This window comes from Callospermophilus lateralis, chromosome 7 (genome assembly GCF_048772815.1).
Source record: "Callospermophilus lateralis isolate mCalLat2 chromosome 7, mCalLat2.hap1, whole genome shotgun sequence".
NCBI classification, from domain to species: domain Eukaryota; kingdom Metazoa; phylum Chordata; class Mammalia; order Rodentia; family Sciuridae; genus Callospermophilus; species Callospermophilus lateralis.
The window spans coordinates 35,735,682-36,024,039 of NC_135311.1; the positions used below are offsets into that span (position 1 = coordinate 35,735,682).

Below are 288,358 nucleotides of genomic sequence, written 5' to 3' on the forward strand. Positions count from 1 at the left end.
TTGGAACCTGTGAACATGCCTCATTATCTAGCAAGGAACTTTGCAGATGGTATTATGTTAAGCATTCTGAGAAGGGGAGACCATCCTGGATGGCACAGGGTAATCTACAAAATCCACGTAATTCCATGGGTCTTTAAAGAGGAAGATAAAGAACTCATGGTGATGGATCAGGCACTCTTCCAGCTATTGCTGGTTTTGGAGGTGGAGGAAGCAGCCACCAGACCAGTAGGTGGCTTCTAGAGCCAGAAAAGGCAAGAAAGCAGGATGTGCCCGAGATCCTCCATTGGGTGATACAGCCCTGTTCCCCAGTGATTTGGGGCCAGTGGGACCTTTTATGAACTCCTAACCTACAACTCCAACATAATAGGGTATGTTCTTCTCAGCAATGATGTTTGTTGAGATTTTTATGACAGCAATGGAAAATCATAACTAGTGCCTCTCACCTCAGTCATGAGGAGATCTGAGGGACATGAGGAATTCTCTGTAAATTCGGAAGGTCTTAGGTCAGCAGGTTGAGATACTATTATGTATTTTAAGTGTTACAATAGGTACCTGCCCTCTCTTTTCTTTTTTGTTCCCCTTTATGGACTTTCACTCTATTTTCCTCACAGGATTCTCCATGGAATTATTGGAATTAAAGAAAATTAGAAGACAGTGGTAGTCATATATGACTGAGGTTTTCCCCTTTCCTTTTTTTCCTCCCTGGTGCTGAGGATAGAATCCAGGGCCTAGTGCATGTGAGTAAACACTCTACGAACTGAGCTATATCCTCAGCCCCTTTCCTTTTACTTGTTACAGAATGAGTTCTGTTTCTGCGACACACAGAGAAATAATATATTTATAACAAATTATACACTGGAGAACCTGCCTCAAGGATATTTTGCGGTCACTTTTTAAAAAATTATTAATTTGAACAGTTATTTTGCTACAAAATCATAAAAGGGGAAATATAATAGCTTTCAAAGTTTTCTCCAAAAGTAGCTGGGACTGTATCCACCAGTTCTCAGACTTTCCAGAGGTAATATGTTGTTGTTGTCATTGTTAAGTTGCTAATTATTAAGCTGACTAAATATAAATATTTGAGTTTTCCTGTGATCATTGATTATTTTCTCAAGGCTATCAGTCCTTGAAGCACAGAGACAAAGAAAGGAAATTTGCAGTCTGCTGCAATAACCCCAGGGTCAGAGGTCCTTACCATTGGCTGCTTTATCTTTAGATTCAGTAATGGGTCTGAGGAGTTTCCAACCATTCAGCTAATTCTGCCAGTAAATCCCTCTGTATTTCAAAAGCCAAAAGCACTCATGCAAATACTTGAAACCCCTGAGTGTAAAGCACAGGTTGACTTCACATCTCCTCACAGAGAGTTCTATTGAAGAGTCTTTTGTAATTGCTGCTGGTAATGATGGTGGTTTTGTTGATAATGATTACAGTTTTTGTTCTGTCATTGTTTGTGTTCATTTTTCACTATTTCTAGGATATAATTGTAGACTAATAGCTTTATTTTAATTCTGGAAGGTGAAAAGACACAAGAATTTTCTGAAGGATTATTTTAAGACTTTTATTTAAAAATTTATGGAATGATGATTATAAATTAAGGTTCTTAAATAAATTTATTGTTGTGAAGTCAATGACATACACATGCACATGTGTGTTAAACTGTGGTCTGCAGCCCACCTGTATCAGAATCATCAGTGTGTCAAACTGTGTCTGCATCAATATCACCTGAGATACTTACATAAAGAGGCAGATCCTAGATTAGAGTCCCACACCCACTAAAGTGCTTGATATTGCAGCCCAGGGAGTCACTGCCACAATCCCCACAGCTGATTGTGCAAAAGACCCCCTTTGAAATGAAAATCTTCAAATTCTTTTTAACTTTTGATTTCTTTATACTGAGGATGGAGGCTGATGGACTGCACGGTTATGATGGGCACTGTAAAGGGAAACGTGCACTGAGACAGGTTTCTGGCTAACACAGCCTAGCTAAATATACACTTGGGTATTTCTTGCCTTTTTTCCCCACTGTGCTCTCTATTCTTATAAAAGTTTTCCATGTCTCTCAGTCACCAAAGATGTAGACTTGTGAAAGAAAATGTTGTTCTCTATCTTGCTCAAACCCAGAATGGAAAGAAACCTAATTTTACATCGTCATCCTGACTCCTGAGTTTTAATGCTGTAGAACAAACAGCAAAATATGCCCTTCCCTGTGATAACTGTAAAGACACATCAAGTTTAAGAATCACTCCATCATACCATAGAGATTATTGCAAAATGGCAAAGAGGGAAAATTGTAACTTTTTAAACTGAGACTTCAGAATTAGCCAATAATTTTTTTCATGAGTTTTATTTTCTATTCTTTTAAAACTTTTGAGTCTTTTTTCAAAATTTTTTTTAATTGTTGATGGACCTTATATTTTATTCATTTATTTATATGTGGTGCTGAGAATCAAACCCAGTGCCTCACACATGCAATGCTCTACCACTGAGTCACAATGACAGACCCATAATCTTTTAAAATTTGTTCTAATTAGTTATACATGACAATATTGTATGCAAATAGAGCACAAATTCTCCTTCCTCTGGATGAACATGGTGCAGAGTCACACCAGTAGTGTAGTCACACATGTATGGAGGGTATTAAAGTCCCTCTCATTCCACCATCCTTCACTCCCCCCCACACACCCTTCTCCTCCCTCCCCTCTGCCCAATCCAAAGTTCCTTCTTCCCCACCCCCACACCTGCCCCCGCCTTTATGAATCAACATCCACTTATCAGAGAAAAGATTCAGCCTTTGGTTTTCTGAGTTTGGCTTAGTTTATTTTCTATTCTTAACACTTGTTCTAGGGACTGGTGTAGAAATGGGAAACAAAGCCAACAAAAGGAATCTATTTGTACAAATTTTGCTTTAAAAAATAAAATAGCTACTGAAAGACCATTACTCAGTTTTACCCAACCTGTCCATGACTGATGTTGGCCTTCAACATATGACTACAACAACATACATAAATCTCTTACATTTATACACACCTACTCACATCTTGGGAACACCTTGAAGACACAAAGGAGGCTTCAGTACAACTGGGGCCTGGCCCACACCTAAGAAACACGTAGAGGCTGCCATACGCAAGACTTTGCATAGGCTTGGTGTGAACATCAGTCTCATATTCCCCTGAGGGATGTTAGGTTAGCAAAATGGCACAGCATATTTAATGGAATGGGAAGGGGCAATAAAATTTGTAGAATGTTGTTAATAAAGGAAGCAGATTGTGCTAGAGTATGAATGAGAGGGCCTCTTAGCAAGTCACCACATGGACTCAGAGATCAGACCTGATGGTGCAGGGCAAAGTCCAATCTGGCTTGGCCTAGAGGAGCTGCCTGGTCAGGTGTGGATATGTGAAAGGTACTAGATGAGTCTTACTGACAGTGTCCATCAGTGCCCTGCTGCTCACTAGGGTGCTTCTAGAACTGCCAAGGAGCTCCACATTGGGACCACATGACCCATGTGTACGAGGCAACCATTTCCCCAAAGTTGATCATCTGAAGAGAGCTGCTGAGGTGAGAACTATGCTGTGGCAGGTGCTGTGCCACTGAGGCTATTCAGAAGCAGTGTTAGGGTTTACCATGCAATCTTAGGTGCACTTTGCCTAGTGCTAAGCCTGTTAGTATTTGACTACTGGTATTCCATCACTGCCAGGAAGTCATTCTGCCTCTCTGCCAACCCTAGTAGGAGACATCTCTGATCACCTCTTCAGAACTGTACCAGCTTTGAAGGAACAGGGCCCAGATGTTCCTTATCAGATAGACAGTTGTTCAGATGTGGGGAGGTGGGTAGGCCTAGGCTTCCTCATGCTTTAGGGACCTGTGGTAACTTTGCTTCTTGTGTAGCTCCTGGAAGGCAAGGGTCTCAAGGTTGGAGCACATAGCAGGTCCCTTAAGAATTTCACCTGCAAGAAAACATGAAAGAATCCTGTTCAGATGGAACTGTTACACACTGCTGATGATGCCCAGAGACTAGAATAAGGACAAACCATGCAAAAAGGCAGGAACATGGTGGGACTTGGGAGGTGGTTAAAAGGATGAGACAAGGAGTTGCACAGGGTCTGGAGGAGATTCCATGTCCCAGCTTAGAGGATAAGCCTCCCTGTGCACCCAAATCCCTCTTGCCCCAACCACAGCCCTACTGCATGCCATATAGTTAGATCCTTTTTTTAGCTAGTTCATGCTACAATTTATATCTGAAGGGAAATAAAGGCCTTTGTCATCTTCCAGGAAAAGAAGAATGGAACATGGAACACGTACATGTAGAAACAGCATGTGGTATTTTAAGGACATGCTGGGGAAAGTTCCCCTGTTAGAAGTGTGAACAACACCTCCATCTCAGTCCTTGTAGAAGCTTTATCTCCCCCATCCATTACAGGATTTGGAATTTCAGAGATACTGTGTCTGTGACACAGGGTGCCCTGATGACAGTGTTCACTTTTCAAAATGTCTGTACAGATCTGATAATGGTAAAGGATCTCCTTGGAATTAGGAGTTAGCATAGATTGATCCAAAAACATACCAGTAACATTATTGTGGGATGGAAACTGAGGAGGGGATCCAGAGCTAGCCCACCCAGGGCAAGAAAATTCCTTAGGGGATCTACCTTTTCCTAAGACTGGCACAGAAATAACTTAAAAGGTGTGTTAGGATTCAAGGAGCATGACCAAAAGAAGCTACAGGATCATAGTGACATCCTTTGATCTTTTGACCAAGAAGCTCTGAGGAGACGAAAATCTTCAAAGGCCCCTAAGTTTCACCTCAAACTTCAGAATTATATTATTAGAAGTGGACATTTATGGATTACCAGGGTGTCTGTCTGTGGTTCTCTATTTCCTTTTCTTCTCTTTGAATTATTATCTTGGGGGTTGGGGTGTGAGGATGAAGTAAGGTAATCAGAGCTTTAATGAAAGCAGCCACCAAAGACCAGGTGTCTCCCTCCTGGATCCTGCACTAAGGTCCAGCACATTCTAAAAACCCATGTAGCTCCTGACCCTCAGAAAGCCCTGGAACTGAGAATACAGAACCTCATGGGCAGAAGAACAGGGCTTGTACCAGTAAACAACACTGGCTCTTAACACTGTGCCAGGCAGCCCAGGGCCGTGGAAGAACATGGTCAGGAGGGAGGCTGACTCCTCTAGGGTGTGCTGCAGGGCACAGGTGCTGCTTCTTAGCTCATGGAAACATTTGTTGCCTGGTACCTGTGGAAAGGCGGGAGGTAGCATGGATATGACTGAAGCTGAGACATCTCAGGGCTCAAGACATTGTAGGCCCGCACAGGACTCAAGCTTCCTTTGTCAATGAGGCACAAAGCATGGGCTGCTTGAACCTGTAAAACCCTGGCTCATCCCTTAGAGGTCCTAGAACTAAAATGCTGCTCCTTTTACCTGTATTGCCTCTTCCACCTGGACACCTCATTATAAGGCTATTAAAGCTCATTCCATGTCATGTCCTTTATACAACCTTTATCTCCCTCACATGCAATAAAAGACCCTTCTGCACCAGTGCACTCAAGGCACAAGAGGTAACTTCTCACATTGGGATTGTGGCCCCTCAGTTGGATTATCAATAGGGGTCTGTCTTGCCCTGAAGTGGGGGATCCCTGGGTGCAAGGCTATGTCTACACATCCATGGGTCTCCATGGCTCAGACAGCACAGCCACTGGCCCTTGTTCTCTCTCCACAGAGAAGCACTTTGAGAAGCATTGCAGACTGCTTCCCTCCCATTGCTCCACAGGAAAAAAGAAATGTTGTGGTGGCCAGGTTCTTCCTCTTTCCACACACAAGGCCTTCATGGATGCAAATCCCTCAGTACCTATCCATCTGATTGATTTTAATCTGTCCACATGGGTCAGCATGACTGTAACAGATAATAAACCACTAAAGGGTGCTGATTTCAACATCATATGGACATCAACATTTAACAAATGCTTTACTGAAGATGGTGGCAACGCTGCACAGACTTCTCTGTGGCTCCGAGAGAGACAATATCTAGTTGGCCTTCTCTACAACAGAGTAGAACTTAGAATGAATCAGGAGATAGGGAAGCAAGCAATCAGGAGATAGGCTAGAATGAGTGGAAGATACTTTCTCTGTCATTGGGAGATGCAGGCACAAAAAGAAATAGTGGAGAAAGAAGTAGAATTTAGGACAAAGGGCACAAAGTAAGGGTAAACCATGGAGCTACAGATGGGACTACCTCTGAGCTCTGAGATTCAAGGCCCAGGAAATTGCATGTGGGCCTCAGGAGAGACTGGATCTTTTGAACCAGCTGTTTTCCCTCCTCAATCCGCTCTCTGAGAGTAGTAAATTCATCAATGTGGCCTATGATATGGAGGCCATGCTTGTTGGTGAAGGAGCCATCTGTAGTATCACCCTCCAGCTTCAGAGAATTCTTCATTCCTGGAAGATCATCTGAATCAGCTCTAAAAAAGAAAACCACAATAATATAGGATCTGCTGTTACTCATGATAATATCCTCAGTTCCCACCGATGCAGAGATGGTGAAAGAGCTCAGGATCAAGAAAGGCAGCCTTCAAAAATGCAGGGTGGGTCAAGTCCATAGAGACCTTTAGGTTTCTTTATTTTTATAATATTTCTTAAATCATTACATAATGATAAACTTGCCAGAAGACAAATTTTGTTTTCATTGACAAGTGGTTATTCAGAACAATATTATAAACATGAAAAGTTTTCTGGATAGAAAAGGCACAGACAAGTAAATAAGAATGAGTACAGGGCAATGACCCAAAGAAAGCAATAGGACAACTGTGGCAAGAAGAATGAGAAGAAAGGCAGCCACAGAAAATTCAAGGAACAGGACTGAAGTCTTTGTTGCACACAGAAATTTTTCTAAATTCACATGACACACTTACAGAGGATTGACAGTTATTTGCATTAATAATTTTCCTTCATTGTGTCCAAGCCCTTTAGTTGTCATATTTATAACATTTGTCCTGGTGACAATGACAGTATCTGAGCCAGGAGAAGAGAAAGAAGAGCTATGGAGGACCAGAGTTAGAAAATCCATGCCAACATTCCAAACTACAGAGGAAATAACTGAAACTAGGGAATAAAAACAACCAGTGTTCAGGATACCTCAAACACCCTGTACCACAAATCATGCACAGTTTAGCCTTCACCATGAAAGTTCGAAGGCACCAGGACTTCCTTCTCATGTCATTAGCATACATATGCCGCATGAAAAAGGAAAACTCAACAGATTGATATGTTTCTATTATTTAGAACAAAAAAGTTTTGATAGATGGGTATTCCAAATGAATGTAAATTCCAGTTTAAAAACTTTTGAGAACCAATTTTGTAAACCAACTTTGAGTATAATTTTCCAGGTGCTCTCTAGTACAATGCCTTGTAGTGAAACTTAAGGATGCACAAAAATCAAATACATATATAAGTTGCACTCACATATGCATATATGTGGTAAGTGTATATGTTAAAATATTGATCAAAGGCTGGGGTGCAGTTCAGTGGTAGAATACTTGCTAAGCACACAGAAGGACTTGTGTTCAATTCCCCTGCATTAAAAAAGTTGAAGAAAATATGAAACATCACAAAAAAGAAGTTCCTGGTAAGAGGGGAGTGGGTCAGAGCCAGGTTTCAATTCAGGCCTCTGGGGGCTGGGAACAAGAGGAAGAGCAGGGACTGAGTCATGGTGTTACACCTTAGCTGGTGCATGGGAAAACAGTGATGGGGAAGCCTTGTTAGAAGGAAGTGAAATGTGACTCAACACCACACCCACCATGGCAGCTCCAAATGGGGAAGGCAACAACCTAAAGTATGCCTAGCAGTTCATGCCAGCTGGGTACAGTGTTTAGCAGTTTTTCTTACTTAAAGGCCACAATAAAAAGTCCATGAAATTGTCCACTTTCATTTGACAATTGAGGACATTATCTGAAAAATGAGTATTGAGCATGACCAGAGAAAATAAGGATTAACATGACCCAAGAACATCTGGCATGAGAATTTCAAGGCTCAGACTTAGAGAAACCTGAGCAGAAGTGATTGAGGATATGGCCATGCAGGCGATTGGAGAGGGTGAATGAACTGGTGCCCCAAAAGGCAAAACAGAAGACCCAGAGTGGAATGTGTCAAGAGGCTGGGGAGTGGGGCCTCTGTTAACACTCAAATTAAAACTAGAGAAGCAAGATAGAGACTGGATATTGAAGGGAGCCAGAGAAATCTGGTAAACATGCTTATCTGAAGAGGCAGGCAAGAGACTGGGGCAGAAGTGGATGTCTACCATGTGGAATAAATGTGCCTGCCAACAGCACTTTCCCACAGCCCTAGTTTCCCTAGGGACAGGAGCATTTTGCCACATACTGACGTCCCCCTAGGTGAAGGAAAGGGAAGCAAGTGTGGCAAGGTCTGTGATGCTGAGACCAACTAGTGGGGTGGAAGGAAGACCATATAAAAAGTAAAGCACCTGATTTGGTCTTTAAGTCCTGTAAACCCCAGCTTGTCTGTTAATGTCCCCCTTTGCCAGTTGGGTCATGTAAATACAATAAAACCTGTCCTACTATAAATGAAATTGGAAACACAGGCTCCAGGACAGTATGTGTCTCTCATCTATAGCCAAACTCCCATAGAATTTTTGTTTTTGCCTTTTTAGATTTTACAATAATTTTCTTACATATATTCCTTTTAAAAATTAGAGCTTTATAGTCATACATAGTAGTGGGTTCATTTGGACAAAATCATACATGCCCACAATTTGATTTCAGTTCATGATTCGCCCCTTTCCTCCCTCTTTTACCCGCTGTCCTCCCTAAAGTCTCTCAATCTCCTTCACTTAATCTAATAGACTTCGTTTTTGCTCCAGAGGGTGGAGTCCCCTGTGGTATCTTTATCTGTGCACATGACAACTTTTTAAGAATTCATTCTGGGGCTGGGTTGTGGCTCAGTAGTAGAACACTTGTCTCGCATGCATGAGTCCCTGGGTTCGATCATCAGCACCAGGTAAAAATAAAGATACTGTGTCCAACTATAACCAAAAAAAAATTAAAAAAAGAATTCATTCTGCATTGCCTCCCCTTACCCATCCCTGCACTCTGCCTCTTGATCTTCTCCATTGCTGCTCTTTCCTTTATCTGTATGATATTCTATCCTGCTCTCCCCATTTCGTCTGTTTACTCTAGTTTCTGCATGAGAGTAACATTCAAACTTGAGTTTTTGTACTTGGCTTATTTCATGTAGCATGACATTCTCATTTCTATCCATTTACCTGCAAATGCCATAATTTCATTCTCTTTATGGTTTTGTAGAACCCCAGTGTGTGTGTGTGTGTGTGTACATGCGTGCATCTGTGTACACACGCACACATGTCATATGTATGATATATATGTCAGAATTTTTAAATTTATTTATCTATTGAGGGGAATCTGGGTTGATTCCATAATTTAGCTATTGTGAATTATGCTTCTATACACATTGAGGTAGCTGTCACTGTAGTATGCTGATTTTAGATGTTTCGGAAAAATACCAAGGAGTGGGAAGATGCTCATAGGATGCTTACATCTCTAGTTTTTTGATGAATCTCCATAATGTTTTCTGGAGTTGTACTAGTCTGCAGTCCCACTAACAGTGTACAAATGTATCTTTTCCACCACAACCTTCCCCGCATTTTGTTTTGTGTGTATTCTTGATCATTGCCATGGTGGAGTGAGATGAAATTTTAGCGTTGTTTTCATTTGTGTTTCTCTGATTGCTAGTGAGGTTGAAGCTTTTCTCAAAAATTTGGCAATTTGTGTTTCTGTTTTTTATTGCCTATTGATTGATTGGGTTATTTGGGATATTTTTGTTTCAAGTGTTTTGAATTATTTATATATTCTGGGTATTAATCCCTGAACAGATGAGTTCTTGCCAAGATTTTTTCACATTCTGTAGGCTCTCTCTTCACTCTCTTATTTCTTTCCTTTGCTGGGAAGAAGTTTTGAAGTTTGATGGCATCCCACTTATCAATTCATAGTTTTGAGCATCCTGTTAAGGAAGCTGGTGCCAGCAATTATATGATAGAATGTTGGCCCTATGTTCTTTTCTAGCAGTTATAAGGTTTCTGATCTAATTCCTAAGTCTTTGATCCATTTTGACTTGAGTTTTGTGCACTGTGAGAAATAGGATTTTAGTGTTTTTATTTTTAAAGTTTTTGTTAGTTGTAGATGAACATAATACTTTTTAACTTTTATGTGGTGCTGAGGATCAAACTCAGTGCCTCACAGATGTGAGGCAAGCACTCTGCCCTGAGCCACAATCCCAGCCCTTAGTGTTATTTTTCTACATATAGTTATCCAGTTGTTCCAGCACTATTTATTAAAAAGGCTCTTTTCTCCAATGTATATTTTTGGCACCTTTGTTAAGTATCAGAGGACTTTAAGTATGTGGATTTGTCTCTGTCTTCTATTCTGTCCTATTGGTCTATGGGTCTATACCTTTGGTGCCAAAATCATGCTGTTTTTGTTACTACAGCTCTGCAACACTACTGGTATTCTGTGTTTAACAATGGTAAATAAGAAAAAACAAACTGAAACAAAAACTAGTTCAGGAATTGGATAGTAGGAGTTAACACATCCCCACTTGAAGTGGTGGGAATTACAATGTGTGTGTGTGTGTGTGTAGCTATTTTTCTTTGATACCTTTATTTTATTTATTTATTTTTATGTGGTGCTGAGGACTGAATCCAGTGGCTCACACATGCTAGGTAAGCACTCCACCACAGAGCTACAACCCCAGCCCTAGGAATACAGTATTTTTAATGAAAATTCTTTTAAAAATATTATTATTTTTACATGACTGTAGAGTATATTTTGACATATTATAGAAACACAGAATAAGTATAACTTGTTGAAAATAGGATTTCCCCATTATTGTAGTTGTACATGACGAGGAGCTACATTTCTCTAATTGCTAGAGATTTTAAACAGTGCAGCCTGTGGATCAACCAATTTCAGAAGGCTTTTCTGATCTAAATCTGTGTTTCTGTGTTCTCCCCTCCCTTTGTGGGGAATCTTTGCTGCTTTTGGTACCCATGTGACAGGTGAGTTGGCTTCTATGTATTCTTTTTCTTTGTTTTGTACTCAAATTTCTGATTCCCTAATCCAACTGAATGTCCAATATTATATTTTTTGAAATTCCTCTTTCATCAACCTCACTGAGTAGCTGTACTCTTGCTGCTGTGCTCATGAGCAAGGCCCGACATGGAATGCAACTTTCCACTATTCTCACCATCTTCTGCTCTTGCAATACAGCTTTTTATCCAAGATGATTGCTCATCAATTTTGATACTTTTCAGGTTGAAGCCATTCCATTTGTGAATTTTTGATTTTATTACTTGCACTGTAGGAATGGACTTAAGGAATTCAGTTCCTGAACCTAAATGTTAGAGTGTTCTTCTAGTAGATGCAGGGCTTCTGGTCTACTTAAAAGGTCTTTGATTTGCTTTGAGTTCAGTTTTAAGAGATAGGGGTTAAATTTCACTTCACTACATATGGATTTCCAGTTTTTCCAGCACCATTTGTTGAAGAGGCTATCCTTAGGACACTATAGTGATGCAGTCATATCAATGTTTTTAGCAGCACAATTCACAATAGCTAAGCTGGGGAGTCAACCTAATAATAATATATATATACACACATACATATGTGTGTGTGTGTGTGTGTGTGTGTGTGTGTGTATGTATATATCACTGAGCCATAAATAAGAAAAACTTTATGACATTTGCCAGTAAATGGATGGATCTGGAGACTACCATGTAAGTGAAATAAGTCAATCCCCCCAAAAAACAAAAATCAAATGTTTTCTCTGATATTTGGAAGCTAACCTACACTAAGGGGGAGGGAAAAGGGGAATAATTAGACAAAGGGGAATGACAAAAGGAGCGATAAGGAAAGGAAATGAATGGTAAGAAAAGGAATGAACCTGTCATAACTTTGCTATATACATATAGGAATACAACACAGAAAAATCTCACCACTGTGTACATGTACAAGCCTGGGGTAATAATTAGAATAAGATATAGTCCATGCTTGTATAATGATATCAAAATGGGCTCTAATCTCATGTATAACTAAAAGGACCCAATAAAATAAAAAAAAATTTAAAAATCGACACTTTTCGTTTGCATGTCCAAGGTAATAATCCAAGTTTGTGTTAGACTTTCCCCCCCAAAAAAAAACCTCAATAGAAGGATCCATGTGCTAGTAACTTAGGAAGGCCACATTCCCAGCAAAAAGAGGCAGTGATGTCAAGGAAGTCAGGTACAGAAGGAAATCAGTCTAAAAGTATGGAATTTAAGAGAAGGTGGCACGTGTCTGAAAGATGCTCTTCATAGGGTTGGGACCCTAATCTGACTGGGGTTCCCTGTGGCAGTTATAGGGAATATCAGGAGAGCAGGTGTGAGAACAGAGCAGAGTTCAGAATGTAAACAGGAAATGTAGATGGAAGGGCAGGTCAGGGATACAAGGCCATGGGAAACACAGATAAGACCAAACAGAGACTCCATCTGCTGTTGGAGACAAGCACAGGTGAAGAGAAATCACTGCAGAAGGAGGAGCTACATCTTACATAGAGTTAAAAGGAGTCAAGTGTATCCCAGAGCCAACATACCTGAAGCTTGAAGGCCAGGGGATCTGCATGCTATTTTCCACTTGCTAACCCAAAGTTTTCTTCCAGTTATCTTCTGTTTGCAGAAACCTGTGGCAACACTGAGTGTTAAAGTCTGTAAACAAGTCAGATTGGCACCTGTTATTTTGCCAGAGAAATGTTAGAGTCTGTAAAGAAGTCTGGATGGCGCCTGGCCAAATGCCAGAGGGAGTGGTTTGTGAAGTAACAAAAGCAAGCCATTAAGTGTGGAGATTCCTTATTGGTTGACTGCTGTATCTATTTTATGCTAATTAGATAAGCTGTGTAAAATGTATAAATATCGCTCAGATCCTACAATAAACGGCTCCTATTCCTGCTGCATCAACGTACACAAGTTATTCGTCACCCCCCGGTTATTTTGCCCAGCCAGCCGGGCCGCGGCAACTGAGGACATGCTCTTGAAAACCAACTGTGTGTGTTGTCAGATGATCCTTTAAAAGCATCATCCTCTATCTTGACATGATATTTCATTGAAATGGAAGCATCTAAATTCAGCTCTGACAATAAAACCACAGACAGCAGGATCCATTATCATCTATGATCTTACTGTGACATACTCTTCCACCAAGAGGGTCACCAAATCAAGAAAGCAGCTTTGGACAAAGAAGTCCATAAGTTGATATGTAGCTTATAGTGACTCTGATATTTTCTTTTCCCTTTCTTTTACTTTCATGTTTCTTCCACATTCAATGATGAATTTTCCAGGAGGCAAAGGTGCTCAAAATGCTAAAAAATGTGCAAGTAATAGGATTGGTAAAATCCAATAGCGCCCAGATATATAAGCCAAAACTAGGAAATCACACTGGAGGCAAATTGTGCTTTGGGGAAGGAAGAGGTAATAAAAATCAAGCAAATCAATGTAGAAACAATCACATTATTAAAGAAAGGAAAACTCCTCCTAAGAAATAAACATTTGTATAATAATAATATACTCCATATATACCCATTATATACAATGTAACCACCATATATAAACAATGTGTAATATACACATGGGGAGTTCTCTATATTTATCTGATTGGACAACTGCTTCTTTGGGCTCTTGACTCCACCTGTGCATGGGAAACTTGTATCTGTGATATGTATGGGCTCGCGTGTCCACTCAAAGGCCACTGAGCCTTCTCTGAGGAAAACTGAAAGGAAAAGAGCGTTCAGTAACAACCCCAGTTATCTCTTTGCTAATCACTCCTGGAAAACCCATTTCTTATGTGCCTGCCTATTGACCCATCTAGTGACCAAGGTACAGTGACAGAGATCATGTGTTCAATGGACATGTGATCATTTGTACATGTGCTTAGTTATTCTTGGATGAGCAGTGCCCAGACAAGAGTCCCTAAAATGAAGTCATCCAATTGAAAAACATGGTTTTGAAGTAACAATGAGTTCACCTTAGTTACTTTTTCTGGAGAGAACATTCTACAGAGATACCAGGGCATGGGAGAAAATAAAGGATTTGTTAATCTTTATTCACAGGCAGAAAAGATCATGAAAAAAAATGGCAGACATGATTTTTTTAGGGGGGAGGGGTAGCAGGGATTGAACTCAGGGACACTCAACCACTTAGCCACATCCCCATCCTTATTCTGTATTTCATTTAGAGACAGGGTGTCAGTGAGTTCCTTAGTGCCTGGCTGTTGCTGAGGCTGGCTTTGAACTTGTGATCTTCCTGTCTCAGCCTCCTGAGTTTCTGACATTCTAGGCCTGAGCTACCATGCTCAGCACAGTAGACATACATTAAAGGTAGAATAAGTCTGTGAAGTGCTCATGATGTTCTCCCTTGTAACCACCACCTACATGCAAATATATGGCTGGCACAGTAAAGGCAACAATGAAAGAAATCTTACCAGACCATAGAAAAAATAGCAAAGCTTAGACCCACCTGACCTATGCACTTGCCCTGAAACAAAATGGGTCTCCTGGTTCTGCATGCATGTGTCTCAGCCTAGACAGTGGAGTTGAGTGCAGAGAATTTGGGCTTTACCAGAAAGAGAAACTGAATTCATCTAAGTAGTACTCACTGGCTCCATCCATAGTAGAGCTGACTTTAGGCTCATCTGATGGGAAGACAGAGCTTCTGAAAAGTTCTTGTGTGTCAGATGAATCAAGATGACCAGAGGGTAGAAAATATTTTTCGTCCAGCAGGAGATCATTCTCTTTGTCCTCATGTAGTTCATTGTTGAGACTGCTGAGACAGGGAAGAATGACAGATAAAATCAAGGTGGTTTAGAAACTATAGCCTCCCAACTGGTCCTGATTCAAAGCTGATGGGTAGAGTCCCCAAACAGGCACCTCCCATCAAAAATGATCCAGGAAACCGTTTTCAACACATGAACATAGTATAGTTGCCATGATATTAAAGAGAGAGGGAGAGCAACCAGTGTCCAGTGTACTGGCCAGATAACAAGCTCATGAGGAAGGAGGCTTGACTCCACCTATAAGGTACAGAAGAAGCACATAATAAGAAACATAGCTGTGGATGAACCTTGTGCATGACTGATATTGACACATATAGTTGGCAGGCGAATACACCCTGCTACATGATAGGGGGCCAGAGAACTTGTGCCTTCTAGAATTTTTTCTATCCATTTTTTGACATAACACTCATTTCTGCTTTTCTTGCTATGGCATACCTCTCCATGATCTCAGACCATTAGTGTAGAAAGATAGTATGCCTCTAATCCTGATTTTACAACTTATAACATTAACAACTGATTTCCTTAAAAGCAAGAAATGCCCCAAACTGACTGCGCAGTTCCTCTTAGTCAGACTCACTGTACCAGCACCAGGAGGACAAAAGATAACCTTGCTAAAGGGCTCCATCACATGGGCTGAGTCAACATCATCACTGTCAACAGCAGTCTTTCTTTACATTTGGTCATGAAATGTGGCTACTTTTGAACTTATGATCTATCTTTCAGATCATCCTTAACCCCTTATTTTACCCTTTTTACTACCCTCAGATTATTTGTTGTTACCTGGAATTCAGTGAATCTTGATCTTTTTCATCGTTATTTTCATGGTTTTCTGCAAACAATTCAAAAACATCCAGGAGTCATTAAATAGTGCTATTCCACACATTTCAACACAGAGCCCATGTGGGTTCTTCAGTCACCTTGGCTAGACAGCAATAAGAATCTGCAGAAATCTTGGAAGTTATTGCAATATAGGTCAGGAATGAGCAGAAAAAGCAGTCATGGAAAACGGAGTGGGCTAAGGGGTGAAGACATAATGACTCTAGACCAGTTTGGGTCTGCTACCAGATAGCTCAGCTCAGATAAAGTTTAGTTGTTGTAATCTTTCTCATCAGTTTTCACAATTTTCCTTTGTATGTACAAGATAAAATCCAGGATTGACTTAGTCCTATTTACCAGGGAGGGTTCAAGAAGAAGCCATGTGCCAGTGACTTATGAAGGCCATGTTCCCAGGAGAAAGAGGCAGTGGAGTCAAGGAAGCTGGGAAGAGAAGGCAAAAAAGCCTAGACAGCGTGCGATTCCAGGGAAGGTGGCATGTGTCTGAAAAGATGCTCTTCATGGGATTGGGACCCCCCCATTGAGCTGGGCTTTCCTGTGGCAGTTACAGGGAATATCAGGACAGCAGATATAGGAACAGAGCTGAGTTCAGAATGCAAACAGGAGATGGAGATGAAACGGCCTGTCAGGGTGGGAGACCATCAAAAAGAGAGGTAAGACTAGAAAGTCTCCATCTGCTGTTGGAAAGAACCAATGGTGAAGAGAAATCACAGCAGAAGGAGCTACATCCTAATAGAGAGAGCTAACATAGGTAAGTGCATCCTGGAGCCACAGAATCCAACACCACTCTACCCAAAGCTTGAAGGCCAGGGAATCTGCATGCCATTCTCTAATTGCTGAAGAGTTGTTTTCTTTTCAGTGTCAGGACACTCATAGTTTCAATGAGAACATGCAGCTCACACTCAGGTGTTTTGACAGCTCAGCCTCCAAGGGCATCACTCACTAGCTTGGGAGGGTTCTTCAACTTAATGCAAGTATCCAACTTCAGCTCTGAAAATAAAACAGGAACTATTATCCTGTGACACACCTACTGACCCAAAAGGGTCACAAAATGAAGAAAGCAGCTTTGCATAAGAAAGTGCAAGAATGTGCAACTTATATATATAATTTCATTTTGTTGATATCTGAGATATCCCATAATGATCAAATTGACAGGAGGCAAGCATGCTTCCAATTTATGAAAATATTCAAGAAATATGGAAGTTATAGACACCCATAGCTCCCAGTTATATATGGGAAATAATAACATTAGGGATATAGGCAGTGCTTTGAGTAGGGAAGAGATTATAAAAGTTAGGCAAAATCAAAGTAGAAGGAAAACTATATGAAAGTAAAGAACTGGGGAAGATCATCCCTGGAAAATTTTAAATCTTACATATGACTGATTTATTTTATATACAGACATTATAGATACATCTGATGAACACATAATTAGGAATGCTTACGTGAGGGATATTTGATATTCTGGCCAGTAGAAGTTAGAAATAATTTAGAAACATGAGGAAAAAAAATGTTCGAAAAGCAGAAGCCTTGTTAGACACCAGAACACAATCACACAACTGAGCCTGTAGGCTGAGTCTTGACTCAGATTTCGGATTGTGGGAGCATCCAAGAGAGTCCAGCAGGAAGAAAAGATGGTGAACCTTCTCAAGTTATCACATGTGCTTCACAAACTACACACCAGTGACGCACACTGACATGTCAGGTACCACAGGTTCCAGAAACTGATAATGAGGGAGACAGAGAATAAAGATGAACACAACCCAGATTAAGGGGACAAGAGGGACTGAAACCTCAGTCTTCACATTTGAGCAGAATTAGATCCTTATGAGAAGGACACTGACATGGCTATGGAGATAGATGAATAGAGAGGATGGACTCAGTGTGGATTCATCAAGGAGACCAATTTATGCACTTTTCTGTGTGAAGGTGTCACTTTATTTCAAACATAGGAGGAAAGGAGAAAAGTGAGCTGGATATGTCAGGACACAGAATTGTGGGCCCAGGATTTATACTATTACTGAAAATTGTTCTATATCAAAGGAAAATGTCTTTGTGAGATCATATTTAGCAAATCAACAGAAGTTATCTAAGGATTTGAGATTACATAGTCAAATTTTCATTAAAAAATTTTTAATTTTGTTGAATTGGCACCAGGGAAATTATTTTAACTAATGAAACCACCAAAGAGATGTAAACACCTAAGATATCCCCATGGCCAAGACCAGCCCAGGAACTGAGAGTATATCTAACCCTAAACCCCAGGCTCTGATCACCTCACCATGTCAGAAAATCTCAGCCTTCTGTCTGACCCTGAGACAACACAGAGAGGCCCATCATCTCTGCCACCGACAACATTCTGACAACCAACACATGGATCAGAGCTTATGAATTCCCCTTCCTTGCCTACTTGGGAAGAGCGTCCACTGTTTTCCAGAATCAATGTTGGTTACACAGCTATTGATAGCAGAGGAAAGGCTCCACCATCACCACAGTTGAACTGGTGACCCAACATTGTCCCCTTACAACTTCTCATTTGTGCATTTACATCCAGGTATGATCTGAGGCTTGCATCTCTGACATGTTGCGGCTCACATTTCTACTCAAAGGCCCTCGGAGACAGGCTTTCTCAGTGATACCTAAAAAGGGAAGAGGGTTCAGTAACTATCCCAGTCCTCTATTTGTTTAGTACCCACAGAATGCCCATTTCTCATGTCCCTGTCAATTGGGGAAACAATCTAGTGACTCAGGCATGTAACAGAGATCATGAGTGTGATGAATATTTTACCTTTGGTTTCTGTGCCTGGGATGCTAAGAAGGCAAGAATCAATGAATGAGATGCCAAACTACAAAGCTTCTTCACATTAAAAAAAAAACAAAATCAATCAATAATGTGAAGAGATGGCCTACAGAATGGGAAAAAAATTTTACCACTTGCACAACTGACAACAGCATTCAATCACTCTCCAGGATATATTAAGACCTAAAAAATGAAACTGGAAATCAATGACAAAATAAAAAATAAAAATTTCTCCTTCACCTGGAGACTAAACAATATGCTACTGAATGAACAATGGGTCACAGAAAAAACCAAGGAGGAGATTAAAAAATTCTTAGAGTAAATCAGAACATAGACACAACATATCAAAATCTCTGAGACACTAGGAAAGCAGTACTAAGAGGAAAATTCAATGCATGGAGTTCATTCCTCAAAAGAAGAAAAAGTCAACAAATAAATGACCTCATACTACATCTCAAAGCCCTAGAAAAAGAAGAACAAATCTGCAGCAAAAGCAGTAGTTGGCAAGAAATAATTAAAATTAGAGCTGAAATTATTCAAATTGAAACAAAAGAAACAATTGAAAATATTGACAGAAGAAAAAGTTGGTTCTTTGAAAAAATGAAGAAAATTGATAGACCCTTAGCCATGCTAACAAAGAAAAGGAGAGAGAGAATTCAAATTACCAGCATATGTGATAAAAAAGGTAATATCACAACAGACAATACAGAAATAACAGAGGATAATTTAAAATTATTTTGAAAATTTATACTCCATTAAAATAGAAAACACTGAAGACATTGACAAATTTCTTAATGCATACGATTTGCCCAGATTCAATAAGGAAGATATACACAATTTAAACACACCAATATCAAGTAATGAAATAGAAGACACCATCAGAAATTTAACAACCAAGAAAAGCCCAGGACTAGATGAATACACAGGCGAGTTCTACAAGATCAATATATTATAATTTGTTTCAGGAAATTGAAAAAGAGGCAGCACTTCCAAACTCATTCTATGAGGCCAATATCACCCTGATCGTAAAACCAGGCAAAGACACATCAAGGAAAGAAAACTTCAGACCAATATCTGTAATGAAGATAGATGCAAAAATTCTCAATAAAATTCTGGCAAATCGAATACAAAAACATATAAAAAAGATTGTGCACCATGATACAAGCAGGTTCAACATATGGAAATCAATAAATGTAATTCATCATATCAATAGACTTAAAGATAAAAATCATATGATCATCTTGATAGACGCAGAAAAAGCATTTGAAGAAATATAGCACCCCTTTATGTTCAAAACACTAGAAAAACTAGGGATAACAGGAACATATCTCAATATTATAAAGGCTATCTACGCTAAGCCTTAGGACGACATCATTCTAAATGGGGAAAAATTGAAGGCATTCCCTCTAAAAACTGGAACAAGGCAGGGATGCCCTCTTTTACCACTTCTATTCAACATAGTTCTTGAAACACTGGCCACAGCAATTAGACAAAAGAAATTAAAGAAATATATATAGGAAAACAAGAACTTAAATTAGCTGATGATATGACTCTATACCTAGAAGAGGTAGGGATGCCCTCTTTTACCACTTCTATTCAACATAGTTCTTGAAACACTGGCCACAGCAATTAGACAAAAGAAATTAAAGAAATATATATACAGGAAAATATATATAGGAAAACAAGAACTTAAATTTGCTGATGATATGACTCTATACCTAGAAGACCCAAAAAGCTCCACCAGAAAACTTCTAGAACTAGTAAATGAATTCAGCAAAGTAGCAGCATGTAAAATCAACACCCAGAAATTAAAGGCATTTCTGTATATCAGTGACAAATCCTCTAAGAAGGAAATGAGGGAGAAAAATCTACCCCATTTAAAATAACCTCAAAAAAAAAATACTTGGGAATCAACTTAACGATAGAGGTGAAAGAACTCTGCGTTGAAAACTACAGAACCTAAAGAGAGAAATCAAAGAAGATCTTAGAAGATGAAAAGAACTACCTTGTTCTTGGGTAGGCAGAATTAATATTATCAAAATGATCATACTACCAAAAGCACTATACAGATTTAATGCAATTCTGATCAAAATCCCAATGGCATTCCTCATAGAAATAGAAAAAGCAATCATGAAGTTCATCTGGAAAAATAAGAGACCCAGAATAGCTAAAGCCATCCTTAGCAGGAAGAGTGAAGCAGGTAGCATCACTATACCAGACCTTAAACTATACTAGAGAGCAACAGTAACAAAAACAGCATGGTATTGGCACCAAAACAGACTGGTAGACCAATGGTACAGAATAGAGGACAGAGAGACTAACCCACAAAATTACAATTATCTTATTTTAGACAAAGATGCCAAAATATGCACTGGAGAAAAGACAGCATTTTCAACAAAGAGTGCTGGAAAAACTGTAAATCCATATGCAAGGAAATGAAATCAAACCTTTATCTCTCACATGGACAAAACTCAACTCAATGTGAATCAAGTACCTAGGAATTATACCAGAGACTCTGCATCTAATAGAAGAAAAAGCAGGTCCTAATCTTCATCATGTGAGATTAGGCCCCAACTTCCTTAATAAGAATCCTATAGTGTAAGAATTAAAACCAAGAATCAATAAATGGGATGGAATCAAACTAAAAAGTTTCTTCTCAGCAAAGGAAACAATCTGTGAGGTAAACTGAAAGCCTACAAACTGGGAGCAAATTTTACCCCTCGCACATTCAGATAGAGCACTAATCTCTAGGGTATATAAAGAACTCAAAAACTAAACACCAAAAACAAACAACAACAACAACAAAAAAAAAAAACAATCAATAAGTTGGCCAAGGACCTGAACAGACACTTCTTAGAAGAGGATATACAATCAATCAACAATTATTATGAAAAAATATTCATCATCTCTAGCAATTACAGAAATGCAAATCAAAACAACTCTAAGATATCATCTCACTCAAGTCAGAATGGCAACTATTATGAAGACAAACAACAATAATTGGTGGTGAGGATGTGGGCAAAAAGGTACACTCATACATTGCTGGTGTAATGGTAAATTGGTGCAGCCAATATGGAAAGCAGTATGGAGAGTCCTGGGAAAGCTGGGAATGGAACCACCATTTGACCCAGCTATCCGTCTCCTCAGAGTATACCCAAAAGACTTAAAAAAAAAAATGTGGTATATATACACAATGGAATTTTACTCAGCAATAGAAAAGAATAAAATCATGGCATTTGCAGGTAAATGGACGGTGTTGGGGAAGATAATGCTAAGTGAAGCTAGCCAATCCCCCCCAAAACAAATGCCAATGTTTTCTTTGACATAAGGAGGCTGACTCATAATGGGGTAGGGAGGGGGAGCATGGGAGAAATAGATGAATTCTAGATAGGGCAGAGGGGTGGGAGAAAAAGGAAGGGTTCAGGGGTTAGCAAGGATGCTGGAATGTGATAGACATCATTATCCAACGTACACATATGAAGACATAAATTGGTGTCAACATCCTTCATATAGAACCAGAGATATGAAAAATTGTGCTCTATATGTGTAATAAGAATTTAATGCATTTCGCTGTCATTTATTTTTTTTAATAAATAAAAAAAATTAAAAAAAATATTAACACCAAAAAACAAACAAACAAACAACAACAACAAAAAAAAAAAACCAAACCAAATAACCCAATAAATAAATGGGCAAGGGACTGAACAAGTACTTCACAAATGAAGAAAATAGGAATGGTCAAAAGATATATGAACAATTGTTTAACATCTCTAGAAATTAGAGAAATGCAAATTAAAACTACACAGAGACTCCTTCCCACTTGAATCAGAATGCCAATTATAAAGAATACAAGTAACAATGAATGTTGGTGGGGATGTGGTGAGAAAGGTACATTTTGGGTATGCATTTTGGGTAGGACTGCAAATTAGAGCAGCCACCATGGAAAGAAGTATGGAAATTCCTTAGAAAACTTGAAATGGAACCACCACTTGACATCATCAATGGATGAATGGATACAGAAAATGTGGTATATATACAGAATAAAATATGACTCAGCCATAAAGAAAAATCAAAAGATGGCATTTGTTGTAAATGAATGGAACTGGAGATATCATGCTAAGTGAAATAAGCCAATCCCAAAAACCAAAGGTCAAATGTTCTCTCTGATATGTAGATGCTAACCCAAAGCAAGGGAAGTTGGGGAGAGGAATAATAGAAATCCACTGGACTGGACACATGGAAATAAAGGGATGGGAGGAGAGAGAGGACTAGGAGAGACAGTAGAATTAACTGGACCTAACATTCGTAGCCTTGTATTTGAATACATAACCAGGATAAATTCACATCATGTACAACAAGAGTGGGATCCTAAATAGAATAGTTTATACTCTAATAATGTATAATTTGCCAAAATACATTCTACTGTCATATGTTACTAAATAAGAACAACAACAACAAGGGCAGGTGTGCGGAAAACAGTGTCCGTAAAGGGAAATCATCAACTTGAGAAAGATGAGTTTGAAAACAAAAATGAGTTCCAGGTTATTTTTCCAGTATTATTTAACTCACTCACTTTTTGTAGAGCACATATTCTATTGAGACTCAAGGACATAGATTAAATAAAAAGAGTGATTGATCTCCATCCAAAGGGAGGAAAGATCATGAAAAGAAATAGTGCCTCAGAATCTGGGATACCATGGAAAGGGGTGTCGAGTGGCTGCATAACATTCCTAGTTATGGGACCTTCTCTGAATTTTGGAAGCCTATGACTCCTTGTGGCCTATGTACCACCCACCATCCATACACATATAATCTATTGCCACCTGGAGGTTGTTAGCTGCTGTAACCAGTGCAGCAGGGGAGCTGGCTCCTCATTGTAACTACAGGAGCCACATGTGCTATAGAATCTCAATATATAGAACCGTGAAAAGATATCGGGTCCATAATCCTTATATTTTCCACATCCTACAGTGGAGTCTTGGACATTCCTCCTGATAAAAATGAGTTCTACATCCCTAGGGAAATGAATAGATGTCCTCAGAAATTGAGCTGACTGAAGGTTTCCAGCAACCTCATGCCAACCCCGGTCAGGCCCAGGAAGGAATGGGACCAACAGGGCCTGCTGCCCATTGCTGTGTTCTCCACACACTCTCCTTGAAAATTCCTCATTCTCACCATGGTCTCAAAATTTCTTCCATGTGACTGTTTGACTTCATCACCCTGACAGCACACCACATCAGACTCTCATCCTTGGTGTCCAGATTCTTCTACTTTCCTCCTCACTACCTTCTCTGGTTGTGAAGTTCCCCAAAGATCAACTGTCTCCTCAGGTTCACTTTTCTTAAGCTACAGCTGCACAGTGTTACCCACGCTGGCCTCAAACTCCTGGCCAACAGAGAGCCTGCTGCTGGGACCACTTGTGTGTGCTGCTGAGCCCAGCCCCACTAGCCTTCTCACTCAATGTCCTGCTCTTAACATGTTTCCACTCTGCCTGTGAAAACTGTATTCCTACATCACCCTAAATAATTCCACGCTATCTTTCCTTGTCTAGCTATCTCCTCCCTGACTCTCTCTCTGCTTCACTTGTCTTCCAGCATTCAGGTCTTTGTCAACAGGTGCTCATCTCTGCCTACCATGTATTGCGTGTCCCCAAGTCTCAGTTTATACATCATTAATTATCTATCACTTAAGACACTCAGTAAGACACATGACAGACCCTCTTGACCTGAAGGGGAAAATACCTTAAACCAATATACCTATTTGTGAAAGTAATAGTCAAGCAGAGAAAAAAAGGAGTTTAGAATTGGAAGGATTGAAAATGGTCACTGAATCAAGAATCTCTTCATGGACTCTTGGCAACTTGGACAGTTTCTTCACAAACGCCTTGTACAGTATGCTTACTAACAGCCACTCTGTCATTACATAATTTGGATGGGAAGGAAAACTCCCTTTATATATCCAACCCCTGACATCCTGGCCTATTCCTTTTCATGAAATCCTATTTAGTCTCATAATATCAAAAGCAAATCTCCTCCCCTTCAATCTACTTCCTTCAGTTCTTTGAGGCTGGATCCCTCAATCAGTATTGTGTATAATTTCTGTTTCCACTGTGTCCAGCCCCTCCTTCATTTAGTGTCTATTATGAAAGTGGTCAAATCTGTGATGTCCCTTGAGAAAGTCTTGCCTTCCCACAAGGATATTCCATTTAAACTACCTTGAACTCAGACTGAAGGACTTTTGGGCAGTTTAGTCTCAAGGGGTTTTTAATTCAACGTGGACTCACTCTCTCTACCACTCCCGTGAATGACTACAGAGCCATGTCTACCCTCATCTGCACTGAATATTTTAAATTGAGTTAGAATTGTGTCAAGTTTTCTGTTGCCTGCTTTTAGTAGGGAGGAACTCTGCTGACATTTTTCAAGGTTCACACTTGGAGATCCTCTGCCATTGTAGGAGATATTGGAGTCATGTGTCAAACTCTAAAGTATTGTTACATGGTATTACTTGGCAAGGTGGGAAAGTCCTCAACAAAATATCAAGTTGCAGCTTAGTTATACTCATGCTGTTTCTGCAGGGCTTTCTATATACACAGGTCTGAGAAGAGTGAGAGGAGCCACTACTGTAGTCATGGCTATGTCCTGCTCACAGTATTCACATTAGGGTCAGTGAACCCATACAGGATGAATATTTGTACAATTAGGATGCTCCTTTTCTTCATCTCAGACTCATGTATAAAGGTGAATGTGTCCAGCTCCATTTGGAGGGAATGAATGAGGCACTGGTTCTTCCCATGGACAAAGTACACTGATTGGTTAATACATCAACAACCCATGCCAGAGGCCTTATGAGTTCTTCGTTCCAGAGAAGCAATATTTCTGTTACTGTTTGAAATAATCTCAAAAACATTTAGAACAAAAAGAATCAGAAATGTATACACCTAAACCAGCCTAGTCCTTGAAAGATCAAGCTGCACAGCAGTAGAAACACGTTAGCTGAGGAATTAGACAGACATGGGCCCTATGTTTCCACCAGACTCTAGTGGAGATTTTTGGGCAGGTTAAGTGACCTTGCTGAGTCTCAAGTGTCCTCAGCACTATGGCAGAGATACCAGCAACTATTGGATAGTTTCTCTTGAGGATTTAGTGGAGTAGACTATACACAGAGCTTACTTGGCAGTACCACAGTTCACAACATGTATTTTATTTCTGTTTCTGAAATGCTATGACACTGAGAATAAATCTTTGCATTACTGCACCTCAGTGGAAATGGGAAAAAGAAAGAAGATGGTCACACCATGAAGGCACTTACTGAAGCAAGGGCTGGAAAATAGGTTTTCTCAGTTAATTTTTCTATAAAACATTCTGATATAGTGAAACATCACAGACTTCTGCTTTTCCTACACATTAACCAATGAGTAAAGACTCCCAAGAATTTCAAAGGTTTACCTGCGGAAAAGATAAACTCCATCTTGAGTGAGAGGAAAGAAGAATTCATTTTTTTTTTTTTCTCTACATACTCTATGAAGCTGCTACCTTACAGGGCTCTTGTTCAATAAGAGTGACATTTCTGGAAATTAGGAAGAAAAAATGCTCTGTGCTGTCTGAATAACTGGGTCAAGTTCCTTATCATGTACACTGACCATTGACAATTTACATGAGAACATAACTCTCAGACTTAAATATGATTCAACATATAATCTCTGGAGGAAAAAAAAACACTTGTGCTCCTTAGGGTTGAAAACTGCAGCAATCTCCAGAGAAACACAAATGGGAATGATTAACTGAAGGAAAGCCTTTTCAGAGGAAGTCGAGAAACTAAGTCGGGACTCAAGAACTATAAGTGATTTCACAATGATTTTCTAGATCTTCTGTCACATGCAAAGAAGAGAGGAAAGCACTGGTCAACAAATGCAATTTGCGAGGACAATGCAGAAGGAATGACATGACCCCTTTAAAGACTGAGGTCTGGGGCTTGGGGTTGTGGATCACCAGTAAAAGTGCTCGCCTAGCATGTGCAAGGGGTTGGTTCAATTATCAACACTATATATAAATAAAGGTATTCTAACTACAACTAAAAAATAAATATTAAACAAACAAAAAAAGACTGAGGTCTGACCAATCCCTGTTGGAACAGGCTGTAGTAATGTCTGTGAGGTGCTTATAATCCCTTCCTCCTGACTCCAGTCGACCTGCAAATCTATAGCTGGCATGACTACAGACCAGGACCAAAAAAAAAAAAAAAACCTGATCAGGCAAGGAAAATAACAAAGCCCCAGATCCACCTGACCTCTGCACCTACTCTGAAACAAAATGGGTTGCCTGGCTCTGTATGCATATGTCTCAGCCTAGACAGTGGAGTTGCGTGCAGAGAATTTGGGCTTTACCAGGGAGAGAAATTGAATTCATCTAAATTATGATAAGAATACTCACTGGCTTAATCCATAACTCAGCTGACTTTAGGCTCATCTGATGGGAACACAGAGCTTCTGAGTTCTTGTGTGTCTGATGAATCAGGATGACCAGAGGGTAGAAAATACTTTCCGTCCAACAGGAGATCATTCTCTTCCTCTTCCTGCAGTTCACTGTTGAGACTGCTGAGACAGCTGAGGCAGGGAAGAATAAAAGATGAAATCACAGTGGTTTAGAAGTTACAGCCTCGCAACTGGTCCTGATTCAAAGCTGAAGGTGCCTCCCTTCAAAAATGATCCAGAATCATCTGATGGACATAGTTTAGGTCCTACGGTATGAGAGACAGACCAAGAGCCACCAGTGTCCAGTGTACTTGCCAGATAACAAACTCATGAGGAAGGAGGCTCAACTCTACCTATAAGGTACAGCCACAGAAGGATCACACAATGAGAAGCAGAACGGGAGTCGACCTTGTGCATAAAACATGGTGAATTTTAGACACAACTGTCTGATCAATAGTCTCCTGAATTGAAGAGTCTCAGAGACATTTTGCCTTCTTTGCACATCCATACTATGACATGATATCATTTTTATTCTATCTACTTTTATTGCTATGGCATACTTGTCCATGAGCCCAAGCTAACAGTACAGAAATGATTTTTGGGTCTCATCCTGAGTTTAGCCTTTACCAAGGGAATATATGATTATTTTAAGAGCTAGAAGTGCCCAAGGCTGTTCAGTTCTCCATTAACAGACTCACTCTTACAATACCATAAAGAAAACAGAGAACTTTTTCAAAGGCTTCCATCATCTTGGGTTGAATCAACAACTTCACTGCACTCAGCATTCCTGCTATGCCTTTAAGAAACCTGTGACTACATTAGACCTCATGCTCTGTTCTTTTAGAATCCCTGTACCCCCTTTATTTTGCCCATTCTTTCTTGCCAAGTCATACTCAATGAATGCATAAAAATGGTTGCATACCACAGTTATTAGAATGAAGTCCCTTTACAATGTCATCTAAAGCCTTCCAGTTACTGTCCCCTTCAATTCGACTATGAATGCCACATACAGTGTTCTCCACATGACTCTGCATTATGTGACCAAGAGAAAACTGTCCTCAGAACAGTTTGTTTCCCACCTATAATCCACATTGCACTTTAGGGTTTGTAATCAGGGCTCTTGTCAGATTTAAATTTTTATTTTGTATAAAAGTTAAAGGTTGACTGAAGAAAAGGTTACACGTTGAATTACTCTTGTTCTAATAGATAGGTCCTAGAAAAGTGTCCATGTGCCAATGATTTATCAAGACCATACCTTCCAGAAGAAAGACACAGTGGAGCTGAGAGAGCTGGGAAGAGAAGGCAAAACAGCCTACAAAGTGTGTGATTTCAGGGACAGCACCATGTGTTTAACAGATAATTTTCATAATATTTGAACACCGAATTGGCTCTGCTTCAGTGTGGTGCTTACAGAGAAGAGCAGGACAACAGCTTTGGGTACAGAAAAGAGATCAGAGTGAAAACCATAGGAGCAGGTCAACTTTATGCATAACCATACACTCACCTATCCAGTGAATATAGCCTCCTGCATTTGGAAAGTTCCAGAGAATTGTGCCTTCTAGGCCTCTTCCTATCAATATTTTCACATCATATGATATGTTGTTGTTGTTTGTGTAGCTGCTGTTTTTGCTATGACAGAATTGTCCATAATCTTGGTATAACACTGCAGAGAGAAGTTATTCATGTCATTCTCATTTTAGTGCTTACAAAGGAACAAGTCACTTTTTTAAGGGAAAAAGTCCATAAGACTTAGACAAATGATAAAAATGTCCAACAGAAAACAGGCAATACAGACATGGGTTTAAGCAAAATAAACCAGTGACACCAGCAGATGGTTTTTACCCTGGCAGCTATTTGGGCCTGTTTGTATGCTCCTTTTTAGCAGATAACTACCCTCCCCTGAAGATTCCCTGGGGGCCAGTGATTCGAGTGATGCCTTTTCTTCATCATGATGCTCTTCACTATTTCCTACAACCAAATTTATAAAAGCCCCTTTAGATATTAGGCAGTTCTACCTCATCTGTTAAAAACACAGTGGCCTATCATGGCACAAAGAAATTAACAGTATGAATTTAGAAAGGATTCATGCAGTTCTTTAAACAAATAGCCTGCCCAGGTATCCATGAATCAATGTGGCCCCCATTAAATGAACCTCCTTAGCGGCATCATGCTATTTGTTTAAATGGGCAAAGGGAAAAATGTTTTTTTTTTTTCCCCCACAACAGAAACTGGAGACAACCAGTGAACACTGGGAAACTCCAGCTGTAGCTACCTCCTGCCACAGGGCTGCTTCCCAGGCTCAGTGATTTACCTCCCAATATGACTTTCATAGAAAACCTACTCATTCCTCTTTAGGGAAGAAAAATAACCCTGTCCCAAGACACTCCATACATCTGGGAACTTCACAGGATGCTCGATGCCTGCTTCTATCACTTAACCAGGGAAAATTCTCTCCATGTCACCTCTTTAAGTATTCCAGTGTAACCTACATCCCACCCCCAGATTCTACTATACAACTCTCTAAACTAAACCCTGGGAGTGCCTTTATTCTTTAGAAAGTACACGCATAAACATTCCCTGTTTGAATGCTATAGTTATCATGCCATATGCATTTTCAATATTATTTTTGAGAAGAGAACACATAAACCAGAAAGGATAAATCACCCATAGGCCCACAACAGATATCTGAAAAGTTTCCTTGGGCATGGCTCTTTTTTCTTTTTTTTTTATTCTTTTTTAAAAAATTTATTTATATATGACAGCAGAATGCATTACAATTCTTATTACATATAGAGAGCACAATTTTTCATATCTCTGGTTGAATATATAGTATATTCACACCAATTCGTGTGGATACCTGTAGTCTGGATAGTAATGATCATCACATTCAACCATCATTAATTACCCCATGCCCCCTCCCTTCCCCTCCCACCCCTCTGCCCTATCTAGAGTTTGTCTATTCCTCCCATGCTCCCTCTCCCTATCCCACTATGAGTCAGCCTTCTTATATCAAAGAAAACATCGGCATTTGGCTAACTTCACTTAGCATTATCTTTTCTAATTCCATCCATTTACCTGCAAATGCCATGATTTTATTCTCTTTAATTGCTGAGTAATATTCCATTCTCACAAACTTGCACCAGTCACACTCTCCTTCCTGAAAGTATGCTGGGTACATGCTGCCTGCCATTTAAATGGCACATGTGTTCGGGTAGAAACAGTGTTGGGACAGTTTGACCTCTACCTGGTGGATGTATCTACTGTCCTCCCACTGAGGCAGCCCTCATCATTCAAGAATACAAACAAAATGCAGACACCAGGAGAGCAGGAACAACTATCACTTGCCTAATGGAATCTCCCACAAGCTGGACACTTTGGAGCAGTTTCCTCTGAGCAGGGCCTCTGGGCACCTTACCTGGCTCAGCTTGTTGACAAAGTGCTCTGCCAGCTTGCACTCATCAGCCAGTTGCTTTCAGTGGCCCTCAGGTTCATGCTGTGTGAGAAGGTACTTGATATGCCTATTGAGGAAGAAAAGAAGCATCTTTCCCTTCCTGCAGCTTTTGCCTTAAATGGGCCAATTCTGGTGGCTGAACTTCAATGAGAAAATTAAAATACCTAAGGTAGAATACAAAAGAAAATTTATAACTAGAATTCAACGAATGATGGGATATCAGGATTTTGACTGAGATTAATTGATATTAATATCAATATCCATTTGAAGCTTTCAAATCAGAATTCTGGTACACTTTGAGCAATTGTGCATACATTTTTGCAAGTGCCAACTTACTTCCTGTAGATTGGTAAGCACCCAATGTTGGTACTTCATGTACTTTCTGGGTCCTTTCCTGTTGATACTATAAAAGAATATATTTGTGCATGTGTCTACCTATTCATTTAAGCATATATATATACACACACATATATATATACACACACACATACATACACATATATGCAGACACATATGTATGTATAAATAAAAACATACGTTAGTAAAGATATGTATATAACTGCATTCCTTGCTGTGAGATCCCTACTACAAAAGATGAAGTATGTGAGAGGAGGTCTGAATTTAACCCTGCCTTTAGACCATAAATGAGAAGGTGGATGGGACCTGGGTACAGGAAATCCTGAGACTGATTCATTCAGAGTAATTCTACAAGTACCAAAAGGAAAACATACAAACTTATGTGGGCAATGGCATTGATATTTGGGTGAATGGAAATGGTAAAAATCAGCAGTTTGTGAGTATCTCTGTCATGGATGTGAGCACGCATCTCTTTGTCCTTCCACCTGGATTGAGCTTGGAGACAAAGTGCTGTGCCAGCCTACTCCTTTCAGCAACTGCTATCAGAGGACCTGCTCCAGGTGACTGTCAGAGTTTTCTTGGTGAGGAAGTCCTTGAGATGCTGAGGGAGGAGGAGGTATCTCTCCCTTCCAGTGATTGCTGGGGTAACGGGGTGCCAGCTCTCAAGCCTGAGCATGACTTAGAACAAACAATTTCCTGATGCAGGGACAAGGGAACACATCAGCATACATACAGTATTGATAAGTGATAATGATTTGAGGGAGGTGTTTCTGAAGGTATCATGGGGAGTCCTTCAGTACAATTCTGACTCATTTAATGCCAAAAGTCCATGAGCATTTATAGTTTACTTGACCTCTCTTTTAGTAAGTTAAGAAACTAATAAGTCCTGCATTATCTGTAATCCTTTTTTCCCTTGTTTTTTCATGTTGTTCACGTTACTTTCCAGCTCTGTTTGACTGCTTTGTAACTGCTTTCTCCTATACATTTGTTTTGGCTTTGTTTATCTCTGTTGTCTCTCCTTTGTGGTGGGAGATTATGCCTATAGATGTTGGGCTTTATTGTACTTTAGAGCTGATTCATTCAATTTATAAAGGTCTTCTGGATTTTGTATGCATATAGTGGTTTGTTTTTTGTTCTTAGGACTTTAGGTTAGGTGCACTGCAGGTATAAGGATTAGTATGTCTAGGCTACTTTAGAAGATTGCTCTACTGAAGGGGGGTACTAACCGTCGATTGGATCAGGGTGTTGGTAGTAGCTAGGTATTTAGGAGCACTATAGACGGCTTCAAAACATTCACCTATTTGCATTTAGACAGTTACACGAAATGGAGGACATAATGCTTGGGATGAAAGTTGGGGGGAAGGAAGGTGCTCTTGAAAAGAAAGAAGGAGAGGGAGATAGATAGCATAGAGGAGAATGGAAAGAACAATAAAACTTGGAAGGGGAGAGAAAGAGGGAAAAAGGGAGAGAAAAAAATAAAATGAAATAAGAAATAAAATTAGGCCTTAGAGATCCATTTTCTTCTCTTCCCGTAGGCAAAGCTGTGCCCTCCGGGCTGAGATTTGCCCTCAATGTGTCAACAGCAATCCCTGTAAGGCGGCTCCTGGGAGTCTCTCAATCCTGTAGGTCCGGAGCCGTTTCACTTCTATGGCCCCTCCTCCCCTTCCTCCTGCCAGCCAGCCCCAGGTCCTGCTCACTGGAGGCAGTTCCCAAAGGATTTGGTTACACTTTCAGCCCCATGGAGCGCTCCATTTCCCTAACGACTGAGCACTCTCTCAGTCATTCATCTAAGCCCCAGAGCTGTGGAGCTGTGGTCTGGGAATCAATAGTTTAATTTTTCCGGACCCCTTTGGGGGGCACACCTTCGGAATCTGGCGGCTAAGACCATTGGTGTGGCCGCTGGTGGTAATGGGAGTTGGGGGTCGAGGATCCCCTCTGCTTCCCTCAGCCCCTACAATCACGACCACTCCGCTGGCGGTAGGAGGAGTTGGGGGTCTGGAGTGTCCTCTGTTTCCCTCCTCCCCTACCGTCACGCCCTCTCAGTTGGCGGTTGAGGGAGTTGGGGGCAGGGAGTCTTCTCTGCTTCCCTCTGCCCCTACAGTCACGCCCACGTCACTGGCAGTATGGGGAGTTGGGGATCGAGAGTCCTTTGGCCCTTACGGTCACGCCCACGGAGAGATTTTGAAGTTTACCGGTTGTTTGTATCTGATGTGGGTGGGAGTCACACACCTGCTAAAGTAGATTCCGCTGGGAAAAAATCTCTTTGGCCGAACTTTGGTAACTTCCCCTCTCTGTTATGGTGGGCCCCTGGCTCCTTGCCGGAGTGTCCGAAGGGAGGGGTGGAACTGGCTTGTCTCTGGTCTGACACAATCTCTAGTTTTAGTTCCCAGTTCGCTATTTCATAAAGGCTTGGTTAGATTCCTTTCACGTCGTCTGGGGTGGGGAGGGAGCCGTTTGCCTGGTGGGCAGGGCCGTTAGCAGAGCCGGGAGGGCGCTGGCTGTCTGCTGGGCCAGGCTGGGACCCTTCTCGCTGCGCCGGGCCTCCGGGGGCCGCCTGCAGAGTCGGGCAGGCAGCGCCCGCGTGGCTAAGAGCCGGGCAGGCAGGGTGGCCATTCGCAGAGTGGGCGGGGCCGCCAGGAGAGCCAGGATGGCGGGGGCGGTCTGCCGGCCGGGCGGGGACCCTTCTTGCTGAGCCAGGCCGCCGGGCCGATTGTAGAGCCAGGCGGGCGGGGTGGGCCGCTTGTAGAGCCGGGCGGGCAGGGTGGCCGTTCGCAGAGCGAGAGCGGGATGGTGGCGGCCATCTACCGGGTCGGGCGGAGACCCTTCTCACTGCGCTTGCAGAAGCGGCCTGTGGCCGCGGGATTGGACCTCTGCACCCGGGTGGCCGGCCAAGATTCACTTGTCTGAGGCAAACTGTCACCTCTAATAAACTTACTAATTCCCGGCAGGTCTCCTTTCAACAGAATTTTGCTAGAAGTTCCTCAGTAGGTAGAATGTATCTGTTTTAATGGGTCTTTCTGATCCCGTTAATGTGGAGATATTGAAAGAGCTGCTTCCTCGCCGGCCGCCATGTTGGATCCCCCAGATTGAGACAGGAAGATACACACAATTTAAACAGACCAATAACAAAGGAAGAAATAGAAGAAGCCATCAAAAGATGACCAACCAAGAAAAGCCCTGGACCGGATGGGTATACAGCGGACTTTTACAAAACCTTCAAAGAAGAATTAATACCAATACTTTTCAAGCTATTTCAAGAAATAGAAAAAGAAGGAGCTCTTCCAAATTCATTCTATGAGGCCAACATCACCCTGATCCCAAAACCAGACAAAGACACTTCAAAGAAAGAAAACTATAGACCAATATCTCTAATGAACATAGATGCAAAAATCCTCAATAAAATCCTGGCGAATCAAATACAAAAGCATATCAAAAAAATTGTGCACCATGATCAAGTAGGATTCATCCCTGGGATGTAAGGTTGGTTCAATATACAGAAAACAATAAATATTATTCACCACATCAATAGACTTAAAGATAAGAACCATATGATCGTCTCAATAGATGCATAAAAAGCATTTGACAAAACACTATGTTTTTATGTTCAATAACACTAGAAAAAGTGGGGATAACAGGAACTTACCTCAACATTGTAAAAGCTATATATGCTAAGCCTCAGGCTAGCATCATTCTAAATGGAGAAAAACTGAAGGCATTCCCACTAAAATCTGGAACAAGACAGGGATGCCCTATCTCACCACTTCTACTTCATTTAGTCCTTGAAATACTAGCCAGAGCAATTAGACAAAAGAAATTAAAGGCATAAAAATAGGAAAAGAAGAACTTAAAATATCACTATTTGCGGACGATATGATCCTATACCTAGAAGACCCAAAAGGGTCTACAAAACTACTAGAACTAATAAATGAATTCAGCAAAGTGGCAGATATAAAATCAACACGCATAAATCAAAGGCATTCCTGTATATCAGCAACAAAACTTCTGAAATGGAAATGAGGAAAACCACCCCATTCACAATATCCTCAAAAAAAATAAAATACTTGGGAATCAACCTAACAAAAGAGGTGAAAGATTTATACAATGAAAACTACAGAACCCTAAAGAGAGAGACAGAAGAAGATCTTAGAAGATGGAAAAATGTACCCTGTTCATGGATAGGCAGAACCAACATCACCAAAATGGCAATATTACCCAAAGTTCTCTACAGGTTCAATGCAATGCCAATCAAAATCCCAACAGCATTTCTAGTAGAAATAGATAAAGTTATCATGAAATTCATATGAAAAAACAAAAGACCCAGAATAGCAAAAGCAATTCTAAGCAGGAAGTGTGAATCAGGCGGTATAGCGATACCAGATTTCAAACTGTATTACAGAGCAATAGTAACAAAAACAGCATGGTACTGGTACCAAAACAGGCAGGTGGACCAATGGTACAGAATAGAGGACACAGAGACCAATCCACAAAATTACAACTTTCTTATATTTGATAAAGGCGCTAAAAGCAATGGAGAAAGGATAGCATCTTCAACAAATGGTGCTGGGAAAACTGGAAATCCATATGCAACAAAATGAAGCTGAACCCCTTTCTCTCGCCATGCACAAAAGTTAATTCAAAATGGATCAAGGAGCTAGATATCAAATCAGAGACTCTGCACCTGATAGAAGAAAAAGTTGGCTCCGATCTACATATTGTGGGGTCGGGCTCCAAATTCCTTAATAGGACGCCCATAGCACAAGAGTTAATAACAAGAATCAACAAATGGGACTTACTTAAACTAAAAAGTTTTTTTCTCAGCAAGAGAAACAATAAGAGAGGTAAACAGGGAACCTACATCCTGGGAACAAATTTTTACTCCTCTCACTTCAGATAAAGCCCTAATATCCAGAATATACAAAGAACTCAAAAAATTAAACAATAAGATAACAAACAACCCTATCAACAAATGGGCCAAGGACCTGAACAGACACTTCTCAGAGGAGGACATACAATCAATCAATAAGTACATGAAAAAATGCTCACCATCTCTAGCAGTCAGAGAAATGCAAATCAAAACCACCCTAAGATACCATCTCACTCCAGTAAGATTGGCAGCCATTATGAAGTCAAGTAACAATAAGTGCTGGCGAGGATGTGGGGAAAAGGGTACACTTGTACATTGCTGGTGGGACTGTAAATTGGTGTGGCCAATATGGAAAGCAGTATGGAGATTCCTAGGAAAGCTGGGAATGGAACCACCATTTGACCCAGCTATCGCCCTTCTCAGTCTATTCCCTGAGGACCTTAAAAGAGCATACTATAGGGATACTGCCACATCAATGATCCATAGCAGCACAATTCACAATAGCTAGACTTTGGAATCAACCTAGATGCCCTTCAATAGATGAATGGATTAAAAAACTGTGGCATCTATACACAATGGAGTATTACGCAGCACTAAAAAACGACAAAATCATGGATTTTGCAGGAAAATGGATGGCATTAGAGCAGATAATGCTAAGTGAAGCTAGCCAATCCTTAAAAAACAAATGCCAAATGTCTTCTTTGATATAAAGAGAGCAACTAAGATCAGAACAGGGAAGAAGAGCATGAGGAAAAGATTAACATTAAACAGAGACGAGTGGGGTGGGAAAGAGGGAGAGAGAAGGGAAACTGTATGGAGTTTGTGAGGGGAAAGGGGGAAAAAAACATGGGAGAGAATTAAGCAACAGCAGATGGGGTAGAGAGGGAAGATGAGAGGGAAGGGGAGGGGGGATAGTAGGGGATAGGAAAGGTAGCAGAATACAACAGTCATTAATATGGTATTATGTAAAAATGTGGATGTGTAACTGATGTGATTCTGCAACTTGTATTTGGGGTAAAAAATGGGAGTTCATAACCCACTTGAATCAAATGTATGGAAGATGATATGTCATGAGCTTTGTAATGTTTTGAACAACCAATTAAAAAAAAGAAGAAAAAAAAGAAACTAATAAGTTTTGGCATTTAATACAGGAATATTGAAGAAAGCAAGCGAAGTCCTTTGCAAACACACTTTGAAATTATGTTCTATAGGTACATAAATACAGCAGACCAATTTTTCCCTGGATCTAGAGGGAAGATGATATACAATCAACATATCACATTAGTTAGCTTAGAACCCCTGGATGATCAAAATTACCTGGGGGCATTTGGCTCTTGTCCTTCATCCTTACTATCTTGTTTGTTTTCTGCCAATAAAACAAGAGTGGACCAGTCACATTACACCACTCCTGCTTTACACATTGCAAACACAAGTATATAAACGTTCTCTGGGTACAATGGGATATCCTAAGAAGATTACTGAAGGAGAACCTAAACGTGCCTACATACCCTTGCACTTATGAGAAAAATTGGCCTTGTTTGGGGACCAAATGAGTAGGCAGTCCTGTTCTGATAAATTGTTGACCTAGATCCACTGTCTGAACTCTGGAAAAAAGTCAAGCATGCACTTTTTTCCCCAGAGATCCTGGTAAAAATGCCTAGCTGCCTACTAAAACACATAGGTAACTTGCCTCAGCAGACACTTTGCTTGATGTTGGTTCAGATTAGAAGACACTGAAAGTAGATTTAGATGGAATATGCAAACTCACACAAGGGAAAAAATTATTGATGCTCCAAGGACACAGGAGATTTTGCAGGTGACAGGGTGAAGCCTTTTTTTCAGGGAATATGCCATACATGGGCATGAGAATTTGGGACAGGAGCTTAGAGCCAAGCAAACATGGTACCATCTCTAAAAATATGATCAATTTTGTTGTCCTTCTTGGATAACCACAAATGCTCAAAAAACACTGTTGAGAATCGACATTTAACAAGACAAGTAGAGGAGAGATAAGAGGACCAACTGCAAAAGAATTTTCTGGATAGATGATGAGGCATATGCATGTTGAAGAACTGTCTGTTTGGATACATTCACTCTCCTCACCCCTGCCCACAATGTTCCATAACTTGCATTTGCCAGTGAGTGCCAGGTGGGACAGGTGGGGCTAAAAGTAGGAAGAGTGCAAGCTACCGGACCCAACCAATGACTGTGCTTCAGACCTGGTCCTAGTGTTTGCTTCAACCAATGAGTAACCATGGGACCTGCCTGCAGGGAGATCTCTACCCACCTACAGGGCTGAAGTTAAATAATAGGGAACCAACCTGGGAAGCCACCAGGAGCCACCTTTTTCTTTTCTTTTTAATTTTTTTTTAACAGTTGTAGACAGATAGCTTTATTTATTTATTTATTTATTTTTATGGCTTTGTTTACTTTTTTCAAGCAGCTTTAAGGACTGAACCCAGTGACTTATACATGCCAAGCAAACACTCTGTCACTGAGCTATAGCCCCAGTCCACTGACTTTTTCTTGTATACTGTGTACTCACTGGCCACATCCAGAGTATAGTAAACCACATGTTCCTCAGAGAGGGAGGCTGGAGTCTTGGGAGGCCTGCAGAGTGAGACAAGTCATGATAGCTGGAATGAGTCAAAAGCACTTCATTCAATGAGTCCATCAGTACTTCATTCATGTCCTCCTCCACTTGCAGCTCCATACTGAGACCTGTGTGTAAGGAGAACAGAATGCTAAAATATGAAAAATTGGACTTCACAACTACTCACCTGGTCTTGATTAAAACCTTTGAAGAAAATCTTCAGAAGGCAGAGTGGTTATCCCTCCAAAGCAGAGGAACAAATCAAACCCCTTTGATTATAGAGTGTGACTTCCGTGGGAGTTTAAGAAGGAGGGTGGAGTGTGAGAGAGGGTTTCAGGTGCTCAGTTCACTGGTTAGGTAACACTGCTGATGAGGAAGGAGACTCATCTTTCCCTGTGTGGTTCAGGCATGTCATACCAAATGACAGCCATAACAGATGGTACAACCCCAGTGACTTTTGGTCCATGTTTCTTGAATGGTTCTGGTAAATCAAAGTTCCTGAGGCATTAATGATTCCAAAAGATGTTGGGCATTCAGGCCTTGTTCTTTAATATTTTGAATTAATATGATTTTGGTTTGGTTTGGTCACATTTCTTGCTATGGAATTCAAGAAAGCCAAGCCCACAAAATTGATGTGTGTCTTCTCCTAACTACCTTGAACAAGAGTGCGCAGTGGTTCATTGTGAGTGAAGGAAATCTGACTTTAAGTTTTTTTTTTTTTTTTTTTTTAGAGAGAGAGAGAGAGAGAGAGAATTCTTTTAATATTTATTTATTTATTTATTTATTTTAGTTATTGGCGGACACAACATCTTAGTTTGTATGTGGTGCTGAGGATTGAACCTGGGCCGCACGCATGCCAGGCGAGCGCGCTACCGCTTGAGCCACATCCCCAGCCCCCTGACTTTAAGTTTAACACCATGGGAAAGACTGTCTCTAGGTTATTACACATAAAAACTAAAGGAAGATAGAAACCAAGAAAAGAACCACCAGGGGAAAACAATGGATCCCCCTCCTGGTTATCAGAATGGATGAAATGAATACATTCTGCGCTTTTGCTCTTCCTTGGGACCTGAGATCTCAAGATGTCACCATTACATTCATTATCCATGATTTTCACATTTACTTGGAGTCCACTGTCTCTTTTGCTTCAGATTGCCTTGAGTTTCTGCAAATATATTCAGACAGAAACAATCCCAACAAAAGCTTAATCTACTGCCTTATCACCAACCCTGTACCAATTTATTCACAGGGTGAGTGTATTCTTTATGTGATGAAAGGAAACTCAGAGGAGGACACTCAAGGAACTCCTAGGTTGTATCTTCTGAGACTAGAAAGGTATCCCTTTCCTTAGTCACTGGTCAGATATCTTTTATTTGGTCAATTAATAGCATCATATTCTATTTTCTAAATCTTGCGATTGGTTAAATCTATTCATTATCCCAGTGATCAAGAACACAAACTTGAAGACTAGCTTCTAGAAAACTTTCTTCAAGACTCAGACCTTATTCCAGAAGCTGGTGCTTCTTGGTAGATTTGAGATTATATACGGGGACTAAAATGATGTGTGGGATCTATAGACCTTCCAATGAGGAGAGATCTTTCGTGCAACTGAGACAGCAGGATAATGTCTATTAAAGGGAGTGGAGTGTGGCAGGGTCCAGTCCAGGCCTTCTGGTATGATTCTAACACATTCATGAGGATCCATACAAACAATATCTCCCGTAATGCAATCAAGAGTCTGCCACGCAACCTGCACGCTGGCTTCATACAAGAGATTCGTAGCACAGAAGTTAACTAGTGAGATCAAAATGAACACACAAGACTCAATTACCTTTTTCTTTGACCAGGTCTGAGACGGCGCTCCCTCTGGCTCCTGCCTCAAACCACCCAGTGAGGCAACAAGGCTTACTCAGGAATAACAGGAGAGAGAGAGAGAGAGAGAGAGCACACCAGAGGATGGCCTTTTATTGGGGAACAAGAAATTCGGGGAAAATTCCATCCAATGAAGGTGGAGGGGAATAGCATTCCAAGGTCAGGGTTGGTGATTGGTCTCAGGGTCAATGGTCAGTCACACCCCCACACGGACAGCCTGGAGAGGGTGGGGATTGTTCCGACACAGTTTGGCCAGAACGCCTCACACCCAATCAGGGAGGTGCCCAATCACGTGCGAGAATGGCTTCCCACACAAGAGTATTAACCTATTTGTCCACTCACCAATTCTCAAAGTAGACTTACTTTGTTGTTCAGGATCAAAAATTAGCAAGAACATTATAGGAGAGATCAACTGTTACAGCTTGGAGGAAAGAGACCATGCAGATCTCTGCTCCACACATGCATAAGTGGTGCTTGTAGAGCTGTTGCAGGCTCCACAACCACCCCACTCTGGTTATTCCTGTGTTCATCATCCTGAATTTTCACTGAACTGCCCAGAAATAATGACTGATACAAGTATAATACTCTTTTAATGGACTACTACAAAGCTGCATCCCAGAGAAAAGACTTCATACTCACCCAACAGTCAACACTGCAGCAGGGAGGTTGTTGAATATCAGGCAATTCATAGTAACTGGAAGATGTCTTATGGTCCTCATCAATGAGTCCGTCAGGGCTTCTTCCACTTCCTCCTTTTCCTTCTGTCCCTCTTTGTTCAGCCTGATGATATGAAGTGGATGATTAAACCAAGACAGACTGGATGCAAGAGTCCCAGGTGGTCCTGAAAGAGGTTTAAGGGAATGGTCACAGAAGGTCAGGGGAACTACCTTCTAAGAGAAAGAAACTGGTCCACCTAGGATAATGGCAGAGTGCTGCTGTTTTCATGGCAGGACATAAAAGAAGATGCACTGACTAGAAAATGAGCTGAGGATGATGGATTCCCAATGCTCCCCGTTTGATACAAGCATGGCCCACAGCACCCACAGAGAACACAACAGTGGCTCAAACTTTTCTATAAATTGCATCAATTTTTATATACATTGGAAGTCAATGCTTCTAAGACATTCCAGAATCCTAGAGATTTTGTGCATTCTAGGATTCTTTCTCTATATATTGTGAATAGATATTATTTTTTTTCTGGTTCCTTGGTATGAAGTCCCTCCCAATATGCTAAAGTAAATCATGCATAAACCAGATATACCTTTCATCCTCAATTTCTCCATACAAGAGTGTGGATGTAGATTCTAAGTTTAAATCTTTAGTGAAGCTGATTATTTCTACCTTCATGAAGCCCAGCATAGGACAGTTCCCGAAAAGAAATGCTTGTCAAATAAATGGGTAAATTTAGTGTTACTGTTACTTTAAAGCTGAAGAGAACAACTTAGGCTGTAGCCATAAAAAAGACTTGGTGAAACTAAAAAGAGCAGGGAAAATATAGCAAATTTTTGGAAATTAGCTCTTAAATTAGAAGTAATAATGTGGTATCTTTCCTACATCTGTCAGTCAATCAGTATACCTATCTTTATACATGTGTGTGAATGTATACATACACACACACAAATACAAGTATTATTTTTATATGATATTATATAATTGGTTTTCAAACTTGAATTGAAGCCAAATTCTGTTTTATACATTTTGTTGTTAAAAGTAGAATTGTACTCTTTATTTCTCATTTGAAAGAATAAAGAGAATTTAAATCATATTAGTTTACACATTATCCTCTACTTACAATCTGCCAACACCAAGTGCACTATGAGGTAGTAACCAAAACATCTCTATTACACTTTCCTAATTTTTCAACCATTATCTGTAAAAAAGATATTACATAGAACATAGCCACAAAAAGGAACGTATATAAGTGAAATCTTGATTAATTATATTAAAATGAGCAAATTTATCTATGTATACAGTTATTCAAAACAACTGTTTAATAATTTCTTCATTTTATATATGGTTGTCCTTAATGTGTACAGAATGGTTCCTGGAATTTTCTTCATGTACTAAAGTGCATGGATGCTCCAATCCCTTACATTACATGGTATATATTTCCATAAAATAGACACACACACTTCTTGGTACTTTCAGTCATCTATAGATTCTGCATAAACCTAATCCAATGCAAACAGTATCTAAATAGATTGCATACTGTATTGTTTATGGAATGAAAATTAAGCCTGTAAATATTTAGTACAGCTGCAGCCATGAGAGGCCCGACTACAAACACAGTAAATGATCTGCAGTTGATTGAAGCCACAGATGTGAAAACTGCAGATACAAAGGAGGACTCAAAGTTGCTTTAAGACCATTTTATGTATCTGCATTTGCTTTCATTAAAAAAAAAAAAAAAGCTTTAGTTTTAAGATTTGGGGGAAGCGTTACTATTTAATTGTTTTATGTCCAATGAAAATGGAAACCTAGTTGCTTGGAAAGTACTATTGTTTTCATAATCCTCACTTTAAAATCAAAAGAAATTGATGATTTTACACTAAGATTGCTTAATGTTGATGTAGAGAATCAGACATGACTGCATGCGTGATTGCAAAGGAGACGTTTTATAGTCTTTGGTGGAGCTTGCCTGAAAACAGGATGTTCTGCCAAGAATGCACAGAATTAGATAGGGTGACTGCATGTGTGCTTGCAAAGGAGATGCTTTGCAGTCCTTGGTGGAGCTTGCCTGCAAACAGGATGTTCTGCCAAGTGGGCTAGGAGGACTCTGAGAAAAGAACATTATTTGCAAACAAGAATGTTTATGTGTTCTTAAAAAGAAACAGAGCTCAGAATGCTCCAGCCCAAGAGTAGATTAAGACATGATCAGCAAGTTACTTCTACATACAATATTTTGCAAGCTTATAGACCTGAGTCATTGCTATTGGATTGCTGCCTTCTTTGTTCATAATACTATAAAAAGACAGCTGTATTCAATAAAGGGGCTTCTTCTGCTTCTTCTTCCTTGCTCATGCTGACCTGCATTTGAGTTATTTACGACAATTGGCATAGTTGGCAGGATATGAACCTGCGAGGGGAAACCCCAATGGATTTCCATGAATCACTGGTACTATATGGTTCAGGAGTCACACAAATATGAGAAGAATTCCAGTCACACTTCAGAACACTTCTGGTAACCAAAATAGTTACTTGGCAAGCTCCACCAAAGACTGCAAATCGTCTCGTTTGCAAGCACACATGCAGTTACGTTACGTCTGATTCTCTACAGTTATTAACTAAGTTTGCTATCCCTATATGCATCCATGAAAAAATCCATAAAATATGTTTATGTAAAATATGTTTATCAGCTACATTAAAACTTCTATTATTTCTAATGTTTACAAGGTGAGATATATAGGAATCTGTAAGATTTAATATCAGTTGCCTATATTCAGTTTCTGGCAGTTTCATAATCTCTTATATTTCTTTGAAGGATTCATAGACATATACTACATAATATTCACACTGCACTGAATGCAATGATGACAGTTTTTAGAAGAAGTGAAAATAAAGTTTGTCAACAAAACATTGTGCTATGTGTAAACATACATATAATCTATGAAAGTACACAGCACTGTTTTTATTAAAACATGCCCCAAACTATTTAATCTATTTTAGTACTGCATACCAATCTTACCAAAGTCCTAGTTTAACACTATCTTCTTCCCTTGGTAAACTGACTAGATTGATTGGATTCAGTGTTCCAAATAATCAACTCACATTATGACAAATCAAATTTTTATAGTAATGTGAAAAGAATTAAGTGTGGACTGTATCCTTTTTTTTTTTTTTTTTTGTCTTTTCTTGACAATGTGTCTTTGTATATTATTTAATGATATTAGCAATCATATTATATCTAGAAAGAAACAGTCTGGGCTTAAGCCACTTCATGAAGGTTAAAAAGACATTTTTAACATAGTAACTTGAATAAAATGGGTACTGAGATAATAAAAATATAGTGTAGGCAGATCTTAAGCAGTAGAAAAATTATAGAATATTCATGAACTATATGCAATTATAGTATATATAACCAATTTATCTGGCATAAAATTCAGGACATAATAAACAGTAAGTAGTATGATTGCATACCAAGGAGGAAATAGGAATGAAATTTTACTTCATAATAACTGACTGAAACAGAAGATTTTTTTAAAATTTTTTAATTGGTTTTTTAAAAATAAATGACAGTAACATAAGATATTTTTAGAGCTCTTACTATTCTCGTTTTGAAAATAGAATTGAACGATTGTATAGGGGGACATTAGTTAAACATTGCAAAATATATAGAGCGCCTATACTTAGAGCTTTAATTTAGTATTATTGATTTGATGTTTTCCTGGTGAACTTAAAAGTACAAACTCCAGGAAAAAAGAGGAATATGACAATAAAATACTAAACAACTTAATATACACAATGTGGAGAAATGATGAAATATAATCTAATGGGCTAATTGAGAAGTTTGGTTATTGCACTGATAAAATACATAGGAATTTTGGGCTCAATTTAAAATAATTCGGCAAATAATAGAACAGAGGTCAAAACAAGTTGCTTTACAAGTCCTCAACCAATGTTTGTGACTCTGAGCCAAAAGAAGTCAAGGAGATAAATTCTAAATAAATGTCAAGATGGTTCATTTTAAGGTCGCCAGAAACTGTAATTGTAGATCAAGAGTTTTGGACATTTTTCCTCTACCACAGACAACTGACTAAATATCTTTAACAAACATTTTGCAATGAATGCTTTGGGCAGGGCATTATGCTTGGGAGTACAAAGAGGAGAATGAATGATGGTAAATTATTTACATTTCAGATAGGAATCCTGTCATTTATGTTGTTACTAAGAGAGAAACAGCATAAAGATTTTAAATTATGAATTTAGAACACTCCTTAAGTTGCCAAATAGTAAGAGAAGTTTAGGTTTAACTGTTGCCCATTTTAGGAAACTGCCAAAAACTATTGCTGTCTCTGAAACAAACATTTTTGTAGATATTTTCTGTCCTGTAAAATTACAAATGCATGAACTTGACACTTGATCAACAGAAAGTTAATTTGGTTTCATTTTACTGCTTTAAAAACTAGAATGAAAACAAATAATTGTCATTCAGAGATTTGCTTCTTTTTGTAAAGGATTGTTTTAATATATGCATAGATGTGTATGCCTATGACACTACTTATAGGCATATATAAACATGTATTTATATTAGCACACTAGTAATATATTCACTTATAGATTTTGTATCTGTGATGGCTCTGCACAGGCTCTGGTCTGTCTTTCATCTTTCATTCACTGTTGTATTGAGATGTACAGGATATCTGGGCAAGATTACTCCAATGGTTGTCAGGAAGAGAGTCAAAGTAAATTACCTGAATCACAAAGAATGCAATCTTATGACACTGATGATTTTATCTTGGTGCTGGAATGAACTCAGAGAAGAACCTTTATGTAAATTTATCAAGTACATGATATTTTTCCTAAAATCCTTTACTGAATTACTTACAGCTCCTCTAACAATTTTATCTTTTTTTAAACTACCAAATTCAGAAACTGAAATTATTCTTCAGTAAAAAAATATTGGCAATTTCCATTATATTTACAAAAGAAAAAAAATGTAGCTACCTGGAAATCCTTTCAGAGTCTATACATTATTCTAATAACTTTTTTCAACTCTTACATTCTAAATTTTATATCAGAAATTTGCCAAAATTAAGAAAAAAGTTTGGGCTCCAATCTTTCAGGTCAATTTAATGTTCAGTATTCATTACTGACATAGGTTATATATTCATGTATTTGAAAGACTGAAAGCTCTTGAGAAAGCTTTCACCTGTGATTACGTTAAATGCTTTAAAAGTGAGGTCCCTTTGAATCATAATTTAAGAATTTTTAGTTGATACCCTTACTGAGAAGCAAGAATATGGAAAAGACAATGAAGGAACAGAATCAGAAAGTGGTAAATAAAATTACTTTATGACCATTCCAATTATATCTCCCAATTAAAAAGTGGTTTAAGAAATTCATGACAAAGATTTACTGTTGTATGGCATGAAGTCTTCAATTTCATACTTCTACAAGTACACCCTAGACTTGACTACTGAGTTACTGCTGAGACTGATAGCTACAAATATGTGGAGAAATAAACTATTTGTTCCTTTAGATGATACAAAATTGATTTAGGGAATAATGAAACTTAGCAGCAGAGCAACTCTGGATAAGGGGCAAAAACAGAATGCAGAAAAGCGAACTTTAATTCTAAATGTGTTCCCAGTCTCCAATTCTTGAAACACAATGACACTAGAATCTGGAAGCTTTCAATTAACCAGAAACAAGTATAGTTGCTTAATGACTAGGGCAACAACTGATCCTGGGAGAAAGCCACCATGAGTGCACATTTCGTATCACTTCCAAAGTGTGCCTGATGTTTGGGGTAAATACTGCTAAATTAAACAGGACACAATTCCAGTATTCTTAGATTCTTTTGAACAATTCTTATGAAATAAGAAAACTAAGGCTGTCAGGGAACAAAATAACTCCAGAAACTGAGAAAAGGCCTTTCCAGATGAATATCACCTGTAAACACTTGTGATTATGCTATGGTTTACATAAGTGGTGTCCCTCAAAAGCTCATGTGCAAGACAATGCAAGCATTTTCAAAGGTGAGATGATTTAATTGAGAGCTTCTTCCTAATCAGTGGATTACTCTACTGATATGGATTAATTAGGTGACAACTATAGGCAGATAGGGTGTTCCTGGAATTGGGGTGTGCCTTTAGGAATTATGTTTTGTCCCTGGAGAGCTCAGCTCCCTGACTGGCATGTCCTGAGCTGTTTCTCTCCACCATACCCTTCCACCATAATATTTGTTTCGGCTCAGTACCAGAGGTATGGAGTCAGCTGACCTTGGACTGAATCTCTGAAACCACTAGCTAAAATAAACTTTTTCAACTCTGTTCTGTTTTTGTCAGGTCACAGTGGCACAAAGCTGACTAAAACAGAGTACAAGAAGGCAAAAGATATTTTTTAACCAATGAACTATATCATAGGGAATTATTGGATACAAATGATTTGAGATTTCTACTTGCTGAAATAGGTATATAAGTAAGGCACTCTATTTCTTTTACCCTTCATAATTACTGATGTTGGGCTCCTGGGATGCTTTAGGCTTGTTCAGCCATGCTGGGGATGGAGCAATAAACAAAATAATATACTTTCCTTGTTTTGGAGTTACAGCCAAATATCTAAATTATAATTTGCATATAGGATAAATATCTAGATAAAATATAATTTGCATACAGGTTATAAAGGAACACACAAAATGATCAACTTCACCAACCATGGTAGGAAGTGACTTTCTAAGCTGGTTCCTGAAGGAGACACAGGAATTAGCTGCTGGCTAGCCTGATTCTGATTTCCAGAGACCAATTTTCACAGGCCTGAAAGAAAGGCTCAATAACAAACATATCAGTGACTTCATGCCCTAATTTCTTAAATTTCATTCTTCTGTTTACTAACTTCTTTCTTAAATATCCAAAATATTTTTAAACTAGAATATTAGATAATCATTCTTTCAAAATCAAATACTTTTTATGTCCACTCAAATACAATCTTTCCAACATTAGGGGCCAAGAAAACTGGGATGTTGAATAATCTGCAAAATATTTCTGTCTAGACAATGAACATACAAACCACTTCTACAAAGCTCCATGGAATATCATGGCTACAGGTTCTTTTGGAGATTCTACTCATTTAACAATCTTGAATGTATTATTTGTTTTATAAATGATTATTAGAAAAAGACTAGTTTCATATAAATAATTCCATGAGAACATATTCAGCGGCATGAAAAATTTTCTGACCACTTTCAAAATTCAAGTAAACCATTACCCCTTTGTTATTGTAGCAAAATTAAGAATGTGATAAGGTAAATGAATTTTTCTTCAGACCCCAATTAAACCCCTATCTCTTACCATGTACAAAATTCAAAGTGGATCAAGGACTTAGGAATTAAATCAGAGACCCAGCAACTCATAGAAGAAAAAGTAGGCCCAAACCTCCATCATGTCAGATTAGACCCCTACTTCCTTCCTAAGACTCTCATAGTGCAAGAATTAATAAATGGGATGGACACAAATGAAAAAGCTTCTTCTCAGCAAAAGAAACGATCAGTGAGGTGAACAGAGAGCCTACAGCTTGGGAGCAAATTTTTACCACTTGCACATCAGATAGAGTACTAATCTTTAGGATATATAAAAAACTCAAAAGGCTAAGTACCAAAAAAAAAAAAAAAATCAAATAACCTAATCAATAAATGGGCCAAGGAACTGCACAGACACTTCCTAGAAGATGATGTACAATCAATCAATAAATGTATGAAAAAATGTTCATCATCTCTAGCAATTAGAGAAATGCAAATCAAAACTACTCTAAGATTTCATCTCACTCCAGTCAGAATAGCAGCTATTATGAAGACAAACAACAATAAGTGTTGGCAAAGATGTGGGGAAAAAGGCACAATCAAACATTGCTGGTGGGACTGCAAAATGGTGCAGTTGATATGGAAAGCAGTAAGGAGATTCTTTGGAAAACAGAGAATGGAACCACCTTTTAACCTAGGTATCCCACTGCTCAGTTTATAGCCAAAGGACTTAAAAACAGCAAACTACAGGGACACAGACACATCAATGTTTATAGCAGCACAATTCTCAATAGCTAAACTGTGGAACCAATCCAGATGCCCTTCAGTAGATGAATGGATAAAGAAAATGTGGTATATATACACAATGGAATTTTATTCAGCAATAAAAGAGAATAAAATCATGTCATTTGCAGGTAAACGAATGAAGTGGAAGTATATAGTGCTAAGTAAAGTTAGCTAATCTCAAAAAACCAAATGCCGAATGTTTTCTCAGATATAAGGAGACTAATTCATAGTGGGGTTGGGAGGATTAGATGAACTTTAGATAGGGCAAAGGATGGGAGGGGAAGGGAGGGGGCGGAGGGGTAGGAAAGGTGGTGGAATGAGATGGACATCATTACCCTAAGTACATGTATGAATACACAAATGGTGTGAATATACTTTGTATAAAACCAGAGATATGAAAAAAATGTGCTATATATGTGTAATATGAACTATAATGCATTCTGCTGTTATATATTACAAATTAGAAAAAAAAGAAAACAGAGAACAATGAAAATATGCAGAGAAAAAAAAGTTGCTTTCTGATCCTCCAAAGATGGGACACAATAGACTATGAAAAGAGTACTTCCTAACCTACTTTCTAGAGATCCTAATGAATGATCATCTTTTCTTATAATCATATCAAAGTACTTTTATGACTATGACATGATTTCATTTTATTTTTATTTGTTTTTACTTTTTTTGGGGGGGAGGGTACTGGGCACTTGACCACAGAGCCACATCCCCAGCCCTATTTTGTATTTTATTTAGAGACAGGGTCTGAGTTGTAGAACCACTGGGATTACAGGAGTGCACATCAGTGTTAAATAGTGCATTGATCACACTTACTTTAAAATTAATAATGATTATTAATTTTGCTCCTACTTGGAATTCCATGCACATTTGCAAGACTTTTAAAATGTGAATGAAATTAACCTCATTCTCTATTTTCTGCATTCTTTTTCTTAACCAGATTTTGTTAAGACAGGGACCTGTTTACAGATTATAGAAAAAGAATGATTTCTACAAATAAATTATTTTGAGTGTTTTGTTCCTTCCACTCTTAACAGATATCTTCTAAAGATCATAAATTGTGCTTTTTGGAACTTATAATTGGAGCAATGAAATAATCTGAAAATAAAGACATTATGAATGTTTATTTCTAAAGCACGTGTAATAAGGTCCTTGTAATCAGGGGATACATAAAATCGGCATTAATCTATGGGCCAGGGTTGTGGATCAGCGGTAGAGTGCTCGCCTGGTTCGATTCTCAGTACCACATAAAAATAAATAAATAAAACAAAGGTATTGTGTCCAACTACAACTAAAAAAATTTTTAAAAATGGCATTAATCTAAACTGAGTCTCTAACCTCTACATGATGTTTTCCTTTAAAAAGATACTTTGTGAGACCTCTGCTTCAAAAAGTAGTCTTTAAAAATTGTAAATTTTCTCTTCACCTTTAGCAGGTGGACAGTGGACACTGACTGGAAGCAGAAACAGGAAGACAAGGAGAACAGGCAGGAACAGATCATGTGAGAAGTCCCTGCAAGCATGCATGTACAAACTCTGAAAACAGTTAGGATTTAGATCTTTGCAGAGGGTTTACCAGAAAGGGTCTTCTTTTAGTTTTTATTTGTTCTTTTTAGGTATACATGACAGAAGAGTGTAGTTTGACATGCTATTCATACATGGAGTGTAACTTATTCTAATTAGGATCACATTCTTGTGGTGGTTCATGATGTGGAGTTTGAATGTTAGTGTATTCATATATGAACATAGGAAAGTTATGACAGATTCTTTTTTTTTAGGCACGCAAAGATTTTTCCACAGATTCATTATAAGTTTACCATCTCCAGAGATTTAACACTACTTGTGTTGACTCATAATGTATACCCTTGGTTCAAATTTGCCAATTTGGGTCCATAAATACAAGATTTTGCTACCACACGTATGTGGATTCCCTCAGGCATGCCCATCAAACTTAACCGTGCACATTCACTCATGAACTCACCGTTCTATACCAAACTCCCTTCCCTTAGAAATCATTCTCCATCAGCCTAGAGATTTCTAAGACTATCCATCCTAGAGACCAGCAAGAGCTCAATACAGAAATATTGAGCTCATGCTGGATTCTTCCCTCATTCCTTCTCACTCACTGTGCCAACAAGTTATTTTTGATTTATGGATCTTACCTCCTTTTCCTCACCTTTTCTATCTTCTTAATTTGAAACTTAATGTTATGGTTTTGTCATGAGGTATTTCCCAAAAGCTAACGTGTGAGACAATGCAAGAAAATTTGGAGAAGAAATGACTGGGCTCTAGCCTTAACCTAATCAGTGAATTACTCCCTGATGGGATTAACTGGTGGGGTGTTGCTGGAGGAAGTAGTTCACTGGGGGCATGGCTACAAGGTATATATTTTGTATCCAAGAGTGGAGACTCTGCTTCCTGGTCATCATGTGAGCTACTTCCCTCTGCCACACTCTTTGATTATGATGTTTTGCCTCACCTCAAGCCCTGAGAAAGGGAGCCTCCTGCCTATGGATTGAGACCTCTGAAACCGTGAGCACTCAAATAAACATTTTCTCCTCTACAATTGTTCTGGCCAGGTCCTTTAGTCACAGCAGTGAAAAAGCTGACTAAAACACTTGAACAGATCTTCTCCCCATAGTTCACTGATGTAAGATGGAGGCCTGCATGAGCTGGCCTGTAATACAGACTTAAATGGGGACTAGGTTTGGGATATGTTGGCAAGCAAATTTGATGATGGATTATATTTGGAATGTAGGGGGAAGGGAAGAATCAGGGTTAAAAGCTAGGTTTTTATTATAACAGTGAATTAATAAGGATCCCATTTATTATGAGAGAGAAGTTTGGGGTTAAACAGGGTTGGGGTGTGGAAATTGGGAATTTTGTTCTGAGATTCCTGCTGGATATCAAGAGTAGACGTTGTGTAATAGTCAGTTTGAGATGTGAATCTGGACAGGAAGAGATGTGTGGAAATCACTGATATATTGATTGTATTTTTTCCACATGTTGGAAAACACCTAACGATTATCTAATTTTTACTTTTTAACTGTACATTAATTATGAAATATTTTCTCCTGTCTTGGAGTTTTACTTCACACTACATTATTCTCTCTGAAAAAATACAATATTATTCTTTGGACCTTAGGCACATATATGATTACTGTACATGATTGAACACTTGTGATATGTAAGATTTCTAAATAGATAGAAATGAATGAGTTACGTGCCTTTTTCAGTTCTACAAACTTTGCTTCCTTTCACTAGATTCTACTTCTTCTTTCCCCAAAATAAAAATTGGAGATAAGAAAAATAATTAGTTACTCTGAGCAAATATTACAATAAGCAAAGTTGTTTTACTTAGTCTATTGTTTCCTGGAAAATACACAACATTTCAAGAAAAATAAAGTTAAATGTAATGCAAATTTATTATTTGCCTGATTCTGTGGGGACAAGTGCATGGAGTATTGCATATAAGGCATATGTTAAGGGTGTCTGAGTGGCAAACCACTCCTCCGTGCTAGGTGTGTGAGTGGCAAACAGCTTACCCCGTAGGCACAGTCCTCGGCCTGAGGCCGTGTGTTACAGTCCCTGTGCTTGCCTACAGCCCACTCCTTGATTGGTCGCTGCAAGGAGAGTTAGCAGAAATTGCATTGGTGGCTGCCTATAATTGCTTAGCTACTGCCTGAGTATATATACATGGTAACCGCGCAATAAAATCAGATCTGCTTCCTGCTTGTCTCTAGAGGTCTTGATTAGCAACTCCGCAGCCACACTCTACCCTGTTTTGTGGACCGCCTCCCTGGACGAGTGAGAGCCCACACAGCTGGCACCCAAACAGCCTATAAAACAGGGTGTGCCTCCTCACGGAGTGGTGAGGAAGGGGAAATGGGGAATCTACAGAGTTCCACCACAAACTCACAGCTGCAAATGCTGCACACTCTCTTAGATACTAGAGGTTTAACCTTGAATACAAGAGAAACCCAGAAGTTCTGGGATATAAACACTAATCCATGCATCAGTGCTACTGATGTTTCTGATTCTAGGATATGGGACAAGATAATCGCAAATGAGCGATAATCTGAAGTGAAATAGGGGTATGCTTTACCACTACATTCTTTTTCCTATTGTGACAGCCATTCAGCAAAGTTTAGGGAGCCCTGCTATAGACTCTTGCCATACAATGATGGCCGTGAGGGAAGATGAAGCTGTGAGAGACAGAAAAGGGGAAAAAAGCAGGGGCAAAATCTACTTCAGAGCAAGCAACCACAGTACACAAAGGAAAATGAGGGCAAAAATCTAATTCTAAGCAAGCAACCACAACAGGTGCAGGAGGGAGAGAGGCAGAAAATTATACTGCTAGCATGCATAGTACAAAAAGAGGTGACCATAAATGGTGCAAGTGTCCCACCTTCTACTGACAGTCAAAGGTTACATCTTTCCCTGAGTCAATGGCAATGGCCTCCTTATGAGGCAACACCAAAGCCAGCAAGGGACTATGACAGCTTAGAAATGACTAGGCTGCTGAACAGGCCCAAGCCATGGTCTCCCAGAAACCCATTCCAGGAGGCCAAAGATCCTTTTGAAGATCTACGTAAGATAAGAGATAAAAAGTGAGGTAAGGGAGTACAAGCCTTCCTGTCAACACGGTCCCCACACCACAGTGCCCTGCCACTTGGTATCCACATGCATTGGGTACCCTGAAAGAGTTAAAGAAGGCAGTAAAAGAGGATGGGCCCCAGGGGCCATTTGCAGAGCAAATGCTCGAATCACTCCGTCTTGAACTTAATTGCCCTCAAGACTGGAAGGACCTTGCAAGAATAGCTCTTGAGCCTGCAACATTTTTGAAGTGGAAGGCATTCTTCTATGATGAATGTGAACAACAGAGGGATCGTAACCACACTACAAATGTTAACCTCCCAGCTGAATGCTTGCAGGGAGAGGGAATCTACAGTTCTCCTATGGTACAAGTCACAGGCCCACCAAATTATTTCAATCAGGTGTGGCTCTGTGCTCTGAGAGCCTGGAGGAAGTTGCCAGCTGGCAGGGGGTACACTTTCTATACAGGGCTTAAGGCAGAAAGCCACTGAGGACTTGCCACAGTTTACGGACAGAGTAAACAAGGCGATAAAAGGGAAGGTGTCTCACGAAGGAGCGAGGGTGGTCTTAGCCAAGGAATTGATCTTGGATGGACTAAATAACAAACATAAAGCAGCAGTGGTGCCAGTACACAATAGCACGCTGGATGACTGGATTTTGGCCACCCAGAATATAGGGACACAAGCAGCTCAAGCCTCTCTGCTGGCCTCAGCCATGGTAACTGCATAAAAGAAGGACTACAGAGGCTTGCAAAAAGCTAGTCAGAGTCTGCAAAAAATGTGCACCCTTTTTTCCTATTGGTCCTTTACAACCTGCTTGAGTAAATCTCCAAGAGTTAAAATCTAATGCTTTATGGCAAATGGATGTCACTCATTATGCACATTTCTGAAAATTTAAAATACATTCATATAATCATTGATATCTATTCAGGGTATGTAATGGCCACAACATCCATAGGAGAAACCACAAAAAAAAGATCATCTCCCAATTAATGTTTTGGAATTATGAATGTTCCCATGTCTATGAAAACTGACAATGGGCCAGCCTATACTAGCAAGACATTTCAAGTGGTTTGCAATGGTTGGCATATACAGCACTTAACTGGGATTCCCTTAGACTCAAGGCACCACAGAAAGAACACACAAGGAATAAAAGACCATGCTACAAACAATAAAAAGGGGGGGGGGGACTATACCAAGTCCCCTCATGATGCCTTGAAAAGAATCTTATTTAGTTTAAATTTTCTTTCAATTTCAAACTTTTCAACAGAAATAGCAGCCCATAAACATTGGTCCCCTCTCACAGGCACTCCCATCTACCTATGGTCTCATGGAAGGATCCCATAGCAAATGAATGGGATGGTATGGGGGCCCGCCTAACCATGGGTGGAGGGTTTACATGTTAACAGTAGCCTCACTCCATCTGAGTGCCTGCCAGAAAATCAAGCCCTGGACCCCGAGAACCACCATCCAAGAAGATGAAGGAAGTAACTCTGGAGGAGAAACCTCACAAACAAAGGACTCAATAACACAAACGGACCTCACATAAAGTAACCTGGGATGATATTAAAGGTGTTGTTGAACAAGACACGAGACTGGCCCCTTTGCTTGGTGGCAATACCATCCCTGGGCCTATGATGATGGTCCTAGTGTGTGCAATGCTCACTGCTAACACTGAAACCTCCCATGAGTTAAACTGAGTTTTGGTCACTAGGCCACCACCTTTAGCAGTGGCTAATTGGGAAGGGGCTTTACCCAAGCTCTTCTCTAATAATTCCAGCCTTATTGATTCTGAATTATCCATCCAGGAGGTAACCGTATCCTGGAACACCAGCATTACTCGGCTCATTTGTTTCTCCATAGTAAATAATGAAACCTATAATCCAGGCAGTCCTCTCTGTTTTGCTCTTGCCAATAAAACTATTGTAGATAACTATATAATTGGGCTATCTCTCACTGACCTTAGAATTATAGTTAATGCTACCTATAGCCAGAGGCTCCCCCATGGCAAATGCAAGATATTCTTGCTGCCAACATACCCAACAATGCTTTTTGGAAAGCCCCCCTCGAATAATGGTAGCATCCCATGAAATCAATGTGTCACTGCCATACCTTATCTCTTTGATAAGAGGAATTACTCTGGGGAAGAACAACATCTATGAGCCTAGGTGGGCACAGCTCCCTGGAATGTAATTGAGGTGTCCTGAAACAATATGGGCTATTGTAGTAAATGCTACACAGGACAAGCCGCTACCAACTGGTATGCAGAAAATCAGTATGGCTTGACGGATATCATGCCAATATTACTAGCTGATAGACCCATCAAATGGGCAGCAGACAGCTGAATGGGTTGATATTGAGTCCAGACCCCGACCATGGATTTGCCTTTGTGCCAAATTATACTCATACCCACTAAGCAAAAGCTGGTGTTATGCCACTCTTTGCCACGCTAATAATCAATGATACTGATGGCATAAATATTACTCATACAGAGACCTGTGTACAGTCAATACATCCTGCTGGCTCACATAATGTCTAACCCCTGCTATGAAAGCTAAACATACATTTATCCTCGGAGTACCTCTAGCAATCTGGCTTCCAGTGAACCTGTCCAGGGAGTGGAGGAGTCCATGGGACATAGAGATGATTCTTCTGAATGAGATCCTATATCGGACAAGGCACACAATTAGCCTCATCATCACTGGAATTATTATCACTGCCACAGCCACTGCCACTGTTTTACTCACTCAGAGTATTCAGACTGCTCAGACTGTACTCAATTTGTCTACTACGATGGCATAAGCTTTTGCCCTTCAAAATGACTTAAATAAACTGTCCCAAGCCACTATTTTAGTCATTCGGCAAAAACTAGACCTCCACCAGGAAGAACTAGATATTCTGTTTATGTTGCAGAGGCTCATTTGTGAACCTGAATTCCATAGTATTTGTGTCACCCAATATGCTGTCTCTGAAAATGTAACCTTACACTTTTCCAATTTTTCTCAGTATAGTAAGGGTGCTTGGGATATAAACTATGTTATGATTATGCATAACCTTACCAAGGCAATTGTCAAAATCAACGAGACAAAGGTGTCTATTTTGAAAACCTCTTCTTTCTTCCAAGGATTGAGTGAACACTGGGAAAACCTGAGAGCCAAATTAACTAATTCTTATAATGCTATTACCCTGGCCCTACCATTTCTTGTATTATGAGATGCTTATGTAACCATGGAAAGACCACCGAACAGAGAACAATAATGCTGGCTGAAGTCCTTGCAGTACAGTCAGAGGGGGGAGATGTGGGAACAAGTGCATGGAGTACTGCATACATGGCATAATTTAAGGGCGTCTGAGTGGCAAACCACTCCCCCATGCTAGGCCTGTGAGTGGGTGGCAAACCCTGTACCCTGTAGACACAGCCCTGGGCATGAGGTCATATGTTGTAGTTCCTGTGCTTGCTTCATGGCCCACTCCTTGATTAGTCACTGCAAGGGCAGTTAGCAGTTAGCATGGTGGCAGTTAGCAAAGGCAGTTAGCATGGTGGCTGCCTGTAATCTGCTTAGCTACTGCCTGAGCATATATACATGGTAACTGCGCAATAAAATCAGACCTGTTTCCTGTTTCGTCTCCAGAGGTCTTGATTGGCAACTCCGCAGCTACACTCTCTTCTACCTTGTTCTCTGGACATCCTCACTGGATGAGAGAGAGCCCATGTGGTTCTGTTAAAATTGGTACAAGTACACATATTTCAAAGCAGCCTTGATCTCCAGTTTTTAAATTTGCACAGAAAATATGCTACCTACTTGCAAAACAATGAGAATAAAGAAACAACATTGCTATATATACTCAAGCACCATAACTGGTTAAAAAAGAAAAAGATATTATAGCCGTGCTGGCTTTTCAAAGAGAAAACCATATGCAGATGTGTGCAGAGAAAACATACTGTGCAAGCTAAAAGTGAACATGGCTTACCTAGTGGTTGACCTGAGATGATCCTGGCATTTTCCCCAGCCAATGCAACTCTTGTGTGCCGCTCACTCATGTACTCTACAAATGCATAATTTCTGTGAACTGAGCATCCAACTATTTTCCCATACTTCGAGTGGATGAATGGAATGGCTTAAAGGTGAACCGTCTTGACAATGGCTGTTTAAATTGCCGATGAAACATGGGAATTGATGCATGTGTGAGGTCATTCTTGTTGGTGATGCTAATGGCCTGTGTGTTGCCAGTCATGGCTGGCTCACCTAGTTTTAATCCTTAAACAAAGAAACAAAATATAACAGTCATAAAGTAAACAATTAGATCCATAGGTGTCACTGGATTACCTTCAATATTATTCAATATTTTCAATATTATACTCAGGAAAGTTCAAATCCCAAAGTATTACTGATTTTCAAACACAGAAACCATAGAACTCAATAATACAATCAATAACTTAGACTTAACTGACATATATAGAATATTTCATCCTTCAATGAAAGAATATACTTTGTTCTCAGAAGCATATGGATCCTTCTCTAAAATAGACCATATTCTATGCCACAAAGCAACTCTTAGCAAATATAAAAAAAAAATAGAGAGGCTACCCTGCATTCTATCAGATCATAATGGAAGGAAATTAGAAATCAATGATAAAATAAGAAATAAAATCCACTCCCAACACCTGGAGACTAAATAATATGCTACTGAATAAACAATGGGTTACCCAAGACATCAAGGAGAAGATTAAAAAACTTTTAGAGGTAAATGAGAAAAGAGATACAACATATCAAAATCTCTGGGACACTATGAAAGCAGTTCCAAGAGGAAAGTTCATTGCATGGAATTCATTCCTTAAAAGAAGAAAAAGTCAACAAATAAATGACTTAACACTACATCTCAGAGCCCTAGAATAAGAAGAACAAATCAACACCAAAGGCAGCAGAAGACAGGAAATAATTAAAATCAAAGCTGAAATCAATGAAATGGAAACAAAAGAAAACAATCGAAAAAATTGACAGAATAAAAAGTTGGTTCTTTGAAAAAATAAATAAAACTGACAGACCCTTAGCCATGCTGACGAAGAGGAGAGAGAAAACTCAAATCACTAACATGATAAAAAAGGAAATATCACAACAGACACTACAAAAATACAGAAAATAATTAGAAATTATTTTGAAAATCTGTACTCCAATAAAATAGAAAATATCAAAGGCATCAACGAATTTCTAAAGTCATATAATTTGCCCAAATTGAATCAGGATGATATACACAATTGAAACAGATCTATTTCAAGTGATAAAATAGCAGACGCCATCAAATGTCTACCAACAAGAAAAGCCCAGGACCAGAGGGATACACAGCCGAGTTCTACAAGACCTTTAAAGAAGAACTAATACCAATACTCTTCAATTTCAGGAAATAGAAAAAGAGGCAGCACTTCCAAATTCATTCTATGAAGCCAATATTACTCTGATTCCAAAACCAGGCAAAGACACATCAAAGAAAGAAAACTTCAGACCAATATCTCTAATGAACATAGATGCAAAAATTTTCAACAAAATTCTGGCAAATCGAATACAAAAACATATCAAAAAGATCATGCACCGTGATCAAGTAGGATTTATCCCAGGGTTGTGAGGCTGGTTCAACATAAGGAAATCAATAAATGTAATTCATCACATCACTAGACTTAAATATAAGAATCATATGAACATCTCAACAGACACAGAAAAAGCATTTGACAAAATATAGCACCCCTTTATGTTCAAAGTGCTAGAAAAACTAGGGATAATAGGAACATATCTCAATATCATAAAGGCTGTCTATGCTAAGGCCCAGGCCAACATCATTGTAAATGGAGAAAATTTTAAGACATTCCCTCTAAAACCTGGAACAAGACAGGGATGCCCTCTTTTGCCACATCTATTTGACACAGTTCTTGAAACACTGGCCAGAGTAATTAGACAGACATAAGAAATTAAAAGGATATACATAGGTAAAGAAGAACTCAAACTGGCACTATTTGCTAATGATATGATTATATACCTGGAAGACCCTAAAAGTTCTGCCAGAAAACTTCTAGAACTAGTAAATGAATTCAGCAAAGTAGCAGGATATAAAATCAACACCCAGAAATCAAAGGCATTTCTGTCATCAGTGACAAATCCTCAGAAAGGGAAACAAGGAAAACTACCCCATTCTCACTAGCTTAAAAAAAATAAAATACTTGGGAATCAATTTAATGAAAGAGGTAAAACATCTGTATAATGAAAATTACAGAACCCTAAAGAAAGAAATCAAAGAAGACCTTAGAAGATGAAAAGATCTACCTTGCTCTTGGATAGGCAGAATTAATATTATCAAAATAACCATACTACCAAAAGCACTATACAGATTTAATGCAATTCCGATAAAAAATTCCAATGAAATTCCCCAAAGAAATAAAAAAGCAATCATGAAATTCATCTGGAAAAATAAGAGACCCAGAATAGCTAAAGCAATCCTTAGTAGGAAGAGTGAAGCAGGTGGTATCACTATACCAGACCTTAAACAGTAATACAGAGCAATAGTAACAAAAACAGTCTGGTCTTGGCACCAAAACAGAGTGGTAGACCCATGGTACAGAATAGAGGACACAGAGACTAACCCACAAAACTACAATCATCTTATATTAGAAAAAGGTACCAGGAACATGCATTGGAGAAAAGATAGCCTCTTCAATAAGTGGTGCTGGGAAAACTGGAATCCATATGCAACAAAATAAAATTAAACCCGTATCTCTCACCATGCTCAAAACTCAACTCAAAATGGATCAAGGACTTAGGAATACAACCAGAGATCCTGCATCTAACGGAAGAAAAAGTAGGCCCTAATCTCCATCATGTGGGATTAGGCCCCAACTTTCTTAATAAGACTCCTGTGGCACAAAAATTAAAATCAACAATCAATAAATCAGCTGGACTCAAACTAAAAAGTTTCTTCTCAGCAAAAGAAACAATCTGTGAGGTGAATAGAGAACCTACATCTTAGGAGCAAATCTTTACTCCTCACACATAAGATAGAGCACTAATCATTAGGGTATATTAAGAACTCAAAAAGCTAAGCACCAAAAAAAAAAAAATAATAATAATAATAACTAAATCCATAAATGGGTCAAGGACCTGAACAGACACTTCTCAGAAGATGATGTACAATTAATCAACAGATACATGAAATAATGTTCATCATCACTAGCAATTAGAAAAATGCAAATCAAAACCACTCTAAGATTTCACCTCACTCCAGTTAGATGGTAGCTGTTATGAAGACAAACAACAATAAGAATTGACAAGGATGTGGGGAAAAGGTACACTCATACACTGCTGGTGGGACTGCAAATTGGAGCAGCCAATATGAAAAACAGTATGGACATGAATGAAACCACAATTTGACCCAGCTGTCCCTCTCCTTGGTGTATACCCAAAGGACTTAAAAAACAGCAGACTACAGGGACACAGACACATCAATGTTTATAGCAGCACAATTCACGATAGCTAAACTGTAGAACAAACCTAGGTGCCCTTCAATAGATGAATGGATTGAAAATGTGGCATATATACACAATGGAATATTACCCAGCAATAAAAGAGAATAAAATTATAGCATTTGCAGGTAAATGGATGGAGTTAGAGAAGATAATGCTAAGTGAAGTTAGCCAATCCCCCCCCCCCCCGCCAAAAAAAACAAATGCCAAATGTTTTCTTCAATATAAGGAGGCTGATTCATAGTGGGATAGGGAAAGGGAGCATGAGAGGAATAGATAAACTCTAGATAGGGCAGAGGGGTTGGAGGAGAAGGGAGAAGGCATGGGGTAATTAATGATGATGGAATGTGATGATCATTATTAGCCAAAGTACAGGTATGAAGACACGAATTGGTGTGAATTATAACCAGAAATATGAAAAATTGTGCTCTATATATGTAATAAGACTTGTAATGCATTCCACTGTCATATATAAATAAAAAAGCAAAATGAGATTTTTATGTATCTCTCAAATTGATTTTTCTTTTTAAAATGTTCTGTTATTCAAACTTGAGAGAAACTGCCTTTTACTACTGTTCTACTAGAGCCTTCATCATTCCAGTACACCCTGACATTTCACACCTCCCTGCCTTTGCTTCTGTTCTGTTCCCTGCCAAGTATCCTTCCACTTGATGAGTTCTTTCTCCTCTGAAAATCACATTCCGAACTATTCACACTCTCTTTGGATACCCTATAGCATTTTAAATGTATCTGTATTATTCTGCATTGATAATTTACTAGATTATAGACTAAGTTTTTTTAATATTTATTTTTTAGTTGTAGTTGGACACAATACCTTGATTTTATTTATTTAGTTTTATGTGGGGTGCCAGGGATTGAACCCAGGGCTCTGCCCGTGCTAGGTGAGCACTCTACAGCTGAGCCACAACCCCAGACCCTAGACTAAGTTTTTACATATGTATTTTACTTTCAAAATTAAGCAGATTAAGACCTTTTCTGTCCTTGCACTGGATTTCCTACCACTTAGTCTTATCTCTCACAGAAGATACACATCACTAAATGTTCGTTAAATGACTTGAGTTTATTGAAAAGTCTGTCTGTCTTGATTTCTAAGGTGCTATCTATTACAATACTATCTTTCAAATTGACAAGTTTTTCAGAAAAGAAAACCTAACAATTTAAAAATGCATCTTACTTTAAGAAATATTAAAATGGAAAAAGTATTTACTTATCTGAATTGATGTAACCCAACAATGTTTAGAAAGGAGACCTACATATATTAAAATAAATAAAGCATGTGCATAAAATGAATTAATAAAAAATACAAAATATTCCAAAGTAAAACTGCATCTTCTGTTTTAGAAAACAGCACTGCATGTAAATATGTTGCTTTTGTTCAAAAAATGGCTTTTAATTCTAACCCAGTATGTTTTGTCTCTACACAGTTTTGCAAAAAAAATATAACAGCTTCTATCTCTTGGTTCTTTTGTGATGCTAACTGCACTCCCAAGTACTTATCTTTTCATCAATTATTACATTTCCCACCCCATGAGTTAATGATGCCTTTGCTTGGTTGCATATAGGTAGAATTAAGGTTAAGGACAAATGCACATTATTTAAGTGAATTGCAATCATTCATATTATTAATAAATGGAGGGCAAAAGATCACTAAGGTGAAGTTGAAATTTCTGGAGTTTACCATCCTGTGAAAGTTATTAATCAGCTACATCACAATGGCCTGCCTGATTGACCGTAAGAACTCAGAGGACTTCAATTATGTCACAAGGTCTACACTGCCACAACAACTAATACTCTGTCTCTAGAGGGTGAAGGAGGAAATTATGTGCCTAGTCTGGTGTTTGAAAATTTATGTCTAATCTGCAGAGGAAAAAAGTAATTTAAGATCTACTGTTTTTAGAGTATTAGCATTGTACCATGTTATATACCCATGTAAATTAGGAAAAAATAAAATTACATTTAATGATAACACTGCAATCCTCGACTAAAAATTGAAATAATTTTATATTTATTTTCAATGCTAAATATCCACACACTTAATTTCACTTTGATTAAATTTTAATTCTCCAATTTTTATATCTTCAAAATTTTTTCAAAGTATACTAAAAGGATCACAAAATTATTATCTTTAACATAAAGACGTTAACTTAGACACAATATACAATAACATAACTCTTATATTAAACATCCTCCAAATCTAGGCATAAAAATCAAAATGCTATTTTCACCCTGTCGCTATTAGGGAAATATTAGTCAACAGAGAATCAGTTACCTGTATGAGTGTCATTATTCTTATCACAGACTATTATACTTATGCCATAGCACAATAAATTATTTGGTTCATTTATAATTTTTTCAATGAGGGGTATATTAAGGAGATCATTTTATAAGAAAAAGATTAGACACACAATTCCCTAGAACAATGTATAAACAAAACCAAGAACAGTGAATCACTATTTTTTAAAAAATATGCTCCCAGATACACAGTTCCTTATTGTGTGTGTCTGTTTTCTGTAGGTCTTGCTTCATGACCATTTTATGCAACTTGTGTCCAGTTACAGACAAATGGAGATTTTTAAGGTTGCTAAATGAATGGAATTTGAGTGGTTATTTGACTGCAAAAAAAGCATATATAAAAGGTGTAATTATTTAATAGCTAAAAGAACACAAAACTATTGAGCATAAATCAGCACACACCAAAAAAAAAATCCACAAATGAAACTGATTATGCTCAATATTCATTATAACTAGACAAGCAAAGAACTTTTTACCAGACACCCATATGATTAATAAGAAAATAACCTGTTACACAGGACACTTTTTCAAGTGAGATATCTATTATGAGTATCGATACTTATCCTCATTTGAAAAACTAAAACAAGGAAAAAAGCTGTAATTGCTGTTCTCCTTTAATGTGGTTCTACTAGGAAGATTATTATTTTAAACTTTTTCTGGTTTTCTTAAGTATTAATGTAAAGCATAAGCTTATTTTTAAAATATTTTTAGTTATACATAAAAACAATATCTTTATTTTGTTTATTTATTTTTATGTGGTGCTAAGGATTGAACCCAGTGCCTCACATCAGCTACATCACAATGCGAGGCAAGTGCTCTGCCACTGAGCCACAATCCCAGCCCAGCATAAGCTTTCTAACTTAAGAAAATTCACTATGGAATTACAATTTTCTTGACATAAATTTGCATATAACAACACAGAATAATATTAGAACCACATACATGGTCATCCAAAAGTTCCTTTCTTAATTTACAGTTTTTTTCTCTCTTTAAAAAAATGATTTATCAAAACTACACTGAGATTTTATCTCGCTTCAGTTAGAATACCACCCATCAAGAATACAAATAGTAATAACTGCTGGCAAGAATGAAGGGAAAAGGGAACACTTACAGACCCTCGGTGGAATTTTAAATTAATACAATCACCATCGATATCAGTATGGAGGTTCCTCAAGAGTATAGGACCCAGCCACACCACTCCATAGTATTTATCCAAAGAACTACAGTTAGCATACTATAGAGATGCGTAATCATGTTTATAAACATGAAGACATGCATAATCATGTTTATAGTGAAACAGTTAACAATAACCAAGTCATGCAACCAGCCTAGATGTCTGTCACTAGATGAATAAAGAAAATGTGATACACACACACACACACACACACACACACCCCAGAGTTTTACTCAGCCCTAAAGAAAAACAAAATTATGTCACTTGTAGGAAAATACATGAAACTAGAGAACATCCTGTAATGTGAAATAAGCTAGACTCAAGAGAGTGAAGGGTCATCTGTTTCCATTCTATGTGGAAGGTAGAGAGAAAAAGGGATAGAGAGAAAAAGGAATTTAAAATTCCACCGAGGGTCTGAAATATCTCATAAAAATAGAGGAGAGAACAGTAGTTTAAAGGATGGGGTCAAGGGGCGGGAGGATGGGAGAGAGTGCACAAGTACTGGGGAATGAAATTGACCAACCTGTGTTATGTGCAGGTATACACATATCACCAAGAAGAGGAGGCAGGGTCCGCAGAGGAGGCAGCGCTCGGGGGAGCGGGCTCTACCTTGGAGCAGAGGTACGCGCCCCGGATGCCCAGCTGGATGCACCTACGACACTGGAGCTTGGTCTCGCTGCGGCAGCCGTCCACCTCGCACACCCGCGCCGCCGTGCTGCCCGCCAGCCTGCCGGCGGGGGAGCGCCACACCGGGGAAGAGGTGGGAAGGAAGGGGGAATGGCAGCGCGAAGGGGAAAAATAAGCGACCGAGCCGAGAAAACAGCGTCGCCGCGATGAGTCTGGGAGCGGAAGGGGGAAAGGCGGAAGCCCGGCCAGGCCCACGCTGCGCGCCCCGCCCTCGTCCGCGAGCGCCTTCCCCCGCCCACCCCCGCCACCTCGGCTTCCTGGCGCAGCACAGGGCCGGGTACTAGAGGAGTCTTGCCTCCTTTTCCGCCAGTTGGGCGCAGTTTTGTGTCCGCACGCAGCTCTTGCGAGCTCGTGGCTCAGGGCGGTGAAGGCCAGTCGGGGTCAGCGAGAAGGGGGTACGCCGTGCCCTCTGGTGCTTTGGAAGTCACATGCCCAGACGTCCTTAGTGACCAAGACTCCAGAGCTCTGCAGGTTCCCACATCCTGCGCGTCGGGCAGTGAAAAGGGCGCTCTGCTTTTCTGCTTTGGTTCCACTGGCGGCTCTGTGCAAAGTTTTCCTTTTCTATTTCTCACCTATAATGTTTGTTCTCGGGCCTAAGGACCACCGCTTGTCACAGAAAGGGGAATCACAGAGCTGTCAGTGGGGCAGCGAGCTAGGGTTTGCCTTTGTCCCCCCCCACCCCCTTTTATTTATTTATTTGTTTGTTTATTTATTTATAACTTTTACAAACACCACCGCCACCGTCCGCTGTTCAAAATATATGATGCTACTCGCATAACTACCAGGTATCAATACACTGAATTCTTGTATTATCCTGGTTGAGTATGTAAGAAGTAAATAGGAAAAAAAAAAAAAATGTGTTAATCGTGAAATGTCAGAGTTAAAAGTTTTAAGGGTTATCAGCTGCAAACCTGTTGCCTTAAAACTTCCAACTACATTCCAGATCTGCCATTTTCTAAATTGTGCTTGAATACTTCTGTCACTAGGGAAGATAAACTAGTATTTATTGATCACCAACTAAATGCCGTGAACTTTGTTATTTTTTTAACTTTCATATTTAATACACCAGAAAAGCTCACATTACTTTTAATAACTTTGACTTGCTATATAAGCATTACTTATAAGGTATTTAAAATCAAGTAATAGGGGCTGGGGTTGTGGGTCTGTGATAAAGCACTTGCCTAGCATGTGTGAGGCACTGGGTTCAATTCTCAGCACTGCACATAAATAAATAAAATACAGGTCCATCAACAATAAAAATAGTTTAAAAAAAGTAATAAAAATGTTTGTATACACATTTAAGAAAATAAATATATCACTATATCACAATGAATCTCACTATTATGTATAATTATACTGTATATATATATATATATATATATTAATTATAATGTAATTTTAGGTAAAATTATCATTTACATATTTTAAAATATATAGAACTTAAATACTCAATTTTATGACAGTTGATAATTTTATATCCTGTAAATCACCACCCAAGCAAGATATATGACATTTCTATTACCCAGAATATTTTCTTTTCAATTTTCAATCAACGGCCATCTTCAATCATCTTTTTAATTTCTATCTCCATAAATTAATTTTACTTTTCTAGTAAAACAAATGGAATGTAGTATGAACTCTTTTGTGACTAGCTATGCTTTGCATAATATGTGTGCTACATGCATGTTTCAGCAGTTTCTTTCATCTATTATTGCTGAATACTCTGTTATGTGAATATACTACTCTGTTTTATGCAATTTTTTCATACATTATCCCATGGATGGATATTCAGATTTTTTTCCAGGTTTTGATTAGTATAAATAAAACTTCTATGAACATTTATGATAAAATCCTTTTATTAAAATTCAAGATAGGGGCTGAGGTTGTGGCTCAGCAATAGAGCACTTGCTTAGCATGTGGGAGGTGCTGGGTTCTATCCTCAGCACCAATAAAAATAAACAAATAAAATCAAGGTATCCTGTCCAACTACACACACACAAAAAAAAATTCAAGATAGGGCCCTGGTACGATGGTGCATGGCTGTAATCTCAGTGACTCAGGATGCTAAAACAGGAGAATTGCTATTCAAAGCCAGCTTGGACATTAGTGAGACCCAGGCTCAAAATAAAAAAAAAGGACTGGGGAGGTAGTTCAGTGGTATAGAATATATCTGGGTTAGCTTCCCAGTACAAAAAAAAAAAAGAAAAAAAAATTAAGATAGGACTAGAAGGGAACTTTTTCAATGTGATAATGGTTCCCATGAAAAATCTACAGCTAACCTCACACATAATGGGGAAATATCAATTCTTTTTCTCCTGAGGTAAAGAACCAGTAAAGGATGGTTAATCTTAGCATTTCTGTCGCGACCCCTTGCCCGCAAGGAAGACGCAACTCAGGAATCTTCTTTCAGCAGTTTATTCAGGCCCTTGATATTTCTTCTAATTCCTGGTCGGATGCCCCTCCCAGCCTTAATAAAGCATCCCAAGCCCCAATGCGAAGCTGCCACGTGGAACTTTCTCATAGGGTGCTGAAAAACCATGCACCAACTCTCCCAAACAAGGAGTTGTTTGTCACAGACCACAGTGGAGCCAGCGCCATCCTGCAATGGCGACCATAATCTGCAGAAATGGCTCACCACAGTTCCCCCCTTCTGTTTTCTGAAAACAATACAGGCGAGAGTAGAGGTCCTATCCCACTGTGCAGAAGTGGCTGCATAGTATGGCTCATTCCTAAGGAGGGCCCTTCCCCAGATCTGAAGCCATATCAGCCGACGCCTTTTTCGTGGGGCGGGGCGTGGACATCAAACCCGCATGCAATAGGACATGCTCTCCTTGAGGTCCACTTCAAGGATCACTCAAGTGCAGTGCCTTGCCTCGCATCCTGTATCGTGACGAAGGTGGACGAAGGGGGACAGCTGAGGCTGAACTGTGGCTGTACACAACGACAAACGAGTTGACAGCACCCTGAAAGAAAGGCACGGACTTTAAGGCGATAGAGAAGCATTAGTGTGGAAACCCACCTGCGTGCAATGGCAGCGAGACCGGCAGAGTGCAAGGGCTTTCCAACACTAAGAGAATAACGAGGAAAGACATGCCGATCCCAGTGCAATGTTATAATAACTTGGGGTGCAACGACCATGTCAAAGATTTACTGTTTAAGATGCGCAAGCCAGACGTGAGGTGAATTGCCATTTTCTAAAGCTGCAAGAGCTTGGATGATCATAGCCTTATCGTGAGCATTGCGGGCCTTGAGGTGACAGAGAAACCACAAACAGAGAAACATACCAAAGCAACACATTGCACCAAAAATGCCTACCCCCACCCACTCTTTAAAAAAGGAAAAAGCAGAAGATATCCAATCGGTGAATTGACCCAAAGTCACGGGATCAACACGGGTGTTATTCAAGACAGCTATCTGGGTTAGTTGAGACTGGATCATGTCTTCCGCTTCCATGGACCAATTTCCAGCCAAATATTCGCCAATGATGCGGGAAGCATTCCTGGAATCATTAAATCTGACAGAGGTTATGCATAAATGTGCACGTTGGTCAACACAACCCAAAAGCACTAAGTCAGCCAATTCTTCTACCTGAGCTTGGAGTAAATCTATTCTTTGGTTGGCAGCTAAAATCCCTGACAAAATATGTTGATTAATTGTATTTTGGGATTCAAGTATGGTGGAAGTTTGTTGGACAACTTGATTAATGGTGGCAGCAGTTTGTACTTGATTGGCCATAGCCACTCCGGCCGTAACCGCTGCAGCAGCAGATACCGCCACGGCTGTCACTATAGCCGCTGTGATTCCAAAATCTCTGCGGACTCTAAGTAGCTCAACAATAGGGAATTTATCAGGATCCGCAGTGACCGGGATTGGGACAAAAGTTGGAATTTTCATAACCACTGCTACAGTCCAGGAACCATTCCAACACTCAGATAAGAGACAGGTAGTATGAGAACAATCCAGCATCCCCGACGAGGTGGCCTTAGCCAAAAGGAATAAGAAGGGGGATTGGACACAGACCATTGCAGGAGGCAATGTGGCATTATACAACAGAGAGTTGAATGAAACAGATGTAAGTCTATTACCTCGTTCACTTTCCCTAACAGTACCAGAAACATTAGCCAGCCAACTTTTGGCTCCTACCAACTGAGCCAGTGCAGAAATATCGGCTGAAGCCCCCTTTTCATTGGAAATCAGCCATTGAAACCAGGACCAACCTACTCCTGTAGAGGAGCTGGCACTATTGTTAAAGTTATAAACATACCTCTTAAGAGAGGGGGAAAGGGAGAAACCTTTAGCAACTTGATGTTTCTCCCAAGAATGATCCTGACAAGGCGTAAGTGTTGGGGGGAAACCAAGATTAGGGGAACAGTAAGGAGAGGCGTTGAAATGAGTGGCATCATGAATACTACTAGAAGAAGGAGGCACTGGGATTAGTACCTCGGAGATAATAGCCAAGGTAGTTATGTTAAGAGCAGAGCTGCTGTTTGCGGGGGTCTCTGAGCCTGATTGCTTCCCTGAAACTCCCTTGCTCAATACAGCACTGATAATGCTCCCTGAGACCTGATTGGACCGTAATGGGTCCTCCCAGTTAGTCAAATTTTTGGTCTTAAGGCTAATGCAATTAGCGTTTCTAAGGCTGAAACAAAAAACTCCTGTGAGATTAACTTGAGATTGATTAAAAATTCTCTCCATGTCCCCTCTAGGAGAGGCACAGGGAGCAGACATCTCACATGAGGTAGAAAAAAGAGTGGGGAGGACACTAGAATTACCATGAACCGGCATCGGCATTGGCCATGCCCGTGCCACTGCCCACCACCGCATTGGTGTCGCCTGTGCCATCGGCACCAGCACCAGAGCCAGAGCACTTAGCAGAATGAAGATCCTCATCACAGGATTGCTGTGGTATCTCTTGTTGCTGGTCAGTTGATGTCGAGACTCTTCTTGTCAAGCGTTCAGGGACCCACAACGGTTCCGTACGATCCTGGGGAAAAACACATATAGATCCTCGTGCCCATGTCAGCACGGGGTCAGGGCCGTTCCATTGGCCCGTAAGAACATCCTTCCACTTAACATAGCCAATCACAGAGGGCTGAGGGGACACATGTCTATCGGCCGCAGAGCGACCATGAATATCCAAATTCAAAAAATTAATGGTAAAGAGAGCTAAGGACAGGCGTTCTTTAGGAGTGTGTTCAGCTCCTATTTCCCCTTTTTGTTTTTGTAAAGTTTCCTTTAAGGTGCGATGAGCACGCTCAACAATGCCTTGTCCTTGAGGATTATAAGGCAAACCATGAGTAAGCTGCACTCCCATAGTAGAACAAAAAGCTGTAAATTGTCTGCCAGTATAAGCAGGTCCATTATCAGTCTTAAGGGATGCAGGTGCACCCCATGCTGCCCATGCCTCTAAACAGTGAGTAATGACATTACGTGCCTTTTCTCCCGATAAACCAGAAGCATGGATAATTCCAGAGCACGTACCAACGGAAACATGCACATACTTAAGGTTACCAAAGTCAGGTATATGTGTCACATCCATTTGCCAAACAACCAATGGCTTTAATCCCCGTGGGTTTACTCCATAATTAGGGGGATGAAGAAATGTGACACAATGGGGACATTGCAATACTATCTGCCGAGCATCCGCTCTTGAAATGGAAAAACGCCTGCGCAGCGTTAATGCATTAACATGGAAGTTTTGGTGAAACAACTTAGCCCCCTCTAAGGAGGAAGCCAAGTATATCAATTGACCTCTAGTGGCTAAGTCCGCACAGGCATTACCCTGGGATAACGGACCAGGAAGAGAGGTGTGAGCCCTGATGTGCATTGGATAAAAAGAAGCAGTGAGGTTAGAGATAAGCTGTTGAAGCTGAGTAAAGTAAGCAGACACATTGTGGGCATCACTAATAGCTCCCACGGCCTCCAGGACTTTTAGTGCTTGTACCACATAGCTGGAGTCCGAAATAAGATTAAAAGGAAAAGAACACTGTTTAAAAACTTCAATAACAATTTGTAGTTCTACCCATTGTGGATTTCCAGGAGCAAATTGATGCTGGATAGGGGGAGAGTCATTAATTACATAAGCTCCCATTCCAGACTTGGAACCATCAGTAAAAATGTTAACAGCCCCCGGAATTGGACTGGATGAAGTTACCTTAGGGAAAATGATGGGATGTTCTTTAACAAAATGGAGTAATGGATGAGAAGGGTAGTGATTATCAATACCCCCTTGAAACGAGCAACACAGAATAGCCCAGTTGTCTAGAGTAGCACATAAAACATTAAGTTGAGCTTTAGTGTAGGGTATGATAAGAGAAGAAGGTGATTGGCCGAAAAATTGAATGCTTTGTTGAATCCCTTTAAGTGCCAACGCTGCAACAGCATCAGGATAATATTCTAAGGATTTTCCTGGGGATACATGTGGGTGGATCCATAGTAAAGGCCCATCTTGCCACAGTACTCCAGTAGGCTGCCGCATAGTGGCAAGCACACATAACTGGAAAGGTTTATCACTCTGGAGCCTGCATAGAGTGGCATGCTGTATAGCTTGTTCTACTTTTATAAGGGCCGCTCTAGCCTCAGTAGTGAGGCTACGAGGGGAAGCAAGATCTGGATCACCCTTGAGAGTAGCATACAAAGGCTGGAGCACAATATTAGGAATATGTAAATATCCTCTTATCCAATTAATATCTCCCAGCAATTTTTGAAAGTCATTTAGAGTTTGGAAATCTTGAGTCCTGATGGTAATTTTTTGCGGTTTTAATTTGTCATACCCAATTGTCGCTCCCAAATACCTGATAGAATCCCCCGTTTGAACCTTTTCAGGTGTGATGTGCAGTCCATGTTGAGCCAACAGCATCACGAGTTCTTTATAAGCCTCATTTACTGTCTGTTCTAATTTTGCGGCCAATAACACATCATCCATATAATGAATGATCTTGGTGGAGGAATACTTATATCTGAGAGGTGCGAGTGCCTTCCCCACATACATCTGGCACATTGTGGGACTGTTAGCCATCCCCTGCGGCAACACCACCCACTCAAACCTTTGATCTGGTTCCTCATGATTACACGAGGGAAGGGTGAAAGCAAAACGTTGTGAATCTTTAGGATGCAAAGGAATGGAAAAGAAACAGTCTTTAATGTCAATAACAATTATATGCCAGCCTTGAGGAACAGAGGAGAGCAGAGGCAGCCCTCTATGAATGGGCCCCATAAGTTGCATCTGAGCATTAACTGCTCGTAGATCATGCAGTAGGCGCCATTTCCCTGATTTTTTCTTAATGACAAATATGGGAGTATTCCATGGAGAAGTAGAAGGTTGGATGTGACCCAAATCAAGTTGTTCTTTGACTAGATCATGGGCTGCTGCCAGTTTAGCCGAGGGAAGAGGCCACTGAGGCACCCAAACAGGCTCCTCGGTGAGCCATGTTATGGGTATTTGAGCCCCAGTGGCCCCTAGGAAAAACCCAGACCAAACCTGTTAAGCTTTTGATGACCTTGCACAGGATGCTTACGCCCCTGTAGGTGCCTATTAGGGTCCCCAAAAATCTTTCCAGCAGCATCCACCATCCTTGCTACAAAATCTGAAAAGGGTTCTGTAGGGCCCTGCAGAATCTTAGTCAAGTTACCAGACACCTCTCCTCTATTTGGAAGTGACTTCCATGCCCGAATGCAAATGTTGTTAATTTGATCATATGCCTCAGGAGGGAATCCTGTCTGTTGATTAGCAAATCTGCCTTGTCCCAAAAGCATATCCTTGTCCCAATGGGGGTGTCCCGCCACATAGTTTTGGGTGGCCTGCTCTACCGCGCCCTCTAGCACAAAGGCTCTCCAGTCCAAATATTTACCTGGAGAAACACAAGCCCGAACAAGGCTAGCCCAATCAGAGGGACTCATACAGTATCTAGACAGACTCTCCACCTGAGTTAGTGTGAAGGCGGCATCCACCCCATAAGTGCGCACAGACTCCGCCAGGGTCTTCACAATTTTGAAATCTAAGGGCTCATGGAATCTTCCCCTATTGTCATCCTGGAAAACTGGATAAGCAAGACCCATCTCAGCGTTAACAGCCCTCCATGTTTGGGCATGGAAAGCTCTCCTCGAAACACCCCCACCGTACGGTGGATCCAGAGGATCATTTTTCTTGAGCTCCTGTTTATTTTTGTTCCCTTCTCCTATAGTTAGACTCCCTAGCTGACGAGACAGTCTCCCGAGCTCCTCCTCCTCATCCTCCTCCTCTTCTGACCCACTTTTGCATGGGAGTGTGCGCAGCGTACTGAGATCTGGATACAATCGTTTCCTCCCCCGTTTCTCGCTCCGCACACTCCCTTCCTCCTGAAATACCTCACTTCATGCCGGAGACAATCGCCTCCTCCCCTGTGTCTTGCTCCGCACACTCCCACCCTCCTGAAATACCTCACTGCCTGCCGTTTCTGATCTTTCCTCATGTAATTGCTCTAAAACTTCTTGTCCTTTAGTAAGTGCTTCTTGACATCTGCCATCTGCGAGGCAACTACGGATCATCTTCCAAAGGGGTATCACCCCACCCTCTAATATGCCCTGCTCAGAAGCAAAGTCAAGATCTGTGCCTAACTTATCCCAGCTAGGTATAGTAAGGCTGCCTGAGAACGCAAACCACGGTGCAGCAATATCTGTCTTCTGTAAAAATCTCTGTAAAGTACTACGTTTCACTTCTAGGCCCTTGGAACGTAACAGGTCATCTAGGGCCAGGAGAAGCGGACTTGAAGATACGGCACCCATGACACAACAAAAGACGCACAAAAAACAAAAGTGAAAGTAAAAGCGAAAGTACACAGTGCAGCTGCAATAAGATGTAGTGCTCTCTCTGGCTTTACAGAGGAGCTGCCGCTTTGATAGCGGGTCCCAATTACCTAGGACTAACCCCCGCTTTGATCGCGGATCCCACTTACCTGGGACTAACCGGTGCACCACCCCTGACTGCTGAAAGTTCTGGTTCCCGGGTTTTCAGCACCACTTGTCGCGACCCCTTGCCCACAAGGAAGACGCAACTCAGGAATCTTCTTTCAGCAGTTTATTCAGGCCCTTGATATTTCTTCTAATTCCTGGTCAGATGCCCCTCCCAGCCTTAATAAAGCATCCCAAGCCCCAATGCGAAGCTGCCACGTGGAACTTTCTCATAGGGTGCTGAAAAACCATGCACCAACTCTCCCAAACAAGGAGTTGTTTGTCTCAGACCACAGTGGAGCCAGCGCCATCCTGCAATGGCGACCATAATCTGCAGAAGCGGCTCACCACACATTTCTGTTCCAACACTGAATGAAAACCTTAGTAAATGTAATACTACAAGAAAAAGAAATAAGAGGCATAAAAATTGAAAAGGAAGAAAGATAGTGGGCATCATTCATAGACCACATACTGTTTCTGGAAGATATCTTTATGAATTCTACACCAAATCTCAAAATCTAACACTTGAACTGTATAATGTGATATAATTTAAAGTCAAAATATTAAAGGAAACTGTATTTCTAAATAATAGTGTAAACAACTAAAAATGAAATTTATAAAAATATAATTTAAGACAGTAACAAACAACCTCTTAAAGTTGACTTGTTCTCAAACTCTGGTTGTCCATTTTGTCCTGCTTTGACCCAGACTTCTAGACCTTTGTTACCTACAAAACTCCATTTCTACTATTCATGATAATCATCTACAACAACAAAACATGCATATCTGTAGTAAATACATTCAAAGGTTTGTAAGCCCAGATGATACTAATCATGAAAGTGATACAAAAACACTTTAAAGAGTTACAGACATTTCTATTTATTTTGAACCATTTTCAATGAATATTATTGCATTAGCTCTTCAGTTAATGTCATCAGTCAGTGCAGAGGAAACTAATTACGACAAAGATTATTAAGTTTACGTTGGGCATATTTTTATAGCTGTTTTTCAGAATCAGAAATGTGTGGGATCAGCATCCACTAATCAGATGAAACATTCAGCCTTTGGTTTTTTCGGATTGACTCATTTGCTTAGCATGATATTCTCCAACTCCATCCACTTAACTGCAAATGCCATAATTTTGTTCTCTTTTAATGCTGAGTAATATTCGATTGTATATATATACCAGTTTCTTTTAAAATATTTTTAATTGTAGATGGACACAATACCTTTATTTTATTTACTTATTTTTATGTAATGCTAAGGATAGAACCCAGTGCCTCATAGGTGTGAGGCAAGCGCTCTGCCACTAAACCACACAATCTCAGCCCCCCAACAGTTTCTTTATCCATTCATCTATTGATGGTCATCTAGGTTGGTTCCACAGTTTAGCTATTGTGAAGTGAGCTGCTATAAACATTGATATGGCTGCATCACTATAGTATGCTGATTTTAAGTCCTTGATCCATAATGGGGGGACATGGGAAAAATGGAGAAACTTTGGATTGGGCAAAGCAGGATGAGGGGCAGAAAAGATGGTGAAATTAGATGGATATCATTACCTTAGGTACATATGTGATTGCATGAATGGTGCAACTTTACATCATGTACACAGAACTGAAATGTGCTCTATTTGTGTACAATGAATTGAAATGCACTCTGCTGTCATGTATAACTAAGTAGAACAACAACAAGAATTGTGTGGGTATATAAATATGATTTCTGTTATTACCAGGTTTTGTTTGTTTGGGTCTTTTAGTTTATTTGCTTGCTTGCTTGCTCTCTCTGTTACTCCAAAAAGGAGTTAGTATAGAGGGGAGACATACAAGGCTGGTACATTCCATATTGTAAGTTGGAATAAGAAAGGCATGTGGCAGTCAAAGTTTTTTACCTAGATGGGATGTCAAAGACTATGCAAATTAAAATGTGAGATTAATATAATCTTATTTATATATCCAATTCATTGTGTATGTCATGGGAAATCGCAGTAAATCATTTCCTAGATAGTGCTCATGTTCTATAAAAGACCAATCTAACCATAACGCTTCCACCCCCACCCCCCGCCCACAGTTCTTGATTCTTTTGTGGAAAACCTGCATCACTTTCACGTCACGATCAAAGTCAAGAAAGGAGAAATATTTTATGCTTCATATTTTCCCATATCATCAAATCACTACCCTTTCAATTCTTTCTCTCTTGAATTCAATGGAGAGATGACCTTTTGGAGTAACATGAATTCAGGAGCTGTATCAATGGTCATTCACCATTTTCCCTGATACAGAGAAATAATTTAAATATTCATTCAATGAATGCCATTTAGTAACATTAATGCCAAATAGAAAAATTTCTAATTTGCAATTCTGTGACTAAGTAGTACTTTTATATATCATGCATTCATCCTAGACTATGCCAACTAATACGATATCTCAAAAGAGTTCATTCATTAATGCAATGGTCTTAAATAAAATCTAAACTAATGTGACAATGGAAATCATAATAAGATTTTAAAAGTCTGGAAACCATATCTTCAATGACTTCTTTGGGTATTAAAAATAATTTTTTTTTACCAGAAATTATTTTTAACACTAATTTTCTATTGAACCTGCTAATAATCTCTCATAATTCACAATCCTCACAAAAAGAAAATAAACTAATATTTTTTTACTTTAGTGTATACTTAAACAGATATTTCCATCTTTCTAGCCCTTTACTGAGCTATAGCTGTTTGCCCTGAGAAGTTTTACATTAGAAAATTTTCTAATTTGTCTAAACTCTTATCTGTGAATTTTTTGTTTCCTTATGTCAAAGCAATAAATGTTAAAGTACAGTATACTCCACAGTCACCACACCAAGAATCTAAATGAAAACAGATAGTTTGAAAAACCCAAGTTTCTTTTTATGTGTAATGGTGCTGGGGATCAAACCCAGGGCCTTGTACATGCAAAGTAAGCAATCTACTAACTGAGATATATCCTCAGCCCTGAGAAACCCAAGTTTCTTAACAGAAACACTTATGAGAGGTACACTTGCAGGGACAAAGATTTACAAGCCCATAAAACTAGACTTTTAACCTTTAGGACTTCATTGAGATAAACCCCAAAGACTACTGCATACTATAATTATAAATATGTTTCTTAGATACCAATGTGCTTGAAATTCCATTAAAATTTATTCCACATATACGATGCTTTAAAGAGCTAGAGAATTTTCTGTAGCACTCCACAATGTGTTCATAAATTTTTACTTACTATATTTTGAGGTTGTAATAATTCCAGGGGCTGGGCCTGGGGCTTAGCGGTAGTGCACTTACCTGGCACATGTGAGGCACTGGGTTCAATTCTCAGCACCACATAAATATAAATAAAGAAAATAAAGGTCTATCAACAACTAAAAAAAAAATCCATTTTTCCCTTGAAAAAAATGGTAGAGATGTTTAAAATTAATATTAATTATGTTTAGTAATGATAATGGTACTTAAAATACTATTTATAGTAATAATACAAACAAATAAAAGGTATTAATTTGTATAATGTACATATTTCATATGGTAGACCAGGACCACAAATGTGAGTTAGATAATTATTGGTCAAAGGCCTATAAATGTATGAATATTTCAATTCTTCAAATAACACTTCAAGTGAAGTAAGTGTTCTGATTTTCTAGTATTAACCTATTACAAATCAAAGGACATTGTTTAAAAAGTTTACAAAATGAACACACAACAATATTAAATGCATAAGATGGTACATTCTATGTTGAAAACATTGTTTCCCTATAAACACATTTAAAAAATCAAAAAACTAAACTGGAATAGTTCTTTCTTCAAAACATGTAAAATTTAAGGAAAACATTTAAAAGTTATAAATTAATTAAAATAATACATTTAATTTGCATATGATAATTGTATATTAAATATTTGTAATTCTCCTTCAATTTTTTGTCTAGGTGTTGGTAAATGCATTTTAGAGTTTTTTTACACCTAATACATACCTTTAAATAGATTCAAATGGGTTGTAATATATTTAACCTAATCTAATTATTTGCTTAGTTTAAAACTTTTTTTTACTTTCCCTTATTTTTACTTAAATAATTGAGTTTTTGTTAGAACTTTTAACAAACATAGTAAGAGCTTGGTCATTTTAAAAAATTAGTTTCACAAAGCAAGTGGCAAAATAAATCAAACTATAACTATAGGAATTATTATAAAGGAGTCTGAATGGCTCCTGCCCTTTCCCCCACCCACTATAGATATGCATGAAAATGTAAAAGACTACATGGAATTCATTTAAAGCTTTCTAATTATTTCTCTATGTTTGGCTGACAGAGTACTAAAGCTGAGGCTCAGCAAACTCAAGAAATCTGGTCTCCCAGCATCCACAGAAGAGTTTTGCTGCAGTTTCAAAGTCAATGTCATTAAAATAAATCCTTGATAAGGAGTAAGCTACCAGGCAATCAACATAGAACAACTTCCCAAGGAAAATAATATTCTAGAACCTCTCAGAATTAAAATTTTAGAGAACTGAAAATTAGGAGGTAAAAAATAGTTTTCTGCCTCCTTCAAGCCCTAAATACTGGCCAGGTTTATTTCACTAAATCATCTGAGCTCATCTACTTTTTCTCAGATTTGAGTGCACAATCCTATTAAGGTCTCTTTCTGTCCTATGAATTGACTAAAATCTTCACTTGTATTCAAAATTTGGAGGATCTGGTATAAACTATTTCCAATTTTTTTACTCACAGCTCTTCTTTATCTACCTTACGTATTTCAGTTGCATGTAAGAGGTTCATCATATACTAAGATGCATTCCTTGAACTTATTTCTTATAGTTCTCTTTAGCTAGAATTTCCCTTTTGCATGACCAAATACTACCATTTCTTTCAAGATCTGCTAAAAGTCTTCTCCAGTCTGTTGGAGAGAATTTATAGCTTCACTCTTGTAAATTTTCTTGGGACATTTATCTACTTCTTCTGCCAATAAACATTTTTTTTTCTTGTATACAAAATTTAAGATGGTTTTCTCTCTTGCAGGAGGAAAACAAGGAGAATATACCATATATATATCCAAGAATACAGTAAGATCTGAATAAATGATGAATGAAAGAATCAAAGGTAAATGAATGTATTAAAAAATTATTTTCTTCAAATGACAAGAATTTTTGGCTAGAAGATTAGCAGTGGAATAGAAATTAGCCAAATAAGGATAAACTGAGTATTTGTACAAAAAAAGATAAAGATTAAAGTGCCAGGCTGAGGTTGTAGCTCAGTGATAGAACACTTGCCTCACACATGTGGGTTCTATCCTCAGCACCACATAAAAAAAATAATAAATAAATAAATAAATAAAGAAAGAAAGAAAGAAAGAAAGAAAGATATTGTGTCCACCTACAACTAAAATATAATAATAATAAAGATTGAAGTGTCAATCATATAGGCAGAAATGTTTCTACTGAGAAGTTTACAATTTCATTAAATAGACATTAAATGGGCATGTAAGTCATGTCCAAAGTATTGTAATTCAATGTAAAAGAAACAAATTCATTTATTTTATATGGAAAAAAAAGTGTTTTCATGTTTTGGGTCAAACACGATGAGGCCTTCCTAGAAATACTGAAAGATGTATACTTAGTTTAGAAAAACAAAGAACACACAAAATCAGATATTTTTTTATGTTTCATGGATTTTCTTTTTTACTTTTTAGAAAAGGAGGGAATATCACATTATTACACAGGCCTCCCTGATCTCTTAAAGACTGAGTTGGGATGGATGTCATAGGCATCACCTCCCTGGTCTTCAGCAAAGCCCACAGGATGGTATCTCTATTTTGCATGAATTAGGTAAGACCTTGTCCCCTTGGGTTTTCTATCTCTGTCCTTGATCTTCTTTGCCAAAATGTGGGTATATAGAAATATTTATGTATATCGAAACATGACAATTTAGCATCTGTATAGATTGCATTCAATTAGAGCCCTTTTTATGGACACCTCACTAATTTTTACTAAAATATTGCTAAGGTTCATGTAAAACATGAAAAAAATTCAGTGAAACTGATAGTGTGAACTTGGAGGACTAGATGCTTAGAGCTGTGGCCTCATGCAGTGGGAGAAACGGTAGGGCTCTCCTGTCCTTGACTCAGTTCTGTCCAACCCTCTCTTCCACTCCAGATGATCAGTGATGCCTGTTCAGCAAGTGCCCATGCCTCCTGGGCATGCAAGTCTTGGCACATGGCCTGTAGCGCCCTGCTCCACATCCAGTCCCAGCTCACACATACTGTTGTGCAGCCTTGGCAGGAATTGTTTTGTGGTGGTGGAAGGCTTGTTGAATACTCAGGATATACAACAGCCTTCTAATTTGGGAGCCTTGTTGTCATTCAGATGTGTACCTCTGCAGGTGTACAGAGGATCAGATTCTACTGTCTGTGGGTTGTACTTGCCAGACAGATCTTAAATTGTATGATTTTTGAAGAACTTCATATACTTTCTTGGAGACAGGTTAGCCATTTCTTTAATATCCATTTAAAATCTATTCATTTTATGTTAGTAGGAGTGTTAACTTGTCACCACACAGGACTTGATTTAAAACAAAATTTAAAACTTTTTGTGGCTTGTATGTGTAGGCTGGGCATGGTGGTGCATACCTGTAATCCCAGATGCTCAGATGGCTGAGGCAAGAGGATGGAAAGTTCAAAGCCAGCCTCAGCAAGGGCAAGGTGCTAAGCAACTCAGTGAGACCCTGTCTCTAAATAAAATACAAAATAGGGCTGAAGATGTGGCTCAGTGGTCAAGTGCCCCTGAGTTCAATCCCTAGTAACCCCCTCCCCCAGAAAAACATAAAGCTTCATAATGATGTTTTTTTTTAATTATTGAACACATTAACCAGCTGTGAAACACAGACCTTTAGTAATACCAGGCCACAAATTTCAGGATAGACTGTAAAGTCATGTATTTTGAAAAGCAGTGTTTGGTTATGAAAAAACACTCAAGTTGCTTGTGAAGTTAAGCTAATTTAAAAGATATATAAATGTTCTTGAAAAAAAAGAGATCCCTGGCCCATAGTTAGTAAGTAAAGCAGTCAGGGTGGAGTCTGGGACACTCTCATTCCCAGTTCAGAGTGATGTCGTTTAACATGGGGCCTTCTGTCACATTCTCCTTCTCAGATAGATGCTTCCCCTTCATCCTGAGGTTATTTTCAATCAGGAGGAAAGGGCTGTTGGACTGCTATGACTTTTCATCCTGTGTATCTTCTGTGTCCCCACTCAGGAAGTCCTGATATTGCCATACCCTAAATCTGACATGGAAAACAGAGGAGCTGGTCAAAAGTTCACTTGGTAAGTGGAGCATCCTAAGATCCAGGAACCTTGGAGCAGCATCTCATTGTAATAAAAGTTTCTGGCAACTTTACATGGGCTGTTTGAGGACAAGCCACTCTGCCAACCTATGCCCCTCAGCCAGTATCTCATGGAGGTCCTGCCCCTGGTGGCTGTCAGAGTCTTCCTGGGTGAGAAAGTCCTTCAGATACTGGTTGAGTATAAATGACACATCTCTCCACTGTTGTAATTTCCTCCTTAACTCTGGGACAGCTCCTGGGTTTCTTCTTGAATGAGCATACTGGATTCCCTGAAGTGGAATAGAGAGAAATTTAAGACTGCAGAGTTGCACAGTAGATTATCTGGGCTTTGAGAAAGATTTTGGTGAGAACATGCCCAAGGATCTTTCAAAGGAGAATTCCCATTGCCTATGGGAAAATGGTGGGGGGAGATAAAACAAAGGCCTCCCCTATATGAGATAGTGCTGAGTAAGATTCCTAGACATCTCCCTAGACATTCTCTAATTATGAATTAGGTGACTTCCTGAATCTCCTTCATAAAGATGCCCCTTCAGTTCTCATTTGGCCAAGGATATTTCCATGTGGAAATCCACATAGTGCATTGTGCCTGGATGGAATATTAGCCACACACATAAATGTGATTCACACAGCTGGAGTTAACGGGAACAATGAAAGGAAGAAGAGATCAACAGATCAAGAAGTCATCAATCTTCTGAGTGAAAGGTTACTGAATCTTGCTCAGTGAAAAGATAATGGGGACCTAGAGTAAATGAGGCAGCACTTACACAACATTGTGGCTACATCAAAGTTCACACAACTAACTTGCTCACATAAAAACTTGCCTAATCTTATTTTTGTGATTATTTTAGCTAAATGAATTTTTAAAGTGGAAATGAGCTTTCATAACATTTTTAGATCATCATGTACAATATTATTTGTTGTCTAATATGTTTGTAAATATTTGTGAGACATGTGCCTGCCATAGGACTTCACGCTCTTCTTGCTCAAATGAGCTCTTAGCTCCCCCAGCTGAGCTGCCCCACTTGAGAGACTCACACAACTTCCCACCTGCCTTCACTGTGCACAACTCCCTTACCTAAGCTTCTCAGTTAATATCAGCCTGTCTGCCAGCTCCCCGTCCTTACAGAATTTCTTCCCAAGCACAAAATTAATGATATCATTACCCTCTTCACATTCTGACAAGAGACAGATGTGCCTTCCTCAGTGGTCAGCTGGACATGCTGTTGTGGGCCCTGCCTTCAGAAGAGTAGGCAGGCCTACACCAAGGATAACAGAAACTTCAGTCCTAGGCTCTATGCAGGGACCTTCACCTCTTGAAATCTCCCCAAATACATGACATTTTATTATCCTCAATTTATAAATGATGAAAGAGAAGTTCAAAGATGTAGGAAATATCATGGAAGAGCAATTAAATGAATTTGGCATTCAGAATCACTTCTATCTCTAAATCTTAGACCACTTTAATTACTGTAGCTACAGCTGCTTAAGTGAGATACTAAGCTGGACATGAAGCAATGATTCCTTGTACACTCAGGAAGGCCCCCAAGGACCACAGGGCTGAAGGTTTCCTTGTGCTCAGAATTTCAAGAAAAAAGCAAACCTCTCCAAGATAAAAAATTGCATCTGGATGCTCTTGGGTGAAGTATAATCTTATGACTATAAGTACTTTGAAAGAACTATGTCCAACATTAATAAAATTTGTGTTAAATGAGAAGTACTAGAACAAGGCACTATTGGTGTTTACTCTATGACAGGTACTGATGTAAGTAAGATCTTTAAGATAATTAACACATAAGCACATTGCAACTCAAAGATGTAAGTATCATTATATACCATATGGGCAGAGTAGGAAATTGAGGAGCAGCAAACACAAAACCCTTTATTAGCACTCAGGAGATTGGCCTGTGCTCATATGCTATACATAGTTAACCAAACAGATTATTTGGGATATTTTTCTTTTTCAATTTCAAATTTCTTCTCTATATTTATAATATGATTCTGAGGAAATACATTAATTGTGGAGAGTGGTGACTTGGACCATGGTCTTTGATTGCCTCAGAGCTGTGGCTGCACTTTGCCCTGGGAACTTTCTATGCAAAGGTTGAGGACAAGATTGCCCAGAAGTTATGGTAAAGCCCTGCTTAGGAAGTTCTGTGCAAAGGCATGAAACTATATCAGTTTTGAACTTGAGCTCAGACACCAGCTGCAGGGGATAGAGAATTCTGAGCATAAAAAGATAATAACAATTTTTTGTGAGTGCTGCAAACTTCAAGCCGTCTTGCTTTGCAGAAACTTCCCTACAAATAACCTTTTGATGATAAAACCTATATAAAAATGAGCTGTCCTAGCTCTGGGTCATGATTCCTCCATCAGAGGTTGGTGTCCCATTTGGTCCCAGCTGTCTCTATAAATGTTTGTGTGGGTGGAGGCAATTAATAAAATATAGTCTTCCTTATTCCAAACCTCATTTCTTGAATTCTTTAGAATGCTTCTATACTTACTTTTTTGGGTATTCCTTCCCTATTAAAAATCATACCACTAATTTCTGAAAAAAAAAGTTGGTGAAGGAGGCATTTTGAGCTCAGAGGTGGTAAGGTTCTTTCTAACCATAGTAATTAGCACAGGTCCTTATTTCCATGATTCCTTTAGTCCCACCAGCCCACTGTACTGAACAGGCAAATGGGCTTCTATTGCTGGGCTGACAGTGGGAGGGAAGGCCCTGACCTTCAGCACAGCTTGTGTTTCCCTGGGGATGATGGTCTTCTCCACCTACCCTCATTCTCATCTTGACCTTATGTACCATAGTTCAGAACATACAGCAGCTCTGGACCTGCTGGCCATCCTCCATCCCTGAAAGTTCCCCAGCTCAAGAACAGACATAGAGGGTGCTAAATATTTTTTAATGTTCCAGAAACACCTGCATCTGCACTACAGGGAGAAGGTACTTCTGCATTCATAAGAAGAGCCTGTATCCCAGGAAGCAGGGATTTCCCCTCACCAATAGCATTCCTGATCTTCATGGCGTCACTTCTGGATACCACAGTTTCTGTTAACAGCAGACTGCTCTTCAGCTCCTTTAAAAAAGGTACTGTGCACTGTCACATTGTTTCCCACCATAACCAGATAATGCTGTCCAGTTACTACTCAACAGAAGTTTGAACTGAATGGATGATCATTAGTTGCAGTCCATTAGACAAACACATTATTATATGTCTTTAGAATCTGAAATGGTATAGAGATGACCCTGCTACAAATGGAGTGGCTATTCTTGAAGATTAAAAGGCATTTCCATACCTCCAGCAGAAATCGGTAGCTGGGAATTAACCCTATTCCCACCCTACACCTCACTTAAATTAGAAGTTGCTGTGCTGTTGTTGCCTCATTATGCCACTGTCAGTAAAATAAAGGCAAAATATCAACCTATACTTCTAAAAATTGTGTTAATGATGGGATTTATTTTGAAGAAAAAAAAGGAGATTTAATTTAAAATCTTGTTTCTCAAGAGAGGAAACAGATGATCATACCTCACGTTGGTGACTGAAAAACTATCTGCAACATATGGTATTTCTGCAGTTGGTTGGCCAGGGAGTAGGCTGTGAAATTAGACATAAGGAAATTTCTCTTTGAGGTCTTAGAACTACTGTTTTCTCTCTTCCAGTTGAGAGTGAAATTCCTTGTTGTTTTCTAGGAGGTTCATTCTGCCCCTGGATCAGGTGAAGAACTGACAGACATGACCATGATGACATTTGTGGCAGAGGAGATGCAGACAGGGACTGAAAAGAAGAAGCCCAAACATGTAATAGGTTTAAAACAAATTAAATCAAGTAGTGTGCTGTAATGATTAACTTACTGATGAGAAAATGTTAATCAACACCCGAAACACTTGAGAGTCCTCAACTCCCCAAAACAAGGATCCAGATGCCAGATATCAGACCTGAAAAGCCTCTGTATGTAGTGTAGACTCAGATAGTGAAGAGGTAGGGCCGAGTGTTCTTGGTAGCAAGAAGTTTAACAGATTAGAAGGTGGGAGATGTCATGGAATGTGCAGAGCTCCTGCTTTCCAATTGCCTCATCCAGCCTGATCCACAGGACACCTGCTGTCTTCAGAATGTCTCCACAGATATGGACCTCTCATTCATTTGCAAGGATGAATACTTCACAGTTGTATACTTCATGCCAATACCACCAACTTCCCTTTTATACCACCCCCCTAAACTAGTCTTATTTTACCTTTCTTCTACATGGGGATGCTGAGATTCCTCAAGGCACAAATGGTTTCCCAATAAGTTATATATTCTTCAGGACTACCCAGAAGTGTCCTTATCCTTTCCTTAAGATTAAAAGTCAAACTTAAGGCTTTTTCTCAAGTGAAAAATGCAAAACTGTCAATGTAAAACTGGCATGATGTTTTTCCTCTGAATATCCACCTACCATCTTTAAATCCATTAAAAAATATAATACAAAGAGCACTGTGTAACACTAGGGAAAAAAACTGAGTGTTTGAAGTTGTTTTCTGCCTATATCAATATTATTTTTGTTAAAATCAATTTTTATGTTGGCCTCTTTTCTCTAACTGGGACATATGTTGGAGTTTCATTAAGCCTACATCAAGTTTGACATTACTACTTCTTAACCTCCTCCTCTGTGTCTGGTTGCTTGGCTTTTGTTTCTTAATGTCACTTAAACACTGAACTTCATATTTGTTAATTAAGGATTTTATTCTATCCCTAAGAGAGCTCTGAGTAGGTCAATGTGATTAAAACTTTATGTATGTAACTTTGAGTACACGTAAACATGTTGTCACATGTTGAAAAACAGAGGGTCTATCAGAAATTTTTGTGGATGTTGATCAAAAAATCTGTGTGGCTTTTCTCACCCCTTATCATCTTCAAATTACTCTGTGTAAGGATATTCCTGCTGAGAATTATTGAAATCTTGAAAGAAATTCCTGATTTCAAGAAGAAAATTTGCTATTGGACCAGGAAAATATAGGATAAATTTGGCAGAGAATGGTTATAGAGAAGAGGTTAAAAATTTAGTGTCCATTGAGTCAAAAGTTTCTTTCCTCCTATGTCTCCTAACCTGGGATGCCTTTCCTTTCCTGGCCCTAGAGCCCCAGCCATTCTTCTAACTTGTTTAAGTGCATGAGGGGCCTCAGGTTTCTGTGAGGTCAGCTGAAGTCTCTGCTATTTCGTAGAGTGACACTAATTGGGTCACTTGGGAATGTATTTGTTCCAGAAGTCATTAGGAGCTACTAAGTGCAGTAAATATTTTTTTCATTAGGGGATAATTAAACCCCACTAATACATGGAATTTCTCTGACTTCCCTTTTTGAGTAGGATTAGACATGGTTGGATTGATACTGCACAAACCGGTATTCAGACTTTTCCAGACGACTCCTGTGTGGCTTCTCTTGATTTTGTTACTATCTAAATATAAGCTGTGAATGGAAAATGTAGAGGGGACCTATGCTAATTATTTGTGAACTCTCAATTGTGAGACACTCATGGAAGAGGTTTTCCAGATTCCTCTTGACCTAAATCCTCATGTGATAGAGTCCAGTGGACTCTTCTATTCATTGCAGTCTCCTATCACCAGGTTGCATATTGTTATCTACTATCGATGTTCTCACCTACTGAGAACCCTGGATGAATTTGCAGCTGAGATTTTAAGCTGCTTTCAGTGAGGACTGGTATATCTTTCCTCTGCATCTCCCAGTGTAAGCAGCATAATGCTGATCTCATATTCCTTCGACTTCGGCAGTACCTTTAGTATTTCATAACCCAAGTTTGCTGATATGGGATCACTCCAGTTATAGAGTGGTTTTGGATCAACCAGTCTAATCCCAGGTCTGCAGGAATAGCCCTAGACATTCAGAAATTAAGTTAGAAGTACTACTTCACTTGGCCTCCCCAGAAGAAACCCTCAGAGGATTCTGACAGGAGAAAAATCCATGCCTCTTTGTCCTCTCAGAGTGTGGTAGCTGTTCCTATGATGGACTGTAGGTGTGCTAATGGTGGGCAAGCATGCCAGGAAGGAGAAGAAAAGCGGGCAGGAGCCAAAGAGAGGAAGAGCAAGAGCTAAAGAAGAATAGATGTAAAAAAAGTTAGAGCAATCTGGGAAAAATGGGTGAGGGGGAAGTCAGAAAGATGGCAGAAGCAGAGACAGGGAATCAGGAATTGAAAATGGGCAAGAGGAGGAAGAGGAATTCCAGTTAATAGAAATCTTTTTTACAAAAGCCATCAGTGTGGACCTGGGATCCTCAGGAGGCGGTGCTTATCTAGCTGACCAAGGCTGTGCCATTAGCCCCTAGCTTGGTCATTGTGGGAGACAAGAAGTCCAAAAGGACAGAGGTAGCAGCCTGTTGGGGACCCATTTGGCCCGGAAAAGGCCTCTTAGCAGGTCTTGGCCATGGTGCTGCAAGATGTTATGGCTGCCCACATGGTCCCCCTGGTCCCCTGAGTCCTCCATTCCACAGCAACATAGAAACCTTCAAGATTCTGACTGCAGCCAGTCACATGCCCCACCACCCCAACAGGTCAAGTGGCTTTCACAGGCCAGGCCTCCTGACCCACTGTATTTGTGCAGAGAACACTTGATTCCCATCCATTGGCCTTCATCCACTCTGAGGCAGCAATGAAGGACAACCCCTGTCCCAGAGGACAGCCCTTTCCCAAAGGTGAGCCGGCCCCCCAACCTACCCTGGTGGTGATGTTGGAAGAGATTGCTGGTCCCAGACTCCCAACTGAGGACTTTACAGATGAAAGCTGCACATTTGCTATCCCATCACAAAGAGTTGTGCCTACCGTGATGGTTCACTGGCCAATGCCTACATCTAAGGACCTACAACCTCCATTCCAGCCATCCACCTTTCCTGCAAACTTTCCAGAGAGCCCACCATCAGCCCCAGATTCTGCTCTGGAGCCCCCACCCACCCTATCACCATCCAGTCTTTTATACCCCAATATCAGTCCCTGGGGCTTGCCCCCCCTCTTCTGTTCTGTCTGCTTCAAGTTGGAGAGTTTTGCTGACATATTCCACACGTCCAACAAGACCCTGCGGGCCCTGCCCCCATTATTTATCATGAAGCTAGAGCTGAAGATTGCTATCTCACAGACTGAGCAGTCCTGGGCTGAGGGCACTGGATCTGTTAGTCCCCGACCTCCCATCCGCCAGTGGCCAGCTTAAGACCATAATATCCCTCTTCCTAAGCTTTCTCTAGGCCAAGGCCTCTTCTGCCCTGATCTGGGGCCCCCCGGCCCAGGTATCTGCATTTGGCCCACTGTTACACCCCAAACAACCTGGTCCAGGCCCCAGTGGCATACTGTGAGATGGTCCAAGCCCCATCACCCCCTTGGCCCTATCTATGGAAAGAAATCTTCCCTCTTGGAGGAGTAGTATCCTCCCCTTCTCTTGCTACATCTTGCTCATCCACTGAATATACTTATTTCTTCTCTGACTGAGTAGAACCCTGATTGGGCTCAACCAAGGGGAAGGAACCAAGACCCACAAAGAACCAGGTGCTTTCAGATCCTGAGACCAAGACTATGGGAAAGGTATCTCAATTCAGTATATTCAAGACACCAATCTGTCTTCAACTCAACCCCATACCAATGGGGCTGCCTCGATTGGTCAGGTTAAATGAGAAGGAGTTCAGCTTGGAAGAAATGTATAACAACAAGAATTATCCCACAACCAGGAGGACCTTTGAGACCATCTTTGAGGAAACTGGGAGCACCATAGGACTCTCATATTCACCAGCTCAAGGAAGCTCCAGAAGGCTATAGAAATTCAGGACAGCAGCCTTCCCAGATCCTGGTGGCCATCCTGTGGTGTCCAGGCAACACCTAGCAGGACCCTTACTCCCAACCTGCTACCAGCCCAGATGTGAGATCCCTACTGCAGAAGAGGCTGGAGGAGCTAGATGTCTTGTTCTTTGAGGAGAAAGATATAGGGGAGAGCAGCTCCATAAACCCTAGAAATTCTCTTTGTCAGTCCATCCATCTGGAGGAAGGAGAAACCTCTCTGAGGCAGTTATATTTTTTCTCTATATTTCTAGAAAAGTTTTCAATATGTTTCTGATTTAAACAAAAAAAAAGAGTCATCAGTGCTCCATGAACTATGGGCAGAGGCCAACTGCAAAGAAAAAGAAAGGAACCCTTGGGAGGGCAAGATTTTGCACTGGACAGAAAATGCTAGTAATTCCAATGCAACAGAGGGATTTGATGGAGGCCTAAAACACACTTTATTCTTGCTAACTCCAGAATGGATGCCTTAATTTTATTCTCAGACATACAAACCTAGAGAAAATCCAGAGAGAACACAAATGAGAGTGGTGGTGACACCTCTGGTTGTAGACTGATGATACTCGGATCATGTCTGGCAAGGAGAAGTGCCTGGATGAAATTCTGGGGCAGAGTGGAGGCAGAGAGGACTTGACATCTATAGTGAGGCCAAACCACTTTGTTCTTAGGTTGCTGTGATTAATTGTGCAAACTCTGGACTCTGAATCCAGCCATCCTGAGAGCGAGTCTCAGGGAAAACTTTCTATTTAATGAAAACCAAAGCTATCTTTTTCTCGGTGGTTAGAACTGGTTCCCCAAGCAATCTTATTACTTCAGCAGAGTGGGTGGGACTTTAGTATCTCCTTCCATGTCCCCCCCACAGTCTGGGATAGGGAATAGAAAAGCTTAGAATAGGGAAGGAAGTTGTGAAGGGTAAGGGCTGCTCCAGGTCCTGGGTCCCTGATGCTCCCTGCTGCCATTTCCACTGATGCAAATGTGTCCCATGTGTTTTCCTACTGGCTCCTCAGGAGTCTTAGTGCAGGTAATCTGTTGTCAATGAGGCCCCGTCCACAGAGGATCACGGGCTAATCCAATCAGGGTGAGCATGCCTGAGGTGACCTTTCCTCAGGGAGCCTGCCTGGCTACTTGCAGCTCTCCCTGTAACTGGCACAGGAGGTGGCATCCCTGTTCAGTGACCAGGTTAAGTCCATCCACAACCACCACCTGTCTCATACAAAGGTTTTCCTCAAATATCCAGGGTGGCAGGTAGCCAGCATTGAAAAGGCTGTTCCTACTAAATCCTACTGGCAGAGATTTACCTCACACTCTGTCCAGCACCCCACACACTCCTCATAATTGAACAGTTTTCCTGTGATTTTTCTGTACAGTAAATGATTCATTGAGCAACTCTATTTCATGTTTTCTTAATCCCTTCATACGTTAGTGTGGTGCTGCTTTTCATCTCCTGATCATGGGTTAGGAGCATTTCATTAGGTGCATTTAATTTTGTTTTTACTGGATCCTCTCCAGCCAGCTACTGGAGGATCCCCTAATTTCTTGTCTTTGTGAATACCAACTACAGATTGTTGTGATCCCAAATCCTGATAACTATCTCTGGGAAAATACCTCAGTCTCCTCATCAACCATTAGAATCCGGCCAGGGACTCCAAGACCCCGCCAGACTCCACCAGGGGTGAGAGTAAGATGAGTTGTACAGTTGCCAGGGGTAAACTGGATCTCAGGGCCCTCTCTCTTGCAGTGACTCTGCTCCAAGGAAAAGATACCCCCGTATATGAACAGGTGGAAATATTTCATCCTCTTCTGCTTGATTAAAAAACAATTCAGTTGGAGCTGGGGCTCTAGCTCAGTGGTAGAGTGCTTGCTTTGCAGGTGTGAGGCCCTGGGTTTGATCCTGAGCACCCCATATAAATAAGTAGGTAGTTAGCTAGCTAGCTAGAGAGAGAGAGAGAGAGAGAGAGAGAGAATGTCCATCTACAACTAAAAAAATTAAAAACAACAATTTAGTCAATAGTTCTGAAAGACCTTTTCATATTTCTTAAAACAATCACCACAAAATCTCTCTCATTATGAAACTTTCAGTGCTTATAGCACTGTAAAATGAAGGGGTTTTCAAGACTCACTTTGGAAGGTCTGAAATGGGGCTGAGGACCCAAGGAAGCAGTTTAGGGAAGAAGAACTAGGGGATGAGCAAAGGGGAGCAGGGAGAGAAGGAAGTACAGGGGAACAGGCATTCATAAAACAGAATGACTGTCACTTTTTGCCACCTAGGATCCTAATTCTGGTGTATTTCTATTCATGGCTTGAATCTCTCTCTCCTCCTCCTCCCCCTCTCTCTCCCCTCTCTTTTCCTCCCTCCCTTCTTCCCTCATATTCATTCTCTCTCTCTCTCTCTCTCTCTCTCTCTCTCTCTCTCTCTCTCTCTCTCTTTCTCTCTCTCTCTCTCTCTCTCTCTCTTTTCTTTCCCACTCCAATTTGTGATACTAGGGATGGAACCCATGCCCTGAGCATGCAAGGTAAGCTGGCTCAACAAGGAGGGTCCAAATCTAATCCTCAGGCATTTGTCCTTGTGATGATTCTTGTCATGGAATGGAATAAGGTCATTAGTGACTGGGAGCCAAGTCAGGATGTTGCTTAATTTCTTGGAGTTACCCCTTCCCCATTTCTCTCCTTCCACGACAACTTTTTGCAGGGCAGAGCCTGGAGAGGGCCAGGGCACACAAAGCTCTGAAGAACTTCAGGGACTAGCCTAGATGGAAATGCTAGGAGAAGCTCAAAATGTGGGCTTTTAGGGCAGGCACACTGGGGGTCATTAGGTTAACTCTGGGTTTCTGAACCACGATGCAGACTTTCATTTTTGAAGACTCCAGATCAGGTCTTCCAGCTCCCCCTAAGAACTCTTTACCATCAGAGCTATTCTTCCAGTGGATCTGCAAGTTTTTTCATAGACTTTAGACACTTCTATGGCCAACCTTCCTCAGCTGCTAATGGCCAGGTAAGGGTCACTTCCTTTCCAGAACTCTGGAATCCAGAACTTTGCTTGGCCTCTGAGAGAAAAGGCTCCCCCCCCCCTCTTTTCTCATCAGAACTGCCCTAGCCAAAGCACCTTAGCCTGGTGACCAGAACAGTCCCTTCACCAGTCTCCCCAAGCTGGGAAGGGTAGATTCTCTTAAGTTGCCAGTGTAGAGCACAGCAGGTTGACCACTACATACAGGTGTCATGAATGGGTTAGTTGTGGCCTTGGCTTGAATCCCATTTAATGCAATTAACTAAACAGCTGCCAGTTTCTTCTAAAAAACAACACACACAACAATAAAAACAGCAAAAAACTCTGATTAAAACAAACAATATCATGGGACTTCTCTCTTTGTCCTGGAAATACCAGGAATAGGGTGAAGGACCCTCTATCCTACATGGTGGTGTGCTGGGGACTGCAGTCCATGTTCCTGGAAGGAAGTGGAGACCTGCCTAATGTGTGCGAAACTGCCCAAGAACACAGGTTTGCAGAATAGTCTTGTTCACCCCAGAACTCAGGAGAAAGTGCCAGCAGATAGGCTTTGAGCAAGAACTGGTGACCACAGAGAGCACGCCCCTGGGACTACTAACTCTAATGTATGTGTAAGGCACAAAAAAAGAGGTGGGCTGGGCAGGCAGCAGCTGCAGCTTATGGGCAGCAGAGGGGAGCTCCGGGGCTGCATCCACATCTATGCTGGCCATGGAAGAGGCACCTTGGGCATCTGGGAGAGGATTGAGTTGTCTATCACTGCCAGCGCAGATGGTGGGAGAGCCTCTGGGAAGGGGGTGAGGTACAGTATGGGAGGTCAGTGTGGCAGCCACTAGGCAGCATGTGGCACTTAAAAAAAAATTGGATGCTGCAGCAATGACCCTGAAGCAAGATAGTTCCTAATCCCTAATCTCTGCTGCTTGACCTGGAAAGAGAAATCCCCTCCCCTGAGCAGGCCTCATTTGTGGAGGAGGGGCAACCACAGGTCTGCCAAGAAGCTACCTCCACTGGCAGAGGCATAAAACCAAACACTACAGCCATCACTATTTCGCCTTGCTTGAAGGAAAAGAAGAAAAAGTTTTAGTTTCAACCACTCTCCAGAGAATTGGAAGTGGAAAGGCAGATTGTTGCCAGTCAACTAGAGAGATGCATGCTTGGAAGAGAATCACCAAGCACCCTACCATAAGCTCAACTGAGAAGTCATTTCAATGAAATTCACCAGATGAGCCATCTACTGGACACATCCAAGCAAATCTGGAGTTTCTAGTGCTGTCTAACCCAACAACTATCTCATCAGGACAGAACTATAACAAGGGGCCCTCTATTCACCAGAATAGACTTCTGTCCATGAAAGATCATTAGGTAATTCAAAAAGTTTTACAGAAATAAATTATTAGTCTGACGGTGAATACTAGGAAGCGAGGAGTTCCACAACCACCAGAATGTGAGCAAGGCAGACAAGAGCAGCACTCACTCGTGAGATCAACCACTAATAATTTGTGAGGGATCCAAGAGCTAAAGGTCAAACACTGATTCATCAAAGGCAGGGCTCCTTTAAGGGGGTAACAGAATTTCTCTGGGTAGTGAATTTGGCCTGGCCTTCAAGCTTTGGGTATAGTGGTGATCATGTATGTGGCTCTGGGATGCACTTATTCTTTTTAACTCTCTCTTTAAGATTATAATTCCTTCTCATAGCTGTGACTTTTCTTCATTTTCTCTAACAGCTGATGGAGCTTCTGTCTGGTCTTACCTCTGTCTTCCTTGAGTTTCTGCTCTGCCATGCCATTTAATCTGCATCTCTCTTTTGCACTTGTGTCTCTGCTTCATGTCCATGTCCTGATCTATTCTGTAACAGCCAGAGGGGTCAGATAGGGGTCCTTTTCCCATAAAGGGCATCCTCTAAACATGTGCTACTCTCCCCCAAATCACACATTTTCTAGGCCTTTTTTTTTTTTTTTTTTTTGCCTTCTTTCCCAACTTTCTCGACTTCACTGTCTCTTTTGTCTGGGAGCATGGCCTTCATAAGTCACTGGCACAAGGCTCCTTCTCTTGGGCCTGCCTTGAGAAAAAAAAAAAAAGACTGAGTCAGTGCTGGACTATTCTCTTGGATATGCAAATGAAAAGTGTTAGAATTGATGAGAAAGAGCCCTGATTACAAACACTAAATTGCAAACTGGGCTCTAGATGGGAGAAGCATGCTGGCCTGAGGCACATTTGTCTTCAACACCACATGCTCAGCCCTATGCCAATGAATGTGGGTTTTCCAGGACTCAGTGTCTAGTGATCATGGACTTATTTAAGCTGACATTAACTAGAGGACATTAGATGGCACTGTAGATGAATATCAGTCTAATAACAAACCCCAGAGCAGTGCTTCAAACAGCGCAGATCCTGAGCACCTTAGGCTCTGTGTTCTCCCTTTTTATTCCTGTTTCCACTTCTAAATGTCCCATTAAGAGTTAAAAAATGCAACTTTATTGAATCTTGAAGTCTGAGAATATCAGAGAGCATTTTTCTTGACTAACTTGACAAAAGTAAGTCTGGAGACCAGCTCTATCAAAACCCAATGTTATTGATAAGAACATAGGACACCTTTTGCCTCAGACCAGTCCAAATGACAAGAAAGGGATTTATGTGCAATTTTCAGATAAAAGAGTTCCACCTATAGCGCCAACCATGAAGAAGATGGGGAGATAAAAGAAGATGATGGGACTCAGGGGTTCATTCACTATATGTAAATGATGTTGTCAGGCAACAGGTACCTGGGGAGATGTTCCTTAAGATGAATGTGAGAGCACATCTGAGATTCTCACACAAATGATCTGGGATATAATTTGGGCATCAGCATTTTTAAAAGCTCTCAGATAATTTTTTAGCAATGAGAAGGAGCATGGGGGTGCACTATGACCTCAGATTACCAACATGAAAATGCTCCAAACATGTGGTTTACTTCATAGAAAAGGCTGAGCATCCATCAGCCACTGAGAAAATGTTGATTTGCCTCTCAGGACAACTCATTTTATATCACAGAAAAAAATTTTCAAAAGAAAACATGCAGATTCATGCCTTATGCCTGTAGCCTCTCTGTTGAAGCACATGTGTGCAACTCATTTAGAATAGAAGATAAAGTAAGAAGTAATAGCTTCATTGAAACTCAGTGCACAAAAAACAATATGTTCTGTCATTATAAATAATCAAAATGAGTATTTTCTTTTTGATTTTTAAAATAAAACCTGTAGTTTACATGCTATCACATGACCTTACAGCATTTTAATGAGATCAGCACCACAACTGAGAGTTTTACATCCCCCAATAAATCTCTTCAGTCTCACTCCCTTGAATGCTACAGAATGGCATATCTCAATGGAAAAACAGAAAATGTGGTTATTTAGACTTTATTATGTGATTCTTGACATCGGTATGAAATACTATCAAGAAATCTTTCCCAAAGGAACACTTTGGGAAGGAAGAAAATGAAGGGAGGAGAGTACAGTAATACACAATGTCATCCTTCCACTTGAGAGAGGTGTTGAACTGTCCATAGAGAATGTCCTCAGCCCTGCTCAGTGCTACATGCCTTTAATCCCAGAGACTCAGGAGGCTGAGGCAGGAGGATCTGGAGTTCAAAGCCAGCCTCAATTAAACTTAAGCACTAAGCAACTCAGTGAGTCTCTATCTCTAAATAAAATACAAAATAGGGCTGGGGATGTGACTCAGAGGTCAAGTGCCTCTGAGTTCAATCCTTTGTTACCTATCCCACCCCCCCACCCCCCAGAAAATAAACAGAATGTCTTGGAAATAATCCACCTTCTGACAAGGTGCAGAGTCACCTACAGGGAATTAGAGAAAAGGATTTGGGCTGTGGTTAAACTCACTGCTCTCCCATGGCTCATGGCACTTTGAATGACTTCTTTTTCTCTTAACTCCTGATCTTCTTTGGAAGAACTGCTAATGTTTCCCATGGATTCTTCTTTCTCTCTAACCAAGGTGACCCAAAAGTCCACAGTGCCTGGGGAGGCATCCAGATTGCAGCCTTTCCATTCCTTCTCCAATATTTATGGAAAGGTCCTGAGGCCTCAGTTTTGGATCCAGGCTTCTTAAGACAGGTTATGTGGCTTTATTTAAAGTTCAATCCCTGTGATCCCTGTGGCATCACTTTTTTCTCATTAGTGAAATGTGGTAGCAGACTTGGATGTTGTCTGTGGTCCCCACTGGCTCATCCTTCTAGAATTTTTCCTATCCCCTACCCCCATCATTGCCATTATAGCCTGGAGCACAGAGTTCTAAGAGTGAGCACTTCTCCTTGTCCTCCTATATCAGCCTACTTTTGGACATGCAACACTGGTGCTAACAGCCTCTTTACCTAGGAGGTGGGAAAAGCCCTCAGTTTGGTCAAGAGAAAGAGGAACAGGAAGAAGATGTTTGGTATCACTGCTGATGGGTGGGGCAGTGCAAGTGCCCAATGTCCTGCAGCCCATGCTAAAGTGCAAGTTCAGGAGGGTTTTCTGTACCTCGTAGATGTCACATTCCCATCAGCCAGTCTGTGGCCCAGCCCTTTAGTGCATCTTTCCATAGGAGTTTAGAGGGCCTCTGACCATTGTTATCACTGAGTCATACCTCCTGGGTAACTGTCAGCTGACCTGACCAAGTCTCTCATTTGATTACTCTTTTGCTCTCTCAGAGGCCAAGTACTACTGGAACTAAGATATTACTGATTTGAATAAAACTGCATTGCCAAATGTAGTTTTCCACTTGATGAAAAAGACAAGACAGCAAACCAAGTTAAAGGCCAAAGTGAACACTGGAGAGATCATTTATGAACAAAGAATTTTACAGATGTATATAGCTTTTGCTTCCCCTCCAAATGTCCAGGTTTACTGTTATTCCATTCCCTTAGCTACTAATTGTGATAAATAACTTAGCCACAAATTGTGACAAATAAGAATTCCAAAGCCTAGATCTACATACTCTATTGACCAATCTTAATTCTGGTTGTCTCCAATCTCAACCTGCATAAAATCAATGACATGATCAAGTGAAAGGAGACCATATGTCAACATGAGTACTCGGCCTCCAGATAGGTGCAGATATTATTAGCATTTATTATTAGTAATTCATATTTTTTGCTGAATGTTTAGCCTGAATTCAAGCACAAGGAAATTATCTGACAACTGCAAAATGTAGACCACTGAAAAAGACAGCTGACGTATCTTCTTCAGTCAATGTCACCAGGAATAAGATAACAGGACTCTGCAGTGTGGCCCTTGGGCTCCTCAGTGTGAGGAGCACATGTGAGGACACAGAATCCTGAGCAGGGGCCTATCCTAAGGGGAAGGTAAGTGTGCCCTATGCATGCTCCTGACCCTTCTGAAGTGCATGGACTTGGCAGGGCTTAGAGTCTTGGTGATTTAAATGATGACTACAATAACACTTTGAGAAAGTGTGTTTTCCCAGAAATGTCATCCAAACTATCTGCTTCCTGGCTACAAAAATTAAATCCATAAAGTAACACATATGACATGTGTCTGTGCTTGTTGGTATATTTCAGATAAATGTGAGCATGCATGTATTCAAATTTTTCTTCTGAACTTGAAAAAATGGGTCATAATATGTACAGTAAAGGAAAGATGAGAACATTTAATGTAGGAATGAGAGGATCAAGGAAAAGTAATCAGATAGAGAAGAGGAGAGATCAGTTATCCTTCTTATAAAACTCATAAATAATCTTTCTGAAAAGAAAGAAGGGAAGGAAGAAGAAACAAAGAAGGAGGACAGAAGAAAGAAAAAGTAGAGGGAAGAATGGAAGGAAAGATAGTAATAATGGGGGAAGGAAGAAGAGAAGGAGTTAGATAGTAAAATTTTATCATCGGTGATTACATCAAGGAGTCTCTGCCAGTGCATCAAAGTCAAGCCAGAAACACCTCTCAGAAACTTCTTGCTCACATATATACACACACACACACACACAGACACACAGTCATGTGCACACATGTTGACCCATAAGGAACCACATGTGTAAAGGTGGCCTCATCAAGTCCCACAGCCAAGCAATGGCGAGATCTGTTAGCCTCTGTAAACATGCTCTGTAATGTTTGTGCAATGAAGAAATCGCCCAACCATGTGATTCTAAGAAAATGTCCTTGTCTGAACAGCACTGTGTTCCATGTTAATCTAGCTATATCTGGGGTGCATGAATATCACTGTTTTAAAGGTCAAGTGTGCAACCCCATAGCCCAGAAGCAAGCCAAGCTGCAATGTATTGATTTGCATGCCACCTCTGACCCTATGCTGCAGGAAGGCCATGCTCTTTAGGATGTGCACCTTCCCACAGAGATGAGGGCTCTGCATCCAGGGCCCTCTGTGGCAGCCTTTGTTTGTGGCCCCTCTCTGCACAGACTCCCAGGGTCTCCCCAGCCTTGCTTGGTGTCTGCTGACAGGGACAACTCTGCATGGTCAGATGTCTCCAGACTTCTGCAATCTGAGCCTTCTCAAGACCCTCTTGGGGCCAAGGGCCCTCTAGTGAGTGGGCTGTCTGCCTTCTGTGGATTTAGGGAATCTGCATCTCCAGAAGGCCTCAGCCAGTGCTGCCTACCAGCTCACTGTCCCTGCCTGACAGGGCCACTTTGCCAAGGATATACTCAAGACATCTTTTAATCTCCAGAGCTACCTCTGTGCCCAAGGCATGGTATCATCTGCAATCAGTCCTGTTTCTGTAGATTTTTTCCCCGTAGCTTTCTCTCCATTAGTGCTCTGGATTCTGTATAGGAGGGCCAGAGCAGCAACCCTCACCCAGTCTGAACCCTCACTTCCATCTCTCTTTGACCAGAAGTGTGGTCTCTACCCTCTTGGCTCCTTGAAATTCAGTCTGAGTTCCTGATTCTAGGACTCAAAGCTTCACCTTTAAAAATCCTTAACTATAAGTCTATTTCTAAGGCCAGGTAATATCTAGATGTCAGGTTGTATCCTCTGTTCTCTTAAATTAAGGGATGCCTCTCATTCAAGAGTGAAGATAATACAGCTCAAAAGGGCACAGAAAAGGAGACACACCTTTGTGTCTCTAGATACAGTGCTGCTCTGCCCTTCTGTGTCTCTCTGCCCTATAATCTAAGGAAATTCTAGGCTAATTCATTCTATTCGGAAGACGGCTTTCCCAATTTTCTTCTCCATTTTCTATGCACATTCCTTCCTAGCCATTCCACTAGGATTTCTGTTTCCTATCACAGAGCACCAGAGAAGTGGACTCAAGCCACAGTTCTTAGCCACCATCACCTTCTTGTCCCAAGTCTAACAAAGAAATCAAGAGCATAGAAAATCGAAAACATCCCCTGTTCTCCCCTCTCCCTTCCCTCTCTCCTTTTGTTCCTGCAGGAGAAGTAGGCCGGGGAGGCCAATTGGTGTGATTCTCTAACAGATTTTAAAGCTTACCATGTGCTTATTGCGAGAGAAAAATTAGTATTGGTGGGGGGAAATGTAAAAATCAGAAAAAAAATCATTCTTCTTTCTTGGATCGTGGTGGTAGTCACAGGACTATATGTGTGTGTGTGTGTGTGTGTGTGTGTGTGTGTGTGTGTGTGTGTGTGTGAAAGCTAATAAACTGTTTACCAAAAGAAGCATTTCAGTGTTTGGATTTTCAAAAAGTGAACAATAAAGGAAAGATATGAGGTGGCAGAGAGGGGAGAAGCCACTGAAAGCTCAAATAGCCTTCCTTGGGTAGAGTGAATGCCTGGGCAGATCCTGCCTTGGATTTGAAGGAGTACCCTAACCTCCACAAAGCTGTTCAGAACTTGCTTCTAAAGACCTTGTGGAAAGGAGCTTCAACCCCTTCCTGCAGTGACCCAGACTGGCCTCAGGAAGTTCTCTATGTCCTAAATTATTCCCGCATGATGCCCTTGGAGCTCATCTCCCTCATATCTCATGTTTGCCTGCTGAAGGCAAAAAGCAGACATCCACTGTTCCCTGATGATACCTGTTGGTGTTTCTGAATGTTCCACACAGGTTGGCTGTCAGCCATCTCATCTGTAATCTACTGCCGTGCAAGGCCAATAGCCTTCCCAAATTCTTGCCAAGCCATTAATCGATGTTCATGTTCCCTGCACAAAACTGAGCACAGGGCTTAGGGAGACCCTGGGTTCCATACACAAGGGAGGGCATTGTGCTTCTGTGATCCTGCCTGTGGTTTTCTGCAGCCCATTGCCTTACATATGCCAGGTCTCCATAGTGCCACACAGTGACACAATCTTACTGTGAGCTGCTCCAACATCCAGCTCCTCTAGAGCATGTATTTTCATAGATCAGTGGCAATTTTAGGGTTGACGATTATTGTGTAGGGTATCATGTGTCATCCGGTCTGGGCAGATCATTTGGCAAGGGGACAATAATAATAAGACATGAGTTCGCTGCTGTATCAGGTGGAATCACTAGGAGAGCTTCTAAACTGAGTTCAGTGCAGAGGTGAGTTTCCATTAGCCAGGGAGCAACTGGCAACTGATCTCTAATCTGAAATGTTGGAGATGTCTCTTTAGACTACTACAGTCTACTCAAAAGCTTTCGTATCCAATACTTATTTAGTACTTGTGAAAGCATTGTGTGCTAGTGTGTGTTTGCATGTCTATGCGAACATGTCCTTGTGGGTGTGGGTGGTATTTGTGTGTGTGTGTGTGTGTGTGTGCGCATGAATGTGTAGGACATGGTATTGTGTTAATGTGTGTCTGTGTGTACTTGGGGAGTCACTCATGGGCACAATCCCTGGGGAGAAGAAAAACTCTGCACACACCTCTCAGGAATTCCAACCAGGAGCCTGACTTACCAGGCGAGAGGTCTATTTGATTCAGATACTTCCCGTAGAAAGACCACACTGCCTGCAATTTGGGAATGCTTGGGGAAGTAAAAAACATGTGACTTGTCTTCTCATTGGTGTTCATTTTGGGTTTCTCCTGTTTTCTAGACTCTCCAACCTTCTGATTCCCATCCAACAGGACAGCCTGCACTGGCTTTCTCTGTGGCTTCCTACCTCTGCCACCTCTGAGCCACTTGCAGGGACCACTGTCCTGCACTCTATCTCTTTAGTGACAGTCCTTAGACCACTCCATGGAAGGCCCCAGAAATCAAGTCATCAGCAACATATAGCATCTGTCCTCAGGGACTTGGTGATGGGGTTGGAAAGGACAAGAAAGCCATGGCATGGTAGATATGAGAAGCCAAGTGGCCTGTGAGCTCACTGAGCACCCAGGAGGATTGTGTTAGTAAGAAGAACTGAGCTGAAACTAGGGGTGCAAGGAGAGGGTCACGTGGGGAGGAGGAACTCAGCACATCAGAGAAAGGTCAGGACTGAGGCTGAAAGTGTGCAGTTCAGTGGGTGAGGAGCCTCTGACAGCATTTCACCTTCAACCTCCAGATGGGGTAGGAGGGTCACAGACTATGGCCAGGGTAAGAATGTCATTGCAGCTGAGAAACAGCATGCCTGATGTCATGGGGAAAGGCAGGTGTGCCAGGCTGGAGTCAGGGAGCCAGTCAGGATCCTGGTCTTGTGAAGCTGGAAAGGCTGGCAGGAGCCTGGACTGGCATGAGGGGTAGAGACAAAAGGAGACATGACCTGACAGCACTTGGCAACTGGGTCGGGGCTCTTGGAAATGATTTAGTTGGAGGCTGTGAATGAGCATGGGCCACTGCTTCCCAGATGCCCATGTGTCATCAATTGGAAACCAGGGGCTCCTAGGCCAAGAACTAACAAGTGTGAAAATCATTCTTGCGTACTGGTGCCTACATGTGACCTTGTTGACCTGCCTGCTGCTCTTACACCACACTGTCCCTCCTGACTTCTCATTCAAGAGTGTCTCCAGCACTTTCACACATTTAGTGGACATGCATCAACTTTCCACCCAGGGCATCCATTCTTCAGGCTTCTGCTTTTGGCACCCTGGCTTCCAATTCTGATTTTTCATAGTTATTTTCCCCAAATATCTTATATTTCAACTCTAAAAAGGTGAGATTTTTTTTTTAAATGGAAGCATGTGAAAGAGTCCCTTAATTGAATAATAGGGATGGGATGGTTCACAGAGAGGTCTGCCACAGACTGGTGATGAGTTTCCACCCCTAGTGATTCAGTTCAGGCTGCAGGGGAGTCCAGTCTGCAGAGCAGGAGGCACTTCCAAGAGCCACATCTGCTCTGTTTGCTTCAGGGTCAGGGTCACACCTACTGCTTGGTGATAGTAGATGTCAGTGAGGGTAATTTAAAGCAGGTCCTTAAGCAGAAAGCATGTATCAACAGTAAAAAGCAGTGTGAGAATGCCTGGATTTGTCCACAGGAAGAGTTTCAACCAGTTTAGTAAAGCCTGCTGCAGGGTTCAGTTGTGTCCACGCCAACATGCTCTTCCCTCCTGGGTGAAGAAGCAGCAGGGCAGAGTGCAAGCACCTTCTCTCTGGAAAGTGAGCAAGACCCCCAGCACAGCACTGATCAGGGGTGCCAAGTATTTGTGTCCTTATTCTGATTCCTCATATTTCATTACCTGTCCTGTCTCATGAACACCTATTGCTGTTCTGCTTCCACCTGTGGTTCCCTCCTGGGATGGCTGAGCCTTCAGTCTCACTGGACTCACCCAATATAATATTTGCTCTTCATATACAAAGTCTTTCCAAAGTGAGGCTCTGGCTTCATGCATGTGTGATTTTTTCTGCAGGTACTGCAGGTAGAGCTGCCAGCACACAGCCCAGCCACGACCAGCTGTTTTCTCTTTTTCAAGGCAGCCAACCTCATTCTATGGGGGAGATGGCTGCTCTCTTCCTTTTGGAGTTCTTGCCACACTGCTGGGGGCCACTAAGCTCTTGTTTCTGAGTGAGGCTTTACAGTCCCTCTAAAGGTTGCTGGAGAAGTATGTGCTTCCAGATTCAGACCAGGAGGGAGTGGCTTTCTTGCCAAATGCCAAATTTTGACCAATGATGCTTCCTTTTCTTGCAGGGTCATACCCCTCCCTGCCCCCTACTCATCCACTTCTCAGCAGTCCTAGCTCTCACCAGCCAAGTGTCCCTTGCTCATTGCCCCCAAGTTTCAATGCAAATATCAAATTAGCTTTTGGAGAGCAAGTGTGCCAAGCTCATAGTTGGTATGCAGAATAGGGATGCCACTCTGCTCCTGCCCATACCTCAGTGGATCTCAGTTTTGTTCTGTGGGATGGAGACAGGCCCTGAGCTGTCAGGCCCTGTTCAAGCACACTAGGCCCTTAATATTTTTATTTCTCTAATCAAAGAATATTGTGTAATATTCCACCTTGTTTATTTAAAAAACATACCTATAAATGCATGAATATATTTGTCAATTCAATTTTGACCAGTGACCATTGACCAATCTGTACCTGTTGGACCTCAGGGCCCAGAATCCTGGCAGATTCTCAGGCAAGGGAGACTAGCCATCTCTTGCTCAGCAGTATCTACTTTCTGACAGATCCTTAAGCCTTCCAAAATCATGGAAAGGCTCCCTTCTAGGAAACACCATGAGCCTCAGAAAACTCATATCACCCGAAGAGAGTGAAGTCTGGTCGCACAGGGAATTCAAACTGGACCTCACATGCCCTTGAGAATGGAGCTTCAGGCACATTCCACCAGGGTGAGAAGTCCTGAGTCATAACTTTTGGCACTTGTTGTATTTCCCCCTATCTTTTTTGTTCTAATTAGTTATACATGTAGCAGAATTCATTTTGATTTATTGTACACAAATGGAGTACAACTTTTTATTTCTTTGGTTGTACATGATGTAGAGTCGCACCACATGTGCAGTCATACATGTACCTAACATAATGATATCTCCCCTATCTTTAAACTGTTCTCTATGAGCCAGGTCAGCTCAGCAAATTAGATAGGCCATTTTGCTTAGCTCTACAAGAAACCCCGTAAGATGGTTATTGTGGTGATTATTAAATTATTATCATCCTGGTTTCCACAATTGAGATTTGAAGGTAGGACTTTGAGTCTTAAACCCATGCAAAAAGAATTTATTGAGAGAAGCTGGTCCCACATGCAGACCCCTTGAAGACATCAGCATGTACACTTTCCCAGCAATTGAAGCCAGGAGATATTTTTAGTTTCTGAGTCCATCAAAAAATAGGAAAGTGATGATTTTATTTTCATTCTAATAATAAACTAGCATTTCAGAAAGAATAGGGAATCAAAGGGTGGTGTGCAACTTAAAACAGCTGAAGAGCTCCATGGACTCTGGGGAACAATTCTCTTGGCCATGTGCAGCATGAGCTCACAAGAGATGGCTCTCTCACAGCTCATCCAGGGAAGTCCAGGGTGGTATCTGGTCCTCCACCACCACCTGGAAGGAAATGCCAGTGCAACAGGAAGGAGGAAGAGAGGATGCTGTCAAGTGCAGGGGTCTTTGTGGATGTTCAAAAGCTGACCAGTTAAAATGCCATCATTCAGAAAGGCAGAGTGTTATAGGAAGTGATCCAGGGTCCCCCATGGCCTTCTCTCACTTTGAATTTTTCTTGCCTATTTGAGCTGAAGCCAGACAAATTCTTTACATAAGCAAACACCAACAGACAAATGCACAGGAGGGCAGAACATGGCCCAACAAGCTGCTTCACAAAGATTTAGATTTTTGTATATGCCAACTGTCAGGCAAGAAGCCACAGTGAACCATCCTGTGTCTGATCCTGTGTTTGCACATAAGGGACATCTATACCTGTCCATTTTATCACAGGCTGGCCACTAACCATAAAGACAAGCACGTTGATTTGCAGCTGTACAGGGTGCTTCAGGTGTGCCAGCCTGCCCAAGTGGCTATGCCTGTTTTTCTAGTGGCAAATGCAGATCCACAATAAAGACAAAGTGTCCCCCACTCACTAGCCAGGCCCAGGGTTTCCTAGATGACTTGCTAGCTTCCCTGTGGTCACTAGCTTCCCTTCTGGGCACAGCTGTCCAGAAAAACTGTGCCAAGACTGCTATTGCTTGTAGGCTACTCTGAAGAGATGCCAGGACACCTCATGAGTGTTTGTGGCATTAGTATAACTGGGTTCTGTTCAGAGCACACTGCTCTGCCCTTTCAGAGTTCAGGTCCTCAGGTGAAGGCTCTGAGAGTACAGCTTTTAGTTCCTCTGATTTAAGAGAAATTGGGGCCCGGCTCTGATGGTTTTTCTGCTGAGCAGTTATCAATGACTGATAATCACACCAGAGGATGGGAGTGGGTACAAATACGGCACCAGTTTGTCCTTCTGTCATTGTCTTTTTGGTTCAAAGGTATTGATCTCTCTAAAGTATCTTAGCAATTATTTTAATGTACTTGACATTTTTCTATTGACCATTGTTTTGATGATTTTCCAGGGTGACAGAAAATTTCTTTTACCAATTCTGAGAATCATCGGCAGCTCAAGTACCCAAATGACAAAAAGCTCAAAGGGCATTTCACATTTCTTTGCTGGATCTGCCTGGGGAGCACCCTGGGAGGCACAAAGGGTGCTATACAGATACACACGGATGAGGCCTCAAGGTCCTCAGGAGGCTGTGTTCTAGTCTGGGACCATGGGTGAGGTCTGAAGAGTGGCAAGCAGGGTGCTCACAGGCTTGTGTTGAAGGGGAGCTCTAAGGAAACACAAGGGAAGGTCTCCACAGCCATCACTCTCCTTATTACAAAGGAAGACTCCAGTCTTTCTGGCTGGCATCTCACCTATGAAGTAGGAAGAGATTCTAGATGTAAGGTATCCCAGAGGATGTACAAAGAGAACATGAAACAGTGACAGGATTCTAGAAAAACAGCAAATGACAGCCTAAATAGGAAAAAATAAAATTTGTTAATCTAGAGGTGGTGTTCTCTTCTCTGAGAAAATTATATTTTGTGTGTCCCACCTGCCTGAAGAGCAGTGGGTGCCCCAGAATGCCGAGAAGTCCTTTGAGGACACACATGGCCCTATGTTGAGAGGAGCAGTTCCATTAGATGTGAGTTTCAGATGAAAAGATGTTTCACACACACAAAAAAGTGACTGGATGAGAGAAATAACCTGTGGATTTATGAAAGATCCAACTATTTTGGTTAAAAAAATGAGTGTCTCTTCAACAGCACTAGGAAATATTGATAAAATAGAAAACACAAAAAGTAGCACTGAGAAAAGAGGTAGTTTACTGTAAGAGATCAACTAGAAGAAGTAGGCTCTGGAGAAGAGCAGTTGTGGCTGTGCCCAGCTGTCATCTGCTGCAGTAATTTTGTCCTTGGGCCTCCTGCTCTTGTGTGGGACTGGGATGCACAGCACTGAGGTTGAGCCCAGATGGATTATTACTGATATGACTGAACATTAGCTAAGAGCAAATCACAAATCTACTCTGCCCCAAGGGGCACCGTTGCTACCTGTTTTGTGCCAGCAACATTACCAGCAGTTTTGTTACCTTGAAATGATGGGATCTTCCACTGTTAACTAAGAAAAAGTTGAAGCTTTCTGTATTTGTGCTATTTTTAAATGGTGTAAAATGTGATTTTTAAAAAATTATCTACACCCAACTGGACCATGACACCTATACAAACAGTAACTACACTACAGAAGAGAATGTTCCTGAGTCTGTTTGAGACTCACTGCCCTAGTGGAGGCAGGATGGCATCTACAACAGACTCCTGAGTTCTTTAGAGCTATCTCCATCCCTGGAGAAACAACAGTGACCTAGAGAGCCCTGGCTCTAAGAAGCCTTCCATTTGGGGACTTTTAAAGGCTAAATAATCTGATTAAAGGCAGCACTTTGGGACACAAACCAGGTCTGGACTATAATTCAGGATGACCCCAAAGTGCAGGATTCCTACCTCCAAACAGGAAACATACTCAGGAGGCAGGCAGAGCAAGCCCAGCCTTACCAGCTTTACTGAGCTCTAGTATGAATCTCCCCTCATAAAAGCCATTTGTTGGCAAGACAGCATGTCAAGTCCAAGCTGCTGTGTCAGGGATGTGCAGTGCAGAATCACTGGGCTTTCTACTGAAGCCAGAATTAGACAGGCAGATAGGCAAGAGGATGGAGGAATTGAAATGTTAATTCATTCAGAGCCCCTCCTCCACCTTTATCAAAATAACCTGCCCCTGCTCCAACCTGTTGGCTAGGGTAATCTGTGTTAGGGATTGTCCCTCCCTACAGGGAGTTATTAATTATCTCCCCTATCTGCCAGATCCCTCCAACTTGGCTTCTACAGCCCATCTGCTTCTCATCTTTTGGCCATCCCACTGAGAGTCTCCTGGGCCTAGTCATGTATGCAGGAAGGAGAAAGATAAAAGGAAAAGAGCTGGAGAACAAAGAAGCCTAAGGCATACAAAAAGGCAAAACACCCTTGCTTCTCAGGATACCAGCTATAGCCCCCTTCTTCCTTCCAGGAAAAGTTACCCCTTTTAAAATAAACTCTGTTTTATGTGCTTTCCTCAGTGTGCTTTTCTAATGTTATACTTCAACATGTGAATAAGCTGGATTTGTCCCTGGTAACTGGAGGTATCACTATTAGGGAGTGATGAGAAGATGCTCTCACTGATGTTAGGTTCTCAAGACAGATTTAGCATCCTAATATAGATCTACTGTTGAGCAAAAGATCAATTAGAAGTACTCTATGGGGATCACCCACTCATGTGGAGCTCTGCTCTGAGAGCTCACATACATAACCCCAGGGGAGTTACTCACCCAAGACAGAGATTCAACCGAGAGATTATTGTGGGGCTGCCTGAAGGGGAAGAAAAGGAGATGCACAGAGCAGAGAGAGGAGGGAAAGAAGGCAGAGAGAGAGAGAGAGAGAGAGAGAGAGAGAGAGAGAGAGAGAGAAGAGGAAGAGGGAAGAGAGAAAGAGGGGAAGAGGGCAGAGAGTTTGAGTTTGCAATCTCAAACAAATGGCAACCTATGTGATTCTCATTGAGGCTCAGTGCACATCAAAATGGATGTGTCAGAGATGCAAACTGGAAATGGGAGACACGTGGGGCTGAGACCACTTTGTGTGAACTAAGGAAGGAGCCATTGGAGGGGAGTTTATGAAAGCATGATTCCCATTATGAACTCAAAGCACAGGACATGCCCACATCTGCATAGTGAACAGGAGGCCTGATGTTCCTGCTTAAATTGGGGGAAGGGCTAGACCAGCTGTGCTCTGGAGAATCTACTCAGCCTAAAGGAACAAACCACCTGGGGATTTTGTGCAGACAATGGCCTTTAGGGCAGGTTCTGATGACTCTGCACTTGCCTCCACTGGAGAGGAGCCCATGCTGGCATTGCAGGTCTCCAGGACAGGGGTTCTGGTGGCCCCACACTCAGCCTCCAGACACAGCCTGTGTGCTCACCACAGATGCCAGGGTAATGGTGGGTGAAGAGGATGGTGCTGAGTCCTGAGTCATGGCTGGTTCAGGAGTCCACCTTGAAAGGCAAGTGACTCATTCAAGACGGAGATTCAATAGAGAGATTTTATTGTGGGGCTGCCTGAAGGGGAAGAAAAGGAGAGGGAGAGAGCAGAGAGAGGAGGGGCGGAAGGCAGAGAGATAAAGAGAGAGAGAGAGAGAGGATAGAAAGAAGAGGAAGAGAGAAGAGAGGAAGAGGGGAAGAGGGCAGAGAGTTTGAGTTTGCAATCTTTGGCTTAAGAAGGGTTGTGTAGGCAATGTGGCAGGTGCTGATTGCTAGGGTGACTCAGGAACAGTGAGCAGACACTGTGTCCACTGGGGATTAGTTGAGAAAATCTTTGAATTTGGCGTTCTTCAGCTTGGCACTGGCACCCTTCAGAGAGGAGAGGGAGGGGTAGGGGATTACGTTATGTTCTTGCAAGAAGGGGGAGTCTTTCACACACCCAACATTCTCCCTTTTTGTTTTTGTGTTGGAGCAGGGCAATGAGATCATCTGGCTACTTCCTGCTGGAGAGGGATGATGTGTGTGAAGGAAGGGAGGAATGGTCAGGGTGTGGGGACAAGAGAAGTATAGCTGTAAAGGCCAGGGCACTGAAGATATGAATTTCCTTGTGGCTGAAATTGATGAAAATTCCTTGAAGCCATAGGTCATGGATAGTCTCGATCCAATCTTTATACCTGCAAACTGGGGAATCAGCCAGCTGTCCTGTTGGAGGACCTCCAAGAACTCCATGAACCAGGTGCACCACATGATTAGCCTAAAAACACCAAAGATACCTGAAGGCAAGGAAAAGAATAGGGAAGAGGAGACACCACAATTCTGGCTGGAGGTCTAGTGAGAGGGACTGGCTTAGAAAAGCCCAGTGGTCAGGAGGAGGCATACGAAAGCAAATGGGCCTAGAAACACTGGGTGACAGGCTAGTGAAGTTCCCCAGTCGTGTTTCCATTTTGTAGCTCCATATCCACGATAGTGAAGTTCCATTAGTCATTGGTGAGGCCTTCATGTAAGGGATAGGTTTCCTTTGAGGTAGCAAGTAGCTGATAATCCCTGAGGAGAAGCTGGTTAAAGGTCTGATTAGACATTTTGCCTATTTGAGTCTGCAGGAATTTATAATACATGGTAGAAAGGCACAAAACAAGAAAGAGGGCAATCTGGGATGTCCGATAAAGCAGACGAAGTAGGTGTGAGGGAAGTGGATGCCAGGAGGGTGTCAAAGAGAAGGGTGGAACTAGAGTGAGGCATGCTGTTGTGAGGGTTTCTTGGGTTGAGGAAGGTCCTCCTCAGGAAGTGGGGGAAGGAACCCTCAGGTGAGAGATGTGGAGCTTTAAATGATTCTCAGGAGTGATGGAGCAGACAAATTTGTTGGAGGAGGACAGTGGATGGTCAGTCTGGACTCCCTCAGTTGGAGGAGGAGCCAGTTCCAGCCTGAAAATATGAATCTATGAAGTCAGTTTGCCTGGGGATTCCTGTAGGTGGGCAGTGGTGGGAGTGCACAAGATAACCCTTAGGGGGCCCTTCCATCTAGATCTCAGGGTAGGCATGTCACAAGAAGAAGGAGAGAAATATACCTAGTCACCTGGGTTAAGGGGAAAGAGACATGTGACCGGGAGGGATCAGGTAATAGAGTTTCCTGGTGTTTCCAAATCTGTGATTGGATGAAACTAAGAAGGGGATGACTGAGATGTTATGGAAGAATGTAGGGTGAAGGAGTCATCCCAGGTGGCAGGTGTGGGCGTCCATACATCACCTCAAAAGGGGATGTTTGAGTTGACCTTTTGGGGAGCACTCAAAGGCAAAACAGGGCGACTGGGAGAAGACTGATCCAGTTGAGATGTGGTTCAAGGGAGAGCTTGGTGAGGGTCTCCTTTAGGGTGAAGTTAACACATTCTACCTTGCCTGAAGAGATGGGGTGTTAGGGGATGTGTAGATTCCAGGGAATATGGAGAGACTCAGCAATGCATTGTGTGATTTGTGAGGCAAACTTGGGGCCGTTATCTGATTGCATGAAGGTAAGGACCCCGAATCTCAGGATGATATATGAGAACAAAATAGAGGCGACCGTGGATGCCCTTTTGTTGGTGGTTGGAAAAGCTTCCACCCATCCTGAGAAGGTGTCTACAAGGACGAGGAGATAGAGATACTTCTTGACACTGGGCATGTGTGTGAAATCCAATTACCAGTTGGCTGCTGGGAATTGTCCTGGAATTGCCTGGTGGGTAGAAAAGGAGCCTGGTGCCGCAGTCTGGCTGGGCACAAAATCGTGAGCCACTCAAGCAGGAACAAACTTTATTTCTGAAACTCCCGCCAATGCCACACACTCTCCTGGGAAATATGCCAAACCACACACGCGGCATTCTCCCGGGCCACCCTACTCCAACAGACAAATCCCTCCTCCGGAAATCCCTCCAACTGCACTTCCCCAACCAATGGGAACTCTCCGGGGGTCCCACTAGAACTCCAAAGTAGCAGGCCAAGGCGGACAGCAGGGGTCTAATATCCATTTGAATGCAGACCTTAACATAATCATATCATCTCAATGGCTTTCTGGTGTCACCTTTCAACCAAAAATGCCATGCATCATTCCTACTTGGCTATGGCTCTCAGCAGCCTGGCTTGAGAGGGCTATTTGGTACTGTTCTTTATGGCCAAAATTGGAGTGTTGTAAGGGGAGTGGGTAGGTCTTATTAAGCCTTTGTGCCATAGGTCCTTAATAATGGGCTGTAGGCCCTGAAGACTGCTAGTTGGAAGATGATATTGAGGTTGACAAGGGAAATGGTGAGGGTTCTTAAAATGAGTTCTGACAAGGACATAGTAAGCCAGAGAGGGGGTGAAATTGTCTCAAACTTGAGGGTTTACCTCTAGAGGGAGAAAAGGGGGGAAGCCTATGGACGTGTGGGTTGCTTCTGCAAGGACAAGAATAAAAGAAAAGCTGGGATGGAATGTGATGGAGGCATGGAATTTGGCTAAGATGTCCCTTCTTAATAGGGAAATGGGGCATTGAGGCAATACCAAAAACTGGTGGGAGAAAGGATGGTGGTAAAACCTACAAGAGAGCAGGGGGGTTTTAAGGGGAAGGATTGTTTGTCCCCCTGAAGCCAGATTTAAAGTTAGGTAGTCAGTGTAGTTAGGTAAATCGGGTCTAATATCCAGTGAAATCTAAAATGGAGGCCATGCTGAGAATGACTCAGGGAAAACACAGTACAACTCATGGAATGTTAATGAAGTCCTGAAAAGGCCCTAGGCCAAAGTCCACCCCAAAGAAGTGTTAATGAAGTCCTTCCTGCCCAGATTACTTCTTTGGCCCTCCTGTGTCCCACCCCTCGGGCCTTCCAACCTACATTCCATCACCAAAACTATAAAAAGGGGAAACAACCGCACTTCCACGGATTCCACCTCTTGGGTCCCCTTCTTCCTCCGGGAGAAGTCTTTTCTGCTGTCCTTTAATAAACTTCTAATTTCTACTCTGACCTTGCCTCGGCGTGCTTCTTTGGTGTTATTCTTCAACACTGGGGAAGCAAGGACTCGTCACCGGTCAACAGCAGTATCACCCCTACCCTGAAAATGAGGGAACAGGATGAAACAGTGGGTCTTCAAAACCCCCTAAGACTGAATAAGTGGCCTCTGTGTCTAAAAGGAAGTTAATCAGGCGTCCATCCACCATAATAGTGACCCTGGGCTCCTGAAAGGTGATGGTGGTTGTGGGGGAGGGAGCCCCAAGGTCCCTTCAGTCATCCATTGCCAGCCCCAAAAGATCCGAATTTGGGCTTGGGGTGGATCTGACTGCCCTTCAGGGGCTGGGGCAGTCCACAGCCCAGTGACCCCTTAATTGGCATTTAGGACATGGATGTGTAGGTGGCCTGGGATTAGGGCACTCCCATGCCCAGTGTCCCTCTGTCCCACACTTATGGCCTAGGGGCCATGTTGGGTGGTGGGCATTTGGCTGGAAACAAAGGGGTCCACGGGGCAGGTCCCCATAGAGCCTGTGCCAGCATCTGGGTTTTTTGTTTTCTGGCCTTCTCATCCCGGTTATGGTACACCTTAAAGGCTGTGGCCAGGACTTCAGTCTGAGTGGTCAAGGGTCCCAGTTCTAGTTTTGCCTGAATCTCTGGGAGAGGAAGTAAGTCATTAGGAGCTGTCTCCCATTGGGGGTTTCAGAGTCTAAATTAGTGTATTGCTGGAGAGCCTTAGTCACTTAGTCAGTCTATCTAGGAAGGTGGAAGTGGTTTTTTTTGGTCCTGATTGATTTCTTGGAGTTTTTCAAAGTTTACTGAGCTGCCCATCTGAGTCCTGCAACTAGACAGGGAAATTGGTCCCTCAGGGCTAATCCTGCAGCAGGTCAGGGTGGTTTGATGGCCCTCATCAGCATAATTACAGGTTTGTTCCCTTCCTCTGGGAGAAGGGTATTGGCCAGGATCATGTAAATGTCATGAAAAGTGAGACTATAGGCTTGGATTCTGTAATTCCTTTATGTATGAGGCAGAGTTGGTGGTGTAAGAACCCAAGCATTTTCAATCTGTGAAAGGTCTGCTATGGAGAAGGGCACGTGGACCCCAATGATCCCTTTTGTCCCAGCAACCTCTCTCAAAGGAGCCATAATTGAAATAGGGTGTGGCTGGGCAAGACTGTGCACAGGAATGGGTGACAGGAGAACTGAAGGAGGAAGTGGGGGCAGGACCCAAAAAAGGAGCCGGAGGGGCAGGGACTGGCATGGATGAGGGAAGAGGAGAGTGGGGGGAGGGATTTGGGTGACCATATGGTGGTGGCTTTTTGGATGGATGAGGCAGAAAGAGAGAAGGGTTTATAAACCAAGAGGACATGCTTTGGGTTGCAAGAGGTACAGAGAGACAGATTCAAGCGAAGGAGGAAGAAAACCTGAATATATAAAAGCTCTGCCCATTTTTTCAATCACACACAATAATTGTAGAGATCCCGCAAAATGGCAGGGTCTAAGGATCCAAAAGGGGGGCAATGGTTTTGGTTATCTAAGGGATAATTGAGCCAATCATGAGTAGAGAATTTTATCAACTTCTTGGGATTGCTCTTGGGGGTTAGGCTGAGGGTGTCCAAATTTTTGAGGAGGCATTTGAGAGGGGAGTGGGCAGGCAGAGAGGAGGCAACCCCCATGGGGCTATGAGGAAGGGAATGATATGTTGACTGGAGAGGCATCCCACTCCAGCCAAATATCAGAATGAGACCTCAGGCCTATTATACAGTTGTCACCAAAATCCTCTGATGAGCCCTGGGAGCTCTGGGTCACCTGGCACCAGAGTTTATGAACAAGAGGGGAGAGGAGGAGACCCAAGCTTGAGGAGGGGAGGGAACTTGCCAGTTCTCAAGCTGGCTGAGGTCTGTTGGAAGGGGAAGACTCGAGGACCACTGCGACCATGAAGGTCTGGGTGGGGTGTATTCCTCCCCACGAGACACCACAGGGGCTGCTGGACGATCAACGGCCAGTTCCCTGTTACTTTGCCTCAGTGGGCTTAGGAGTCTGGAGAGCAGAATTCATCAATTTGTAAGCAGATGGTAGATGCGAAGCAGGCGATCGAGAAGATGGGTACAGGTTAGTCTCTGCTCAGGTGGTGATCTCCAGCAGGATGAGAGTCCTGCTTTTAAAAGCAGGGGAGTCCCATCTGAGTCACCGCACCAATGAAAGGTGAGTGACTCACCCAAGATGGAGATTCAACCAAGAGATTTTATTGGGGGTGTTAGACCAGGATGCAAGAAAAGACCACTGACTCCAATTAAAATCAAATTAAAGCAAGCTTATTATTTCTACCGGCCGGGCTGCTTCTCCCTCCCAAAACGGCGGGAACAAGACAGCAACCCCACCTTTCCTACAGCCCAGCTTTATAGCCCAGAAAGTTACACAAAGGGGGTTTACAGATAACAGAACTCTGACAAGCATCACACTAATGGTAGTTTACATTTTTTGCTGGCCCCAACATCAGAATTTATGAGGACCATTGAAGCCAGATTTAAAATTAGGTAGTCAGTGTAGTTAGGTAAATCGGGTCTAATATCGAGTGAAATCTAAAATGGAGGCCATGCTGGGAATGACTCAGGGAAAACACAGGACAACTCATGGAATGTTAATGAAGTCCTGAAAAGGCCCTAGGCCAAAGTCCACCTCAAAGAAATGTTAATGGAGCCCAGGAAACAGCCCCCAGCAAACTTGAAGGTGCTGACTCAGAAGTCCTTCCTGACCAGATTACTTCTTTGGCCCACCTGTGTCCCACCCCTCGGGCCTCCAACCTACATTCCATCACCAAAACTATAAAAAGGGGAAACAACCGCACTTCCACGGATTCCCACCTCTTGGGTCCCCTTCTTCCTCCGGGAGAAGTCTTTTCTGCTGTCCTTCAATAAACTTCTAATTTCTATTCTGACCTTGCCTCGGCATGCTTCTTTGGTGTTATTCTTCAACATTGGGGAAGCAAGAACTCGTCACCGGTCAACAGCGGTTTCACCATTAGAGCCTCAGAGAGGGTCGTTGTCTGGCCAGGGAAGGCCAATATTTATGAGGTGTCACTAGTTTCAGAGAGGGCTGCTATCAGGTCAGAGAGCCAGGCATGGGTGAGTTCAAGGCACAGGCAGGCATTCCAAGCAGGTTCAGAATTTGCAGTAATTTATAGTAAAGCAGAAATTATCTTTTCATGGCTTTGTGGCAAGATGGCTCCCAATTTTAATAAAAGATCAGGTTGGGTCTATCAGGGGGCTGCCTGAAAGGGAAGAAAAGGAGAGGCAGAGAGCAGAGAGAGGAGAGGAAGAGGACAGAGAGAAAGAGAAAGAGAGCAGAGAGAGGAGAGAAATAAGAGGAAGAGGGAAGAGAGGAAGAGGGGAAGAGGGCAGAGAGGAAGAGGGCAGAGAGTGTGAGTTTGCAATCTTTGGCTTAAGAAGGGTTGCATAGGTGATGTGGTGGGTGGTAATTGGCAGGGTGACTCAGGAACAGCGAGCACGGACACTGTGTCCAGCAGCGATTGTTTGTAAAATCTTTGAATTTGGCGCTCTTCAACTTTATGCCCTTCAGAGAGGAGGAGGGGTAAAGGATTATATGATGTTCTCATGAGAAGGATGAGCCTCCCCCACATCCAACACACCCACCTCCTCACGATACACTTTTCCTGCCCTATGGGTTGAGGACTCTCCTCAGAGCAGCCCCCATCCTCCTCATAGCGCACCAGCCAGGAAGGCAGTGAGGAGAGGCATGGGTTGCTTTCTCCCGGGGTAGCACCTGGGTCCCTACTGGCAAGCAGTATGTGTTCTGAGGAAGGGAGCTGGTGGAGCCACATGGGAAGTTCCTGTTGATACTGCTGGTTATTGGTGTATATTTGTGAGTTCTGCTTACTCACATGTTGAAGTTTGAACATTAGAGAAGCATGCCAAGGCAAGCAGGGTTTATTTAAAAAGCGGTAACATAGACTTCTCCTGTGAGGGAGGAGGGGCCATAACTGGTATCCTGGTATCCCAAGAATCGAGGTGTTCTGCCCCTTTTATAGGTCCTAGGCTTCCTTTGTTCTCCTGCCTTCTTCCCCCTTATCTTTCTCCTTCCTGAATACATGACTAGGCCCAGGAATGCTCTGGAATGACCAAAAGGTGGAAAACAGGTGGGCTGAAGAGGAAGGGCAGGATTATGCAGCCCAGGACACATTAATCAACAACTTTATAGCTCCCTGTAGGGAGAGGCAGGGCAATTCCTGGGACAGGTTACCTTAGCAACAGGTTGGAGCTTTATAAGGGTGAAGGAAGGGCTCCAAAGAAATTAACATTTCAATCCCTCAGGGGACTGTCTCCAACTTACTCAAAAATTGGCCTCCTTGATCTGACCTGACTCGCTTTACCTATCTATACTGACTGCCTGTTTAATTCTGGATTCACTGTCAGATAGCAGGGCTGTGGGCTAAGAGGAAGAGGAGCCTCCAAGCAGAACTTCTCAAAACAAGCTGACTCCTCCAAAGACCATGTGATTCTAAGTGGAAATTTGATCCTTCTTTAATCAATAATGAGAATAGCAAAGTTTTTCATGCTAGGCACTTGATATATACAGATGACACACACACACACACACACACACACACACACACCCCAACTGTATATCTGTATGTCATCTGGGAATTTTACCTCTGTGGCCATTAAATAATTCCAATTTGATCAATATTTATTTTTTTAATAAAAGCAAAGGAAAAATACAATTATATTTAAGGCATAGTGAAAGGCTAGTGATGCACCTGAGACGGAAATTCAACCAAGAGATTTTATTGGGGGGCTGCTTGAAGGGGAAGAAAAGGAGAGGCAGAGAGCAGAGAGAGGACAGGAGGAGGGCAGAGAGAAAGAAAGCAGAGAAAGAGAGCAGAGAGAAAGAGAAAGAGAGCAGAAGAGGAGAGAAATAATAAGAAGAAAGCAGAAAGGAAGAAGGCAGAGAGCGTGAGCTTGCAAGCTTTGGCTTAAGAAGGGTTGCATAGGTGATGTGGCAGGTGCTGACTGGCAGGGTGACTTAGGAACAGCATGCAGACACTTTGTTCCGTGGGGATTGGTTGAGAAAACCTTTGAATTTGGCGTTCTTCATCTTGGCACTCTTCAGAGAGGAGGGGGAGGGGTAAGGGATTCCGTGATGTTCTCACAAGACTGAAACTTAACTTTGGTGGGGAGTCTCCCACACACCCAACACATACTTTTGAGCTTGTGATTCTCACGGCAGCAGTATCTCAGTTGACTGTTAGCAACAGACCTGATGAAGATACCTTAATCACTGACCTGCTGTGCAAACGTTTCCCAGGGCCATGAACTGGGTATTTGAAAGGTTGGCTTTCCATCTGAGGTGCTCTACTGAAATGTGGCAATTGTAGAGTGGAATGGACTTAGAGATGGAAGCATAGGGTTTTTTTGTTGTTGTTTTGGTATTGGGGATTGAACTTCTAAGGTCAGGCATTGGTGACCAAAAGGAAGCAGATTTAAAACTGCTGAACAAGGCTTTATTGAGATTTTCTCCTGGGTGAGACTCTCCAGTCCAACAGAGAGGGTCAGGGGGAATTGCACCCAGGATCAGCTAGATTGGAAATTTATTGTGCTTAGGGAAGGAAGGGAGGACTTGGGACAGGAAAGGAAGGTTTTTAGAGTCCCCTGTCCTCCAGGGGTTGGTCAGGGGGAGCTTGCTGAGATCTGTGTGTCCTTCCAGGATTGGTCAGGAGACCCTGCTGATTGACAGGTGGTTATGAGGCAGGGTGACTTATTGGTTGTTTTTTTATGCATGGAGGTTGCCTGGTGCTTTGTTCCCTTGCCCACTTCAAACCAACCTAACATTCTGGCCTTTTTGATGATATAGGGCTCCAATTTCCATCTGAATACTTCCTGCTGGCTAGGGGCAAAGAATCTCATTCCTGTAAAGGGGTCAGGGAGGGTTTTAGGTGAAGGCTGAGTCTCTGGAGCTAGAGGAATTGGTCATGAGGAGGAGTAGGTTTCTGTCTTGGGTATCGGGGGCTGGTATTCTTGAAGAAGTAGTTGATGAATTTGTGTATCTGATCTTGCAGGAACTTCTGTAGGCAATTTAACAGACATGGTCCTATTAGGAGAAACATAAAGAGGACTAATAGGGGTCTTACAAGGGGGAGGAGCCAAGGCCATACTTGACTGAACAAACCTCATAGAGACTGTTGACCTAGTTGCTGTCTCCTCTTTTCTAGCTGTCCTTGTAGTTGTTTGATCTTGTCCTTCACTACCCCCAGGAATAACTGTGTTTTGGTTTGACTGTTTTTGCTAGGTGTTTAAGATCAAACTGGTCAAAATTGACTTTGTTTCTATCTACTGTTAAGAGTCAGCTGAGTTCCCACAGGGGTTACTCATAGGGGGAACTTGAGAGCAGCTTCTTAGTTCTGCTAATGCCATTTGTGCTAGGATGGGCCCAGGTCTTGCTTGACCATGTGGCTTCCCTTGGAAGCTTCAGGGATGTCTCCCTTCTCCAATGACCCTCTTTTCATAGCAAGTGCACTGATTGGCTTTTCATTATCCAATGGTCTCATTAATCAAGAGGTGATATGGCCCAGAGTTGCAAAGCTCTTTAGAGAAATTCCCTGTTCCCTGGATTCAGACTGACTCAGAGGGCCAGAGCCAAATATTTAACTTTAATTTTAAGTCTTGATCTTAAACTAGATGGATCTAGTGATTCCATCTCACCAGTCTTAAATTAACAGTACTGGGCTTTAACTGAAGCCTACTTTGAAGTCATTCTGACATGTAGTAAGATGTAAGGCAGAGCCTTATCTCAGGTAAGGCGGGGTTCTTTATAAATCTTAGGTAAAGTGTTCTAGTACTGAAGCCGATCTTTGCTTTTCAAATATCATTTTATAAAATTATCATATATTGTTGCTTGAGGTCACATGAATATTAGCTATCACAATATGATATTACATTTAAAACATAAATTAACAGGTCCAGTTATAGAATGTTAAATGATATAAATAAATAACCAATATGTTGTTCTTATAAATCTAAAATTACCATATAACTTTTTGGAAAACACCAGCTTGATATAATGCTCTTTCAAAGTTTCTCCTTTAAAGACTTGTATACCTGGAAATTATGAACACATTTAATATACAAAAAAGAGTGGTGGCTTTCAGTGTTAATCATTTGTTCAGTGGTTTAGAAAACATTTGTTGAGCAGCTCCTATGTATAATGAAGTAGTGTGGGCGTAGGGATGACCTTGTTCAACCTGCATTACTACCTCATCAAAATTGCTTTCTTGGGGGTGTGGCTGTACTTGAACAATAAATATAAGAATTGTCAGGTGGACTACAGAAAGTCAAGAGTTCTGGAAAACAGCAAAGCCTGGAGGAAGGGCAGAGAGGGGGAAGAGGGCCTTGAATCTTCAACAGATCATCAGCAAAGTCACCAGTCAACAAAGGGCACCCAAACAAAGGCTCAAGTAGGGAGTAAAATCCCACCGAGAGTTGTTCCCAGAAGAAGAATTTTCAGCACAAGGCTCTGAGGTGGGAATAGGAGGCCACCAAAGAAGAATGAGGGCAAGGAAAGGATCAGGAGAGCATGAGGCTATTGCCACAATGGGCCAGGGTGACCACCCAGGGCCTGCAGCCCCTGTAAGAGTTTGACTTCTATTCTAAGTGAGACTGGGTATTTTTGGAAGCTTTCAAGCAAAGAAATGGCATGATGTGGTTTACATTTAAAAGAGTCATTTGGTATTCTGTTTAAAGTAGATAATAGGAACTGTACTATTAAAAAACAAACAAACAAAACAAACAAACAAAGAAAGAAAAGAAGACCTGAGTCAATCAAAGTCCATCAAAGTCCTGAGAGCAGGGGCTTGGGGCTTGGTCTCCACTCTGGCTATTGGGAGCACCCATGTCACAGAACCCATCCACAGACTCTCCTGGTTCCAGCCTTGGGCCTTACCTGATATGCAGGCTGTAGGCTGAAATCCAATTGAACACTCAGGGACCCAAGCAGGTTTCTGTGGCTCTCTCTGTTGCTACATTTTCTCTAGTGTGCTGACCTGCAAATTCTGAGCAACTCAGCCTCTGGGCCCTGATTTTTTTCATCTCAGCTCTGTGGGAAGACCATGTTCTGCTCCTGCTACCCTAACTCCATCACAGGGAAGTGTCTCCTAAAGGAAGGTCTATTTTCTGTGTTACTATTACCTTCATTACCTTGGTGATTACAGTCACTGACTGTCTTCAGTTCAGAATCTAAGAGCAGTTAGATGACTGACAGAGGCATAGGTAGACAGAAATATAAAGAGATGTCTGATAGGTAGCAGATTCATAGTAAGATAAACACATACTGCATTTGTCCTCCAAATTATGAGTAATTAAATCATCACAACTAACCAGGACTATTCCAAAGAGAAATGTCAACAGCATAGTGGAATAAGAGGTCCGAGGCTTCACTCACCCCCACAGAATGCTCCACAGACAAGAAAACACTGTTGAATGGCCTTCCCAAACCAACCAATTAGGAATAAGTCTGAGTTACTTATGTGGCCATAGAATGGGCTAAAATTTTCATGGAAAGGGGAAAGAACTGGTCCCCATTGATCAACTCCCCTGCCCCAAGTAGGCACCTTATTACATAGAGAAGATCCTCTAGAAGTCACAGTATCTCCATAAAAGAAAGGTGGCAGTTATCTGGCTTGCTATCACCCAGAGACACTTCCTAGAAAACCCATTCTGGGGTCACCTCTTAGGAAGATCAAGGAGAAATGGCAAGGCTGCACCACCTGGGCTCATGTGGAAACAAAACACAAAGGTAAAGCTCATCGTGACCATCATGCAGGTCTTAGTGCTAGTTCTTTGGACCTGCCAGTCGTAATGCATAATCAGGAGCACTGGATCACTGCATAGCCCACTTTCAAAACTGAGCTGTTCACTCTCAGAAGTGGTGGTAATATTTACCTGCTTTGAATCATAGAGAACCAGCCTCCAGAACTAACGTCAGACTCTACTCTGAAACCTTTCCCAGGGAAGACGATGGTCACAACAAATTTGGCTGAGGAGGGTCTAGACATGCTATCCCTAGAAGTCTAAACAGTGCTCAGCCCCAGCCTCAAAGCTGATTCTAAAGCCCTGCATAGGCAAGGAGGCAAACCCCAGCCAAGCATTTTTACTAAGCAAAGCAGGAAGTCATATCCATCCCAATCAGCAATCTTTAGCTCATTTCAGAGCTCCTCCTGCAACCCTGTTCACCTGCTGAGCTCAACACTGCTTCCAACTTACTGAAGAACATATCAGGACTCTCTGAGGTGGCTGCAGAACCCATCCAGCATGGTGAGAGATCACTGCCAGTGGTCTTCAGAGAGAACAGCAAGCATCCAATCTCATGTCCTGCCTTAGTCAGAACCAAGGGAGCAGACAGGCCATCTATAGTACTGCAATAAATTTTGGTCTCAAAATTGTGACCAGAAGAACCATCTAGAATCACAGTCTACACCAAATAGTAGAGGTCTATCATGCCAACGAATACTTGTGTAAGGAAATGGTAGCTGCCTCTTCAATGCTAAATACCCACAAAAAATCCAAAGAATTACAAAGACTCAAGTCATCATGACTCCTTCCAAAGGAGCCAACAACACTTCAAATGTGGATCTGCAAGCAAGAGGAATCTGTGAAATGTCAGGTTAAGAATTAAGAATAATCCTCTTAAACTTCAGCGAATTACAAGAATATATGGATAAAAAATTAAGTGGAACTTTGAAAACAAAATGACAAGTTTGACCAAAAAAAAAAAGAAAAAACAGAAATCCAAAAGATGAAGAATACAATGACTGAATTACAACAATAAAATGCTTCAACAACAGTTTTAATCAAGCTGAAAAAAAGATTCATTGAGCTCCAAATCAACATTTGAAATTAACCATGCAGAGGAGCAAAGAACAATAACAAAGAATGAAGAAAGATCATAGAAAGTATAAAACCCCATTAAAAAGCCTAACTTAAGTGTAAGATGGAATGTAAGAAGGAGAGTAACAGTAAAAGGAACAGAAAAAAAATTAAATCTAATAATCACTAAAATATTTTCTGATATAGGAAAAATTATCAATACCCAAGTATTGGAAATAGAGAGGTCACCAATAAAATTTAACTCAAAGCAGAGTTTGACAAAACATATAATAAAATATTAAAACTCCAAGAGAGAAACAATTCTGAGGGTTGTAGGGACCCCAAAACACATCATTGATAATGGGACAATGGGATTTCTCAGACAAACTCTATAAGCCAGGACTCAGTGAGATGGCATATTCTGAGAACTGAAGGGGGCAAAACTTGCAAATAAGAATGCTTTACCCACAGAGTCATCTTTCCAAAATGATGAAAAAATAAAAAACATCCCCAGAGAAATGAAAGTGAAAGAGAGCTATTGCCAGTAGTTCTTCTTGCAGGAGTTGCTGAAAGGAGTTTTCTAAGGTACAGCAAAGGGCCTCTCATTAACTACCTAAGATTTACAAAAGCACAACACTCAATGGCTTGAGTACTACAAAGTCCTACTCTGAATATGCTAGGGCTGTAATGACCATGTATGAGGATATTTCATACCTGCTATGAAGGTTAAGAGACAGAACTTCTAATAACAACTGTAGCTAAAACAAATTATCATGACATGTATTACCAAATGAGGTGCATTTTGGCATTAAAACATGAAATGTGAGGAACGAAAGTGCAAGCAGTGATGTTTTACACCTCAAACCTCTTACTCTGCCCTTGGGTGTGGCCTATCTAGATGTCAGTCAACCTGCTGATAACAGACATCATGAAGCTAGACTCAGCCTCCTGAAACATGACCTCTTGCCTCATTTGAATGCCTTCTCCTCAATAAAAGGGGTCAACATATGTGGGCTCTCTCTCTTTCTGCGGACCCTTAAGGTCAGAGGAGCCATCACAGCACCCCCAAAGAAAAAGGTATTTCTGTCTCTTGTATGGTTATTTCACGTGACCCAGTTCCCCTGGAGTGACCCCTGAGTGTTTAAGTCACAGGAACGCGACAACACAGGGAATGTGCTATAAAAATATGGCGTATCACGAGAAACTGTTACAAACAATCACATATCAAAAATGGATAGTTAGAATAAATGGATACATTCCTGCACACTTACATTCTACTAAGATTGAATTGTGAAGAGATGGAAAATGTGAACAGACCAAAACTCGATAAGATTGAATAAAAAATATGAAATCAGAGAAAAGCCCAGGAGCTGATGACTTCACTACCCAGTTTTATTAATCATTTAAAGAACTTAGACTAACGTTTTAGAAACTCTTCCAAAAATATTGAAGAGGAGAGAAGTTTCTCAGTTTCTTTGAGGCCCATGCTAGGTTTATTCCAAAACCTCACAGGAACGTTCACAAGAAAATAACAGGCAAATATTCTGGATGCAAATATCTTTGAAAAGTACTAGCAAACCAAATTCAGCAGTATATCAAAAGGACAACTGACCACAGTCAAGTGGGAATTATTACTGTGATACAGGGTTGGGGTTCAACACATGTGAACTAGTAGATACAATGTATCACATTAACAGAAGAAGGGAAGAAAATCATTAGGATCATTTCCTTATATGCAGAAAACACATTTGATGAACCTCAAAATCCTATTTTGCTAAAAACATTTAATGATTAGAGATATGCATCTCAATGTAATAAAAGCCATGCATGATATGTACATATCGAGCATTACACTCAATAGTGAAAGATCAAAACATCTTTCTCCCTCAGATTCAGAATAAGACAAGCCCATCTTGTCACTTCTATTCCCCATAGTTTCAGAAGTCATTGCCAGAGCAATTAGACAGGAGGAAAAAAGAAGACATTTGTATAGGAAGTGATAATGCGAAATATTTACTCTTTTCTGAGAACATTATCTTTGAACATAGAAAATCCTTTTGAACATAGAATATGTCACAAAATAACTATAAGAACTAATAAGGAAATGCAGTACAGTTGCAGGTTACAAAATCAGCACATAAAAATCAGTGGCATTTCTGCAAACTAGCAATGAACAATCTGAAAACAAAATCAAGAGGATGATCCTATTTAAAATAGCGTTAGAAAGAGCTTAAGGATAAATTTAACCAAGGAGGTGAAAGATTTATAAACTGAAAACTATAAAGCATTAGTAAGAGAAATTGAAAAAAAATGATGAATGAAAATATAGCTCATATTCATGTATTGAAAAAATTAATGTTAAATGTCTACACTACATAAAGAGATCTATATATTCAATGTAATCTCTATCCAAATTCCAATTCCATTTTTTTTGTAGAAAAAATGCTAAAATTCACATGGAAGTACAAAAAATGGATAAGTAAATAGATAAATAACCAGGTCAATTGTAAGCAAAAAGAAAAAGATGGAGACTTCACAATATCAGATTTTAAGCAATTAAAAGGGCATGGTACTGGCATAAAAATATTCATAGGCCTATGGAAGACAGCTGAGATTTCAGAAGTGATATCACACATGTATGATCCATTTGAGTTTTGATAAAGATGCCAAGAATACAATTTGGAAAAGAACAGTCTCTTTGTTAAATGTTGAGAAAACTGTGTATTTATATGCAGTAAGGATAAAGTTGGACCTCTATCTCACACTATAGGCCAAAATCAACTCAAAGTGTATTTGAAGGGAAACACCTGAGAGCTTGATAGTGACCTAGGCCATGATGTTTTACACCTCAAAGCCTAGGAAAAAATGGAAAATGTGATTGCATCAAAATAAAATCTTCTGCACTACAAAGAAAACAGAGAAAAAATGACAAGCTGACTGGAGAAAACACCTGCAAATCATACATATACATCCAAAATATATGGGCAACTCATACAACCACATAGAAAGAAAACAAGCCCCCTGGCTAAATATTGGGAAAGGGCCCTAAATAGACACTTCTAAAAGGGAAGACATACAGATGGTGGATAGATATGGGAGACCATGCTTAGCATCACTAATTGCTAGGTACACACAGATGAAATCCACAATGCAGTACCACCTACAACTGTCAGAATGGTTAGTCTCAGAAAGGTGTGCAGGAAAGGGAGCTCTTGTACATTGGTGATGGAAACTAATTTAGTCGGTCACATGGACAACTACATACAATTGCTCACAAAACTAAAAATGGAATGCCACATGGGTCAGGAACCCCTCTTCCATGTATTTATCCAAGAGATGACAGACCATCCTGTCAAAAAGACATCTTCACCCCTGTATTCATCACAGCACTATTCACATAAATCTACCTTAATGTCTATTAGCTGGTATATGGATAAGAAAATGGTGTATGTACTTGGGGAATACTACTCAGCCATACAAAAGGGTGAACTCCTGAAATTTGTGTCAGTGTGGTTGGAAATGGAGGACATTTCCAGTGTTCTGAAATGCTAAGTGAAATTAGCCAGGCCCCAAAATACCAGTATCACCATTTCTCATTGACATGAAAACCAAAACAAATAAACATATAGTCAAAAACTGAACTCAAAGAACAGAGCAGAATGATGGTTATCAGAGGCAGGGGTATGGCTGAAATGAGAAGATTGTGGTCAGAGAGTACAAAGCCTCAGTTACACAGGGAGAATGAATGATTTTTATTCAGATACATTGAACAATATTATAAACATACTGAATCGTAATGCACCTTGCATTTCAAAATTTCTAACAGATTAAATTTCAAAAGTTCTTGCCACAAAAAATATGAGTATTTGAGGTAGTGAACAAGGGAATTAACTTGATTTTGATTATTACTCCACATTGTATTTATAATCTGTAAATTAACTTTGACTTATAAATATGTGCAATTATAGTTTGTCAATTTATAATTTTAAAAAATGTTAAAAATGTAATCATTTTTAAATGGGTGAAGAAATGACACAGATTGAACAAGCATACAACTTGTTTTGGAGATTTAAATTTGCAACCATGGAAATATTTTACAAAATTAGGAAGATAATTGAATTTTAAAAAGCAATCCCTAAAAATAAAAAAATAAAAAACAAGATGATAGGAAAAAAAAACCAAACAAGGGTAAAGTTAGTGGCATAGAAACAAAGAGAGAAACAATACTGAGAGATTGTAAAACACAGTAATTTGATGCTTTGTGCAAAACTTGGAAATTTTTCTTTGAGTGTCTTGGTAATCCTACTGATTGGGGTACTGATGACATTGCTCTAGGGTGGGTGAAGTAGTGTTTGGAAAATGTAGAGGTGTGATTTTGTTGGTGATCGACCATGAGAGCAGGATTTTTTACTTGGCAAGAGGGCACAGCAGTGTTTTATCTAGCATTCTGCTCCTTTGCAGAAGGAAAGCCTGTTCTGAAGTCTAGCTTTTTCATCAACCAAGAATAGAAGACTTCATGTTTTTTCTAGTTTCTCTCAACTTATTTGTTAACATTTCTTTGTTTATTAAAAGGATAGATTTGGACAGGCACTGAAACCAGGGAGAATGTCACGTGAAGACAAAGGTAGAGTTCCAGATGACACTTCTTCAAACCAAAAGACACCTGACATGGCAGCTGTCTTGAAAAGTGGGAGAGATGTGGAGCACGCTCTTCTTCCCACCCTGCTGAAGCCTTGGCCGCACAATTCTGGTCTCCAGATCTAGGAGAGAACATAGTTGCCTGGCTGGGATTTTTTCTTGGGGTGGTCAAGGAAACTCACTCTCCCATGCTGAAGTATACCCCCAGACACTGTTAGTCCAAGTAACCTGAGTTTTATTGCAGGCCTGGAGCTGAGTCAGGAACCAGAGGTCAAGCACATTATTTGGGAGGTGACCTCAGGAAGGCCTGGTGGGTGATCTAGAAAGAGAGACAAGGTAGGAAAGTGTCAGGTACAGGGCACTGCCCCACATGCCATCTTCAGGAAAATCCAGGACCCTGTCCTAGAGGACAGAGGAGAAAGCCCCCAAGGACCATGGACAAGGATCAGGGTCCCTAGGATATTGGTCCACCAGTTCATGTCAGTCCCCCTCTCAGGCCTGCTTCCATGGGGTAGAGGGTTATAGTTCTTCCGTCAGAGATTCTCATTCCAGGATAATGCATCTTCATACTGTCCTGTGAATGGCAAGGGCAACTGCATGGTCCCACCGCTGCATGAGCCAGTGTTTACACATGTCAATCCTGGGTCCATCAGCACACAGGCAAAGGCAGAAGACACAGATGGGTAGAGCTCTGGCCTTTGTGCAATCCCTTCCTCTGTGAATGTGGGTCCTGAACTGGTTCTCACCAAGGAAGAATAGCCAGTGTGCTGGGCCACCTCACCTGGGATTCTGTTCTGTATGCAGACAAGTGAAGGGATTTGCAGATATAATAAAGCTCCACTGTGGTGAGAACATCTGTGTCCCTTCTAAATTCCTGATGAAACTGTACCCCCACTGTAGAGGCATCAAGAGGTGGGGCCTTTGGAAGTGAAAGCTCTGAGGGCTCCATCCTGATAAATGGAATTAATGCTCTCATCAACGACCTTCAAGGGCTGCTTGGATCCCCATTTTTTTTCTGCCATGTGGGAACACCTGGGCCTTCTATGAGGAGCTGCCCTCACCAGAAGCTGACGTCCTGGGACTTTGACCTTGGCTTTCTAGGCTCCAGAGCTGAAAAGATTTAACCTATTTTGTCTATAAATTTCCCAGTCAGATATTTTGTTACAACTGCACAAACATACTAAGACAATTTCCTACTTGACTGAGTTCAAGTTCATCAGAAGGTGATCATCCTAGATGGACCTGACTTCATCGGGTACATCATTTGAATGCCAGTAAGCAGGGAGAAAAGTGAAGAAGAAGGGATTTTCTGCTTTGATGGCTTTGAAAAGGCAAGGTGCCACAAGTTCTATAGCCCAAGTGAAGTGAATTCTGCCAACAACCTGAAAAACCTAGAAGTGAATCCTTGCCCACTTGTCCTTCCAGATGAGAACAGGCCAGCCACAGCTAGATGTCAGTCTTGTGAGAATTTAGCAGACCTTAGCAGCTAAGCCATGCCCAAAGCCCTGACCTGCAAAAGCTGAGGTGAAAAAATGTGTTCCTTTGTTACATAACACAGGTAAGTAACACAGAACATTAATTTTGTATTAAGGGAGATGAATTTATACAGATGGAGAGAAGTGAAAGATAAGAAAAATGCATTTTTGTATTTATTCAGTAAAACACATATTTAAATATGCATTAAAATTTAAAATAAAATTGGAAAATGATTTACCAGTGTAAAACCTTAGCTGGGTACCACTAGAGATGTGTCAAATAAGAGCAAATTTATAAACATATTGAGCAGAGTACTCTTGTATTCACTGAAAAGGAACAAATACAGAGCATGGTGAGTTGAAGATTGGAAGGCAGAAGAACACCCACCTGGCTTTCTAGAAGCTCCCATGCTGTATGTTCCAGTGTGCATCATCTTATGGACACAGACTACACATGCACTACTCTTCATATACAGTTGTACTGTATCTGAACCATGTCCTGCAGAAACTGCATCTGCTAGAGGTGTGCCTGCCTGAATTTCTGTTCACTGTCTGCTTCTGCAGAAGCATCAGATGTCTGGGTGCATATGTGAAGTGAAATAAAGCCACAAAATGGCCATTCCCACATAGAAAGCATGAGGGACTGCATCTTGCAGTGCCTGAAGTGCTTAGACTAGGCCATGCCTTGCCAAAGCAGCCAGCTGAACACTGCCAGAAGCCTTCCTCCTCGTCCAGCAGCCTAGGAATTGACCAGGTGTTCAGGTATAATGTAGGTAATCCAGGAAGATACAGAGATAAATAACAGAAGAGAGAGAAAGGAATTGTTGCAGTTAGAGAGAAGGAGGGTGTTGGGCTGGAATAGCCAGGATCTGGGGGTGACCCATTACCCCAAAGCCATTACAGTTTGTTGTCAAGGCTTCAGCTGAAATGTGGGAACCTAGTATTTTCACTGTAGTTTCTCAACCAACCCCAGGTTCTCCCACCAGATCAAATTGGCTTTTACCCAGTGCTGGAGTTGTGAATGCTGTCAAAACACAAAAAACAAATGATCAATTAATCACAGTGTTTTTAAGGAAAATTGGACCTAGTTACTCTGATTAGGTGAATGCAAAAGCAATCCATTGTTTATTCTTCATGCAAACTGACCTGTTATGGCCCTGTGGGAGCTGCTACACTAGCCTGGAAATTCAGTATTGCAAAGTGGTATGGATTTTCTGTCTACAAATGTGGTTTTTAAAAACATTTTCTGCTTTGCCAAGAAAGTGCTTGGGCCAAGGCACCTTAGTTCTGTCTCCCAACCCTACCTCCAGGTTCAAGTTCCAGATGACCCAGAAATCAGTAGACATTCTTCCCTAACAATTCCTGTAAATCAAAACTACAGGGGCAGAGAAAAGTAAGCACATACCCTTGGTGTCTAACCTACACAATGTTCAGCACAGCATCCAGGCTCAGGGCAGCACTGTGGCCTTCATACTAGTGCCCTTCCTGGCATGTGACACCCACTCTCCTTCACATGCAAGTTTGCACATGTACATTAAGAAACACGACTTTAAATCAGGCATGCATCAGTGCTGGCTTGTCACTTCCTCTTGAACAAATTCTGGGAACACAAGGAATGTGTCTTGTACTTCATAGAGCACAGACCACATTGTCCCTGCAGCTTATTGGTAAGTTGGCCAAGAAACCCTGTAGCACAGAAAATCTGAGTTTTAATGCTTTTTAAGGGAGCACATGTTGACAATGTCTGAGATGGAAAGGACTCTAATAAACTCAAAACTGTGTGAGCTAACATGATAATCTTGTAAAATTAAATGGAGAGACATGAATCTCTCCTGAGGCCAACATGTACTTTTAACCTGTATTATCAGGCACCTTTCCCCTGTTGTGCACCACAGCAGAGGGCAGATTAGAGTGCAGGGCTTTGGGATTCTGTCCACGTAACAAGGATGAACAAGGTGAACCAGAAAGAGGGCAGCACTCTTGTGATCAAGTCTACAGCAGAGATTTCCCCCAGGTGTGAGTGTTCAGCCCTCTCTTCTTCTTGAATGTCACAGAATCAACCTGTTTTGTATGGGCTGAGGTGGCCTCACCACTGTCCAAGTTAGCCAATCCTCCTCCCCTATGAAAACACTTTTCACATCTATATTTCTCATCAAAATGGTGCCTTCAGATGCTCAAAGTTGGGTTTCCTCAGATGACATGGGCATTTGTCTGCCTAGCTAGCTGTAACAGGACTGCTGCTCTAAAGACATACCTTGTTCTCTCATAGTGCTGGAGACAGAGATCCCAGATGCAGGTGATGACAGGGTCAGCCTCCCTCCATGGGCTCCCGGGGATGTCTTCTCCTGAACCCTGGTCCCTCTCCTGCTTTTGGTACTCCTTGGCTTTTGACAGCTTTGCTCCAGCATTCACATGGCATTTCCAGTGGTGTGTGTGTGTGTGTGTGTGTGTGTGTGTGTGTGTGTGAATATTCAAAATTCCCCCCTTTGTAAGGATAAGGTAGTATTGGATTAGGATTTTCCCTGATGATCTCATCTTAACTTCATCATTTACCACAGGCCCAACTTCCCAAGTAAGACTGCAGTCACAGGTACCAGGAGTAAGGACTCTCTTTGGGGAGTCAACTGAAATCTGAAATCCCTTTAAAAGATCCACTGAAATAAGTAGGCAGACTGTGTGCCCAGCAGCTTACAGGCTTAATCTGATTGCTGCTCCCCTGCCTTCCTATGCAAAGGAAGATGTACAAGGGGCAAAGTTTACCAAGGTCATGTGCCAAGAGACAGCTCTGAGACTCAGCTCTTTCAGTATAGAGACTGCTATTCCCGGCTTCTCTCTAATTGAAGAGTGTTCCTGTAGACCTAGTGGAGTTAAAAACATGGTGACAGATGACTTCTTTATTTTTCAATTATAGGGTGTTGGAAATTTTTTTAAGAGTTCTGTGGAAAATGTGCTATTATTCAATAATTTTCAGTCTTCATTTCACATTATCTCAGAGGCCTCCATATGATGTGTGAACAAAATACCAAGTAAGACAGGCATGGTGGTAATTACACCTGTAATCCTAGTGACTGGGGAGGCTGAGGTAGGAGGATCACAAGTTCAAAGCCAGCCTCAGCAACAGCGAGATGCTAAGCAACTCAGTGAGAACCTGCCTCTAAATAGAATACAAAATAGGATTGGGGATGTGGCTCAGTAATCCAGTGCCCCTGAGTTCAATCCCCAGTACACACATACACACACACACACATTATATAAATCCACTGCTACATACTTTCATTTTGTTCATTTTTTTTTCTTGCTGGCTCAGATGATCTTAAAAAAGATCTTGAAAAAGCAAATGTTGAAAATCAAATGGAAGCAGAGTGTTGGCATCCACAGTGACACATGAGGTGATCAAGAAGATTGGTGGCTCAGATGCAGTCTTGGTGACACCCTCTAAATGATCACTATTTGCAAAAATTTGAGCAGCTAAAAACTAAATTCTTCCTCATTTGACATTCACTGACCTTGTGATTCTATCCTGGTGTGGGAAGGGCCGGTTATCCTCTAAGAGAATGCATTTATCTACAAGATGATTTACACATGTAAACACATCCTGTTGAATAAAATATGAATGGACAGAAAACAAAGACAAAGTTTAGAAACGCATTAGTGAAGGTTTACAAATCATCATTTTATCATTTTCCTTAGAGCAGGACTGACAGGGTGTATCTGGTCATCAGTGAAAGATAATGACCCTAAAGCCCGAGGAAACAAATCATTCTCTGTAATGAAACTGCTGAGGGAAAATATGTCTTGTTTTCAGAAGCAAGATACTAAAGTTAAAAATTACATGTATGTGTGCATTTGTTTGCTAAGAAAGCAATACAAAGACATTCAGCATTACTATTATGCAAAGCCGCCCAAGTTTGCCCAGTGCATTCTATATGTCAGTATGCTTACTGCTTCCAAACACCGCCCTGTGCAAAGCAGAGAAATATGAAGTGAACACAGTAGGTATATAAGTGCACTGGGCACTCAGGTATAGCCCTGGAACCTTGTGTATCAACTTGGCCTTCATGCTGTCACAAGACACCAAATATATCAGAGTATTGGAGAAGACTGGTTTGAAGGATCTTGAACTTGTCACCAATGAAGCATCTGAGGCAAAGTGCAGGCCTGGCTGCAGTCAAGATATTTCCAAGCGGTTGTCCTCACTGGATTCTTGTGATGGTGAGCAATAGCATTCCTCTGAGTCCCTGACTGCTTCTGAATCTCTCAGTGTAGACATTCTGTCTAGAAGTAAATCAGTAACCATTGAGAGAATTTGCCCAGGACCTCAGGGTTGTGTTCTTCAGTTCAGTGGGCTTTCTGACAGTGGGCTTCTCTGCACACTTAGAACTCAGGGAGCAGGTTTGAACTTCTTTTATTTGTAACAGTTCTCATTTTTACAGTAAATAGGGTTTATTTTATTAAGCATGATATAAATCCACTAAAGAAGTGACCTGATTTCAACATCCACATTTAATTCCCTTTATGTAGCTTCAAACATCCTTCTAGCTAGAAATCATTTTCCATGACTCAGTCTTCCCAGGCCTGGTTTCATTTCATGTGCATCCCATGCCCATGCATTTTACTTTGATGCAGACATTCTTCTTCCCAAAGGGGGACAATGTCACTCTCACATGTGGTACACTTAATGTCAAGTGAAAGATAAAATCTACATACCACACTTCTGAAACTGAGTATTATAATCACAGAGACATCAGGATGTTACCAAAGATGCTCTTTGAATTGCTCTTGATGTCTCTAAGCATAGGTCAGAATAGCATGAGGGTCAGGTTGATACTCAAGGAACCCAGTCTTACTTGCAGAAAGGGTAGAGATTTCCCCACTTGAGTAAGTGAGCTGCCTCTCCCTGAATTTAGATAGTTATTTTCAGTTAACTCAGTTGTGCATGTGGAAAGGCCTGGGGCACCCATAACAAGGTCGGTTCAAAAGCTCAGCTTGGAAGAGCTGGTGCAGGAATGCTGCAGCATCTCTTCAGCCTCCTCTCCAGGGCTCTGTGCTCCCCATTGCCCTATGCCCTATGGAGTCCCCACCCTGTGCTTCAAGGCCCTCTTTGTTCCAGTGCAAGATGGAGAGTAGAGAGGAGAACTTTATGTGTCCACTCTCCATCACCAGTTGGCCCACTTCTTCTCTCTCTGAGCAGCTGGGACACAATGATCCTGTAATTGTGGGATGTGCCTTAAATGGCAAAGGTAAACATACAAAGAATATAGATTCATGACCTGTGTTGCTACTACCATCATTTCTATGTTTGTGCTTAGGGCAGTTTGAAACAAACTCTAATGCTGCAGTACCTTCTGTGGAAGCCCACCTTCAAAGCCTGGCAAGGCAGGTAGATTCTCAGATGAAAGGGGAAGAGGGATGAATGCTCACTGAAGCTTCCACTCATGAGGTCTGGTCCCCAAATGGCCAGAAGTCATAATTGCTTCCTCCCTTGAGCTGCCACTGTGTCCTGGCACTGTGCTACACTACCCTATGAGAACTGAAATCCCTGCTTACTCTAAGACACCCACTCCCTCCACCTCCAAGCCACCCAAGCCAAGGGTGGGCACACAACATCATGCTGCAATCATGGGATTTGGACACAGATCTGAGTGCTCTCAAAATTTGCAAGGAAAGTGACCTGGTGCAGCTGACCTGAAGTCCAAAGTTGTTGACAAATATAAAATAGCAACATGTTCACAGTCGGTAAAACATACACACTGTACTTCCCTCTCTGTAATCCAGCTAGAAAACTAATAGCTGCAGAACTGTGACAACTGGAAGACCACATGGCATATTGTTGTGGTTGGATGGCCACATGGTATTCATTCAAATAAGGACCAACAAGCCCTCAGATGAAAACATCAGTGGGCTGGCTAAAGAAATGATCACTGTCATAATGCCTGTAGTGTGGAAACAGAGCCACTTGCTGAGATGTTGCCAGCTCCTGGCTAAGGGGGAACTGTGACTGACTTTAGCTTCTAGCATGGACTTGAGTACGGCTTTGGGAAATCCCAACTGTTGACTATGATCCAACCTCAGAATGGAGCAAAGCTTCCCCCAGAGGACCAGTTGGCCAGTTTCCACTGTTCTGCAGCCTGCATACTGCAGCACATGGCTTGACCCTTGCTCTTGTGATTTTTATTCCTGTATGTGACCTCTAAATGGTCAACCTGAGCTCTGTGCAGTCTTGCTGCCCATCACTCAGGCTTTCATGTATCCTCAGAGGAGCAGTGACTTCCCTTGTCAGCATACATGCTCAGGATTCTCTCTGGAGAAGTCTGCAGATCACTCTGGGCTGCTAAAGGTCCTCGCTCTTGGTGTGGGGTGCCAACAGTGAGATTAGCCACCCCCCCCCTCCACAGAGTCCTTAGGGGTCAGACTGGAGGTGGTGGAGGGTCTCCTGGTCATTTCTTCTCACTAGACTTCATGAGAAATTTCCATTCTTGGCTTTCTGTGAGTCAAAGTCACCCACATTTATTGTGAAATTATTGTGAAAGTGAAAAGTGAAGAGGAACTATTTCTTTTCCATTTTTGGACTTCTTCTCTGGCAAGCAAAATAGTGTTAAAGATTGTGATGAGGAAAGAGCAAAAAGAGAGTCAAACAGCAAGACATTACTGGCATCCACCATTGCGTTTCCTAGTCAGAGCCAGAGCCTTGCTGCTGACTTCACTTTAGTTGTGCAGCTCTACACCAAGTACCAAGCAGTCACAAACAGCACATGTAAGATAAGTGATGTCACCTCAACCTGGATAATAAACTAAATTTTTCATCATTATTTCCTGGTGGTAAGCATTTGCTTAGAAAATCCTAGAACACATTCAAGGCAAGGTGTTTTGCTGCAGAAGTTCCAACCAGTGGAATACCAACAGTGCTCCACTTTCGATATTTCAACTTGGACATTGAGGACCTGAGACTTATTAAGAGAAGACAAAGAAATGGCAGAAAGCGAGGGTGAGACTTAAGAAAAAGTGGGAAAATTCAGGTGCTTTGTCCCTCCCCTACGTGTTGCACATAGCTTCAGGCTATGGGTTTGTGACCCCATATTATACTTCCAGCCTTGATGTGACAGAGGGGCTCTCATGCTCACTTCAATGTTATAAAATGTGCAGAGAAACTAAGAAATTCCACTTGTGTGACTGGTACTAGGAGAAGAGACAAGTGTAAGAACAGGTCCACTCTTCTTGACTTTTCAAGGACTGTATAAATACAGTAGATGTGTGTCTAAGATGTGTGTCAATCATCTCTGCAATTTATCAGTAATGAAAAGGTCATATCTAATAATAATAATCTAATAGAAGTAGAATTGAAAAATTCACCTTGTAGCAATCCAGTGAAAAAAACCAAGGGGCAGCCTCTAAAGAAAAAGAAGGCTAGGGATGCAGTGAAGACAGGTATCAAAGAAGTAAGTAGCAAATGGATCACAGTTAGGAAAGAATGATAATGTGATTCCAAAACACTCATTGATTTAACAGACATTTGTAGGGTATCATCCATATGTAAGTCATTTTCTTGACATTGGGAAATCAGTTAGCAAAGAAGACAGAAATCTCTTTCCACATGAGTCTTACAATCCGTTGAGAGAGACAGACAAGCATCAAAACATATGGAACAAGAATCTATTCATTAGATGTATTTGATTGCTCAGGCTGACACAACAAAATACTATGGATTGGTCAGCCAAATTAACAGTGTGTTTGTCAGCTTTTTCACTTCTAGAACCAAAAGAACTGACAAGAACAGTTTTAGGAGAAAAATTGATTTGGGGCTCATGATTTCAGAGGTCTCAGTCCATAGTGAGCTGACTCCATAGCTCTGAGCTTGAGGCAGAATATCATGGGGACAGGGTGTGTTGGAGGACAACTACTTCCTCATGGCAGGGTCAGGAATAGAGAGAGGAGCACAAGAGAGAGAGGCCACTGGAAAACAATCCTTCCAGGACACTTACCCAGTGACCCACCTCCTCCGGCCTGCCCCACCTCCTACAGTTATCACCCAGTTAGTTTATTTAAAGTAGGATGGACTGATTAGGTTACAGCTCTCAGACTGCAGTCACTTCTGAACATTCATTCAGAAACACAAATGCTTTGGGGCATGCCTTGTGTCCAGACCATAACATAGATGGTCACCTTCTTATCACGTCCTCCCATTGGTGTGTACAGAGAGAGGAGGAAAGAGAGATGATGTTTCTGGTGCCTCTGCTGCACATTAATTCGATTGGATCAGGATCCCATATACATGACCTGGTTTGTTCTTAATTAATTCTTTGTTGACTCCATCTCCAAATACTGCCATACTTAGAGGTTAGAGTTTAGTATGTGAACTTTGTGGAAATACAAATACTTAGTCTATAACATTTACTAATCAGAAGTAGTTTGAATGGTTATTGACTATGTTTTAGGAATTGTCAAGTGATACATCAATAAATTGCATGGTAGACATCTAAGTGTTTCAGATTTTGTTTTTTGTGTAAAGTTAGTTTTTCATAAATAAAATGTTACATCTCATCATACAGACCTCTTATTTTTGCACATTTGTCATAAAAATATCAAGTTCAAATAGGAGCTTCATATCCTTTATAAGATATTACTTGGTGATGTCCAGTTCAAACCAAGTCCACATGATAAATTCCTTCTTGAGTTTGGTTCCTGAAGGGAATGATGTTTTTACAAATCTTTCGGTTTTGCTGTCTCTTATTAGAATGTGGGAAAAAACAATCTCAATGTGTCTCTTTTTAACCAGCTCCCAAATCTTAGGATAAAGTCCTTTATAAATGCTAGACTCTAGATAACTCCAAGAATAAGAACAACACTACCCTTTTAACTGCTCCCTGGAGATTGGTGTGTCAACATTACATGCATGGGTAATGAGGAAGATATGAAGCTCCACAACAGGTCTTGATGTCTTTGCTTTTACTTTTATCTTCCCCCTATGGCTGATAGTATCTCTTTTTAAATGAAATTATAGATGCTAATCCATAAGTTATTTTAATCAGTTGGCAAATAGATAATGGACAAATAAAAATATTTCAATAATCTACACATTTGTCTCTACCTCTTCAACTTTCCATGTGTTATGGTTTAACCCTTATACATCCCCTAACAGCTCATGTGTTGAGGGCTTGGTCCCTGTGCAGCAGTGTGCAGAGGGAGGACCATTGGGGGGATGACTTGATCAAATTGGAATGTGGTGAAGACTTTAGGGGTGGCACCTGGTGGGAGGAAGTAGGCTCCTGGGCTGTGTCCTTTAAGACTATGTGTTCCCAGCCCCTTTCTCCCTCTTTCTCTCTGTCTCCCTTCTTGGCTGCCATGAGGTAAGTAGCTTTGCTCTCATACTCTCTGCCATGATGTTCTGTCTCAGCACAGGCCTAAATGCTATGATTGAAAAAACTCTTAGATTCTTTGAAAAAAATCTACATAATAGCAAAATAATGAGTTAAATATAATATGCTGCACTAAAATCCCTGAGCATCAAATGAAAGGCAGCCAACTGGAGATGAGAAATGAAACTGGCAAGGAGTTAGAGGTTGTTATCATCTTTGTCTTGCTCCAGTGGTTAACAAACACTGTGTTCTGATCTTCATATGTTGGGATCATAAACACATTTTCTTGTGTTAATGGAAGACCCTTCAATAGATGAATGGATTAAAAAATGTGCCAAATATACCCATCTTCTTATCTATACATATACCTGAATACTGATTGCAGTCTACCTCTTGATCTTCGTCACTATCTCATGTGATGACTTGCAGGAATATAGAACTGCATCTTATTTGCTCAGAGTTGGAAGTTTTGTTTGTTCATTTGATTGTTTTGCTCAACTCTAAGTACATTCCTAGATGGACAATATGGGGTGTCAGCTACCTGTCTCCTGTCTATCTTACCTGGTGGGAAACTTCTATTTGGTAAACAAAAAATAGAAGACATGTTAGATCTTCAGGAGAAATTACACAAGGCCCAAGAAATGATGTGGAAGCAGAACTTTCTAAGAGAGATGATGGTGTTTAAAGTGATATCATTTTTTTCCTCCTAATTCAAGTATACAAAAGGAGAAGGAGTGGCACACCTTTTCATCTGGATATCTAACCCAACCAGTAACATCTGACCAGATCATCCCTGCAGACTCTGGGATGCCAAGTTTTTGCAGAGAGACCTAACAGCTCTCCAGGCAAATGTGGGGCTGCTTCCTTCTACACCCACAAGTCCCTGGGGCTGTGGGTGGGGCTGGATTCTGGGGACAATTCATTTGAACTCTTAGGAGCCTGTGGGGGGAGGCAAAGGATGCTGGCTTGCAGCCTGCACACCTCCCAGCCACAGCAAAGACACTTGCTTAGAGGATTTTGGGCAAACTTTCTTTTACTCCAGGTATCTTTGATATTCTGAGCAATTTGAGTAATCTGATGAGGATGCAATAGGGGTGTCATTAGTTTCTACTGCTTTCTGAATGACAAAAAATTAAAGAAAAGTGGTTCAGCTGAAAACTACTTTTGCCTTAACTGGGAGCAACCCTTTATTAATCAATAGATTAACTGCTATTAATTATGATTAATTAATTAATAAGAGTACTACCACTTATTAAATAACAAAGGATGAGAGAACTGTAGAGACTACAGAAATTCCTGTGTTTCCATGGATTAATTCACAAACATGATCATATTAGTGGGATTCTCAGAATAGGTACCCCTTTTTTTTTCTTTTCTTTTTTTTTACATATTTTTTTTTAGTTGTAGATGGTCACATATCTTTATTTATTTATTTTTATGTGGTGCTGAGATTAGAACAGTGCCTCATGCATGCAAGGCAAGTGATCTACTGCTAAGTTACAACCCCAGTCTCCCCCTTAGTTTTCAACTACTTATTTCTCCCATAGTTAATAATAGCTACTACAAACAGAAAAGAAGTTCCCCCAAAGTTTATTATTCCATCATTAGCTATGGACCAGATAAATACAAAATAAAACAAAATTTATTTATAAAATAATATTCAGAAAGTTTAGTTGGAAGACATTACCAAGACTTTGATCCAGTTCCTTAATCATGCTAGGCAAGTGTGCTACCACTGAGCTACATCCTCAGTCCTTTATATATATATGATGGGTGACCTGTTAGTCAGTGGTGGACAAGGAAGAATGTGATTTGAACTGGTCTTGGTATAATGTTATCATAGGTATAATAAAATGGTTCTCATTCCATATATCCTTTTGTTTTTTTGAACTGGTCTTGGTATAATGTTGTCATAGGTATAATAAAATGGTTCTCATTCCATATATCATATTTTTTAGTTGATAGCAGCTTTTTTATTGGTTACATAACCTAAACCCATATACAAAATTAAGAACACATTTAGATGCCCCGTTTTTTTAATTGTATTTGTTTTAATTAATTATACATGACAATAGAATGCATTTATGCACTTTGATATATCATACATAGATGGGATATAATTTATCATTTTTCTGAGTGTACATGTTGCAGAATCATATTGGTCATGTAGTCACATATATACATAAAGTAATAATGTCTGTTTTATTCTACTGTCTTTCTTATCCTTACATCTCCTCTCCCCCATCACTTTCCTCTACCTAATCTAAGGTAAGTTATTCTTCCCTAGTGCTCCCTCCTCCTTATTATGAATTAGCATCCGCATATGAGAGAAAACATTCAGCCTTGGTTTTGTGGGATTGGCTTATTTCGCTTAGCATATATTCTCCAACTCCAACAGTTTACTGGCAAATGCCACAATTTCACTCTTCTTTAAAGCTGAGTAATATTCTATTGAGTACTTTCTTTATCCACTTTCTTTATCCATTCATCTATTGAGGGACACCTAGATTGGTTCCAAAGTCTAGCTATTGTGAATTGAGAGCTATAAACCTTGATGTGGCTGCGTCACTATAGTATGCTGATTTTAAGTCCTTTGGGTATAAACCAAGGAGTGAGATAGCTGGGTCAAATGGTGGTTCCATTCTCAATTTTCTGAGGAAACTCCATACAGCTTTCCATAGTGGTTGCACCAATTTGCAGTCCCACCAGCAATGTATGAGTGTACCTTTTCCACTACATCCTCACCAAAATTTACTATTGCCTGTATTCTTGATGATTGCCACTCTGGCAGCAGTGAGATGAAATCTTAGAGTAGTTTTGATTTGCATTTCTCTAATTGCTAGAGATGTTGAACACTTTTTCATATATTTGTTGATCAATTGTATTTCTTCTTCTGTGAAGTGTCTGTTCAGTTCTTTAGTCCATTTATTGATTGAGTTATTTGAATTTTTGGTATTAAGTTTTTTGAGTTCTTTATATAATCTAGACATTAATGCTATATCAGAAGTGCATGTGGTAAAGATTTTCTCTCAATCTGTAGGCTCTCTCCTCATGTAATTAATTGTTTAGAAGAACATTTTAGTCTATTTTAACTGAGTTTAAGAAAATAGAAATGATGCAATTTTTAAACACTGTTTTGAAAACTTGAAAGTGCAGCAGTATATTTACTTTCCTTTGTTTATGAGATGGTGAAATTCCAATTCAAAACTGGTAAGATTACAATAAACTGAACCAAGCAAATGCACATGTATGTCTGCAATACTTGATGTTAATGTTCTCTTAAATGTTAGTTTGCAATTAAAGCATAAGAGGAAATAGAAATCATCATAGTAAAGCCCAATTTTAATCTCTGTGTACAATAAATTTGAAAGGTTACTGTCAATTAAGTATGAAAGTCTGGAAGAAACTAAGTTGGAAGGGGAACAACTCACAATATCCAGACAATTTGTACTTTAAGTGTTTCACCAACATTGTGACCTTAATTTGATTTGATTTTGTTATTTCTATTTTTAGTGAATACCACACAGTCTAAAAAATGTAGATGTTAGTGTCAACAGGATGCAGTTACCATATGAAGCTTTAACTCAAAATTTGAATAAAGAAAAAAAGGAACAGTAAAATTCAAGTCAATTTTATGTGTACAAGTTGAAAAATCTGAGCCACCTTAAAGAGAAATTGATTCTAAAATTTATATAACCTATAAATAATCAGAGGCCAAACCACTATATTAAAACAGATTCTCTAGCAGGTAAAAATCTTGTAGTGTGAACATATGCTTGTATTCACTTTAGTTTTTTTTAAGTAACTTATTTTTTTTACTAGTTGTTCAAAACATTACAAACCTCTTGACATATCATATTTCATACATTTGATTCAAGCAGATTATGAACTCCCATTTTTACCCCATATACATATTGCAGATTCACATCAGTTCCACATCCACTTTTTTACATACTGCCATACTAGTGTCTGTTGTATTCTGCTGCCATTCCTATCCTCTACTATCCCCCCTCCCCTCCCCTCCCCTCTCCTTCCATCTTCTCTCTCTACCCCATCTACTGTTCATTTCTCTCTCTTGTTTTTTCCCCTTTCCCCTCACTTCCTCTTGTATGTAATTTTGTATAACAATGAGGGACTCCTTCCTTTACCATGAAATTTCCCTTCTCTCACTCTTTCCCTCCCCCCTCTCGACCCTGTTAATGGTGATCTTCTTCTCATGCTCTTCCTCCCTGCTCTGTTCTTAGTTGTTCTCCTTATGTCAAAGATGACATTTGGCATTTGTTTTTTAGGGATTGGCTAGCTTCACTTAGCATAATCTGCTCTAGTGCCATCCATTTCCCTGCAAATTCCATGATTTTGTCATTTTTTAGAGCAGAGTAATACTCCATTGTGTATAAATGCCACTTTTTTTATCCATTCATCTATTGAAGGGCATCTAGGTTGGTTCCACAGTCTAGCTATTGTGAATTGTGCTGCTATGAACATCGATGTAGCAGTATCCCTAGAGTACGCTCTTTTAAGGTCTTCAGGGAATAGTCCAAGAAGGGCAATAGCTGGGTCAAATGGTGGTTCCATTCCCAGCTTTCCCAGGAATCTCCATACTGCTTTCCAAATTGGCCACACCAATTTACAGTCCCACCAGCAATGTTCAAGTGTACCCTTTTCCCCACATCCTCGCCAGCACTTGTTGTTGTTTGACTTCATAATGGCTGCCAATTTAAATAGAAGACAAAACTCACACTTTAAAGTGGCTCCACCTTGGCAGATATAATTTTTTTAAAGAATGCATACCTGCCATGTATAGTTTATCAGTGAAAACACCCCAGTTGATTCACAAAACTCTGATGGAATCTGTATTATCTTCATCACAGTAAATATACCCTCCTAATAACTAAATGAGTTTAGGTTTTCTATTCCTTCACATCAATCATTGGGAAATCATATTCAGTAAATAAGAGCAAGTTTCTGTGACAGCACAAATTATTTAGTTTAAAATTTTTCAAATCCATATTTGTTCATTAATAAAATTTTCAAATCCATATTTGTTCATTAATAAAATTTTTCAAATCCATATTTGTTCATTAATAAAATTTTCAAATCCATATTTGTTCATTAATGACTGGGTCAGACAATTTACCAAAAGCAATAACTTTACATAATAATAACAGATTTTGCAGAATTACTTCAAGATCACTGAAAATCAGGCTTATGTTAAATAAAATTTAAAAATTACAGAGTATTCATCCACACAGATCACTGTTTGAATCTTTTAATATGCATAGATGCTTTTAGAGTAGGATCTGAATGAATTGTCCCAATACTCAAAAAATGAAGTCTTATAACACTTCTAAATACTTTCTGGTTTGTTGCCAACTACATTATCAAAAGCACTGGTTACAAAGTAAAAAAAAAATGTTTTAAGACTAAATTACAGTAAACATGAAAGCTCCACAGTTTAAACCTAGCATAAATCAACCATATCTAATTATCAGATTAAAACAAAAATATTAACTCCTGAAAGCTGGAAGCAAGATTTTTTTAAAAACACGACCGATGAATATTTTTGACGTTTGCAGTTTTTGTTGTTTGTTTGTTTCCCTTTATAGACAGGGACTCTTGCTTTCAACTTAAGCAGAAGTTCAAGTCTGTAACAGGTTGTAGCTCAGGTAAAATACTATGCACAGCATTTGATTATTTCAAAACAGTAGGAACACACAGGCTGAAGTGAGTTGTCAAATAGGGCTTGTTATAGATACAACAGTGAAAGCATTACCATCCATATATAAAGTTCTTCCTCCAACCCTGGCTTCTGAGGCAGATAATAAACATATCAATTACTGGTAGATGAAGTACAGTTTTTTTAAAAAAAACTTATCTGTTTAATCAATACCAAGTTTTTTTTTGTTTTTAAGTTTACTTTTTTTGAATCAGTTCCACCAATGAAAATCATTTGGCTTGTACTTTAAAATCTATTCTTCCACATAAAGAATATGAAAATATGTTTCTGGAGGACAATTATGGAGCTTAGATCATACTGCAGCTCTTCAGTCTTACAATGTGAATATGCATCATACCAAAGTTTCTTGATTTACAGAGCACCATTTTCCAAAGGAATACCAACAGGTAGCTGACCTATCTCCACTATGGAATAGTTTAAACTAGAGACTGCAATTGTCAGTAAGTGGCCCCAGGGACTGGGGAAAATAGGGTAGTTGAGATCTTTAAGAATTCTACAACAGTTTAGGAAATCATGAATATGCATTTACAGTCCATGTAAAAGTGACTTTTGGTAACTGCAAAGTGACTGAGACATGACTTGGTTTAGAAGCATCAAAGCAAAGAGACATTTATTTTTTAAATCTTATTTATTTATTAGTTTTAATAAGTTACACATGAAAGTAGAAAGCCCTTCGATTCATTGTACACAAATGGAGCAAAAATTTTCACTTCTCTGATTGTGCATGAAATAGAGACACATCATTCATGAAATCATACATGTAGCTAGGTAATGATGTCTTATTCCACTGTCTTTCCTATTCCTTTCCCCCCACTCCCTCCCTTTTTCCCCATCCAGATTTCCTCTACTTAACCCATGCATGCCCCCTCTCCACATGAATTAGCATCCACTTATCAGGGAAAACATCTGGTCCCTGTTTTTTTGAGATTTGCTTATTTCACTTAGCATGATATTCTCCAACTCCATCCATTTACCTGCAAATGCCATAATTTATTCTCTTAATGCTGAGTAATACTCCATTGTGTATATGTTCCACAGTTTCTTTATCCATTCATCTATTGAAGGGCATCTAGGTTGCTCCCACAGTTTGGCAATTGTGAATTGTGCTGCTATAAACATTGAATTGGCTGTGTTACTGTAGTATGATGTTTTATTGACAAGAAGTGGAATAGCTGGGTCAAATGGTAGCTCCATTCCAAGTTTTCTTAGGAATCTGCATACTGCTTTCCAGATTGGTTGCACTAATTTTCAGTCCCACCAGTAATGCATGAGTATAAAGCATGTGTTTTGGAACCTTTTGTTGCTGTTGTTCTTATCATTTGGTAGCCATCTGGTGGTGCTTTATATTGAACATGAGAAAGATGCTGCACTCGATTGAACTTAAAAAATATACTCTTTTGTTTAAAGGTTGGCTGTTGGATGGAAATTGTAAGTACCTCCTTGTGTTGCTTCAGGAATGAGGCTAAAATCTTCATTGATATCATCACCAAAGAAGTACTGATCTATGATTTCAAATGCTAATTTATATGTCTTTATTTTCTTATTGTTGCAAAACCTTAACTTTCTCTAAACCTCCACATTCTTCAACTATTTCAGCTATTGTGCTTGCTTCATCACCAGACACTATCAGAATGTTTTTTAGACCATCCAGAATTACCTGAACTACTTGAGAATCTTTTACTGACAATAAATTCCAGAATGATGGTATTACATTCTATTGTACAAGGTACTCAACCTGATCTTTTCTGCCACTAATTGTTAACTTCCCAATGTTCAAGCAGCTTCTTTTTGTGTTCCAAAGTCTTCCTTAGCAAGTTGATGAATAATTATAGGGATTAATTCAGCATCTATTACAGCTTGAACTTGTTGCTTGTTGCCTGCTGTAATGTTGGAAAGGAACCATAGTGCTTCCTTATTTATCTTCTCTTTTGGAAGTGATAAGAGATTTGGGGAGTGTGATTGGACATCACAATTGAGAATAACCTGAGTCTGCTCATCAGTGCCTGTCACTATGTTGCCAACTGCTCTGAGGGCTGCAGTTTGAACTTTCACTTCCTGGTGGTGCAGAATGAACACAAGAAATGGCACAACCCCTGAATCAATAACCATCTGTATCTGTTCATTAGCTCCATCTGTCAAGTATGACAGAGCCCAAACAGTGCCTACAAGAATATTTATGTCCATGGAGTATATGAGGACACATAAAGCTGGCAAAATCTCCTGAATTGTCTCCATAGGTGGTAGGGGGTCCTTATTCCTGTAGAGATTGGCAATGATCCATGTGACATTCTGAAGGAAGGTAATGGGAATGGAGGGATTGATGAAGGACAGAAGAGGTTTGATAAGTCCCAGTGATGACATAATCTCTACACTGAGGACAATCACCTATGTTTCCCAAAGCCCACACTGCTTGTTCACAAACATTCTGATGTGGTGAATGAAGAAGTCTCAGAAAAAGAGGTACTGCATTAGACTGTACAACACTTGGGTCTGCAGAAGCTCCTGATGCTATATTAGTGCCCAAGCAGCTTCAAACTGTAACGAAGGATTATCATCTCTTTCTAGACATTTGACTAAAATTGTTAAAATTCCAGGTTTTATGAGGTCATCAATTGGTGGGTTTCTGTCAGTGGATAATAGTTTTCTTGCTGCCTGGGCAGGACTCATAGCAATGGGTTATCACTTGTGGCATTCTACAGTATAGCTTCTAGTGTTGTATTTTGTGCTTTAAAATCAGCATCAACATCTGAGTTTTCTAAACTTTCTTCTTGGGGAATACTTATCTTTTTCAATAAATGTTCTACTCTTTTGTTCTTCAGAAGTTCAACTGTCACTTCATTTCTGTGTCTTCACATTGTTTCCACATTGCGGGCCTTGTTCTTGAAGCTCTTGATGCAGTGGTTCTCCAAGAGGGGGTTTTTGACCATGGCTGTGTGAGGTGCCAGCGACAGCTACTCTTGTGGCTGCCATGGCTGCTGCAAGTCTAGGTGCCAGAGGGAGAGGCCAGGGAGGTAGGGAGGGGAAGAGTCGGGGAGAGGAGAGCATGTTACCTGATGCCTCCAAGCATAAGGTGGCAACAGCACCTGGGTGGCTATAGCAGAGACCTGGCTGGGCCAGGTGAGTGGAACGGGATTGAGGAGTAGTGCTCACTTAGGGAAACGATGGACACATAAAGATGACCAGCCTGGAGACACTCCTGGATGGTTCCTGGGATGACCCTCTTTCACCACTCACTAGTAGTTCTAAACACCGGGCGACAAGTCACTCTAAAAAGGAAGCCAGACTTAGCTGCTTTTATTGCCCACATTTCTTCAGATGCAGGGTGTTGCATGACAACTACAGTTCCCAGCATGCCAGATTGTGGCCAGAGCACTTCTCCCTCCACATATCCTTTTTATAAATGCTTCAGAGGTCCTGATATTACCATAATGTATTGAAGACCTGGGATGCTGCCTTAGAAGACCTGTCTCCTCTGCCTTTGATTATGTTCACCCACTTTTGTATGTCTCCAGAGTTGGACAAGGCTTTGGCATTCTCCATGATTTTCCTGGTAAACTTGGGCAGAGTAGCACATGGCTGCCATGGTCTTCTTGGACAATGCTGGGGCCATGGCCACCTGGAAGCCTGTTGAGCAGGACTCACATGGCGCATTCACCTATAACCTCTTTGTTGTGTATGTTGAGTTCCATATTCCTCAAAGCAGTGGTCAACTATCATTATCCATCCTCAGAAATTCTTCAAGGATGGGAGCCCTTTTTGTTTTTGGAAAGGTGCCCATATATATGCTGCAAACTTTCAGTTGCTAGCAGAGAGATTCTGGAGATTCAACAGAGCCTTCCAAGGTGGCTGGGTTGAAATTTTCTGCTAAGAGTCAGATATGGTTTTAGCACTGACAGATGCCGGAGCATATCAGCTCCTTTGGGATAGTGCTGGGATAGGGCCAACTCCATACCATTGATCCTCTTTGGGTGCTCTCTTTTCCTTTTTCTTCTTCTTCCAGCAACTTGACTTGGAGCCTTTGCAGGGAGACTCTTTTCCTAGTAAGTCATCCAACTCATTCAGTCTAGGTAGCCAGGCCTCAGAGACATCCAGTTCCAGCTGATAGCACAAGTTCCTCAGGGTGTACATAGTTTCTCCTTCATCTTGCTTTCATATTCAGATGTGTTTACACATGTGTGAATCCTGTGCAACAGTGAGTCCACCAGCCCCTCACAGGATCACAGTTGCTTCCATGCTTCCTTTCCTGTAGAGCTGATGTTGCTCAGGCAAACTGTGGAGTTATGCAGAACTAGTGAAGTCTGAAATTTAATTTTATGATCATCAACAAAAGAACACCCAAAAAGTGGAACAGAGTGTTTTGTGAAGGGTGAGAAGGTATCTCAGATGACTGTCATCTTTTGTTAGGATAGCAGAGGAAACATAGGTTTGTTTCCATCCTAAGTTTAAGCAAGATAGAGGAGAATGATTTCTTTCACAAATCTCCATCTTTGGTGACTCAATGGCATGGAAAGCTTTTATAAGAACAGAGGGTATACAGTGGGATACAAGGTATGAAGTTCCCAAGTATACATTTAGCTAGACAGTGTTAATCAGAAACATGCCTCAGTCTCAGGTTCTCCTATTCGATGACTAGCAGGGCCAGGGGCAATCCATCAGCCTCCATCCTAGGTATTAAGAAGTTTAGAATTTGAAGTTTTTTTTATTTCAAGGGGAGGTCTATTTCACAATCAGCTGTGGAGTTTGTGGAAGCAACTCCCTGGCCTGTAATACCAAGCACTTTAGTGGGTGTGGGACTCTAATCTAGGATCTGCATCTTTATAATCAATCCCAGGTGATTCTGATGCAGGTGGGCTACAGACCACAGTTTAACACACATTGTTCTATATCACTGAGTCACAACAATAAATAATTTAAGTACCTTAGTTGAAAATCATGTCAGTCCATAAATTTTGAAATAAAAACCTTGAAAGAATCCTTCAGAAAAATACTTGTATCCTTATGCCTTCTGCAATTAAAATAAACTCACTTCTCTACAGTTATACCCTAGAAACTGTTAAAAATGAAAACAAACAATGACAGCTAGAACAAAACCAATCATTATTGCTGGGGTCCTGCCCTAGTGGGGTCCAGGGAGTCCTGAAGGATGAGTAGCTTCGGCGAAAAGATGAGACAGGAGTCATTCCATTCGAGCAATCTCCAGAGAGAGAGCTAATGCAGCTTTCTCTGGGTCATCTTTTATTACAATTTTTCTTATCATTATAGATTCAGAATACGTCATTGATTATATAATTTATAACTTTGCCAAGACATGATATTTCCTTAACCATGATTAGGGGTACAAAAAATGTAACATTAATTTACATTTTTCCAGGATATGTCCTTCAGTTATATAATTATTAAAAGTACAGAATCATTAATAAAATACGTCACTAATTTACATTTTTCAGATTTTCCCAAGATTTACTATTTTTCCCAAGATATGTTATTTTCTTATTAACTAATGCCAAACTACGTAACCAGACTCTAAGTCTCCTAACCAATCATTAACCTAAAGTACACTTGTACTTTATTTCTAATCTAAAATTCCCATCTAAAAAAGTCCCTTTAAATCTTATATTTAAAATATCCTAAAGTTTATGAATCATTCTTAAAACATATCAGAAACCTATACAACTAAAAACTTAAGAATTTCTAAACTTAAGAATCTAAATAAAATAATATTTCTAACATTATTCTAAAACTGTGTCTTATAAAGCTATTTTAATTAATTCCTAAATTTATTCTTATAAAACTGGTTGAGCTGCTTTCTCAAAGAGTTTCTTTGTTTCTCAGTCAAGGTGCACTAGTTCTCATATCTTTATAATCTTTCTCAATAGAAAGTAAGTTCTAAACATCAATCCACTTTCCACCAATATTAACTATGCTCATCATATATCCCTATGTAAAGTAGGAAACAGTTTATAAAAATAGAAGAATATATCTTTATATGTTTTAACTTTCCTAAATGTAAAAATGAGACTACATGTGGTGAACTTTGTAAAATAAGCATACTGATTAGGTTTTCTAAGAGGCCGGAAATATGGGCTTGGGTTCTAGTTGATATAATCAATGTGGTGCCTAAAATTTTCATGGCCTTTCAAAGGATGATTGTTGTCCATTATCAGGTTTGTCCACAATGTACTGAGATAGAAGAACAGCCTTCTACTTTGTCCTTGATATGCTGAGGGGTAGTAGAACAGCCTCCAAGGCATGAACTACCTGTTATGTTCTAGCCATCTAAAATTTAATTTGTTTGGCATTTAACATACTCATGCCTCCTGTCAGAAACATAAGCATGAAAATGCAAAGTCCCAATTACATAAAAAAGGGTCTCATGGGTTCGGTTGCCCACCAACCAGCGTGGCTTTGCCAGCATTCATCCTCACTGTGACCCTGTCAAGACAGTGGGAGAGCGGCTTTGCCAACACTTTTTCTCACTGTGACCCTGTCAAGATAGTGAGTGGGGGATCACCTTCACCACATTATCAACATAACTACTACCATTACCAGCAGCAATAACAAAGATCCTTCAAGAGACCTCCCTGTGTAGAGACAGGACTACCCCTAAAAGAAGATATGAACTCAACCTATGCCTTATACTCAGGTGTTTCAGTATTTGCATGAGTGCTTTTGACTTGAAATACAGAGGAATTTGCATGAGTGCTTCTGACTTGAAATACAGAGAAATTTTCTGGCAGAATTAGCTGAATGTTTGAAAAGTCCTCAAACCCATTCAAATATAAATCATTTAAACATAAAGCAGCCAATGGTAAGGACCTCTGGATGTGAGGCTATTACAGCAGCCTACAAGTTTCCTTTCTCTATTTCTGTGGTCCCAGGGATGGTAACAATGATAAAATAATCAATGATCATGGGACAACTCAAATACTAATACTTAGTAAGTAGGCTTACTAACTAGCAATTTTATGACAAGGATAACAACATATTACATGATATAAGTCTGAGAACTGGTGAATATATTCCCATGTTAATTTTGAGGAAAAATTTTAAAAGCTATTGTATCTCACCCTTTGAGATTGTAGAAAATAGATCTTTGAATTAATAATTTTTTAAAAGTTGACAGCAAAATATCTTTAAGAGCCAGATTCCCCAGTATATAATTTTTTAGAGAGCTCCCCTAGCATGTGTGATGCACTGGGTTCAATCCTCAGCACCACATTAAAAAAATAAAATAAAGGTATTGTCTTTTATGGTTTAGATGTGGTGTCCCCCAAAAGCTCTCATTTGAGACAATGCAAGTTTTGAAGGAGAAATGATTGGGTCATAGCCTTAACCTAATCAGTGAATAAATTCCTGATGGGATTAACTGAGTAGTATCTAGAGATAGATGAGCTGTGGCTGGAAAAAGTAGTTCATTGGGAGTGTGGCTATGGGATATATATTTTGTATCTGGAGAGTGGCGTCTCTCTCTCTCTCTCTGCTTCTGATCATGATGTGAACTGCCTCCCTCAGCGACACTCTCCCACCATGATGTTCAGCCTCCTTGAGCCCCAAGGAATGGAGCTGGCCTTCTATGGACTAAGACCTCTGAAACCATGAGCCCTCAAATAAACTTTCCTCCTCTACAGTTGTTCTAGTCAGGTCTTTTAGTCACAGTGGTGAAAAAGCTGTCTAAAACAGTGTCCATCTACAACTAAAAATAAATTTTAACAAATGAGAGGTGTGCAGTCAGCAGTAAAAAAAAAAAAAGCACAAGCTACATCAAGGTAGGAAGACCCTGACACTAGTTAATGAGAATAGGGGATGCTACATGCTTCTGACTAGAGAAAACTTCCTGTATCAGTTTCCACATTAATCAATGATAATGTCATAAAATCAATTTAAGCAAGAACACTCAATACAACAACTTTCTGGTCTTTCTCTGGTAGTGCAGGAAAAGGGCCAAGGAAGTACATTCGGGGGGGGGGGGGTTTACAGGAATTTAGAGTATACTATGAAGCAAATTATAGCCTTCTCTTTGATTAATATGAAAACTAGTACAGAGCAGACTCATTCTTGCCAGGGTCATTAGAGTTCTTTGCTAAAACAAGCCTAAAAGGGTTCCACGAATTGAATGAAGGTTTCCTTTTCACAAGGACTACTGATTCCCAGGTGGATATCAAGACAAGTCAGGCAGAAACATTCTTATTAAAGTCTTCATATAAAATTGAAGTTGGAATAAAGAAATAATAATGACTGATTACTGAGAGATGCTAAATTATACCCAATAATGAGAGCTATACTTCTCCTTTACTACTCACCAAGAGTTGTTCAAAGCACTTTATGTATATATTAACTCTTTTAACCCTCACAACAACCTAGCATCGTTGCTAGTATTCTCATTTTGTAGATGCTGAAATGGAAACAGTTAAAGGACTTATTTGAAGTTACACCACTAGAAGATGAAAGAGCCAGGATTCCATTCCATATTTCAGAATCTGTGGTTATTACTCCTGGGACAGAGACAGGGTCTTGCAGGGTTGCCCAGGCTGGCTTTGAACTCCTGGACTTACTCCATTCTCCTGCCTTAGCTTCTGAGTAGCTGGGACTGTAGGCATGCACTATTGCACCTGTCTCCAGAACCTTTTTATCCACCGTATGCTAATACTATCTAGGCAGTCATTTCATTTAAAAAAATGTGTTTGTGTTCCATAAAAATTCTCTTCCTCATGGGTTAATATTGGCTAGTGCAGCATTTTTTCACTAGGGAGGATACTTTAGGGAGGATATTTTAAGCTGTATTTAGTTGTTTGGGACATATTCATAAAATCTCATTGTTACTTGCTGGCAATATGTGGAAATAACTTCACCTCTTAAAAACCAGAAGGAAACCCATTAAATGAAAATGCTACAGAACTATAGCAAAAATGTGATAGTAAATATAACAGTGTTTGGAAAATGTTAATCCCAGGACTGCTTCAGCTCCTAGATAATCTACTCTGAGGCCTCCAAGAAGACTAACTAAAAATCAGAGGTTTCTTTCTTCCAAATTTTAGATGTTTTAAACATTATCTGCTCTCTAAATATGAATAATAAAAATCTTAAAAACAAAAATAGAATTCCTCTCCCAACACTGACGATGCATTTGACTAGATCCTTCAAGTTTCCCCTAAGATTAACCATGAGACATGAATGAATGGCTCTGATGCAGGTTGTGGTCCATGACCTTGGAAGAGACTGAGTCCAAAGAAATCTAATTGTATCTTATTATTGTCTTTATTAGAGAGATAAGACATATACTGAGAAATGATCTCCTTGTACTCAAGGATTGAATCTAACACTTCTTTTATGTACCCATATAATACAAAGCACTTACTAAATGCTTTCTAAATAAGGATGAACTTTCTTTTCATAAAGACCTTAATCTCTTTCATCAAAGACAAACATCCTTTTTGCGTTCCTATATCTATTCCATCAGAATTAAGGTCTACAAAAAATAAGATAATGAAACTCAGATTATGAATTCAAAATTAATTCAAGTTCTTATTGATTTGGATATAGGAAAAATTCCATCTCCTAAAACTGATTTCAAATTATTTAATAGTGAAAGCACTCTGCAACTGGCAAAGCACCACAAATGTCATATAGTATTTTTTATTTGAGTCATATAACAATGCCATAATAATTATACAGAGCTGGCAGTTTCACTATAATCACATTTTAAACAACAAAATGTTTGTTAAATTTTACAGCATTATTCCAGAGATACTCCTGGAAGAGGGGCAATTACCAAAGAAATTATTTTATTTTCCAAATTCATGTCTGGGAAGGAAAGCTAAATGTCAATAAAATTTTCCCCCAAATTACAAATAAAATAAAATAAAATAAAATAAAATCAAGACATTCCCAGGTGAGTGATCTAACCGGATCAGAGTTACTTTTTTAAATGTGTTTAAACAAGCCTAAGTTTTAGGCTTACTTCTTTGTTGAGATCACAGCTTGCATAGGTTGAACAGAAAAGAGCTTCACTCTAGAAGTCCAGTACTATGTTATGTCAACTGCCTTGATTCTCTCCTTTTTTTATACTCCTTGGTAATAACCTTACCTATCAGAGAATTATGGAAAAATGTACCAATGGGTGGGATGTAAAAGTACCACACCACTCTTTATTTGTCTGCTTTCATCAATACCTATGTGGTTTACCTGCCCTGGTACTCAGGAGAAAAATAAAAATGGGTTGCTGTCCAAAGTATTTTATACACAGGTGTCTCTCTTCTCCTCTCACAGAACCATCCACATGCTCATAGCTGTAGCCTTTACATGAAGAAGACAAACAAACTCTTTTCAAGGACTCTTCAGGAAATTAAAAAATCAAGTCATTCCTAAACCAAATGCCTATTTTGTTCTTTCCATATTCAGGCATGCTCCTACTTTAAATAAAGCCCAGGGGAAAGACCTAAATTTAGAGGGACAATTCATCACTTTACAAAAAATTTCACCATAGCATGCTAGCCTCAGTTTTTAAAACACATGAGCCAAAGTTTTGGGGATTTACAGAGTTAATATTTGGTTGTGACTACTCCCAGGCAAATATAAATATCCATACTCTATGGCAGTTTGTATTTGCTGAGACACAAGTTTTACTTAGGCAAGCCATAAATCAAGCCCTTGGGAGCCTGCCTGATGACTCAGCATCTGCTTTTCAATAAAGCTTTAGGGCTTTCCACCTATCACCACCTATCAGGAAGGAAAATTATAAACTCAAGTCATGTTTTGGCACTGGAGAGTCCTATCAATGGCATAAGTGTCCAGGTTATTGCAGTACTTGGGGGGCATCAAGTGGATCTGAGAGTCTACTATGAACTGAATTTTAAAGCTGTTAGTTATACAGCTAATACTCTCCCACAGACTCAAAACCCAATGATTGTTCAAGCGTTTCCCCATTGTCCCATATCAATTTTATTATATATTAAACAGAGTTCTCAAGTAATTGCCCACATTCCCTATTGTCCATAGAAATAATTGATCTTACCTTCCCCCTGCTTGATTTGTGGGATCTCTATACTATCAATATTTATTTTCTTGCTAATGCTGAATAAGTACACAACTGTTGAGTTGTTGAAAGACACTGAAAGCTTTTGACACGGAAACTCGACTTATCATACATTTTTTTGAAGATACTCAACATTTTCACAACATTTGCTCCAGTACCTATCATTTACATCACCTGATGAGAATGTGGGTGTTTATTTCTGCCCATGCATCTCTACACTGCTATCAATCCTTGCTTCACACATCACTGTCCACTATCCTCAAATTTTTCACCTTCTTTTGATTCTGAATAAAGCTATGGTAGGCTATTTACTGCAATTCCCTACTTGTGAATATAAGCATTATCATCCAAAAAAATCTGAGAAGCATCACTGTAGAGAAGCAATCCCCCATGGTACATGAGAAAACTTACATTTAGAGAGTGAAGAAAGGAAAGAAAAATTTAAAATAATGCAGTGAGAACAAAGTCAAAGTGACAGCCCTTTGTTATCAGACATTGTTTTAAATTTGCCTAAATAAAGAGGTACAATGCTGTCAAAATAATATACTTATTAAGAAACGAACTTAATTTAAGGTTGCCACAAGAGTAAGATCAAGAGTTAGGGAGAATATCTTCCAGACTCTAGCCCCAAATTGTTAGAAATAGCATTGAGCTTGAAGGTGAGTATCTTAATTCTTATCTCTCTCTACTATTTGCTGGATATATGACATTGGACATGACCTTTCTAGGTCTGTGACATAAAAAACTTGGATGGAAGGTATTTATATGTTCTTCTTCATCTCTAAAACACTTATGGTAGACATGTCAAAGGCAATAAAATACTGTAAGACATGAAATTATTCAATTTGCAAAAGACTGGGCAATTTTGCCCAGTTTTAGGTTAGTTCAGGCCATACCTGGGACAGTCATCCTAAAGGGACAATTTTGAAATTCTTGAGTATCTGGTCTTTTCCTAGACTCCCCCTTTCCTGTGGTGATGAAGATGTATATGCTGAATACCAGGCTGTCGAACTTGGTCTTCTGATACCCAACTCACATTTCTGGGAAAAAGTACCCCAAGTTCCCCTTAAGTTTAAATCAAACCCCACAGGTTAACAAGAACCAGTGTTTATTCAACCTTTATTATGTGTCAATTCAACACAAGGTACCAGCAGGCAATTGTAAAAGAAATGCTCAGTGTTGACTCATCATTGTGGATGTAAACAATATAGCTGAATTGATGAGGTGAACATACACTAACCAACCAGGTAGTAGATTAAGATAGGGCTTGCCAAGTCCTGAAGCAAGATCCTGAATGCTGTAGGAATTCAGGAAAGAAAAGATAATGGTGAAGAAGTCGGGTTTGATAAGATGAAATGGGGTAGGTATATACTTGCAGAAAAAGTAGACCCTGAATTAGAGTCTTGTAAAAAAGAAAAATTGAATCAGTCTCAAGAAATCACTAAGTTCCTCATTATTCAGGTTTGAACCAGTCACTCCCCCTGAGCAGTGAATGTAAGCCTATTACCTACCTGGAATGCAGGAATGCCAGTAGCTTATATAGCAGGTGAAGTCTCCCATTAGCCTCAATCAGGTGGTCTCCAACTTCAAAGGCTCTAGCTCAACATCTGGAAAATAAAGAGCCCAACCCTAATCATGTGCCCTGAGTCAGGGCAAACTTCTTGAATAGAAAAGCCAACAGCTAGGCAATAATAGCAAAAGGAACCAAGCTCTTTCTAATGCATTATGTCCCTCAGTCATCTATTTGAGGCATTTTATACTTATTTGCTTGCATGACTATCTCAGTGCTGCTTACACCAATTGCAGAGCTTGGCACATCCCAAAAGCCTAATAAATACTTATCTGAGAAACAAAACCACTCTTTAGGAAACTGAGGAAAAGGGAAATTCCAAAGGTTAAGAAAATCCAAAAATGAAATCCTAAGACTTTCACTCTAGATAAAAAAAACAAGAAGTAGGCTTAGGTGTGTATAAAAGTGATTCTCAAGGTATAAGGTGGCAGTCAGAATATTCTAGAAGATTTCCTTCAAAATATATATTCCTAATGCCCCTTCTCCCTTAAAAAGAAAAATAAATTTCTAATGTGCATCTGATTAAAGTTCTGTTAAACTTTTAATTCGTAGTGCTACTTGGCAAAGACTCTTTAAAACAAGTATAGCAGATCTTTTGCATTCTTTCTATATTAGAGCCTCTATTGCCAGAGGATTGCCCATCAGAGTGTATAAAAAAAACAATTTGAATAAAAATGAAAATACATCAAATTTATAGGCAGGAATGAAACCAGTGCTTAGAAGGACATGTATAGAAGTCAGTGAGATGAAGGGAAGCAGCTACTATACCAAGTTCACTGAGAAGGAGCATGCAGGCAGGAGGAAAAGCAGAAAAAAATGCTACCCCAGAAGCTGAGTGAAGAGTAGTTCAAGGAAGAAGTCATCTACTATGTCAAGCGTTTCTGAGAGGTTAACTGAATTGTGAATTGACAATCACTGGGCATCACAGAGATCTATGGTGAACTTGGCATAGTAGCTGAGTAGGTTCAAGATAAAAGGAAATCTAATCATGAAGAAAGAGTCAGATGAATCCAAATTATGACACATTCTGTAAAACTACCGGTTTTATTCTCCACAACTGTCAATATCATGAAAGACAGAAAAGCTCCCTACTCTCCAAGAAAGCTTAAAAACATTTCTAGATTGTAGAAAAATAGAGTCATGGCAAATGCAATGCAGAATATATGACTGGATCTTAATTAAAAGAAAAAGAAAAGCATGGCCATAAGGGATATTGAGGGAAATCTGAAGAAATCTGAGTATGAATAACATTAGATACCATTAAAATAGAGAAAATGAGAATATGCAAGATAGACAACAGTAAATACAGGTAGTTCTTTTGAAGAATTCTGCTATGATTTTGGTTACAGAACTACTAATAAAAAATAATGTGGAGAAAAAGAAAATTGCCTCACCATCAAACAATCATGGGTGATTCATGCACTGTGACAGTGGAGCAAATGTGACTCCATTTTGTTTTATGACTTGTAAAACAACCATGCCAAGTAGAAGAGTCATGACTGGGGCAAGATGTTCTTTTCCTTTTGCTATAGAAACTTTGAGAACACAAAACTACATAAAGGGGTATTGTTTTTGTAACTAGGGTAATGGGGCTCTGTTTCTGTAACTGGGGTGACTGGGCTAACTATGATTGGTTAGGGTTCCCGCCGCTTGACTGCACTCTCCCGCTTCTGTAACCTGGCTTGCTTGCATTGGCTAGACGCACGAACATCCTTTTTGTGGTTTTCAGGCTTATAAGGAGTGCCCTTGCAATTGTTTGGGGCTGATCAGGGGAACAGCTTTATGTTCTGGTCAGCTGCCACTGGTGTGCTTCAATAAAGGCTTGATTCGATTTGATTATATGTGAGTCGTCTGGAAGTCAATTTATGAAACCCAGGGACGTTGCTTTAACTATAACACACTTTCAAAGCTGGAATAAGATATTCTGAAGTTTAACTTTTTTCACCATTTCATTTTCAAATGCATCTGAAATTTTGAAGAGAGAAAAATGGACTAACAAATAGAAAACTAAAACAAAAAATAAATCCAACTCTTCATCAATAACTTTACTCATTTCATAGTATATTCCTCAAATTTATACTAACCTCTCAAGTGGAAATCAGCTGCACTGAGAATTAAAAACATATTCATATGGAATTTTCTTACCCATCACTTTGTTTTGAGGAGGAAGTCCATAAATTGAACTTAGGAGAGTTTTGTTATAATTATTAAAAATTTCTAAAATTTCCTTGTTTAACTGCTATTGTGGTTTTAAGAGGGGTCAAAAAGCAAATAGAGGACAAAAGGCATGAGTGGGGACAAAAGGCATGAGTGGGAACAAAAAGTATTTATTCCATTGCAGGCAATAATAAAAAGCAGGCAAGAGGAAAAAGGGAAATTTCATCATGCAACAGCCAAGTCTGAACTGCACTTAACACTGCCACTGTCTCACTGTAGCTGAACTGGTATCATTCAGAATACAAAACTCTATCTTATATTCTTGCTATACAAAGTAAGTGTAATTATATTTCCTGGCACAAAAACCATATTGTCATTTAGTTTCTCTTTGGATCAAGTGCCCTCTGATTACCTAGGTCTTTCATCAAATACGTAGTCTCAGGCCATTGTCCTTTCCTGGAAATAAGCATTCCTGGAAGTGATGCAACTTAACAAATAACACATGGATTGTTCACGTGCTTGCTTAATGGAACCCATCTGAATTTGACATTCATGCTGTATTGTTCCTAAAGAAAAAGTGGACAAACACCATAAACCTGAATGCTGCCTTTTGATTCCCCAAACCTATCAAAAATAAGGAAACAATGAGAGCAAGCCTAGGCTGGAAAGTCTAGATACATATTACCTTGAAGGACACTGGATTTCTCTATGCACACTGGGAACTAGGGCAAGTTAGTGTTATCTGTAAAAAAAATTCTTGCTTTCAAGTATGCTCTGACAGTTGTTCCTTGGGATGCTGTTCATACAAGCAAACTAATGTGATGTCACTGCTTCTTCATCTAACATAAGACCCCTCCCTGAATGGAGATGAGCAGAGAACTGAGGGCATTATGGAAAGGATACATGTCACTTGTTTGGCCAGTGCCAGTAGGGAAAATACTACAAGGATCAGAGGAACTACTTGGAGAAGCACCTTAAGGGACACAGATGCTATCTGTTCAATCTGTTGACACAGAACTCTTCCTAGAGCTGTCAATGACCTGTTAGAAGCTTTCCCCAATAAATCATGTCTCTCATGCTGTCTCCAGCACCTTCTTTAGCCTTTCCACAACCTAGCACAACTGGGCTATGGAGTGACATACTCTAAAGAACAAAATGAATACAGGACTAAACTGTGCTTCAATAGAGAAGCAGAGGTAAGAATGAAAATGATGCTACATAAAGGGTGATTTTTTAAAAAATATATTTATTTATTTTTTAGGTGTAGATGGACACAACACAATGCCTTTATTTTTATGTGGTGCTGAGGATCGAACCTGGGCCCTGCCCGTGCTAGGGGAGTGCTCTACTGCTGAGCCACAATCCCAGCCCCCATAAAGGGTGTTGAACACTGTACAAGGATGGCAAGATACTTGATAAATATTTTAGGTATAAAATATTTATGAGTAGATATCTCTCCCTATATATACATATATATATATATGTATATATATATAAAACACACACACACACACACACACACACACACATATATATATATATGTATGTATATATATATATATATATATATATATACATACATATATATATATATATATATGTATATATTTATATACACACACACACACACACACACAATAGGTCAAAAGTCAAAGATTGGATAGTCTTTCCTGTGCACCAAGAAGGACACAGCAGGTGCCACACAAGCGCCAGGATGTGCATGCTGAGAGGACATCTGCTGGGAGCTGCTGCTGTGGGTCAGCCTGAAGGTTAGACTGGGAATTCGTGGGTAGAGTCCTAGAAGAGGACTGTTCTCAGGAATAGAGCTCAATTCTGTTGACTCAAGTGATAAATTGGGTTCAATCCTGGAATCCCCTGACCTGTTCCCTGTTAGTTTTAGGCCAAGTGAAAGCCTATGAATATTAGTGAATTGAAATCACCAAAGACCTTATGCTACCAAGGATATTTCAAGAAAATTATTGAGAGTAAATTGAACCAATGTGTTAACTTAAGGGTTAACTTAACTCAACATCAGTTTTGAGTGATTTATGATGTAGTATACCACTAATACTAAGATTATAATAATAACAAAATTACTGCATCTGTTTATGTATTTCTAGTTGCTACCTTAAGGAGTTTACACATATTTTCTTTTTTAACACAATAATTTTATTAATAGGTCTTATTTATTGTAACTTGGAATTTGAATCAGCAAAACAGGGAACAGAAACTATTATTTTCCTAAGTAATGTTATCAGAATATTATTTCCACATAAGTTAATCCTGGTGCTTCAATTTCATTTTTTTTATTAGTTGCTCATGACAATACAATGATCTTGACATATCATACATTTTAATCAAATGGGGTATAATTTCTCTTTTTTCCAAGTGTACACGTTGCAGAGTCACATTGGTTATATGGCCACATATATACATACAGCAATACTAGTGTCTATTTTATTCTATTGCCCTTCCTATCCCCCCTCCTCCTCCCCTCCCCTCCCATCACCTCTCTCTACCCAATCTAACATGACACGTTTCTCTCTTTTTTCCCCCTCACATCATCATACATGTATTCTGTATAATGACGAGGGTCTCCTTCCATCTTCCGTGCAATTCCCCTTCTCCCTCCTATTCCCTACCACCTCTCTTCCTTATTTAGTGGTAATCTTCTTCTCATGCTCTTCCTCCCTACCCCATTTTGAGTCACCCCTTATATCAGAGAAGATATTCGGCATTTGTTTTTTAGGGATTCGCTAACTTCACGTAGCATAATCTGCTACAATGCCATCCATTTCCCCGCAAATGCCATGATCTTGTTATTTTTAGTGCTGCATAATATTCCATTGTGTATAAATGCCACATTTTTTTGGTCCATTCATCTATTGAAGGGCATCTAGGTTGGTTCCACAGTCTAGCTATTGTGAATTGTGCTGCTATAAACATTTATGTGGCTGTGTCCCTGTAGTATGCTCTTTTTAGGTCTTTTGTGTATAGTCTGAGAAGGGGAATAGCTGGGTCAAATGGTGGTTCCATTCCCAGCTTTCCAAGGAATCTCCTACTGCTTTCCAAACTGGCTGCACCAATTTGCAGTCCCACCAGCAATGTACGAGTGTACTTTTCTCCCTGAATCCTCGCCAGCACTTGTTATTGTTTGACTTCATAATGGCTGCCATTCTTACTGGAATGAGATGGTATCTTAGAGTAGTTTTAATTTGCATTTCTCTAATTGGTAGAGATGGTGAGCATTTTTTTGTGTATTTGTTGATTGATTGTATGTCCTCTTCTGAGAAGTGTCTGTTCAGGTCCTTGGCCCATTTGTTGATTGGGCTATTTATTTTTTTATTGTTTAACTTTTTGAGTTCTTTGTATACTCTAGAGATTAGAGCTCTATCTGAAGTGTGAGGGGTAAAAATTTGTTCCCAGGATGTAGGCTCCCTATTTAACTCACATATTATTTCTCTTGCTGAGAAAAAAATTTTTAGTTTGAAAATGTCCCATTTGTTGATTCTTGGTTTTAACTCTTGTGCTATAGGTGTCCTATTAAGGAATTTGGGGCCCGACCCCACATGATGAAGATTAAGACCAACTTTATTTCTATTAGATGCAGAGTACCTGGTTTGATTCCTAGCTCCTTGATCCATCTTGAGTTAACTTTTGGGCATGGTGAGAGACAGGGGTTTAATTTCATTTTGTTGCATATGGATTTCCAGTTCTCCCAGCACCATTTGTTGAAGATGTTATCCTTTGTCCAATGCATGCCTTTAGCACCTTTGTCTAGTATAAGGTAGTTGTAATTTTGTGGATTGGTCTCTGTGACCTCTATTCTGTACCATTGGTCTATCCTCCAGTTTTGGTGCCAGTACCATGCTGTTTTTGTTACTATTACTCTGTAGTATAGTTTAAAGTCTGGTATTGCTATACCACCTGTTTCACTCTTCCTGGTTAGAATTGCTTTAGCTATTCTGGGTCTCTTATTTTTCCGATGAATTTCATGATTGCTTTTTTATTTCTGCAAGGAATGCCCCTGAGATTTTAATCGGAATTGCATTAAACCTGTAAAGTGCTTTTGGTAATATCGCCATTTTAATGATATTAATTTTGCCTATCCATGAGCAAGGTATATCTTTCCATCTTCTAATTTCTTCTTATATTTCTCTCTTTAGGGTTCTGTAGTTTTCGTTGTATAGATCTTTCACCTCTTTTGTTAGGTACATTCCCAAGTATTTTATTTTATTTTTTGAGGATATTGTGAATGGGATAGTTGTCCTCATTTCCATTTCAGAGAATTTGTCACTGATATACAGAAATGCCTTTGATTTATGCGTGTTAATTTTTATATCATGCCACTTTGCTGAATCCATTTACTAGTTCTAGAAGTTTTTTGGTAGAACCTTTTGGGTCTGCTAGGTATAGAATCATGTCATCAGCAAATAGTGCTAATTTAAGTTCTTCTTTTCCTATCTTTATGCCTTTAATTTCTTTCATCTGTCTAATTGCTCTGGCCAGTGTTTCGAGAACTATGTTGAATAGAAGTCATGAGAGAGGGCATCCCTGTCTTGTTCCAGATTTTAGAGGGAATGCCTTCAATTTTTCTCCATTTAGAATGATGCTGGCCTGAGGCTTAGCATAAATAACTTTTACAATGTTGAGGTATGTTCCTGTTATCCCTCGTTTTTCTAGTGTTTTGAACATAAAAGGATGCTGTATTTTGTCGAATGCTTTTTCTGCATCTATCAAGATAATTATATGGTTCTTATCTTTAAGTCTATTGATGTGGTGAATTACATTTATTGATTTCCATATACTGAACCAGCCTTGCATCCCAGGGATGAATGCTACTTGATAATGGTGCATGATCTTTTTGATATATTTTTTATCTGATTTGCCAGAATTTTATTGAGGATTTTTGCATCTATGTTCATTAGAGATATTGGTCTGTAGTTTTCTTTCTTTGAAATGTCTTTGTCTGGTTTTAGAATCAGGGTGATATTGGCCTCATAGAATGAATTTGGAAGTACTCCCTCTTTTTCTATTTCCTGAAATAGCTTGAAGAGTATTGGTATTAGTTTTTCTTTAAAGGTTTTGTAAAACTCTGCTATGTATCCATCCAGTCCTGGGCTTTTCTTTGTTGGTAGTTTTTTGATGGCTTCTTCTATTTCCTCACTTGATATTGGTCTGTTTAAGTTGTGTCTATCCTCCTGACTCAATCTGGGCAGATCATATGACTTAAGAAATTTATTGATGGGCTGGGGATGTGGCTCAAGCGGTAGCGAGCTGGCCTGGCATGCGTGTGGCCCGTGTTCAATCCTCAGCACCACATACAAACAAAGATGTTGTGTCCGCCAAATACTGAAAAATAAATATTAAAAATTCTCTCTCTCTCTCTCTCTCTCTCTCTCTCTCTCTCTCTTTCTCTCTCCCTCTCTCACTCTCTCTTTAAAAAAAAGAAATTTATTGATGTCTTCACTATCTTCTATTTTATTGGAGTACAAAGTTTCAAAATAATTTCTAATTATCTTCTGTATTTCTGTAGTGTCTGTTGTGATATTGCCTTTTTCTCTTCATTAGCATGGCTAAGGGTCTGTCAATCTTATTTATTTTTTCAAAGAACCAACTTTTAGTTTTGTCAGTTTTTTTTCAATTGTTTCTTTTATTTTGATTTCATTGATTTTAGCTCTGATTTTAATTATTTCTTGCCTTCTATTGCATTTGCTATTGTTTTGCTCATATTTCTAGGGCTTTGAGATGAAGTTTGAGATCATTTATTTGTTGTTTTTTTTTTTTTTGAGGAAGGAACTGCAAGCAATAAATTTTCCTCTTCGTACTGCTTTCATAGTGTCCCATAGATTCCGATATGTTGTGTCTGTGTTTTCATTTATCTCTAAGAATTTTTAAATTTCTTCCTTGATGTCTTCTGTAACCCAATGTTCATTCAGTAGCATATTGTTCATTCTCCAAGTGATGTAGGAGTTTTTCTTCCTTCTTTTATCGTTGATTTCCAGTTTCATTCCATTATGATTGGATAAAATGCATGGTATTATCTCTACTCCTTTATATTTTCTAAGAGTTGCCTTATGGCATAATATATGGTCGGTGTTTGAGAAGGATCCATGTGCTGCTGAGAAAAAAAGTATATCCGCCTGATGATGGTTGATATATTCTATATATGTCAGTTAAGTCTAGGTTATTAATTGTGTTATTGATTCTATAGTTTCTTTATTCAACTTTTGTTTGGAAGATCTGTCCAGTGGTGAGAGAGGTGTGTTGAAGTCAACCATAATTATTGTGTTGTGGTCTATTTTGTTTCTTGAACTTGAGGAGAGGTGTTTTTTTTTTTTTTATGAACATAGCAACACCATTGTTTGGGGCATAAATATTGATAATTGTTATGTCTTGTTGGTGAATGGTTCCCTTGAGCAGTATATAGTGTCTTTCTTTATCCCTTTTGATTAACTTTGGCTTGAAGTCAATTTTATTTGATATGAGTATGTCTAACCCTGCTTACTTCTGAGGTCTAAGTGAGTGGTATGCTGAGGGAAAGAAGCCTCTCCATCATTGATCTGTCTATAAGACTCACTGTTTGTGGAAAAGAAGAGTAAAGACTGAAGACTTCTAGGCACCACTCCAAGGCCCTGGAACAGGACATAGTAAAAGCAAAAAGTCTGGAAAATATCTTAGTTTTTCTGACCTTGATGTCTTCAGCCTTGAAGGAAGCATATTATCAGCTTTAGATGAATACTCTTCAAATGATTAATATGCTTATGCTCATTTAAATTAGTACAGCAATTATGGAAATGTTGTGGGGTTCCTCAAAGAAAAAAAAACAACCAGAAATAGAACTACCATAAGATCCAGGGTTGTGCAGAAATCTGACCCAAAGTTTAATAAGGTAATAAAACAGGTGAATACAAAATGAAGGCAGAGGTATCAAACTTTATCCTGCTTTTAGTTACCCATTGGGCATCAGCAAACCCAACTGAAGAGACAGAACTTTTTAACAAAGGCAGCCTAAGTCCCTGTTTTACTTTCCTATTTGGGTGTTTACTGAAAACATTATCATAGATTTGTATCCTTTGGTTGCTTCTCTGGAAGACCCTCTGTCTTACAAAACTACTTCTCAGTGTTTGCATCCTGTTCTCTCTTTGACTTGTTTCCTCCCTTCCAGATTCCAATGCACTAAATTTATCTGCTAAAGCAATGATATCAAACACCTTCCACTTAAACAAAAGATACTTATTGTTTTTTAACTTAAAGTGCATTTCAGAGATAGGGTCCTAGTTAAAAGCTAAGTAGACTGTTGATATATTGAGTTTGGCATCTAAAATATAACTGAGAAAGGTTGCTGAGAGACTTCAGATCTTCAAGTTAGGTAATACATTAAAAGTTTTACTCTGAATACTGTAGGAAATGAGCCTGTAGAGAGAGGCAGGGAAGAAGCAGAGAGTTGTTAGGAGGCTATTGCAATAGTCTGGGCAAAAGATGATAATCTGGGGGCCAGTATGGTAGCAGTAGAGTGGTGAGTAGATATATTGAACAGGTAATGCCTAGAAGATTCATGGTGATGGTCTTCATCAAATGCAGTTAAGAGTGAAGTAAAGATAGTATAGAAAATAAGCACTAAATTGGGCAACATTATGGGTGTCAGTGGCCTTGGCAAGGAGTCTAGGGCCTGACTTGAGTGATTTAAAGAAACAGAATGAGAGGAATAAAGGTGGAGACAGACCACCTCACTCCTTTTGAAGAGTTTTGATGTAAAAGGAAGCAGAAAATTGGCAGCAGTAACTACCAGGTCAAGGGCAATTTATTTTTTTTTTTAAGATAGGTGATGTTATAATATATTGAATGCTGATGGGAATGATCCATTGGAGATAAAATCTAGTGATACATACCAGGGTGATGTTCTTGTGTGAGAGGAGGTGGGATCTAATGCACAAGTAGAGGGGTTGGCATAGACAATAGAAGATACAGTATGAAAACAGATTTGGTCATGATAGTACCTGATGTCTCTTGACTCTATTGTCTAAATGAAATAAGAAACAATATTATCAGGTGAGCTTGTGTGGGAACAGTGTTGGAGGTTTGAAGACAGAAAGATGTGAAATAGTTGTCTAAGGAAGTAGAGAGTGAATGGACTAGAGGAATGTGGTACCATTGCCAAGCAGCAGTGAGGGCCACTTGAAGTTGATGGACATGAGACCAAGCAGCATGGTGTGTGTTGGCTGCAGATGGGGAAGAGTTGGAGAATTCAGTTTTACCAAAATGGATATTTGCCAGATGAGTACAATAGAGAGTGATTATATTGTTCATGTCCCCAATGTCTAGAAGAGAAGGGAACACGTTAGATAAGATGTCTGCACTTATGGAGCTTAGATTCTAGTGGTGGACAAATAAAAAGGGGGGGTACAAATAAGGTATCAGGTAGTATTTTGCTAAGAAAACTGTAAAACAGGGTAATGATAGTCAGAATGGGGCTGGGGAGCATCTCTGGATAGAATGGGTTGAAGAGGATATTGCTGAAAAGATGACATTCAAATCAAGGTCTGAATGATGAGAAGCCAGCTTTGTAAAACCAGAGGAAGAAGTTTAAGGTAGACAGATGACAAATGGAAAGACATTGAATCAAGATTTGTAAGAGATAATAAATATATTTTAAAAATTGGTGACAGGGCTGGGTGCAATGGAGCACTTCTGTAATCCCAGCTACTAAAGAGGCTGAGATAGGAGAATGGCAAGTTCAAGGTAAGCCTGGGCAATTTAGTGAGACCCTCTCAAAATAAAAAAAGATTATAAAATAAAATAAAAGTATGTAAAATAAAAAGGTATGTAGCTTAAAGGTAAAACAATTACCTAGCATGTGTGGGGCCCTGGGTTTTATCTCTAGTGCTGAAAGGATAAAAAAATTAGTGAAGATGCACTTGAAGGGATTTTGTTATTAATAAATACAGCACTGAAGGAGAGAGAAAAGTTGTGTACTCCCACAGGTTTCTGCCCTGGGATATGAATATTTACACCACCACTGAGTAATTACAAGAGATAAAACCGGTTTAAGGGAGAGAACATAATAAATTTGTCCTTAGGATATACTGGATTTGCTCCTACAACAGTGTCTGGATTCTAGAAAGCATTCACAAAGTATTGTTAAATGTTTGAGTGAGGGGTCTGTGGAGCAATTAAAAAATCTAGGACCTATTATTGATATAATCTGAGGTAAAGAGAGGACATTTAACAAGTGGACAAACTAAGGTACAGAAAGTTTAGGAAACTTGTTCAATATTTTCAAGCAAGTCATTATTAACTGTCAGAATGAAATCTACCTCAACTCCTTTTTCATTCATTGCTCAGGTTATATAATCATAATGTTTATTTCTCCACATAAAGGGTATGTCCTCTGAAAACAGCAACCCAATAACATTAGCAGTAACCAAATCATGCCTTTTATAGATCTTAGCATCTTCAAACCCAACCAAAACAAGCATGATTGTAGCACAGTTAGTGAACAGGTTATGTTTGCTCTCCACTATGTCCTTGGTTTACTGGGTTACAACAGGATACTAGCTGGCAGCATCCAGTGAGTCAGATATGGAGCTTGAAAAAAAGATGTAACCATAGGGGAAATGTGTACACACCTCTTCTTGCATACATGAACTTGGACCTTTGAGCTAAGGTTAGGATTAGGTCAGTGCCCTACACTGAGTTGCAAGTAATGTGTCTTTCTTTTCTCATAGTATTGGCACCAAAACAGACTGGTAGACCAATAGTACAGAATAGAGGTCACAGAGACAAAATTATAATTATCTTATATTAGACAAAGGTGCCAAAAACATGCATTGGAGAAAAAGATAGTATCTTCAACAAATGGTGCTGGGAATACTGGAAATCCATATGCAACAAAATGAAATTAAACCCCTGTCTCACCACACACAAAACTCAACTCTAAATGGATCAAGAACCTAGGAATTAAGCCAGAGACTCTGCGTCTAATAGAAGAAAAACTAAGCCCTAATCTTCATCATGTGGGATTAGGCCCCAACTTCCTTGATAAGACTCCTATAGCACAAGAATTAAAACCAAGATTTAATAAATGGGATGGAATCAAACTAAAAAGATTCTTTTTAGCAACAGAAACAAACTGTGAGTTAAACAGAGACCTACATCCTGGGAGCAAATTTTTACCCCTCACACATCAGATAGAGCACTAATCTCTAGGGTTTATAAAGAACTCAAAAAGCTAAGCATAAAAAAAAAACCAAATAACCCAATCAACAAATGGGCCAAGGACCTGAACAGACACTTTTCAGAAGAGGATATACAATCAATCAATCAACAAATATATGAAAAAAATGCTCATCATCTCTAGCAATCAGAGAAATGCAAATCAAAACTACTCTAAGATATCATCTCACTCCAGTCAGAATGGCAGCTATTATGAAGACAAACAACAATAAGTGTTGTTGAGGATGTGGGGAAAAAGGGTACACTCATATATTGCTGGTGGGACTGCAAATTGGTGCAGCCAATATGGAAAGCCATATGGCAATGCTTTCGAATTCTGGGAATGGAACAACAATTTGACCCAGCTATCCTTCTCCTCAGACTATACCCAAAGAACAGCATACTACAGGCACACAGCCACATCAATGTTCATAGCAGCACAATTCGCAATAGCTAAACTGTGGAGCCAACCTAGATGCCCTTCAGTGGATGAATGGAGAAAAAAAATGTGGCATATATATACCATGGAATTTTACTCAGCAATAAAAGAGAATAAAATAATGGCATTTGCAGGTAAATGGATGGCGTTAGAGAAGATAAGGCTAAGTGAAGTTAGCTAATCCCCCCCAAAACAAATGCTGAATGTTTTCTCTGATATAAGGAGGCTGACTCACAGTGGGGTAGGGAGGAGGAGTATGGGAGGATTAGATGAATTCTAGATAGGGCAGAGGGGTGGGAGGGAAAGGGAAGGGGCAGGGGATTAGCAAGGATGGTGGAATATGATAGACATCATTATCCAAAGTACATGTATGAAGACTAATTGTGTGTCAGCATACTTTATATACAAACAGAGATATGAAAAATTGTGGTATATATGTGTAATAAGAGTTGTAATGCAAAAAAAAAACCAAAGTACATGTATAAAGGCATAAATTTACGTGAACATACTTTATATACAAAGATATGAAAAATTATGCTCTATTTGTGTAATAAGATTTGTAATGCTGTCATGAAGTTAAAAAAATAAAATCAATAGTAAAAAATAAAGGAAAGATGACATTTGACTTTGATGTAATTATATACCTTAGGCATTAAATTTATATAATAATTATAAAACCCAGAGAGCCTAAGAGCCTGAGAAGATATGCCAAGGAGAATGTACATTTAACTATAGCAAGAAGTGCTTTACAGAACTCTTGTTCAGTCACCTCTGAGAATTTTTACTCCCTTTCAATACCAAAGGTAAGGGAACACACTAAGATATTATCAAGTAAATTTGTGAGGACGCATGTCAGAGATGGTAGATAGCTCTGCACTGAAGTTTGCCTGTGTGTCTTTTGTTTGACAGAACAGTTCCTGTTTTTCTTTTTTGTTTGTTTGCAGTACTGGTGCAATACTGGGACTGAATTCAAGGTCTTGGTTATGTTAGATAAGCACTTTCCTACTGAGCTACACCTCCATCCCTTTTTATTTTATTTTATTTTATTTGGGTGGGTGGCTGGGTAGTCCAGCTAAATTTGCAAGATTGGCCTCGAACTTTTGATCCTCCTGCATTAGCCTCCTGAGTAGCTATGATAACAAGCATGTGCCATCATGTCCAGCTTTTATTTTTCCTTTATAATCGAAAAATTTTAAAGTAGTCACAAGCAATTTCACTCTTTTTCTTCTCTGTCCAGCAGGAAAACTTTTATGCAATCTACCTAGATAGTCCCTGTAACTTTTGAGTTTACTAGTGCTGGAATTTAACTTTTCTGACAAATTTTTACATAAGGAGCAAGTTATGAATAATAAAATTATATGAAGCCAAAATGTTCCCCATGATTCAATCCACACTGAATTCCTAAGAACTCTCTGTGACCTTCCTCTTCTTCTAGTTGGTAAGAGCCCAAAGCTATCTTATACCCTAACTTCACAAAGCCTGGGTCTTACATTTGAAAAATGAACATATCTGTTGAACATATATATCTATATTTCTGAGGTACAGGTGTAACATTAAGCCAAGGAAGTTCCCCATTTTGATACCCCAAAATGCTCAAAAATGGCATGTAAGGGGCTGGGAATATAGCTCAGTTTGGTAGAATGATTTCCTTGGATGCACAAGGCCCTGGGTTCTATCCCCAGCACCAAAAAAAAAAAAAAAAAAAAAGGCATGTAAAATAATCTTCAACATCAGAAGGCTTAAACAATCTGAGTGCATCTGAAAGGCCCATAATGCATAGTAATTCACAGTGAGGACAATGGAAGCTGTCCTATAACACTGTTGTGAACACTAAATAAAACCACCCTTTTTTATAAGAAATTAAACACAAATTTGAATTTCCAGGATATTGTGAAGGACCAAATCACTTTAGCTGGAAATAAACATGGAGATCACCCAATTGTCCATATCTCACCAGTAGACTCCAGAGATTAGGAGTTATCCTTAATGGTTGAGGTTCCATGTTAACCTCATTAGCTTGGGAAGTCTGCAAGCATAGTGTTTTCCCCCAATTGCATATCCAATAGATATGATCTCTGAAGGTAAACAGAAACACAGAGTGTGCTATACCTACTCAATTATGGGTCATGAATAGCCAACTTTGAGGTAGATTTTATTCCTTTTCCCAACAATCCGCTTTCTCCCCTATAGGATTATTGTGCATCCAGGCCCTTAGTCATGTGGCTTTCTGTGTCAGTGAATGGGCAGAACCCATGTGCTTTGTTTTGGAATGTGAATGGACGTGATGTATGAGTTGAAGCTTTAAATATGCCTGCTCAGATTGTTCCTGCCCCTGCCATGAAAACTATACAAACCAAATAAGTTCCATGGTGGTTAAAATATTTCCTAAACTTTCATGTAAGTATTAATTCATATCATTTCCAAAATGCTTCTGTATGTGTATCAATATATGTGTGTCTCTTAATGTCATTATCTGTAGAGGTGGAACTTCAGTTGGGCCTTTGTCTCCTTCATCATGCTATGTGTGTTATATCTCATATCTCATTTCCAGCTTACATCTCCACCTTAGTTTTTCTGCTGGGGTGTATACATTTTACTAAACAAATAAGGGAAAGGTAACTGTTGGTCAATTCAATGACTATTCTGCACATGTATTTGTCCCTTAACACCTAGAGTTGCACTTACTATCTGGGAAAGTCTCTGCTATTAATAGTTTCTTTCTTTTTAATTTTTTATTTGTTCTTTTCAGTTATACATGACAGTAGAATGTACTTTGGCATATTATACATACATGGACTATACCTCCCCATTCTTGTGGTTGTTCATGATGTGGAGTTAAATTGCTTGTATATTCATATATGAACACAGGAAAGTTATGTCCAATTCATTTTACTGTCTTTCCTATTCTCATCCTCTCCCTTCCCTTCATTTCCCTTTTTCTAATGAAAAGTACTTCTAATCTTCCCTCTCCCTGCCTTATTGTGTATTAGCATCTGCATATCAGAGAGAACATTCAGCCTTTGATTTTGGGGGATTGGCTTATTTCACTTAGCATGATAGTTTCCAGTTCCATTAATTTACCAGCAAATGCCATAATTTCATTCTTTATGGCTGAGTAATATTCCATTGTGTATATATACCATAGCTTCTTCATCTGTTAAAGGGCACCTAGTTAGACTATAGCTTAGCTATTCTCAATTGAACTGCTACATACTTTGATGTGGCTGCATCACTGTAGTGTGCCAATTTTAAGTCCTTTGAGTATAAGCTGAAGAGTTGGACAACTGGGTCAAATGGTGATTCCCTTCCAGGTTTTCTTAGGAATCTCCATACTGCTTTACAGAGTGGTTGCACCCATTTGCAGTCCCAACAGCATTGGTCAGTGAACCTTTTTTCCCCACATCCTCACCAACATTTACTGTTATTTATATTCTTGATAATTACTATTCTGATTGGAGTAAGATGAACTCATTGTAGTTTTAATTGGCATTTCTGTAATTGCTAGATATATTGAATATTTTTTCATGTTTTTTGTCTGCTATTAATATTTTCAGAATAGTACAGACCTAGTTTGTCTGGCCTGAGTTGGCCTATATGCTGACCGCATAGTCTCAGGAGGCCTGTCTCCTGGTATGTTATTCACTCCCATAGTCTTGAAGACTGGTGTAATTTTAACTACTAATTTTTTAGAACAACTGTTAACCCCATAAGACTGAGAGTTGCCTGGGTTGTCTTATTTCACTAAGGTATTTATCCCTTAGTCCTAGAGCATCTTTGTTTTACATGGATGGAGGTCCCTGACTATTCCAAACCTACCAACTTCAATTCCTGGCTTCCAGAAGTCTACCTGGTTATTAACATTCCAAACTAAAAAAAAGGAGAAGGAGTGCAAGACTAGATCAAGCCATTTTTTTAAAAACGTTTAGGTAGTAGTTGCTCTCATTTGCTCTTCTTATATTCCTTGGTGAGAACTTAATCATAAATTTACACATAGCTTCAAGGAGAACCAAGAAAATATAGTTCCCCTTTAGGCAGCCCCATTCCAAAGGAATATATGATATTGTAAGAGGAGGGGAAAACATTTTAATGAGTATCTAGTAGTTTCTGCTACTCATGTAGCCACTATAATTCTATGTTAGTTCTTCTCTTGATATGCTCATTCCCACTCCAAGGAAGATAACACCAAACCCATCCAGCTACTGCACTCAACTTGAATTGTAGGTCTGCTTGCCTAGCAATTGTCTCTCTCAGATTCAGATGTAGCTCCTTGTGGTTCAGTGAGTCATTAACTGAAAGAACACCAGTCTTCCTTCTCCAACACCCAGTAAACCATGGTTTAATAGAACTGGATGGTTGTATATGAGATGTCCTGTGCTTAAGCATAAACTACCAAGGGGCCCTTCTGTTACCATAGGTCTTGGGAGGGATGGAATAGGAAACTAATTCTGAAACCTGAAAGGAGATACATTTAGGTACTGAAAAAAAGAACATTACTTTCTCTTCTAGGAGAAAGTAGCATTAGACAAAAGGAAAATTACTTGGTGACAAAAAGCATTCTTTTTGATGATTATCTGTCAGGACAGATACTAGTAAATAAAGGTTTTAGTGAAATATTGCAGGAGCAAAGTGAGAAGACAATCTAGAGAAAAATTAAATAGCATTTCTTTTTTACAAAAAAAATTTTAACACAATGCCTTTATTTTTTTATGTGGTGCTGAGGATCGAACCCAGGTCCCGCCCGTGCTAGGTGAGCACTCCACTGCTGAGCCACAATCCCAGCCCCAATAGCAGGTCTTTAAAATAAAAACTATTCGACTAAGTCATCTTTATGTATCCATTGAAAGATAAGGAATATTTTGATGAATAATTGTTTTGACAGAACCATATCAAAAAGCCCGGTTGGATCCTCAGCAGCACATATAAAACAAAGATGTTGTGTCCGTGAAAACTAAAAAAAATAAATATTAAAAAAAGTAAAAACATTCTGCCTGGTGCTGTGGTGTTCATCTATAATCCCAGTGGCTCAAGATGTTGAAGCAGGAAGATCACAGATTCATATCCAGCTTCAGCAACTTAGTGAGACCCTAAGAAAATTAGGCCCTATCTCAAAATAAAAATAACATGGCTCAATGGTTAAGTACCCATGGGTTCAATCCCTAGTGCACCCCCTCCCCCAAGTGAAAACATTCCTTTTTATTACTTGGTGTGTGTGTGTGTGTGTTTATATACACATACACATACAAATATATACTCACATATGACTCCACCTTTGATCCTCTTTTCTTTCATTCTCCCATTAGGTGATATGGAGACCATGTGTTCCCCATTCTGTGCTAACTATATTTTAATATAATTCAGACCACATATTGGACAGGCATCTTCCTGATGGAGTAAAATGATTGTCTGAGTCAAAGATCTATTTTTTACTATATTTAAAAGTGTTGAAATGAAGCCTGCTATAGTTCAGCTAAAAGCAGTTTAAAACATGCATGGGGATTTTAAAGTAAATTTCTCCCAGTAGTGTAGGTCTGAGGATCAAGTATATGAGGTGGGGAGGACACAGAGAAGGGGGTAGAATCACCTGTTTGAATGGATCCCCTGAAATGTAGGTGTTCTGCACTTAGGCATTTGTATCAAGCTTGACTGGGAGTTGTTGATAGTTTCACTTCAGTAGTAGGAGTTTATTACTTTAAGGGAAAAGCAGGAAGTAAAAAGTGGTTGTAGCTGATAGGGAAGCAAAGGAGATTAGAAGACTATTCTGTCTCCAGAGGGAGTAAAAAGGCACTGCCAACAATAGCAGCTGAAAAATACAGAAGTTGTAGATGATTTTTTTTCCTGCCCAAAGCAGATTCAAACCATGTTTTCTTCCAATTAAGAGAGAGAGAATTGGTGCTCATGAGTGGGGTTGGAGGTGTTGTCTGAAAGGAGGTGGGGCCAAACAGCACCAGCCCATGGGCTATTGCTGCTGTTTGTACTTTCCTAATTTATATTTCTTTCCTAACAGCAGAACAAGGAAGTTCCAGATCACAGCTGAAGGATCAGTCAGGTGCTTCTGGAAAGAGAGTAAGATGACACTGAAGAGCTTCTCAGCTCTGGTTCTTGTAGACACAGGGCTGCCCCATCCTGTGCAGGAGATTCCTTCTAAAGAGGGCAACCAAATCTGGCTTCCCCCAAATCACTTATTGTTAACAGCATTTTTCTTTTTCTTTTTTTAGTGTCATGGCAGCTGTCTTTCTTAAGAACTGTTGACAGATTTGTGCTTTCTGTCTCTTGTTCTTTCTTTAGGACAAGTGACATTGCCCAAGCAAGGTGGAGATCTCTAAAGACCATGACCAAGAAAAGAATCTGTGTGATTGGGGCTGGAGTCTGTGGGCTCTGTTCTATCAAGTGTTGCCTGGATGAAGACTTGGAACCTGTTTGCTTTGAAAGGACTGATGACATTGGAGGACTCTGGAGGTATCAGGTAAGTCTCCTTGTCCCTTAATATTTGAGTACCTCCCTGCAACTGGATGCATGCAATATTTTATCTCATGTCAGGTAATATGAGAGCTCAATAGTGACCAACCTGATTCTGCCTGTTGACTTAACATGCTCCCACCCCACCTTTTATGAAGGTTTCTCTTCCCTCTGTTGGCTGCAAAGTTCGTCACACATGACTCTGTTTCCTTTTCTAATGTCTATGAAATCCACAGAGAATATTTTTATTTCATTAGTTTTGCTGTTTTTCAGAAGAGGGAAACAGTCTGGTGAGGAGGGGAGAATGAGTATCAAAACCACACACATTAGAAAGCACATAAGGATTAGAAAATGGAGAGTTGTTGTTTCTGATATGTCTAAAGGTAAATGAGCTAGAATTACCTGGTAACAACTCCTTCTAGGAACACCCCTCCTGCCTTCAATCGTTAACCTTATTTTTCCTATTAAAAAAAAACCCAGGTATTTCTGACAATTCTAGTCCTTGAATAAAATATAAAATCTGATAGTATTGTTTGCTTCTTGCATTGAGAAGTTCAAAGTCCTTTTTTCCAGAAGAGGGCAGAGTGCAGAGGACACCTGCAACTGGATTTTTCTTGTTCTTGCTTATATACAGCTTTAAAGTTTAAAGTTTAATGTGCACCTAATGCTGCAACTTGTTAGTAACCACTTAAAATATTACTGTTTAAATTATATGCTTAGTAAGTGCCAAAATATCAATCACCTTCATTGATCTCTAATTCATATTGCTTTTAAACTCATTTTCTGAACCAGTGAATTCTGTCCATCTAGAACTACCAAAAAAAAAACAAGTTAAAAAAAGTGGCATCATAATATTTCTTTGTTGAACATAATTATTATATCTTGGCTCCATTTTGAGAACTAATTATATTTTCTTAGCAAATCCCTATGTCTTTATCAGAATCAGTCAGACATGGGCTGAAAAACCTGTTAATTCATTTTTAGTAACAAAAAATTCTACTCTTGGAATCCTGTCACACCCTAGTGTAGAGGTTAAGAACACTGTTTTAGATTCAAAGACTGTCTCATTTACAGGAAGTATGGCCTTGGGCAAATCATGAAACCTCTCTGTGCCTACTGTTTTTTAATCTTTAATCTTTAAGAAGGGATAATAGTAATACCCACTTTCTACAGTTATACTGGGGAATAAGTGAATAAATAATTGAGTCAATCACTTATAAAAGTGCCAGCTCTGCACAGTGCTACATGTCAGTTATTATTCAGGCCTAGAGTGGGACCACTGACATTTTGAGTCTCCATAGGCATCCTAGCCAGGTTTGGCAATATTGAACAAGAATGAAATCAGTTGAGGCAGGGATGATGTTGGCAGGGTAGCCATTATCCTGTCTGACTATCATATTTCTGGTTTTTATCTATAAAGTGATTTAAAGTTATTACCTGCTAAAAATACAGCATGAGGATTTTTTAAAAAATTATCCTCTGGGTGCCGCTGTCTGGCTGGGCACAAGATCACGAGCCACTCAAACAGGAACAAACTTTATTTGAAAGAACCGCCAATAACACGTCCGCCCGGGAAGCTTCCCGATCCACCCACGCGGTGTTCTCTGGTTCCTTCCCGGAACTCTAGCGCAAGCGCCTCCCCGGAATTCCCTCCTACTGCACTTTCCCAACCAATGGGAACTCTCCAGGAGTCCCGCAGCAGGAGTCCGGTATCCATATGAATGTACTTTTTAACATAATCGTATCATCTCAATGGCTAGCTGGCATCACCTTTCAATCAAAAATGCCATGCATCATATTAATTGGCTGTGGCTCCCAGCATCTCCCCCTTTCTGTTTAATTAAGCAACAAGTAATGTGGCTAGGGACCGTGTCTGTTAGGTTTGTCCAATTGAACATATGGTTCTTACCCGTCATTGGAAAACTGACCTTTAGGCGTCAGCCTCCTGTCTTAGGTTGATACCATTGCAATTGGATCATACCCGTCACTGACTACCGATCCAGCATATAGCCATACTTGTGGATAGGCCTATGTACCAGTGGGGGGGTGAGGTTCTTTGCCTCACCTCTGTTGGCCCCCAGATTTGGCCTTGGTGCCAGTGGGGGGGTGAGGTTGTTTGCCTCACCTCTGTTGGCCCCCAAAATTAGACCATCACTAGTAGAAGGGAGGAGGATACAGAAATGCCACAACACCACATCAATTGACGACTCCTAGGGAAAATTGCATCACTGGTGACACATCAGCAAAGATACGCCAGCATTACCATAATTTGTTGTATCAACGGATAGATCACAGTGCATACAAGTGATACATAGTCCAGGCAAGTTTTGTAAGCAGTTCAAAGTGGAGGAATCTATCAATATGTCCATTTCCTCCCAAGATCATTGATGTATCAGTTTATACAGTTTGTTGTGATAATTATCGAAGAAGTTGTAGTTTGGTTTCATCTTTGTCTTCACCGGCACTGGGATGAAAAATAAGAATTCTGACAATGATGTTAAAGAGAAAAAGAAAAAAAAAATGTAACATTTTAACAGGTACTAAGAAAACATTTTTTTTTTTTTTTTAGAACAATTTACATTATCTTGAACAGAATTATTAAATATAATGAAAAGGAAAGATGAAAATAAACAAACAGATTTGTTAACCTGCTTATTTGTACACATATTAAAATAATTTTTAACAGCTGTTTACCCAATTTAAATTAAACCATTAAAATGACGTGAATAATAAAAAGTACTTGGATCCATTTTTTTTTTTTTTTTTTTTTTTTGAGCACTCCTCATATATGATCTATGGACATACGCACATATAGACACATAACACAAAACAGAAGTGTGCACATATAACATACAACACATAAGACAATAGTAAAGGCCTTGTAGTTTCACCTAGGTGAAATCTCCATTGCAATGTTAAAAACTCCACAGTTAAAAAATAAAACTGATCAGAAAAACATCAACCTAGGTCTGTATGAGCTCAAAAATAAAATAGAACCTATGATATGGAAAAATGCAATAATAAAATAGATATTGAAAAAAGCATCCTGGTTAATCAGTCGCAGATGTAAGAATGGCCAAGCTGGAGTTCTGGATATCAGCTGTTATGGATTTGAGTCAAATTATCTTCTTTTTGATCTGTAGAAATCGTTTTAGTTAGTCTTTCTGGAATCCAAATCGGCTGCTGTTCTCCCTGTGGAAACACGCAAACAGAGCCCCGACTCCAGACAATTACTGGGTCAGGACCTTTCCATTGTCCTGTTAGAATATCTTTCCAAAGAACTTTAGGCTTATGCACATTTTTTGGATACATATGCCTTTCCGCAGCACTAAGTCCTGATGAATCCAAATTTAAAAAGTTTAGAGTAAAGAGGGTTATTTTAAGTTTATCTTTGGGGGATATATACCCCTTTCCAATTCCCTCCTTTTGTTTTAATAAGTACATTTTAATAGTTTGATGAGCTCTTTCAACTATGTCTTGTCCCTGTGGATTGTATGGAATTCCTGTTATGTGAGTAATGCCAAATGATGAGCAGAATTGTTTAAAAGAGGTAGAAGCATAACCGGGACCGTTATCTGTTTTTAACTGTTTTGGAACGCCCACAGTGGCAAAATTTTGTAAGCAATGAGCTATAACATCTTTAGTTTTTTCTCCGGCATGAAGGGAGCCCATCAAAAATCCAGAAGAAGTATCAACTGTAACATGCAAATATTTTAATTTTCCAAATTCTGGCAAGTGTGTGACGTCCATCTGCCAAATATGGTTAGGTATCAGTCCTCTAGGATTGACTCCAAGATTAACTTGTGGTAAAAATGTCACACAATTTTGACATTGTTTTATTATATGTCTGGCTTGTTCTTTAGTTATTTTAAAACGTTTTTGTAAAGTATTAGCATTGACATGAAACCTTTTATGAAAATTTATAGCTTCTTCTATTGTGGAGAAAATATGTATGTCATGTGTAGATTTATCTGCTAATTCATTGCCTAAACTAAGGGCTCCAGGCAATCCTGTATGTGCCCTGATATGTCCTATAAAGAATGGATCTTTTCTGTCCCAGATTAGACTTTGTATAGTGGAAAACAAAGAGAAAACAGTAGAAGAAGGGGAAATCCTACCTGCATCTTCAAGGGATACTATAGCATTAACTACATATTGACTATCAGAAAATAAATTAAATACAGAATCTTTAAACATCATAAAAGCTTGTAATACTGCATTAAGCTCTACCTTTTGAGCTGATTGTTTGGGTACTAAAAATGTAAAAGTTTGATCAGGGGTAACTACTGCTGCTGTACCATTATTTGACCCATCAGTGAATATATTTGGAGCATTCATGATAGGGGACTTTCTTGTCATTTTTGGAAAAACTACAGGATGCTTAGACCAAAAAGACAACAAAGGATTAGATGGCAAGTGATTATCAAATGAAACATTAGATTTACACATGATTATTGCCCAAGTATTTAACTCATTGGCTAACTCATCAATTTGATCCATAGTATATGGAGTAATAATTTTATTGGGAGAAATCCCAAACACTCCCTTTGCTGCTTTTATTCCTTTGAGTATTAATTGTCCTACAGCCTCAGGATATCTAGTAAGGATAGTATTAGGAGAATAAGATAAATGTATCCACAATAATGGACCTTCTTGCCAAAATACTCCTGTAGGAATATTTTTTGTTGGTAGTACAATAAATAATAAAGGCAAACTTATATCAATTCTATCCAAGTGCATATTTTCCATATATGTTTCAATGATTTTTAATGCCTTTCTTGCTTCAGGCGTTAGCATGCGGGGTGAATTTGGATCTAATGGACCTTTTAGGATATCAAATAAAGGTCCTAGCTCTCCTGTTGGTATGCCTAGATAAGGCCTTATCCAATTTATGTCTCCCAATAACTTTTGAAAGTCATTAAGTGATTTGAGTTGATCTACTCGTATTTGAATTTTTGGTGGACGGACCATGGTTGAGGATAACAGGACTCCTAGATAATTAATTGGAAGATTTAATTGTACTTTATCTATTGCTATCTCTAGATTATAATTTTTTAATAAGTTTGTAAGTGTGGCATAACATTCCAGCAATATGTTTTTATCTTTATGTGCCAATAATACATCATCCATATAGTGAAATATTTGTAGTTCAGGATTTTGATTTCTAAGTGGTTGGATTGCTTTGTTAACATAAATTTGACACATAGTTGGACTATTAGCCATCCCCTGAGGGAGTACTTTCCATTCATATCTCTGATCAGGACCTTCATGATTTAGTGCAGGGATAGTAAATGCAAAATGTGGACTATCCTCAGGATGAATAGGAATTGAAAAAAAACAATCTTTAATATCTATAGCTAAAACATACCAGGTTTTTGGTAAAGCAGACAATTGGGGAATCCCTGATTGAGCAGGTCCCATAATAACCATCTCATTATTAATGGCTCTTAAATCTTGTAATAATCTCCATTTACCAGATTTCTTTTTAATAACAAAAATGGGAGTATTATGGGGAGATATGGAAGGTTGTATATGTCCTTTCGCTAATTGTTGTTTAACCAGATCATGGGCTACTTGTATCTTTTCTTTAGTCAGGGGCCACTGAGGAACCCACACTGGTCTTTCTGATTTCCAAGTAATTTTTATTGTCTCAGTGGCCCTTTCTGAAAATCCAACCCATGTCTGTCTGTTCCTTGATCTATTTGAATTGGTGCTGCTATATTTTGTCCTTGTTTTCCTAATCTTTTTTCTTTTTTAAAACCTTGTTTAGCCCTAGTAGTGGGCGCATTAGGATTGATGTTATTTGTTAACGTTAAACCTAATTGATCTAGGACATCTCGTCCCCATAAATTTATAGGAAGATGATCCAATACATATGGCTGTATAGTTCCCTCACATCCTTCAGGATCCTTCCAATCTAATACCATTGCACTTCTATGGGGATTAGTAGCCACTCCTAGGCCTCGAAGCGTTTGAGTGGCTTGTTGTAATGGCCAGTGTTTTGGCCATTCCTGACTAGATATGATGCTAAGGTCTGCACCTGTGTCCAGTAGCCCATTAAAGTCGTATCCTTGAATATTTAGTTTTAGCATGGGGCGAGAATCTAAATTTAAAGACAGCATAGCCCAATCTACACCTGTGGAGCCCAATCCCCTGGTACCTCTTTCTACAGTACGACTAGAAAATTTATCATGTAGGCTGGGTATTATTAGTAACTGTGCTATTCTATCCCCTGGTGAGATAACTGATATGTCTCTTGGAGAACTAGCTATAATTTTTATTTCACCTTCATAATCGGGATCAATTACCCCGGGACTTATCATAAGTCCTTTTAGTGTGGAAGAACTGCGTCCCAATAATAAGCCTACCGTTCCTTGGGGAAGAGGTCCTTTTACTCCTGTGGGAATAATTTGAATTCCCATCTCTGGAGTTAGTACTGCTCTTGCGGAGGCGCAGATGTCCAGCCCTGCGCTCCCTCTAGTTTGTCTGATGAGGGATTTAATGGATAATGTGTCCTGGGCACTACCTTGATGGTGCTGTTGGGTTCCTCCATTGCCCCGTATATTTGTGGTTTTGGGCCCCGGAGCATTGGGCCCTCCAGTCCGTTTTTTGGCAATGGAGCCTGATGCCTTTCTCCACGATATCGTGGGTAAACACTTGATCCTTGTCCGTTTTTTGATAACGGAGTGCCCTCTATGGTAGTTTGAGAACGGCATTCATTAGCCCAATGTCTCCCTCTACGGCATCGTGGGCAAATACCTGGTATTCTATTCCTTTGATACCTAGCTTTGTTAAACCCTCCTCCTATGGGACAATTCCTTTTAAAATGTCCTGTCTGATCACAATTGTAGCATGTTTTTGGCCTGGCATCTAAAGCCTGTTGTACTGCTGCTAAGACTTGTCCTTGTTCATTAATGTCTCTACATAATTTAATATATGTGTTTAAATCTTTATGTTTCCATGGTCTAATGACCTCTCTGCAGCAACGATTTGCTTGGTTATAAGCCAGTTGTTTTATAAATGGCATTGCTTGTTCTACATCTCCAAATATCCTAGAAGCTGTCTGAATAAGCCTATCTACAAATTCAGCGTAAGGTTCGTTAGTTCCTTGTATTACCTTAGATAACTGTCCTTGTAAATCTCCATGCCCCTGTAAAGTTTTCCATGCCCTAACTGCATCTGCAGCAATTTGTGCGTATACACCAGGATCATATTTAATTTGTTGCCGTTGACCCTCATAAGGTCCCTTTCCTAACAACATCTCCAGATTTCTTTGAGGGTAACCGGCTGCTGTATTTCGCCTAGCTGTCTCCATGCAGAATTCCTCATTGGCAACCTTCCATAACAAATATTGTCCTCCATTTAGCACAGATCGACACATGTTAGCCCAATCTGCTGGTGTCATGTCTAAGTTGGTAATAGATTCAACCATGCTTATGGTGAAGGGTGCTTGCGGGCCATAGGTTGTTACAGCCTCTTTTAATTGCTTTACTGTTTTGAAATCTAGAGCGCGATGAATTCGTTGCCCTTCTGCCTGCTCAAGTACAGGGCATGCTAGTCTTTGGGATCTTGTCTTAGGATTTTGTGCATTAACTACAGGAATTGAGGGCCGCTCAGCTCTTACGCCCTCTGGTGATAGAACGGAGTTAGTAGCAGCCTCTTGTTGTAACTCCCCAACTGATGGTCGTTTTTCCTCTAAGCTTTCTTTTTTCAAATTTTCCTCTGTCTGACTAGCTGGAGAGACCTTCTCTTTTGCTTGACCTGACATGTTTTCTACCACAGTTTGGACCTCTAACAATTTACTTAACAGTTTTTCGGTTTGTTTTTTACTAGTTTCTAATCTACTATAAAGGTAACGCAACCCAGTAAGGTAGCATAAAACAAAGCCGAAACAGAATGAAACAAAAACGGAGCAAAGAATAGTTGTATCAATTTTCTCTTTCTCCGGGCCAAACAACTTCAAGCCTTGAGCCAACCATTTTTCCCAGTTTGCCTGAGAAAATTCTAGGGATAGGCAGCTTGAAACAAAAACAAAATAAATCAAAAGAAGAACACATTGTTTTTTGAAATGGTCACCCATTCTGTCGCCTTCCCTCAGGGGCGAGCAATTTTACTCACCTCCAAGCTTCAGGCGCTCCCCGTACGGGCCACCAGTTGCCGCTGTCTGGCTGGGCACAAGATCACGAGCCACTCAAACAGGAACAAACTTTATTTGAAAGAACCGCCAATAACACGTCCGCCCGGGAAGCTTCCCGATCCACCCACGCGGTGTTCTCTGGTTCCTTCCCGGAACTCTAGCGCAAGCGCCTCCCCGGAATTCCCTCCTACTGCACTTTCCCAACCAATGGGAACTCTCCAGGAGTCCCGCAGCAGGAGTCCGGTATCCATATGAATGTACTTTTTAACATAATCGTATCATCTCAATGGCTAGCTGGCATCACCTTTCAATCAAAAATGCCATGCATCATATTAATTGGCTGTGGCTCCCAGCATCTGGGCAAAATTTCAACACCTTATGAACTGCTTCCTTGAAAAGAATAAACTGTTTCATCATAATGCTCTAACTTCTTGTAACACAGACATACTTATATGGTTCACCATTATATTCTAGACCAAGAATGATGCCTGGCACATATTAGCTTTCCAATATATTTATGTTTAATGTATAGATTCCTGAGAAGGAAACTGTCCTGAGTGGCTGCTAAGAATGTTTATGGAGCTGAGACCTTCCTTCTCACATTTTCCACAGTTACAAAGCTATGGAGACTAGGGTATTATAAACAACATTTAATGTTGGACTGAACATATTTTATGTGCTGTTGGTGGTTACCTTGAGAATTTTTTCTGAGACATGCCTCTCTATCATTTCCTTGCTTGGTTTTTGGAGTCTAGTTGTCTCTCCACACATCCCCACACACACCAAAACAAACAAAAAACCAAAAAAACAAAAACGCTTTTTTTATAATTTGTTAGTGGTTTCATGTGTGGAACTGGCTTAAGCACTTTGGAATTCCACCTGCACTGCCAGATGTTCAGTAAGAACACTGGGAATTCAGGGCTTTCACTTTCTCCTTTCTTTGACAGGTTCCTGGGATTCAGTATATTTTTATTTTCTTTTCAGTACCATTTAAACTTACCTATCATGATTCCTTTTTCTTTTTTCTATCTGCCAAACAAGTGTTTTCTCAGATACCACCATTTGTATTTTCTTCTCTCTTTTCCTTTTATGTTCTACCTGCCAAACTGGTATTGCCTCCTTTTTGTATAGCTGAATACTTTCTAATAATAATCATATAAGTTCTCAAGACATTAATTTCAATTAATTCTTGATCTCTTCATTAACATTAAATAAGATTTATGTTGGAAAGTAGGTGCTAATGTGATATATATCAGTTTATTTTACGTTAACTTATGAATGCAATAGCATTAAAAAGTAATAAATTTGGGCTGGGACTGTGTCTCAGTGGTAGAGGGCTTGCCTGGCACATGTGAAGCACTGGGTTCAATCCTCAGTACCACATAAAAATAAAGGTATTGTGTCCACCTACCACTAAAAATACATATTAAAACAAAAAGTAATAAATTTCTTACAAAATGCTGAGGATTAAATAAGTACTCAATGCTATAAAATAATCTTTGCTACTTTTTGGTCAAACTGCATTGTTAAAAATCATGAAAGCATGCTAGACCATGCGTTTCAAAATTCAATGTACACATGAATTACTGGAGATTCGGATGAATTAATTTAGGGTATACCAAGAGTCTACATTTCTAACAAGCCCTAAGTAATATTTATGCTGCTGATCAGATAACTACATCACATAGTAAATTTATATAGACAAATAGATACTATGTGGACATAATGTAATATAAAATGTTGCTGTTTAATCTTAATTTAAAATAGAAAATTAATAAACACCCTTAAATGAAATGTTTTTTTAAAAAACTATAAATTTTATAACTCCTCCTTTCTCAAAAAAAAAGAATAAGACAATAAATGGATTTAAAAAACACTTAAAAGGGAACAGCTATCAGCTTTTACTGCACACTAAAGAATTAAGCACTGGGGTAACATTAACAAAAAATGATGTCAGTCCATTCATTAGATTCTGATTGTGTTGCTCTGGAGTCCCAATAAAGCTCTCTGCTAGGTATTTCTAATACACAATTGATGTGAAGGAGCAAGGTTTTACAGCTTCTACCCCAGCTTGCCCAGATCATAAATGAGGATGACATTGCATCCTTAAAATAAGATCAGTAATAGTTTATGACAGAGACATTCTGAACCTGAAACTCTCTCTAGAGGATGCAGAGATACAGAGAAATAGCTTCCTCCCACTGCCCTCAGGCATTTTGCGGTTTAGCTAATAACATATGCAGAAAGGATTTTTGAAGTTGACGGAGTAAACTAGTGCTGTGAACTCTCCAGGGCCAGCATACTACCTCTTACTGGCAATCCTCACACTTGTCTACACATTAACAGGGAGCACTTAAAAGAATCTCTAGGAGTAAAACCCTGGATCTGGTATTTTTTGAAAAGTTCTCTATCTGATTTCAATATACAGATAACAGAACTGAGAATTACAGTTCAAACAGTGCTCTTATCCATGGGATTTGTAGACTGTGAAGTCATCATTCCTCCCACCGAAAGGGAGTCATTTTTCTCCTTGTTTTGTCCTTCTATTCCTTTAATCCATTCATTTCCAACTTACTCCATTATATCCCCTCTTTCCCCCCCGCTTTAAAAAAAAATTCTTTAATAGGCTTTATTTTGAGAGCAGTTTTAAGTTTATACAAATTGAGCTTCTACCTTTATAGGTGTACAGTTTTCCTCATTATCATCATCCCCCTTAGTGTGCTACATTTATTACAATCAATGACAGATTATCCATCATTCACAGCTCATGGTTTACATGAGGTTCACTATTGGCTTTGCACATTCTATGAGTTTGAGTAAATGTATAATATCATATATTTAGATTATGGTTCAATTGATATTTTTCTGCTGTTTTCTCATGGTCACTGAGGTTATAGATTTTTGAAAGTAATACTGAAAATGGAAAGTACCATTTTCACTATGTCATATCAAAGATACATTTTGTCAGTAAGCCTTATCATTATTTTGTTAATGGTGGTATGTTCCTTAAAGTGGAATTTGTCAGATTTTTCCAGAGTAAACTTTATCCCTTTTATCTCTCTTCCTTTGCTATACTATATTCTTTGAAAAAAGATTACTATGCACAGCCTACACTTAAGGACAAAGCTGGCTATTTTTAGCCTTCTGTCTTCCCACACAAACATTAGAATCAGTTTGTTGATGTCTAAAATGTATTGCACTGCATCTATATATCAAGATAGGAAGAAATGACATCATAGTTTGGTGTCTACAAATTCATTCTCATAATTATATAACTAATTCATTCCTAAGCATACATTAATCATTCACTATATATATCAGGTACTGTGTTGATGACAGAAATATAAAGAATAATAAGACTACTACTACTACTACTACTAATAATAATAATACTCTCAGGTCCCTTAAAATCATGGAAACAAATGCAAAATAATATAGTATGTTTACACTGCTTTTGTAGCAATATGAATTGAAAGGTTTGGGGGACTTGGAGGATCAATGGAACTTCGGGAAAGTCTTCATCAGAAAAGTAACATTTGATATGACTCAAATGATAGGAATTTTTCAAGAAGTAGTAATATGCACAAAAGTTTGAAGTTGTAAAAGAGCCTACTAGAATATTTCAGCTAATAATTTAATGATTTAGGAATATGGGATTTGTTAAGGGGAACACTGAATGATGACTAAAAGTTATATTGGGCTAGATTGTGAAATGTACTAAATTTTAAAATAAATATGTTAGTTTCCAGAAGGAATTAGAAGCCAAAAAGCAGTAGAGTAACAGAATGTTCTTTGTATTTAGCAGAACACCTGTGGAATAGTGTCAAAGATAAATTGTACATCATATTGAGATACTGTAACATAACTAAACCATTCATGGATTTGGAGGATATTTTAAGTTATTATTAACTAACACAAACTTAATTAAATAATAATTAATTTAAATAATATAAAAGTGGTATCTTTTTGAATTTGACTTTTATATTATTCCACAATTTTCCTTAGAAAATTTCAGATATGACACAAATATGTCTCATTCACGTTGTTTTGAATGAAATTTTTATCTATTTCATAATTTGTTATGTATTATGTGAAAATTGCTTTTTCTATACATACCTTTTGCAATTCAATTTGACATAGATTTATTAAACATTTATTAAGGGCTATTTATAATTCTAGATACTCTAGAAATAAAAACACGACTACAATTTAAAGGAATTATAATCCAATAGGGGAGATAAAGTCTACTAGACATTATAGAGGCTTTTGAGTTCTAAGCAAGAAACAGGAACTTTATAGGAAATGTGAACAGCTAAAATGTTAATTAGGGGAGAGATATAGTCACAACCACACCTTAGAATGTATACTTTGTTGAAATAAGTAAGATAGATAAGACTTGAAAGGAGACTCATGAAAACTTTATTAGCAGTCAAAAAGACATGATTATGGGACAGACAAATGAGTGTAATCAATTTCAAATTCCTAGACTACATAATTCTTTAATAAGAATTGGGAGGAAAATAAACCTAATTGTGGACAAATACAATGCTCTGTTTTGTGGACATTTAATATTTCATAATATCCACTCTCTTCTTATTTATTAATTTCTGTAATAAAAAAGAAGAGTGTCCGAATTGGTGAAGGTGATTTTCTATAATCAAAAAGAATTTAAATATAACAGATTTGAAAACATGTGATCTGTGAAATTTTGTGACAGAATAATATGCTGGGTTCATATTGCATTATTTTATTAGATCATCACATCAACCCATGAAATAATTAATTGGAAATTTTTGAGGAAGCAAAGAGTTTGTGGTAGGAAGACACTGAATTAGGGATTAATGTCATCTAAAGCAGTGCTTCTCTGTTTTTGTATGCATCTGAATCAATTGAGGATTTTGATAATATGTCAGTTCTGATACAGTAAATCTAGAGCAGGGCTTAAAATGATGCATTTCTAACAATCTCCCTAGTGATCCCCTTTGTGCTGGTCCACAGACGGTAGTTTGCATAGCAAGGATCTAGAGCAATGGTTCACAAATTTCAGTTATTTTTTCTTAAGCATTTAATTTGCTTCCTTTTAATTTTATGAATAATGCTGACACTATCATCCTTCAACAAAAATCTTTGTTTAGAAGTCTGAATATTTCTTTAAAAGGCTATGAAATTTCAAGGACTTTTCTATACATTGTAAAATTACTCAAAAAATATTGTATTAACTTATACTCTCCCTAGTATGTTTTGATTTACCCATTTTTTACTCATTTAAATAACTATTACTTACCAATAGTAAAAATGGGGTAAATAACAACTTATACTGAAAAGAGACTTAGTACATTTTCTTGAGAGCAATGTCTCAATATAAATGAAAATTCTTGAGACTTATCCTTTCAACTGGTAAGTTCTCACTTGAAATCTCATGTGATTGCCATCTGATGACAGCTAAGATTGGATTTACACATGTTTAGAACTTCAGATGGGATAGCTAGACATTCTAGTTGAATATTTCTCTACCCTAGATATTTTCTTCAACATGCCTAGGTTGGGCTTCCTAACAGTATTGTGGTTTTAGTGTAGTTAGACTTTGGTATAGTTTAGATCTAGACTATCCTCAAAAAGCTCATGTGTGTGAGTCCATCCCATATATTGATTCTTGATTTTAATTCTTGCATCACAGGAGATATTAAGGAAGTTGGGGCCTAATCCCACATGATGAAGATTATGACCTACTTTTTCTCCTATTTACAAGGTCTCTGGCTGTATTCCTAAGTCCTTGATCGATTTTGAGTTGAGTTTTGTGCATGGTGAGAGAGGGGTTTAATTTCATTTTGTTGCATACGGATCTCCAGTTTTCCCAGCACCATTTGTTGAAGAGGCTATCTTTTCTCCAATGCATGTTCTTGGCACCTTTTTCTAATATAAGATAATTGTAGTTTTGTGGGTTAGTCTCTGTGTCCTCTATTCTATAAAATTGGTCTACTAGTCTGTTTTGGTGCCAAAACAAGGTGGTTTTTGTTACTATTGCTCTGTAGTATAGTTTAAGGTCTGGTATAGTGATGCCACCTGCTTCACTCTTCCTGCTAAAGATTGCTTTAGCTATTCTAGGTCTCTTATTTTTCCAGATGAATTTCATGAATTTTCATGAATGTCATTGGGATTTTTGATCAGAATTGCATTAAATCTGTATAGTGCTTTTGGAATTAGGGTCATTTTGATAATATTAATTCAGCCTATCCAATAATCTGTGAGGTGAATAGAGAGCCTACATCTTGGGAGCAAATATTTACCCCTCACACATCAGATAGAGTACTAATCTCTAGGGTATATAAAGAACTCAAAAAGCTAAACACCAAAACAAAACAAAACAAAAAAAAACAAAACCAACCAAACAAAAACAAAACAAAACAAAAAACCACAAATAACCCAATCAATAAATGGGCCAAGGACCTGAACAGACACTTCTCAGAAGATGATGTACAATCAATCAACAAATCTATGAAAAAATGTTCATCATCACTAGCAATTAGAGAAATGCAAATCAAAACCACAATAAAGATTTCATCTCACTCCAGTCAGAATGGCAGCTATTATGAAGACAAACAACAATAAGTGTTGGCAAGGATGTGGGGAAAAGGTACACTCATACACTGCTGGTGGGACTGCAAATTGGTGCAGCCAATATGGAAAACAGTATGGAGATTTCTTGGAAAATTGGGAATGGAACCACCATTTGACCCAGCTATCCCTCTCCTCGGTCTATACTCAAAGGACTTAAAAATAGCATACTACAGGGACACAGACACATCAATGTTTATAGCAGCACAATTCACAATAGCTAAACTGTGGAACCAACCTAGATGCCCATCAATAGATGAACGGATAAAAAAAAAATGTGGCATATGTACACAATGGAATATTATTCAGCAATAACAGAGAATAAAATCATGGTTTTTGAAGGTAAATGGATGAAGTTAGAGAAGATAATGCTGAGTGAAGTTAGGCAGTCCCCAAAAAACCAAATGCCAAAAGTTTTTTTTTTTTTAATATAAGGAGGCTGATTCATAGTTGGATAGGGTGGGAACATGGGAGAAATCATGAACTCTATATAGGGCAGAGGGGTTGGTGGGGAAGGTAGGAGGCATGGGGTTATTAATGATTTTGGAATGTGATGATCATTATTTTCCAAAGTACAGGTAGGGGAAGAAACAATTGTATACAACCAGAGATATGAAATATTGTACTCTATATGTTTAATAAGAAGTGTAATACATTCTGCTGTCATATATACACACACACACATACACACACACACACACATACATACACACACATACATACACATACATACACACACACACACATACACATACACACACACACACTCATGTGTTCAAGTCTTGTTATCCAATGCAGCATTGTCTAAAGGTGGGTCTTTTGGAAAGTGATTGGTTCATGAGGGCTCTGACCTCATCAATAAATTAATTCATTGGCACCTGAATGGACTACTAGGCAGTGGTGGATAGTGTATACAGGTTGAACATGGTTGGCAGAAGCAGATCATGGGGACAGGAGAGTTGCCCTTTGGGACTATATCTTGTCCTGGGCCTCTTCCCTTAACCCTGATTTCTGGCTGCCATAACTGAGAAGATTTCCTCTGCCATGCCCTTCCATCATGATGTTCTGCCTTGCCTAAAGCCAAAAACAATGGAGTCAAAACCTCTGAATCCATGGGCCATAATAATTCTTTCTCCTTGTCAGGTACTTGGGTCACCAATGGAAACTAACTTCTTATATGGCTGCTGGCTTGCACCACAGTGAGCCTTTTAAGAGACCTAGATGGAAGCTGCAAGGCTACTTATGACTTATTGTTGAAAGTCATTCAGTGCCATTTCAACTGTTAGTCAAAAACAAGTCATAAACATAACTGAGATTCAAGGAGAAGGAACTACACAGGGGCACAAGTACTGGGAGATGAGTGGAGGTCATGTATGTGTATGAATTGACATTTATTTCAGGAAATTTTTTCAACTGTTGATTGGCTATTTGTAAATCATGAAATTAACTCACAAGTTGCCATAAATGTTTCTTATTTACTGTAGGAAAATCCTGAAGAAGGAAGAGCCAGTATTTACAAATCAGTGATCATCAATACTTCTAAGGAGATGATGTGCTTCAGTGACTACCCCATCCCGGATCATTATCCTAACTTCATGCACAATTCCCAGATCCTAGAATATTTCAGGATGTATGCCAAAGATTTCAACCTTTTAAAGTATATCCAGTTCAAGGTAGGCAGTTTTGTGGGTGTCTTTGTGTTTGAAGTTGTTCACCAAGTAAATGAATAATGTGGCTTCATTAACCAGTATGTAAATGTAAATATTAGAGCGATATACTCAAGTACAAAAACTTAACTCTTTGTTTATTCTCTCTAAAATACTCATGGAAAGCTCTCTCTCATATATTTTGGCTGCTGATACAGAAAGATACCTGCCCGAGCATTTTCATTGCCTTCATTTCACATTCCCTGCTTATAATCAAGGAGATGAGGGGAATGAATACGTATGGGAACTTTGAATCCTTCTGTTCCCCAAACTTGTCCACTATTTCTTAATTCTTTTATACTTTCTGAAGCACTTTTGAATATATTATTTTATATAATCATCACAAAGTACTTAGTGACTGGGAAGTTATTGAGAAAGCAAAGACGTTGAATCAGGTGGAGAGTGTAGAACATTGAACTGGGAAACAAAACCCTGAATTCTGGCCCTTGTTCGTACCACTAATTAGTAACCTAAGACAAGTAAGTTTCTCAACTTGAATTTTACAGAAAACTTTATTTTCTGTAAAAGAAGATGATTGTACTGTATAACTTTTGGTTCCTTCCTTTTCTAAAGTCTGCCATGATTTTCCCATAATTTATAATCATGGCCATATTAAATCACCTGGCATAAAGTCCAAACCTTCCACCTTTTTATGTTTAGCAACAATAATAAAGTGGCAACATCTGGTGACAATTTCCAAAGCCAGTTATTTATAGCCCAGTGGTGCATCTCTTCACTTGTTTAAGTGACACTTTTTGAATAAGTTTATTACTGTACTAAGCAATGATGATGCAAAGACAAAAAAAAAAAACCATAAGTAACTTAAAAGTCTAAGTTAAGGACAGAGAAAAATGAAGAAAATTATTATTATACATATAAGTAATAAACCAAGTGACAAGCGCTATAGAGAGCTATACATTTGCAGCTCAGAAGAGGGATGTTTAACTCATCAGGGCAGTGGAATCAAGTTCCAGGAAAGATTTTTGGAGAATACAATGTCCAAGGTGAGGCCTCAGTAGGAAGGAGTCCTCCAAATGAAGAAGGAATAAAAGGGTGTTCCAAGTAGAAAAGCCAGCTTGTGTAAAAACACATGACAGGAAATATAAATAGTACAGGATGGTTAAAGCATAGACAGTGTCTCTATTAGTCAACAAAGACATTATAGCCAAGACCTTAGAAGCACATTGGAATACATTCTTGATGTTTCCTTTGGCTGGGCAGAGTAACCCATATTTATTCTTTTTTTTTTTTTTTTTTGGAAAAGCTAAAAATTATGCCACTGACTACCCTATCTCACAACCTATTTCTTTATAGTTACTTGTAAAGTGGGCATATGTAGAAGGCAAACAGAGATTTCTTTATAAAAAATAAGAGCCACTGACATATGTTCCTGCTCTAACAGTAAAGGTAGCCTCATAGTCATATGTTTAAGCCTAGTCAAAGAGAACAGGACTTGGGAATAAGAAGACATCAGAGAGTTTAAGGATGTCTGAGGTTAGTGGAGAAATAGGTGTTTAATGCTGAGTGCCACAGAAGTACAGGAGAAATCCAAGGTTTATTCAGGTGCTGCAATGCCTTAAGGTAGAGACTTATTGTCCTAGCAATTTCTACTTTTCTAGAAGCAGAGGAGAATACACTGGTCTGTCAACTCTGTTTTACTTTGTCTGCCTTATAGTTTTCTCACTCAGACCACAGGCCCAAACAAAACTGTTCTTTGTGGAGGATGAAAATCAAATACTCTTGCAAGGACCCCAGTGATGTGATAGTGCCTATGGTATCAGCCCTTTGTGTAACATTTTGCAGGAAAGATCATGTCAGGGAAGATACCCACTGTACAGGCTCTGTGTATGTCACTTTTCTTTCAGACTACTGTGTGCAGTGTGAAGAAGCAGCCTGATTTCTCTACTTCAGGACAATGGGAGGTGGTCACTGAGTGTGAAGGAAAAAAGGAGGTTAATGTCTTTGATGGAGTCATGGTTTGCACTGGCCATCACACTAATGCTCACTTACCCCTGGAAAGTTTTTCAGGTTAGTGACCTTCTAGGAAGGAGATTGACATTTGAGCCATGCCTATGACCCTGAGAAATAGAAGGGTTATGGTCTGAGTGATTTTTACCTTGGGGTGAAATAAGAGCATAATTATGCATGTTCCCTTGAAGATGGAATAATTTGTATTACTGCCATTTGGGGAATAGAGTTAATGGTAATTTTAGAGTTTAGAGGTCTGTAAACAATCATGCCACCAATTAATGACATTTCAGTTAAGGCTGGAGTACATATAGAATGGCGATCCCATAAGATTATAAGGGGACTGAAAATTTTCTATTGCTGAATAGTATCATAACCATTATAACATCATGGTGATACTGATGTACAAAACCTTCTGTTCTGTCAGTTGTATAAAATTATAACCCATACAATTACGTATGTGGTACATAATACTTAATAATAAACAACTATGTTACTGGTTTACGTATTTACTGTGCTATATATTTGTTTTGGTGTGTAGTCCTTCTACTTATAGAAAAGTTTACTGTAAAACTGCCTGCCATGTTACACCAGCAATAACTTCACATGTCTCATGATTATTGTGGATCTTGATTGCATCAAGAGGCCATATTGAGTGGCTGGCCCATACAATATAGGCTTATGTAGGTACTTCTGTGATTTTTAACAATGATGAAACCAACTTACAGTAAAATTTTAAGAATGTATGTATATCTGTCAAGTGACACATGATTGTATTTAGCTTTACAATAACTTTGATTTTCCTTTTTATTTTTTAATTAATTTATTTATTTTAATTAGGTATACATACAGCAGAATGCATTTTGATTCATTGTATAACACAACTTTTGCAGCACAACTCTTCATTTCTCTGGTTGCACATGACGTAGTGTCACACCATATGTGCTGTCATACATGTACATAGGTTACTGATGTCCATCTCATTCCACCATCTTTCCTACCCCCAACTTTGGTTTTCCTAAGGATCAAAAAGGAAGACTGTGGAACACTTACTTAGTATTGGTTCAGATATAAAATTTTTCAGTAATAGAGGAAACAAACAAATGTTGAATTTCTAAGGCTTAAATGAAAGCTTGAATAGTTTAGTTTCAATTTTGGTCCTAAACTTTTTTTAAAAAATTCACTTCATGTATATCCTAGAGTATATGAAAACATATATACTGTAATTAAAACAGGAGTATATAATTAAGGGAATGAATGACAAAAAGAGAATGGCAGTTTTCTGAGGCAGTTTGGATTTATGAGTCTACAAATCCAAAATACAAACTACTTATGATAAAGGGATAACAAGTTACTATTCCAAGGCTCTGGAAGAAAAAAAAAATAAGCAAAAGTATTTAGAAAGACAAGAGTAGCTGAATAAAGGAAGAACGTGGAGAATATGTGCTTCAACTTTAAATTCTACAAAAGAATTTTACAAATGACATCCATTATATAAACTATCATCCAATAATTATTTTCTGTTCTCTTGCAGGAATTGAGAAGTTCAGAGGACAGTATTTCCACAGTCGAGACTATAAAAACCCAGAGGCATTTGCTGGGAAAAGAGTCATTATAATTGGCATCGGGAATTCTGGAGGGGATCTGGCTGTAGAGATTAGCCACACAGCCAAGCAGGTTTGAATCAGTGATTTACTTTGCTTCATTCTATCTTCAGTCTCACCGTGGAGATAGACCCAACAGAGTATAGATGGCTGCACATTGCCCATTAGTGCCACTGGCAAACATACGGCTTGGTTTCATTGCTTCAACTGGCATTATGGTAGATGCCATAATGGTTAGAGTTCCATTACTCAATTGGCTTCACACTAAGGAATAACTTCACTGCTTCAGGTTGCACTCATGATCCCAGTTATCCTAGCCTGGCTTTGATGAAGATCAAATATTTGCTGAAAGAGGTTGGGAGAATGCAACATTGACAGTGTGAATTGTCCATTGGCCAGAAGAAATGCCAATGTTCTCATATACACATGTGGAAAGCACACTGTGGTTATTGAAAACTTTTCATTAAAAATTTGTGGGTGAATTTTCTTTTTGCCCCCCAAATGGGAAAAAAAGAAGCAACCTAATATTTCCCAAAACAATGTGGATATCGGCATAAAGAGTGTCTGCATAGTAGCATATGTGAACAGATTGTGTCAGCCTTTGCATGCAGTTAGATAGCACAGAATGGCAGTCACTTCAAAGCAACTTCTATCTCCTTGGTTTTTTGTTTTGTTTGCTTTGGTTTCTGTATCATAGATTTTGAGCTTTGAAGAAAGTGTCTTCACTATAAACTTCTAGGAAAAGGCATGCTATTATATTTTTGTCTTCATTGAATCATAACTTTATAAGTAATAGGTGAATGCTTGGTTGTTCTTCGGTAACTTTAATTATGCTATACTTCTTTATAAATATGCTTCAAATTATTTTTTAAAACAGAAGCTTAATGACACAATTTTGTTAAATGACCCTTACCTAGCAACTTGGTTCCAATAATTTCTCAGTACTATTTTCATCTATCAATATATAAGTGATCTCATATGTTGTTCTGTGAACTAATTCCACAAACATTTATTAGGAAGTAATTATATAAACAAGAAAGAGTAAAAAACACATGTGGTAGAATGATGTACAATGTAGGTAGTAGGGATCCATGCAAAAGTCTTCTTTCATATCAAGTGGTCATTTCTAAGGAAGCTGGACCTAACCTGCACTATGGAATTAAAATTTCCCAGGAACAAAATGTTCAGAGTGTGGAGATAAGGTAGCCATATTTGTGAGAAAGCCCTAGGAAAACACATAGCAAATACATCTGCATAGCAGGGGCAACATCCTCCCAGCACTAATGCAAACTGAAGAAATTTAATTGCTGAGTTCTAGCTTTTTGCTTTACATATTAAAATGTACTTATATTTAAGAGAAGTTGTTTGTAAAGTCAAAATTTTTAAATGGGTCTATAAATTTCAGTGCATAACAAAATTTTGGTTTAACCCTGTGGTATAATGATTTGTGAAAGCATCCCTTTCTCATCAGGTTAATTTCATACACAATTATACTGATTTAACAATTTTCCTTATAAACCAGATTTATAAATATATTATTTGCTTAAAACAAAGTATTGATGGAAAAGTTGACATAAGTATGACAGCCATTAAGCATTTATTCAGTGTTTACTGTATGCCACACTTTTTTTATATAAATTTTCACAGCAGTCTTGTGATGTAAGTGTTGTTGTAACTATTTTATAAATAGGGAGCCCTTTAATTAAGGCTATAAGCATTAAACTAAATCATTTGAATCCCAAGACCATGCAGGCTCTTTCAACTGTGAAATGTAAAAGCACTTAAATCTGATAGAGCTTAAAATTACTCTCTGTGAGGATATATGTGTGAAGTAAAGAATTATACTTTTGTAGACAGGCATCTTTTTACGTGAGAGCTTAGACAAAGACTATGAAACAATATACTAATCTACAGTAACATTCTAGAAACGTCTTCCAGGGGGTAAAGTTGAAAGTATAATGTTGAAAATGTCCTGATACCTCTGTCAGGTAATTGAATATCAACCTTAATCCATTCTGAACATGTATTTTTAGCCAGAAAAGAACAAAGAATTACTGAAAAATTTCCTGTAGTTCTATTAGCAATCTTTATTTTTTCCCCATTCAATAATCAATAGAACATTTCTTAATAGGATTTAGAGTCAGTCAGATGTGGGTTAAAAATTCAGTTTGTCTCTTAATAGCTATATGTTCTCTGGCAAATTTTTCATCTTCTTGATGTCCCTCACCCATAAAATGAGGATAACAGTGGCTTCCTCAAGGGGTTGTTGTGTTTAACAGGTTGTAAAACCTGTTAGTCAGTGTCTCATGCCTATAATTTCAGCTACTCAGGAAGCTAAGGCAGGAGTTTTGCAAATTTGAGGCCAACGTGAACAACTTAGAGAGACCCTATATCAAAGTAAAGTAATAATTTTTTAAAGAGGGCTAAGGATGTAGCTCAGTGGTAGTGCCTTTGCTGAGCATACATTTGGCCCTGAGTTTCATCCCCAGCACCTCAAAAAAGAAAAAAGAATACAAAGAACTTAGTATCCAGAGTTACAGGTCACAAGTCTCATTACATGAAAGTAACGATGATGTGCTGAGGAGACTAAGAGATGTGCAGGCTAACTCTCACACTGTGAAGAAAACACAATTGGACACAATTGGAGAGACAAATTAAGAGCATAGAAAGTTTCACATCATATAAATGACATAAATGGTAAATAATAGTTCTTAATAATGCAAACAATGTCAATGACCAAAAGACTGGAGATTTGGGATTAAATGATATCCAGTTGTTTTCAGTTTTATTATTACATGATTTTTTTTTTTTTTTTTTTTTTTTTAGTACTCGGGATTGAACCCAGGGGCACTTATCCACTGAGCCACATCCTCAGCACCCCCTTTTTTTTTGAGGGCTGACATAAAAGAATTTATTAATTTTTTTTATTGTTGGTTGTTCAAAACATTACATAGTTCTTGATATATCATATTTCACACTTTGATTCAAGTGGGTTATGAACTCCCATTTTTACCCCGTATACAAATTGCAGAATCACATCAGTTACACTTCCATTGATTTATATATTGCCATACTAGGGTCTGTTGTATTCTGCTGCCTTTCCTATCCTTTACTATCCCCCTCCCCTCCCCTCCTCTCCCCTCTTCTCTCTCTACCCACTCTACTGCAGTTCATATCTCCCCCTTGTATTATTCACCCCTTTTTTAAAAAATATTTTTTTTAAAGATGGACACAATATCTTTTTACTTTATTTATTTATTTTTATGTGGTAATGAGAATCGAATCCAGTGACTCACATGTGCGAGGCAAGTGTTCTATTGCTGAGCTATAACCCCAGCACCCTCAGGACCTTTTTATATTTTATTTAGAGATACAGTCTCACTGAGTTGCTTAGGACCTTGCTAAGTTGCTGAGGCTAGCTTTGAACTCATGATCCTCTTGCCTCAGCCTCCAGAGCCACTGTGATTAAAGGTTTGTGCCCTGCTGCACCTGGTCTATTGCATGACTTTTTTTAAAAAATATTTTTTATTTGTCAATGGACCGATATTTTATTTATTTGTATATGGTGCAGAGAATTAAACCCAGTGCCTCACACATGCTAGGCAAGTGCTCTATCACTGAGCCACAACCCCAGCCCCTATTCCATGATATTTATTTATTTATTTATTTTTATTAGTTGCTTATGACAATACAATGATCTTGACATATCATACATTTGAATCAAATGGGGTATGATTTTTAATGAGTCCTATAGGTGGTAAATGCTAGTGAAGTTCAGAGAAAGGAGAGAGAATTATCAGCCTGAAAGGTAAGTGGTATTCTCATGGAGGATGCAGACTTGATCTGGACCTTAAAAATGAATGGGCTGAAGAAAATTCAAAAGAGGAGGACTTTTCAGGCACATTGGCTTTAAACAGAAATGTAGTGGCAGATCACAACAAGACATATTCTTTGACAGTGTTTGGGAAGGAAAAATTTTAAAAGATTGTACAGAACTGAATGCCACACTAGTAAGTATGAACTTAAATCTTGAAGAAAGTGAGAGTGCTTTCAGATAGTGAGACAGAATGACAAAAGTGAACAATATTTCCCATGCCTTAGGTATTCCTCAGCACCAGGAGAGGGGCTTGGATCCTGAATCGTGTAGGGGACTATGGATATCCTTTCGATGTGGTACACTTTTCTCGACTTAAACATCTTATATCAAAGATATGCGGTCAAGCATTAACAAGTACATTTTTGGAAAAACGTATGAATCAAAGATTTGATCATGAAATGTTTGGCCTGAAGCCTAAACACAGGTATGTTCTCAGGATGGGAATGGGGTTGGTAATAGCCAAGGCATAAGAATAAGGACTGTTCACACAGGCAATAAAGCTACCTCTACCCATACATTAAGAAAACATTTAAAAAATGGTTTTTACCTATCAACCACAGAAGATCAAGATCTGCTGGTCTCATTCTCATTGACATTAGCCATTTTCTTATTCTGTCAGGTATCAGTTCTTTTTATATAGTGCCCAACAACTAATAAACATGAAATAGAGGGCAATGCCTCATTTAGTTATTCAACAAATATGGGGTATCTGTTGTGAGCAAGGCATTATATTGGGCATGAAAATACAGAGAGAAAAGACATAATAATAAAAATAACACCCTGCCCTTTTTTTAAAAAAAAATTTTGACAGGATCTTGCTAAGTTGTAAATGGGACCTCTCCAAGTTCTCAGGCTGGACTCAGACTTTTTTAAAAATATTTTTTAGTTGTCAATGGACCTTTTTTTATTTATTTATATGCGATGCTGAGAATCGAACCCAGTGCCTTGCACATGCTAGGCAAGTGCTCTACCACTGAGCCACCACCCTAGCCCCCACACCTTGCCTTTTTTTGAAGACTTTTTAAATAGAAGCACAGCGATGAGCATATATATTATCTCATTTAATCCTCACAAATGGCCTTATGGGTCAGTGCCATTTTTATGTCTACTTTACACATATAAAATATTGAAACTTAGAGAAACTAAGTAATTTGCCCAAAGGCAACATGAGTAACAAATGGAAGACTTCAGAAATGAATCTTACCTTAAATATACAAATGAAAAGACAGACAACAGAATATGACAAAAAATGAATAGAATGCAATAAGAGTCTAAAGAATGAGTTCTTATATAGCCAAAGGTTCATTATGAAAGAATTTCTATATACTGACTTTAAATAACTTTTTTCTGTCCAACTTTTTATTTTTGAAAATGTTCAGATCTACAGAAAAGTAGCATAATAATAAATGCATTGAACATCCTTATATTTTACCTAGATTCACCTATCATAATAGTTTGCTATATTTGCCTTTTCTCTCTTCCCTCATGAAAGATAGATCCAAACAATATGTAGTATACATACATACTTAAGTACACATTTTTTTCTGAAAGTAAAAATCATTAAGACATACCCCCCCAAAAGGGCATTCCTCTATATACCAGAATACAATTATCACATTTCAGAAATTTAACATTGATAAAATACATTTTCTAAAATGTTGGCATATTCAGAGTTCCACAGATGTCCCAATAATATTCTTTTCTTTTTTTTTTTTCTTTTGGTACTGGGGATTGAATCCCAAGAGTCACTTTACCACTGAGTTATATCCCCAGCCCTATTTATTTTTTATTCTGAGATAGGGTTTCACTAAGTTGCTTGGGGCCTTGCTAAATTGCTGAGGCTGGCCAAAACTTAAAATCCTCCTGACTCAGCCTCCCAAGTTGCTGGGATTACAGGCATGCATTACTGCAATCAACCCAATAATCTTCTTTATAATAAGCTTTTCTTTTTCTCTTCTACATCCAGAATCCTAAAAAATGTTAATCACAGCATTTCATTTAGTTGTCATGTCTTTTTTAACTTGAAATAATAATTCTCTATCCTTCTTTTTTTTCATACTAGGTATTGAAACTAGGAGTGCTTTACTACTGAGCTACATCTGCAATTCTTTTAATTTTTTTTTTTTGAGACAGGTCTCAGTAAGTTGCTAAAGCTATCTTCCAACTTGTAATCCTCCTGCCTCAGCCTCCAGAGTCACTGGGCTTATAGGCATGCACCACCATGCTTGGCCATTCATTTTTTTTTAATATGGACTTTATTCTCTTCCTCCTCCTTCTCCTTCTCTTCTTCCTCCTCTCCTCTCCCCACATCTTCTTCCTCCTACTCTTATTTCTTTTTCTTCTCCTTCTTCTTTCCAAGGCATGGTTTTTGTAGAATATATCTAAATTTTGAGTTGCATTGTATCTTAGCATATATACTACATAAGTGATATTGTCTTCTTAGTGAATCCCATCAGGACCCACATGATGTCAGTTTATTCCATATTAATGATGCTAAATTTGATTGTGTTTAAAAAAGTGGCTCTTCCATGTTTCTCCAGTATAAAGATATTTTCCCCTTGAAATTAATTAGTGGGATGATACTGGGACACTGTGTTCCCTAATAACTTTTCATTCAATTATTTAAGCATGAATATCTTTTGTAGTTGCAAAACAAATTGAGGTTTTATTGAATAATAAAAGATAGGCAAATAGGGTCAGCATGTAGCATTCTAATTGTAATAGCTTAGAATAGCAAAAGGCACATAATACCCTGAGAGTTGCACACAATCTGGTATTCCTAGACTTATATGGCAAAGCTAGAAGAGTAGTTGAATACATCTCTAGGTCTATCAGGCATGAAATCTTTTGTATGCTCTGCTAAATAAAAAGTATGAGGGCTGGGGATTTAGCTCAGTGCTTGCCTAGAACACACAAGGCTCTGAGTTTGGTCCTTAGTCCTGAGGCAGGGGAACAAAAAAAAAAGTTTGGAATGAAGATAGCAAATCCATTCAAGTGAGTGACATATTAATAATAAGTCTATAATCTATTTTAGAATGACCAGGCATGTGTCACTGCACCTGACTGAATAATATTCTTTATAGATTTTTTTCTTTTCTAAATCAAAGGATCCTAAAATCTTGTTTATTTGCCTTGCTTATTCCAAGGCAAATGGTATAGAGGGGAGATGAGAAGGGAGCCTTAAAGACAACTGTAATTGTTCAGGAGAGACAGTAAACAAAACTATTCTAGGAATTCTTTTTTAAGAGAGAAAGAACATAGGCTTGGTGAGCAGATATGAGTCAGTTTTGTGGCTTAGGCAACTATATGGATGGTGATACTGCTAGTGAAAAAGAATAGGCTTAGAGAGGAAGATGAAATCGTGAGGTTGGAATGCAGAACAGAATCTTCCTAAAGGTTAAGAATCAAAGCAAAATTTGATTCAACAAATCAGGTAAAGTTGTAAAACGTATAATATTCCTGAGGCTAGGCCAGGAAGATGATAGGATGAGGGTTCTCAGAGCCTGCTGACTTAAGTTCAGGAATTAAGACTGTTTTAAAACTGAATCAAGGGGCTAGGACTGTGGCTCAGTGGTAGAGCACTCGCCCAGCATGTGTGGGGCACTGGGTTTGAGCCTCAGCACCCCATAAAGATAAATAAATAAAGGTACTGACCATCTACAACTAAAAAATAAAGATTATTTTTTAAAAAAACTGAATCAAGACTTTTTTTCTAAAGACCCAAGATACTGGAAACCTGATTTATTTATTTTGATACTCTTATTCCATGCTGTCTCTAGAAAACACTACTTAACATGTCCAAAGTATTCCAAGAGAGTTTATAGAAACTATTTTGATAGAAATTCTAAAATCCTATGCTGCATAACATCAGTCAAGTCATTTAATTTCTCTAGACCTCAGTTTCTTCATTCATACAACCTGGATAATGACATCTATCCTACCTGCTTCATAGAGTTTGTGTGACTGTCAAATAAGTTAATACGTGGAAATGTAATTTAAACTCTAAATTGCTGTACATATGTAATTTATTACACAGTTTGGAAAATGAACGTCTAAGTCTACCTCTTGGGCCTTTGGAATTAGAAATGAAACAATATTAACAGCCAAGTTTTGTCATATTAATTGATATATGAACAGAAACTACTGGCCTATGGCCTTAAGATACCACAGAGCATTATTATAACTTGAGAAACCACATATGCACTCCTCAAAAAAGACTCTTGTTCCTTCACTTTGGGGATTGAAGGTATTGCCTTCCCCTTTCAGTGACTTCCAGGGTTCAGCCTTTTCAGTCTTGTGTCCTGAAAAGCTGATATAAAGTAAAACTGGTGTAAAGTGGGACTTTTCCAAATTTCACAGGTAAACTGAGGGGAAACCATTGATGTATTGTTTAACCACCTCCACCAAAGCAAAAATTTACTTACATGATTTATTTCTCTCTTTCCCTTTCTTTCCATCTCTCGGTCACTCTCATTTCTCATTCTCTTCATCTTTATTGTCACATGTAGAGCTCTGAGCCAGCATCCAACAGTAAATGATGATCTGCCTAACCGTATAATTTCTGGCTTGGTGAAGGTGAAAGGAAATGTGAAGGAATTCACAGAAACAGCTGCCATATTTGAGGATGGCTCCAGAGAGGATGACATTGATGTTGTTATCTTTGCAACAGGCTATAGCTTTGCCTTTCCTTTTCTTGAAGATTCTATCAAAGTGGTCAAAAATAAGATATCCCTATATAAAAAAGTTTTCCCCCCCAACCTAGAAAAGCCAACTCTTGCAATCATAGGCTTGATTCAACCCTTAGGAGCCATTATGCCGATTGCAGAGCTCCAAGGACGCTGGGCTACTCAAGTATTTAAAGGTAAGAGACAATAAAAATTCATTACTTAATTACTTGGTGATGTTTAATTATGTTTCTGTGCTTGCTTTTAAAAAGCAGTATGTTTGACCCAAATCTTGAGGGCTGCATAATATCTAGCACAAAGTTAGTACTAGAAAACTTATTTTTAAGTGAATCTTATGTACTAATTTATAACCATAGACATATCTTAGAATCATCTGGGATATTTTCCCAGCTTAGGCATGCTTTGATCTCACCCCTGGTGATACTTATTCAGTAAATGTGGGTGGGGCAGGCACAATTTTTGACAAAATTGTTCCCTAGTTAATTCCAATGTGTACTTCAGATTAGAATCCACTCATCTAAATTTTAGACAATTGGATATATTTGTGAAGTAAAAGAATTTCATCTTTCATTATGGAGAATGTCAAATATAGAAATGGTGTGACTTAATTTCATACAATAAGTTAACACTTGGTAGGAGATTAATCCAGAATGTAGAATATTCAACTTTCAAATCCTTACATCCCACCCCCATTTATGTCCCCTCTTTCAGTTTTGGCCAGAAGTACATAAGGAAAAAAAAAACTTTGAGCTTTGGAATAGTAGGCTCAATATGAGTCAGCAGATGATAAGGGTTGTTTAAATCTAGCGTCATCCCAGAACATCATAATTGTTCTCTAAACTGGTCAGATTACCAACTAAAGACATTGTAAAAGTGAAACTGTAATTCACTGAATAAGGAGAAAGATAAGAATGGTTTAAGGAATGTGAAAACATATCATTTGAAATACAAATAAAGTTACTGGAGAAGTTTAGGCTAAAGAAGTTAATATCTGAGAGTTCTCTTCAAATATTTGAAGGGATACTCATTGGATAAGATTTAGATTTACTTAGTAGAGCAAAAAGTCAAACTAGAACCAAGGAATGAAATTTTGAGGGTTGCATAATAGCAGCTTAACATTAAAAAAAACACATTTTTTCTTTTTTTTGTCCATATAAATTTTTTTTTAATTTGTTTTTTTAGATATACATGTCAATAGGCTGTATCTTGACACATTATATATTAATGGAGTGCAACCCATTCCAATTTGGATCCCATTCTTGTGGTTGAACATGCTATGCAGTTACACTAGTTGTGTATTTATATGTAAGCATAGGAAAGTTACATCTATTTAATTCTACTGTCTTTCTTATTCTCAGTCCTTCATTTCCCTTTGTCTAATCCAGTGAACTTCTATACTTTCCTCCCTATACCACCTTGTTATGGGTTAGCATCCACATATCAGAGAGTACTTTAGCCTTTGGTTTCTTGAGACAGGTTTATTTATTTATTTCATTTAGCATGAAATTCTCCAGTTCCATTCACTTAATGCCAAATGCCATAATTTGATTTGTCTTTATGACTGAGTAATATTCCATTGTGTATATATTCCACACTTTGTTCATTCATCTGTTGATGGCACATAGTTTGGTTCCATAGCTTTGCTATTGTGAATTGAGCTGCTATAAATATTGATGTGGCTGCGTCACTGTAGTGTGCTGATTTTAAGTCCATTGGTTATAAGCCTAGGAGTGGGATGACTAGGTCAAGTGGTGGTTCCATTCCAAGTTTTCTGAGGACTCTCCATAACTGCTTTTCAGATTGGTTAGCACCAGTATGCAGTTTCACCAGCAATGTGAATATACATTTCTCCCCACATTCTTGCTGACTTTTATTGTTACTTGTATTCTTGATAACTGCCATTCTGACTGAAGTGAGATGAACTCTCAAGTGTGGTTTTAAGTGGCATTTCTCTAATTGCTAGAGATACTGAACATTTTTCCGTATATTTTTGACCATTTGCATTTCTTCTTCTGTGAGTTGCCTGTTCAGTTTTTTTGCCCATTGATTGGGTTATTTGGGTTTTTCTGTGTGTGTGTGTGTGTGTGTGTGTGTGTGTTAAGTTTCTTGAGTTCTTTGTATATCCTGGAGATTAATGCTTTCTCTGAGGTGCAGATGGTAAAAAAAGGCTCTTTGTTCAAGTTCTTGATTGTTTCCTTTGCTGTGAAGAAGCTATTTAGTTTAATACCATCCCATTTATTGATTCTTGATCTTATTTCTTGAGCTTTATAAGTTTTATTAAATCATTTCCTGAGCTGACATGATGGAGAGTTCAGCCTACTTTTTCTTCTAGTAGATGCAGGATCTCTGGTCTAATGCCTAGGTGAACGAAAACTTTTCCTATCAACCAGTGCCCTTTCAAGATGGATTGGGCTGCCTCTGAAATTGTAAAGAATTCAAACATCATAGGAAAAGAATGTCACATGGCTAGATGGCCATTAGAACAGAGGTTAATGGAGGAGAGTTAAGCCTCATAATAGAGAGAAACCATGTGACTTTGTAGTTTCTTTCTAAAGAAGAAACTCTTTGATGCTATAATAATAAAATCTGCTGTCAATACTAGTGTTTAATTGAAACTATTCAGTGTAGTGTTTTTGTTGGAATTATAGCTGACTTTTGCCAGTGAAGATTTTCATGGTAGCAGAGGGGGAAAAATGCAATAGTATCATAGTTGATAGGCAAAAACCATCTTTCCAAATGTCTGCCATTTCTTAATTCCTTACAGTCTATGCAGTAGGTCATGTGCTATTTGAGAGCAATGGACCACCAATCAAATGTAAGTAACCCATGAGGTTGGCTTAATCCTAGTCATATTAAATTGATATTTTAATTAGATCAATTATGTAAGGGGAGAAAGTTTCATTAAAATAGGTCAGAGCATCTTAGTATACTTGAAGCAACTGGGACTCTTATTCCAGGCCCAAGTGACTTGCTAAGAGGAATTGGGAACATGAGTATTTGGAAGAATCTGCATTATAGATATGAGAGTAGGTGATCTGAAGGGAAATGTAAAAAAAAAAAAATCTTAGCTTCTCATGGTAGCGGACACCTAGCGCACATTCTTCCAACTTTTGCAAAGATGGAATCTTCAGAAGAACCCCTATGACTTTATCAAACTTTCAACATGAACCCTGAGTTTTTTACTCTAGCTACAGCTTACCTGGGTCTACTTACCAAATTCTTGTCTTTCTTATCCCTGAATTCTATCTTCACTGTGCCAATTTCAAACCTTTCAGATGAACTAGTTTCTCCCAGTATTTCATGCCTGCCCAACTCAGCCTGTCCTCTTCTTTGGTCTGTCCTCTCCCTACCAACTCCCATTTTTCTTCTTTCTTTGTTCTCTGCAATTATTGCCCTCTTGCAAAGAAAAATATTCCATCCTTTTCTAGAGCACTGAACCTGGAACCTTACCATGGATAAAATCAAGTTTCTTTGTTCTTTGCCTGTTTTGCAGTTCTCACAAGAGCTCTCATTCAGCAACTTTCTTTCCTTGGAAACCATATCAAGTTATATCAATTCTTGTTATATCACAAGAATTGTGATATAACAAGTTATATCACAAGAAGGTATTACATCATAGGACGACATTCAGGTTCTGCCACAGATTGTTATAATCTGCTTTTTCAGGTCCATCTTGCACTAATCTTTACCACACATCCAGTTTTCTAGAAGCACTAGATGACTTACCCACTAAGCAGCAAATATAGGAGATACCCTTGTACCTGATATTCTTTCTTGGTATGCCCTCCCTTTAATTCCTGTTTATACAGGATAAACTTATGCATATGTTGTCCCTCCTTTCTTAGTATATTGAAAGCTCTTTAAATAAAATAATCATGTTTATGTGCCTTTCCATTCCAAGGCTAGACCAATGCTTAGCATATAGGAGGTATCTCATAAATGCCAGGTCAAATGAATACAGTATGGCCTTCATGCAAATGAAGTTCTAAATTCTGTTGTAGAAACTTCTGAAGAGCGCAGCTTATCAACTCCCTTGGCCAATTTCTAGTCATGTTAAAAGGCTGGACTGGTCCAGAAGGCCTGAATGGTGGCCATATCTCTTTTCTCTTGTAACATTATACAAAAATGTGCAGGGGCAAGTTAGGATTACAGAAAGTCAGGATTACACAAATACAACATGCCTTACTCTGAGAATAGATTGAAAGGCCCATTACCATAGAGCTTAATTTAGGCTCTCTTTGTTCCCACATTGTCTTGAGACCCTTGGAAAATAAACTTCAATTCCTCACTGTTCTTCAATAACACTGTTCAGCTAACATTTACTGATCTCTTAGTATGTATGATCTCCTAGGTGCTGGAGATGCAAACATGACCAAACAGAAAATCCCTATTTTTTTTCCTTTTTATTTTTATTTGTTCTAATTAGTTATACATGATAGCAGAATTCATGGAGCACAACTTTCTCTGGTTGTACACAATGTAGTGTTGCACCACATGTGCAGTTATACATGTACCTAGGGAATGATGTTCATCTCATTCCACCATCTTTTCTACCCCCATGCCCCCTCCCCTTCCCTCTCTCCCCTTTGCCCAATCAAAGTTCCCCCATTCTCCACACACACCCACTCCCGTTACAGGCCAGCATCCAATTATCAGAGAGAACATTTGGCTTTTGGTTTTTTGGGATTGGCTTATTTCACTTAACATGATATTCTCCAACTCCATCCATTTACCTGCAAATGCCATAACTTTATTCTCTTTTAATGCTGAGTAATATTTCATTGTGTATATGTAACAGTTTTTTTTATCCATTCATCTCTTGAAAGGCATCTAGGTTGGTTCCACAGTTTAGCTATTGTGAACTGAGCTGCTATGAACATTGATGTGGCTATATCATTATAGTGTGCTGATTTTAAGTCCATTGGGTATAGACTGAGGAGTGGGATATATAGAACTAAGAGTCATAGAAGGAAGACAAACAAGTAAACAGACATTTACTGTGTTCATTCACTTCACAGATATTTACTGCATCCTAAGCAGATGTTTTAGTAGCAATGTAGAGGAGCTATTATGGGAACAATGGACAACAAGTACCCAATGCTCCTATGACTATATATATACTAAAAGAAAAAAAATTGAGAAGAATAAGAGTGGGAAAATCACCAATATTTATATAAAGTTAGGGTAAAATGACAAAGAAATTGAGTTCTGGGTATTGTAAGTAACTGAGAATGTTGGGAAATAATGTTATAAGAATTAAGGGAAATGAAGCTAGGAGTATTTACAGAGGTGATATCAAGAACTTGGTTGCCATGCAATAAGTCTGTATTTAATGTAGGCAACAGAGAACCACTGAAGTATTCTAGCTGGGAGAGGAGTACTCAAATCAGATTTGTAATTTATAATACATTTCAGAGGGAGTAAAATGGGAAGTAGTTCAGTTTAAAGACGGCATGAGGCCTTTAAACCAAGGAAATAGCAATCTAAATGAATAGGAGGAGACAAACTTGGATGAAACTTCACAGATACCTTTGAAAGGATTTGGTGACAGAATCCATGCTGGAAATAAGAGAGAAAAGAATCTGCCCAGGTGCTGTGGCCATTAATGTAAACTATGAATATAAAAGGGTAGGGAGCAAGATTTGAAGGAGGGAGATAAGAAATATGATACAATATGTGTCTAAACAAGGTAATACTGAAAGTTAATAAATTCAAAGAGAACTGCATCACAGAATGTTGTAAATATCTTTATCTGTCCATCAAATTTAATAGTTTAAGAACTGACTGCCTCTCACCACCAAGAAATAGACCACCGCCCCCTCCTCCTCCATAAAGTTTCTAGCTAATAAATGCAAAACTTGTGCCTGTACCCTGTAAGAAGTAATTGGAAATCAGTTCTCAAAATGTACTCCTTGAGCATCCTAAAAGACCTGTGATTAATTTCAAAGGAAACATACCCATGCTTCCTTTTTGATTTATAAGTCATATAGCTAAATTAGGAAAACACATTAAAAAAAAAGTAGGCTCTGAGTGTTGAATTTCTTACTTCTGTGTTTCAAGAGGGGCATATCAGGATAGGGAAACCAGATGGCAGAGAACATGAAATCTTTTATAGAAGGAACCTATGCAGGTTAGTCTGATAATAAGAAGACTTAAAAGTACTTATGACAGGTGCTTTTCACATTTTAAGTCCTGTCAATTATTAAAATTCAATTATGTGGCTCCAGAAGAAAGAACTAGGTCCAGTGGTATAAGTTGTATAGAAGTAGATTTGGGGGTCAGTACAAAAAATAATGTTCCAGCAACTACATTGGTCAATTATATCATCTTCTTAGAAGGTAGTGAGATCTCCAAGTCAAGAGACTTTTAAAGAAGAATGAGATAACCACCTGATATTGTATTGTAGAGAGACGGATTGTACTAAGTAAGATACATTCCCATTCTGAAATTCTACATACCAGAATTTATATAGAGAGTAACATTTTTTAGGATTGTGGCTCAAATTTTGTACAAGGCATAGTATCTACATATCTGGCTGGGCATAATGCTATATATGAGGGCAAAAGGCTAATTGTTTGAGCTAGAGTTGTTTATACAGACTTAAATGTGATTCTGCCTTTGTCTAGTCTAGATATAGAAAATTATCCTTGGTGTTAAATCATAATACAGGAACTGTATGTACATTAGTGCTTAAATTTATTTGTCAAGATTGGGTATATGAGTTGCCTTTGGCCTTACTCCCCTCCCCACCACCACAAACTCTTATTCAATAAAAGAGTTAGAGGGAGTAAAATGGGAAGTAGATCAGTCAAAGTAAGATCTCATGAGGCCTTTCAACCAACGTGAGGCTTATCTTCCATAATATTTTAGCATAAAATGTGATTGAGAGTTTACGTTTACTTCCTTCATTCTCTCTTGTATAAAATACTTTTGTTATTAAGATATTTGTACAGGTGTTTCTCCACTCCCCTTCCTTTTTTGAGATGGGGTTTTACTACATGGCTCAGGCTGATTGAACTCCTGGACCCAAGTTATCCTCCAACTTCAGCCTTCAAAGTGCTGGAATTATAGGCATGCATCACCACACTTGACTTGCCTTTTGACTTTGTACCTCATGTTTTCATGTGATTTTAAGGCCATCTGTCATTTCCTTGTGTCCATATTTAATTTACCAACTCAAAGACGATGTTAAGGAGGAGGCTGAGTACAGCAAATATATTCCAAAGACAAAGCAGAATAAACTATGCATATTGATACAGGTGAATATTCCTTAGGACCAGAGGTTTTGAACTTCATATATTTTCAGATTTTGAAATATCTACATATACATAATGACCTATCTTGGAGATAAAACCCAAGTCTAAAAATAAAATTTACTTAGTTTTCATATGCACCTTACACAACATAGCCAGAAGGTATTTTATACAATAGTTTTAGTGTGCCTGTGTTTTGGACATGACCTATCATGAGGTCATGTGTAGAATTTTCTTCTTATGGTATCTGTCAGTGTTCAAAGAATATTGGGTTTTGGAGCATTTCAAATTTCTGTTTTTTGAGATTATTTATGTTCAACTTATTATATTTTGGTTATGGAAGGATCAAGTGATCAAGCAAACTGTAATCTCTCTGAGTATAGAAAATTATTCTATATTTCTTTGAATTCTCCATAGCACAGTAATTATTAATAGGATCATTGTTTCTACTGAGGTAATTTATATTTAAAAATTTTCTCTTTAGGGTTAAAGAAATTGCCCTCACAAAGTGAAATGATGGCAGATATATCTAAGACTCAAGAGGAAATGGCAAAAAGGTAAGAAATTCTCCCAAGAAGATGTCTGGTAACTTTTCCTACTAATTTCTTAATAAGAACAATATTTTACTACATTTAGTTTCCTCTTGTTAATTTGAGAATTCTGATTATATTGTGATGAAAAGGGGAATAATAGTTTGTGACAACAGAATGGGGAAATAGTACTAGCAGTTTCAATGTGGAGGGAAAGGTGAGAAAATTCAAGAAAGTGTATAAAGGCTATGTTTAGGATCTAAAAGAAAAGTTAGATAGGAAAAAGTTCATTGAGAAGAAAAATCAGGTATATCATTTTGGGGAGGATTACTTGAAGTATTATAAAACTATGTTGAATTAATGATAATTTCAAATCTTTAAGTAGATTCACAAATCTGAAGTGACTAATTTGCTGGCTATCATCAGGTAGACAGCACACACAGATTACAGTGGCTGAGCGTAAAAACTCCATGTGATTTGGTAAAGTAGTAACGTCAACTGGCTGCTTTAGTACTTTGGTGAACACAATGATTTGGCAGTCTGAATTTTAGAACTTGAGCTCAAATCCCAAGGTTGTTTTTATGTGGAAATTGATTGTTGCAGGCCCCAAAATGGTGGTTTTCTGCAATTGACTATACTAGCATGATTCTCCCCTATCTTAGAAGAAGAGAAAGTAACTTTTTATTTAATCTTCTTATCCTTACCCGGTGCTCTCCTATTTTCCTCCCCTCTTTCATTGCTAAAGGTCTATAGTAAAGTTTCTACATCCTGTGCTCTCAGGCCTCTCCCTTTGCTTCCCCAAGTCCCTGTATTTTCAACTTGCCTCCTTACTCCTAAAATTGTTCCCTTGAAGGTCATCCATGACCAGGTTCCTTTCTCTTACTACTGAGCTTGGCACTTTTAAGCATTTTCCCTTCTTAGAGGGCTTTCTTTCCTTTCTTTTCTGGCACTAAATTCTCTTATTTGGACTTTCCTGCTCTCTTTATTTTGACTTATGCTTGTCCAACCACCTTCTTACTGTGAGCGGTCCCCAAGGATATAATTTAAACTTTATTGAAGGTTGACAGTTTACACACATTCAGTATTTCATGTGCTTGAAGCTTATTTAATCCTCATAACAACCCCACAAGGCTGGAACTAGTGAATCTGTGAAACCTTCATAAAAACTCCAGTTCTTGACATACTACTATAAGATAAATAAATGCACATGTAAAAACACCTGAATTAATATAATCTCCAGAAAGGAAAGCTCTCAGATTCTTTCCTGTTTCATCTCTTCAAAACTCCAGCCCCATTTTGATAGGTACTAGTTGACCATCTATCAGTTCTTCCAGAATCCATCTCAAGAATTCTACCAAAAATTTATTTTCTAATCATTTTTTCCTGTCTCTGTTTTTGGATTCCTCAATTAGCTTAATTTAACTTTTACTTACTTTGTGTTCCATTGTTCTTTTCATTATAGAAAATAAAAGTGAAAGTCTCCTAGTCACACTTCTTCCATATATTTTACTGTAACTGTATTTTCCCACTAAAAAGTCTTTTTAGCTCTCCAAATCTGCACTTGGTATAATCATTCAACTTGGCTCCATTGGGAGGACCACTTCTTCTTGTAGGATAAGTCACTCTCCAGGGACCTTTCAGGATTCCAAATTAACATTTTCACTGGGAAGCTCTGATCTGTGGACACCCCTCACCCATCTCATGACCACTGCCCTCACAAAGTAATTGAGAATCCCATGCTTGAGGATTGGAGTGAGTTCTTTCTTTTTCATCAGAGTCTTCGGTATCTGGAATGCTGTCCATTCTTGTTTTCTACTAATTTAGACAACAACCACAAATATTCTATGTCCATTCTTGCTTTATTCCTTCACTTTGCTGCTGTTCCCTGATTTAAAATACTTTTTCTTTGTTCTCACCTATATCTTTCAATTCTTCAATGGCCCTTATTTTATTTTATTTTTTTTATTGGTTGTTCAAAACATTACAAAGCTCATGACATATCATCTTTCATACATTTGATTCAAGTGGGTTATGAACTCCCATTTTTACCCCAAATACAAATTGCAGAATCACAGCGGTTACACATTCACATTCAATGGCCCTTTTTAAACTACCCTTTTTTTACATTTCTATGTAGCAGTCCGACTCATAATACCCTTTTATGTTCTGTTACGTACACAACGATCTTTTCTCTTCTAATGTATTATAAGATTTCTAAGAATGGTGACAAATATCATCTTTCTTCACTGTTTACTACAGCATGTAGCCCAATATAAAATCAATATAAGCTGAGGGTGTAGCTCAGTAGTAGAGCACTTGCCAAGCATGTGTGAGGCACTGGGTTCAATTCTCAGCACCACATATAAATAAATGAATAAAGTAAAAGTCCATCAACAACTAAAAAAAAATTTTTTTAAATCAATATAATGTGCCCCAAATCAATACAATGTGTATGGTGACTGATTGACTAGTTGATTGCCTTTTTTGATAGACCATGGCTTCTCTCTTCTCTATTTTAGGTACGTGGAAAGCCAACGCCATACCATTCAGGGAGACTACATTGATACCATGGATCAGATTGCTGATTTGGTGGGAGTCAAGCCTAATCTACTGTCTCTGGCCTTCACTGATCCCAAGCTAGCATTACAGTTATTTTTGGGACCTTGTACTCCAGCCCAGTTTCGTCTACAAGGCCCTGGAAAGTGGGATGGAGCTCGAAAAACCATCTTTACCACACATGATCGTATCAGGAAGCCTATGAAGACAAGAGTAATTAAAAAGAGTAATTCCATAGCTTTAACAAAGACAATGGGCAGGATTATGCTAGCTGTTATTTTCTTTGCAGTGATTATGGCTTATTTTTAGATGTCCCATTGTCAAAAACCTGGCTTTCATTGGGAAGCTCAATCTAGAGATGGCTTCCAAACCTAACAAGATTGAACAATTCTCAGTTTCATTTCTTAGAAATCTACTTTTGTTTCTTTCAGAAGCATTGATCCTCTTTCCATTTTTCCCTATAATGAAATCCTGTGTTTTCATTTGTGTTGATTCATCCTCCTTCCTCTTGTGATCTGTCACTTTTTCCTTTCAATAATTTCTAGACTGTGAGCTCAGGTACTCTTTTAGTCATCTTTATATTATGTCCTTGGCAGATATGTGGCCTTGTTGATTATCAAATATTATGGTGTGGACCCTAAATCAGCATCTACAAAAAAATGACTGACTTCAGGCTGGGGCTGTAGCTCAGTGGTACAGTGCTTGCCTAGCATGGGTGAGGCACTGGGTTCGATCCTCAGCACCACATAAAAATAAATAAATAAAAATTAAGGTATTGTGTCCATCTACAACTAATACACATTTAAAAAAATGACTGACTTCATGTAATTCTTCTGATAAGATTTAATTTTCTATTAAAAAGGTCAATTTTTGTTTTTAATATTATAATTAAATATACATTTTCTGAGAGATAGGAGAAATAATGGTCTTAAAATAGTTGCTTTTCTATGATAAGAAATATAAATACATAAAACATTTTGTTTTACTTACTATTCACTAATGTACTTGATAATTGGTCATTTTTATTCCTTTCCCTAAGCAACATGACTTTATTTTCTTAATAAAGAAATTAGTTTCAATCTTTTAGGCTCATAGGTTGGTCTAATAATTTAACATCTACCCGTGGGTTCTACTTGGTTGAGAAAACTGGGATATTTTTTAAGTAGCTGTCCTATCTTTTTTGATCTCTTAGTTCCCAGATTGGATCTAATCAGATTTTTAGTTTAGGAAATAAGTACCTGCCAACTATTGTAGTCAAGTCTACAAATGTGATGTTTCGTTTCCTCTTACTCTTTCTTCCACTCCTTCAAGTAAAATCTAAGTAATAAGAATTCAAAGAGGTTTTGACTAAAATGTAGGAGTATTCTAATACCCCTTTTTCTTAAATCATACAACGTAGTTCTGAAAAACAGAGCAAATAAATAGAAAGCAGGAACTTGGGTTTACATCCCAGTGCTGCCACTGATTCTGTTTTCTCATCTGTTGAAGTTTTGCTATTCTTGTTTCGTGAGAAATTGTCAGATGTCAAGCACACTGAACTCCAATAGGGAAAGGTATTGGAAGTACCAGTCAAGTGTTTATTCACAAATAGCTGTTGTGCAGTATGTTTTTAAATTTGGATTGCTGCCGATTTCTTAACTACAGGATAAATTTGAACAAGTAAAAGCACATCCAACTAATACATTAAAAAATTAGATATTTGAGATTTAGACTTCTTAATCACATAACTATTTGAACAGCTGCCTATCATTTCACCTAATTTACTTTTCGAGAACTAGAGAGCTGAAAGTTGGTATTATTCCTTAGGTCTTTTTCCTTCTGGAATCCCTATGATATAGGGTATTTGTTATCTGTGAAAGCAGATCTAAGGCTGGGGTTGTGGCTCAGCAGTAGAGTGCTAGCCTAGAACATGGAGGCCCTGGGTTCGATCCTCAGCACCGCATATAAATAAATAAAATAAAGGTAATGTGTCTAACTACAACTAAAAAACAAATATAAATTTTTTAAAAAGAAAGTATATCTAGTGTTTTTTTAAGATTTTTTTTTTAGCTATTGATAGACCTTTATTTTATTTATTTACACACGATGCTGAGAATGGAACCCAGTGCCTCACACATGCCAAGCAAGTGCGCTACCACTGAGCCACAGCGCCAGATCTACTATTTTTTAATCTACAGATTACTCTTGTTCAAAAGTAAATTTAAGCTGGGTGCAGTGGTACTTGCCTATAATCCAGCAGCTAGGGAGGCTGAGAAAGGAGGATCACGAGTTCAAAGCCAGCACCAGCAACAGCAAGGCAGTAAGCAACTCAGTGAGACCCTGCCTCTAAATAAAATACAAAAGAGGTCTGGGGATGTGGCCCAGTGGTTGAGTGACCCTAAGTTCAATCCCCGGTACCCACCACACACACACACAAAAAAAAGCAAATTGAAGGATGTGGTTGTGGCTCAGTGCAGTGCTTTCCTGTCATGTGTGAGGCCCTGGGTTACATTCTCAGCACCACATAAAATTAAATAAATAAAATAAAGGTATTTTTAAAAAGGTAAATTGAAGGTCTCTTGCTTTTTAAATTTTCTCCTTTCATAATATAAACTTGCCTCTTTTAGAATGTAAATGTATTGAATTAATAATCCCCTAATTCCTAATTATCACTAAAAACACCCCAGTTTCCTCTTTAAAGTGTGTATTTTTAAATTGACTTGACTCTCTCATTGTATGTATAACATGTTAGGTTACCCCCCAAAAAATCATTGCTTGATTTCTAAACCAAGCTGAATGTAAGATGTGAATAGGATATTGCATTCAAAACAACTCAAGATTAAAAGCCTTAGTTATTGATAAATATGTATTAATATTCTATTTATATATTTTGCTCTTCTGTTAAGATCATGCATATGTGTATATATATTTATACAAAAATTCTCCAATTATATTAAATCTGGTTGCCAAAGAAAAATGCATTCACGTAATGCCAGAGAGTAAAGAAGTACTCACAACAGAAATTGAATAAGCGTATGTCAAGGGGACACAGTAGCCATCAAATAATAAACAAATCTGAGCAATAAAATAAATAACCTACAGTTAGAACATAAGACATAAAAATACATGAGTCCATAGTGATATAAGTAAATGATTGAATAAATTAATAAATGAGATGGAACAGACAACTCTCCCATACACAAGAATTCCAAATAATTTATATAAAAATACTCTCTTGTCAAGGAGATGGAGCACAGTTGTCTACTTCTTAAATGGGCTGCATAGATGGATTCACTTCCTTTCAAAAATTACAGTATGGAAAGGGGGAAATGTGACTTCAGTGGAAAAATTCAATAAATATCACTTCAGCAAGGTGATCAAGATTAACATCAACAGCGATAAGGCATACTGAAAATATGTACCCTTGATATGATATGATGAGAAGGTTACTTTACCACTGTGGAATTCGCCCCCTAAAACCATACCCCGTTTAACCATGAGAAAAGTACTAACAATCTCAATTTGAGGAATATTCTAAAAACTGCCTGACCACTTCAAAAGTGTCAAGGTCATCAAAAACAAGGCAGTTTTGAACACAGTATAGAGAACCCTAAGGAAACTTGTCATCTAAATATAATGGGGTTTTCTGGAATGAAGAAACGATAGTAAGTAAAAATTGGTGGATATAAATAAAGTAGGCATTATAGTTAATAATAATTTGTCAATGTTGGTTTATGAGTTGTGACAAATGTACCATAATAATGTGTCAACAGTAAGGAAAACTAGGTGGGTGTATCCAAGAACTCTAATATTTTTGCAAACTTTCTTAAATCAAAAACTATTTCAAAATTTAAAAATTACTGTAAAAAAAAAGAAATGTATTAATTTGATTCAGGATTTGACCTAGAGCTACAGTCTAGAGGAATTTTCTTAGAAGAAGAACAACATTGTTTATGCCATTCATCTACATTACTATGTGTTTACCTGATTACTCACAAATTAAGTTGATTTGATAAAACATAATATAATTTACTACAGCAAATTTTACCTCCTTTGCTAAGTATTGACTGTAATTGTATTGACTGAGAAATGGTGATATAAAGTCAAAAGACAATTTCTTTAATTCACTTAGATAAGTTTTCTTGTATCTGAGAACATGAAGCCGGTAGTCCCCTCAAACAAGATTCATACTAAGGGTAGTATGTACATAAGTTTACTTAATATTGGGCCTGCCTTGTTACTTTGGCTAACCGTAATGTAGTAATAAACTTGGAATTTCCCAAAGTGCCTAATTTTCTATGCTTCTGTATATTCTTTTGTTGTAATTTCAATAAATTCTTCAGCTAAATAACACCTCTGTCATCTTCAAGATTAAGTTCATCTGTTTTCTCTTCCGTGAAGAGCTTCCTAATACCCAATATGAACCTGGGCTCCTTTGTGCTTTTATCATACCTGTTGAATATCCTTACAAAACTATGTGGTAACAAATGGCTCTCTCACATGGTTCCTCTTTGAACTAGTACATTCTTGGGAGGCAGATTTCTTTGCAGTTATGTGTTCTTAATTCCTAGTGTAGTGCCTGGAACACAGTGGAGCCTCCATAGATTAATTAATTAAATGAATACACATAATATGGGAGATAAAAATATGACCGAGTTTTTAAAAAATTAAATAGTGGGGGGGCTGGGGTTGTGGCTCAGTGGCAGAGTACTCGCCTAGCACGTGTGGAGCACTGGGCTCGATCCTCAGCACAAGATATAAATAAATAAAATAAAGGTATTTTTAAAAAATAGTGAATAACACTTTTAGAAAACATGATTAAGGAGATCAAGATGCTTAACATTTTGAAATGTCTGTGGGGCAAACATGTTTTTTCAGGAGATATTCTGGAATGACCCACTGATCTGAGTCAGTATGATATCTAATATTCTGTTGTGATTTGAAACACACCTGTCTGTCTATAACTTATTTATGCAAATAGTTCTTTTAAAAAGTCAGGATCCTCTCAGCTGGTAAAGTGCTTGCCTCACATGCACAAGGCCCTGGGTTCAATCCCAAGCACCACACACACGCGCACACACACACACAGGATCTTAACATAAAAAGAAAGTGGGGTGTATGTCTTATTCAATCCTCAAGCTGCCTAGAGTTCCTCATTGCTATTTCTCTTTACTTTCTCAAATCCTCCTATTCCACTGAAGTATTGGCCACCACCTCTCCTGGATGTAGTTATTTTCAGACCCATTCACTCCCCTTCATTCTGTAAATATTTTAGTATCAAGCTTTGTTCCTTTCTCCATAAACATAACTACCCCTGCAGTTTTAATATCTAGGTAATACTTTCACCTATTCAAAATATTAGTTAGGGATTAGGTTTGGCTATATATAAAAGAAACCCCCCCCCCCAAAAAAAATGATTTAAACAAAACGGAAGTTTATTTCCCTCTCACATAAAAAAGTCCAGAGGTAGGCAGACTTGATATACAATAGCTCCGTAGTTTGTTTTTCTGCTCTATGATTCTCAGCTACCTCATGGTCTAGCTACCTCATGCTGGATTCCAGCCATTCTATGAACATCCTACACAGAAGGGAGGAGAAATGTAAGGGCATACCCTTTCTTTTAAGATTTAATGTAAGTTCCATATAAAATTTCCTCTTAGATCTTGCTGGAAGAATGTAATCACATATATCTTGCTACCAGGAAAGCTAAGAAATGTGCCATACCATATGGTTGTTATGCTTTTATCACACCAAGGTTATTATACCATGGTTATTGAAAAGGAAGAGGAAACAAATGTTGAGATGGGCCTCTAATACTCTCTGCCATCTCATTTTTCAGTTCTGTAACCTTACTCTGAATGTTTTATGATCAATCTCACCTCACTTACCTACACCTATGGTCATATCTAAGACAGTCAATGTGAATAACTGCAATAGCACTGAAATTTCAATGTCAAACATTCTACACTCCAAACTATCTCTTACCTACTCAGTTCATTCACTCTGGTATTTTTGACTCCTCTAGGCCCTCCATCAATCTGCTCTTCATTTCCCAGTCCAACCGGTTTAAAATCCATGGCCCAACATTATACTCTCACCCTGTTAACAACTCTTTTGTTGCCCTTCTCCAAGTAACAGCTAATTATGATGACAACAATACTATGGTGGATTGGCTTGTCTTATACTCATAACTACCATACCTAGACCTTCAGTACAATCTGCTACTCACACTTCATTTTTCTAGTCAATTATCTGTCCTACTATTCTAGTTGATTCTCACCTCCTACCTGCTCAAATCTCAAATACTTTGTCTCTTCTCTTCAGTCAGCTAATCACCTTGCTGTTTTTTTTTTCCCCTAAGAGAACAGAACCAGTCAGAATTATTCTGAGTCCCACAAGGAAGGACGAAAGGAATTGAGGGTGAAAAGGGAAAAAGTAAGGATAACCCAAAGGAGGTGCTCAGACAGTCAAGAATTTGGAGAGGTGAGCAAGGGGTTGTGGTAAAATTGCACTTTATTCCCTTAAACTGTTTTTGATCAATAGCAAGAAGATGAGTTCATAAGGAACAGAGCAAAGAATGGGGTAGCAGTATATTGACTTAAGTAGACTTTTCAAAATCATAATACAAGAACAGACTTTACAACAAACAGGGATGCTCACTCAGAAACCCTGGCCTGTGTGACTTGGAGTTCCCCAGCCCTGGCTGCATTCCCCATCACTATGCCTAATCTCCTTAGAAATGTAGTGAACAGTATTCCTTTACCCTTCATTCTGCAAATGTTTATTGAAAGCTTACTCAGTAAAAGGTGTGTGCAGAATATGAAAAGGGATCAAATTTGGATCTGCTCTCTATCAGCTGTTAAAGCAGCAATTTTCTCACTTGTTAAGTGCAGATTCTGGTTCTGTACATGGGGATGGGGCCCCGGATTTTGCATAGATTCTAAAAAGCACCCAGGTGATACATGAATGCTGCTGGTCTGTATATGTGACACATATTTAGTAATAAAGGTTTCTGTTGGGAACAATAAGTTCCATTTCATAAAATCCTGGACCCCACGCAACCCTAGAATCGTCTGTGACCTTTTTATACATTTTGTGTGCCTTCTGGTGTTTTTGATGTGGACGTTTCTCTTGGATTTTATTTCTTCTGGAGTTAATCACTGCAAACGTTATTTCTTAGCTTATAAGAGAATTCTTCTTCTAACCATTCACTAATTTGACAAGATCTATCTACAACTAGACACTGCATCTTGAATTCTTCCCCAGACCCCAATTCGGGCTGACTACTCTTTCCTGTGGTTTGGCACAGTCTTACCTTTTAGCCTTGACCTCTACTCCCTCCGGAGATGAAGTCTATTTTATTATTCCCTATAGGAACCCACCTCTCCCGGCCACCGCTCAGAGAAACGCGGCTCATAAAATGTTTTGGCGCACCTGAGGTCGCATGAGACGCCACAAAAGAAAGCAGCATCGGTCCTGTGGCAGCAAGCCCCTCGAGTCCTCGGAGATGTTTCCTCGCTAGGCAGTGCGAAGCCCAGGGCTCCCACGTCGCCGCTGGAGCGGTCCGTGCCCGGCGCCCCCACGCTGCGCTGGAGGCTGTGCGCGCCCACCATCGAGGCGGCGGCAGTGGCTAGAGAGGCGGGCCCGGGCTCCGCAGCGGAGGGCCGCAGGAGTGCGCAGGGGCGGCCCCGCGCCGCGGGCCTCGTAGCCATTTTAGGAGGAAACCCAAATCGTCACCCCGGGTGCAGCTTCAATTTCAATAACTTTATTGGTGGCCTTGTCCGCAGGGCGGCCATCGCGCCCGTGGTCCCGGGGAGAGGGAGCGCATCGCTGGAGGTGATCGGGGTGCGGGAGTGGGCGCGGGACTGCGGGGGAGTCCCGAGGGTGGGTTTTCAGAGCTGGGGTGACGGGAGGCCCGGGGGCATGCGGGCGTCCCTGTAGGCCGGGAGGTTGGGGACAACGGGGCGTGGTTTCCTGCAGCGGGGATTCCCTTCCCGGGTCCCCAGGCGCAGAGGCGGGGCGGGTGTGCCCCTGACGCGGCCGCTGGGGTGTTCCCCGCCAGGTGTAGTTCTTCGCGCCAGGTGGCCCCCGATTCGAGCTGCAGCCATGGGAAACACCACCAGTGACCGGGTGTCCGGGGAGCGCCACGGCGCCAAGGCTGCACGCGCTGAGAGCGGCGGCGGCCATGCCCCGGGCAAGGAGCACAAGATCATGGTCGGGAGCACCGACGACCCCAGCGTTTTCAGCCTGCCGGACTCCAAGGTACTCCTCTCCGAGGTCCCCGACCGTGGCCTTGCAGCTGCTGCTTGGCTTCCGGGCTCCATGTTTCCTTGGCTCCTTTTCATCGCATTGAACTGAGTTACGGGATTTTTTTTTTTTTTTTTTTTTTTTAAGGGATTTCCCGAGGACAGAGGTGTTCGGTCGTAAATCCTGTGGTGCCGCTTTAAAATAGGGTACACGTGTAGTTCTTGTTTTCTTGGTGTTTTGACTAAGCCTTGAGACACATTTTTAAGGCAGGGACTATAGACACCTTCCCCGCCCGCACCATCCTTGATTCTTCTGAGAATTTATAGGTTGTAGACTCTGGTGGAAAACTTGTGAGGGTAATTTATTTGAACCGCTGGCCTTAACTTACATTTTCCTTGAAATGGCTAAGTGAATTCCCCACCCCCACCCCCGGAATTTTCTATTTGTTTGGATCCCTTTTGCTATTTTAGGAACTCTGTACTTTGGGTCCTTATCCCTTTTGGCCTGGTTGTGACCAGCCACCACTTATTTACTTGAATATTTGTGCCTAGTCTTGAAGATCAATAAAGGGCATCATTTAGTTGACTGTTCAGTTTTTGTCCTATACTTTGTAGTTGTGGTGACAGGATGTGCTTTCAGGCCAGCTTCTCCAGTGGGAGAGCCAGTGATTCCCAGATAGCTCCAATCTGCAATAGTCCTTCAAAATATTTCGTTGGCCTAAAAGCAACAATTCATTCATCTGAAGACCTTGCTTTCAGTTGAAGGACTTACAGGAAGAGGCCACTTGTGTTCACCCTAACAGAAAAGACAGATGGAGCTGATGGCAATGTGATTACTATCTTAATGTTTCTAATCACTTAGAAGTGTCAACATAAATACATTTAATTATTTCTATTCCGGGATGAAATAGAAAAAAATGGAGGGATTGAGGTGATTGGGGGTATGTGTGGAAGCTTTGGAGAGAATTTAGTTTTATTTGCCATAGTGGTAGTGCATGAAATTTGGATACTAGGGTTTAATTTTTTTGGATCCCAATTGAGAACTTGATCATAGAAGGAGAGATGAGAGTGATTGAAAGGAGCATTTCTTGGGGGCTTTTTCTCCATTCCTTTCTGTTCCCTTCCACTTCAGAACTTCTTCCTCCTCATTTGGTCTGTCTACCCAGTCATATGTATTTACTTCTTTAAAGTTTTCCCAAGGTGATAGACCTCATTGTATTTTTACCACTTTTCTACATCAATGACTCAGGATTTAAGTACATTGTATTTGTCAAAGTATTTTGTCAAGCTATGACTGAAGTCATGGGTGTACTGAATAAAAACCAAGTTGTTCTGTGTGAATTGGGGCCTATTCTGGATCATTCTTTCCCTCACTTCAGTCTTTCCATTTGGGAAATAAGAAAATGGGTCATATAATTCTTAATCCCATCCAAATCTAAGGGTTTTTACCCTACCCTTTTCTTTGCCTCTATATTTTATTAAAACCTCTTCAAATTATAATTTTAGTTGTTGTTTTGTCTTTTATTCCCTGGTGGTTCTGCTGTTTTACTTTAAGTAATCAATTTTTCTGGTAGTCAGCAGCATTCATTCCTACCACAGAAATGTCACGTCCTGAACAGAAGGGCTTTGCTCCAAAATTTGGAGCATTAATAGTTTGTGGCTTCAGATTCTAAACGAAAAATCCTAAGTTGTAAAATAATTGATAGAAACAGTAGCCATGCGGCCTACATTAGATACCACCCTTTTTCAGCAGACTAATTCAATGGTTCTCATCTTATTTGTGTATTGGAATCACCTGAGATTTGCTTAAATACTTTATAGAAAATTTGAATCATTTACAAAGTAGGGAGAATAGTATAAAGAATTCTGTGTACCTCTCACCAAGTTTAGACATTGATCAAGCACAAATGAATGTATATCAACCATACCCTAATTCTACTGTCTCTCCACCAATTTTTTTAAGCAAATTCCAAGTGTCATAACAAATTTCTGTATTTTTAATGTACCCCAAAAGGTGAGTTTTTTTCTTTATTTTAACATAATCAAAGTCTTATCTGGGATGATTTTAAAAATAGATTTCCAGATCCTATATCTGAATTGTAATCTTAGATTATTCTTAAGCATATGCAAAAATTCATGTAATTCTAATGCAGCCAGTCAGACAGAATGCATTGTTTTGAGAATATGGAGATAGGTTTTCTCTTAAGCTAATTCCTTGTAATAATGTAAAAGCTCCTTCAGTTTTCTTTTTTCAGCTTTTTTTTTTTTTTTCCTTTTAGTTAATTAAGTACTTACTCTGCTGTTTTGGGGCTGGAACCCAGGGCCTCAAGTCTGCTACATCCACAGATCTTGGATTTTATTTTAGATTATGTGCCTCGTTTCTCATATTGTAATTTTGAGAAATAGTGAGAGAAGTATGGAAAAATAGACTTTTCCATTTCCCCCAACTGCCCCCCCCCCAAAAAAAAGCCCAAGTAAATAAGCTAGTTTTTTTTTTTTTTTTTAATGCACATTATTTTGTTTGGTAATATCTTTACTTAACACTGTATGATCTTATTTATCTGTTTACCAATTTAAGTTTAAGCCAATTTAAGGCAGGGCTTAGCAAACATTTTCTGTAAAGGACCACATGGTGAATATTTTAGTTTTTGTAGCTCAGTCTTTCACAACTGCTCAGTTCTGCCACTGTGGCATGAAAACAGTTGTAGATAAAAGGTATACAAATGAATGTAGCTGCTTTTCAGTAAAAACCTTATAAAAGCACTTGGCTTACTGGCTGTAGTTTGCCAACTACTGGTCTAAAGAATGGTAATGAAAAAAAAAAAACTAAGGAGTTAATGTTATTCAGAATCACACAAACCTTATTTGATTATATAATTGTTTTTGTTAAAGGAAACTGTTTTATATTTTGCTGTTTGAGGTGCCAAAATTTGCATTCCTATACCTCAAATAGAATAAACCTGGCATAGGTGAGCAAGTAAGATTTCACAGCCACTTTTTTTTTTTTTTTCGCAGTACTGCCTTTCACCAGCTAGACCAAGTGCTCTACCACTAAGCTACATCCTCAGCCCACTATTTCTCCATTTTATAAAAATCAATGATCCAGTTTTCTTTTTATTAATTAACTGATTAATCTGTGGTTCTGGGGTTTGAACCCAGAGCCTTGCACAGGCTAAGCAAGTGCTCTGGCGTTGAGCTGCTTCCCCAGACCTTTGATATTAATTTTTGATGTTAATTTTTGATATTAATTTTTAATGTCTCTTCATTGTGTATCCTATTAGCTAAAATAGAGTTTATAAATTACTTATGAAGTTTGGTATCTGTAACTTTCATTACAGCTGATAATTGAGAGCTATTTATAGTTGCTTGTGAAAGATATATACCTGACAATTTTTAAAAATATAGCTATCTTTTGTTTTCTTTTTTCTCTCTTAAGAGGTACTCGGAAGCATGTCATAATTGCCTGCCTATGAGTTAAATGGCAGTAGGAGAGTAGGGTTTTCTTTTCTTTTTTTAAGGGCAATCTTGAGGCTCTGACAGGGTAAGTAATATATGCAGACTCAAAAGTTAGACTCTTGATTCATGCAGCACTTGAGCATAAGCCATTTGACCATTTTTGGTTCAAGATGGGTTCTTTTCCTATGGTTTGTTAAAAATCTGATTAGTTTCTAATTTTAAGGCATGTCTTCATAGCTGAAGCCTAGCACCCCTCTCTACCCTAAAAAGAAGAATGATCTTTTAAGAATTCCTGGGTCACAATTTATTCTAGGGATGACCTACTCCTTCTTACAGCTCCCTGGGGACAAAGAGTTTGTATCATGGCAGCAAGATTTGGACGACTCTGTAAAGCCCACCCAGCAGGCCCGGCCTACTGTTATCCGCTGGTCTGAAGGAGGCAAAGAGGTCTTCATTTCTGGGTCCTTCAACAATTGGAGCACCAAGATTCCACTGATTAAGAGGTGAAGAAGATAAGTGTCTTGATTGAGGATAAGGGGTCCAGGAATAGAGACCTAATTTCCTTTCTAATAAGAGTGAACAGGCTGGACTTCCCATCTCCACTCACTAGATGTTCTCTTTAGAATATGCCCCTTTCTGTGACCACTTAGTATCGACGGCATTTTTTTTTTTTTTATGTGGTTCTGAGGATTGAACCTAGGGCCTCATGCGTCTAAAGCAAGCGCTTTGCACAACCCCAGCCCAATGGCATTGTATTTTAACCTCATTGTGAGTTGAATGCTTTACCACTTAAAATATCATTACCTCAAGGGAATTTGTAACAGTTTTGTGGGTGTATTTTTTAGGATGATGTTACACAGTCTTTTCTTTTTCCCCAGTTGTAGATGAACACAATACCTTATTTATTTTTATTTTTATGTGCTGCTGAGGATCAAACTCAGTGCCTCACACATGCTAGGCAAGTGCTCTTGTCACTGAGCTACAACCCCAGCCCTTACACAAGTCTTCTCTATGCTTGGAGGAAATCTGTAACTGTAAAAACTGTAAATCTGTAATCTGTTGCTCTGACTTCTGCACTAAAGCAAAATGCACTATGAAGTTTGCTATAGTAGTATTATTTGGTGCTTGCAAAGCAATAGTGAATCAATTGGTTTTCTAGTAATGGCTCACCAAAATACGGAAAGTATTTTAAGTACTTTTATATTCCAGACCTCATTGTTATGGTTTTTATACTTGTGATGGATCTGTTCTACAGGAGCAAAATAGTTATACTAAGGTGAACCATTTTGGGAGATCGTTGACTATTTTTTTCTAAACATTGATTTAAGAACTAGAATTTTTGGAAGGGTTGGCAAATATATGTCCAAGATGATATAGAAAAAAAGACCTGATTTTATACATTATTTTTTTTTTACATGAGGGATATAGTGGCTTAGGGATATGAGAGGCCATTGGTACGATACTGTAAATACCACTTATAGTTTAACATTCTGTCCTCTAAAAGGAACTTGATTGTTTGACCTTGTTTTCTTCTATAGCCATAATGATTTTGTTGCCATCCTGGACCTCCCCGAGGGAGAGCATCAATACAAGTTTTTTGTAGATGGACAGTGGGTTCATGATCCATCAGAGGTAAGTCTTTGATCTACAAAGATCCCCATGACTTAGTAGCCTCATTTTAACTGTCATTGCTGTCTGAATTGATGGGTAGCAGTTCCCCTATACTACAGAATTCCTCTCGCAATAAAAGATGGAGGTGCTGATTATGATCATTTTTCACCTTTAGTAGAAACAGAGAGGAGGTTGGATGGAAGAAAAGGATTTGAAAAGAGGATTCAAGATTTTTTTTTTCTGCTTATCATTTCAGCCTGTGGTTACCAGTCAGCTTGGCACGATTAACAATTTGATCCATGTCAAGAAATCTGATTTTGAGGTGTTTGATGCTTTAAAACTAGATTCTATGGAAAGTTCTGAGACATCTTGTCGAGGTAATTTTATAGTATTTGCTCTCTCTTGCCACATTTCTTGTAACCCAAAAGTGGTTTTTAAATTTCCTTCATGAAAGTGGTCTTTTAATTTTGTTTTGTATTTCCATATCTTCTCAGAATTCTATCTTCTGAATCCTGTATATATGTGCATATGTATATATACACACATATTTCTTATATAAACATTTAGGTCCCCTTCTTTATATATAGCAAAAAACATCTCAGTCTGGTATACTTTAACTTTTTAACCAGGATTTACAGTAAGACATTTATTTTGCATTGCAACCCAGTACACAAACACAAAAACATACAGAAGTATAATATATGGTATAATATTTACCTTTATTTCATGTGATGTATTTTTTCTGTTTTTTAAAAATATTCATTTAGTTATTAATTTTGGTACTGAGGATTGAACTCAGAGACCCTCTACCAACTGAACCACAACCACAACCCCTTTTATTTTTTTTATATTTTGGGAGGGGTTTCCAGAGATTGAACTTAGGTGTACTTGACCCCTGAGCAGCATCCCCAGCCCTATTTTGTATTTTATTTAGAGTCAGGGTCTCAGTGAGTTGCTCAGTACCTTGATTTTTTTGCTGAGGCTGGTTTTGAACTCACGATCCTCCTGCCTCAGCTTCCTGAGCCACTGGGATTACAGGTGTGTGCCACCATGCCTGGAAACCCCTTTTATTTTGAAACAGGGCTTCACTGAGTTGTTGCATCTGGCCATGAACTTGAGATCCTCCTCCCTCAGCCTTTTGGATCACTGGGATTACAGGCTTATGCCACAGCACATGTTTGCTATTGTATTTTTTATAGCCCACTAGTGGGCTATAGCCTAATGTTTGAAAACTCTTTCTAATAATATTTCAAGTTTTCCATTGACTTTTGGTGGTATCACCCAGCAGAGGTTAGATGAGCTTCATTTGTCTTATTAAACTACTCAGCTTAATCTTGTTATTTTGATAAATCAGTTTGCAATTCTATAGTTTTATAAGGCCCTACAAGTTAGTAGTCCTTGGGGAAAAGTAGTTTAAAAAAAAAAAAAAACACACAATAGGACTGAATAGTTGTGGCTCGGTGGTAGAACACTTGCCTGGCGTGTGTGAGGCCCTGGGTTGGATCCTCAACACCGCATATAAATAAATAAATAAAAATTAAAAATCCATTGTCAACTCAAAAATATTTTTAAAAGAAAAAAAAAGAAATACTCTAAAAAAATAATACTTTGCAATTCTTTTGAATATAATCAAAAATTTGTAAATGTTTAAGTATTTTTTTTTCAATTGTAGATGCACATAATACCTTTATTTTTGATTGATTTATTTTTATGTGGTGCTGAGGATTGAACCCAGTGGATCACACATGCAAGGCAAGCACTCGATTGCTGATCAATATACCTCTTGCCCCCAAATTTTGTAAATTTTTGATTATGTTTTTGCTTTCCTTGGAAATATTGGGAAATAGGGCAAAGATTATTTTTATTTTTATGAATGAGGAAACTGATTGTGGTAAAGGGATTTTCCAAGGTTGTGTAGATGACAAATGGGGTAGCTCTTTTCTGAGCTCAGGCCTAGGACCCCTCTCCTCTTCATGGAATCATGTTTCTGTGTTGGGTAACTTTTTCCTTGTGCTACTTGACACTTGTAGACCCAATGGGTCACAAGTTATGATCCATGACTTCTATATTTAATATTAGTGGCCATGTATTTTTTTCATGCATTATCCTGATTTTCCTACTTTGCCTAATATTTGTGGAAATATCTTTTAGACCTTTCCAGTTCACCCCCAGGGCCTTATGGTCAAGAAATGTATGTATTTCGATCTGAAGAGAGATTCAAATCCCCACCCATCCTTCCTCCTCACCTACTCCAAGTTATTCTTAACAAGGACACTAATATTTCTGTAAGTATCCTGAGAATATTTCTGGAGCATCTGGGGAACTGTAGGATTAATTGGGCCAAAGTTCAGTAACCCTAGAAATTGGGATCATTATAAAAGTATACTGAGATTATAAATTATATATATAGGAATATCATTATAAACTCCTTTTACCAAGGCTGGGTTGTATCTTCAGGAACTAAAATGAAAGTTTATAGTTGTCTCTGTTCCTGAAAAAATCAGGACCACACTGTATTCTAGAACCAATTTCTGAGATTTCCATCATGAGATAAAGGAATACTTATCACTTGGGGGTATACAAAAGAGTTATAATTTTTATTTGCATATAATTGACTTCTGTATTTATTCTCATTGATTCTCACTAAAATTATTTTTGTCATTTAGTGCAAATCTCCCATAGTTGTTGTAGGCAAGATTTTTGTTTTAGCTCTATTAAGAATAGCACATCTTGATGCTTAGGGTTTCTGCACTGAACTGAGAATTTTCCAGATTTTCTGTAATAAGAATGTATTAATGATACGCACTGGAGTGGATACATTATTGAAAGGAGATAAGGTGTTCTTAACAGTGCCAAAGAGCTCTGAGAAAGAGTAAGCTATTTTGTTGTCCATGCAACTAATGATTTTCTTTTCTTTTTTTTTGGTGTCTCTAAGTGTGACCCAGCCTTACTTCCTGAGCCCAACCATGTTATGCTGAACCATCTCTATGCATTGTCTATTAAGGTAAGTGTTGTCCTTGATTCTTCACATCTCCCCTATATGAGAGGATAAGGGTAACATATACTGTGCAGTGGTTACTTGCTCAACTACTTCTAGCTGAAGGTGACAGCAGTGGTAAGAAAAACTTTTTTTTTTTTTTAGCTAATGCATCCTTTGTTTTAAATCTCAGTTTCTGTGTCTGCATTCTAGCTAGCTGAATTGTCCAGTGATTAAATGATCTTTTTTGTTTCCTAGTTTCTTTTGGGTGGGTAGAATCTTTATACCACCTACTTATTTGAGTTCATGGCAGTAAGATTTCATTTGCAGAAAAATAAGTTTAGTTTCTAGTTCAAAGAATGCTTGAATGTGATAGTAAAAGTTCTTTCTGGTTTTTTAAATGTGGAATTGAACTACTTTTAGGTGTCTCTGTTATATATCCGAATGCTTGCTTCTTTCTTGTATAGTAGGTAAATGAGAAAGTGACCAGACTTGCCTTGTTCCCTCTAGTGCTAGAGTCTTCCTTTCTTTTTCTGTTGCTTTAGAATCTGGGATGAAAATATCTGTTGTGTTCTGTCTTGTCATGTCTGGTTTGGCTATTAGAATAAAGTTATATAGCTTTGTGACTGTCAAAATAAGCTGGTTATCATCAGAATGACCTGGAGAAGTTTGTGAGCGTACAGATTCAGTGGCTCCGTATCCAAAGTCTTCAAAAAAGTGCATTGAGATCTGGCCACAGTGATTTTCCTTTTAACTGCCTTTTTTTTTTTTTTTTTTTTTTTTTTTTGGTTCCAGAGAATGAACCTAAGATTCTTAACCACTGAGCCACATCCCTAGCCATTTTTGTATTATTTTTATTTTGAGACAGGATTTTGCAAAATTGCTTAGGTCCTCATTGTGTTGCTGAGGCTGACTTTGAACTTGCAATCCTCCTGCCTCAGCCTCCCAAGTCACTGGGATTATAGCCATGTGCCACTGCTCCCAGCAAGCTGCTTTTGTTTCTTAGATGTGTAGCTAGATTAGGGAAATCACTGGTAGAGCCAAGATGAATAGATTATATGGTAATACAGAAAATTTAAAAATATATTGTTGAATTTCACTTATAATAATAACCTTGTGAGATAAGTATTATTTTTAACCCGTTTTATAGATAAACTAAGACTCAGAGAAGGTCAAATTGCCAGTAAGTAACAAATAGGATTGAGGTCCTATCTTCTTATGTTAATTCCATGTTATTTCCTCTGTATCATCATGCCAGGTTTACCAAATAGGTCTTTCTATGACCTGCTTCTCATTTCTATAAAATCTTTACTGGGATTGTATGCATGTGTATTTTACTAGGGCCTGAATCCAGGGCCTGTGCATGCAAGGGAAGCACTCTACCTCTGAGCTCTACTCTAGCATTTTTTTTTTTTTAATTTTGAGATAGGATCTTGCTAAGTTGCCTAAGTTCACCTTGAACTTGCCTCAGCCTCCTGAGTAACTAGTATTACAGGCATGCCTAACTTTAGTTGATTTTTACCTGCCTTCTATCATATTTAGGCTATGTTAGTATACTTTGGTCAGTGTGTTAACCTAAGATGCATTCATTATGGATAATATAGTATGGGGGGAAGGTAGGAAGATATATTGGTTTCTAAATTGGATTGGCTTGGGTTTTTTGGTTCTGATTGAATTTTTGTCTCCTATAACTGCTTGTTGACTGTCAATTAAAGTCACAAGCCTGCCATCTCCTCCTATGGTTTATCCACATGTTGTAACATAGTCTGGGAAATGGTAGTTCTTACTCTTCTTGAATGTATTTCTAAGGAGAATTTTGTCTATTTTTTTTTTTCAAGGAGAGAGAAGAGGATTCCTCAGTTTCTTCTATATCAGGATTTATTTTCTTTTGTTCAACCCTGATTTTCTTTTTTTTTTTTTTTTAATAATGAAGACCGAGGTTTTTTTTTTTTTTTTTTTTTTTTTTTTTTTTTTTTTAATGCTTCTCTTTCTTTTTTTAATATGGTGCTGAGGATCAAACCAGTGCCAGTCAAGAGCTTTACCACTGAGCTACAACCCAAGTACAACCCTGATATTAAATGGAAATTAGGCCTGCTTTGGGACTTTGAAATGTTTTTTTTAGAAGGATTATTTTCCTTCTCATTGCATTTAAGATTTCCTTCTAGAAATTAATGCCAGTGTATTTCTTTTTTCTTTGCTAGTTTTAAGCTCAGTATTAGAATTTGAAATGAGGAAGGAAGAACAGTAGGAAGTTAGTAGTTTCTTTAGCACCTTTCATGTTTTGGGTACTGTGTCAGATATTGTGTAATCATCTGGACCACCTTAATGGTAGGTGTTATTCTCTGTATGATGAGGGAAAAAACGACTTAGAGACTTTAAGTAGATTACCCAAGGCTACAAATACAGTAATAATAGGAGTCCAGTTTGGAACTGAAGTTGATCTGACTCTAAAATCAACCTCTTTATTACATCAAATTATCTCTGTGAACAGTGAATGGCTGTGTAGTACTATTGACTAGGAAAATCTGCCTCCCACAGCAACTAAGAAATTAACTGCATGTGCTTCTTTTTCTGCAGGACAGTGTGATGGTTCTTAGTGCAACCCATCGCTACAAGAAGAAGTATGTCACTACGCTGCTGTACAAACCCATCTGAAGCCATCCTGTCTTGCCTTCATGGATTCAGGAGAAGCTTCTCCCTTGCCTTTGAACTGAACCAGTCTTACCTGAGACTGGAAGGCTGATTTGCTTTCAGGCCAATATGTGTGTGTTTCAGAGCTTCTGAGTAGGATGCTCTGCTTTTGCATTTGATTGCAGATGAGAGCTTTATGAGTTCATGGAATTTATTTTAAGAAGAAAACATATACATATGAAAGGAAGGTTATTGGAAGCCTCCTAGCCCCAGCTATGGGTATTCACCAGGACCCCTTTTGAGGAGCTATAGAGATAACTGTACAGGGAGTTGTTTTTTTTCCCTAAAATGAAAGAACAGCAAACTCTTGTTGGGTGAAGATTCTACCACTGCTACCTTTGGTGTCCAAAAAATGAACTTGGGCTAGACTGTTGCCCTACTTATAGCTTCTGCCTCGCAGGGGCAGCTTCTCTTGCATGGGGTCTCTGTATTTTCACAGTGTGTGGCACAGTCTGTGTTTTTTGATATAACAAATGCCTCACAAGAACGCTTTTGTTCTCTTATTTCACATTCTTCCTTTAATAGCCTCCTTCAGATCCCATACCTGACCCCTCACAAAATTCTTTCAGTAAGTGACCCCTTTGGAAAGTTCTGTGGGACCTGACCCACCTTATTGATAATGGTTGTCAGAATATCTCCTTTTTAGCCCACCAGAAGCCCAAGCAACTTTGTTACCACTTGTTTTAAACTTCTACTAAAGAAAATATGGGTTCAATGTTATAAGAAAGGCATATGCAGAAGATCTATTTTTTTCTTTTAATTTGCTACTACAGCTTTGACTGTATGGCACATAGGTTTTCCTGTTTGGCCTGGCCTTGCTTCCAGTTATGCTTTCTCAGAGCAGACAGCTCTGCAGATAGACATGGACCAGGCAACACTTCTAGGACTTTTATCCTTGAAAGATTTTTATGTGCCTGCATTTTTCTTTAATTAAAAAAATTCCTTTTCATTGGTCTTAAAAGACTGTATAAGAGAACTTAAGGCTTTTAATAAATGGTCCTTAAGATTTTCTTTAGTTAGAGGAGACTATACTCTTATGTTAATATGGCCAGACCCATGTTCATCTTTATCCCAAGTGCTGCTCTTGATACAAGTTCATACAGACTCGTTGATACACATATGGATTCCCTCAACTGTTAAGATATAAAGGCCATGAGGCAAGAAAGTATTCCTGGAAGGATCTTGGTACTAAATAGTAAGAACATCACTTTTTTCTTTCTGCCTCTTTTTTAAAAATGTGTTTAGTAATGAGGTGGGGTCACTGATTTCCATTTATGGACTGAAAAGTATTCAATGCACCCTTGGGGTTCAGAGATAAGACATTTTTTCCAAGTATCTTGGCTCTTCCATTTTACAGATAAATGCAAGTCAAACATTCAGCCTTGAAGGAGGCCATACTTGATGGTTGAGAGACTCCCTGACTGCTAAGATGAACCCAGCCACACTGAAAGGGCACCTACAGGTCAGTTTAGCTACCTCTTGTTTTTTCCATGCAAAGCTGACAATTCAGTTATCTTTGGGAATGTAGACCTCCTTGATCCCAGGTATGAGGCAATAAGATGTGGGCTTGTTTAGCAGGGAATGCAAGCTACTAAGTGCATTGGTGGTTAATTGTGGAGAGTAGATACTGCTTTTGCCTTTCAAAGCCACCTTCTGCAACAAAAGGTTTTTGTGGAGAACCTTTTATGGTCCAAACCATTTTGTCAGTGGTGTGCCATTATAAAAATCCAGGCCAAATCCTATTTTAACCAACTCTCAGGACCTATATAGTCTTTAGTTGTGCTGGAATTTTGTTCTTACCCAATATCCATTAAATAATTGGGCCACCTAGAAGGATTTAAAATCTTGGTTGTTACATGGAGGATTCTCTCATATTCATTTCTTGTCAATAATGCCATTATCTGTGTGTTCATGTATTAAACTTTTTACTCCAAATGGGTATATCAGTATTGTGGGACAGGGAAAGAAATCTCCTCTATGTATCTCAGACCAGAGGCTTCTTGTCAATTGGGTCTGGCTTTAATGACAGTATGTTTTATTGTTGGTGGTCTTCATATTTAAATGTAGAAATGTACAGATTTTGTTTCCCAAATTCTTCTTTCCCAGCCAGATGTGAAATAGGTGCCTGCCAGTAGGTATGGAAAGGGATATGTAGGGGGAATTGGGTAGTGACTACTTCAACACAGTTTCTTTTCTAGCCTGCTAATAAATGGCCCTAAGATACCCTATTTTGGTCTGTCACCAAGAAACTGTTTTAGAAGGGGAAAAGGGAGGAAGAAAGGGAGCCTGATAACTCACCCTTTTATATTGGTTAGTTAAAGAGATAGATTATTTTCTTTAGAAGAGAGTGGTAGAATTTGAAAATGAGTGAAAGCAAAAATAAATTTTTACTTTTTTTTTTTTTTTTTGACCTCTAGGAATTTTGTTAAGTCATAGTTGGCAGGATAAGAAGATAGCTCTTAAAAGGTGGCTGACCCTTAACAAGAGCAATATGGTATTGTGATTGTGGGGCAAAGAAAGAAGAGTGACTGAGTTGAGGAGTAAAGGACGAAGTAACTGAAAATAATCCATTTTCATAAGAAAATTTAAATCAGACATAACCTGGTGATATATCCTTGGATCTCATTATACAAAACTTAGCATTATGTGGAACATTTTCCCCTTGTTTCTTATTCCTATTTGCTGCTTTAATTTAATTTGTCAGATGAACTCTACCAAAGTCTTAAGTTAAATGTTACCTAAAATACGTAGGTTAGTCATTTCACTGGTATGGAGAATTTCCAAACCAGAGTTAGTAGGTTGCTTTAAGTTCAGACTTGAATGGGATTTAACCACTATAGGCAACACCCCTGCAGTGCTGACTTTTTTTAGCACATGCTTGTGTAATTAACGTGTAAAAGAGTCATCCAAAAGATGTTTCTGAGAGGATCCGACAAACCAGACTCACTCACTTTTTTCCCAGTTATTTTTAGTCCTTGTAAATCTACAGAATTTGAGAGAAAACCTTTGAAAAATGCCAGTATTCCATTCATGCTGCTAAAATGAAGTGAAGTTTGGAAAGAAATGATATCTCCAGACAGGATTTATAGTAATCTGGGGTGTAAATGAAGGAGAAACACTAATGATTAAATTCCCTGCTTTTATTGGGGGAAATAGGGCTTTTAAAATTTTGACCTCAACTAAAAATGATATGCAATAGTCTATGTTTGTGTGTGTTTGAAATATATCCTATTCTCAGAGATTTCTACATCCTCACATTCTAGTGATTTGGGGCATGGGCTTATGAACACTATATAACTTATTCAAACATTATTTTGGTTCATCCTTAAAGCCAAGTTCTTGCTGTCTTCTACCAGGGGCTGCTGACTCCAATTACCTGGGATGAAGGACCTTGTAGGGATAAGGGTCTTTCAAAACTTTATGGGTCTAGGCATTTGTCTCTCCTTAAGTGCCAATCACAACTGGAGATTGAAAAACTGACTTCTGCAGTGAACCTAAACTTTTGGAGTAAAAAGCCAAATCTTTTTAAAAATTTTAACAGAAAAGGAAGGAAGAAAAAAAACCCCTCCAAGTTCATTACTTGTATAATCCAATTATGAGCAATGGAATCCCTCTAGGATTCTCATTTGGGCCTTGTGTGATTTGTTTTTCTTACTTGTGCTTTGAAGTAAATAAGCTTCAGTAAAAAATAATTTTGTTATTCCTTCCAACATTAGATGGTGTTGACTTGAATCATGTATAGCACAGTACTTTTTGCAGTAAGATTGGTGTGAAATACTAAACAGTATGGATTTTATAGGAATCAGGTTAGATAGTCAAGGGATATCTATATTGTCAGATATTGATGATCTTACTTATTTTCTATTCCACTTCACAGAGCACCTTACCCAGCTTGTGGTTTTAGGACAGCCAAAGCTCATTGTTATTGATTAGTCCTATCTCTGCACTGGGTCTCCTATATGAGAGTCTTGTTTGAATTTTGGTGAATTAGAGAATGTTGATTTGTATTACACTAAAGCATCTGGAAGGAGTGTAGCTCTGTGTCTGTCATAAAGGAGGGATAAAGACTGTAACTTGAAGGGAATAAAATATGTGAGATCCTCCATTAAGTGGTGCTTTTTGTAACCTTTAATGCTGAGATACAGAGGCTGCTTTTTCAATATTTCACAAAGGAGTGGAATACAAACAAGTATGGATTTTAAACCTTTTCTCCAAATGTAATTGTCACTGGACCCTGAATTGCCTGAAAATTATGTGTAACTCATACAGAAATGTGGGGTTTTTCCCCATAAAACTGTTTAATAAAAGTATTACACAGCAATAATATTGAAGTTATTTACTGATTGCTGACTATATTGTCAAGATCTGTCTGCCTTGATAATTTCAGAATCTGAAGAATGTAAATTGCTAGGCAGGCACATTTGGATAAAGGGAAGAATTCATGGCTGCAGGGACATTAGCGATGTCCTTCCATCTGCCACATTTTCTCCTCTTTTTGTGCTGGGCAATGCCATCATTAATTGTGGGAATGCAGACCAAGTCACTGATTTGACTTTCAGCATTTTCTCTGAACTGACTGCACATTTAGCTATTATGCTGTGAAATTATCTGAGATCTTAAACCAATGATTGTCATTCCCAGGTGTACATTCATATCACTGCTGAAGATTCTGTAAACAATATCCCCAGTCTACTACCTCCATCCCAATTAAATGGAAATCTCTGGTGTGTGATCCAGACAAATATTTTTTAAGCTCCCTCACATGATTCTAATAAACTTTTAGGGTTTGAGGAACATTATCCTGGACTCCCCTAGCTGGCTTTCTCTGTCAAATTATATACTTCATTGTATGAAAATAGATTATATACTTCATTCTGACAGCAGATCAGATGTCCTTAAGATAAGATGGTCTTATTCGGGGATATGAGTGTAATACAATCATTCTTGGGTTTTGTCCCTTTATTTCACAGGGTTTTAACACAGCTGGCTTCTGTTCTTCTCCTAAAACAACCATGCTCCCCTTTATTTAGTCCTTTAAAGATTGAACTGAGTTGAACTTTCTTAAGGGAGAGAAGAAGATGACAATGTGGGGATGACCACAGTTTGAGAACAAGGAAGTTAATGAGGGAGTAGAGGTATAACACAGGACATGTAAGAAAAACTGTGATAATAGGAATGGAGCAAAATAGTTAGCCACCAAACTCTAATAGGCCCAGACAATGCCTGTAAACTAGAGTTAGTGGTAGATGACATGTGGACACCACCTCTGGAAGCATGCCTAAACATGGCTTAGTCACTGAAACAAAATGACAGCATGATTCCATCAAGGCCAAACTTGCATTGGCATGTGCTTTCTAAAGCATCTTTTTTCTGGTCTACTTGGCTTGGGGTCTTTTGTTATATCCCTTCTAAACCTGCCCTGCTGCTCCTGCAGTGACAAGGACCAATGACAAGTGGTTCATGGACATCCTGAATCTCTCTTTCCCTTTCCCTCTGGCCTTTGTGGTAACTTCATCCAGCAGCACATATGCACATAAGATGGTCTTATTCAGGGATATGAGTGAATAATATGATAAATTCACTGAAGATGAACTGCTCCGTGTTTTCTGTCCAGTTAGCATTTTTCGTGCACTCAGTTGCATTCTGAAGGAAGCTCCTGTCTTGAGTTTTCCTTTGTCAGAAGCCTGAGGTACATATGCTATATATTTTAAAACCCCAAGTAGGTTTCACATACTTCTTAAATACTCTTGACCTAATTGCCCTTTACTGCTGCTTCCAAAGTCCTTAATAGTGACAGTTTATGAGAAGATCAGGTAAGCAAGCATACCTGAAAGAGTGAAGATTACTTCAGACCTGTGTACCTGGATCTTATGGGGGTGGTAGGGGAATTCTGATTTCCAGACCCATTGATAACTCACAACTGTGACCCTACATTTCTATCTTCTTGTTTTCAGGGATTTTTGTTATCATTTGAAAAGTTCTAGTTCTGTTCACAATTACAAGTTGGGGGTTAGAACTGAGTAGTGGCATGGGTGTTGTTCTTAACAAGGCCTCAGAAAATAAGAGAAAGGGAATTGGGACAGGCTGAAGACATTTTAAATACACAATGTTTGGAAATGCTTGTGATAACTTAAAGGTAGTGTTTTTCTCCTTCAGTTAGCAGAGCTGCATTCTCTAGATTGTCTGGGAGGGTGATTTACAGTTAGAATATCTGTAGATGAAGTAAAAGGAGTTGACAATCCAGAGATCCACCAGATCAAGAGGTAGTCTGAACTCAGAGAATTCTGAGGCGTAGCTTCTTAATTTTAGTTGCAGCAGAGAACTGTGTTAGCAACTAAAACTAGATGAACTAAAAGTTCAGGAGAAAAGGTAGCACTGTCCAAAGTGAACTGAGATCAATAGTCATTTTATCCTTTGGGGCCATTTGCTGATTTTGTGCCTGGGCTGTGGATTGACCTTTGCCTAGCCAGAGGGTATCTGATGAGGTAAACAATAAAGTTCCTAGCAGTATTATGAGCTAATAGAGGGGCGAATTGGAAACCTGGGGGACTTCAGATGTGCAGCTGGTTTTTCCCCAAAGGACACTTACTAAATGGGAAGTATAGGAGACATCATAAAGCTTATAAAAAGAGTAAAATTTCTCAAAGATGTATAATGCTAAAGTCATAAAGACTAACTAAAGCTAGGGGACTCAACTGAAGCATATGGTTCTAAAACATTTGCGAAACACTGAAGTAAGGCAAAGTATTATAACTAAAGAGCTTTTCAAACATTTTTTTGGAGGAGCAAACAATACTAGAACAAAACTCAAGGACACAAAAATATCCAGCTCTCAACAAGGTAAACAGCTACGATGATTGACAGCCAACCAAAAATTATTAGGAAGGCTTCTAGGCAAGATGGAGTAACATGAACTGGATTTACCCTTCCACCAAAAACAACATTTCAGACACTGTATGAACCAATAGTTTTCAGACATTGTCTTAGTCTCTTTGTGCAGTAATAACAGAATACTTGAAATTCAGAAAGAAGCCAGGTGGGGTGATGCATACCTACAGTCCCAGCAATCCTGGAGACTGAGGCAGGAGGATCACCAAGTTTGAGCCAGTCTCTAAGTTGGTGAGGCCCTAAGCAGCTTAGTGAGACTGTTTCAAATTTTAAAATTTCTAAAAAAGGTACCAAAAAAAAAAACAAAAAAACCCACATATGGAAAGATTTAATTACTACAGTTCTGGAGACTGGGAAGTCAAGATCAAAGGGCTAGTACCTGACTAGGGCCTTTGTGCTATGTCATCCCATGTGATGTCAACCTTTTATAATAAACCCACTCCCACAATAACAGTAGCAGTCCATTAATGAGGCAGAATCTTCATGGCCTAATCACCTCTTAATTTTACTATAATGGGATTTAACTTTGTAACATACTTTTTTGAAAGATACATTCAAACTACCCTAGATATTAAATATCAAGCAATAAAGAATGATGACCTCTGAAATATGGGAAACAAATGAAGTGAGCCCTTTAACTTCTCAGCTTACTACCCTGAGAGTTTCTGAGTTATGACTGGAAGACTGAATTTCCAGCCTAATGAATTGCCTCAGTTGAGGACATGGAATACAGAACAGAAGGGTTTTCCATTAGTAGTAGGGGACTATCAGCTCAAGACTAAATGTGGATAGTATACAGAATAATGGCCCTTCAAAGATATTTTTGTGTTAACTCCCAGAATCAACAGTTATGTTAGCTTATATAACAAAAGGTAACTAAGACTGTAAATGGAATTAAGGTCAACTGACCTTGAAATGGCGAGTTTGCCCTGGATTATTTAGTTGGACCTAACTATAAGTGGAAAAAGCTTTGAGTGATGTGATATTGAAAAGAACTTGACTTGTTTGCTGGCTTTGAAGTTGGAAAATGAGGGCCATGAACCAAGCCATGTAGGTGGCCCCTGGGAGGTAGAAATTAAGGAAATGGATTTTCTCCTTGAGCCTCCAGGAAAGAGGGGCTTTAATTTAACCCAGGGAGACCCATTTTGGAGTTAGGAACCAAAGCAACCTAGGACGATTTGTGTTATTTTAAGCCACTGGATTTGCTGTAATTTGTCACAGTAGTCATAGAAAACTAATATAAAATCTAAATCTTAAAATGCTGAGAGTCATATGGATTAAGTTATTTCCACAACTATATCCCAGAACAAAGCTCAAAGATATTTACAGAAAACAAAAAATACCTAGCATCAAATAAGACAAAATTTATAATATCTTGATAAACAATAAAAAATTACGAAGCATTCAAAAATAGGAAAATTAAACCATAATGAGAAAAAAATAACTGAAAATGACTCAGAACTTACAGAGAATAGACACAGCAGACAATGGATATTGAAAGATAAAATTTCTTTGACATACTTGGAAAGATTGACTGTATGTCCACATACATATATATTTATATCACTTGAGCTTCAGAGATTAGAACTACAAATTGAAAGGAAAGTGACCGCAACACTCGGAGGGACCAAGAGATCTTTTTGCACTAATGCAACAGAGGAGAAAAGAGAGAAAGAGAGAGAGAGAGGAAGGAAGGAGAACATGCGCGCAAGGGAGACAGAGAGATCAAGAGAGAGAGTGAGCAGGAGAGCAAGAGAGAGGGGGGCCCAGCAGGAGGGAGTTTTTATAGCCCAAATCTAACGGGGCCTCTGGGTCTGCAAGCTGCCTTGTTGGCACAAGGCGGGGGTGGGGGGATGGGGTTGACTGTTCAGCCTTGAGTGGGGGTCGAGTGTTCAGCTTTGATGCAAACAGGTGATAAAGGACCAGACAGAGGGGGGTTTGAGTGCGTGGGCCATCCTGCAGGTAACATTTGTTCAGCCTGCCCTGCAGATAACATAGTTCAGCCTGTTCTGCACCTAACATTCCTCCTTTTTTGTTTTTCTAAGTGACACCAGGGACGTCATAAAGTCCTCTAGCTACTTCCTGATTAATGGTGGGCATTGTGGAACCTAGAAGGGAAAGTGGAGGAATGTTCAGGGGACAGGTCTGTGAACACCGGGGCAGCCAGAAATAACACCCAGTGGCTATAGACAGTTATTTCAGAAGGGGCAAAGTCCATAAAGGTTCCTTGAAGCCATAGGTTGTTAATGGCATCAAACCATTTCTGAGCAGAGAAGATCTTTGGTATCAGCCATTGTTCCTGTTGTAGGGACTCTAGGAAGTATTGGAGGTGGCTTGGTTGAATCCAGTAATGTTAAGGGTGACAGCCCAATTGCAGCCAGTGGAAGGGCAATTGCCTTGACCCATAAACTGAGAGTGGGTGGTGTCATCCTGGTGCCATGTTGTTTGGATGTAGAAGCAGTGTCTGTGGTTTGAGATAAAAACTTGAGAGAGAATAATGATTAGTAGAAGAAGAAGAGGGTTGGCGAGAAATTTTGAGTTTGGTGGTCGTGGTGGAAGTCCAGGACTGGGAATTTGGAACAGATGTGTTTTTTAAGGCAGGAGACATAGTACCAGGGAGAGTGGCCCAAAAGCTTGGCCACCACTATTACTGTATGGGGTCCTTCCATTGAGGTTCCAATGATTGAGAATGTAGTTCCTGAAGTAAGACTGAGTCACCCAGTTGAAGAGGGTCCAATTCAGTTTGTGGTTGTGCTGGGATTGAGGCAATGAATGGAACAGGAAGACACCAGTCTGCATATTCCCTTAGGAGTTTCCATAGAAGTGTGAGATTAGGCAGGTAGAACACAAGGGGAGGAGGAGTGATTAGAAAGATTGGTTGATTAAGAAAGGGTGCCCATAGAGTTGCTCAAAGGGGCTAAGGTCTGAGGGAGCTCTTGGGGCTACCTGAATTCAGGAGAGGGCCAATGACAGGAGATTGGGCCAGAAGAGTCTGAGTTCAATAGCGTATTTAGTGAGATGATCCCTAAGAATGCCGTTAGGCCTCTCAACCTTACCCAAGGATTGGGGGTTGGTGGGGGATGTGGAGCCTCCAAGTGATGTTGAGGCCTTTGGAGCCTAGTTGAACAACCTGAGAAGTGAAGGCTGGACTGTTGTCTGACTGGATGGAGGCGGGAAGTTTGAACCTGGGAATGATCTGCTGGATGAGGATGGAGGTGACAGTGTTAGCAATCTCCCTGGATGTAGGGGAGGCTTCTATCCAACGTGGAAAAGTATCAACCAAAGTCAGTAGGTAGCGAAGCTTTTTGTGCCTAGGCACATGAGTGAAGTTGATATACCAGTCTTTGTCTGGCTAATGGCTCCTCATCTGAGGTGTGGGGAGTTTAGGTTTAATATTTCCTTGTGGGGATACTGTAGAGCAGAGAGAATAAGCAGAGTGGACCTGCTGGAGAGTAGTTCTCATTCCTATGAAGTGAAAGAGGGGTTGTGAAAACTGTAAAAAAGGGGTTAGAGAGGGTTTTAGATGGGCAGAGTCTCTGGAGCCAGAGGAGTTTGTCATAAGTCTCTGTCTTGGGCATCAGGGCTGGTAGTCTTAAAGAAGTGGTTGATTGACTGACTGGTTGGTGAATTTGTATATCTGATCTTGCAGGAACTTCTGTAGGCAATTTAACGTACATGGTCCTATTAGGAGAAACATAAAGAGGACTAATAGGGGTCCTGTGAGGGGGAGGAGCCAAGGCCATACTTGACTGAACATTCCCCATGGAGCCTGTTGGCCTAGTTGCTGTCTCCTCTTTTCTAGCTGTTCTTGTCCTTCAATACTTCCAGGAATGACTGTGTTTTGGCTTAACTGTTTTTGGTAGGTGTTTAAGATCAAGCTGGTCAAAATTGACTTTGTTTTTATCTATTGTTAAGAGTCAGCTGAGTTCCCATAGGGGTCACCTGTGGGAGAACTTGAGAACAGCTTCTTAGTTCTGCTAGGCTAGGATGGGTCTAGGTCTTGCTTCACCATGTGACTTCCCTTAGAAGCATCAGGGATGTCTCCTGTCTCCAATGACCCTCCTATTCACAGCAAGTGCACTGATTGGCTTTTCATTCCCTGATCAGGAGGTTATGTGGCCCAGAGTTGCAAAGCTCTTTAGAGAATTTCCCTGTTCCCTGGATTTCAGACTGACTCAGAGGGTAAGAGCGAAAGATTAGGTTTTTTTGGCCATTTTAATTTAACTTTAAGTTTTGATCATAAACATCCAGCAAAGTCACTTTCACCTTAAATTAAGAGTACTGGGCTTTAGCTGAAGTCTGGCCTACTTTGGAGTCATTTTGACATATAGTAAGATGGGAGGCAGAGCCTTATCTCAGGTAAGGCTAAGATTTATAAATATTAGGTAAAGTGTTCTATTATTGAACTGATCTTTGTTTTTAAATATCATTTTATAAAGTTTACATATATTGTTGCTTGATGTCACATGAATACTAATACAATATGGTATTCATTTAAATTGTACCCAGTTTATAGAACTTTATATTAATCTTATTGATAACAGGTCCAGTTATAGAAAATTAAGTGATATAAATAAATCTCTAATATGTTATTTTTATAAGCCTAAAATTACCATGCAACCTTTTGGAGAACACCAGCTTGATATAATTTTTTTTAAAGCTTCTATCTTACCTGGAAAATATGAACACATTTAATACACAAAGAAGAGTAATAGTACCACAATTACATTGATGTTTTATATTAATCAGGTTTAGCTCTTAAGGAAATAACATATTACAATATTGTAAAATAACAGTTGTTGTTTATCCATAGTTGTATACACAGACTTTCTTTAGCACTTACTTACACCTATATAGCCAACGTACACAGACCTTCTTTATCACTTGTTTAAACCCTCTTATTTACTTAATAGACTCTCTTATCCAGAAACACATTTTCCTTCTATTAAATCCATACCTAGAATCTTCTATTTTCTCTTTCCTATCTGTTAACTCCTTCTTTATTTACACTTTAAAACAATCCTTGTAAATTTCTGAACTTAGGCAAATTATCCCATTTTAATAAAGAGATATTTTGTTATTTGCAGCACACAATTAATCACATCTGTTGACTATTTTATGAAAATATGAACAATGTTTAAGTATATAGAATTATATTGTTGTAGGGATGGACAAGGCAAGGCACCTAAGATAGCAGCAAATATAGGGAAACAGTTTTATTTGGTTGCAACCAGATTCAGAGTGCAATGCTTCTGTTATAATCAATTAATCCCCTGAACCCCAAGTTTAGGTAGTTTCAGAATTTTGTACCCAACATGTAAGGAGAGGGACTCAGAAGTTCAGAGTCTGCAGAAGTTCTCAAAAAGCAGTTTTTTGTTGTTTTTTTTTTTTTTTTTTTTTTTTTTTTGTTGTTGTTCTGGGCAAGTTAACTTTTGCAGGACACTTGGGAGGGGGAGAGCTTTTTCTTCCCTTTCTTTCCTCCCCCTGCCAGCTGTTACCATGGAGCCCAGTTGGTAACTTCCTTATCTTAGAAATGTAGCCTTCTCTGTGAAGCCCCAGCTCAAGGCCAGAGGTCTTGTTCACATATTTTGTGAAAAACCAGTAAGGGGGTATCTAGCTTTTGGAGTGCTGATTTTTTCAGCCAGTGGCCAAGTAAAACAGGGCAATATGAAAAGAGGAAGTTTATCTACATTAAACTCTTTTTTTTCCTTTCTTTTAAATTTTTATTGTTGGTTGTTCAAAACATTACATAGTTCTTGATATATCATATTTCACACTTTGATTCAAGTGGGTTATGAACTCCCATTTTTACCCTGTATATAGATTGCAGAATCACATCAGTAACACATCCACTGATTTACATATTGCCATACTAGTGTCTGTTGTATTCTGCTGCCTTTCCTATCTTCTCCTATCCCCCCTCCCCTCCCCTCCCCTCCCCTCTTCTCTCTCAACCCCATCTACTGTAATTCATTTCTCACCCTTGTTTTTTTTTTTTTTTTTTTTTTACCCTTACCCCTCACTTCCTCTTGTATGTAATTTTGTATAACCCTGAGGGTCTCCTTCCATTTCCATGCAATTTCCCATCTCTCTCCCTTTTCCTCCCACCTCTCATCCCTGTTTAATGTTAATCTTCTTCTCATGTTCTTCGTCCCTACTCTGTTCTTAGTTACTCTCCTTATATCAAAGAAGACATTTGGCATTTGTTTTTTAGGGATTGGCTAGCTTCACTTAGCATAAACTGCTCTAATGCCATCCATTTCCCTGCAAATTCTATGATTTTGACATTTTTTAATGCAGAGTAATACTCCATTGTGTATAAATGCCATATTTTTTTATCCATTCATCTATTGAAGGGCATCTAGGTTGGTTCCACAGTCTTGCTATTGTGAATTGTGCTGCTATGAACATGGATGTAGCAGTGTCCCTGTCGTATGCTCTTTTTAGGTCTTTAGGGAATAGACCAAGAAGGGGAATAGCTGGGTCAAATGGTGGTTCCATTCCCAGCTTTCCAAGAAATCTCCATACTGCTTTCCAAATTGGCCGCACCAATTTGCAGTCCCACCAGCAATGTACAAGAGTACCCTTTTCCCCACATCCTCGCCAGCACTTGTTGTTGTTTGACTTCATAATGGCTGCCAATCTCACTGGAGTGAGATGGTATCTTAGGGGGATTTTGATTTGCATTTCTCTGACTGCTAGAGATGGTGAGCATTTTTTTATGTACTTGTTGATTGATTGTATGTCCTCCTCTGAGAAGTGTCTGTTCAGGTCCTTGGCCCATTTGTTGATTGGGTTATTTGTTATCTTATTGTTTAATTTTTTGAGTTCTTTGCATACTCTGGATATTAGGGCTTTATCTGAAATGTGAGGAGTAAAGATTTGTTCCCAGGATTTAGGCTACCTATTTACCTCTCTTATTGTTTCTTTTGCTGAGAAAAAACTTTTTAGTTTGAGTAAGTCCCATTTGTTGATTCTTGTTATTAACTTTTGTGCTATGGGTGTTCTATTGAGGAATTGGGAGCCCGACCTCATAGTATGTAGATCGTAGCCAACTTTTTCTTCTATCAGACGCCGTGTCTCTGATTTGATATCAAGCTCCTTGATCCATTTTGAGTTAACTTTTGTGCATGGCGAGAGAAAGGGGTTCAGTTTCATTTTGTTGCATATGGATTTCCAGTTTTCCCAGCACCATTTGTTGAAGATGCTATCCTTCCTCCATTTCATGCTTTTAGCCCCTTTATCAAATATAAGATAGTTGTAACTTTGTGGATTGGTTTCTGTGTCCTCTATTCTGTACCATTGGTCTACCGACCTGTTTTGGTACCAGTACCATGCTGTTTTTGTTACTGTTGCTCTGTAGTATAGTTTGAGATATGGTATCGCTATGCCACACTTCCTGCTTAGAGTTGTTTTTGCTATTCTGGGTCAATTATGTTTCCATATGAATTTCATGATTGCTTTATCTATTTCTACAAGAAATGCTGTTGGGTTTTGATTGGCATTGCATTAAACCTATAGAGAACTTTCGGTAATATCGCCATTTTGATGATGTTAGTTCTGCCTATCCATGAACAGGGTATATTTTTCCATCTTCTAAGATCTTCTTCTATTTTTCTCTTTAGGGTTCTGTAGTTTTCATTGTATAAGACTTTCACTTCTTTTGTTAGGTTGATTCCCAAGTATTTTTTTTTTTTTTGAGGATATTGTTAATGGAGTGGTTGTCCTCATTTCCATTTCAGAGGATTTGTCACTGATATACAAGAATGTCTTTGATTTATGCGTGTTGATTTCATATCCTGCCACTTTGCTGAATTCATTTATTAGCTCTGATAGTTTCTTTGTAGACCCTTTTGGGTCTGCTAGGTATAGAATCAATCTGCAAATAGTGATAATTTAAGTTCTTCTTTTCCTATTTTTATGCCTTTAATTTCTTTCGTCTGTCTAATTGCTCTGGCCAGTGTTTCGAGAACTGTGTTGAACAGAAGTGGTGAGAGAGGGCATTCCTGTCTTGTTCCAGATTTTGGAGGCAATGCCTTCTATTTCTCCATTTAGAATGATGCTAACCTGAGGCTTAGCATAGATAGCTTTTACAATATTGAGGTATGTTCCTGTTATCCCTAGATTTTCTAGAGTTTTGAACATAAAGGGATGCTGTACTTTGTCGAATGTTTTTTCTGCATCTATCGAGATTATCATATGGTTCTTATCTTTAAGTCTATTGATGTGGTGAATAACATTTATTGATTTCCGTATATTGAACCAGCCTTGCATCCCAGCGATGAATCCTACTTGATCATGGTGCACGATTTTTTTGATGTGTTTTTGTATCCTATTCGCCAGAATTTTATTGAGGATTTTTGCATCTAGATTCATTAGAGATATTGGTCTGTAGGGTTTTTTTCTTTGAATTGTCTTTGTCTGGTTTAGGAATCAGGTAGATCTGATTTAGATTTAGGAATCTGGTAGAATGAATTTGGAAGTTCTCCCTCTTTTTCTATTTCCTGGAATAGCTTGAAACGTATTGGTATTAGTTCTTCTTTAAAGGTTTTGTAAAACTCTTCTGTGTACCCATCCTGTCCTGGGCTTTTCTTAGTTGGTAGTCTTTTGATGGCTTCTTCTATTTTCTTAATTGATATTGGTCTTTTTAGGTTGTCTATATACTCCTGACTCAATCAGGATAGATCATATGACTTAAGAAATTTATCAATGCCTTCACTATCTTCTATTTTATTGGAGTATAAGGATTCAAAATAATTTCTAATTATCTTCTGTATTTCTGAAGTGTCTGTTGTGATATTGCCTTTTTCATCCCGTATGCTAGTAATTTGAGTTCTTTCTCTTCTTCGTTAGCATGGCTAAGGGTCTGTCAATCTTATTTATTTTTTCAGAGAACCAACTTTTAGTTTTGTCAATTTTTTCAGTTGTTTCTTTTGTTTCGATTTCATTAATTTCAGCTCTGATTTTAATTATTTCTTGCCTTCTACTTCTTTTGATGGTGTTTTGCTCTTCTTTTTCTAGGATTTTGAGATGAAGTATGAGATCATTTATTTGTTGGTTTTTCCGTTTTTTAAGGAATGAACTCCAGGCAATGAATTTTCCTCTTAGAACTGCTTTTATTGTGTCCCATTGATTTCGATATGTTGTGTCTGTGTTTTCATTTATCTCTAAGAATTTTTTAATTTTCTCCTTGATGTCTTCTATAACCCATTGATCATTCAGTAACCTATTGTTCATTCTCCAAGTGATGCATGATTTTTCCTTCCTTCTTTTATCATAGATTTCCAGTTTTATTCCATTATGATCAGATAAGATGCATGGTATTATCTCTACTCCTTTATAATGTCTAAGAATTGCCCTGTGACATATATGATCTATTTTTGAGAAGGATCCACGTGCTGCTGAGAAAAAAGTGTAACTGCTTGATGTTGGGTGGTATATTCTATATATGTCAATTAAGTCTAGGTTATTAATTGTATTATTGAGTTTTATAGTTTCTTTATTCAACTTTTGTTTGGAAGATCTGTCCAGTTGTGAGAGAGGTGTGTTGAAGTCTCCCATAATTATTGTATGGTGGTCTATTAGACTCATGAACTTCAGAAGAGTTTGTTTGATGAACATAGCTGCACCATTGTTTGAAGCATATATATTTATTATGATTGTTATGTCTTGTTGGTGTATGGTTCCCTTGAGCAGTATGTAGTGTCCCTCTTTATCCCTTTTGATTAACTTTGGCTTGGAATCTATTTTATTTGATATGAGTATGGACACTCCTGCTTGTTTCTGTAGTCCATATGAGTGATATGATTTTTCTCAACCTTTCACCTTCAGTCTATGTATGTCTTTTCCTATCAAATGTGTCTCCTGTAGGCAGCATATTGTTGGATCTTTTTTTTTTTTTTTTTTTTTTTTTGATCCATTCTACTAGCCTATGTCTCTTAATTGGTGAGTTTAAGCCATTAACATTTAGGGTTATTATTGAGATATGGATTGTTCTTCCAGCCATATTTGTTTACTTATGTTACTTAACATGGTTTGTTTTTCCTCTTTGATTATTTTTTCCCTTTACTGTACTACCTCCCACTGTTGGTTTTCATTGTTATTTTCCATTTCCTCTTCCTGTAGTGTTTTGCCGAGGATGTTTTGAAGAGATGGTTTTCTAGCTGCAAATTCTTTTAACTTTTGTTTATCGTGGAAGGTTTTAATTTCATCTTCCATTCTGAAGCTTAATTTCACTGGATACACAATTTTTGGTTGGAACCCATTTTCTTTCAGCGTTTGAAATATGTTGTTCCGGGATCTTCTAGCTTTCAGAGTCTGTGTTGAAAGATCAGCTGTTATCCTGATTGGTTTACCCCTAAATGTAATCTGCTTCCTTTCTCTTGAAGCTTTTAAAATTCTCTCCTTATTTTGTATGTTGGGCATCTTCATTATTATGTGTCTAGGAGTGGATCTCTTATGATTTTGCACATTCGGAGTCCTGTAGGCTTCTAGGATTTGGGTTTCTGTCTCATTCTTCAAGTCTGGGAAGTTTTCTCGTATTATTTCGTTGAACAGATTGCTCATTCCTTTTGTTTGGACCTCTATACCTTTCTGTATCCCAGTGACTCTTTAAGTTTGGTCTCTTTATGTTATCCCATATTTCTTGGATGTTCTGCTCCTGGTTTTTTAAGAGTTTCACTGAGCTGTCTATGTTCTTTTCAAGTTGAAATACTTTGTCTTCATTGTCTGATGTTCTATCTTCTAAGTGTTCTACGCTGCTGGTAGTATTCTCATTTGAGATTTTAAGTTGGTTTATTGCTTCCTGCATTTCTAGGATTTCTGTTTGTTTGTTTTTTATAACTTCTATCTTCCTGTAGAGTTGATCTTTTGCTTCTTGGATTTGTTTATGTAATTCATTGTCGAAGTGATCTTTCATTGTCTGATTTTGCTGTCTAATGTCTTCCTTGAGACTCCAGATCATCTGAAACATGTAAATCCTGTATTCTTTATCTGACATTCCATCTGCTGCAGCTATTACCTCTTCTAAAGTTGAGTTGCCCTGCATTGCTTGTGGTCCTTTCTTTCCTTGTCTTTTCATACTGCTCGCATTTCTTTCTGCTTGGTGAAACCGTTGTGTTATTGAATTTTCCCCCTATATATTTATATTGCTCTTGTATAGTTGCAAAGTCTCTCTTGCAGGGTCGGGTGGCAGCTGTGCTCCTCCTCCAATTGGGGTGATCTGTCTATCATGCCGGCGGGCCGCTGGGCCCCTTCTCCAGGTCGCGTGGTCTGCCTACCTTGTGGGCAATGGCTGGGCCCCTCCTCAAATAGGGGTGATCTGTCTACCATGCTGGCGGGCCGCTGGGCCTGTTCTTCAGGTTGCAGGTCTGCCTACCTTGCAGGCGCGGGAGGCAGCTGTGCCCCTCCTCCAATTGGGGTGATCTTTCAACTAGGCCGGCGGGCCGTTGGGCCTGTTCTACATTAAACTCTTTTGTAGAGATTTTTTTGCTGAAAATCCTAAAATCAGCCATGGTGAAGATTTATGGAGAAGGTCAATTAAGACTTTTCTGTGGGCCTGGGTAGGGAGGGGGAAAACGGGAAGGCGGGGCTGAGAGCAGGTGGATCTGAGAATGAGGAAGGAGAGATATAAATGACTAGGATTTTCCCTAGAAAGGAAAACTTGAGCAGTAGAACAGGATTGAGTGAATATCCCAAAAAGCCTGTAAGGGACTTTAAGTTCTTAGTAACCTGTTTTCAATGATGACAAAGAACCTTTAAAGGCCATTTTATCTTAGATCTTGGATAGGGGGTCTGAGGGCTCTCCTCAGCTTGTTTAAGCTTTGGGTTAGCTGGTAAGAGGACCTTGTGGGACCCGGTGTGGGTGCTGACAGTAGAAGAGAGGAATGAGTGAGTGGAGGGATTCCTTCAGTAACTGCTACCTCAGTAAGGGGTCAATGGTCTGAGAACCAGCTGAGGTTTGGGTTTTTGATCTAGTAATTGGAGGGGAGAAATCAGGTTGCTGAGGTGGGGGTGATCGCAGAGCGGCTGGGGCAGAAGGTTGAGGGTGAGGTCCTTTTTGAGCCAGGTGATAGAGTGGAGGTTCCTCAGCAAGGTCAAAAGAAGTGGATGAGTCCAGAGGAGGAGAAGATTGGGGATCAGTGGTTATGGGTGTTGGTTTGTAGGCTAGAAGAATTTGCACAGGTTTGCAAGAGGTGCAGAGAGCATGATTGGATCGGAGCAAGAAGAAAGCCTGGACATAAGCCATCTTTTCCCATTTTTTGAATGTTCACAGTAATTGTAGAGAACCCTTAGAATGGAGGGATCCAGGGACCCAAAAGGGGGGCCATCTGCTTTGGTTGTCTAAGGGATAAGTGGGCCAGGCCTGGGTGCTATATTTGATCAATTTTGGTGGTTTGATGTCTGGTGTCAAGGAGAGGGTTTTGAGGTTATCCAAGAGGCATTGTAGGGGAAAGTCGACCAGCAGAGAGGACACATTACCCATGTCGCAAACGTAGTATAAGGAGGAGGGAAGAGGACGCAAACGTAGTATAGGGGAGAAGGAATGAGACGCAAATGTAGTATAAGGGAGAGGGAAGGAGATAAGAGAGAAGGAGGAAACTGATTTATTGGCAAAAGGGGCGTCCCCGCTAGAGCCAAAAATCAGGAGTGCCTTAGTGGCAGGTTTGAGCTGCAGAGATTGGTCGTCATTGAATCCTGACAGTCGAAGCTCTTGTCCTGGACGGAGCCGGAGCCGTGGGAGACCTTGGCCAAGGCTTATTGGGACCCCTCCTGGAGAGGCCGGATACTCCCAGGGCCAGAAAGAGGGGAGAGAGAGAGGGGAAGAGAGAGGAAGGGGTGGGTAAGCGTCTCTCTAGCGGTCGAGTCTTGAAGGTGAGAGGACTAGGACTTTATGAGAGCCACCGAAACCATGAAGGTGTGGGTAGGGTGATGTTCAGTTCTCTGTTGTGTGTCTCTGGAGGTTACAGAGTCCTTCGAGGAAGACCTACAAAGCCTATGCTGACAAATTACCAGCTGGGAAGGGAAGGGAATGTTTGAACCTAGGAGTCTATCTGCCCTAGGAAGGAGTCTCTGAGGGCCACCGTGGCCTTGAAGGCTGTGGTGGGGTGTTTTCCTCCCCACAGGTGGGCAAATAGGTTTGCCGGACAATCAACAGTCAAATCCTTCTGACACCTCCATTGGGTTTAGGACTCCATAAAGGGGAAACTCACGAATTGAAGGCCGGTGGTGGATGTAGTTCTGGAAATCGAGAAATTGGGTTCAGGTCGTCCGGTGAGTAGCACTTCAGAAGGAAGTGGGTTTTAACCCTCTCCCGAGTTTCGGCACCAATGAAAGGAAAGTGACCACAACACTCGCAGGGACCAAGAGATCTTTTTGCTGCAGTGCAACAGAGGAGAAAAGAGAGAAAGAGAGAGAGAGGGAGAGGAAGCAGAGCATGCGCGCAAGGGAGACAGAGAGATCAAGAGAGAGAGAGAGAGAGCAAGAGAGCAGGAGAGCAAGAGAGAGGGGGGCCCAGCAGGAGGGCGTTTTATAGCCCAAATCTAATGGGGCCTCTGGGTCTGCAAGCTGCCTTGTTGGCACAAGGCCGGGGGGGCGGGGTTTGACTGTTCAGCCTTGAGTGGGGGTTGAGTGTTCAGCTTTGATGCAAACAGGTGATAAAGGACCTGACAGAGGGGGGTTTGAGTGCGTGGGCCATCCTGCAGCTAACATTTGTTCAGCCTGCCCTGCAGATAACATAGTTCAGCCTGTTCTGCACCTAACACAAATCATGAGAGGAAAAATAGACATCTCAAAACAACACAAGTCAGTCAAAATGAAACAAACAATAAAAAAGGCTTTCAAAGATGAACAGTGCAGGGCTGGGTTGTGGCTCAGTGGCAGAGTGCTTAGCCTAGCATGTGTGAGGCTCTGGGTTCGTTCCTCAGCACCACATACAAACAAAGATGTTGTGTCTGCCAAAAACTAAAAAAAAATTAAATAAATATTAAAAATTCTCTCTCTTTTTCTTCTCTTCTCTTCTCTTCTCTTCTCTTCTCTCTCTCTCTCTCTCTCTCTCTCTCTCTCTCTCTCCCCTCATACTCTCTCTAAAAAATAAAATAAATAAAAAAAATAAAGACGTTGTGTCTGTATACAACTAAAAAATATTTTTTAAAAAATGAACAGTGCATGAGATTCAAGATGGCAGGCTGGAGGAAGGCTGTATTCCTTGTTTCAGGAACAGAGATTCAAGCAGCAGGAATAGGTTGGTGAAAGAGGGGTTTCACTGTAACTCAATATTGGGCAATCCAAGTGTCTTAAAGACTCAGAAAATTGGATACATTAAACAAAGAAAAAGAGTACATTGTTGATTGCAGTGCTGGCTCAACATTGAGGGAGGGATAATGCTGAGAAACAAACAGATTTAGTACAGAAAATTATGAGGTCCGAAAAGCAGCCTACCTTTAGCTAATCCAGAGGCTGTGCCATACATGGTGTATATCAACTTGCCCCAGAAAGCTGAAGCAGGAGCCATCTTGAGGAGGCCATGCTTCAGCAGCTGTGGCAGGAGCTGGGAGATCTGAACAAATGCTGCTATGTTACTATCAGGTACTGGGTTCCTGGTTCAGCAAAGAATTGAAGAACAGGACACAGAGATAGCAAGCACAACGTAGGTTTATTGTAAAAGCAACAGAAATACAGAGACTTCTCCAAAAAGAAGGGGCCCCAGAGCTGGGAATCCTCTGGAGTTGTTTGGCCTGTTCTTTTTATGGTCTCTGGAGTTTCCTTCTTATGTCCTCCCCTAATGTGCTCCTCATTGTTATTGATTGGTGCCCTCTCTGTCCATGTGTCTCTTTTAGTTTTTCTGTTTAACAATCCCCAACCTCTTGCTTAGGAGCAGAGAGGATATTTTACACAGGGGGATTCAAATCGAAAGGCGATAGGGAGCCCAACTCGCTTTCCCCTTTGAGCCTGGTGGCTTGCAGAATCAGCTGAAGCAAGTTAGGAATTTGAACAAGTAGGTGTATAAGCTCAAGGACCAGCCCAGCAAGCCTGGAATGGCTGTGATCATGGGCAGTAGAGGGGTGAAGAATTGGCTTCCCTGTCCTTTGAGTGGAGACTCCCGGGATCCAGACTCCTAGTAGAGATTCAGTAACTGCTGGCCTCTACACATATGTTGATCTAATTTCTCCAGAGCAGTCACCACCCCTACGGCCTGAGTAGACCTTAGCTGTGCCTGGAGGAACTTTACTCTTAGAACTCTGCTGTGGCCACAACCTGGGGGTAGAGCGACCTGGTCTATGTAGACAAAACTCCAGCTGACAGAACCTCCCATCCCATCCTACCTCATACTGGTGAGAAGGGAAGCAAAGAATTTTTGAACTCCAACTGGCAACTTAGTGAGCAATGCAAAAAGAAGAAGGGTTTAACAACCCCTGGTCTTTATGCTCATGCTCAATACATAGTTCAAGAACAAATGGAAAGAAGGACACTTGGGCATAGACAGTGAATACATATTCTCACTGACAATTTTGACCACCTCAGTGGAATCAATGCCTTAATATTTCATTAAGAATTTCTTTTGTGTGTGTGTTTTGGGTCAATTGTTTCATGGACATATATACATGCACACTTTTTTTTTCGTTTTTAAAAATATAATTATTTTTACTTGCCCTGTCTTTTGGGGTCAGGGTTTTGAATAGAGTATTTTGGTTTTGTTTTGCGTTGTTTTTCAGTTGTTTGTTTCTCTTTTTCTCTGTTAACAGCCAAATTCTATTGTTCTCTCATTCTTCCTTTAAATTTTTTACTTCTAGTTTTTTCTCCTTCCATTAACCATCTGCCTCTTTTATCCAAGTCTAGTAGAGGAAGGAAGAGGGGAGAGAGGAAGAGGCTGGGAAGGAAAAGGGGGAATCATGAAATAAACTTGTTTTTCATGCATGTATGAATTTGTCAGGATGAACCCAACTATTGTGTATAACCGTAAAGCTATAATAAAAATAAATAAATAAACTGGAAAAGAAAGAACAGTGTATCAGTGAATTGTGCAAAAACTTCATGTGGCATAATAATTGGTATTATGGTTAGAATGTATGTTCTTCATATTGTATCTTAATCCCCATTATAGTATTAAGAGTTGGAGCTGTTCAGGAGGAGATTGGGTCTTGAGGACTGTTCTCTCATGAATGGGATTAAGGCCTTTATAAAAGAGGTAGAGTACAGTCTTTCTTGCCCTTCTGTGTCTAGACACCATCTTGGAAGCAGGAAGTAGCCCTCATCAGATATAAATGCCAGTACCTTGATCTTGAGCTTCCCATTCTCCAGAATAGGAAGAAATAAATTTTAAATCCCCTAATCTGTGGTATTTTGTTGTAGCAGCACAAATGGAGTTAGACAGTTTGAGTATCCTAAATACATGGAAGAAATGGAACTGAAGAAATATTTGGAGAAATGGTGGCCAGAATTTTCCAAAATTTGATGATAACTGTAAAGCCACAGATCTGAGTAGCTTAGTAAGTCTCAAACAAGCAAACAAAATCATGGAAAGAACCCTAAGGCAATTAAATCATAATCCAATTTCTTAAAGCCTTATCAAAAGAAAGTTTTAAAATCAGTTTGAGGAAAAACACTAGTTATGTACAAAGAAATAAAGATTAAGGAGGATAATAGATTTGTCATACAAACAGTTATAAGCTACAACAGATGAAGCAATATCTTTAAAGTACTGGAAGGAAAAACAAAACCCTGCAACCTAAAACTACCTGGTGAAAATGTGTTTCAAAAAAGGAAGGTGATTAAGGATTTTTTTCTACATTAAAATGCTAAAAGAGTGGTTTCTGCTTCTGAAGGATGGAATAGACTTACTTTACTCTTCCCACTAAATAAAACTTAGACCCTGGACATAATATATTCAATAAATGTAAGGAGACTGAAAGATGGAGAGGAAAGACTGACCGACAGGGACCCCAGGACACAAAAATGACATAGTAATTAGTTTCCTGTTCTCTTTAATCCATGAACTGGGAAAGGGGACACCTAGCAGGACATAGAGGCCAAGTAACACTTGAACCCCTCCCCTGCTGAGGAATAGGATGGGGTAGAAACTGGTATAGAGCTAGAACTTCCCACCATTGTCCAGAAGTAATAAGAAGCTTCCACTTCTTGGATGTTAGGCTGAGTAGGTACCTGGATTTCTACCCCACTACCTCCTGGCCATATGAGCTAAAACCTTCACTGTTTCTGTCAGAAATTGTCAGAAGAAAATAATCCAATGGGAGTTAGTTAAAAAAGGTTAAATAGGGGCTGGGGTTGTGGGTCAGCAGTAGGGCCCTTGTCTAGGTTGCATGAGGCACTGGGTTTGATCCCCAACACCACATACAAATAAATAAAGGTATTGTGTCCATCTACAACTAAAAAATATTTTTTTAAAAATAGGATTCAGAGTTTAATGACACAATGCCCCTAATTTCCAAGTTTCAATTTAAAAGAAAATCACTTGTCATATCAAGGCCAGGAAGAGTTCAACTTGAATGAGAAAAGCAAGTAATATATGACAAAAATAAATTGACACAAGTTTTAAAATTACCTGATGAGTTTATGACATTTGTCACTAAATGGATGGATCTGTAGACTATCGTGCTAAGTGAAATAAGCCAGTCCCCAAAAACCAAAGGTCAATTGTTTTCACTGATACGTGGAAGCTAAACCGCAACAAGGAGGTGAGAAGGAGTGAAGGAAAGGGAGGAAGAATAGGAATAGGAAAGACAGTAAAATAAATCTAACATTATTTTCCTGTGAACACATAGGAAAATACCTAAGTGAATCCTACCAATGTGTCTACTCACAGGAGTGGGGTTCTGATTAGAATAAGATATATTCCATGCTTGTATAATTTAATCAAAATAGATTCTACTGTAATGTATAACCAAGAAGAACCAATAAAAATATTACCTGATGAGGAGCAAATAAACATGGTTCATTAAGCATATTACTAACACACTAAAACAATGAGCTCATCAAAGAAATAGAAAAATCTCAGCAAATGAAAAAAAATTAGATTTGAAAAATACCCAAAATAAAATCTCACTAAATTGGTCCAACAGTGGAATGGAGGAAACAGAAAGGAATCAGCCAACTGGAAATTAGAACAATATAAATTACCCAATATAAACAAAAGAAAAATAGACCAAGCAAAAATGAACAAAACCTCAGAGAACTGTGGGTCTGTAATAAAAAATCAATGGTCTTATCATTAGCATCCTGGAAGAAGAGAAGAAAAAGGGCAGAGCTTAAAAAATACTCAAAAGAAATTTGGGCTGAGAACTCCTCAAATTTGATGGAAGACATCATGAGCCTACAGATTCAAGAAGGTGAGCAAACCCTACATAGGATAAACCCAAAGAAATACACACTCAACACACATTATAGTCAAATTTATGAAAACTAAAAAAGAGAGAACAAAATCTTGAAAGCAGTGAGAGAGAATTGGCCCTTATAGAGAAAAAACAGTTTGAATGATAAGGGATTTCTCATTAAAAAAAAAAAAAAAATGGAGGCTAGAAGGAAGTGGTGAAACATTGAGTGCTTAAAAGAACTCAACCTCAAATTGTATATCTAGTAAAAATATCATTATATTCCATACATTTTGATATGTTTTTAATTTTAGATCATAGTTTCAAATTTTCTTGTTATTTCTTTTTTGTGGTTTATTTAGAGGTATTGTATTTATTTTCCAAATATTTGAGGATTTTCCATATATTCTGTGTTCTGACTTTTAATTTAATTCCATTGTGGCCACAAAATATATAAACCCATTTAGAATTATTGAGACTTGTTTTGTGGACTAAAAATATGATCTAACTTGGTAAATGTTTTCATGTGCCCTTAAAAAGAATATATGTCTGCCCCTCTGCCTAGAGTATTCTCTAAATGTCAATTAACAATTTTGTTTGCTAGATTTGTTTCCCCCATTTTTTAGTGCTGGAGATTGAACCCAGGGCTTTGCTGGACAAGCATTCAGCCACTGAGCTATCCCCAACAAGCACCTATTCCAGTCTACTATTTCCCTAATGATAATCTGCTTGCTTGTTCTTTTAGTTATTCAGAGAGTTGCTGAAATCTATGATTGTAGAATTGTCTAATTCTTCTTGCAGTTCAGTCATTTTTGCTTTGTATATTGAAACTCTGTCGGTGTTTAAACCTTCAAAACTTTTTATGGATTCCTAATAAACTGACACAATTATCAGTTTGAAATTAGGCTCTTTAATCCTTGTAATATTTCTTGTTCTGAAATCTATTTTGTTAGATATTAATGTAGTCACTTCAGCTCTTTTTAGATTGGTGTCACCATGGTATATCTTTTTCCATCCCTAGACTTTTAATCTATATGTACATTAGTATTTAAAGTGAGTCAGGCACAGTTAATACCAGTGGCTCAGGGGGCTGAGACAGGAGGATTGGAAGTTCAAAGCCAGCCTCAGCAAAGGTGAGGTGCTAAGCAACTCAGTGAGACCCTGTCTCTAAAAAAATACAAAATAGAGCTCGGGATGTGGCTCAGTGGTTGAGGGCCTCTGAGTTCAATCCCTGGAACCCTACCCCTCCAAATAAAGGTATTTAAAGTGAGTTTCTAGAGATTGAGTGCAGGCATTATTGTAAAAAGCACTGTCAGTTTTTGGAGAATTTGACAAGCATTGTAAAATTTATATGGAAATTCAAAGGATTGAGAATAGCTGAATCACACTGAAAAAAGCACAAAGTTGGAAGACTAACACTAATGAATTTGAAGTCTTATTATTAAACTACAAAGAGTGTGATATTGGACTAAAGATAAATAGACCAATGGGAGTTCAGAAATAGAGCTATACACCTATGGTTAGTTGATTTTCAACAAAGGTCCTAAGATAATTCAATGGAAAATGATAATCTACTCAATGAATACTACTGGAAAAACTGGTCAGCCACTAGGAAAAACAAAAACAAAACTAGTTTTTTCCTTGTACCAATAAAAAATGTATTCAAGATTTGTTATAGACCTAATTGTGCTAAAACCATAAAATTTCTAGAAGAAAACAGGAGACAATTTTATTGGCCTCCAGTTTGGTAATGACTTTTGTAAATATTCCTTTAATAAAACACAAAAGCATAAACTGTCAAAGAAAAAAATTAATAAACTTGATTTCATAAAATTAGAAACTTTTGCCTTTAATAGGACATTCATAAAAATGATAAATGACAGACTGGGAGAAACTATTCATCAAACATATTGACAAAATGCTCTAATATAGAAAACATAAAGGTTTCTTTCAACTAAATAATAAGAATATAATGAATAATAAGAATATAATGAGCACAAATAAAAGTGGGCAAAAGATTTGAATAAATCTTGCATCAATGAATGTACACTAATAGAAAATAAGCATTTGGAAAGGTGCTAAATATCATTAGTCACTGGAAGATTGGAAATTAAGACTACAATGATATACTAGTATGTTCATACTGGAATGGCAAAAAAATTAAATACCTGTATGATTCCAGAAATCAGATTAATGATTATCTTGGGATGATGGTGTGAATGGTTGGGATAGAAAAGAGGGAGAGATATATTAAAGGGTGCTTGGAAATTTTAGGGGACGATGGATATGTTTATTATTTTGATTATAGTAGTGGATCACAAGTATAAACATGTTAAAACATCAAATGTACACTTTAAATATATGTAGTTAATTATATGTCAGATATATCTCAATGAAGCTGAAACATGTTTAAGAAGTAAAAATATTTTAATACAAACAAAAATTGAGGAAACTCAACATCAACAAGGGACATTACAAAATATGAACTAAAAGTAATTTTTATTAAAGAATAAAAACAATCCTAATTGAAAACATGAGAGTTCACAATGGAGGAAAGAAGACTGGGCAAAAGATTTTAGGGACTTCAGAAATGTACAGTATAAGTAGAACTAAATATGATTTTGCCAACAATATTGTAAAATGCAGAAGTGAGTAAAAAGAGTTACAGTTTTCTAAGATTCTAGCAATGTTGTGAAAGTAATCATCTGCAAGAGAATATAATAAATCTTAGAATGCATACTATTTGTAAGGTAAGCTCTCGAAGTATGGTGAATATTAATAACTTACTAGGGGAAAAATGTAAAAACATAAAATATTTAATCCAGAAGAAAGCAAAAAAGGAGGGGGGAAGGATTATGAAACAGATTACATATGCAGAAAACAATAAAGAGGTAGATATAAACTCAGCTATAGCAATTATTAATTACCAGCAAACTAAATTTTCAAGTAAAAGATTAAAAGATTACCAGATCAGGTAAGAAACAAATCCTCTCCTTGAGAATATAAAGATGTTTGTTTAATTCAAGTCTATTGGTTAAGAAAATAACTTCACATATGTGCTCAGGGAAAGAAAAACAGTATTATAAGGCTGGGGATGTGGCTTAAGCGGTAACGCGCTCACCTGGCATTCGAGGGGCGCTGGGTTCGATCCTCAGCACCACATAAAAATAAAATAAAGATGTTGTGTCCACCAAAAACTGAAAAATAAATATTAAAAAAAAATTCTCTCTCTCTGTAAAAAAAACTAAAAACACAACAGCAGTATTATAGAGTTTATGATTTTCCTGGAAATACTTTCTCAACCTCAGCAGAATGTACTCTTGTTTCTAGAATGAGACACAGTAAACAGGAGAGCAAAAAGAAGAGTGATTAATTTATCATGTTCCTCAGAGAGGCAAAGCAGTTGTGGTTTTATAGTAGGAATCAGTAGTCTTGGATTTTTGCGTCAACTCTATCCTACAGAAAATGGATAGTGAAAGGCAGTCTGTATATACTCTAAGCAAGAATCTTTACTACAACCTTATAGAATGTAGAGTATCTCTCAGAAGATTCTTGAGATAAGAATGCATGGAATTAAAAGGCATCCAAATTAGAAATGAAGATGTGGAATTATCTCTGTTTGTAGATGTCAGAATCTTATTTGTAGAAAACCTTAGGAACACACACACACACACACACACACACACACATACACACACAACAAACCTGTTAGAACATAAACTAAACAAAATGTCAGGATACAAAATTAATCCATAAAAATCAGTGTGGTTTTATACCCCAACAATGAAAAAAAAGGGAAAATATTCCATTTACAACAACATCAAAAAGTATAAAACACTTGGGAATTAATCATAAAGGTGAAGGACTTGTACAATGAAAACTACAAGTATTGCTGAAAGAAATGAAACATAAATAAATGGAAAGCCATTTCATGTTCATGGATTAAAATGTTTATTTTTGCTAAGATGTCAATGCTACCCAAAGTGATAGATAGATTTAATGCAATCCCTATCAAAATTCCAACATTTTTTTTGCAGAAATAGAAAAATACATTCTACATTTATATGGAATCTCAAGGGACTCAGGATAATATTGAAAAAAAAGAATAAAGTTATAAGAATCACATTTACCAATTTCAACATTTATTACAAAGCTACAGTAATCAAAAGAGTGTGACATTGATACTACAACAGATACGTAGAATTAAGAGTCTAGAAATAAATCATTGTGTATATAGTCAAAGATTTTTAAGGAGCTCTCAGTCCACGAATCATGATCTACCAAAAGATATGAAAAGTACTATACAGAAACAGGAATTTAAAATGGAGGTTTCATAAAAAGAAGTGACCAGAAGTGTCTGGAAGATGACTTTGAAAAGTTAATTAACAAATATGCTTCTATACTTGAAGATAAATTAATAAAACACTCCAGGGGAAATGTGGAAGCTGTTCAGAGTTAACATGAATTAGTGTTTGAACAATTTGTTAGGGAAAAAAGAAAAATGTCCTGAACTTGCAGAACTTTAAATCAATGAACACAACTATTCAAAAGAAACCTCTGTTTAGAGGAGATACATAGCATTTATACTGTCAGATCTAAGAATGTCCCAAGAAAGATCCTGCAGTTATATATAATCAACATAGTGTTTGAAATACTTTCCAGAAGGTATTTTTTTTTGCAGTTATTGAAGCTGTTCAACAGAAATATGAGAACTTTGGGCTTAAATGTGTGGAAGTCATATTGCTTTTGATCTAAAACAAAAAATGAAAAAGAACAACATAAAATATATTCACTGGAAAGCTAATTAAATAAAGAGTTTATCAATTTTATAGGTTGAAATAAGAAAGAAATCAAACATTCTCTGAAAACTGTTGAAGACACTGTGGATCATTCAGCCTGTGGTTTCAAAAGCTCTTGTGTATTACGTTTCACAGCTGCATGATTGAACTCATTGGCTTGTGGTCTACTAAATACTCAATCTTATTTAAACTGAATCTCTACCAATGAGGCAGTTATATGTGGGGTCAGAGATGATAGCATTTTATCTATATGCTGTTCCAAGCAAGGATTACTTATAATTTAAGTCATAACTTAATGATTTAATTGAGATAAGTCTCCAGAGTATCATTGATTGAATTCTTATGAATTTGATTTTGTGTATATCTCTATAGATAACTTGCACTCTTGACCATGCTGAATTATAATATCTAATTGTCCAAAGCCATTCAGTCTTATCATACATAGTGATCTCTACTTTTCTCTTACAGAGAACCCCTTCTACACAGATCAGAAACTGAGATGTCTGAAACATCAAAAGAACCTTAGTCAAAGATTGTATCCACTATTCTTAACTCTTAATAATATAAGAAATTGACTCATGTGAACAACTTCCCAGTATAATATAGCAACATTGTTTCAGATACTTGTCAGACTATATATAACTGATGGCATCAGGATTTCTCCAACTTTTTTTTTTTTTAATCCAAAAGCTGAAGACTTTGGGGAAGTAGACTCTTTACCCAAGACCTACAAACTATGAATGAATTACTAAGCTAAATGGATCAAAATGACTAATCAAACTGTGGCTAATGCTTGTTAGTGTATATGAGAAACTCCCTTTCTTTTTATGTATTCCAAATGTTTAATTTAGCAGAATTTGTACAGATTAGAATGAAACATTGTTTAATAGTTTTCTGTGTCAACTGATCCTATGGGTATTGAAAAAAACCCAAGATCTTAATATAGGTTATAAGCTAATTAATTACCAATAATTGTTCTTAAATAACTTGTTGGTCTAAAAATTTGCTCAGAAAAAAATTAACAATGGTTAAACATAATGCAAAGTGCATTTATTAACATCTTTTACTTTTCATGATCCTGTAGTTACTTACAAATATACAGAATCCTTAGTCTTCCTACCATAACTGTTACAGTTTGGAGCCAGAATGTCTCTCAAAGGCTCATTTATTAAACGTTGTGTTCCTGATACAGCAGTATTCAGAGATGGGCCTTCTGTGAAGTGGTTGGATCATGAGGACCTAACCTTGTCAGTGAATTAATCTATTGATGGATTAGGAGTGGTAGAAGCTGTAAGAGATAGAGCCTAATTGGAAGAAGTAGGTGACTTGGGGTATGCCACTGGAACAGTATATCTTGTCTCTGGCCCCTTTCTCACTGCCTCCCTCTACTTCCCAGCCATCCTGAGGTGAGCTGCCTTCTCCACCACATGCTTCTGCCACCATGATACTCTTCCTTGCCTCAGGCCCAGAAACAATGGAGCCAGCTAGCCATAGATTGAAACCTCTAAAACAAAGAGCCTAAATAATTCTTTCCTCCTCTAAATTGATTTTCTCAGGTATTTTGTCACAGCAACAGAAAACTAAAACAATAACATAATTAAACATATTATATCTATGACCATGCCACAAATCTTAAGTATTTAATTTGGCATGAAAGCTATTAAGGAAAAAGAGCTATGCTTCATATATAGAAATGATGCCTGCCAGGTCTTATCATAAAAATGGTCTCTTACCTGGCATATGACAGAATTCCATACTTACAGGTAGTAAAATATATTTCTTCCTACTGGCTTACAACATTGAAGAATGTGAGGACTGGGTTTGGGGGAGGAGCCTTATGGTTTTAGATGAAACAGATAAATCCTGGTACATAGTGATTCTGAATCCTTAATCTTAGTAAAACTGAAAATAAAATAAAATACTGCTTGCATCCCAAACAGTAAATTATAACCTATAGACTTTACAAAGTTTCCAAAAGAAGCTAATTCTTAGTCCATAGTATCTAATTATATTGCCTATGAATTAACAAGGATGTTTATGTGCATAATTAGCACTTCTTTTATATTTATATAAATAAAATTTGTCAAATAAAAATTCAAAATAATTATATTGAACCCAGAAAATTGCTAGGAACTTAGGTGAATGAAACTATGCCTCAGGAGTAAATCTTTGGCTACAGGGAGGAACTAGGGTACCAAAACTAAAATTTAGTAATGGTAATTACTATGAATAATCATGTAAACCATGTTCTACAGTAAAATAAACAAATAAATAAATAAGTAAACATAGTTAAAACTCAAGGTAAATAAAAAACATTAGGTTCATCCAGTTTATCACTGGTCTCCTAAAATAAAAACTTGAATGTTGCTTATAAGCTTGAATTCTTAAGTAAAAACAGCCTTATTACTTCTTTTATGATTACTAACTGATATTCTTCTATACAGTAATTTTCCCTCTTTCATCTTTTCCATAAGGATGCTATATGGATACCACTGTGTGTATACAGCATGAATATTATATGGAATCCTTTTTTATTCTATATGTTGCAATACTTTATAGCTTTTATTATTTTTGATGTTCAAGTAGTCTTTGATTTGACTAGAAGGACTTCTTGTAGTTGGCTTCTCTGACTTTAGGAAATGTCCCTATTAGTTCTTTGGGCACAAGAAAATGTTCAAAGCTCACCTTGCAATTTTAGTTCCCCAACCTCAAAGCACACTTTTTTTTTTTTTTTTTAAGATAAGGAATCGTACTTTCCTTTAGTGGGAAATGGTATTCAGAAACCAAGCTGTGGGCACTACATATGATCACTGCTACTTGGATACCATTGCTTCAAGGTATTATGGATTGATAGAGCTATACAATTCTAAGCCAATAGTAGGTATTATGAATTGATAGAGCTATACAATTCTAAGCCAACACCATAGACTTCTTCTCTAATTTTTCCCATTTCATAGTTTTGTCCTCCTCCGCCAGAGTTGATAACCATGTTCCAGAGATAATATCAATGCACTTAGTAAATTGCTGTATCTTGGAATGCTTACAAACAGCTTCAGAATTATTATACCAATTCCTGTGCCATAAATAAACCTACTAAATACAATTCAAGATGTCCTCAGGATATACCCCACTATAGACAGACAACCACTGCCTTCTAAATTTACTTGATTTAAAATTTATGCAATTAAATTGTTATTTGATATATAGTTCTTTTGTCGTGCTTTTGTTTTTAAGGTTAGCCTTTCCATTCTTTCTGGCATATATAAAATATTGATATGGTTTAAAAATAACTACATTGTTATACCTATAAAAGTCCCTTATTCTATGTCTTAGAATCCATTCCCATGTACCCTTAAATTAAAAAAAAACACTTTGAGTATTTTCTGCAAACAATTGTTACTGAAAACAATATATCTAATTAATAATATCTAATTCCCCCTCTTCCTTAACACACTCCTTTGAACTTTGCTTTTTTTTTCTCACATAAAAAAAATATCCTGGGAAGAACTACATATCTGTTCCTAGAAAGGGTCCTCACATTTACAGCTGCAAAGTGTTCCCTAGTGTTTATGTGTGACTGGGTCACTCTTAATGTGGGAAATGGGGTCTAGTTATTATGAACTCATTAACCCATGCAATCAAACAGTAATTTCATAAGTATAGACCAGCCTTTAGGAAGGGAAAGGTGTTTTTGAGAGCCATTTAGAGAAGAAGAGGGTAGGGATGGATTCCAGAAGATGACACCTGCAGGAGAAGGCTGCTTAGTCCAGGGTCCAAGTCACCTTCCCAGTTGTCTGTGTAGACTCTAGCTTTATTCCCTAGGATCTTCTCAGGACTCTGGCTCCCTCAGAATTGTCTCTCTAAATAAGTTTTTCTCCCTCCCCAATTTAATTGCCTTTAATAGGCATCTGAATCATATTTCTTTTTTCTTATTTTTCTCCTTTATATTTTTAAACACAAGGAACACATGGGTGTGTTCTTTTGTAAGTTACATGTTAAAAAAATACATAGACAAAAATTAAATTCTACACCTCCATACTCATTTCCTCAAGAGAAACCACTATTATAAACTGCTGCTCTTGGCTCACTAATTCCCCACTGAATAGACTAAGGGGCAAAAATTTGTCTCTGCCCTCTTCCACTAACCCTATCTTCCATTCAGGAGTTAGGAATGTCCAAATGCTCTGATGTTGGGTTTGTGCACAGGTACTGGCCATACCATTTAAAGGCAGGAGGGCTAGTTGCAGAATAGAGGCCCTTGTGAGTTTTCTTCTGCCTGCCAATGATTCCTGAGACGCATATCCTGAATCCTAAAATGCCAGACAGTTGCTTTCCCAACCACTGCTTATAGCCAAGAGAGAGGAGCATACCTGTTCTTTTCTGCATCTACCTCAGTCTTACTTTGTTGGACTTTCCACTTCTCTGCCAGGCATCTTTGGCTCTAGTAGCTCCAGGCATTGTACTGCATGCCAGATGTATCCTCAAGGGGGCGATGCGGGAACCATTGCTGTTTCTCAATTGGGGCATTAAAGGAGCCTTATGCAAGGTGGGTCATTTTGCAGGACTTGGTGAGTCAATGGTAAGCCTTGTGGAAACCGAGGTTCTTTACCTTTGAGTCACCTTAGCTCCAGGTTCTGTGCCAGCCTAAGGCCTGTGTTTCCCAGGGGAAGATTCCCTGAGGACGCTCAGTCACTCACCTGGGACCACCTCATTCTATCAGCCCAGCAAAGACCCTCACAGGGTTCTGACCATAGAAGCAGTAGTGCTGCTCATAGTCGGTGAACAGCGTTCCCTCACCTTCTTTTTAGACAGTGGTACCCTTTCTAATATTCTGATAATCTGTGCTGTATATATACATTGAGGAGCAGGTAAAAGTGAGTAGCAGTAGTAGCAAGGGAGGTGGCAGAAGCCAGAAAATGGGGAATAAGATGAAAAGAGAAAAAGGGAGTTGAGGATAAAGGAGGGGGAAAAGGAGGAATAACAGTAAATCCCAAATCTGCTTCTGAAAGTTATCAGCGCTGTCTGGATAAGAATGGGAAGAGAACAATTGCAAAGAAGAGTAAAGAAACACTTTTTTTTGGAGGGGAGGGGGCACCGGAATTTTATGTCATGGTAGGAAATTCTAGCAACCCATGAGGAACAGGTGGGTTTGACAGAGGCCTAAAATACTTTTGCATGTCCTTAAAGTGGATTTAAGGGAATGAGCAGAGAGAAGGTGAGGAGTGAGGGGGCATGAATCTTCCCGTTTTAGAGTGATGGTACCTGGATCCTGACAAGGAAAAGCACCTGGAGAAGGAATTCTGGAGTGCAAAGGAAGCTGAAGAAAGGATTTGCAAACCTATAGTTAGGCGAGCATACACTGTGGTTGTGGTTCCATGGTGTAATAATGGTGAGCACTCTGGACTCTAAATCAAGTGATCTGAGTTCAAGTCTTTATGGGGCCTTTCCATTTAGCTGGGATAAAAGCCATTTCTTTCACTCCTTAAGTGAGACATGGTTTCTGCTTTCACATCCTGCTTTAGTAGACAAGGAGGGTTTCTGGTCCAGGGAATGAAACAACTGAGGTTAGAAGATAGATATTGCACCACGCAGCTTTGTGCCCTGCGCTGTCCCTTGGGTCATTAATTCGGATACCCAAGGACACTTCCTCAGGCAGCAATCACTGCAAAATTGGGACATGTTGGATATGAGTGCCTGAACTTTGGATGACTTTGCAGGCTCCATGCTTGCTGACATTGGAGGTCCCCACATCGCGGCCAAGGGGCCTAGGGACCTGGCAAGTCCCCTTGTGTCCTCAGGTGACCCTCAGCCTCTGACCACCAAATCCTTTGCCCGGGACTTTCTCTCACTCCAACTCCTGCTCATATTTGGACCTATTGTCCTATTTCTGTGCAAGTAGAAAACACTTGAAAATATGAAATAGCATTCCTTAGCTCAGTGGTGGTGGTGGGGAATGAGACTCAATTTTCAGTCCTGAGTTCAAGCGGGTTGGGTGTATTTCATTGGTTTTATTGGATTTTTACCTATCATCATCTTACCTGAAGTATTGCAAGCTTCCAAGTCTCTATTGAGGCCAGTAAGGGCCGCAGTTGCCCAGAATTTTGCATCCCATTGTGAGGAATCCCCTAAAGGAGCTTGAGCAGCCTGAAGGGCATGCCCCAGAATCGTGGGGCTCCCCCTGCTTCTGCCAGGCTCTACTGTGAAGACTCCATTGGAGGAGATCATGAAAAGTTCATTGAGATTCCTTCCTCTTCACGGAAAAATTTAGATCATCTTAAAGATCTTCCTACCTAGTTAAGATGTTTTCCGCCACATGCTAAAGAGCAGTTTTGATTTCTTTTCTTCCGTTTTAAAACTTTCCTTGGTCACAAAAACTGCAAAATATAAACCCCTCAAAATAATATGGGAGGAGAAGCTCACTTTGGAGTGTTTGAAAAAGAAAGTCAGAGGCTATGCAAAGTCATGCAGGGAGAAAGGAGCAAGGGAAAGAAAGAAGGGGACCAGTAAGGAGCCAAGAGGGTGGTTTTCAGTTGCTGGGTTTGAGACACCACATTTGCCCACTATGGAGCCTCTCCCAATCGTTTGAACCCTTATGGATTCACCCAAACGGCTGTCCACCCAGAAAGCCTGTAGCTGTTCGAGTTGTTTTTGCTGATTTGCTTTTCATTCTTCTTGGTAGTGGGGGATTAAGGAAATACCTTGTAATATGTGTAGTCCATAAATCAGGCACCTTGCTTTCCTTAGCCTGTATGTCTCATTGTCTCATTAATGAAACACCAAAAATTTTACATTGAGCCACAAATATAGAATTTATGTACTTTTAAAATAAATATTTGTGTTTTTAGAGTTCTAGTATTCTGAGATATGTAATAGGCAAATGATCACTGATGATATTTACAAATATTATTAATGATAATTATTAATTATAATAAATTGTATAATAAGCTCTAGAATGAACTCTCAACTATATTAATGTATCTGTGTCAGTTTCACTGAAATATTGGCAGAATTGAAAATTTGGAATTTAATGGCTTGAAGTTGGAAGGTACACTGTTTCTTTTCCCCTTCATCTTCCCTTGCAGACAGGCTGCCTACTGGGTTTGGAGAGGTTAGGTTAAGGGAAAAGGTTCAGACTTGAGGCCATCAAGTCAAGAACTAGTTCTGGAGGCAGATTCAAGGACTGGAGTCCCCTTCAGTAGACAGTAGACTATATAAAGAAAAGTTTCATAAAAGTAATCAACATGTTTCTCTGCAGCAACATTTCTACTCATTTTTTTTGAGACAGAGAATTTTTTAATATTTTTTTTTTTTTTTAGATTTCAGTAGGCACAACATCTTTATTTTATTTTTATGTGGTGCTGAGGATTGAACCCAGCACCCCGCACATGCCAGGTGAGCGGGCTACCGCTTGAGCCACATCCTCAATATTTCTACTCTTAAGCCTTCTCCCCAGGTCCTTCATTTCCCCTCCTTGTAAATTGTTTACTCCTTATATAATTTTTATTTTTCAATGTAATTGCAAGTTTGTAGTCAAAGAATGTGTTCTAGATGAAGTCCTTAAGATTTTTGGAGACTCCTTTTACAATTGTTTTAGTCAAAAACTAGTTAAGAAAACAAAAAGCTATGGATCTAGAGAAAAAAATACATAAATCACAAATATGACAAATGACTCATGACCTGAATATATAAAGAACTATAAAAAGTAACGACAATGAAACACTCAGCAACAACAACAAAAAAAGGCAAAAGACATGAGCAGACATTTCAGCAGAGGAGCACCTGAAAAGACGTTCTACATCATCAGACAGAAGGGAGATGCAAATTAAAACCACAGTGAGAAGGCTGGGGTTTTAGCTCAGTTGTAGAGTGCTTGCCTGAAGCACTGGGTTCAAACCTCAGCACCACATAAATAAATAAATAAAGATATTGTGTCCATCTACAACTAAAAAAATATTTTTTTAAAAAACAAAACACCGCAGTGAGACACCTCCGCACTTCCATTAGAAATATCAGAAGATGAGCTATTCAGAGTAGTGAGCAATGCAATTTTCACACACCGGTGGTAGGAGTACAAAATGATATGTCCAGTTTGGAAAAGATTTCAAAGTTTCTTTTCAAGTTCAGGATACTTGTATGATCCAACAGGCCCACTCCTGACATCTGTACCTTAGTGAAATGAAGACTTCTGTTCACACAAGATCCTTTACAGAAATGTTCATAGCAGTTCTAATAGTAGTATCCACAAACTAAAATCAACACAGATATTTTTCAACTGATTAATAGAAAAACAGTGACATTTTTACTGACTGGAACCCTCAGCAAAAAAAAATAAAGGAATGAACTGTTGATGGAACAACTTGGAAGAACCTCAGAGTCACTGTACTGACTGAAAGAAGCCAGTCCTTACAAGTTATGTATTATGATTCTGCTCCTATGATATTGTCAATAAGCGAAAACTATGTTGATGAACAGATTGGCAGGTGCCAGGCTTGTTTTGAGGAAAGATGTGATTGTAAAGAAAGAGCATGAGAAAGGTTTTGGAAGAAATAAAACTTGTGTTCTAGGGCTGGGGTTGTGGCTCCTTGGAGAATGCTTGCTTGGCATGTGTGAGGCACTGGGTTCCATCCTCAGCACCACATAAAAATAAATAAAATAAATGTATTATGTCCATCTACAATAAACAAAATAAATAAGCTAACTTGTGTTCTGATTATAGTGATGACTACACTAACCTTAACATGTTAAAAGTCTCAGAGAATTTTTACCAGAAGAAAACAGCAGTTTCACTGTACAATAATTAAATCAACAGCAAAAATACAAGGACTGAGAAAACAAGATGATGAAAAACAGGGTTCTGGCTTTTCCTAGCAGAAGGAAGTCAGTTGCTCAAACTTTTAATAAGAATATGCTTTCCATGGAGATGCAGGATGCTTTTCTTGAGTCTTATGCATACATTATAGTCAGAGGTCCCAGGTGCATGGTCTCTCTGGTTGCCTTTCCTTGCTCACAGTCTATCACTGGTGCTTCCTCCCTCAGTATTGGGAAGAACAAGACTTCCCTGCAGAACTGTGAATGGAGTGACAGGTTTTCCCTCACATTAAGGGAGGAGCAAAGACTGGAATTCTCTTACAATGCCACCATGAGAGGCAGTGGGGCCCTTACCCTCCTGTTCAGTGTCTCCAGATCAAAAGGGGAAAATTTCATGAGATTGTTGGCTTAATTGGAGATTCCTAAGAGACACAGCAGCAAGTTTGTTAATTCAGTTAATTTGGATTCAAGCCAAGGCTGCTGTGGCCACAACTAACCATTCATTATATGATCAAAGAGCAAGGCGGTCCATCTTCTGTGCTTAGAGGCTGAAAACTGAGCATAATTTGCCCTTCCCAACCTGGGGTAGAACTGTCCTCATCATCAGGCAGAGATACCTTAGCTAGAGCAGTTCTGGTGGGAAAATAGAGAAAGGGGCATCTCCTCCTAGAGACAAAGTCGTGAATTTGGGTCTTGAAAGGGAGCGAAGCCTGGCCATTGGCAGCTGAGGATGGTTGGCCTCATAAGGGACCCAAAGTCTATGCATACACTTGAAGATTCACTAGAAGAATAGTACTATGGTAAAGTCTCCTTATGCAGAGGAGATGGAAGACCTGATCTGGGCCCTTCGAAGAGGAAAGTCTGCCTCGCAGTGCAGAAGCCCACTGGCTAACCTGACTACCAGTATCCCCAGTGTGCTTGTCCTCACAGCCCACAGTGAGCTCCTCCCTGGCATCTCCATCTGGACTAGTCCCTGAGGATCTTCAGGGCCTTAACGCCCAGGTCCTCTGAGGCTCTGCCCTTCAAGCATTGCTCTATAAGGCGAGAGAAGTGGGAAGGAGGCTACTTGCCAGGTAACTCCAAGGATTCCAGCAACATTCTGACTTGGCTCTCAGTCACTAACAAACCCATCCCATTCTCCAAATAATGACAAGAAAGCTCACAGGAACAATGCCGGAGGATTAGGTTGAGTCAGGTTACCTAGCATGCTCAAGTCTCTGGGTTCTATCTCCACACTACAAAGGAGAGAGAGGGCATGGGAGGATTAAAATCAAACACAGAACTACTCCAGAATTAGGAGCCTTGGTGGCAGGAAGGGGCAGTCAAATTGTCTTATGAATGCCTGGCTCCATATTTCTATTTCTCCCTCTCTTCTCTTTGTTTTTTGGGGGCATCTTTCCTTTCTCCCTAAGCTGTTTTCCTTTCATCCTCATGACCATGTCAGACCTTCCAAAGAAAGTCATGATAACCACTTGTATTTTATTTATTCTTGTTAAGTGCTGAAAGTTTCAAAATGAGAGATTTTTGGTGGTGATCATTTTAGCTATACGTAAAGGACAAAAGTAGTAGTTACATATGAAGGCTCTTCCACAATCAGGGGATAAAAAGATGGATGAAGGGATTAAGAAATCCAAGAAACTGAGTTGCTTATGTGGTTTATTTTCTGTCCAGAGAAGCCCAGGGCAACGGGTTTACAAGATGTGTGTGTGTGTGTGTGTGTGTGTGTGTGTGTGTGTATGTGTGAGTGTGTGTGTGTGAAAGAAATCTATGAGCATAGGATTCAATGGCCACAGCTTTTTTCAATGCTGCAGACATTTCACACCCAATGTGTAAATTCTGGGTCCCTCCCCCACCTCACATTAAGGGAGGAGCAAAGACTGTGGCAGAATGACCTTTTTTCATGGCGCATTTACTGAGTGCTTTTAGGTGCCAGGTCCTGAATTGGGTGAGGGTCTGCATGTGGAGTCAAGCCCAGTTGCCTGAGTCATAGACTCCGCCTCTGGAGTCATGGAGGCAGCACTTGGGGGCAGAACACCATGTCCCTCCTACTCGCTAGCCTATGAGACTGGCAGTGGACTTGAAAAGTGAAGTGTACTGAGGAATGACAGATGGTTATATCAGACCAAGGGGCTGTGGCTGCCACCTGCAGTGAGGCAGTTTCTGAGAGAAGAGAAGTAGATGGAAGAGGTCATGGATCAGTATTTGGGTGTCAAGCAACTCAGCCCATTCATGTCCAAAACTAAATTTGACCAAAGACAAGACTCAGAGTCTGCAATACCAGTAAGTTTTGAATGTGTTTTTAGAGAAGAATAAGGAGTTGCGGAACATCTTCTCACCCCATGGTAACAGCCTATGATTCTACAGTGGGGTTTTTTCCCCGCTTTGTGCTATAATCAGCACATGGCTGATAATGGAAAAGACAGGTGGTTCAAGGCCATACCAGGACACTCTAGTCCTCATCTAGATTCTTATCCAACCTCTGATTCTCTCTCAAAGTTACCATTCTCTGAAGTTTCTTTTATCTTCCATTCTGTAGCCCTCAGTTCCTCCTGGTTTCCTTCTCCTTTGGTCTACGGGTGCTGCTGGGATGCCGTGAGGGCTCAATCGTTGTATTCACTGACTTATGCCCTAAGAAGTGGTTTCTTCCTGTCCTACCAATGCCACTGGTATTTCTTCACTGTTCAGAGCTCAGAGGCTATCTCAGCCTAACTGGATTACAGGGGCCAAGCATGGAAATAAGAAATGACTCTGAATCCAGGTTGATGCACCTCTACAAGGTGTTTTGACTATGCCATCACAAGATACCCTCAACATTTTGATTTGGGGCTATCCTATCCTGACATTTGTTTAAGAATACTTCTAAATTTACAAATAAATTGAGCAGATAGTACAGAGTTTCCATATACTCCTCTCCCTGCACACATTTCCCCTATTATTAGTATCTTGTTTTAATGTAATATATTTGTTACAATTGATGAGCCAATATTGATAAAGCTTTATTAAAGTGTATGGTTTAAATTAGATTTTATTCTTTGTGCTGTATAATTCTATGAATGATGACAAATGTGGAATGTCTTTAACTCCATTACAGTTTCATACAGAATATTTTCACTACTGAAAACTTCTCTGTGTTGCACCAGTTTATCCTCCATCCTCTCTCACCCTTGGCAACTGCTGATCACTTTACTCTCTATGGTTTTTGACTTTTCCAGAATGTCCTAGGGCTGTAATAGAATGTTGAATAGTATATGGATTTTCAGACTGGCTTCTTTCTCACATTAGATATTTAAAGTTCCTCGGTGGCTCCATTGCTCACTTCATTGTTTCTTAATATTCTTCCATTGTATGGATTCACAGTTTGTTCATTCATCACTTAATGGAGGACATCTTGATTATTTCCAGTGTTTTGAAAATTATGAATAAAATTACTGTAAGAACTCATGTAAAGTTTTCTTGTGAACACAAGTTTTCATCACATTTTTGTTAATGCCTTGGACTGTAATCACTTTATTATATGGCACAATTATACTTAGTTTTGTAATAAACTGATGAACTGTCTTCCTAAGTGACTATATCATTTTACATTTCCACTAGCAATGACTCATTCTCTATGCTCAACATATTTGACAGCATTTGGTACTGTCATTTAAAAAATTTTAGCTATTATGATAGGTATACAGAGATTTTCTCATTTTTGTTTACTTTTCAGTGTCATAATGAAAAATGATTTTGGACATCCTTTTATATGCTTACTTGACATATTCTCTATATCTCTTTTGATGAGGTGTCCAGATCTTTTGCTCACTTTTAATTGTATTGCTTGCCTTAATATTGTTTTTTTTTTAATTTTTTGTTGATAGACACAATATCTTTTATTTATTTATTTTTATGTGGTGCTGAGGATTGAACCCAGTGCCTCATGCATGTGAGGCAAGTGCTCTACCACTGAGCTACAACTCTAGCCCCTAATATTGTTGAGTTTTAAGAGCTTTTTGTACACCAGTCCTTCATCAAATTTGTATTTTGCAAATATTTTCTGTTATACTGTTTCAGTTTCTTAACAGCATTGTTCACAGAGCAGAATTTTTTGTTTTGTTTTGTTTATTTCAGTGGAGTTCAACTTGCCAAATTTTTCCTTTGTGGATTGTGGTTTTGGTGTTGTATCTAAGAGCCAGCACCAAACCAAAGGTCACTTCAATTTTTTTCATGGTTTCTTTAATTTCATCTTTTCAATTTTGTGCTATTTTAACAAAATACTTGAGCCTGGGTACTTTATAAAGGAAAAAGTTTTATTTTGGATTACTGTTCTAGAGGCTAAATGGGCAAGCATATCTGGCTAGAGGCTGTTTTTTCATAACATGACAGATGACAGCACATGGTGGAAGTGTGTGCTAGAGATGCCACAGGTAAAAGAAGCAGGAGACAGAGGAGGATCCTCTTTTACAATAACCTAATCTCATAGGAACTGACCCTGTCCTGTCATTCTTGGAGAACTACATTCATCTCTGCTGAAGTAGTGCCCTAGTGCCCCATCTCTTAAAGACCCCATCACCTCAGTATTGGTATAGTGGGGAGCAAGTTTTCATCACATGAATCTTTGAGGACATATTCAAAATACAATCACACCATGGCAAGAAGTCTTATAGTTTTACACCTCACATTTATATCTGTGATCCATTTTATGAAAGGTATAAGATCTCTGTGTAGATTTTTTTAAATGTGGATATCTATGTTCTAGCATCATTTATTATAGAGACTATCCTTTCTTCATTAAATTAACTTTTTACCTTTGCTAAATATAGTTGACATTTCCATAGGATTGTTTCTGGCCTCTGTATTCTTTTCCATTGATGTTTTCATTGATTTTTTTCAACAATTTTATACTCTTTTGCTTACTGTAGCTTCATAGCAAGTCCTAATGTTAGATTATCAATCCTCTGGGGATTTTTCTATCTTTGTCATGAGAACCTGGTTTGATTCTCTTATAGTTTGGGTTTGAAATGTCCCCCAAAGACTGGTTTCATGAAGGCTTAGTCCCCCATGAAGAAATGTTCAGAAGTGAGACTTTTAGGAAGTGATTGGAGCATAATGATTCTAATCTAACTAGTGGATTTATCTGTTGATAGCTAAATGGAATATGGGAAGGTAAGAGAACTGTGGACTGTGGGGCAGAGATGAAGGAAGACTGTCACTGGAGGCAGGCCTTCTAATAGTATTTCTTGTCCCCTCCCTCTCTCACTCTTCTCTTTCCTTCTTCTTGACTGCTATGAACTGAACTGCTTTATTCTACCATCCCCTTCCACCATGATGTTTTGCCTAACTTCAAGCTCAAACCAGTGGAGTCAGCCTACCCATGGACTGCAACTTCTTAAACCATAATCCAAAATAACTCCTTTGAGTTGTTTTCCTTAGGTATTTGTCACAGTGATGAAAAGGTGAATAAGTTTCCCAGAGGTAAAAGTTAGAAAATTGTGGGGATCCTCACCAAGCTCAGAGCAATCCACAAAATGTCAAGGTCTGAAGATAAGACTGATGACATCAGTAGCTACTGACTATGTTCAGGCCAGTTGGAGAAAGAAGGAGGCAAATTAAGTAAGATGTATGAATTCATCCTTGTGAAAATTGTCATGATGTTCTCTCTAGACCTCAGTATCCTATCCTCTCTGCATATCAGAGCAAATTAATATTGGCCATATTCCAAGATGTGTAACTCTTTGTTACTTTTTTCTCAAACTTCTGTTCAAATGGCGGGAAAGGACTGAAGTAATCTTCAGGTTTGCAGCAAAAAGGTAGGGGGGAATGTGGGGCTAAAATCCCGGATTTCTGATATTTAAATGGATAATAATCAACAACTCTTATGTTCTTAGAAACAGATTAAGCTAACATCTCTACTTTACTCCTCTATTTACCCTATCCATGTGTGTAAATGTAAAATCTTCACTTATCTAGAGAATTTGCATTCTAGGTTAGTTAAATTCAATGAATGCATTTGCTGAGCCCCTGTGGGTAAAGCACTTTGCTGGATACACTGGGGGATGCAGAGGAAGGATATTACCAGTCCTTACTTAAAGGAGCTTAAAATATGTGTACCAAACTCAGCCAGAGTTCTCAGTAAGTGAGAACATTGAGAGCAGACACCAATGGGGCCCTATCTGGTAAAGGGAGATGGCAATATAGAGCAGAGTCAGCACTGGACTCTGTCTCCTAAGGATTTAGGCCAAAAGGAATCTGGAAAATCTCTTTCAATGAGTGTTCCACAGTTGAGAGTTCACGAATACTTATCATGGATTCCCTCCATGTTTCCCATTCACATACTGTATTTATATAGTAGAAAAATCAAGAGAAGTCACATAGAAATTGAGTGATCCCATCAATAACCTGTGGTTGAGCAGGTCCTCTGCAACAAAATCAAGATCCTGCTCAAAAAGTAAATCCAGAGAAATTCAATGCATGACTGCTTAATTGTCCCATAGCAAGAGAACATTCACTGTACTTAGCAATACCCAAAGACTTCTGGAGAAAATATATTACCCAAGTGATCCAACTGGTGGCCCTGTACCAAAGAGCAAAATTTCCACTGATCTGATACCTGAGGTCACTCCTGCACTCAAACAAGCTGGAAGAATGGCTGTGACTTTTAAGGCCAAGAAAGAAAACAGATCCCAGGTTAGGGCACAAAGGAAGAGAAAGAGTTTGTACAATGACCAGATGATGGTGGAGAAAAGGAATTGAGGGTTCTGAAACAGCAAGTGAGCTGGCTCAGAATAATGTTATCTCTTAGAAATAGTAGTATAGTAACACTCTGGACCTAATGGACACTAAATATGTAGTCTATGATCTGCAACCATTCTCTATCAAATTTTTCCTGGGCCAATTAGTAACTTTTCTTATGGAAATCAGAAATTCCTTTAGCACAGTATCATTACACAGAGTAATTGGAAGATGATGTGAGATGAGAAGGGCCATACTTCACATTGTCCATCTAAACTTCATATAGGCCCTGCATTGTTTGATATGTGAGCAAATTGAATGAAAATGAAAATAACATCATATTTACAAGGCTTCTCAAGATGGGTGGACTTTATATGTACTCATGGTTATACATGAATGTTTTAATCACATTGACCTTAGAAATATCTCTTCTGTGGCTAGAATGAAATCCATATATAACAAATATGAAATGTGTTTAGTGACATTAGAAAACAAAAACAAAGCAAGGAAACATAGAGGAGGATGTTAAGAGGTAGTGGTGTCAAACCTTTATTTAGGTTTAGTGAAACACCAACAACTGCCCAGGAAGAGAAAAGATGTCAATATAAGAATGGAAGATAACAAGAATAATATTAACAAAGAAAAAACCCAAAACACTCATAATTACTTTCTTAGAGTTATATAGCGCTCTTGTATTTTTGGGGGGTGGGTGGGGTTATTTTTTGGTACCAGGGGTTTAACCCAGGGGCAATTTAGCACTAAGCTACATCGCTAGTCCTTTTCTTTATTTTTTATTTTGAGTCAGGGTCTCATGAAGTTGCTAAGGGCCTTGCTAAGTTGCTGAGGCTGGCCTTGAACTTGTGATTCTCTTTTTTCAGCTTCCCAAGCATCTGGGATTCCAGGCGTTCATTACCGTGTCCAGCTCTTCTATACATTTTAATGGACTTAGAACTAATGGGTGGATATTCAGAGAAGAACATAATGACAGTTTTACATTAGCAAAGTTTACATTTTTTACTTGAGGAATGTCCTTAAGATCCATTTTAAACTTAAAGAAATGGCAAGGTTACTTCCGGGTAGTCCAGAGGACTGGGAAACTATTTCTGCTTTAATGATTCTCAACATACACAAAAAGGAAAAACATGAAGTACGTTTAGTTTTTGGGGGGAGAGGCTGGCAGATGAGCAGGGAGTCCACATCTGTGGTGACCTTTTGAAGAGACCAGGTGTCTGTGGATCAGCCTGGATAAGGCAACTGGAAGGCAGGGTCTCCCCACATTCCGTGACCTCTCCAACCTTCTAATTGTTAGACTGTTCCCTGGTGCACTGTTCTTACCTCCTCACTCTTGGATCTGAGCTCTGGCATCTAGAGATTTGTTTTGTGTATTAAGGACTCTTAAAAGTTGCAGGGTGTTGATCAACTTTTCTTAAAAGTAATTTAATGATTAAGCTATTGTCATCCCTTAGGCCTCATGAAACCTATTTGATTTCATTTGTTTTTAACCCATGACATGTTTGGGTTTTTTCACTGCAGTCCCAGACTGTACTATTTCTGACACAATGGTCATAGTGGCAGTATCTGTCAGATCCTCATCCAATCTACAGGCAGAAATGAACTCCTGGAAATCAACAGGAATTATAGTCTCAACTGGTAGAGAACAAGCAGAAGTTTCAAGACCTCAATGAAAAATTTCTTCTAAGTCGACAGCCTACTTTCTGGCCAATCAGCTGCAGAAATACTGTAAATTGTGTACTGTAAATTGTCACAGTCAACAAGTGATGAATGATCAGCTATTTCTTCTGAGAAGATGTTTTCCAAATTGATTTTCCTCTTCTTTCATATAATTCCATCCTCAGCATATTTGTAGAAATTAGGGATTGGTGTTTTACCTTCAATTTAGTGACAATGGAAAAATGAAGCACAGAGAATACAGCATCTTCTAGTTCATTCTTAGATGTAGAATGGGAATATAGTTAATGTTCCACCTACTGACTGCTATTGGAGGCATAGAATGGCCTGTTCTTAAGAATAGCCTCCACCTTTTTTTACTGGGATCCTCTCTGTATCATGTCAGATCCTACAGCCATATAACAAGCGTGTTGGTCTAAAGGTCCAGGACTAACTATTTTCTATTCAGTTTCTGTTGAGTGTAAGTGAACAGCACTTTCTGGTTATGCTGGGAACCAGTGTGACACTGCACAGTACCTTCTTTAAAGGAGCTAAAAAGTACAGTCTGGCATTAACTGAGACAGTGGTATCCAAAAGTGACATAGTTAAGACCAGGGACTCTAATGGTGAGGAGAAATCCCTGTTTCCAGGGTCAAAGGCTCTTCTTATGAATGTAGAAGTCTTCTCCCTGCAATGCAATATGTTTTTGCCAGATGTGGTGCCAGGTGCATGCCTGTAATCCCAGCAGTTTAGGAGGCTGAGGCAGGAGGATTGTGAGTTTAAAGCTAGCCTCAGAAAAAGCGAGACTCTAAGCAAGTCAGGAAGGCCCTCTCTCTAAATAAAATACAAAACAGGGCTGGGGATATGGCTCAGTGGTCAAGTGCCCCTGAGTTCAATCCCCAGAACAAAGAAAATAAAAGTTTCTGGGACATCAGAGAATCTCTAGCACCCTATGGATCTGTCCCTGAGCTGGTGAACCTTAAGGGTTGCTGGATAGTCAACCAATATAGAAGCTGCTGTATGGTCTGAAACATATAATATGAGGGCAAAGTGATAATGAAGTTAGGTGGAGGAGACTGTCAGTCCCAGTAAAACCCAAGCTGCTCTGAAGGGTAGGCCCTCCCCTCCAATAGTCAGCTTGGCAATGAAAGTCCATTGGCCTGTTCAGTAAGGTGGGCTGTTGGGACTAAAGGAATCATGGAAAAGGGACCTGTGCTAGTCACTGTGGTTAAGAAAGAATCTTGCCACTTCTGAGCTCAAATTTGCCTCACTTACCTACATTTTTTCCCAAAAATTTATTTGTATTTTTTTTAATATGGGAGGAATACAAAAAAATTAAGTATAGAAATCTGTTAAGGTGGACTATAATTTAGTAATGTCTTTTCTTAGTCTCCTAGTCTCTAATCCAGGTTTCTTCTGTCTTCTTCAGTTTCCTAATCTGTTTATGTGGTATATTATAGTACCTACATTTATGAGTTGTCAAGTAGGTATGAGTTAATAATTCTCCTAAAGATCTTGCATCAGTGCCTGGCACAGAGTAAACACTGATTGTTCCTTGTTCTATTACTTTCCATTTAATACATCTTTATAAATGTTAGGCCTATTTCTTTCAGGCATTACAGTCTTAAGCCTTATACTTTCCTTTACAAGATACAATTTTTTTATGTTGGAGATGCTTATTTATTTTTCAAATTCTGAGCACAAGGGAACCTTTAACCCTGTAGCCCTAGGGGCTTTCCTGAGGGTACAAGGAATTAGTGCTTCGTGCCCAGCTTAGTATTTGACTTAAGGGCCTTTAGTTTGGATATTTAGAGTGGTCCATGATTCGTAGTCAGATGTGAATTTGATAGCAAATACATTGAATTACCTTCCCACAATATTTCCTGTGTCTTTGAGCTTCTCTTTCTCAGCTATAAATTGAGGATAATCAAATATTATGTATTTGGGGAGATTTCAAGAGGTGGAGGACCCTGCATAGAGCCTGGGTCTGAAGTTTCTGTTGTCCTTGGGGGGTGGGCCTGCCTCCTCCTCTGAAGGCAGTGTCCAGAGTAGCATGTTCAACTGTCCACTGAAGCAGGCTTGTTTGTCTTTTCTCAGAGTGGGAAAGCACAAAGATGTTATGGAGTCTGTGCTGGGGGAGAAGTTTCAGTGCAAAGAAGGGAGCTGGCAGAGAGGCTGACGCTAGCTGGCAGCCTAGGAAAGGGGGCTATGTGCAGTTCAGGCAGGTATATTTTCTTCCTGTTTCCAGAATGATCTATTTGAAAGATGAACCCAACTATATTACACCCATTTTCAAAATTGACTTTAAGATACAACACAATCTGATAGGCTCTACTTAATGGCTTCATCATCTATTTTTTAAATTTTATTAATTTTTTTAACTTAGCTCCGTACCATGTGATTGATCCCATCAAAGGTCTTTGATGGGGGCTGGGGATGTGGCTCAAGCAGTAGTGCTCTTGCCTGGGATGCATTTGGCCCGGGTTCGATCCTCAGCACCACATACAAAGAAAGATGTTGTGTCCACCAAAAACTAAAAAAACAATAAATATTAAAAAATTCTCTCTCACTCTCTCTCTCTATAAAAAAAAGGTCTTTGATGGGATTTATATGTTGTATGATCTTCTAAGGTCACTTGAATTTGCTATTCCTACTTCCTGGAATGTTACTTCCCCAAGTTCAATCATTCATTTTCTTTTTTCCTTTAGCTTCTCTAATCACCCAGACACAATAGATACTACCTCTTCCCAAATCTCTTCTTTATTCTCCTTCTCCATATATTACTTTTTGTTATCTGGCATATTACAGTTTCTTGTAGACTTTTTTCTTTTATCTATCTTCTTCCCACTGCGATATAAAAGTCTATGAAAGAAGAAAGTCTGTTATTTCTACAGTCTTTAGATATGTAATATCCAGCACCTGGATGTTGGAATAACTCTCGTTTTGCAGCTGGCAGCTATGAGCAGCCCAGAGTGTTAGGAAAACCTACGCTCATACAGGCCTAACTGGAACATCTGCAGGATGGGGTGCTCTGCTCTAGTGAGCCATCAGTGAAAGCACATCTTCAGTGCTTGAGGTCAGCGTTGCCAAGCTACAAGACCAGGAAACCTAGAGTTAGGTGCTTCAGGGCATGAAATCCTGGAGTCATAAGGCTCCCTCCCCTAGGGACAATGATCCTTGTAGTCTGCCTTCCACTGCATAGCAATATTTAGAGCTTCCTCATAGTGTGGATACATTAATCATAAGATGATTGGTTTATAGATGTTATATAACCTGCTTGCTTATGTACAATTGGAAGATGCATTCTATATCAATGAGCTTGCCTGGAGGCCAACTGAGGTTGTCACCTGCCAACACTCTCACTAGCTCCCGGTGTCTGTGTGTTGACTCCATGTCTCTACCCTCTGTGACTGAGATAGCCAAGTGACCAACTGAAACATACCAGTGACCAGTACACACCTGGATATAGTAATTATTTAATTGCATCATTAAATGTTTATTTAATAAGAAATTATCACTATAGAAGAGATAATATTTTCTTAAAATATACTTAATATTTATTTGCGTTGAAATAAACTTTTGAATGCATAAATAAATAAAAGGGAATACATTCAATATCTTCTAATTTAGAACTGGAAAATCTGCAGCTGTTTTTTAAATGAAATTATTAAGCTTGAGATATTAAAATGCTATTTTATGTAATGAATGTGTACAAACAACTTTTTCCCAATAATTTGTCTTCTTTCATGGATTTCTTTCTTCTCAGCTAATATATTTATCTTCAAAATTTATTAAAATACCTTAACCTCTTGTTAAGTTATTTTTTAAATAGAAGAGAGACAGAAAAATTCTTCCTCTTTCCCCAAGTGCATGTGTTCATGTGTTCGTGTGTGTGTGTGTGTGTGTGTGTGTGTGTGTGTGTATGTGTGTGTGTGTGTGGTTTGCAAAATACTAAAATCAATGCACTTATAACTAAGTAAATGTGAAAACCTTAGGCAATTTGTAAGAAACACAATATATGTTAGTAATCATAAGTGAAATACTTGAGTTTCCATATTCAGATTTCACAAAAATGTTTGTTATAACACATGTATGTTGATATGCAATATCATTTCTAGAAGAAATTATGATACCAATTGACAGTAAAACATTTCTGTATCACTTTGTAAATTTGTTTTCTTCATTCAGATTCAGAATAAGACAATGGTAGCCAGTACAGAAAATTAATTCAAGCATGTTAATAAAATTTAAATGCAGAAACTAGTGGAAAATTATCTTGATACTAGTGGAAAATTATCACATTGATGTAAATGTGCTAGTTAAACTTCATAATGATTATATTAGCATAGTAGGAATTCATTTCTATTAATAACGTGTTTCTATAAAATGGGACACTTTGGTTGCCATTTAAATGGTGCTTAAATGTTCCCTTCATGATACCAAATTTTTAAGAAAATCCATGTACTTAATGTATCTCATTAAAATAAATTAAGAATAGTAGGAAAATATAAAATTTTTTTTTATTCCTCATTGGTTCACTGTTTCAAACTTTAAACTAAGCATACTTTATCCAGATTTCAGTGTCTCCTTAGTTTTCTTCTTAACGATGCCCATGCTGATACTTTCAGTATCAATGTGATTTGTGAGAACTTAGGAAAACCCACTTCCCAAGCAGCCTTTATTTTTGAAACTGTTCCAATATTTCTAGGCTTCTAAGCATAATTAAAATTAATTTTTAAAAAAATTAATTGATCTACTTAAAGATGCTATTTAGGAGCTTACAAAACTTGAACAAGTCAATATATGAGATATATGAGATATCTTAATAAATTGGAATGACTAATTTGACATGCAATTGCTCTGTATCCACACTTCCTCTGCTTCAAAATACCACATGCATTTTGGAAACTGCACCTATGTTGCCCACTGTTTTCATCCCTCTAATTTTCAGGGATTTCCTGGCATGGGTATTTCTGTCCACTGTGGAGTATTTGTCTGTCCTCAGAACCAGATATATAATAAATAAATAAATTATATATATATATATATATATATATATATATATATATATATATATATGAATTCTGAGTCTGTTTCACTAAGTAAATAAATGTTTAAAAGATCCTCCTTTTTCTTAAAAAAGAAACAATTAAAAATGACATCTGTAAATACCTTTAGTTTTAAGGCAACAAAAATTGTGAAAACATGACTATTGATAATTGTTACATGTGGTTTTAGAAAAGATAATGGTGTTGTTTGTGTAAGAAGAGTGGATTAAAATTAGCTGAAAGGACATCTCTACACTCTTAATTTATTTCACATATTTGAGTAAATATTGTACATATATAAACAATAATATATTTGAGTTTACATTGATTTATACATATGTAAATTGCAAGAATATCACAGCCAATTAAAATGAGATGGTATTCAAATAGGAAGAAAATATAAATAGCAAGAGTTCTTCTTCCACCTACATTCATTTGTTCAGTATGAAAATTTCCTGTTAGTTAGTCTTTAACTTCTGTTGGTCCTAAAAGTTATGAAAGCTGTTCTATATTATCCATTTTTAAAACTTTGAAGTTAAATACTGTACAATGTCATCTTTACTCAGTGCTACATAGTTTTTGAAAACTGTATTTAGGCTGATACAGAGAGCTTGGAATATTTATTTCTGTTCTTTCAAGAAATGATGATTTACTTTTTTTTCTAGTGGATTTCTTACTGAAGAACTACAATTTTTAAGAACACTTCTCAAGCTCAGTTGTTTTAGAAATAGTACAAAAATCAGAAAACTTAGGAAATTATCAGTGACCTTGAGAGTCACTTTTATACTATTGAGGTCATTTTTATTTCTTGACAGTGAATACAGTTTGTGCCTGAATTTTGTGAAAATTGATATATATTATGGAAAACTGCTGAGAGCCACAGCTGAGTCAGAATGGCCCCTGGTATTTTGCCAATAGTATTGATTGACAGGCTAGGCATTACTATCCGCCTCGGCCGCTAATTTGCAGTTCTCATGCTACTTTGGAGTTCTCCTGGGGATTCCCGGGGATTCCTGGAGAGTTCCCATTGGTTGGGGAAGTGCAGGAGGAGGGATTTCTGGAGGATATTTCCAGCTGCTGGTTCCTGGACAAGACGTGTGGCGTTCGGGAGGAGTTCCCGGGAGCGTGTGTGGAGAGAGCTGGTGGAGTTCAGAAATAAAGTTTGTTCCTGCTTCAGTGGCTCCTGATTTGTGCCCAGCCAGACTGCGGCATTTGGTGTCCTGTGCGGGGAATGCCTGAAGCTCAGGGTTAAGTGAAATTGCTCGCCCATAAGGGAAGGTGAGAGAATGGAGGTGACCATTTCAAAAAGCACTGTGTTCTTGTTTTGATTTGTTTTGTTTTTGTTTCAAGCTGCCTATCCCTAGAACTTTCTCAGGCAAACTGGGAAAAATGGTTGGCTCAAGGTTTGAAGTTTTTCACCTCTGAGAAAGAGATAGAAATAGATCACAAATGCACATGTCAAGAAAATAGGAAAATTGATACAACGATTTTTTGTTCCATTTTTGTTTCATTCTGTTTCGGTTTTGTTTTGTGTTATCTTATTGGGTTGTGTTATCTTTATAGTAGATTAGAAATTAGTAAAAAACAAACCGAAAGAGTGTTAAGTAAATTGTTAGAGGTTCAGACCATGGAGAAAGACATTTTAGATCAAGTAAAAGAGAAGGTCTCTCGAGCTAGTCAGATAGAGGAAGAAAATTTAAAGAAAGCTTAGAGGAGAAAGAGCTATTAGGGAAAAAGCTACAACAGGAGGCTGCTACTAACATCGTTCTATCACCAGAGGGTGTAATTCAACCAACAGCTCCACCTATGGAGAGAGCTGAGTGGCTCTCAACCTCCATAGTTGATACATGGGATCCTGAGATAAGACCTCAAAGATTAGCATGCCCTGTACTTGAGCAGGCAGGAGGGCAGAGAATTCGCCGTTCTTTAGATTTCAAAACAGTGAAGCAGTTAAAGGAGGCTGTAACAACCTATGGTCCTCAAGCACCCTTCACTGTAAGCATGGTAGAATCCATCACCAACTTGGACATGATGCCAGCAGATTGGGCTAGCATATGTAAATCTGTGCTAAATGGAGTACAGTATTTGTTATGGAAGGTTGCCAATGAGGAATTTTGCATGGAGACAGCTAGGCAAAATGCAACAGCTGGTTACCCTCAAAGAAATCTAGATATGTTGTTAGGAAAAGGACCTTATGAGGGTCAACAGCAACAAATTGAATATGATTCTGCTATATATGCACAAATTGCTGCAGACGCAGTTAGGGCATGGAAGACTTTACAGGGACGTGGAGATTTACAAGGTCAATTATCTAAGGTAATACAGAGAGCTAATGAACCTTATGCTGAATTTATAGATAGGCTTATTCAAACAGCTACCAGAGTTTTGGGGGATACAGAACAATCAATGCCAATAATTAAACAACTGGCTTATGATCAAGCAAATCGTTGGTGCAGAGAAGTCATTAGACCATGGAAACATGGAGATTTAAACACATATATTAAATTATGTAGAGACATTAATGAACAAGGGCAAGTCTTGGCAACTGCAGTACAACAGGCTTTAGATGCCAGGCCAAAAACATGCTACAATTGTGAACAAACAGGACATTTTAAAAGGAATTGCCCCATAGGAGGAGGGTTTAACAAAGCTAGGTAACAAAGGAGTAGAATACTGCGTATTTGCCCACAATGCCATAGAGGGAGACATTGGGCAAATGAATGCCATTCTCAAACCACCATAGAGGGTACTCCATTATCAAAAAATGGACAAGGACCAGGTGTTTACCCATGATATCATGGAGAAAGGCATCAGGCTCCATTGCCAAAAAACGGTCGGGGGGACCAATGCTTTGGGGCCCACGACCACAATATACGGGGCACTGGAGGAACCCAGCAACACCATCAGGGTAGTGCCCAGGACACATTATCCATCAGATCTCTCATCAGATGAACCAGAGGGAGCACAGGGTTGGACATCTGCACCTCCACCAGAGCAGTACTAACTCCAGAGATGGGAGTTCAAATCATTCCCACAGGAGTAGAAGGACCTTTTTCCCGAGGAACAGTAGGCTTATTGTTGGGACGTAGTTCTTCTACTCTAAAAGGACTTATGATAAGTCCTGGGGTAATTGATCCTGATTATGAAGGTGAAATAAAAATTATAGCTAGTTCTCCAAAGGGTATTATCAGTAATTTCACCAGGAGATAGAATAGCACAGTTGTTAATAATACCCAGCATGCATGATAAA

At 39.0% G+C, this 288,358-nt stretch overlaps 4 protein-coding genes, 1 long non-coding RNA gene and 2 pseudogenes across 10 annotated transcripts; 3 read left to right on the forward strand and 4 right to left on the reverse strand.

Annotated features, from left to right (window-relative positions):
• Nucleotides 1-2,777: 2,777 nt before the first annotated feature.
• Nucleotides 2,778-33,089, reverse strand: LOC143404923 (myomegalin-like). Its single transcript, XM_076863207.2, has 8 exons — nt 33,029-33,089; nt 30,407-30,509; nt 28,496-28,654; nt 26,951-27,123; nt 14,711-18,360; nt 12,657-12,743; nt 6,238-6,463; nt 2,778-3,944 (listed from the first exon to the last, which is right to left on the reverse strand). The coding sequence occupies exons 6-8, from the start codon at nt 12,683-12,685 to the stop codon at nt 3,852-3,854; spliced, it is 348 nt and encodes a 115-aa protein (XP_076719322.1). The 5' UTR covers nt 12,686-12,743; nt 14,711-18,360; nt 26,951-27,123; nt 28,496-28,654; nt 30,407-30,509; nt 33,029-33,089; the 3' UTR covers nt 2,778-3,851.
• Nucleotides 33,090-37,826: 4,737 nt separating this feature from the next.
• Nucleotides 37,827-65,286, reverse strand: LOC143637754 (uncharacterized). 3 transcript variants are annotated; one of them, XM_076863205.1, is made up of 7 exons: nt 64,992-65,286; nt 57,447-57,733; nt 57,085-57,167; nt 56,056-56,138; nt 40,768-40,969; nt 40,088-40,160; nt 39,276-39,421 (listed from the first exon to the last, which is right to left on the reverse strand). In XM_076863205.1, exons 4-7 carry the CDS (start codon nt 56,111-56,113, stop codon nt 39,404-39,406), a joined length of 351 nt encoding a protein of 116 aa, XP_076719320.1. In that variant the 5' UTR covers nt 56,114-56,138; nt 57,085-57,167; nt 57,447-57,733; nt 64,992-65,286; the 3' UTR covers nt 39,276-39,403. The 3 variants fall into 3 exon arrangements, 2 of the variants coding, with proteins under 2 accessions (XP_076719320.1, XP_076719319.1); XM_076863204.1 differs by having other exon boundaries at nt 57,085-57,193; XR_013155548.1 differs by lacking the exons at nt 39,276-39,421; nt 40,088-40,160; nt 56,056-56,138 and adding an exon at nt 37,827-38,384 and having other exon boundaries at nt 57,085-57,193.
• Nucleotides 65,287-85,157: 19,871 nt separating this feature from the next.
• LOC143404166 (proline-rich protein 14 pseudogene) lies at nt 85,158-89,509 on the forward strand (annotated as a pseudogene).
• Nucleotides 89,510-117,935: 28,426 nt separating this feature from the next.
• On the reverse strand, nt 117,936-221,425 carry LOC143404939 (uncharacterized). The gene is made up of 3 exons (XR_013091940.1): nt 221,314-221,425; nt 155,644-155,739; nt 117,936-118,101 (listed from the first exon to the last, which is right to left on the reverse strand). It is a non-coding gene; the product is annotated as an uncharacterized LOC143404939 (long non-coding RNA).
• LOC143404931 (importin subunit alpha-4 pseudogene) lies at nt 144,481-146,027 on the reverse strand (annotated as a pseudogene).
• LOC143404930 (flavin-containing monooxygenase 5) lies at nt 174,520-214,209 on the forward strand. The gene is made up of 9 exons (XM_076863229.1): nt 174,520-174,576; nt 174,799-174,976; nt 191,206-191,394; nt 193,293-193,455; nt 194,930-195,072; nt 199,101-199,300; nt 203,385-203,737; nt 211,299-211,371; nt 213,864-214,209. The coding sequence occupies exons 2-9, from the start codon at nt 174,842-174,844 to the stop codon at nt 214,207-214,209; spliced, it is 1,602 nt and encodes a 533-aa protein (XP_076719344.1). The 5' UTR covers nt 174,520-174,576; nt 174,799-174,841.
• A 164-nt stretch (nt 221,426-221,589) lies between the features above and the next one.
• Prkab2 (protein kinase AMP-activated non-catalytic subunit beta 2) lies at nt 221,590-237,117 on the forward strand. 4 transcript variants are annotated; one of them, XR_013091939.1, is made up of 9 exons: nt 221,590-221,715; nt 221,886-222,141; nt 225,918-226,084; nt 227,120-227,213; nt 227,449-227,569; nt 229,344-229,477; nt 230,128-230,196; nt 232,747-234,055; nt 234,218-237,117. XR_013091939.1 is itself a non-coding variant. In XM_076863232.1 (8 exons), the coding sequence occupies exons 2-8, from the start codon at nt 221,986-221,988 to the stop codon at nt 232,822-232,824; spliced, it is 819 nt and encodes a 272-aa protein (XP_076719347.1). In that variant the 5' UTR covers nt 221,590-221,724; nt 221,942-221,985; the 3' UTR covers nt 232,825-237,117. The 4 variants fall into 4 exon arrangements, 3 of the variants coding, with proteins under 3 accessions (XP_076719347.1, XP_076719345.1, XP_076719346.1); XM_076863232.1 differs by having other exon boundaries at nt 221,590-221,724; nt 221,942-222,141; nt 232,747-237,117; XM_076863230.1 differs by having other exon boundaries at nt 232,747-237,117.
• The last annotated feature ends 51,241 nt before the right edge of the window (nt 237,118-288,358 follow it).

Bases quoted from the DNA above. Each gene is read 5' to 3' on its own strand.
- LOC143404923 (XM_076863207.2), bottom strand. From the start codon at position 12,685: ATGCAGATCCCCTGGCCTTCAAGCTTCAG. The intron at 6,464-12,656 runs GTATGTTGGCTC...TTTCTTTTTTAG, and splicing joins CCCTGGCCTTCAAGCTTCAG to AGCTGATTCAGATGATCTTC. The intron at 3,945-6,237 runs GTAGTCCCATCT...GTTTTCTTGCAG, and splicing joins TTGAATCTCAGAGCTCAGAG to GTGAAATTCTTAAGGGACCT.
- LOC143637754 (XM_076863205.1), bottom strand. From the start codon at position 56,113: ATGTCCCATGGACTCCTCCACTCCCTGGACAGGTTCACTGGAAGCCAG. The intron at 40,970-56,055 runs GTACTCCGAGGA...AACCTCTTTCAG, and splicing joins TGGAAGCCAGATTGCTAGAG to GACCACCTGGGACTCTTGCA. The intron at 40,161-40,767 runs GTGAGTATGAAG...TTCCTGAGTAAG, and splicing joins GCTGCAGTGTTGACTGTTGG to CCTTGTTGCCTCACTGGGTG.
- LOC143404930 (XM_076863229.1), top strand. From the start codon at position 174,842: ATGACCAAGAAAAGAATCTGTGTGATTGGGGCTGGAGTCTGTGGGCTC. The intron at 193,456-194,929 runs GTTAGTGACCTT...GTTCTCTTGCAG, and splicing joins ACCCCTGGAAAGTTTTTCAG to GAATTGAGAAGTTCAGAGGA. The intron at 211,372-213,863 runs GTAAGAAATTCT...TCTCTATTTTAG, and splicing joins CAAGAGGAAATGGCAAAAAG to GTACGTGGAAAGCCAACGCC.
- Prkab2 (XM_076863232.1), top strand. From the start codon at position 221,986: ATGGGAAACACCACCAGTGACCGGGTGTCCGGGGAGCGCCACGGCGCC. The intron at 227,214-227,448 runs GTAAGTCTTTGA...TTATCATTTCAG, and splicing joins GGGTTCATGATCCATCAGAG to CCTGTGGTTACCAGTCAGCT. The intron at 227,570-229,343 runs GTAATTTTATAG...AATATCTTTTAG, and splicing joins TTCTGAGACATCTTGTCGAG to ACCTTTCCAGTTCACCCCCA.